Source organism: Pinus tabuliformis, chromosome 7 (assembly GCF_031772625.1).
Source record: "Pinus tabuliformis cultivar Carrire ecotype Pingquan chromosome 7, CPIR1, whole genome shotgun sequence".
Taxonomy (NCBI): Eukaryota; Viridiplantae; Streptophyta; class Pinopsida; order Pinales; family Pinaceae; genus Pinus; species Pinus tabuliformis.
In genome coordinates this window covers 480,412,449-480,700,806 of record NC_142293.1, presented here as the reverse complement: position 1 = coordinate 480,700,806, position 288,358 = coordinate 480,412,449, and the positions used below count along the sequence as shown (strand labels likewise).

Below are 288,358 nucleotides of genomic sequence, written 5' to 3'. Positions count from 1 at the left end.
TGATCCAGTTTTGCCTTGTGCAACTGGGGTTCCCTCCTGTCTGTTGCCCAGTTTTCAATATTGTTTTTGCAGCCTGTTGTCAACCTGTATACCCAGCTGAAACTACCTTTCTTTGCCTTCATTCCGCCTCAGTTGTATGAAGAAACCGTGATTGTTCTTATTGTATTTCTTGCTTTCATTCACAGTTTCCCATAGCGAAAGTGAACTAGTCTTGCTGTGACCTCTTGGATCTAGACCTGTGAGAAAGTGTCGTTGTGATTCTAAGAGCTAGTTTATTGTTGTTCATAGCTGCTTGAGCATTTGCTTTCGTTATATGGTTTGGATTTCAGTATTTCTCGTGTTTGAAACGAGTGAATCTTAAGGTGTTCTTTTGATTATTGGACAAAAACTTGTTTGCTTTCGCTTGAAATTGAATTCGAAATTATACAACAACTTTCTTTTTGTAATACATCAACATTAAGGAAGAAGAAAAGAAATACTTGCATTGTGCATGTGCATTTTGACAGTTTGCATGTCGATTTAGGAAAGTGCATCAGTGTGTGCTCTATGATCTGTTTGAAAAGATGATGTCTTTCTTTTCCTTCAGTAGTTAAGATTTTCATAAGTTGAAAGAATTGAAAAAGCTTGCTTATCATTCTTAGACTGCATTTAGGAGTTGTATCATACATCACGTGGTGATCCATAAAGGCAAACTGCTAAGCAAGATCAACCTAAAAAGAACTGAATTTATCTAACAACGCTTTGAAACATAACGAAACACAGTAGAGGTCTAGGTAGAGACGTGAACCGACGTCGTTAAACATAGTGACTGTCGATCTCTACGAAGGTGGGTGATTCCTCCTGAGGGACGATAGCACTAATACGGATTTGTGCCCCCGCGTACCGTCGCGTATATTGGGGGACCCCTATAGGAACAAAGCCTTTATCCATAGGAAGCCGTGTCGGCCGCCCTACTGATCGCGATGCAGTGAACACAGCATTCACGAAGATCGACCACTCGTACCGTAAAACATATTCTGTGGTTTCGCGAAAGGTTTGGCACACCCTCTGCCTAGAACTCCAGAGTAGTTTCTTTTGGCCTTTTTCAAACTCTATAACTGAAAAAGTCCATCCGAGCATTTGTCACTTCGGGCTCGTTAATACATCGAAGGAGACTAGAGTCATCTTTAGCTTTTTCTCGACTCTTAAAAATTGAAAAAGCAAGTTGTGTCTAAAGCGTCGTCATATAAAATTCATTCTAAACGGAACATAATCACCCCTTATTCCTACGTTGATCTTTAGGTTGAGAACATGGAACACACCAACCAAGGGATTCCACATGATGGAAACCCTAGCCCTTTCTCCTCTTGGGGAGAAGTTGGTGCGCCCCACATGGCCACGTTGTCGCTTCCAGGACTGACAATTGGCCTGCCAGTTTGGCTATTCTCAACCACTGTAGTTCAGACCACCACGGTTCCTGAACAGTCGAGTCAACAGTTAGACCAGTCTAGAGCTACCCTCCAGCCTTCCACTTCTTATAAGCCTTCCTCCGATCCTTCTTCTTCGAAAGGTCAAGCCGCCGAAAGCGGAGCTCCCATAGAAAAGAAGAAGGAAAAGAAGAAGAAAGAAAAGAAGCAGAAGGAGCCAAAGGCGCCTGGGGGCAAGCAAAAGGCATCTAACAAAAATCCACACACAGCACGGACCGGGCCCAAATCGCCATGTGTCATATGTAGAGGGGACCACCTCCACCGTGATTGTCCCAGTATTCCCCGGATACTAAGGGACTGGTCCCCTCGTTTGCACAGTTCGGAAGCGTCAACCTCTGACAACCAGGTTGAATGCTTACCGTCGACCAACGAAAGTGAAGGTTCTAGACGACGAAGGGGAATGAGATTCCCCTGCGAACTGTGTGAAGGCAATCACACCCTCCGCCGTTGTCCCTTTTTAGACGAAGCAAAGAGAGTTTTGGAAGATCAACCGGTTGCACCGTTGCTACTTCCTCCTGGATATCAAAAACTCGCGCCAAGTCCTTCGTTGGTTGAAAATACAGCTGCCCCGCTCATAGGGCCAGCTGAAGTGTCAGTCACTGAAAGTGAACCTACTGAATCCGGACCGGACGAAAGTCCAAAGGTCGAAACGGCAGTTGACCCGGTTCTCCCTTCAGAAGTTTCATCTTCAAATACCACAGTCACTGAGGATTCATCTTCAGCTGACACCCCTACCGAAGAGAGTAAGGATGACACCGTCCAGATTCTTTTCATCAACACCGATTCTGATGAACATCAGGGCAATGTGCCCACTCCTTTATCGCAGGAAGGAGCATCGTCAGGATCATACCCGGCCGTATATTCGGTCCCACCACCAAGCAACCTGGTTGTGTCCTTTGATTGGAACCAACTAGGCAAACCCCGGTTGCCAGCCAGTATACCATTTAGAATTATAGTCCAAATATACAAAATGGTGATGGCTGGAACTATCATTGATGAAGGGGCATCTGTGAGTATCCTGTCCTCTATTGCTTGGAAAGCACTGGGTTGCCCAGCGCTTTTGCCTGAGATAAGGAATCTCTCGGGTTTTGACAAAGGAACCAGTCGACCATTAGGGATTCTACCTAATGTGCCTATTACATTGAAAGGGAAGGCTGTCAAGATGAATTTGATGGTCGTCCAAGGACCCTTGGATTATAACCTACTCCTTGGACGAGACTACATATATTGCATGGAAGCAATAGTCTCCTCACTCTTTCGAATAATGTGTTTTCCATACGAAGGAAGAATGGTCAAGCTCGTAGACCAACTTTCATTTCCGGGATCACGCATCGCAAATAGTCACATACCTATCCTGAATGGTCTATTTGATCAAGAAAGGTCTCTACCTCCGGTTCTTCTTCCTGATGAGTGCGAGTGATTCGGGAAAGTAGGGCCGGAACCCAGGGGGCATGCATCCTGGTCTGCTGGGGTCAGAGAAAACCTTGGGTGTAAAGTAGAATTTCCGCGGGAGAATATGACTAGTCCGTACCCCGTCCCCTCCTTCATCTTCGTAAAACAGAAGAGCCGGCAAGAGCTCTCATGCAGAAGAAGGGGCAGTTAGGAATGGGGTTGTTCTGGAAAAGGATTCTTTTGTCAAGGTTACTTGTTTGACAAAGGTCATTCACCTTTGTCTAAATAAGTAGGCTCTGCCAAAGAAGGGGATCCGTTTGTGGCAGCAAGTAGTAACCATCTTTGGGTAAAAGGCAAGCCTCACCCATTAAAACAAATGTTTTAAAGGATAAGTAGGGGCAGCCTCCAAAGAAAGAGATTCTATTGCTGCAACAAATTGTAACCATCTTTGAGTAACCTAATGATAGACATCGCCGAAGAAAGTTTCTGTTTGAAAGGATTAGCAGAACGATCTTTGGGTAACCAGAAAGAGGCAAGCCTCACCCGTTGAAAACAAAAGTTTTTAAACGGAAAAGTAGGGGCGACCTTGAAATTAGACTTTACACCTGGGGGCATGCAAACCTCTTGGAATGCAAGCACGGGCGGCTATTTTGTTTTTTAGTTTTTTTAGGTCCTCCCTTTAAACCTGTAGGTCTAACCCGTTAAACTCGTAGGATTAGCCGATACCCAGCTTGCATAAAGAGAGGATATGGAGCAAAGTGTAGGGAGATGAAGCTCCTTAAAAAAATAGCAATCTTCCAGGAGACCTTCCTACTTTATGACTGGTAAAAACGAGCAGTTTTGGCAGAGTTCATGCTCGTTAAAAAATAAACGCAAAACCGAGCAGTTTTAACGCGGACTTCATGCTCGTTAAAAAATAAACATAAGCATGTGAGCAAGCTTCCCCCCAGAGTTCAAGCTCATCCAGAAAAAATGAACTGGTAAATAACCATTTGAGACCGTAAATTCATCAGCCATAAAAGCCTTGGTCGTGTTTGTGCACCGTCTCCTCCACTTTTCATTTGGCCGATCATTCACATCCACTTGATTGTTTACCTATTTTGAGGAACAGCTGCGAAGAGTGATTTCACTTAGTCATCCTTGTAATACTGCCGTGATTGGAAAATTCCAACCTGTACCTGGAATCTGCTGCTATCCCTGTTTATCACTCGTTCCTCAAAAGACAAGTCTTCTTTGAGCTCTTTTCACTGACTCGTAAAATATGAAAAGTTTGCCGAGTTTTGGCCTTCCAGCTCGTTAAAAGGACCGGAAGAGCTATCCCTCCTCTAGATTTTAATCTTTTTGGACCTGAGGGATTATTGCACAAAAAGATCGAGCGCTTGTCTAGTTCGGCTCGATAAAGATATCGAACATTCATCCCTTCTGTATTGTTTTATACTTTTTCGGACTTAAGGGATTAGATGACGAAAAAGGACCCCTGGAGTCCACTTTATGTACGCTTTTCAGACTCTCTAAAAATGAAAAGGACCGAGTTGTCTTTGTCGCTAGGCTCGTTAAAAATATTGAATAGCGACAAACTTGTCTTTAGACGAGAACGAGTTTCCCTATCGCTAGGCTCGTTAAAACATAGCGATGGGCTTGCCCGAAGGGCAGGTTATAGAACAAGCATATGTTATCCTCCTCAAGCTTGACAAAAATAAAGAGGTACTGGTCAGAAATGACTGGGGAAAAATTGGGAGAACCTCAAAGCTTAATGGTAGCAAGTCGCTCTTGAACATGACACTTTTGCCTCCGTAAATATCGGGTTGGGTTATTATCATTCACTGGTCCCTTCACCATGGTCTCGCCATACCATCCATACATGGGGTAATGCTACCGATCCATCACATCAGTGTCGTTATATGTTCAAGAGATGTCATTCAGAAAGTGTCAACCGGGTCCCATCCACTACCATACATCATCTTTCATCCTTCCATGACCGCCACCCTGAATCATATTTCACAGATCGTTTTCACCATCATCACTAGCTCCGTTCCGTGTCACTGATGTGGGATTCATTAAGGCCCTCCTTTGACGAATCACTTCTTGTCGACATCAGCTCATTATCCAAGAAGTTGATCTAGGAACACCCCCTCAGTACTTTGAAGCTTGCATGCCTCAATGGCAAGTTTCTCACTTCCGGCGATAGGTATACGTTAATGACCTTCGACCAGGAGACTTTGCGTGGTGTTCGACGTCAGATCCTATATTCACGCCACGTGAATTGTGCTGCAATACCTTGAGGGTCATCATCATTATCGGTGATTCCTCTCGCGCTTGTTAAAAGTTTACATTATTGACTGGTAATCAAGCGATGTCTTTCCATGTTCGACTTCAAGAAATTCTCACATGGATCGACTTGTACTAGAGTGAAGATCGGACAAGTTTGAAGACCCCGGATCTAGTTTCATCCATCCGGGCTGCGATATATATTCAGGAGATAAAAAACATAGACATGTGCAGCAGATGATCATCCTACTAAAAGGATGATAATTAAAAGCAGAGAATTATCAGTCTATTATCAGACGATCGTCTGTCTATGTACAGCAAATGTATTTATAAAGCTGAGCATGGGAAATGCCCGCATCAGCTAGATCATGAAAAGAAAGTATGAAAAGATAATGTATTGTATTGTATTTTGTTACAGGTCACCTCCCGACGATTGAATGAACTTCGGATCCTCCTAATAAAGCATTTCACCCGATAAACGACCTCATACTTTAGGGGGCAACTGTTATAGACATTTTTGTGCCTTACAGCATAGAGCATGAAATGTCAATAATCTAAGGGATCCAAAGTCCCTAAACATGTTGTTCCTACCCCTAGAGGAACAAGGTCAGCAAACCACAGCACTTCAGATCAGTTCTCCACTGAAAAACACTCAAAAACAGGTCAATTTTGGATCAAAGCAGCTGCTCCACTAAGCATCTGCGCTGAATGTCAAAAGCTCTATGGTGTACCTGCGCTGCATAGCAAGTGCAACAAAGGCTACCTGCGCTGGGCGTACTTTGACATGTGGAGGAATCTTTTCTCAATGTGCCAGTGCCCAGGAAGCTTCCAAAATGACACTTGGATCAGAAGATTCGCCTAATGATGAGTTAAGAGCTTCTAAAACTCCAAGTGGAAGGTAGAAACTCCGAGTGGACTCAAGGACTGAAGAACAACTGGAGTTGAAGAGGACAACAAGTCACACATCAAGCTGGCTTATCTTCACTCCAAAACTCTATATAAGGATCTCATCCCATGGGATCTGGAGGCGGGAATTTAGTGCAAAGAATTGCTGTTGGTTTACAGTTGTGAGTATTGGGTGATTGCTTGAGGGAGGTGAAGAGGAGATTTCTTTCCGTCGGGAAGGTGATGCTGGATTGGACCTCTCACGGTTGTATCACCGCCTGAACCTTACTTCCTTATATTAATAAAGCATTTGAGGTTCTTCTATCCGCATGTGTTTCAATGGTGTATTGTTTTACTTGCGTATTTGATTTATGCTAATCCTTGAATCAATTATGAATGCATGCTTCTTGTAGTTTCCTTTTCTTGTCTTGTTCGCAGGATCTCGTGTAGCTGGGCCCGTGAGAAGACTTGGAGCTGGGAGCAAGCGGCAAATAGAGGAGATTGGATCGACCATTTGCGCAAGACATCGGTAAGTGGATCTCTTCCTTTCATCTCTTGCATGTCATAAAGAAGTAACTTTAGATAGCTTTGCTTCAGCTGTTGCTAAGGAACTATCACCCTTAGAGTGGGATAGGGTCATTCCGTGTTGGATACTTTTCCCCACAACAAAAGGCTAAGGAAAGGGGGTCATAATCCTTCAATTCTAAATTGAACAACTTGATCATTAATTGTATTACTTCAAGCTCGAAGTGTGAAGCATATACATGTTTTAGCTTATTTAAGGATTCAAAGGCATTTCTAAATGGCGTAATATGGTGACTCACCTCTTCATTCACTAATGTTGCAATTAAGTCATAGGCCTTGTTGTTCTTGTTCTCCCATATGGTGTGCTCTTTGTCCGAAGTGGGCTTCTCAGGAGGGTTGCCTCATTCAAATTCACAAACTCTTTTCCACAACTCATTAAAAATCAAGGTATGCTTTACCTCTGTGAACCATTCATGGTAGTTTTCTTTGCCATAGAGAACTACTCCATATATGGAGATGAGTGAATGCATTTATGCTAGACTTACAAGTTGGCCTTGAATAAGATAAATCCTTATACCAATAATCTTTGATAATAAAAAAATCTCTTCAAAAAATTAACCAAACAGTTTTGAATATATAACAAGGAATTCAAAACTCAGTACTTCATATATATGATTTAAATCCAACGCTGCATATATGAACCAATTCAACCAACAACTCAAAAATTTCAATGCACAACCATGATATATATGCCATCAACGCATATACATTACATATGTGATGCCATTACCAATCAACTTAATCAACTCACAGACTAACGCATGACATAGGAATCAATTCACATTTAATACATGAACCATCGTACGAGAGTGACCATAAAAACAAAATTCAACGCACAAAGCATTCACCTTGAAATAAAACAACCATGGCAGAAGTAACCAACACAGATATATGCCATCACTTCATTTTTGTCGTTTCGAAGACTTTTCAACGCACTAAATAAAATATATAAGCCATCACTCCTGTTTTTTCAAAGACTATTCAATGCAGGGGGGTGCCATTATCATACACGGTCTTAATTGTCACATACCATTCAATACTATTTTCAATGCTGAGAGATATGATACTCGGTCTTAACATACCATACAACCAATGTACAACATTCACCATTCAACGCAACGTACTTCAAATGCACAGTTCAAACGCATGCATGCACCAGGAGTTCAATGCATAATCGCATAATTCAAATAAATGTGGCTAATATACCACCATATGTAGGCCTCGTCCATATCTATCCAACATTTAAACAACCATCCATGCACAAAGAATCATCGTACAAGGTGATAGAGGCGACATTTGAATAAGAGATAGAGAATATGACAGAGAATAGTAGGAGTTACATGCAGAAAGCACTAAATGGGACCTGTAGCTTTGATACCATGTTAGGCTATGTTAGCAACCAAAATGCCGACAATTGCTTTGTTCATGTATGCCTAATGCATAATAACATGATATGTAGTCATAACATGATATTAATAGAATGAAAACGTTGCAAATAACACACATGATCATAACAATATGTATTCATGATAGTAGACATAATAAAATCTCTACAATGCAATAAGAACACTTATCTTTTAGAAATTACACTAATTGGTTGCATACCTCAATTGTTACGTGTAACGTCCCCAATTAAATTAATTTTGTTAAGAAGAATTCCCATTTTTGCAATTTGGGCATTGGGAATGTTTTGGCATGAAAAATTAGGAAAAGTGGGTTGAGGGAATCCCCACATAATTTTTGGTAGAAATGGAGGCCACCAACATTAGAGAAAAAGAAAATTAAATTGGTAGTGGAATATGGGGCACACATGAAGTATGCACTTGGGGAAGAAGGAATTCGAATTCCTTGAGGCAATTCGAATTGGTGGAGAGACCCACAAGGGATGCATGGCCAGCAATTATAAAAGGAAGGAATTGGGGAGCAATAAGGGTCTTTTGTCTATTTGAAAATCGAATTTGCCTTAGTTGATTAGCTGAGCCAATATAGTGTTGTTTAGCACACGAGTTTCTCTGAGTGGATATCTCAACCCTTGCTTCGGTGGACTTCGAGTGCCATCCCTAGGAGGGAGTTCTACTTCATTCCAAGTCATACCAGCAACAGTGAGTTGAGTTACAACAACAGTAAGTCGAGTTACAACAGCAGGGGAAGTAACAACAAGGAGGTCGAGTTACAACTGCAGGGAAAGTAGCAGAAGGAGGGTTGAGTTATAGCAGCAGGAAAATAACAGCAAGGAGGCTGAGTTTGAGCAACAGGGACAGTAGTAGCAGTGCAGAATAAGGAGAGTAACAACAATGTAGGGACACTGCAACAAGTGGAGTGAGATTTGTTGGGGCAACATTATCCCGAGGATTTTTGAGTTGGGGAGCTAGGAGATCATTTGGAGGGCCATTTGAGGAGGATTGTTGGAGTCAGGAGTGCAGAAATTGACAGGATTAGTCACAGCAACAGCATTTGTATTTGGAGGAGGGCCAAGTTGTAAAGGGTCAATTTTTTAAGGTTGGAACCAAGGGAAACCCTTTCTGGGTTTTTCTGTGTTTTGGTCAAGGATATCAATCCCAAATTCCTAGAATTTTATGGGCACTCTAGAGTGGGCTAATCAGGGGGCGAAGTAAGGTAGCATTATAGCTTTAGAGCAGCAACGTAGTTTTCTAGAGGAGCTGGTTATTGCAGCCATTGGACTTTCTTGTACTCATGATCCAGGTGGATATTGGTGGCCACCCACCAATTCCACTTGGACCCCCACCATTGCTTCTTTCAGTTTTTCAGTTTCCTCAATTGTAGCACAATTTACTATTTTTAGCAATTTTTCAGGTCCTAAACTTCCAGAGCCGTTTTGAGGCCCTAAACAATGTTTTTTTTGGAAATCTATCGCCAGCAATTTTTTTGTCTTAAATCATCTTTTCCGTCGTAGTCCTCGGAGATATCTGTCCAACGGGCTATCATGCACATCAAATGGAGATAATATGACCAAGTCATGACCCCAGGAAGTTGGTTGTCCAACTCACCCCAACAGGGCCCATAAACTCTTGGTGTTACATCTCCTCAGGTTAGGGTTTTGGTTGTTTAGGGTTTGCTCGTATTGTTCAATAATAAAAAGGCCCTTGAGCCTCATTGTAGTTTAGTTTAGAGGCGTGTAGCCACCACATCTCTTCTCAGAGATAAGCTACCATCGCCCTAGCTGGTGTATTTCCATTTCTGTTTGTAAGCATATTTCAGTATTTTACATTAATGAAATGAAGTATTATTTCCGCTGCATCTCTGTGTTTATGGTTATCTCTGTAATTTGTTGTGTTCCTGTTTAAATCCAGATCAGTGGTATCAGAGCGGTCTGCTTTTTTTCTCTGTTTTCTTTGCATGTCCCCAATGAGGTCGGGATATAAGGAGTTAGGGCTTGAACTGGTCGAACCTTTTCAAGACCAGCCTCGCAAATACCGACGGACTCCCATGGCAGATGAAAATAAAGACAAGGGGGTAGGAGATCCAATCAAAATATTGCTCGAAGAAGCCCTCGAGCGACAAAGGAACGCGAGGATGGACAGATTTGCCCAGATCCTTCAGCGGCTACCCGGGGGCGACGCATCGGCTTCCAACAGCTACTCTGGAAATGCCACACCATTTAAGGTACAAGTTAATTTTGAAATCCCCATATTCGAGGGTCAGATAGATGTAGATGTCGTTGATAAATGGTTAAATCTGCTATAGGGTTATTTTTCTGTTCATGATTTTTCCAGTCGGGAAAAGATTATTTTCTCTCTTCTCAAAGCAGCCCCCCACATCAAGGACTGGTGGAAAACCTACTACGAGCAGAAGGATGAAAGTACAGGCTCACTATTTTTAGCCACACCCACTTGGAATTCATTCCGGGATGCCATCAAGGAGCAATACTACCCTGTCGGAAGCTATGAGGATCAATACATAAAGTGGACCACGCTGTGGCAGGGAAGGGACCAAGACATGCCAGAGTTTACCCATATTTTTCATACCCTTCGCACAAAGTTGGGTATCAAGGATTCGGAGTAGTGTTTGGCACTCAAATACCACGGCTTCCTGCACAAGTACATCCAGGAAGAAATAGAATTCCTAAACATCTCCTCGCTCAGCACGGCATACCGATATGCCGTCAAGGTCGTGCAAAAGTTTAAACAGAAGAAGCGAGACTTTGGATCTGCGGATCCAAAGCAAGGGAAAGGTGCCCCCAAACCATAGAACAAAGGAAAAAGCCAAGGCGGGGTGGCCCAAGACAACTCACCAAAGCTGCAAGCAAAGAACAGCGTTGCGAAGCCGAAAAAGGACACGGGAAAGTGGTGTGAGTTCCATAAGAGCTCCACTCACAACACAAGTGAGTGTCGGGCCAGGCAGTCACTAGTGGCCAAGCTAAAGGTTTTAGAATCAGAAGCATGTTCCAACTCTGAGTCAGAACCCGACAAGGGGAATGACAAAGGGAAGCAGCTTATCGATGTGGAGCCCAATGCCACCGTTGCCACCACGAAGATCCAGAAGGAGGAACCCGACGATCCAGAGGAGGAGGAGTGTCTCTTCCACTCCCAGATGTGGGTAAAGGGATCCCTGCTACAGTTCATTGTCGACAGTGGGAGCCAAAAGAACCTCATTTTGGCAGAGGTCATGAAGCGATTGGGCTTACCGACCACAGCACATCCACAACCGTACACCATCGGGTGGCTTCTCTAAGGACGAGATCTTCACGTGAGCCAACAGTGTCGCCTTCCATACAACATCAAGCCCTTCATGGATGAGGTATTGTGTGACATTGCTCCCCATGAAGTTTGTGATGTATTATTAGGACAACCCTACTTGTGGAAGCGACATGTTGTGTATGAATCAAGGCCCCGTGCTGTTATTGTTACTTTGGGAAATAAGTTGTACAGGATATTGGAGGTAGCACTACCTACCGCCATCTCTTTGGTTACTACAAAACAATGTAGTAAGCTCATTTCCAAAACCAGGAAATTTTTTTTCCTGATGATATGCCCTCAAGGAAAGAAGAAGACAGTGGCCACGACCTCCAGACAAGGCCCCTCCGCATGACAACTACAGATGGACAAGGTCATGGAGGAGTACGAGGACATATTCACCTTCCCGCAGGGGTTCCTCCGCACTGTCAGGTCAAGCACTCCATTGATCTGACCCCGGGTGCACCGCTGCCCAATGGACCAATCTATCGGTGCTCCGTTCTGGAGAACGATGAAATCAAGAGGCAGATTCAGGAGCTGCTACAGAAAGGTCACATCCATTCGAGTTCATCGCCCTGTGGGAGCCCGATCATGTTGGTACAGAAGAAGGATGGGACTTGGAGACTCAGTATTGACTATCGGGTGCTGAACAAGATCATTGTCCGTAATAGGTACCCAAGCCCACGGATTGATGACCTCCTGGACCAATTGAAGGGGGAAAAATATTTCAGCAAGATCGATTTGAAGTCGGGATATCACTAGGTACCAATTGAACCCTCCGATGTGTGGAAGACTACCTTCAAAGCCAAGGAGGGCCTTTTCGAATGGTTGGTTATGCCTTTCGGATTGACGAATGCTCCTGCAACCTTCATGAGGCTAATGGATGACATCTTGCGGCCATTCACCAACTCATTTGTAGTGGTATACTTGGATGACATCCTGATCTTCAGCCAGAGTTGGGAAGAGCACCTCCACCACATCTGACAGGTTCTCCAAACACTGCGGCAACACAAGTTATGTGCCAATTTGGAGAAATGCACTTTTGGCATGACCCAGGTTCAATATCTGGGATACATTATTGATGAAAAGGGGGTGCATTTGGATCCAGCCAAGATCCAAGTCATTCAGGATTGGCTATATCCAACCACTCTGACAGAGCTCCACAACTTTCTAGGTCTTGCCAACTTCTATCACAGGTTCGTGTTGGGAGTTTCTCATAACACTTGGCCCTTGAGTCAAGAACCCAAGGGAGGAGCGAAAGCAAAATTCTTTTGGTATGAATCTCAACGGAAGGCATTCATAGAGTTGAAAGATCGCCTTTGCTCGGCACCAGTGCGAGCATTACCAGACTTGCAACAACCATTTGAGGTCAAGACAGATGCCTCTGACTATGTTATTGGGGCAGTCCTTACTCAACACGAGCATCCAGTGGCATATCACAGTGAGACACTTTCAGACACAGTCCAGAAGTATCCCACTTATGAAAAAGAGATGTATTCCATTGTGCAGGCCTGCCGACAATGGAAGCATTACATTTTGGGGAAGGAAACGGTCATCCACACAAACCACCGACCCCTGTAATTCATACAAACCCAAGGAAAATTGCAGACTGATCGCCATCAAAAGTGGTCCACATACCTGCAACAGTTCCATTTGAATATCAAGTATAAGAAGGGCAACACCAATAATGTTCCAGATTGCCTCATTCGACCACCGATCATGGTGTTAACCACCATGCTCAACTCTTGTGGGCACGAGACTTCTAATTAGCCACTTCTCTACAAAAGCAACCCATAATTCAGCCACACACACCAGACACTCTTGGAGGGTCAGCATGTTCCAAATTTTCACCTCCAGGATTCCCTGTTATGCCACTTGGGTCACCTTTGTGTTCCTTCAAGTGAGCGTGCCAAGATTATTTAGGAAGCACACTACAATCGGGCTGTTAGGCATTTCGGGGTCGAGAAAATGGTGGCAGTACTGCAGAAGTATTTCTATTGGGCGAATCTTCGACAGGATGTCGGGAAGTACATCAGATCATGCACTGCCTACGCCATTGCCAAACCAACCATCAAGAAGCAAGGCCTCTATACCCAGATGCCTACCCCTATTCGACCTTGCGAATCCATCTCCATGGATTACATGTCAGGCCTTCCTTCCACTAAGCATGGAAACGACTGTGTTTTTGTGGTTGTCGACAGGTTCTTGAAGATGGCCATTATGGTGGCCTACAATAAGAATATCACGGCTGAAGCCACTACTAAACTCTTATTTGAACGAGTGTGGGTACAATTTGGGATCCCACAGTCTATCATCTTGACAGATCGAGATAGCAGGTTCCTCAGTACATTTTGGTCCAGTCTCTAGTTGATGCTGGACACCAAACTCACTGAGTCCATAGCCTTCCATCCTCAAACTGATGGCCAAACAGAGGTTGTCAATAGGATGATCGTACACATTTTCCACATGTACAACTCAAAACATCCACGCACATGGGACGAGAGCCTCCCCTATGTTCAACACAGCTACAATCGGGCTCTCCACAGCTCGACTGGCCATAGCCCTTTTCAGGTGGGCTTGGGATTCCAGCCACTATGTCCCATTGATGTGGCCATGCCATTTGCAGCTACTCACGCAAATTCGGCTCATGTCCAATCCAAAATAGATAAGGCAAACAGCTTCATTGAGCACATCCAACATATTCACCAGTAGGTCCATGACATTCTGGAGAAATCAAATGCCAAGTACAAGCAGCGACATGATCAACATCAGGTGCCACACAAGTTTTAGGTGGGCAACAAAGTCTAATTGCATTTGCAAAAGGAACGCCTTATCGGAGCCTATCAGAAACTCAGACCACTTCGATATGGTCCTTACACCATTACCAAGGTTGTGGGAGACAATGCATTTGAGCTCAGCATTCCCCCATTCCTTGGCCTGCACCTAGTATTCAATGTGGACCGCCTTCGACCATACTTTCCACCATTACTAGACACATCTGACATTGCAGAACAGCTCACACCCACAGAGTTAAATCTAGATTGCATGGAACAAGCTGCAACTGATCGGATCATGGACACACAGATCAAGCACACTCGCCAGTAGAATATCCAACTGTATCGAGTTGTCAAAGCAAGCCAATTCCTTCACCAGGTCAAGTGGCTCACCAGGGACCAAGTTCAGCAGAAGTTTCCTCATCTCATGGAGGAACTCAACACAATGGGGACCATTGCTTCCTAAGAGGGGAGGAATGATCCAGGTGGATATTGGTGGCCACCCACCAATTCCACTTGGACCCCCATCATTGCTTCTTTTAGTTTTCAGTTTCCTTAATTGTAGCACAATTTACTATTTTTAGCATTTTTTTTGGGTCCTAAACTTCCAGAGCCGTTTTGAGGCCCTAAACGACGTTTTTTTTGGAAATCTACCGCCAACGATATTTTTGTCTACAATCATATTTTTTTCGTAATCGTCGAAGAGATCTTTCCAATGGGCTATCATGCACATCAAACGGAGATAATATGACCAAGTCAGGACCCCGGGAAGTTGGTTGTCCAACTCACCCCAACGGGGCCCATAAACTCTTGGTGTTACATCTCCTCGAGTTAGGGTTTTGGTTGTTTAGGGTTTGATCTTATTGTTCAATAATGAAAAGGCCCTTGAGCCTCATTGTAGTTCAGTTCAGAGGCATGTAGCCACCACATCTCTTCTCAGAGATAAGCTACCATCACCCTAGCTGGTGTATTTCCATTTATGTTTGTAAGCATATTTCAGCATTTTACATTAATGAAATGAAGTATTATTTCCGCTGCATCTCTTTGTTTATGGTTATCTCTGTAATTTGTTGCGTTCTTGTTTAAATCTGGATCAACTCACCACCTGGTGCTTGTAGCTTGCCTTGTGCAAGCCCAGGTGCACTTACTCCAAGTATTTGTACCACAAGATGATATTATTAATAAGATCTTGGTCAATTCTGGGATTCGCAGAAATTTCTGGTTCATGTGTATTTGTTTCTAAAAATTTATGTGTTATTGTATTTGCATGTCTTTGTTATCATTGTAAAATTTCCATTAGGAACATTACAGTGGTATCAGAGCATGATCTTGGCCAGTTATGGAGTAGCCAACAAGATCAGGGAAGATTTGGGAATGTATGCATTGTGATCGATGAACTATAGACAAACTCATGGCTCAAGGGAGAGTGAATATCATTGAGGGAAAAATGACCCTCACCCACTTTGATGGTTCAGCTAGGAGTTCTGTCAGAAAATGGGTACAATAATTAGACACATATTTCTGGCTAAACCCCATGAGGGAGGCAAACGCTATTAGACATGCCACTTTGCACTTGGATGGAGATGCTATGGAGTGGTGGTACCGAGGGTTGATCCCTTTGGGTCATGTATGTATCACATCCTACACAGAGTTCACACAGAGGCTCGTGGAGAGATTTGAGTGAAAGGACACTAGACCCCCTCAAAGGGAGTGGATAGGACTAGGACAGTTAAAGGATGAGACCAGGAGGCATTTCTACTAGTGGAGACCGGGCTTTAGATGTCGGAAGCTAAAGGAAGAGGTTGAGCAAGAGGACACGTAGGGTGTTGAGTGGCACATCGATATACCCGATGTGTCACAAGAGTCACCATTGTTGGAGGCCTCTTTGGTAGCTCCAGTTGACACTTTGGTTGAGGGAGTAGAGCATAGACTCGGAGGGTCATCTATTGACGAGATGCCAACAGTTGATGAGGTACCCAGTGCTATGACCTAATTTCTAGACGATGGATACCCACACAAGTTGATGAGGTGCATGGAGGCATACTTATCATTGAGGAGGTACCAGAAGAGATAGAAGGGTCTAGAGCGGTGACCGATTTTACAGGGGATAACTGCCCTCCACAGTTTCATCAGTACCAGGCTAGCCTTCTAGTGTTGAGAAAGAAGGCCACGATAGTACAAGAGGCCATTCTATAGCAGAATGAGGAGTTAGAGGGCATGAGAGCAATTTGTGTCGAGTCCACGACCAAATTGACTCACATTGGGGAGCAGTTGGATTCCTTACTAGTGCAACTAGAGTGCACGTTGGAGAGTGAGAGCAACTCTCTTCAGGCATACATAGACGGGGCTGGAAACACTGTTAGGTTACCTTTGCCCATTGGACAAAGAGAGACAGAGATACCTAGTCCGATTTCATGTGTTGACCAGGATAGAGAGATGGCATGACCTGAGTCACACAGGGTGCAACATCTGCATGCTAGGGTTGTTATATGTGCTGGAGTTCATGCATTTAGTCCCTATCTTAGGGTTGGATGGTGAGAGATTTTGAGTTGGTACACAGTGGAGGGCGTTGGACTCATGGAGATGGACATAGTCCGAAGTGAAGCTCAGTGGAAGCTCCTAGACATTGAGGGTACTGGAGGCCAAGATTAGCATTGGGATCTAGGTGAGGCTTTCTATCCGACATCAGACATAGGGGATGGCTCTGGCATTGTAGTCAACTCAATGCCTGTGTGCATGTGTTCCTTAGGGGAGTTTCAATCAACACTAGTGGCTAGATCAGACTCCATGGGTTGATTTGGCATGTTAGTTGCGCATGGGGTCGAAGGATGATTAACGCTCTCTAGAAGGGGATGGTTGGAGGAGGTGGCATGGGTAGGCCACCGAACCAGGCATTTTATGGGGATGATGTTCTCCCTTTGAGGTTTAGGACTCAGGGGTCACCGAGGATTGGCACAACAGAGTTATCCCCTCTAGCAGGAGTGGATTTAGGGCACTCATATCTACCAGGATGGACGAGGAGGTGCAACCTGATGCATACAAATGCAATTCTAGACCATAACACCCAGTGGTGTGTAGGGCTATGTATCAAGGAGCAGTGGCCTGTAGAGAAGCATGGAGATGCATGGGGGTATACCACAACTTATTTGTTTGCACTGTGGGGTGGGAGGAGTGCCTCACATCGCATCGAGTACATGCAGGGAGTGACAGGTGCAGTGACACAGGGAAGGAACAGGATGGCATAACCGTAGCCAAGGGTATCCAACGGTGTACAGGGGTAGGCCACGGTGTATAGTGGCATGTTGAGGAGTATAGGGATGATCGATGGCATGCAGGGGCGTATGACGCTGCACAACAAGGCCTTGGAGTGCTGCCACCAGGGAGACCCATGAACGGAGACAATGGACATACCTTTGGGTGTAGTTCACCCAGGATCGATGAGGACAAAAATGAGCGATACTTGATAGTATCCACGGGGACTCACACGCCTAACCCTCTTCTACATCCCTCACGGGTGCAGTCGATTTTGTTGTTGACTTTTTGCACTCTGGGCATGAGCAGTGGGGGATGAGGAGCTCACTCGAGATATTTGGATGACACTCAGTACACTAGGGAAGAGACTTCTCAGTAGTGGCATTGGGTTGGTGCATTAGTTGACAGCCACAAGTTGGGGGATGAGGTGATCATATGCAGGGGTGGCATATCGTTCATCACCGAGCTTACGTCTGGGGAGCTAATCACGAGGGAGACATGTGTCACTCTTTTCTCAGGGCATGTCGAGACCATGCATGAGCAGGGGATACCGTGTATAGCTGAGGCAGTTTTCCAATGAGTATCTGGGCTTCAGACACTGCATTGGCACTTTACTGAGGGAGAGGATGGCATACTTGGTGGTGATGATTGGATGGAGTAAAATAGATCCGCATACACCGACAGGGTCACGAGAATCAGGCATCTCTCTATTACTTGCATTCAGGGGGTAGCTATTTGGCACATGTGGTTTCCAACAGTCATCAATACTAGGCAATGGCAAGCACAAGGTCGTTTAGCACGCATCAAATTAGTTCATGATATTTGGAGCCTATATATTAATTGTATGCAGGGACTAGAGATGAGGCACAGATGGATTCCAGTAGTTGTTAGAGCTATTCTGCAGCAAGTCTAGCTATGGGATCCAGGGGTTCAATTGGTTGATAGATCACTCTGTCTCGTGATGAGTGGAGTCATGGCAGAGAGTGATCTAGTTCGCTCTTGGGTTGACACATGGGGGTTCTAGGAGACCTTCATCATATGGCGAGGCAGGCTTTTCATATTGCTACACCGGTTCAGGTTTAGCTTTGGATGGGTAGGCTTTGGCATCATGGAGATATCTAGGCAGGATGTATTTGGCCTTTATCCATATTTCACCATCATGTTCCAGGAGAGGAGGATATGACATGGGCATGATGGGAAATCATTCGTAATTAGAGTAGCACAACATCGGCATGGTGGCATATTTTTGAGATTAGCATGGGACCCCGACATTGTGTGCAGTGACTGTTTGGGTCAGCTGATCAAGAGGGTGCTTGTTCAGGCATTGCTTGAGGACAAGCAATTTTTGGTGGGGAGGATTGTAATGTCCCCATTTAAATTAATTTTCTTAAGAAGAATTCCCATTTTTTCAATTTGGGCGTTGGGAATGTTTTGGCATGAAAAATTAGGAAAAGTGGGTTGACGGATTCCCCACTTAATTTTTGGGAGAAATGGAGGCCACCAACATTAGAGAAAAAGAAAATTAAATTGGTAGGGGAATATGGGGCCCACATGAAGTACGCACTTGGGGAAGAAGGAATTCAAATTCCTTGAGGCAAATCGAATTCGTGGAGGGACCCACAAGTGATGCATGGCCAACAATTATAAAAGGAAGGAATGGGGGAGCAATAAGGGTCTTTTGTCTATTTGAAAATCAAATTTGCCTTAGTTGATCAACTGAGCCAATATTGTGTTGTTTAGCACACGAGTGTCTCCGAGCGGAGATCTCAACCCTTGCTTCAGTGGACTTCGAGTGCCATCCCTAGGAGGGAGTTCTACTTCGTTCCAAGTCATACCAACAACAGTGAGTTGAGTTACACAACAGTAAGTCGAGTTACAACAACAGGGGAAGTAACAACAAGGAGGTCGAGTTAAACCCTTGGGGAAGTAGCAGTAGGAGGGTCAAGTTATAGCAGTAGGAAAATAACAGCAAGGAAGCTAAGTTCAAGCAGTAGGAAGAGTAGTAGCAACCCAAAGCAGGGAGAGTAACAATAGCATAGAACAGGGAGAGTAACAACAGTGCAGGGACTGCGCAACCAGTGGAGTGAGATTTGTTGGGGCAACATTATCTCCGGGATTTTGGAGCTGGGGAGCTGGAAGATCATTTGGAGGGCCATTTGAGGAGTTTTGCTAGAGTTGGGAGTGTATAAATTGACAGGATTAGTCACAGCAACAGAATTCGTATTTGGAGAAGGGCCATGTTGTAAAGGGTCAATTTTTGAAGGTTGGAACGAAGGGAAACCCTTTCTGGGTTTTTTTGCGTTTGGGGAAAGGATAACAATCCCAAATTCCTAGAATTTTCTGGGCACTCTAGAGTGGGAAAATCGGGGTCGAAGTAAGGAAATAATGTAGCTTTAGAGCAGCAACGCAATTTTCTGGAGGAGCTGGTTATTGAGTTGGGATTTCTTGTACTCATCACCTAGTGCTTGTAGCTTGCCTTGTGCAAGCCCAGGTGCACTTACTCCAAGTCTTTGTACCACAAGATGATATTATTAATAAGATCTTGGCCAATCTTGGGATTCTTAGAAATTTTTGGTTCATGTGTATTTGTTCCTAAAAATTTATGTGTTATTGTATTCTCATGTATTTGTTATCATTGTAAAATTTCCATTAGGAACATTACATTAAACCACCATAGACCTCACTACTCATGGATTTTCAGTATTGGAACACCACCTAGTTGGGGTTATGGCTCCACTAGGGTAAAGGATCACTTAGAACCCACTATGGTCATGCAGTCATTGCAAAACAGGTAGGAGGCCAAGGTACTAAACTCCACCACCCTCCAACGTACAACCTCTCATCCTCCAAAAACATGCACAACCCAAGGTAGTGTACCCGTTTCCTTGCATCCACAATCTATTAACCTATGCCACTACCCTCCCATGAATTTAGCACAGGGAAACCAAGGAGTATTATATCCCTAAGAATTCAAGAGTTCAAACTTCCTTTAAGAGTCTTTAGGTACCCACTAGGACTCACATCAGGGAACCCATCCCCACACTTCTCTCTCCATGTCTCCAGCATTCCCCAAGGCAACCTAAGGATAAGTGCACACTCATATCAACCTAGGATCTTCTAGACAATAGTATCACAAGGTTGCACTCCCCTTAGAGTCAATGCAATAGTATCCTTAGTGAAAATGGACAAGCATAATGGAGAATGATAGTAAATTCCCACTTTTTATGTGCATGTACCAAAAATGACAAGCGACACTCAAAAAAGTCACTTCCTCACCTTTTTCTAACTTAGGATAAACAAGTATATGGATAATGACATTAGGATGTAAATAAATATTTGACTTAGCCCCTTGGTTTAAGCCCATCACTTAGCCCTTAGCCCCCTCTCCCACTCATGGAGTCCTATCCCCACATCTCTCTTGTCTGACTTGGTTTGTAGTAGTGATGTATTTTTATTAATATTAGTGTGATTACATATTTACATAATTGGGTTCAATATCCTTTTAGCACATGGGCTCATTGGCCCATAATCACACATGTAATCTAGACTCAAAACATATAAACAAAGACACATAGGCCCCAAAACACTTATATACTATAAGATTCCTTCCCCAAAATGTCATGAAAAACCCACAAAGTATCTAAATTTATATGGTTTGGTTCATTGAGGTAATCTCACAAACAGTTTGCTGACAATATATTGTAGGTGATTCTTTGACATTTTAAAACAAAAATGACACCATCAAAGCCAAGCATACATAATAGGAATGTTTAAGAACTGTTGATATCAATTTTACAATGAAACTAGAGGCTTACATATCACTAGAAATACATACTTTGATATTGACAAGAGATTGAGATAGGAAATAACAGTGAGCAGTAAAATAGGTGATGGTTATAGATGAATATTTTATTATCAGAGAACCTCCAACAATACAAATAACTCTCCAATTGACAATACAAATATATATGTATTCAGCTCCAAGATGCAGAAATATACAGAGGAATATCACCAATAACCATCAGTCACATGTTCAACAACAATGAGTAATTTGTGGCCCTCCTACCAAAGATACATTTCACTTTCATATGCCCAGATTGCTCCCAACAGAGAACACACAAGTCCAACACTTTGTTTCCATCAATAGATAACCCATAAATAATGAATATGTTCCTCTTTGAGATTGATATAGTCTTTGCGTAGTTGTCCTTTCACTGGATTTGACAAGAATGAATCATACAACTTGTAAGAAGGGAGATACAACCCCTATTATACTCTCTCTCATCAATGAAACTCATCTCTAGACTTCAATGATATGTAAGGGTTTCCTTGAGCTGCCACTACACTCATACCTCATGTATTTGAGTCACCAATAAAAGAAGATGGATGCATCCAACAATTTGTATGAAGGGAACTCAACCCACTAAGTAAGAACTCGACCTCTACTCAACAAGAAATTCAACCCACAATTTATGGCAGTGTATGGCTCTCCTTTTAATGGAAAAATCAACCCCAAATTGGCTTGGAAACTTGATGCCCTCGTGGGTATTTCTCAGCCTGTCAAAATGAGATAGAAAACACTATATGAGAAGGTAAAATCAACTGATATGACCTATTCATTTCCGTACCTTATGAAAATCATCTTCTGCCTTGAATCCCAATGGTGAAATCTGAGTGATTTCACTCTTTGAACCAACTAGGGTGTCTAGCTTCAACAGCGAAGTTAGCTATGGCGGCCATGGTTTTTGAAACCCTAAGGTTCTCTCCAAAAAATTTCCAAGAGCTCTTTTGTAAAAAATGCAAGTGTTAGAATGAGGATAAAGTCCTCACTTATCTCTTTTTATAATTGAGTGGCCACTTTTTTTGACATTTTACCCTTTTAATATTTTATTAAGTCACTTTAGGAGACTTTCACTTTATAAAATTAAAGTGACTTTTCCTTAGCCTAAGCTATGCCCCCTTTTCTCCCCTTAGGCAATTATAAAGTTTTTCCTAGGCGAATCATATTCCCTTATTAAAAAAATTCCCCGCCTTAGCCTATGATAACTTATTAGGCTAGCAGAACCCATCTTATTTCTCCTAAGTGGTCGAGGACATTACAGTCCTCCCCGCCCGAGTTTGCTTTCCCTCTAGCAATTTCAGCTCTGGATGTTTGAACACTTGTTCACCTTCCCATTTGGCGTCCTCAATCAATAGATGCCTCCAATTTACCAGGTATTGTTTCACAGCTTTTTTCCTCAACTTTTGCTCCCTTGTTTCTATAATCTCTTTTAGAACCAGGATTAACTCTCCTTCCTCATCCAATGGAGGGAGCTCATTGGAGGTGACTACTTACTTCCCCAAGGCCTTCTTGAGGCATTACATGAAATACATCATGAATTTTCCATCCCTTAGGAAGCACAAGTTCATAGGCCACTTTTCCAACTTGCCTCATGATTTTGTATGGCCCATAGAACTTAGGTTTTAGTTTCTCTAACCCTTTAGTTTTGAGTGATAACTATCAGTGGGGTTAAAGATGAAGGTATACTATGTCCCCCACTTCAAAAATGTGCTCCACCCTGTGCCTTTTTGCATACACATTTTTCTGGCTCTGAGCCATTTATAGGTTGTCATTGAGGACTCATAAGATATCTTGGCTCTCTTGAATCTAGTCTTTAGCCAAAGAGGCATGACTATCCCCATAAATTCAATCTGAAAATGTTGGGGCATCATATCCATATAGTGCTTTGAATGGCATCAAACCAATGGAAATGTGGAAAGTGGCATTGTAGCAGTGTTCCCTAAGATGCAATCACTTAGCCCATGCCTTCTGTTGGCCAGATACATAGTTTTGGAGATAGCCCTCTAGCCACTTATTGACTATATTGGTCTAACCATCTATTTGTGGGTGATAACTTGTGCTCGGTGTCAGTTCAGTCCCCACAAGTTTGAATAACTCCTAACAGAATTTTCCCATAAATCTATTATCATTGTTGCTCACTATGGTCTTCGATAACCCATGTAATTAGAAGACCTCCTTGAAGAATAGCGTGGCCAGTCATGATGCCAAATATTTAGATGGTATGGCAACGAAGTGTGCGAACTTAGTGAGCCAATCCACCACTACATATATGCATTCCTTTCCCTGTACCAAAGGTAGCTATTGTAGCAACTACAACCACCCTCTAAAATTTTGCCTTAGCTTCGTTTTGGAGCCTCCCTACCAACCTTTCACAACACCTTGCCTTGCTTCGTCAAGTACACAAGCTTCAGTGTTTTGCTTGCACAAAGGCAGCCTGTCGATCACATTTTGATGCATTCCCCTCACAGGCTGATCACCCGAACTTGGTCCAGCTACACGCTAAGCAGCTCCCCCAAGAAATTATGTAATTCTAAAGGTGTTGGGCCTCCAAAATGTCTTTAAAATGATATCCACTTTCACTTTTATCACCACCATTTTAGTCACATGTCGCAACTCCATAACCATATAATCTTTCATTAGCCACCATTATCATAAATATATGGGTTAGGATCCTTATTTACCAAAGTTATTTATTTTATGTGTTTAAAGTGAATTTATGATTAAAAACTAGGAAATTAACATGGTTTCATGTATCTATATATGTGGCTTGAGTTTCATGACATGTGTAGGTCATTTGGAAGCTTCCAAGGCACCCTTATGTGGCCTCCAATGTTCAAATTCGAATTCCCTTCAAAGGAGATTTGGATAAAGGTCAAAGAATGATACATGTCCTATTTGGATTGTAACTCTATGAGGTGTCTCATCATTTCTTATTTGGATTAGAACTCTATGAGACACTTAGGGGATATGTGTCTCATTATGAGCTATTTGGTTGTAACTATATGAGATTTTAGTGGATCCTCATTGATCTGAAAATGGGGCACTTAGGCTTCTTATCCAACTTGCAAGAACCTATCCCACTCTCAAAGCTTAAATATTCCCAAGTCTTATTGATTAACCAATGCGGAATTAAGAAATGCTTGAAACTATAGGTGTATGCTGGTATTGATTTTTAACTATTCATGTGTTGTAAATTTATGTGTTGAAACTGATGTATAAATACATGTAACAGAAAATAAAGTAGCAATAAACAATCACACAGAACAACAATTTAATTAGGAGTTCACCCACAACTCTTGGGCTACATCTCTGTGAGCTATAGTCAATTCAACTAGGCTCTCTTGGATTATGGTATAAGTCCTTTTTACAAGCTCTTGGCTCATGCCTGTTGTTTAACACCGAAACAGTGGGTTCAGACACCATGTTATCCCTTGGCTCTTGAAGCTCTGGCTCTTGGCTCTAGCTCTTGGCTCTTGGTTCTGGCTCTTTGGCTCTGACTCTGGCTCTTCAGCTCTGGCTCTGTCTCTGGCTCTTCGGCTCTAACTTTTTTCTGCCCTCTATCAGTTTACATCCCTCTTGGCTTTTCACTTAACTTCCAAGTGACTCCCATGGCTGCCTTTTTGCTTCTGCGCTACCTCCTTCGCCTCAGCTTCCTACTTTGGCTTCACTTTCAGCAACAAAACCCAACAACAACCTCAGCAACCAACAGTCCACTGTCTCTGTCGTTCTGTGGCTTTTTAAGCCAGATCGGCGTTGTTGGTTCATTTTCCCTCTCCGACTCTCTGTCTTCCAGCCACAATCCGCTCAAATCCCTTCTCTAAGCGTTAGCAATCATTGTTTAACGCCCTTAGGGATGGATGCCACCTATTCTATAACGGAAGGGGCAATCGGCGCTTGAAATCCTCAAATTTTGGCATTCTCGGCTTACACAGGTAAATGCACTAACTCGGGAAAAATCCGCAGAGAACATTGTTCCCCGGACTTCAAATCTTCAGAGATGCACTTTATAACACTATTGGGTCCGCCTGAAATTGCTATCGCAAGTCGTTTCGGCCCTGTTCCAAGGTTTCCCTTCGTATTTTAAAAATACATTAAAACATGGAAAAATCCCAAAAAAATGGCTTTATCGGATTTGAAATATTATGTATTTGTATTTCAGAACCCTTTCGGGTCCGGTTTCATCGGGTCGGGCACTTTTCCTTCGTATTTCGTTTATTCAACGAAAAACGCAAATACAAAGAAAATCGTCGTTTGACAGATTTCAAATTATATTAAATCTCCTTTATCGCCCCGTCGGGTCTGTGTATGTATATATATGTATATATGTATATATATACATATATATATGTATATGTATATATGCATATATATATGTATATGTATATATATATATATATATATATGTATATGTATATATATATATATCTATATCTATATATATATATATATATATATATATATATATATATATATGTATGTATATGTATATGTATATAGATATATATATATATATATATATACATATACATATATATATATGCATATATGTATATGTGTATATATATATATATATATATATATATATATATCTATATATGTATATATAGCATCACATATGGTATCGGCCCTACTCTTTTGAATAACTCCGATGCGATATTGCGATGCGACTTGTCACAATCGCAAATCACACATACCCCGGGCCGTTTAGTGTGCACTCCACTGTGATCGTCGATTGTGATTTCACGATCACAATTGCCATGTATTATGCTTCGATATCCTCTGATAGCCACCGTCGATTGTGATTGTCGATCGGATCTGGACCGTTGATCGGCCAGATCCGACGGCTCTGATTCAAGGTTGCTTTGACCGCCGATAAGCCTGTTTTTGCTCATTTCTTCGTATTTTTAAGGTTTCGATAGTGTAATCCGATATTTCTAAGACTTCCCCTTTTTCAATGGTTTTGACCTTTTAGGAGATTTTGAAGACTTGAAGATTTAGAGGGTTATCCAGGATCCATTTTTGGATCATGTCTTCCCACTAAGAGAACTTTTGGTCTCCAAAAGACTGATATATTGATCTAAACAGTAAATGAGAGTGACGCACCCTCTTCTTTCAGCCTCCCTACACTTGCCTTTGCATAGTGCCTCTGAAGCAAAGTTTCTGACCACTTCCCTTCTCGGATGGGCTGGTGTTCTTGGGAAGAACTGTCTTCCTCCTTGCCTTCTTGTAGAACTCCTGCTGAAATGGTTATAGAAGGTAGTTTGAGCTTCTTTGCCTTGATCATTGATCCAAGGTGGCTCAACAAATGTGAAGTACATCTACTCCACAAGACTTTCATTTGTACCTATTTGGCAAGCTGTCAACAACAACTGTTAACAACAACAGAAATACAGACAACAATTGGATGGCCTAAACTCCTGCTTCAACAAAAGAAACAGATTTCACAGCTTGTGAACACCTCCATATCTTCATCTACATACAAATGATGGACTAGATAACAAGCCCATAAAACATGCCTTTAAACAAATGACCCTTCAAGTCAAGCATGTAGAAAAAGACCATTAGGACTCTTTTTCAAAAGATGAAAACACTTCATCACCATCTCCATTTGGAGACCAAGTTAACTTCTCCCAAGTCAACATGGCATCACATGCATGTCAAAGCAATCAACCCTACAAGTTAATTACACATACATGTTCAAAAACAAGGAAATCATCAACATCCCTGTGTTCATGCATCTCATGCTCATGCATGCATTTCATCCTTCAACTTTCACTTAAGCACACTGTACTTTCGAAGCTGAAATGAAATATAATGTAGATGCATCAATAGACATGAAATCTCAATCGGATAAGAACTCTAACCGTTCCTTACCAATCCCTTTCAAAGGTACTACCTTTGTCTGCACATCAGCATCATCATGTGAATCATTCTGAGACACACCATTCATGGAATCTTCACTTCCATTTCTTCCATCTTCTTTCCACTTTCTTCAGCTTTGGTGGAAGCATTGTTGGATTCAGAGTCCAACATTTTGCAGCAAGATGTCCTTGCTTATGGCAGTAAGTGCACTGCATGTGCATCCTCTTGACAGCATGATTTGCCTTGTCCACTGAACCTTTGGCTTCTTACTTCTTTTCCTTCTTCTACTTCCTGTATGTGGCCATTCTCTTCCAACATCTAGAAACATTATGGTTATCCAACCCACAAAAGGAACATGTAATTATTTTCCCATACATATGTGAAATTTATTATCCTTTGCACAATCAAAAGGAAAATGTTGGGAACCAGATTTATACCTTTCTCTTTCACCTTTATTGCCTTCATGAAGAGGTGAATCAAATGAAGGAGTGGCTCCCTTTGGAACACCATCAATCTCTTTAAGGCTGTTGGAGTCTCCCCAACTCTCTGGTTCAAGTGTGTGCTTTTAAACACCTGCATTCTGCAAAAGATGTTTCAAGCTATTACATTCTTCCTAAATACAATCTTCACACTCTGTAATGCAACCCCTTCTTGGAGTTGTTTCAATGGCCTTCATGGTAGCCTTGGAACTTTCTCCATAAGCTTGTCCATAGCCAAGACCCAAATACTGAAGCCTTTCCTCAATCATTATTGGCTCAACAATACCTTGTGCATGTCTACCCAAGCCTTTTCCTTCATAGCCCATCTTGGACATTAGCTTGGAACCTATGCCTCTAGTATGTTTTTCAAAAGAACCAATATAAGCATCCTTAGAGGAATTTGAAGACAAACTGGAATGGTTTACCTCTTCTTCAAGCTGATACTTAACTAAGGCTTCTTGGGCAACAAAGAGCTGTGTCTCCAACTCATGCATCCTTTTCAGGTTCATATTTGCGATATGAAGTTGCCTCTCCATTTCCTGCAATTTGTCAACAAGCAACTGCTTCTCTTCGTTCACAGAATTCAACTGCTCTCTAAGTATGTTACTCTTCCTTCCATCCTCATACATTTCTCTCACCATATCCATCATGGTGGAAAATTCTTGCTTCATGTCTTCATCAAAGAATCTTGTGAAGAACGCAGAATTTGAGGACCCACTTGTAGAAGTTGTCATTATGCCAATGAACAAAAAAAACTTCAACAAGATAAATAAAGAGATTATTTAAGCAACCTCTTGCAACAACCCTCTTGTGCTTTGGATTGCCTTGAGGTCCTTTGGGATAGAAGAGTGCCTTTAGCCCTTCTTCCTATTTTTCCTTCCCAGACTGAGCTATCAGTAGCTTTCCCCTTTACCTCTGCAAACTCAGAAAATAGTCAGTGTGCGACACAAGCATACAATCAACCCCTGACTGTTTAAACACCTTTTAGACAAGCAATCTTTGCATTGTCAATCAAGCATTCTTATATAACCTTCATTGAAGGTGGGGTTAATCAATCTTAAGCTTCGATACCACCTGATCTGAAAATGGGGCACTTAGGCTTCTTGTCCAACTTACAAGAACTTCTCCCACTCTCAAAGCTTAAATATTCCCAAGTCTTATTGATTAACCAATATGGAATTAAGAAATGCTTGAAACTATAGGTGTATGATGGTATTGATTTTTAATTGTTCATGTGTTGTAAATTAATGTGCTGAAACTGATGTATAAATACATGTAACAGGAAATAAAGCAGCAATAAACAATCACACAGAATAGCAATTTAATTAGGAGTTCACCCACAAATCTTGGGCTACATCTCCGTGAGCTCTAGTCAATTCAACTAGGCTCTCTTGGATTATGGTATAAGTCCTTTTTACAAGCTCTTGGCTCACGCCAGCTGTTTTACACCGAAACAGTGGGTTAAGACACCATGTTATCCCCTGGCTCTTAAATCTCTGGCTCTTGGCTCTGGCTCTTGGCTCTTGGTTCTGGCTCTTTGGCTTTGACTCTGGCTCTTCAGCTCTAGCTTTTTTCTTCCTCTATCAGTTTACAACCCTCTTGGGTTTTCACTTAACTTCCAAGTGACTCCCTTGGCTGCCTTTTTGCTTCTGTGCTGCCTCCTTCACCTCAGCTTCCTGCTTTGGCTTCACTTTCAGCAACAAAACCCAAAAACAACCTCAGTAACCAACAGTCCATTGTCTCTGTTGTTCTGTGGCTTTTTAAGCTAGATCGGCGTTGTTGGTTCATTTTCCCTCTCCGACTCTCTGCCTTCCAACCACAGTCCGCTCAAATCCCTTCTCTGAGCGTTAGCAATCATTGCTAAATGCCCTCAGGGATGGATGCCACCTATTCTATAACGGAAGGGGCAATCGGCGCTTGAAATCCCCAAATTTTGGCATTCTCGACTTACACAGGTAAATGCACTAACACAGGAAAAATCCGCAGAGAACACTGTTCCTCGGACTTCAAATCTTCATAAATGCGCTTTATAACACTATCGGGTCCACCTGAAATCACTATCGCAAGTCGCTTCGGCCTTGTTCCAAGGTTTCCCTTCGTATTTTAAAAATACGTTAAAACATGGAAAAATCCCCAAAAAAATGGCTTTATCGGATTTGAATTATTATATATTTGTATTTCGGAACCCTTTCAGATCCGGTTTCATTAGGTCGGGCACTTTTCCTTCGTATTTTTTTTATTCAACGAAAAACGCAAATACAAAGAAAATTGTCGTTTAGTGTGTGCTCCACTGTGATAGCCGATTGCGATTTCGCGATCACAATTGCCATGTATTATGCTCCGATATCCTCCGAAGCCACCGCCGATTGCGATTATCGATCGGATCTGGACCGTTGATTGGCCAGATCCGATGGTTCCGATTCAAGGTTGCTTTGACCGCCAATAAGCCCTTTTTGCTCATTTCTTCATATTTTTTTAAGGTTCCGATAGTGTAGTCTGATATTTCTAAGACTTCCCCTTTTTCAATGGTTTTGACCTTTTAAGAGATTTTGAAGACTTGAAGATTTAGAGGTTTATCCAGGATCCATTTTTGGATCACTCATTAAATAGGGTAGCTTCTTATGTTTTTGTATAAATAGGAGAGCCTTCTCCTTTGAAAGGCATGGGTAAAGTTGGAGAAATGCTCATGTTTTTAATAGAGAATTTGGAGCTTATACTTGGAGATTTGAAGATTTAGTTTTTCTTGCATATGGAGCTTCTTCACTTGCCATCTTCATACACCATTGGAATGGCCATCTAATGATTGTGAGATTTAATTGCTTTTATAGATTAAAGTTTATTTGCTTTCTTAGTATTAGTTTTAGAATGACTGTGTAATCTTTGCTTTTCTAAAAACATTTTAATAGGGAAGATTTATGTATTTTCTACTTGGATTAAGTTTGAGGCAAGGGCTCATAGTTATTTAGTTTCCTTTCATGTTCTGTTATTTAATTTCTTAGATCAAACTATCAATTCATTGTATAATTGAATAAAGGATCAGGCCAAGAAGGTGACTTCAAATTGGGTGATTGAATGTTCAACCTATGCAATCATTGAGCTTTACTTTTTCATGCTTTTATATTTGCTTTTAAGATCCTCATTTAATTGCATTAACTAATATTCCTAAAGATCATTTTAAGAAATTGATTTAATCATATTTCAAGATTGAATGATTGAATATTTAATACATGCAATTACTGAGTTATTTTCTGCACACTTTGCTTGTTTTTTTTAGGACATTACAAGTTAAAGTATAAATAGTTGCTTACACATCATCTCAAGAAGGTAACACTTCATGATTGAATGAATTAGTCGTTTTTTTATTTCACAGTTAATTGAATTTCATTTTCATTATTTGATTTCATAGATTAGATGAATTGGTTTTCGTTATTTTGTAGTTAGATTGATCTAAACTGAAAGACAATTTCTAGCACATACAGTGCATGCATGCTTCACAAGTTTACGAAACCCACGGGTTGACAAATTAAATGATAGGCAATCACTTTGCCCCAACAGGAGGGCAACCAACCTCCCCTCCATAAATTGCGCAATCCTGACTGGCAGCCTGTTGGGCTCCAGAATTGCGCAATGGCAGTTAACACTCACATTGAAAATTGCACAATTTTCCCCAGTAGGGATGCTCAGCCTAGAATTTGCACAAATCTGGGTAGCAGTCAGCTGCTCTACCCAAAAATTGTGCAAATCTCCTAGGCAGCCAGCCCAACTCCCAGCCAGAAATGTGCATTTTCTCCCAGCAGTCGAACAACTTCTTGCATGTGCAGCTGAGTTGATCGGTTCCCTCCGAGACCGAGAAAAACAGACTTGCATGCATGGATTGCTTCTCCTAAGGCAGTATGCAAAGGCATCCCTTGTTTCAAGGATCTATTTTTGGGCAGTTGGAGGTTACATGCAAGGATCATTTCAGAAACCTCCCACCAAGTGTCACTTTCCCTATATTTGTGGCATGCGCATCACAACCTCGATTTTATCAAAACTCATCAACCGAACACTACAGAGCTCATTCCTCACATAAACCTTGTAGCTCTGGTATCCCACATTGCATCTAGGAGCTGTCGGCACATTCAACTCAGCGGTTTTGGCGTAAGCCCGCTTTCCATGCCTTTTGTTGCATTTTTGGAGATTTTTGTGTATCGCTTTGTATGAATGTTGTCTGCTTGATTTCAGTGAATGCTTGCTGTTGTTTTGATACATACTAGCTTTTTCTAGCATCGTTTCAGTTTTCGTTGTTATCTCACTGTTGTCGCATGCATGAAATTGTTTTTCACGAATAGGCGTTGATTCAGCGACTCACTTCACCCACATGCATGTTGATCTGTTTACTGAATCTTTCATTCAATGTTTGCATGCATGATAAATCACTTCTGCTTTTACTTAGTGTCGCCATGCATTCACTTCCACATTTTCTTTTAGTTGCCCATCGGCGAGTCTAGCCAACCTTGGCCCGGACTCTGCCTTCACTAAGACAACATTGCGCAATTCGGGGAAAGAAGGCTCTGTCTTCCTCTCTAGAAATGTGCATTTCTACCCAGTCACTATCCTCCAAGATTGTTTTGTGCATTTCTGAGGGACAGTGACTGCTGGCCCAAAAAATTACGTAATGCAGTCACTGAGCCTGCAGCCATTACCAGCTGAGATTGCACAATTCCAGCAGTCAACAGCCAAACAAGATTGTGCATTGTTCAATTCCAATAGTCAGTCAGTCTCCCAGCAGCCCAGGTTGTGCCTTATGCAGTCTTGGCAATCAGTCTCCCGACCTCCCAGCCGAAATTACGCGACCTTCATGATCAGTCACAATAGGTATGTTGCAAGTCAATTCTCAAGTTCATTTTGGTTTTCGACTGATAGATTTATTGCCATGAGTGTTGCCATGTCTCTAGGTATCACAGGTGTTCATCTACCTCTCAGCAACACAGGTACAATGGTTTCCAAGAGAGCAGAGTCGAAGAAACTATTCAGAACACACTTGGGGATGCAGTCGATCAAGTGTCTATGAGCTTGCCTACTCACGAAGACATCAAGTTGTTCGTAGACAAGGACATCAAGATATGATAACAACAGCATCACAGTGAGCAACATCATGAACAATAGTTGAAGGCAGCATACCGAATGCAACAAATGCGAGAGGAAGGTTGTTGACAACACAGAGGCGGAACAAAGTTGCAAGCTCAAGCAGATCCACTGATGATGAAAGCAACTTTGGAGACTCAGACTATGAGGTGATGACACGACATGAAGATCGCATGAAGACAGAGAATGGAACAAAGAAGGAGTTGCATGTGCTGAAGCAGCAACTCAAGGAAGAACATGAAACTGCACAGACAGACGAATGAGTTGCAGCAGGAACAGGAACAACAGTGGGCACAACATGCACTCATGGATGGAACTACGACCGTACAAGTTAAAGATCCATCCCAACAGTTGGCACGGAGCAGACATGGTGAGCAGTGTTGTTTACCAAATGCAAGGGATTCAGCAGCATGCATGTCATTGTGCGCACGCATGCAATCCAACCCATTCAACACACTCACCAAGGCGAAGACAAGAAGCAAGTCCAACTGGAGCTGAACATGTACTTCAACAAGTTGATGTGCATGACCACCAGCACACACTTGAAGATCAGTTTAGACACTATGCATCAGTGTGTTTTCGGTTCAGTCGCACCCAAGAAGACCATGCGCATGTTAGCAGACGAGTTAGCTGAAGGAGCTGAACCAATGCACCGATTGCAATGGAGGCAAGAGTTTGCTTCAGCAAGATGTCACCATGGGGTGCATGCACACCATCACGGATGACCAAGCTTGGCATCGGCTCACCACTTTTGCCATCACAAGCATGTCAAAGAGTTGTTCTCATCACAACGGACCGAGTGTCAGTGATGTGTTTCATAGCTTACTCAAGCCATGTTGTCCCACATGAGTACATGTGCATTGTAATGTAACGTCATTTCAAGTGTAAGTCAAGTGTTGATAATTGGATGTAACAGTCATAGAGTAGATGAAGAGTCATGAGGGTAAATGAATTGTCACAAAGGGGAATGTCAAGGGTCACCCCACCCTTTGCTATAAATAGAACCTCATAACTCATTGTATAGGATTTTGGTTAGCCAAGCTTCGATAAGACTATCTTAGAGAAAGCTTAGACAGTATTGTAACAAGCCTTGGCTTCTCCACTGTGCAGAACTAGTACATCTCTTTGGAGGAGCAGGCAGATGTCGTTGTAACGTTCCACTATTGGAACTAGCGGGTGTACATGGATGTATTGTATGACTAGAACTTACACTTCTTAATAAAACAAAGCCAACACGTTTTCATGCATATGTTGTTATTGTAGTTGAACTATTCCAGTTGTTGTAGCAATGTATGCTGTTAAACTTACGTAGTTTTGTATGAACTATTTTGTATACAATCGTATGAATCTTGTTGCAGATGTGCTATTAGTTTAACCATCACTTTGGATTTCCAGCTAACTTGCTTTCCAGCTTGTGATGCATCTTCGCTCGTGTGTTGCCTTCCCATCTGAGTACTATTACAGGTTGCCAAGGGGCGCACTCATCTCAAAACCCCATGTGTTAAAACCTTTCATGCACCTTCCTTGACTCACTGCAGCTGTCACACCCTTGCTACCAACATAGTTATCTTACTTGCCTCTGTGCGAAATCGCAGTCAAGGCATTACCGTACGACCCACTGCTGGGACTCCTACACCAAACGGTGTGAGGTCTAATTGGGACTTCTTACCGGGGAGATCCCCTTGACATGTTGGCGGTCCAACACCGTCAATAGTAGCATAGTGATAAAGTCGATGGATATACTCTCCCACTTCTGCTCAGGAATAGGAAGTGGTTGTAGCAACCCTGTCAGATGAGTATGTTCAACTTTGTTTTGTCAACAGATGCTACATTCTTTCACAAATCTCAACACATCCATCTTAAGGCCCTTCCAAGTGAACCTCTCCCCGATTTTCCTATAGGTTTTCAGGTATCCTAGGTGTCCTACCAAGGGTGAGATATTAGTTTCCTGCATTTTTTTTCCTTCAATTGTGATTCTAGTACAAGATAGATTTGGTCCTTATAGTAGATGATGTCATCCATGACTCAGTATATGTTATCCTATATCAACCCCTCCATAATCTCACAAATGAAATTCTTTTTGGAGTATTTTACAAGCAACAATGACTTCCAACCATCTATTATCTCCATGAGTGAGAGAGTGGATGGCATCATCAAGAGGGCATCCGCCACTGCATTGTGTTTTCCCTTGACATACTTGATCTCGAAGTCATAAGCTTGCAATTTACTAATCCACTTTTGTTTTCTCTCACTCGGCTCTTTCTACTCCATGAGGAATCTCAGGCTATTATGATATATTTTTACTTTGAACCTGTTCCCCACAAGGTATTGTCAGAATTTTTCCAATGCATGCATGATGGCCAACATTTCCTTGTCATAAATTGAGTAGTGTCACTCATATTCTTTGATTTTAAAACTCTCAAACTCTAAGGGGTGGTGATCCTACATCAAAATTGCACCTATCCTAGTCCTCGAAGCATCGCACTCCAACGCGAAGGGCTGGGTGAAATCTGGTAATAAGCATAGGGCACAAACTCATCACTTGCTTCATCTTCTCAAAAGTTTCCTATGCTATTTTGGTCCAACTAAAAGCCCCATTTTTGGTGAGGTATGTGAGAGGCATTGTCAACTATGAGAACCCCTTAACAATCTTCCTATAGTATGTGCAGAGGCCAAGGGAAGCTTTTCAATTCAGTTATATTTTTTAGGGCAGGCCATCCGATTATTGCCCGGATCTTCTCCTGATGGACCTGAACCCCATCATTCCCGATTACATGCCCTAAGTAGAGCATCTTCATCATACCAAACTCACACTTGGACTCCTTCGTATATAGTTCCTGCTCCTCAAGTATACCCAATACCCCATCCAAGTGCATCAAATGGTTCTCCTAAGTCTTGTTGTAGACAAGAATATCATAAAAGAAAACCAACAAATACTTCCACAATTGTTTATTGAACACATGGTTCATGCATGACTAGAAAGTTGTAAGGGCATTGGTTAGCCCAAATGGCATAACCAAGAACTCGTAGTGCCCATAGTGGCACCTGAAAGTTGTCTTCGGGATGTCCTACTCCCAAACTCGAATCTGATGTTAGCCTGAATGAAGATCAATATTTGAAAAATATTTAGCTCCCTTTAGTTCATCCATCAACTCATTTATCCTAGGGATAGGATACTGATTTTTTATTGTTCTCTTGTTAAGAGCGCAGTAGTCTATACACATCTGCAAGGTACTGTCCTTCTTCCTTACCATGACTATCAAAGAAGCGAAGGACAGGAACTAGGTCGAATGTGACACAACCTCAACACTTCCTTAATGGCCTTCTCAATCTCATCTTTATAAACCTTGGGATGTTGGTAGGGGATAGTAATGACCGCCTGTACACCCTCTAATTCTATAACATGTTCAAAACCTCTGTCTGGTGGTCTACTCGGAGGAATTTCAGAAGAAAAAAAAATCTTACAGTGTTTATGGAGTAATACCTGAATGTTGTCATGACTGATCAAGTTGTATGTTGTCTAAAATAAAGCACTCAAGTGACCATTCTATTTCACCTCACCTCAAAACTGCCTCCATATTATTAGATGATATTATCTTCGATGGATACTTATGCATGGCCCTTAAGACTACCTTCCTGCCATCCACTAGATCATTGAATTCCATCTCCATGTTCTGTTGATTTGTAGTATACTTCCCAATATAGTAGAGCCACTAAACTCCTAACACCACATTGGTGTCCGACACATCCACCACAAAGAAATCATCAATCATTGTGTAATTACCCATGGTTAACTATAGCTTGGGGATGTATCTAGTGCAGTCCATCTGATGACCTCCAGGTATGGCTATCACAAATCCATCGAACTCCTCCATGGGAATCCCTCTCCGATCAACCATGGTTACATCTATGAAGTTGTGGGAAGACCCGCCATCGATCAATATGTCACCTTGTGCCCTGCCAGAACCCCTCTAGCTATGAAAGTATGATACCTAGGGAATCCTGACATAGATGAAATAATACGGTCTTTGCCCTCAACATGTGAAGTCTCACCCCTAAATATTTGATGTATTTGTCCCTATTCTTGTTCTTGCACCATATCCTCTCCATCATCATTGTCACTCGTTGAGCACACCTCAATATAGTGGGCCTTGCCCACCTTGTCCTTTCCTGCACATTTTTTCCCTGGTGCCCAAGCGTCCTGACAGCTGAAAAAAAGCTTCTTCTTTCTCAACTCCTTATGAGTCTCCTCATCCATCCTTGGTTTCTCATTCAACTCATTCTGAAAAGGTTTGACCTCTTTACACTTATGAGGGAAATAAGGCGTAGGAGTGAATTTGTTAATTTTTGCACAAAGAGTAGTGGGTTCAAAGCCTTTGACCCAACCACATAGAGGTTCTGACAACCCCTCTATAAATAACATCACCAACCTGGCCTCTGAGATATTCATGACCATAATTGCTAGTCCCTGAAACTCTGAAATTTAGGCCTTCAAACTGCCTCTCTGTCTGAGTTGGGCCTACTCCCTAAAATAAAGATTCGGGTACTTCCTATCAAATCGTTCAATGAGCCTCAGAGTGAACTCAATATATGAGGTGATGATGTAATGACCCATTGTCACCAACCCATGGTACCACCACTCATGGGCTTCACCATCCAAGTTTAATGTGGCAAACTTAATGGTCTCCTCCTCTGTCATATGATGCAACTAGAAATATTTATCCAGTTTACATACCCATAACCGAGCTGAGCATTTGGATGATCCATCAAAGCAAGGGATGGTCACCTTCTCTAGTGTCTTTTGCAGCTTGTTGTTCTCCCTTAAAGCCTTCTAAATTGTTTTAGTCTTGATTTTTAACTTAAGGTGGTAGAAATTAGTGAAACTCATGATAGCCTGGAACTCGCGTCCCAATGTTCTATACTCCTCCAAATAATTTGCATAAGGGATCCCTTGACTTGTATGCTCTACTTGGTCCTCGACTGTCTCGTGTAGGAACTGAGGCATGTTGGGTTTGGGTGTTCTACTACATGAACGTGGATGGCTTTGTGTGGTAGTACGAGCACGACCACCCTCTACACTGTTAGACCCTTCCCCATTTACATGATCCTTTTTTATGGAAGTCCCCTTGTTTGTTATTACTCTCATCAAGCCCACCATATCCTTTTGGCCCTTGGCCAAATCATTCAATGAATTGAGAAAACTGTTAAATGCTTGAGTCTCCTTATCCCCCATGTCTGGCTTTTCTCTCTCAGGTGACTCTTCCACCCCTTTTCCCTTACTATGAGTTTATTCTTCTATTTCTGGAATCTCTTCTTCCTCTCGGATGGGAGTGGGCTCTCTTGTTTCGTAATGTATTTTGTAAGTGATGTAAGGATGATCTTCACCACTCATTAAACCACTGATAATCCGCCCTTAAACCTCACAACTATCTAGGAACATGCTCTGATACCACTGTAAGATTCCTTCCCCAAAATATCTTGAAAAACCCACAAATTATCTGAATTCATATGGTTTGGTTCACTGAGGTAATTTCACAAACAGTTTGATGACAATGTATTGTAGGTGATTCTTTGACAATTTAAAACCAAAAATGACACCAACAAATCCAAACATACATAATAGGAATATTTAATAAATGTTTATATCATTTTTACATTAAAACTAGAGGCTCACATATCACTAGAAATACTTACTTTGATAATGACAAGAGAGTTGGTATAGAAAATACCAGTGAGTAGTAAAATAGGTGATGGTTGTAGATGAATATTTTATGATCAAAGAACCTTCGACAATATAAATAACTCTCCACAATATATATATATATATATATATATATATATATATATATATATATATATATATAGATATTCAACTCCGGGATGTATAAATATACAAAGGAATATCACCAATAACCAACAATCACATGTTAAACAACAATGAGAAATTTGTGGCCCTCTTAACAAAGATACATTTCAATTTCAGATGCCTAGATTTCTCCCAACAAAGATCACACAGATCCAACACCTCATTTCCATAAATAAATAACCCCAAAATAACGAATACATTTCCCTTTGAGATTGATATACTCTCTGCGTAGTTATCCCTTCATTGGAGTTGACAATAATGAATCATACAACATGTACGAAGGGATATACGACCCCTTTTCTACTCTCTTTGGTCAATGAAACTCATCTCTAGACTTCAATGATATGTAAGGGTTTCCTTGAGCTGCAATTAAACTCATCTCTCATGCATTTGTGTCACCAATAAAAGAAGAGGGATGCGTCCAACAATTTCTATGAAGGGAACTCAATGCACTAAGTAAGAACTCCACCTCTACTCAACTAGAAATTTGACACACAATTAATGGTAGTGTATGGCTCTCTTTTTAATGGAAAAATAGACCCCAAATTGGCTTGGAAACTTGATGCCCTCATGGGTATTTCTCAACTTGTCAAAATGAGATAAAAAAACACTATATGAGAAGCTAAAATCAACTGAGAAGACCTCTTTACTTTAATACCTTACATAAATCATCTTCTGCCTTGAATCCCAATGGTGAAATCTGAGTGATTTCACTCTTTGAACCAAATAGGGTGTCTAGTTTCAACACCTAAGCTAGCTATGGCAACTAGGGTTTTTCAAACCCTAAGCTTATCTCCCAAAACTCTTCAAGTGTTATTTTATCAAAATGCAAGTGTTAGAATGAGGAGAAACTGCTCATTTTTATTTTTTTTTAATTTAGTGGCCACTTTTGCTGCCATTTTACCCTTTTAATATTTTATTATGTCACTTTAGAAGACTTTCATTTTATAAAATTAAAGTGACTTTTCTTTAGCCTATGATATGTCCTATTTTCTCCCTTTAGGCAATTATAAAGTTTTTCCTAGGTGAATCATGTTCTCTTATGAGCCCACGGGGCTTTGGATCGATGATGAATGGGTGCATTGTTAAGGCATTCCTTGCGATAGGTCACTGGTTCAAATCCCCCGTGGGTGCTTACCTACCAAAAAAAAATAAAAATCATGTTCTCTTATTAAAAGTTTTCCCCGCCTTAGACTACAAGAACTTATTAGGCTAGTGAAACCCATCTTATTTCTCCTAAGAGGCCAAAGACATTACATACACACATGGGCACACATGGGCAACTCATCTTGGCTCATCAACTTAATAAAACTTGTACATATTTACACAAAAGTCATCCTAGGGGTGTTACATAAACACGATTAAATGAATGTAAAATTTTAACATTGAGCAAGATGCCAAATTAATCTATAAGATCCTTTACTTGCGAGATAGGCAAAGAATCCCTTGTTAATAATAATGTCTATTTAATCCCTAAAGATGTACATACCTCACACTAAAATTTAATATATACTTTTGAAAAAGAAATACACTTTTTTATAAAACCACATGATATTTAAATCTTATCATAATCATAATTTGTCACTTATACACTGAATCCACCTTTAATTCCACCACTATATAATTCACATAAATAACCATAACAATGTACACTAAAATTTAATATATACTTTTGAAAAAGTAATACACATTTTTAGAAAAATCACATGATATTTAAATCTTATCATAATCATAATTTGTCACTTATATACTGAATCCACCTTTAATTCCACCACTATATAATTCACATAAATAGCCATAACAATGTGAAGAAAAATATGATGAAACTAAACGACAACCAATTAAAACCTACTAACATAGAACTGGCCATATACATAGCAACATTTATAATAATTGGTTGAATTAATCCAATGGGCTACTTTTTAAAATTAATCTATCTCTCTCACACACACAAATGTATGTGTGTGTGCATGTATACACTCACAAGTAGTCTAAACACAAAATGAACAGGCCCTTTTTAAGTTGCTCAAAATAACGAGATGGAAAATTGATGCTTTTGCCCCGAAATCTAGCATGAATAATTTTGCATTTCATGGATGATCTAAATTGGATCATTATATTGTTTTCAATCCATCTCGATGCATTTGGAATGGAAAAAGTGGAGGAATCAACGGACAAGACCGCTTTTACCAGCGAGACCTGGTTTGGCGAAATGAGGTCTGAAACCTTTTGAGAACGTTTTGAGGCATCAAACGACGTTTTTTGGGGGTAAAAATTTTTCACTCTAGCACCACACCATTTCATGATATTCTACACATAAAGACCTTTCCAACGACGCAAGAAGTGCATCAATCAGAGTCCATATGCAAAAGTTATGCCACTCAGAATTTAACCTTCCTATTTTCACACATATAGTTCGGAAGGATGCCACGTTAGCCCCCATTATTCATGTAAAAGGGGCTAGCCATGTGTTTGTGATGTAAAAGACTCTAGAAGAGCCTATTTTGTAACTTTAGTTAAGAGTTGATGTAGTCAAACTTAACCACTACTAGGCTATCGGGTTGTGTTATAACAGGGCCACTAGGAGGAAGAAGCATTCCATTCTTTTGAGAGAATTTTGTTCCTTAACTGAGAAAAGATAGCCAGGAGAGATAGGAGGTAGATCACACAGAGAGGATTTGTGCACTGTAGTAGCCCACAGGCCACAGGGATTACTTCTTTGTACATGCAGCCATATTTCCAGACATAGAAAGAGAGTGAAGCAGCCTCACGTTCCAGTTGGGTTTTCTCCCGAAAGGGTTTCCCAGAGAGCATATCTTGTGTCTTGTGTGTGTGTGTGTGCTTATTTTGTTGTTCTCTACTTTTCTGCATAATTTGCATTCACATGCATGCAATAATTATAGTTAAATCCACTGATCTTAAAGTTCAATAAACTGTAATACTGTAGAATTTTCAAAGTTTTAATATAATATTGTTAGATTTGTTGTGACGAACTATCCATTGGAATATCCACGACAATTTACGGATCATTTGGTATGAGAGCAAGTTTCTTTGAGTATTTGTGGACATTTGTAGGGGATCAAAGTCGATAGGATCGAAAATCGTAAAACCCTAATCATGGCCAACGAATTTGTAAACAAACTCGTGATCCTGCAAATGTGAGGTTTTTGCAGCTTGAACAACAAGTCGCAGATATAAACCGCAATGTAAACCTCATCATGGCAGTCCTAAGTAATAAGCTGGGGATATTTGGAGAAGATGGGGGTTTGAGTGTAGAGGAAAAAATAAAAGGGGGATCGAGAGACCAAGAAGACACGAGAACCAACTAAAGAAAGGACCCAGAAAAGATCAACCCAGTTCGAGTGTCGTGAATCAATCCATGTTCAAAATGGAAGCAAAAGTTGATATGAAGTCGTACCACGGTAAGGTCGACTCTCTGAAGCTAAACCACTGGTTGCAACAACTGGAAGTTTATTTCAGCATCCATTAGATTGAGGAAGGGAAAAAGATCTGATTCACGCAACTGAAATTAGAGGGCTATGCACTGACCTAGTGGGAGAGCCACACAAAAACCCTGAGTTTGGAAGGAGAACCTCTAGTGACTAAGTGAGAGGATTTCAAAACCCTCATTAAGTCACATTTTTATTCCATTAGGTACATGGAGGACCAGTGGATTCCATGTCATTACTTCAGGAAAAAGTCAAGCCAAAGCGTGTAGGAGTACACCACATAATTTAGAAAGATGGCTATAATGTTGGGTATCTCTCCAAATAACCCATATGTACTCCTAAAGTATTTGGGGTGTTTGCACTGCCATTTGCGTGAGCAAGTGATGATGTTCAAGCCCAAATCAGTGGACGAGTCGTATGTATAGGCATAATACCTGGAGACCATAGGCCTGAAAAGAGTGCAATCAAGTGGATCGAAGCAGAAGGAGCAACATGAAGCTTCTAAGGAGGGGAAGAAGAAGCAAAAAGGGGGAAAGATAAAAAGACGACAGCCAAAACACACCAATGCAAAGATCCTAACAACCACTACAACATTGATGGCCATACAGAGAAGAAGATTTGGAAGTTGCATCCAGAGCTAAACCCGAAGAATAAGAAGAAAGATAATAAGAAGAATAATCTCATAGTCACTGATTCGATCAACCAAGTTGAAAGCAACTCAGACGTGGATGAGAAGATCATTTGTACATCAGTGCAGAAGGAGGTGAATCTGAGTAGTCTTCAGCAACAGGAAGAGAAAGAAATGACCAAACTCTTCCATATAAAGATACATGTCAAGAAGACAAAGATTGATGCTCTATTTGACTCAGGATCGCAGGCGAATCTCATTGCAGCAGAGCTGGTCAAGAAGTTGGGGCTGGAAGTTTGTGATCATCCAAACCCATATCCACTAGGATGGGTAAATAAGGATGCATAGCTGAAGGCAACACAACAATGCAAAACAAGATTTGCTATCAGTGTTGATTTTTTTGATGAAGTAGATCTGGATGTGGTTCCTCTTCATGTATGTGGAGTCGTGTTTTGGAGTCTATACATGTACATGCTTGATGCAATATTCATGAGGAGAGCTAACCATTACCAGCTCATCAAGGATGGAAAATCGTTCATCATCAACGCGCACAAAGGCAAGTAAAAAATTTCACTAGTAAGTGTCAACCAAGCCAAGAAATTGATCAGTTCTAGCAAGAAGTATGTTTTATTGTTTTTAAGAGAAACTTAGTCTGAAGAGGAGTCAATAAGAGGCAAGGAATCCATAGAGGGGTGTACTAAGAAACATAAATAAAAATTGGAGGAGTTTTTACAGGCATACAAGGATGTGTTCCGAGAGCCTAAAGGGTTACCACCTAAGAGAGAAGTGGAGCATGAGATCCAGCTATTGTCAGACTCCCCATTGCCAAATATTGGGCTGTACAGACAGTCTATTATAGAAGCAAGCGAGATGAAGAAACAGTTGCAACAACTGCTGGAACAGGGTGTCATTCGACCAAGTACATCACCATGTAGGTCACCCATCATCATTGTGCCAAAGAAGTATGGGACTTGGCGGATGTGTATAGATTACAAGGGCGTTGAATAAAATCACACTCAAGAACATATACCCCCCGCCTAGGATATATGATCTACTCGATCATTTCCAACAAGCAAAGTATTTCAGCAAGCTGGACTTGAAGTCTAGATATCACCAGGTTCGAGTCAAAGAAGAAGATACATGGAAGACCGCCTTCAAAACCAGGCAAGGTTTGTATGAGTGGTTAGTTATGCCATTTGGCCTATGTAATGCACCAGCTACGTTTATGATATTAATGAATGATATATTGTGTGCTTTTATAGATTCATTTGTTATTGTCTATCTGGATGATATACTAGTATATGGTGATACGAAGGAGGAGCATATTTCACATTTGATGCAGGTGTTGGAAACATTGAAGAAGCACTAGCTGCTAGCAAATCTCAAGTAGTGTGAGTTTGTGCAACAATCTTTAGTGTATCTAGGGTATGTGATCAGTGGAGAAGAGTTGAAATAGATCCTTCCAAGATGGAGGCCATCATGAAATGGTTGATGCCTACTAATTTTTCTAAGGTCAGGAGTTTCATTGGCATAGCATAGTACCTGAGGAAATTCATAGCCTCGTTTTTAGTGGTAGCAACACTGCTCCACGTCATAGAAACAAGTGGCAAGAGTTTTCAGTGGGGAAAAGGTCAGCATAAGGCTTTTGAGGAGCTAATAAGAAGATCAGTCAAGCACCAGTTCTGGCATTACCAAACTTGCAATGACCCTTTGAAGTGGAGACAAATGTGAGTGGGTATGCTATGGGAGTTGCCTTGATGCAAGGATGAAGGCTCGTTTGCTACCATTCTAAAGTATTTCATGGGGCAGTTCTTAACTACCCTACCTACGATAAAGAGCTCTATGCCACAGTGAAAGCTATGAAGAAGTGAAAGCACTATCTAATGGGAAAGGAGACAGTAATCCACACAGATCACCAACCATTATAGTTCTTGCAGGCCCAGAGTAAGTTACAACATACCAGGGATTACAAGTGGATGGGGTTTTTACAACAATTTCATTTGGTGATCAAGTATAAGAAGGGCAACACAAACAAGTTGGTTGACATGCTATTAAGGCCACCCACATCCAAGATTACAACTTTGAGGACTTTTATGCACATGGAGCCATTCACCCATGATGCATACGGAGAGGCATATTCGGAAGATGAGGACTTCAAGGAGGCGTATCAACAGTTGCAGAGTCAGAGTCATGTGCATGATGGCAACAACACTGTTGACTATCATCTCCGGGATGGGTTACTCTACAAGCTAGATAAGTTATGTGTTCCTAAAGGTGAGCGTTTGCAGTTGATTAGAGAGGCTCACACCTCCAAGGTTACAAGGCACTTTGGTGTAGGGAAGACTATGGCTAACATGCAGAGGTATGTGCATTGGCCCAAGATGCAAGAGCAGGTAGCTAGGTTCATAAGAGGATGCATGCTTTATTGTACCAGCAAGCCTAGAAACATGAAACAAGGTCTGTGTCATCGCTTACCTATACCTACTCGTCCTTAGGAAAGCATTTCCATGGAATTTGTGGGAGGTTTTCCGACAACCAAGAAGGGACATGACTACCTGTTCGTGGTAGTTGATAGGTTCAACAAGATGTGCGTTCTAATGCCTTGTAAAAAGATCATCAGTGGATAAAAAGCAACAAAATTGTTCTTTGGACAGGTCTAGGTGCACTTTGGGATACCAAGGAGCATAATTTCAAACACGGACACAAGATTTCTCTATGTATTCTGGACTACATTGTGGGAGAAGATGAACACTAAGTTGAAGAGATTTACAACATTCCATCCACATATAAATGGGTAGACAAAAGTAGTCAACATGACTTTGGTGCAACTTCTGAGGGGATACAACCAGAAGCATCCGAAGACTTGGGATGAAAATCTGGTATATATACAACATTCTTATAACAGAGCAGTCCACACTTCTACAAGAAAGTCCCCATTTGAGACTTGTTTTGGATATTTGCCACCTTCACCTTTGGATATTGCATATGAGCACCAAGGAGGAGTGAGGAAAGATATTACAGGAGATGCTTTGAGGGCTGATAATTTTATAGAGAATATCAGGAAAATCCATCTACATGTACAAGAAACACTACAGAAGTTGCAAGAGAAGTATAAGGCCAAGCATGATCATCACAAAACAGAGAAATCATTCAAGGTGGGAGACATAGTATGACTACACTTGAACAAGGAGAGGCTATAGGGGCCTGATAAGAAAATCAAGGCTATAAGGAATGGTCCCTTTGAGATACTGGAAAAGGTGGGTGATAATGCCTATCGACTCAGTTTACCACCATATATGCACATTTACTCAGTTGTGAATGTAGATAATTTGAAACTCTATGAGCCTTCCATGCTAGATCAAGAAGAGGAATAGGTCCTACCTTCTGTGGAGGATTTGGCACCAGACGCTCAAGCAGAGTTGACAGAAGATACAATTTTATAGAAGAGTTCCAAAACTACAAGACAGGGGCAGCATGACCTTTGGCAGATTAGGTTGAAGGGACAACTTCCAGGCAAAGCTAAATGGTACACAGAGAGAAGGTGGAGAAAAAAATTCCTCACCTCATTCAGTAAAATATTTTGGGGACCAAAAACCTCCCAAAATAAGGAGGTGTGATCTAAATTAGATCATTATATTTTTTTTCATACATCTCGATGCATTTGGAGTGGAAAAAGTGGATGAATCAGCTCACGGGATCGTTTTTACCAGCGGGACCTAGTTTGGCGAAACGAGGTATGATACCTTCCTGGAGTGTTTTGAGGCATCAAATGACATTTTTTGGGGGTAAAACTTTGCCGCTTTGATGCAACAACTTTTCATTCTATTCTACACACATATACCTTTCCAACGACGTAAGAAGCATGTCAATCAGAGTCCGTATGCAAAAGTTATGCCACTCAGAAGTTGAGCTTCTTATTTTCACACCTATAGTTTGGGAGGATGCCACATCAACCCCCATTATTCATGGAAAAGGGGCTAGCCCAATGTTTGTGATGTAAAAGACTCTAGAAGAGTCTATTTTGTAAATCTAGTTAAGAGTTGATGTAGTCAAACTTAACCACTAGTAGGCTATTGCGTTATGTTATAACCAGGCCACTAGGAGGAAGAGACATTCCATTCTTTTAAGAGCATTTTCCTCCATAGCCAAGCAAATATAACCAAGAGAGATAGGAGGTATATCACATAGAGAGGATTTGTGCAATGTATCAGCCCACGGGCCACAAACATTACTTCTTTATACCTACAGCCATATTTCTAGACAGTGAAAGAGAGTGAAGCGACCTCACCTTCTAGTTGGGTTTTCCCCCAAAAGGGTTTCCCATAGAGCATATCTCGTGTCTTGTGTGTGTGTGTGCGCTTAATTTTTCGTTCTCTACTTTTTTGCATTATTTCCATTCACATGGATGCACTAATTACAGTTGAATCCACAAACCTTAAAGTTTAAGAAATTGTAATAGTGTATAATTTACAGAGTTTTAATATAATATTATTAGCTTTGTTATGACGAATTGTCCAATGGAATATCCACAACAATTTAAGGATAAATGGAATTGTGAATATCAAACGTTGACATTACACAATCCAATTGTAGTAGGGACATTCAATTATGTTAAATCCATTTATGCATTAAAATAATAGTTACATCAATTCAAAATTGTAATTTTAGCAAAGAGTATATAGTTAGATTGTGGTGATGACAAACTTGAAAATGTCATGTGTGTGTGAAAACCATAAAAAATACCCCAACAAGGATAGGTAGATTATTGCATATCCTATAAAATGTACATATTAGATAATTTTAGTGCATGTTAGCATTTACACTTTTTTCTTTAAAACCAACCAAAAAAACGTTCAAAATGAGTAAAACATTCAAATTAAATGTGAACTTACTCAATATAAACTTAGCATGTCACTCACAAGAATTGAACTTAAGTGGGGAGGATAACAAACATTCCTCCAACCACCTGTTAGTGTCAGTCTTTGCAGCCTTCCTCCAGTGATCAAACATGCTCTTACAAAGTAATTTTAAGGTGTCAAGGTCAAATTTTGTCATTTCAGTGAGTCTTCAACCAAAATTTGGTCACTAGGTATTAGGTCTAGGGTTTGCTTTTACTCCTTTCAAAGTTGTCCAAATGTCAGTCCATGTCACCATTCAGCTGAGTGTACCATCATTCAGAGGGTTGTCATCATCATGTCAAGTTCCACTGGGTCATTTTATACCTTGTTCATGCTTCAATTGTGCCTAGGTAAGGTTCATTTCCCTCTCCTAGGGTTTTGAAGGTAATTTCTCTTGGATGGTCAAATAATCAGCAAAAATTGTATCCTGATGTTCATACACCTTCCCCTATCCTTAAATTACCTTATTAAACACTTCCCATCACTGAGATCCCTCAAATTCCTCATTTTTGCACAAACCTTAGTTTCTTGCTACAACTTGACAATTTTCTAGCCTAGGCCTGTGTTTTTCCCTTTTGGACCTCTTCCCCTCACTTAATATTTTAAATTCCACTTTCCCCTGCTTCCTAGCATCCCTCCCTTCTTCCCAAAATTTTCTCAAGAATTTAGAAGCCCATTATCCCCTTCATTTCACTTCATTTTGACAAATCCCCTGTTCCACACATCGGGATAGGTTTTACTCCAATGATGTTTCTGAGCAAGAAAATATGAATTTGGGAAAAATGAGAGTTTTTTGTCCACAATAGGCCAAGGAATAAAAACCTCCTTCACTTTTTACATAGGTGTCATTGTATAAGAGAAATGTCAAAAATACAGTTGCCTCAGGAGAATTGATGCACCTCTAAAGTGACCTTGGGAAAATCAAGATTTCTTCTAGCTTGGTTGGCCTAATGACTTTCTTGATGAGTCAAATGATAACTAGACACAAATATATTTCCAATGAGCTATCATGAGCTCAATTTGGAGTTGAGGAAGACCTTCAAAAGTTGACTGCAACAGCACTCTGCCTTTAGGCAGCCTCATTTTGCACATTTTGACCAGTCTTGGGAGATTTGATTTTTGACAGGGAAAATGAACTCCAAATTGAAAAATTCTAGTTGGGTTGGAAATTAGACTCAATAAACTTTCCAACGAGCTATCCTACGCCCAATTTGGACACCGGGAAGGCCTCCAAAAGTCTCCTGCAAAAAGTGCGACGCATAGGGTTTGGAGGCGCGACGCATTGGGTTTGGGGCGCGGCGCATTGGGTTTGTGGCGCGGCGCATAGAGCTGTAAGCCCGATTTTACCCATAAACTCTCTCAAATTTCCAAATTTGCTCAATCCTATGGTGTGCAAGTAATTCAAGCTTTCTTCCTTTGCTAGTGAATGAGTTTTTTTTTTAATTTATGGTGGTTTAGCGAGACAAAACTCAAACCCTACCTCCTTGCAATTTTTGCTCAAAATCAATTGCCTAGGGTTTGCACTTGTGTTTTTTGCTGCTAACTTCACAAAATTTCTCACTCCCTCACTCTTTCATTCTCTCATTACATTTTATCAAACCATTCCCCCAATCCCCATATCCTTAAGTCTACTAATTCTAAAACCCTAATTGCTTTCCCACACCCTAGTCAAATATCCCCAAACCCTAATTATTGTCCCAAGAACCTAAGTACTATTCCCTAAACCCCCTATTTCCCAAACAACTTATCAACAACATTCCCAAAACCCCTCATACACTTTCCCCTTCACAGTCCCTCATATATTTTTAACCTTGGTGGCAGAAAATTGAAAACACCATAAATCTCCTACTACTCATCAAGAAAACTCACCCACTAGCAAACATGGAGTCTGATCCTTCATATGACCGTGATGAAGAGACATACACTGGAGCAAAGAAACAAGCAGCTTGAGGATCAGCAAGCGATTATGGAGTTGCAAAACATACGAGAGAATCGCCAAGCTGCCAAAAGGAGGAAGGTGGAGCTCACATCACTGGAGCAAGAAATCAATGTCGATCGTGAGTCTTGGTTTGAGAGGGAAAATATCCACTTAGAAAAGTTGTTTGAGAAGGCCAACAAGGATAAGGCATTGTTGAGGCATATGGCTTATCATTACATGGCGAGAAACAAAGTCTGCAAGGCAAGAATTAGGAGCTTAAAGGCAAAATTGAAGAGGGCATCAAGGAGGCGAAAGGAGCATGATAGACTTTAGATATTGGCTGAGGCTTCCTTGGCCCAACACAATGCTTGATGGAGAAGACTCAACCCAAATTTCAAAAAATTTGGGACACTTTTTGCATTTTTGGAATTTTTTGCATAAAAACAGAGTTTTTTGCCCTACGCGCCGCGCCACCTGGCGCTCGCTTTTTATGGGAGCCTCCAAATGACAAAAACTCAGCATATTTGGATTTTTCTTGGAAAAATATGCTTGCCTACCAATGGCGAAGAAATTTTGACAGGTTTTGAGCCCTCAAAAAGGTCAAAAACACTCAAAAAAATGACCTTACTGCCCATATTTTGACACACAAGAAGAAGTGTTGGAAGAACTGAATTTTGGAGGGGTAAATGGAGGCCAAATTCAAAAATTCCACTTGGGTTGGAAACTAGACAGATAGACCTTTCCAACAAGCACACTTAGAGAAAGTTTGGACAACGAGAAGGCCTCCAAAAGTGGATCCAAACAGGCGCAATGCATAGAGAAATCAGACGCGGCGCATAGAGGAAATTTGGCCCAGTTTGACCAAGAATGCTCTGTTTTTCGCCTAGCTTTTGCCAGTTTGACTTTTTCTCCTTCTTAATGTCAAATTTGTGATGTAATTTAATGTAAATTGATGGATCATGATGCAAATATGTCAAATTTTCACTTATGGAGGTAGATTCATCAGTTTAAAAGTTGTTTGAAACTGAATGAATCAGTTCCCTTGTTTCTAGAGGCATGCCGTTCTGTTGCCTGATTTCTAGTTCTCAGTTTAGAATTAGTTGAAACAGCTCCTAAACATGTGAGCTAGACCCCTAGAGGCTAGGATGAGCTATGGTTTGTCTATATTATGTAGTTTTTCAGTCATTAGCATGGTTGGACTCTTGAGAAAGCCTTGAGCTTCATTGTACACTCATATCAGCATTTTGGCTAAGGAATTGAGACCAGGGTTTGCAGCACTCTTTGGGATCCATGTGGCAATTTGTCTTGGTACAGTGCTTTCTTCTGTATTTTTTTATGTGTTATGTATGACATTATCTATCTTGTTTCTTCCTAACTAAATCAAACAAGAGTGTAAGTAGAATCCATTGAAATTGCAGTGCTCTACTTGAGGTTTGCTTTAGTTTCTTGATGTTTTCAGCTATTTGGAGAGGATCCATGGCTTCTCTTGCCCTCTTCAACTCCTCACCTGTCTAATCCCTCCACCTCATTTGATTTGAAGTGCCAAAATCAGTTGCCTACCTTGCCCCATTGAGATCTCTATAAGACTGAGCCTCATTCCCCGCACCCAAAATCTGTCTTTCCATTTGAGCCAAAAAAAAAATCATTTTATTCAATCAAACTCTTTTGCACACATACCTAACCTAAGATCAGTAGTTATATCAATCATCTCAAGCCCTTAGTGATCATATTTTGCTGAGATTGACCCGGAGAGAGCCCTCTCCCGACCTAGTAGGGCTAGCTACCAGGTTAAGCGTGGTTTGATGTTGGCCCTGGATCCTACCTTTCTCAGCCTGAGGTAGATTTAGGCCCTAACACCACCCAAGATAAACCTAATTGACAACAAAATATTTAGTTCTTATTATGATGATGAGTTTTAACTATCTAGTAAATTCGCCTTTAATCCAACCATTATATTACTCGCATAAATAACCACTAAAAAAACAAATAAGATTATATATATATAACATTGACACAAACTCAATAACAAGGCTTGAAGCCATTACAATAATGGCTCATCATGTCACTTATGGGAATTGAATTAGGGCGAAGAAGATAATAATCATTTCTTTAAACCACCTAAATACACTTTAATTCCCACAATAATAATAATAATAATAACAACAACAATTTAAAGGGCCCCTACAAGGATGTGTAGGTTGTTGTGTAACTCATAAAATAATGTTAAGGTGGTTTGCTTGAGTGGCTGAGACATTGGTTTCACATTCTCCCCACCCACAATCAAGTCCTTATGAGACTTTGGTCTATTGGGATATGGCTAAAAAGGTAAAACCCCCATGAGTGAGACCTCGTCATGGTTGTGTCTTTAGATATCTTGACTAGGCATTGGTTTGTGGACTATTAATATTATTCTAGAGATTATATTGACAAGAATCAAATTTAAACTTAAACCTTGTCCAAATAATTTTAATTAATTACCAATTTTAAAAAATAAAATATTTTTTTTATAAATCAAACATATTTTTTTTCAAACACAAATGAGTAAGTATTATATTAAATCTGTGCCCGGTCATAGAAAATACTCGAGAAATCATTACAATTCATTAGTTTCAGAGGAACCATCAAAGAGGAGCTCTCTATCAAGACCAAAAAACTACTAATTAAAAAGATTGTAATATCAGCCTGACATATATATATATATATATATATATATATATATATATATATATATATATATATATATATATATATATATATATATATATATATGTATACACGGTAACATTGAAACAACAAGAGTACAAATTTGCAAGAAGCTCCCATTATAAAGGAAAGAAGGCATCTTCATCAACTGGTTTGTTTAGGTCAAGATGTAGATTGCCATAGCTTGGACCTAGAACAAAGCTTGCAAAATCTGCATTCCCTGCAGTGTTGCCATTAATTTTAAGATGGTTAAGTTGTCTTAAGATGGCATCAAGGTCATCATCCTGGTGAGAGGTTTTAAGTTTGAGGGACTTGAGTTCTTTTGTGATGAAGATTATAAGGTTATCTTACTAGTGATTTTTCCATTTTAGGTCCATATTCTTCACTTGAAGAATCTCCCATTGCCTGTAGCATGCGTTATAGGTAGAATTTCCACAAGTTCCCAAAGTGTTAAGGCTGGGAGGTTTGAGAGGCGGCCGAGTGGGGTCCAAGAGGTAGCAATTATTGTGCACCAGAGGTAACTACAAGCGAAAATGAGAAGGATCTGAGGAACAAAGATGAGCTTGAGGGAGTCAAGCGATAGGGGTGCAGCTTTGAGGGGGGCAGATGAATTCAGGTGTGTCCCAAATTGAGAGTCAATGTGAATGTAGGGGGCACTAGAGGTGTCAGGGAGAGGGGGATGAAGTCCACCATCAACCATTGAAAGACAGGGAGTGGAGAGGGTGGACCAAAATAGAACAGACAAACGAAATGAATTCCAGACGAAGCAAAATTGTAAAGAAAATTCAAGGTGTAACAATTTAGCACAGAGGGATGAGCGGACTAGAATAAAACACAACGCAGGGACCGAGAATGGATCTTATGACGCCCAATTCTGTCGAACCTCAAGCTGACTGCTGAAGCTGCTCCATGCATAGGCTTTACTATTGAACACTACAAAAGGGGTCCTTGAGAGATAATTTTGCCAGATGGTCAAGCTATAGAGCTGAGGGAGACAAGGTCTCTTGCCACCATAGATAATGACTCTGTAAGTCAAATGGGGCTCATTACAGAGCCACCTGGAGCTAAAACAAGCGCACACCACAACTTTGTCAAAGGGAAAGAGTGTAGGAAATGAGTGGGGGAAAGTAAAGGGGGGGTGGGGGGCTGCGCGTTTTAATGGCGGACTTGGCTAGACAGAGAAATGAGAGGGGTCAAGCCAAACTAGAAATTTATTGAAGTGGAGTCTACCCTCCCACGCAATGCCCATCGCATCATAATTAAAACACAATATGCTCAAAAACTTCGAATACATCATTTCGTAGGGTGGTGGAGCAAAACAAGACCCCATGTTCAATACATTACAAAGAAGAACATCATTAAACAATTTTAATATATATTAATAGTTATGAGCTTCCCCTCAAAACCCATTATATAATACAACATAATCAATTAAATGTAAAATTTTAACATTAAACTAGACACCAGATTAGTTTATAATACCCCTTATTTTTTTTTGCAAGTTGGATAATTCCTTCTTCATTCATTAAAGTAAAAGCATGTTACAAACATGTAAAAGAAATTCAGTGGCCTCAACCTACCCTAAGGGAAACCAGGTCTGTTGGCTACCGATACGCATTATATGCCATCCAAAATCTGAAAGTCTTATGTCTGTCCATCAAGGCTCTATATCCCTGTAAGTTTGACCAACAATTTCTTCTAATATATCTACATAATTCTATAGTGCTGACATATATAACTATTAAAAACTAGAAAAATTCCACCACAACTAAACATAAAAACATCAACTGATCAAAAGACTCCACTGAAGTTGGGTCTTGTGCACTCAAACTTGACAGCTTTGTCTGAGGGAGGCATTGAGTGTGCTCCTCAATGCGGCCTAAGCACTTTTTCTGATGCTAAATATGAACCTGATCAATTGTAGCTCTCTTTGAATTTCCTGTAGTCCGATGTCTAACTCCCTAACATGCCGGTGAGGGGTCATTATGTGATCAGATATTGATCCAGGACCTAAATCATAGCTTATTTTTCAAAGTGTTCGAAAAAGTGTCAAACCTGAGCGACCGGAATGATTTTGTATTTCTGATTCCAATGCCGCGAACGGTTCGAAGAACTGACACTATATGAAGAAGTTATCGCAATTTGAAAGAATCCAGTAAACTGCAAATTATGGACATTTGACCAAGATTAATTTGGTTTCAAGCGCTAAACCTTTCCTTAAGCGCCTTTCTTAAAAGTGTGAACTAAGCACGTGAGTAGTATTCAGAAAGTAGGAAACGGTTTCTCGTGTAAACAAAAAGCTGTAAATGGCATTCCTCAATTTCACGCGATTAACCTTAGCGGGCGACACATAGCACAAGAAAAACACTTTTCTCGTGCTCTCTCGATCTGATATCAGTCATGCAAGAATTCACGTGAGGTTGCACGATAGTCGTTGAATCACGCAGGATGGATCGACGGTGGAGATCGTCCGGGTTAGTTGGTGAGCGGATGACGCGATATCTGTTGGATCGAGTGGGATAGATCGACGGTGGAGATTCCGCTATTTGGAATGCTTCCAATGTATACGTGGGCCCATAACCCACGGGTCCACGCGCGAATTGTGTAAAGATGCAGCTTTTTTGCATCAAAGTGGTATCACGATTGCAACGCCTTCCCAGCGGTTGAAGGTTAATACGACTGCAGCATTATCCCTAACCGCCGAGGTTATACCGCCCTCATGTGCATGCCCAACAGTTACAGTAATGACTCACCTCCGATGGTCAGCCTGGCAGAGTGACTAAACTTAGGCGGATATGCTAAGTTTAACTAAAATTAGGTGCAGTTCACCAAATTTGGTGGAGTATCCATAGGGGATATTGTTTAAATGCACTTCAGGAGCATTTTTTGACCAGAGACAGAAAAAGAGAGAGCGTGAAACAAGAGGCTAGCTAGGCTAATTGGAGCCTGCTGAAGCTAATGGAATAGTCCAAAGAAGCTGAAGAAGTCATCTCCATGGAGATTTTCATCCAGGGAGATTTTGCAGCTCCGACCACCAGGAGTTGGAGGCAGTTGTAGGAGCTACCAGTACTTGTTCTCAGCGAACCAACAGTCATTCCTGACTGTAATGAGCCTTCTAAATCCATTGCAAGGATTTACAGAAGCATTTGGAGACTTATAAAGGCCGAGATGCTACAAGGAAGTTTCAGGTAGACTAGTGCCAACAGTGGAGGAAGGCCTAGTTTGGGGATGCAGTGTTCATTTTGAACAAATGATCAGTGTATTTTCAGTGTCTGATATGTGTTGGAGATAGTGAATGAGGTTTCAGTGATAGTTAAAGAATTCTGAAGGAGTTAGTGCCATCAAGAAGCTCAGGGTAGCTCAGAGCATTGATTGAAGGAATCAAGTCTAAGGGAGCTTAGATCTGTTTGCAGAGTGATGACAGCCATGACAGGGATATAGATGGTATTCTAAGCCCATTGGTTCAGTTCAGTAACCTTTGGAGTTGAGTGTGGAACTTGTAAAAGAAACTTTGCCATAATCCCAAAGAGCCAAGTCAAGATGACAAAAGCTCAAGGAGACGTAGCCCACGATATTCGGGTGAACTCCTAGATTAAATTTGTTGTTATGTGTGGTTGTTTATTTGTTGCATTATATGGCTATTATATGTGTTTAATATTAGCAAAAACAAATGGACTTAAAGCACTTAAAAATTTAAAAGAAACCATACACCTGTTTCAAGTATTTAATTTCGCAAATGTCATATATAAGCTAGACCATTTATTTGTTTAACTGAGTGGGAAGTTCTTGTAAGCATAACAAGTTATCAAACCCCCATTTCAGATCAGGTGGTATCGGAGCAGGTTTCTTGATTGACAGAGCAGGTTGCTTGATTGACATATCAATAGGCTACTTATTTGACTTGAAAGGTGTTTAAACAGTACAAAGGATTTGACTGTTTGACTGTTTGTAAACTGACTGTTGTTTGAGTTTGCAAAGGTGAAGGGAAAGCTACTGATAGCCAAGTCCAAGAAAGGACAAGAAGGAAGAAGGTTTGAAGGCATTCTCCTTACCAAAAGGACCTAATGGCAACCCTTGAAGCACAAGAAGGTTTGTTTGTAAAAGGTTGCTTGAATAAGAGTTTGACTCCACAGCTATTAGTTCTTTGAAAGCTTTGTGAATTTTGTTGAAGTTCTTTTGTTCATTTCTATAATGACAACTTCTACAAGTGAGTTTTCAAAATCCTCCTCCTTCACAAGATTCTTTGATGAAGACATGAAGCGAGACTTGTTCATCATGATGGATATGGTGAAACAAATGTATGAAGATGAAAGGAAGAGCACCAAACTTCAAGAGCAGTTGAATTCCATGAAGGAAGAGAAGCAGTTGCTTTTTGACAAATTGCAGGAAATGGAGAGCCAACTTCATATTGCAAATATGAACCTAGAAAGGATGCATGAGTTGGAGACACGGCTCCTTGTTGCCAAAGAAGCCTCGGTCAAGCATTAGTTTGAAGAAAAGGTAAACAATCCTAGTTTGTCCTCAATTTCTTCTAAGAATGTTTATGTTGGTTCTTTTAAAAAACATACAAGAGGTATAGGATCCAAGTTAATGTCAAAAATGGGCTATGAAGGAAAAGGATTGGGCAAACATGCACAAGGCATTTTTGAGCCAATAATGGTTGAGGAAAGGCCTAAGTATTTGGGTCTTGGCTATGGACAATCTTATGGAGAAAGTTCCAGAGCATCCATGAAGGCAATTGAAACGGTTCCTAGAAGGAGTTTCACTTTAGGTTCTCTACCTCAAGTTTGCAAAGATTGTATTCATGGAGAATGCAATTGTTTGAAACATACTTTGCAAGAAGAAGGTGTTCATAAGCATGCACTCGAACAAGGGAGTTGTGAAAGCTCTAAAATCATTGAAGAGATTGATGGTGTTCCGAAGGGAGCCACTTCTTCATTCGATTCACCTTCTCATGAAGGCAACAAAGGTGAAAGAGGAAGGTATAAATCTGATTTCAATCACATTTCTTTTGATTATGTTAAGCATGGTAAATTTCCACATAAGCATTGGAAAAAAACTGCATGTTCCTTTTCTGGTTTGGTTAACCATAGTGTTTCTAGATGTCGGAAGAAAATGGCCACATAGAGGAAACTTTTGAAGAAAAGGAGGAAAGAATCCAAAGGTCCATTGGACAAGGCAAAATATGCTGTAAAGAGGATGAACACGTGTTGCACTTATTGCCATAAGCAAGGACATATTGCTAAAAAGTGTTGGAATTTGAATCCAACAATGCTTCGACGAAATTTGAAGAAGGTGGAAAAAGAGAATGGCAAGAATGGAAAGGAAGTTTCCATAATTGATGTGTTTCAGGATGACTCACATGTTGATGTTAATGTGCAGTTAGAGGAAGCACCTTTAATGTGGACTGGTAAGAAATGGTTAGAGTTCTTATCCAATTAAGGTTGCATGTCTTTTGATTTGATACATTTCTTTGCCAATGGAACGCAAGTTGCAGGGTTTTACCACAAAGGTGAATGAACAAAGGAATGTTGGTGATTTCATTGTATTTGAACATGTATGTGTAATTGACTTGATGGTCGATTGCTTTGTTTAAACATGCATGTAATGTAATATAGACTTGGAAAAGTTGATTTTGTCTCCAAGATTGAAAAGGGAGATAATGATGAAGTGTTCTCACAAGAGGTGGAATTCTTTCTACTTTGAAAAAGAATCGTCAAAGTTATTTTTGTATATGCTTGACTTGGAGAGTCAGTTGTTTGAAAAAGGTATGTTTTTGTCGACTTGTGATTTAGTCGAACACTTGCACACAAGATGTAAGAGACATGATGATGATTCACATGGTGTGAATTTATGTCGTCAAGTTGTTTTTTTTGCATTATGTTGTTTTTGACAAGATGTTAGAAGAAGATTTGCAGCAGCAAAAGTCGCTATAGGAGTGGCTTGGTAAGAAGTGGTTGGACTTCTTGTCACAGTGAAACATACTTTCATTGGTACATATGCAAATTCCAGTTAAGTATGCACATATTTATGATGTAATCTCACGTTTGTTTGAACCACCTTGGGTCGATGATCAAGGAAGCGATGTTCAACTATCTTCTGTAAACTTCTCAACAAAAATTCTGAATGAGTTCAAGGAAGACAGTTCTTAACAGGGGGACAAGCGCATCTAGGAAGGGAAGTGTTGACTACCTTTGAGTTTTGGTTCAAAGGCACTAGCCATGCAAGGCAAGTGTATGGACGCTGAAAGGAGAGGGTGATGTACTCTCATCTACTATACAGATTAGTGTATCAGTCTTTTAGGGTCCAAAAGATTCCTAATGGGGAGGAGTGATCAGATATTGATCCAGGACCTAAATGATAGCTCAGATTTCAAAGTGTTCGAAAGAGTGTCGAATCTGAGCAACTGGATTGATCTTGTCTTTCTGATTTCGGCACCGTGAACGGTTCGAAAAACTGACACCGTATGAAGAAGTTATCGCAATTTGAAAGAGTCCACTAAATTGCAAATTATGGACATTTGACCAAGATTAATTTGGTTTTAAGCGCTAAACCTTTCCTTAAGCACCTTTCTTAAAAGTGTGAATTAAGCACGTGGGTAGTATTCAGAAAGTGGGAAACGGTTTCTCGCGCAGACAAAATGCTGTAAACGGTATTCCTCAATTTCACGCGATTAACCTTAGCAGGCGACATGTAGCACGAGAAAACCACTTTTCTCATGTGCTCTCGATTTGATATCGGCCGTGCAAGAATTCACGTGAGATTGCGCGATAGTCGTTGGATCACACAGGATGGATTGACTGTGGAGATCGTCCGAGTTAGTTGGTGAGCGAACGACGCGATATCTATTGGATCAAGCGAGATAGATCGATGGTGGAGATTCTGCTATTTAGAATGCTTCCGATGTATACGTGGGCCCATAACCGACAGGGCCACGCGCGAATTGTGTAAAGATGCAACATTGTTGCATCAAAGTGGTATCGCGATTGTAACGCCTTCCCAATGGTTGAAGGTTAATACGACTGCAGCATTATCCCTAACCACAGAGGATATACCACCCTCATGTGTGCGCCCAACAGTTACGGTAATGGCTCACCTCCGACGGTCAGCCTGGCGAAGCGACTAAACTTAGGCGAATATGCTAAGCTTAACTGGAATTAGGTGCAGTTCACCAAATTTGGTGGAGTATCCCTAGGGGATATTGCTTAAATGCACTTCAGGAGCAGTTTTCGACCAGAGACAGAAAAAGAGAGAGAGTGAAACAAGAGGCTAGCTAGGCTAATTGGAGCATGTTGAAGCCAATGGAATAGTCCAAAGAAGTTGAAGAAGTCATCTGCATGGAGATTTTCATCTAGGGAGATTTTGGAGCTCAGGGCCACCAAGAGTTGGAGGCATTTGTAGGAGCTACCAGTACTCATTCTCAGCGAACCAACAGTCATTCTTGACTGTAATGAGCCTTTTGAATGCATTGCAAGGATTTGTAGAAGCATTTGGAGACTTCCAAAGGCCAAGATGCTACAGGGAAGTTTCAGGCAGCCCAGTGCCAACCATGGAGGAAGGCCTAGTTTGGGGATGCAGTGTTCATTTTGAGCAAATGATCAGTCTATTTTCGGTGTCTGATATGTGATGGAGACAATGAATGAGGTTTCAGTGACAGTTAAAGAATTCTGAAGGATTTAGTGCCATCAAGAAGCTCAGGGTAGCTCAGAGCACTGATTGAAGGAATCAAGTCTAAGGGAGCTTAGATCTGTTTGCAGAGTGATGATAGCTATGACAAGGATATAGATGGTATTCTAAGCCCATTGGTTCAGTTCAGTAACCTTTAGAGTTGAGTGTGGAACTTGTAAAAGAAATTTTTCCATAATCCCAAAGAGCCAAGTCAAGATGACAAAAGCTCAAGGAGACGTAGCCCACGATATTCGGGTGAACTCCTAGATTAAATTTGCTGTTATGTGTGGTTGTTTATTTGCTGCATTATATGGCTATTATATGTGTTTAATATCAGCAGAAACAAATGGACTTAAAGCACTTAAATAGTTAAAAGAAAACATACACCTATTTCAAGTATTTAATTCTGCAAATGTCATATATAAGCTAGATCATTTATTTGTTTAACTAAGTGGGAGGTTCTTGTAAGCATACCAAGTTATCAAACCCCCATTTCAGATTAGGTGGTATCGGAGCTGGTTGTTTGATTGAAAAAGCATTTTGCTTGATTGACAGAGCAAGTTGCTTGATTGATAGAGCAATAGGTTGCTTGTTTGACTTGAAATGTGTTTAAAAAGTACAAAGTATTTAACTGTTTGACTGTTTGTAAACTGACTGTTGTTTGGGTTTGCAAAGGTGAAGGGAAAGCTACTGATAGCTAAGTCCAGGAAAGGACAAGAAGGAAGAAGGGTTGAAGGCATTCTCCTTAGCCAAATGACCTCAAGGCAACCCTTGAAGCACAAGAGGGTTTGTTTGCAAAAGGCTGCTTGAATAAGAGTTTGACTCCATAGCCATTAGTTCTTTGAAAGCTTTGTTTTTGTTGAAGTTCTTTTGTTCATTTCTATAATGACAAATTTTACAAGTGATTTTTCAAAATCCTCCTCCTTCACAAGATTCTTTGATGAAGACATGAAGCGAGACTTGTTCATCATGATGGATATGGTGAAACAAATGTGTGAAGATGAAAGGAAGAGCACCAAACTTCGATAGCGATTGAATTCCATGAAGGAAGAGAAGCAGTTGCTTTTTGACAAATCACAAGAAACGAAGAGCCAACTTCATATTGCAAATATGAACCTAGAAAGGATCCATGAGTTGTAAACACAACTCCTTGTTGCCAAAGAAGCCTTGGTCAAGCATCAGTTTGGAGAAAAGGTAAACAATCCTAGTTTGTCTTTAATTTCCTCTAAGAATGTTTATGTTGGTTCTTTTTAAAGACATACAAGAGGTATAGGGTCCAAGTTAATGTCAAAAATGGGCTATGAAGGAAATGGATTGGGCAAACATGCGCAAGGCATTGTTAAGCTAATAATGGTTGAGGAAAGGCCTAAGTATTTGGGTTTTGGCTATGATGGAGAAAGTTCCAAAGCAGCCATGAAGGCAATTGAAACAGTTCCTAGAAGGAGTTTCATTTTAGGTTCTCTACCTCAAGTTTGCAAAGATTGTATTCGTGGAGAATGAAATTGTTTGAAACATACTTTGCAAGAAGAAGGTGTTCATAAGCATGCACTCTAACAAGGGAGTTTTGAAAGCTCTAAAATCATTGAAGAGATTGATGGTGTTTCGAAGGGAGCCACTTCTTCATTCGATTCACCTTCTCATCAAGGCAACAAAGGTGAAAGAGGAAGGTACAAATTTGATTTCAATCACATTTCTTTTGATTATCTTAAGCATGGTAAATTTCCACATAAGCATTGGAAAAAAATTGCATGTTCCTTTTGTGGTTTGGTTAACCACAATGTTTCTAGATGTTGGAAGAAAATGGCCACATACAAGAAACTTTTGAAGAAAAGGAGGCAAGACGCCAAAGGTCCATTAGACAAGGCAAAACATGTTGTAAAGAGGATGAACATGTGTTGCACTTATTGCCATAAGCAAGGACATATTGTTGAAAAGTGTTGGAATTTGAATCCAACAATGCTTCCATGAAATTTGAAGAAGGTGGAAAAAGAGAATGGCAAGAATGGAAAGGAAGTTTCCACAATTGATGTGTTTCAGCATGACTCACATGCTGATGTCAATGTGTAGTTAAAGGAAGCGCCTTTAATGTGGATTGGTAAGAAATGGTTAGAGTTCTTATCCAATTAAGGTTGCATGTCTTTTGATTTGATACATTTCTTTGCCAATGGAATGCAAGTTGCAGGGTTTTACCAAAAAGGTGAATGAACAAAGGAATGTTGGTGATTTCATTATATTTGAACATGTATGTGTAATTGACTTGATGGTCGATTGCTTTGTTTAAACATGCATGCAATGTCATATAGACTTGGAAAAGTTGATTTTGTCTCCAAGATTGAAAAAGGGAGATAATGATGAAGTGTTCTCACAAGAGGTGGAATTCTTTCTACTCTAAAAAAAGAATCGTCAAAGTTCTTTTTGTATATGCTTGACTTGGAGAGTCAGTTGTTAGAAAAAGGTATGTTTTTGTCGGCTTGTGATTTAGTCGAACATTTTCACACAAGATGTAAGAGACATGATGATGATTCACATGGTGTGAATTTATGTCATCAAGTTATTTTTTTTGCATTATGTTGTTTTTGACAAGATGTTAGAAGAAGATTTGCAGTAGCAAAAGTCGCCATAGGAGTGGATTGGTAAGAAGTGGTTGGACTTCTTGACACAATGAAACATACTTTCATTGGTACATATGCAAATTCCAGTTAAGTATGCACATATTTATGATGTAATCTCACGTTTGTTTGAACCACCTTGGGTCAATGATCAAGGAAGCGATGTTCAGCTATCTTCTGTAAACTTCTCAACAAAAATTCTGAATGAGTTCAAGGAAGACAGTTCTTAACAGGGGGACAAGCGCATCTAGGTAGGGAAGTTTTGACAACCTTCGATTTTTGGTTCAAAGGCACTAGCCATGCAAGGCAAGTGTATGGAGGCTGAAAGAAGAGGGTGATGTACTCTCATCTACTGTACAGATTAGTGTATCAGTCTTTTGGGGTCCAAAAGATTCCTAATGGAGAGGAGTGATCAGATATTGATCCAGGACCTAAATGATAGCTCAGATTTCAAAGTGTTCGAAAGAGTGTCAAACCTGAGCAACCGAATTGATCTTGTCTTTCTGATTTCGGCACCGCGAACGGTTCGAAAAACTGACACCGTATGAAGAAGTTATCGCAATTTGAAAGAGTCCACTAAATTGCAAATTATGGACATTTGACCAAGATTAATTTGGTTTTAAGCGCTAAACCTTTCCTTAAGCACCTTTCTCAAAAGTGTGAATTAAGCACGTGGGTAGTATTCAGAAAGTGGGAAACGGTTTCTCGCGCAGACAAAACGCTGTAAACGGTATTCCTCAATTTCACGCGATTAACCTTAGCGGGCGACACGTAGCACGAGAAAACCACTTTTCTCACGCGCTCTCGATTTGATATCGGCCGTGCAAGAATTCATGTGAGATTGCGTGATAGTCGTTGGATCACATGGGATGGATTGACTGTGGAGATCGTCCAAGTTAGTTGGTGAGCGGGCGACGCGATATCCGTTGGATCAAGCGAGATAGATCGATGGTGGAGATTCTGCTATTTGGAATGCTTCCGATGTATACGTGGGCCCATAACCGATAGGGCCACGCGCGAATTGTGTAAAGATGCAGTATTGTTGCATCAAAGTGGTATCGCGATTGTAACGCCTTCCCAACGATTGAAGGTTAATACGACTGCAGCATTATCCCTAACCACAGAGGATATACCACCCTCATGTGCGTGCCCAACAGTTACGGTAACGGCTCACCTCCGACGGTCTGCCTGGCAGAGCCGCTAAACTTAAGCGGATATGCTAAGTTTAACTGGAATTAGGTGCAATTCACCAAATTTGGTGGAGTATCCCTAGGGGATATTGTTTAAATGCACTTCAGGAGCAGTTTTCGACCAGAGACAGAAAAAGAGAGAGAGTGAAACAAGAGGCTAGCTAGGCTAATTGGAGCCTGTTGAAGCCAATGGAATAGTTCAAATCAGCTGAAGAAGTCATCTTCATGGAGATTTTCATCGAGGGAGATTTTGGAGCTCAGGGCCACCAGGAGTTGGAGGCAGTTGTAGGAGCTACCAATACTTGTTCTCAATGAACCAACAGTCATTCCTGACTGTAATGATCCTTCTGAATCCATTGCAGGGATTTGCAGAAGCATTTGGAGACTTCTAAAGGCCGAGATGCTACAGGGAAGTTTCAGGGAGCCTAGTGCCAACCGTGGAGGAAGGCCTAGTTTGGGGATGCAATGTTCATTTTGAGAAAATGATCAGTCTATTTTCGGTGTCTGATATGTGTTGGAGACAGTGAATGAGGTTTCAGTGACAATTAAAGAATTCTGAAGGAGTTCGTGCCATCATGAAGCTCAGGATAGCTCAGACCACTGATTGAAGGAATCAAGTCGAAGGGAGCTTAGATCTGTTTGCAGAGTGATGACAGTCATGACAGGGATATAGATGGTATTCTAAGCCCGTTGGTTCAGTTTAGTAACCTTTGGAGTTGAGTGTGGAACTTATAAAAGAAAGTTTGCCATAATTCCAAAGAGCCAAGTCAAGATGACAAAAGCTCAAGGAGACGTAGCCCACAATATTCGGGTGAACTCCTAGATTAAATTTGTTGTTATGTGTGGTTATTTATTTGCTGCATTATATGGTTGTTATATGTGTTTAATATCAGAAGAAACAAATGGACTTAAAGCACTTAAACAGTTAAAAGAAAACATACACCTGTTTCAAGTATTTAATTCCACAAATGTCATATATAAGCTAGATCATTTATTTGTTTAACTGAGTGGGAGGTTCTTGTAAGCATAACAAGTTATTAAACCCCCATTTCATATCATTATGGCTTTGGCCACCAGGCTCTTCATAATATAGTAAAGGTGCACCGTGTACTTGTAGTGTGTGAGATGGCCACAGATGTTGCCCGGGTCCAGGACAAGATCCTTCCATTCCTCTACCCAAATTTCCAGGGCTGCCCGACAATTAAGATCAGTTTCCCAGGTTTTAATCAAATGTTTGACATCTACAGGCGTGCTCGAATCATAGACTTGCATCGCCTCCTGAAGTCTCTTAGCATTAGTGCACCGACCGCTCCTTCCGACGTTCTGACTAAGGCCAATGTGTTCTCCCTCGTCTTCCTGTACCTGGTGCCATTTCCATGGCCTCCAGCCTTCGTCGTTTTTGTACCCTGAACCATCCTATACCAAACATTGTCACGTTGAGCTCAGCTGGGCCGGTCCTAAAGCTCCACCACCAACCCGAGCCAAGAAATATTCATGCAATCATGAAATACACTAATACTACAGAGACCTGCAATATAATCATTAGAGAGCATCACAAGACAGTTAGGTTCAGAGTTATGCCACCAAAACAGAGTCCAATTCATCACATGTGGCTCGCTCGATTGTATTTCAACTCTATGAAACACCCAGTAAGCCAAAAGGCCATAGAAACATCCTCTACACATGCAACAATAACCTTGAACATTATCACCACCGAGGAGTTCCTCGTCATATTGAGGCCTCAACCAAACCATGCCAGAAGACACAGACAACCATAACAGACCCTTGCCCAACCAAATTTATAGTGAAACTCACCGCTTGAAAAACCTACTACCTTTTTCAGGCCGCATGGAACCTGACCTACCCCAACACCCCAAACAAAGAGAAACATGCCCATGCGGGAGAGAATAATGCCGAACATAACTGAGATAGGGATATAAACAACATACTTGATATATATAACTTCACGCCATGACACCCCATATAGACGACTACCATACCAAACCAGACTAGGCCATCCCATAACCCTGACATTTTCACGACTACGACACACATTCTTCAGGCCTAGAGGGGAGGTAAGAGAAAAAACATACCCAGTATCGCTTTCCATTCTTTCTGGTTGCAATGACAGTTCCGATGAGTAACACCTTCACCACAAACTCACTAGCACAAAACACCAACGCCACAAAACAATCCAACTGAATATGCATGAGGGAGAAATGTCGAGCGATTGAGGTGTTGTCCACTAGAACAACTTAATAGGATATCGCTTTCCTCATGGGACCTTTCTGATCACACACCGCATGTCCTTTGTCTTAACTCCATATCATTCTCGCATGCATGTACCGATGGTTGGCCGCCTCCCGACCTTATCTCCTGACATTACTCCCATCGCCGGGATCCCAAAACAGATTGCCGTGTCTTCTCACTCCAATCAAAGAGTTTATAAAAGCCTTTATTAATAAAAAAGCCTCAATTTATAAAACTTATTAAAACTAGCATTTGCACCTAATGTTGCAAAGGAAACGCCGTAAGGCATAGTGTGTGGAAGAATATTGAAATGTGAATAGGCTTTTGTGGGCTTTTTTGAAAGCAAGGGCCGATGATTGCGAGTTTTAATTTGAGGAAGCCATGCCGAAAACCATTGAAATGGAATGCAAGTAGCCATAAATATGCATTGAACTTGTTTAGAGACATTTGTTTGTAGTTGGTAAAAAATGTGGAGTTAAAGGTGAAGATAAATGAATGAATCCATGTGAACAACAACCAGGTATCCATATTGATTTGGATAGGGTTACTTAAAAAATCATTATTCAAATGGGAAATTAAATTAATATGAATATGTATTGAAAACATGTAGTATATTCATTAAAATCAATTGATTTTGTCAACAAAATATGTTAAAACCCATTGACAATGAATTGGTTGTGAGGACATAAACTATCAAAATGGCATTGATCTTGAAACATCCCTTTTTAAGTTTGAAATGGAAAACACAAATAGTTGTGAGGACATAAACCATCAAGATGGTATTTGATCTTGAAACATCCTTTTTTAAGTGTGAAATGGAAAATACAAATAGTGTATTGTAGCATCTTTTTTTAAGTTTGAAATGGAAAACACAAATAGTTGTGAGGACACAAACCATCAAAACGGTATTTGATCTTGAAACATCCTTTTTTAAGTTTGAAATGGAAAATACAAACAGTGAATTGTAACAGAAGAGGTTGGAGAAGGAATATAATATTCAAAAGAACATTGTGCTTGTCATTCCATATTTGAAGTTGTATGAAAACATGTTCGAGGCATCGAAGACCTGAAGAAGTAGTAATGGACCTGCAAAATGTATATTTTGTTAGAATTAGTAATATGTAAATCAGCTGCGGAAATTTATTAGCAATACTTTGCAGGTGAGTTGTGTTAAAATGAATCTGGAATGAATGGAAATGAAGTTACCTTTGCTATGGGGATTTATATATTGTTAGTGGAAGATGCATGGTGAATAACGACATATTGAACACCATTGGAGGTTAATGCTTAGTTGGAGATGCATATTTTTTGCTTGCCATTCTACTTGTAGTTGCTTAGGTATGCTATTTTTGAGTCCATGTGTCCTGTTGCAAAAGAAAGAAAATGTTAGAATGAGATGTATAGATAATATAAAGACATTCTAATATTTGCTTGATTATTAATATTGATTAAAGTTGGTTGTTGTTGAAAGATATGAAAAGTATGTTATGAAATAGAATGAGGTAAATAAATGGAGGAAACCTTTTGGTGATGTTAAAGTATGGGTTGGAGCAGATTATCTGGAGGCGGCATTGAATGGAGAATTTCTTCTGCGTGTTTTCTACGAGCAATGTTTTTGTTGTCCTTCATTTTACTGTAACGATCGAAACTGAATGCGGGGCTAATCCGGAGATCTTGTAGAGAAGGTACTCTTGAAATAGCTGTGAATGTGAGACCTTGACGTTCTGTTTTTCCAATGTCAATTGTTGCTTTTGGAAGTGTCATACCTTGAGATTTATGTATGGTTAAAGGCCAAGCCATCTTCAGTGGAATTTGTGCACGTCCATTTCTTTTTACTGTTGGAATAGGCAAGTGAGTGGGGTTTCTCTCATCCCAAGGAGGCCCAGTGTATTTGGGAAAATCTACGACAACAAATGTTGGAATTTGTGGTGGTGCAGTTGATTCTTTGTAAAAGATGGTCAAAATTTCTCCGAGGGAACCATTAACAAGTCCGGCTGAAACCCAAAGGTTGGAAGTCAACATAACTTTTTTGCCATTGCATAGTAATACAATTCACTCAAGTTGCTCGTCTTCTGAGGAAATGCTGGAATATGTGTTGTCATATTCAGCAATGGATCTTGCGATAGGAGTGTTTAGAGATTTCATCATTTGCTTATTATGGACCATTGTTTGAGAATTTGTTGGAAATAGATGCATGGAATCATGGAATGAACATATTTCTTCTTCTGATAAAAAGGAATCTGTGCGTGACATGAGTACATTGTAGTCGTCGATTGTTGGATTTGCATCTCTAATGTTCTGGAGAATGTTCCTAAAAGTAACCTATGCGATGTTGTCGCCTTGTTGACGAAATATTGTGTCTAATGTGATGACTGTGTTGAAGGTGTTCCACAGTGCGCTTCTGTGGCTCGTCCCTGCATATAGAGGTATGTCTTTGACGGGTGGTAGCTGACCGAGATCACCAACCAATATAATGGAACAGCCACCGAAAGGAGTGTTTCTTTGGCCAAGAAATGCCTCTCGAAGACGTTCATCAATATGGATGAGAAGCTTTGGCCCAATGAAGCGCATTTCATCGATTAGTATGTATCTTATATGCCTGAGTTCTTCTTGGAATTTTGCAAGAGCATTACCTTGTAAGGGCATAAGATCCTTTATAGGAAGGTGTAGAGCAAAATGGATTGTCGATGCTTGTATGTTGAAGGCAGCAACCCCTGTAGGGGCGAGGAGCATGATCGATGAAGGTTCTAGGCTTGCAAGGCTTATGAGCATATCTTTGATGCAATTAATAAGGAGGGATTTTCCTTTACCGACAGTGCCTTGTATTATCATTCTAAGAGCGGGTAAATAATCCTTCCTAGAAAAATGATTAGAAATCATATTTAGAGCTTTTCTTTGCATTGGAGATAATGTAGTAAGGGTTGCCAGGATATGTTGATGTGTTTGAAGAATGCGGTGGATGGAGCGGTTATTTTCAATGAATTGTATGGCATTATTTTGTAGATCCAATGGGATAGTGGTATGATTCCAGTTATGGGTGTCATCAAAGCCACGAAGACCAAGCATGTCAAGGTCATTTATGAAAAGCTCATTTGTAGGGTGTAATTGGGAAAGTAATTCCCATTCATTTATTTCCATGGTGTCTGGAGGATTGGTTTCATGAATAGTTGAGGTATCATTTGTGACAGATTCAATATCAGATAGTGTGCGGTGTTGATGCCAAGGTTTGTAGAATGGACGAAATGTTTGCCAATTTGTGATGAATTCTGCAGCATAATCTCCTATATCTTGTACGATATGGCGAAAAGGTTTGCATAGCATAAGTTCAACCCTGCAAAAGTCAGCGTAGCAAGGTTCTGTTGTGGATGGTATGGAGGAGTAACGTGGTATGACCCAAACAATTGCTTTTGTGGGTCTTTGTTTCCATTTGTTTGTTTTGCGACGAGGATCATATGACCAAGATCTTGCCAATTCTATTAGTGATGTGGATTCTAGGGTAGAAGGGCGTTGGATATATGTATCTATGATGTGTGGGGATGTAGTGGAGGTGGTGTTTGTTTATGGAAGGCGCATAAGAATTTTTTGGTTTACATTTAAAGAAATGAATGGTTGACTACATAATGTTAATGGTAATTTTTGCAGCATATGGCAGGTTTCTTGTGCTCCAATGTCACGATCAACAAGGGTTTCTGCAAGAAATTTTCGAAATGCGGATGTTGATGGGTCAGCAATGGGTGAATCCAGGACAATACTATGTAGCATGTGGTGGAAGCTTTCAGATTTTTTTTTCTGCTTTGGATGCATATTTGGCAATATATTTTTGTACAACGTGTATGGAGAGCACTGGTTGGCAGTCAACATTTGCATGCCAAATAGATAGGATGGTAGGGTTATGGCTATTGAGTCGATCGTCGTTGCGAGCAGGGGTGTATGTTTTTTGGCCATTGGAATCAATGAATAAGGCCGATTTTGGATGTAATTCCCATGGTGCTTTATAACGACATTGGAGTGAGGATCCATTTTTTCTTAGGCATGTGCTTTCTGAGCATTTTGTGTGACGTTCAACACAATTGACGAGCTGTTCATAGTCACTGAAAGGATTGGTTTTGAAGATTTGCGGTGTGGACAATAGACAAGGGTATTCGGGATTTGTGCAAGCAATTGGTTGGTTTGAAGTCGAAGGAGTACGAGGGTTCCAAGCGGAAATATATTTGTCGAAGAATTGCCTTGTAATATCAACTGCTTCTGTGTCTTCCCAGTTGAGGTTTTCCATATCAGGTGCATTTTCTATCCAAAGGAAACCATGGATGTGCGCAGATCCCCTATGTTGCCATTCATACCTACCAAGAATGCGTTTTTGTAAGATAATTTTGCAATAGGTGAGGAATGTAGTTTCGAGTTTTTGGAAAAAAATGTAGTAGAATGTGTACCTGTACCAGTAATCTTTTGTATTCAAGTGTTTCTCTAAGATAATCTCACGAAATGCTGTGAATCTATGGTGCATATATAGTGATGTTAAATGTGGGTTAGAGATGATGTTACCATTTCTCCACTTTTATTGTTTTGCAATATCAGAAGGAAGACATCCGGGCATGATTTCATGAAGATCAGGCCATTTTGTATCAGCTGCACTTAATGTGAAGAAGAACGTCGGGCAACCGAGTTGAGATATCATGTCCGTTAGTTCATTTTTAGCTTTGTGCCAAAATGATCTTGTTCCACGTAAAGAGCTACCGAATCGCATGACTTGCTCTGCCAATTACTCATCTGGAAATTGTTCTAATCGGATGTTCAGATCTTGAATAGATATGAGGAAGTTATCTGTGATGTTCTTTTTCACAAAAATCGATGATGTTGCTTGACTGCGATGTCGCATCATGAGATTATATATGTAATAACGAAAGCTTGGGTGCTTTCCATATCTGTTATCGTAGTAACATATGAGATGAAGTGCATATTCATGTAACTGCACTGCTTTCATTCTTGGCTGATTTGGCATTGCAGCTCCTGTCGGGAAAAGGGTGGGGAAAGCCATAGAGAGTAGACCTTCTATGTTGTATTCATTGACTGGCAATAAACCAATTGGTGGCCACTCAATTGTAGTATCAGATTGGTGGTTGTAAGCATGTAAATAATGGCGGATTTCTTGGATTTTTGTATTTGTATTAGGTATGATGGGTGCGAATGACGATGTTTGGTTTACGGATGGGTCTGCGGAATCTTCGGTGAGCCCATGTGGTGGTTCAAGTGAAAGGTGGACAGTGGTTTCGGTAGTATTGGAATGGTGAAGGGAGGAGGAGACATCGGTGGGGATTGCTGGTAAGGATGCCAATGCGTTGGTATCAATACGAACATTCTTATAGTACGGGTCATTTGCCAATTTGTATTCTAATGCAGCGAGAACGCGATGTCTACTGACAATGAAATCATAAGCCTTATGGTCATTACTATGACGCGTGACAATCAGCATGTCCAAGTGTTCAACATGTCGTGGTAACATGTTTGCGATTTTTGTAATGTCTTGAGGAAAACAAATTGTGTGGCCACTGTATTTATATTGGCCACCACGTGCATGTGTTACTTGCAGTATAGGGTTAACCCTAGCAATGAGCATTTCTTCTATTTGTGAAAGAGATGTAAGGATAGCTGGTTGAGGACCAGGGTCCATGTTGTTTGATAATGAGAAGCGATGACCCTTTGTTTCAGAGACGCATCTGGAGCAGCAATACATGTGGTTGGAATTGCGGATATGTATTCCAGGATATGATTCAAGACAAATGGAGCATGGGAATTTAGGTGGAAGTTTATCAAGCTTTGCACGGAAATCTCGATGTGCTTGATTAGTATAAACGTTGTTGAAAGCATGTGCGAAGGAGGGGTTAGGGAAATGAGGCATGGATGTATTTGTTTGAGAGGTTTGCTGAGAAGATAAAGAGTTTGATAATTGCAAGGGAGGATTGTTTTCCGAGTGGGCCATTTCAGATGAGGAATGTTGGTTTTCCTTTTGTTTTTTGTGTTTTTGACATTCTCTGATGTCTTTTTTTGCGTGATAAAGCTCACGGCGACGTGCATTTATTCGTTCTTTATTTGTTGCATAGTATCTTTGAGCACGTTCATTATTAGAAGAAGAAGCCATTCGCAAAATTTATGGTACCTATAAGCAAGAGAGGAGAAAAGAAGAATGTTATTTGGAGACAACAACCATGTTATTGTATGAAAGCGAAAGAAGGGTAAAAAATTCAAGCGAAAGCGAAAGAAGGGAAAAAAATTTAAGTTTAGAATAGTTTTATGTGAATTTTTTTATTTGAATAATCTGTTTGAAAGAACATATTAGTATTTTTTGTTTATACATGTAGATAGTTTCATGTGTAAGAAAGAATATGAGAGATGGAGATACGGGAGCGCGCCGGTTTAGGATGAGCTAGCTAGGGTTTTTTCAGAGAGCCGCAGGCCGACACTGTTATCGTTTTGCCGTTCCCTGTTACGGTTTCGACGGTGAAAATTGTGCGCCGTATCCACCCGTCACTGTCTGCATTATCGGCTGGCCGTTATGGAGGGTCACATGGTGTCGGATCTTGTGGATTATTCCGAGGATCCTTGGGAGGATCATATTATATTTGAAAACCCTAGTTTTGATGCGCCGGTTTCTGAACCACTGACGGATACGGATCCTTATTCACAGGACATTACGCCGGTGGTCTCGCTGCCCGGTCTTAACAATGGTCACCTCGCCTCTGAGCCTCCTCCCGCGACGCCGCTAGGCTTAGAAGCACCTCCCCTTTCTCCTGGTACGGCACACCTTCTCTCTACTTTTTCTCCCCACATACTATCATTTGATCAGCATCAGCCCCTCTCATCTGATCATCCGGCTCCTTCGGTGGACATCCCGGCGATTGGATCTCAAACCCTACCGGAACCTGGGATTCGACCCTCTGGATGCTTTGGTACCCCGGCGGTAAATGTAAAACCCTCGAAGCACATCCAACCTAAGGGGGTAACAAACCCTTTTGTCGATTATCCCTCGGCACCACGCACAAAAAAGAGAAAGTCAAGGTGTATCAGGGTGACTGCAAAGGATATCACAATCTCCTTCGGCGAATCATCAAATATTGGGGAAGCGGCGGTCATGGCACGAACGATTTTGGTTGGACATGTGCGAGGACGTGTATACTCTGCAAATCGACTGACACAATGGGTTAAGGAAATTTGGGGAGCCCTGCTCAAGGAATTGCCGGAGGTACATGTTCTCCCTCGGGGGTGGTTCTCTCTCCACTTCGCAAAGGAAGATTACACAGATCTAGTACTGGCAAAGTACTGGCACATCGAAATGGCACCAGTTCTGCTCAAGAGATGGAGTCCTCTCTTTGACCCAGAGCGCGAACAGATCGGAGCAGGGCCCCTGTGGGTGAGATTGCCGGGATTGCCCCTACAATACTGGAGTGAGGAAGCTCTCATCAGGATTGGAAATGCATTGGGCACATATCTGGATCATGATCGCACGTATGTGGAATCAAAGAAGCGAACCCTAGCTCGTGTGCTGGTTCACTTGGATACTCGTGAAGGATTGGAGGAGAAGATCACGTTACAATGGGGAAAATACAGCAGGACACAGATTCTCGATTATGAAGGCGTCCCATTCCGCTGCAATCGATGCCACCAGGTGGGCCACCTGTTCAAAGACTGCCCGCTCAATAAAAACTCAGAGGATTCTCCAAAGGTTACTCCCATTCCATCTAGAGGAGCTTCCCCTGTCATTCCTCGCCCATCACAGGGGAACGCAACAGCACATGCTACTCCAATGAAAGCAGGGACGAAGGGGCTCGGTTCATCTTCTCCTCCATTGACTAGGGCTCGGGCCGCAGCAGCAGCCGCTCAGGTCTCGGGTACCGCTCTTAACCCTTCCTCCTCTTCATTTGGTATCTCCTCTTCTTTGGTTATACCAAATGCACCTTGCACTATGGCTCACTGCACTATATCGACCCCCCCATGATAGCCTCCACTGCCCCACCAACTCTGCCAGCCTCATCCTCATCCTCCTCGCTGTCCTCCCCCAAAATGTCAACCTCCCACCCTTATTCTCTGCGTCCCCGCACTCACAATGCGATCGCCGCGGGACCTCAGGTCGGCTTGGGTATTGTTTCCCTGGGAATGGGATCTCTGTCCTCCAGAGGTAGGAAATCTGATCTTTCAAAAGCTATCAGGCGAGCTGGGGCGGAGGTCGCATCTGGTCGACAATCCACACTTGAAGGGGTCCTTAGAGCATCCTTAACCCCTCGAAGGGTTCCCCCATGAAAAGCTTATCTTTCAACTGTCGGGGTCTGGCTAGTGCCCCCAAAAAACTAGCCCTTCAGAGACTCTTTGAGGTTGAACAGCCTGATATTATTCTCCTCCAAGAGACTCTTGGTTCGGCTGAGGCTATCTCTCAAACCTTACATTCTCTGGCACCAAGATGGAAGTTTTTGGCAATTGATGCTATCGGGCGATCTGGGGGACTGGCGCTCGAATATAACCCTAGGAACATCAGGGTTGATGCCTCCTGGGGTGGAAATGGATTCTTGGGAATGGATATTTTCTCTATGGAACTCGGTCAAGCCCTCTGAATTGTGAATATTTATGGCCCTTGCCACCAGAGAGAGTCGTTTTGGAGGCACCTCCTAAATCTTACTTTAATGGCATCTGACCACACCATCCTGGGGGGAGATCTAAATTTTTCCTTGGGCTTCAGCGAATCCTGGGGTTCTCTGGCACAGGTGGATGCCATCACCGAGTTCATGAAAAATACCTTGGAACAGACAGACTTTATTGATGTCCCTATGCAGAAACCCATGCCTACTTGGAGGAACAGAAGGGTGGGCGCAGCAGCTTTGGCTCGCAGACTGGACAAATTTCTACTGAAAGGCCCCCTGCTTCAACATTTACATCACTATAAACAATGGGTTGGATCGGGGGGTATATCTGACCACTCCCCAATTCTGCTGGAGATTCTTGGCCCTCATCGAAAGCCTAAGGCCCCATTCAAATTCAACCATACGTGGCTACAGGACCAAGACTTCATGAAATTGGTCACAGATTTCTGGAAGGCACACTCTATCGACAGAGAAGCATCACTGGCAAAGGGATTTTGTAAAAACCTTACTGAGCTGAAGCATCTTGTCATTAACTGGGCCAAGGAGAAAAACATCAAAGATACTGCCCAGCTCTCTCATATTGAAGCAGAGTTAAGCTCTCTCTTAGATGACCGGAATTTGGGATTTAACTCAGGAGCAGATAAGTCCCGATTGATTGAGCTGGAAAACCAGAAGACAAATATTCTCAGACTAAGGGAGGAATCTCTTAGATTGAGAAGCAGAGCAATCTGGCTGAAAGCAGGGGATGAAAACTCAAGGTTCTTTCATAATTATGCAAAGGGAAGGAAAGTGGCAAATACTATTTGGAATCTCCCTCTACCAGAAGGGGGCCTCGCAGACTCCTTCAACAAACTCTCCTAGCTTGGAACATCTCATTTCAGAAGCATTTACAGAAGCACACCAGGCACAAATTTGGCAGAGATCATTAATGTGGCTAATCATTTCCCTAGATTTGTAAATGAGGAGGACTCGGCTGATCTTACGGCTCCTATCACTATGGAGGAACTGGAGAGCACTTTAAAATGGTTCAAAAAAGACAAGAGCCCTAGGCCAGATGGTTGGTCTATTGAATTCTATTTAGCCTTTTTTGACTTGCTGGGACAGGACCTCCTCAGGGTGGTAGAGGAAAGCAGAACATCTGGGTGTCTATATCATGCTATAAACTCTACGTTCATTGCCCTTATCCCTAAAACTAATTCCCCATCCTCGTTTGATGACTTTCGCCCCATATCCTTGTGTAATGTCCTTTACAAAATTATATCCAAAATCATTGCTAACCGGCTCAAACCCATCCTGTCAAAACACATTGCACCCCAGCAATTTGCCTTCCTTGAGAATAGACAGATCCATGAAGCCATTGGATCTGCCCAGGAAGCCCTTCATTCCATCTGGTCCAAGCACCTCAAATGTATCCTCCTAAAGATTGATCTCTCTAAAGCTTTCGATCGGGTCAGTTGGCTATATATTAAAATGCTTCTCATTCATCTGGGTTTCCCTCTCCCTCTCATCAACTGGATCATGGCATGTATCTCCACTCCCTCGTACAGTATTCTTATAAATGGATCTGCCTCCCATTTCTTTCATTCCGAAAGGGGTCTCCGACAAGGCTGCCCCCTATCTCCTCTATTATTCCTTTTGGTTATGGAAGGCCTGAGTCGCTTAATCATTTCTGCAAAAAGGGAAGGATCTCTCAGCGGGCTCAAGATCACGGATGAGTGTTACCTCACACACCTGTTGTTCGTGGATGACGTACTCATCCTGTTGGATGGTAGCATCAGAGACTCATTGACATTTTCCAGCATCATACAACTCTTCTCGAGGGCCACGGGCATGATTGTTAACCAAGCAAAATCTACCATTACATTGGCTCGTACATCGGTAAATGAATCACAAACTGCACAACAGGCCTTCCCTTATAATATCCATCCTATGGACAGAGGTCTTAAGTATCTGGGTTTTTGGCTAAAGCCCTCGTGCCAAAGGATAGCCGACTGGGTCTGGCTAGTAACAAAACTGGAAAAAAGACTCACCTGTTGGAGTCACAGATACCTCTCCAGGGCAGGACGATTAGTACTCATCAAAACAGTTCTGGAAGCAACCCCGGTATTCTGGATGGCCCTTGCCTGGATACCAAGACACATACTTGCCCGCCTTCAGCAGTTATGCAACAGATATCTTTGGGCCGGAAGTCAAGATAAGCGTATTTTTGCCTGGATAGGATGGCAGAAGATAGCTCTACCAAAAAAGTGGGGCGGGTGGGGATTAAAAGATCTCCCTTTTTTCGCACAAGCATTGGCAGCGAAAATGAGCTGGGCGCTGTTAACTAGCCAAAATTTATGGTCCCGTCTTTCATATCACAAATATATTTGGCCCCTTGATATATTGGATTGGGTAAGACTCCCAATATGGAACATAGCTAGTATATCATCAGTATGGAAAGCATTACTTTTTTCATTACCCATGATCAGAGATAATTTGGTTTGAAGAATCAGAGAAGGAACTCTGGCTCGGATAGGAATTGACTTGTGGATTGGCAGCGGAGGAAGGCATATTCTCCCTCAAGATCTGGTTGGATATCTACTCTCTCGTGACATCAAAGTGATTGCCCATATTGCTGACCATGACAATTCAGATATTTTTCACCAGGCCTGGAGGACGGCACAACAACTAAATCTGCCACATAGATGGCATCTGGAATGGCAGAGCTTCAGAGAGGCCCTGATCGAATCTCACATCAGAATAAAAGAAGGCCCGGACGAACTCATTTGGAGCCAGGCCGAGAGCAGTATTTACACTCCTAAGGATGGCTACATCTACCTCATCAGACATAAAAAACCAGAGGTCATCTCGATCTGGTGGCATAGCATATGGAAACACTCAGCATCACCTCGGGCAAAACTTTTCTTCTGGTGTATTTTGAGGAATAGAGTACCCACAAGAGAGCATCTGATGCACAGAGCACAATATGGACCAACTTGGTGTGTTCTGTGCAAAGGAGCTACTGAATCCACAAAGCACCTTTTTATGCAATGCAGAACAATAAAAGAACTGTGGCTAGCGCTCAAAAACTCCATTTCTTTTGTGGGAACTTGGGAGGGTGCTGACCCGAATGAGGCTTGGGAAGCTTGGGAGCTGCGACACAAAGGAACAAAGAGTATCAACCTTCCAATTCTAGTAACCTGGCACACTTGGAAAGCTCGAATCCGCATTATATTCGATGACAAGCCGGTACACTGGCCCATGGTAGAGGCAGGGATTATTGCAGCATTTAGAGAGTTACCAGACCCCCCCCCCTAAAATCCGCCATCCTCATCCACCTCCCCGCATTGATCCTTATACTCCATGGGCTTTTTTTGATGGGGCAGCAAACCAACAGGACTATGGGGGCGGTTTTATCGTACACAAAAATGAGCACCATATCTATAACGTAAAAGCGGGCCCAGGAGTTGGAACAAACAATTATGTTGAACTCATTACTTTACAACATCTTCTGCATTTTTCTTTGAGTCATCAATGCACTTGCATCAATATCTTCGAGGACTCAAAAATCATCATCAATTGGTTCAATGGCATATCAGATTGTCACACTCACACACTCAACATCTTATTAAATGAAGTTTTAGAATTCAAAGCAGCATTTAACAACATCACTTGTTCTCATATTTACAGGGAAATAATGAAAGTGTTGATAAATCATCCAAGGAGGCCATGTTGATGGACAGAGGTGTATGGGAGATTACAGAGGTACATGGACAACATGAGTACAAGTACTTCCATCGACCATACATTGATATGAACTATCAGAGTGCACCGGGACAATAACTTATCTGGATGATATTTTGTATACGACATCATTGTTTTTTTTGTATCCACTATAGCATATTTCTTTTTTGAAACAGCATAGTAATACCTGTGAGGCAATGTATCAGCTCCTCAATAGAAAAAACAGATTGCCCTGCGAGGTATATCTGTTTCAGTTGCTCATGTACAGACTCTCTTATGTTACTAAAAGGATCACTGTGTATAGTGAAACACAGCATATGCGTTAAGCATCTACAAATATGTAATTTTTCCATATAATGAAAAATTACGGATTTTCCCAGTGGAAAAAAAGATAGTTTCATGTGTAACGTAGCAAGTTACGTCATTTTTTAAAAGAAGATGATAAAAGAAAAAAAGAATGTGAATTTGTCTACTCACATAATGCTAGATACAATGGAGGACGAATACTTATTTCAATGGTATATAAGAAAATTTCATAAGAAGGCATGCAACAGTATATCTTGTAAAGTTGTATTTATAAAATTGGACAATAGGAATTGTCAAAAAGCAAGGAATACATTTTGCAATATTTATCTACAATGTCGAGATGTTCTGAATTTCTCGAAGGATGTTGTTGCATTCTGTCGTGAAATGCAACTTTTCTTCTTTTATGATAACGCACTTCAATCGTGGCACTTCTTTAAAAGTTTTTGTCTTCATTGATAGCGTGAAGATATGATCTGTCCATAGAGCTTTAGAGACAATTTCCTTGATCAGTTCTGGATCTGAAGACAATAAGTATAAGTCTTTGGCATTATTTCCAAGAATTGTAGATCCCGCGTCTTCGAAAGCAACAGTTGAAGCTAATTCACCAGTGTGATCCTGTATGTCGATTTTCAATAAGTATCTGTAATCACAGTCACTTACTTCAGTGTTGCATTTTGGAGAGAACCACATCCCTGTATTTTGTGGAATAAGTTTTTTCATGCATTTTTTCCCACCAACGATCGACGAGCAAGAAATGTAGTAAAAACTATCCATCCCAATTTTTGTTATTGTGCCCTTTAATTGAAAAAATGATGGTTTCTCTAAGGAATCCATACTATAAATGTCAGCAATTGTTAATTTTTTTTGTTGATCGCCAAAAGGAGATCTTGTTGTCAAAAATGTAGAAGCTGCAGTCGAACCTTCTTTTTTAAACCACGACTTTAGCGTATGGGCCTCTTCAATGTCAGGATCTACAAGAACAATGGATCTCATTGTAGTGCCGATATTTTTTCCATTAAATTCTCCAACACGTGCAGATTTGATTACAATGATGGGGTTATTTCCTGTAGCACATAGGGAGGAGATTTCCTGTGACACGGCATTAAAATTATCTCCCCAAAAGATTGCATCTATGTTATACCCTGACATGTCTTGAAGTTGTACTGTTTGTTTATTAACTTCAGAGCCGTCTTTTCTACGTATAGTGCATACACTGGAAATGGCTGTGACAACACCAAGAATATCAACAATGGAGTTGACGTTTGTTGTTCTGATATCATTAATTGATTTTATATTGAATCGCACTGTTGGATTATGTTTTTTTTCGTTGGAAACATGTTCTATGGTAGATGTTGCATTCAACAAAATTTCCCAGTCATTGTTCAAGTGGTTGTATTGCTTATTAGCCATTTTTACATTCCCTTTAGAGACAATGTAGACATTTTCATTCTGGATTTTGTCGAAAAAATAATCTGCGACATTATTGAAACATGTAATATGTATTTCTCCACCCTCTGTATCGAACAGGTCAAAACCAAACACTTTACCGGGTCCGTATTGATTCTGAAACTGTCAAAGAGCTGTTTTCCTTTGGACGTATCCTTTTATGCACCAATTTGAGTGGTAAGGGTTTAACGATTTGATGGGAATTTGAACTGGCAGAACGGATGGAGTTGGAGTAGTTGGAAGAGGGCAGTGTCTTTTTGATAAAGGATTTGGGTCCGATGAGGATGGAGTGTTTTCATCAGATGTGATCGGGATACTCATAGTTTTTGGATTGCCAATTAAGGGTGCAAATGAAGTAGATATTTCAAAGTCTATTAGCTTTATAGACCTACACGACAAATGAGAGTCATAGGAATAACTGTTAGAAGCGGTTGTGTTATAAATAAAAAATGTTAAATTTGAAATAAGAAATTTATAACAAACTTACGTTGATGGACCGATAGCTGAGGTAGTCCAACTTTTAACATTTATAACATAACCCTTTTGTAGCAAGCCTGTTGCTACAAGATCATTGAAATCTTTTGGAAGCATGATGTGTTTCTTATGTGTTCCGTCTGAAATTGCAGTACGATAACATGGAGTTGAATTTTGCATTGATTGTATCGGTTCAAGTTCAACAATTTGTAGGTATGGTTGAATATGAGTTGATCTAGATAACATTGAGGAAATTGCATTCTGAGTAAGGTTTGTTGTCATTTTCTGATACAAAACAAAACACAAAAATGTTGTTTTCTTCGCATAAGATGTTTAATATTCATTACATTCCTACAGCATTACTTGAAAATATATGAATTAAAGGGCAAAGGGCAAGAAGCATGTTCAATTTGTTTCTAAATGAGTGGGTATCTAAGCTTGGAAACATAATGAAGAAAGATATTTATTACAACAACTTTTATACGATCATTTTTTTTGAAACATAGTTTCACCAAACGAAGAGGAAGAAGGAGAGGGAGAAACAGACGAAGTAGAAGGTTGGAGGGTAACTCTAGTATCATCTGGTTGTTGATTTGATTGCTCAAGAATCATGGTGTTTTGAACGACAGAGGTCGAGAAAAGCCATACCGGCGGGCCAATTGCAAGCATTGGAAGGGACAATGTAGCCATATGAGGTGCACCAACATCTCCCCTAGAGGAAAAGGGAGTAGGATTCACCCAAGGGGAAATCCTTGACTGGTGGACTCCATTTTTTCAACCTGAGACCAATGAGGGAATAGTGATGTTATTCCGATTTAAATAAATTTTATGACGCTTTGACACTTGCTTTTTCAATTTTTAAGAGTCGAGAAAAAGCTAAAGATGACTCTAGTCGCCTTCGATTTTTAATGAGCCTGAAGTGACAAGTGCTCAGATGGACCTTTTCTAGTCGCCTTCGATTTGGGTAACTCTAGTATCATCTGGTTGCTGATTTGATTGCTCAAGAATCACAGTGTTTTGAACGACATAGGTCGAGAAAAGCCATACTGGCGGGCCAATTGCAAGCCTGGAAGGGATAATGTAGCCATATGAGGTGCACCAACATCTCCCCTAGAGGAAAAGGAAGTAGGATTCCCCCAAGGGGAAATCCTTGATTGGTGGACTCCATTTTCTCACCCTAAGACCAACGAGGGAACAACGATGTTATTCCGCTTTAAATAAATTTTATGACGCTTTGACACAATTTGCTTTTTCAATTTTTAAGAGTCGAGAAAAAGCTAAAGATGACTCTAGTTGCCTTCGATTTTTAATGAGCCTGAAGTGACAAGTGCTCAGATGGACCTTTTCTTTTAAGGAGTCTGAAAAGGAACGAAAGTGACTACTCTGGATATCTAGACAGGGGGATTACCAAACCAATTGCAAAACTGCAGAATACTTTTTATGGTACGGCAGTCAATCTTCCCGAATGCTGTGTTCAGTGCATTGCGATCGATAGGGCGGCAGACACGGCTTCCTAAGGATAAAGGGTATAGCCTACTATGGTCTCCCAATATATACACGACGGTACGTGGGAGCACAAGTCCGTACTGGCACTTGTCATTTCAAAGAGGAGGAATCACCCAACCTACGATGAAAGCGATAGTTACCAAGCTTTACGACGCCAGAATACGTCTCTAGCCTAGACTTCTAAATGTTGTGCGTTAGGTTCCAAAGCGTTTTTATGTTTATTGAAATTTATTTTACAGTTGATCTTTCTTAAGAAGTTTTCCTTTAAGGTTGATCGCGTGATGTACATATACAATTCCTAAATATGCAATCTAAGATGATAAACAGTCGTTTACTTTCTTTTTGCAGTGAAAATCCTAGCTACTAAGGAAAGAGAAGTGAAATTGTTTCAACATAGAGCAGAGAGCACACACTAAGTCATAAATCAATTTCCGCATGCATTCTAAATGCAAATGCACATGCATGTATTTGTTTTCCGCTTTCTTAATGTGTGGATGACAAAAAAAATGCCAAGTGGAATATAATATCAATACAGGGATATGACTATTCCAGAATTCTGATAGACATGAGCAAAGCTATTAAAGTTGGTATCTAAGATTTCTAGAGTCTGTTCACCAGAAACAAGATAGTCACGATGGCACCACTTTGCATTAGTTTAAAACAAAGGAATAAAGTTTAAATTATCAAGAAAGCATATATATAACTGAATCAATTCAATTGGGAAATAATTTTGAATCAAATTTATAAGACTCTATATCTGCTATGTGGCTAATGTACAATTGATGGCAGAGGATTTTCTATCATGGTCCATGGATGAAATAGAAATTAAACAAAAACTCAGAAAGGAGATTAAGGCTGTTATCGGAGATGAAGTAATACAGAAATGTCCAGAAATGTCCTTGAAAGCTGAAAGTTGAATCGCCGAGAGACAAAACAGAGTAGGCCAAGGCAAAGTATCTGTATATAACATTGTTGTGTGAGTAACCAACATAATCTGTACACTGCTATGGAAATTAATAGTCTCTGCGGGAAAAAAAACCCAATATAATCCACACAATCTAATCCTCAAGAGGAAGGTTTTGCAGGAATTTAAAGGTTTTCTTATGTTATAAAATCCTAAGCTAATGTGGGTGTCCTAGCAAATAAAAATGTATACCATAATACCCACTTACTATTAAGCATACAATCTAAACAGTAATCAAAGAATAGATAAGAATCAATATACTATACAATAAAAAGAAAAAAAGGGAGTATGGGATAATGGCAATAGAGCCTCTGTAGGGAAACAAACCCAAGTTTGAGTCCAAAATCCCTAAGAAGACCCTAAATTCAACATATCCATGTGGATATGAGGTGTGATGACTATGTACAAGATTCCAAGAAATAGCAATGTCAATACAACTAAAAGAGCATCAAAAACACATTAGCAGACCTCTGCATACTTCAGCAAAGGTGAAAAAAATCCAGAGCTTATCAGTCTCTAACTTCAGCTTCTTATCATGATACTAAATGAAGGATTATGCTTTTAAAAAATCTGAAGTAGCTATGAAAAATATTAATGAGAACACAGTTCTACTTTATTCTTCTACAAATCCTTATCAGGCTAAGAAAAAATACTTCTAATTTATGCATTTCAATCAACCATCAACCGACATTACCCTCGGACATATCCCAGCTCGATGTGGTGTCCACTGAATGTGCTTTGGCAATGCCAATTCTCCAGCCAATCAAGGATGACATCATGACATTCCAATGTAACATTTGGGATAGAAGCAAGCCACTGAATCATGATAAATCAATGTACAAATCTAAGTTGCTGTAGAAATACTTGAGCAAAGGTGAAAAAAATCCAGAGCTTATCAGTCTCTAACTTCAGCTTCTTATCATGATACTAAACGAAGGATTATGCTTTTAAAAAATCTGAAGTAGCTATGAAAAAGATTAATGAGAACACAGTTCTACTTTATTCTTCTAAAAATCCTTATCAGGCTAAGCGAATATACTTCTAATTTATGCATTTCAATCAACCATCAACTGACATTACAAACATAGTACAAATTCATGCAGCTTTCTGGCCCACAGGCATACAATCTAGGGCCAATCAAGAGTTTTAATAGCTTGGATAAATGAAAAGCAAGATTCCTGAGCTATATAATAATAAATGCAGAATAGGGGGACCCCGATGCCTGGAATTGGAGAGACAGACCTCTTGTCCAGAGGCTGGGAAAACACGTGAGTTCTAAACTACAAATAAACCCTAACCCTGCCGTGAGCTGATAGAACGGAATATTAGAAGCAAGCCAGAACACTGAGTTCATACCGCAGACTGTTTTTTATTTCTGTTGTAGATGCTAAAATTCTCTGTTGAACTCCAGACTTGGGACTTTAATTAGTAATTCTGTGCCAGACTGGATTAAATTATTTGACAGCAATTGCAATTAGTCTATAATTGCTTGGTAGGACAGTGGTATACTATTTAACTGTTATATATATATATATATATATTGAGTTATCTGGTTGTAACTGTTTGGTTTGGACAGTATTGTTCATTAAATTTTATAATGTGTGGACTGTGGATGTTTGATATTAAAGCTGTTACCTCGTGAAGTGTTACGAGAAAATTGCTGTATAAAACGTGACTATGTGGGAAAACCTAGGACAAATTACCGTAGCTCACTACAAAACCTCACTTCATTTAGAGAGGCAAACAAATGTTAATTCTTACTTAAAAGATGTGTGGCTCTCTTTAAGATTAACTCCTTATTGTTAATATCTAATTAGATGACACCCCATCCATTATCCCAATTGTTTGTAAAACATGAAAGAAAAACTTTACTTATTAAATTTTGTTGCATGCCCATTTGCATTAATCATCATTCCGACTTGTGAAAATTACAAATCCTTACTTTTCTTTTTATTAAACTTATTTCCCATGGAGGAGGCTTTCTTAATGATGTTCTCCATATTTGTGTAATCTTACAGTCTTCCAACTTCTCCTATTCAAGCATGATTCAGCCTATCGAATTGTTCTTTCATAAACTTACATGTATTAACACCCATCCTTTCAATGGTGAGATTTTGTTTGATTTTAGAAGACACACAAAATACTAAAATAGAGAGGCAGAGACAGAGATGTGACATGTCTTTTAGGCCTTTAGGTCGTGGTGGTTGTTTAATGTAGCCCATTGCTTTTGTATAGCTTTCCTTGTACATATTTGTATGCTAATAACCAAAGGAAGTATTTTATTTAAAAAAGAAAAGGAGTTTCCATGTCTGAATACATCTAATATAGCACAGATCACTGCATAAATTTCTAACTTTGGTGGATAGAAATAAGGTGATAGTATTGAAAGCACAATTCCCACATAAAGAACCAAATATCTTCTCAAGGCCTTCAGAGGCAGTTGGACCTTGGATGTTGTCTGTAACTTTTTGCAAACATAGACTAATAGCGGTGAACCTGAAAAAGACGAGGGTTATGATCCTCGATCTCAAACATAGACTTATCACATTGAACCTTAACAAGACTAAGGTTACAATCTTCAATACCAAAAATAGATTATGGCAGTGAACCCTAACAAGACTAAGGTTATGATCTTCAATACCAAACATAGACTTATCATTGTAAACATTAACAAGACTAAGGTTATGATCTTCAGTACTTCTAAGAACAACCATACTTCCATTTCATATCTACAGGGGATGAAGTAGAGAATCAAGATTGCTACAGCATATACCTATGTGGGGTTCCAATTCACTGGCAAGGAAGAGGCCTCAAAAAGATACAAGCCTTGAGCTAAGTGATAGAAACTCAAGGGACAGAAAAGTTAAAAGTAAAGGGGACAAGTCTTGCTCAAGACAAGCATTCCATGAAAATGGTATATGGATTCCTTGAACCCCTACTAAATGCCAATGAAGATGAACATGGTGATCATAAATTCACAATAGAACAAATATATGCAAAAACAATACATTCTTTCATAAAGGCTTACAGGTACCTACATTAACAATGGGCAAGAGAAATTTTGATGCAGTAGTAGACACAAGCAGAGATGAGCATCATCTCTAATCTCTGTTGTGAAGAGGTATTCAGAAAACCACCTCTAAAACCAAGAAATATGATAAGATCCCTATAAGGGTGGCCAATCACATTATTTGCAAGACCATAGGTAAATTGATGGCAGTAAGAACACAGTGTTATGAGATCACTCCTCATAAAACATTTGAAGTCCTTAGATTACCTAGAAAAGCTTATTGGGCATTGCTTGGAAGATCTTGAATATATGCAACGAGAAGAACCAGATGTTTCGATAAGGAAGAATTCATTTTCAAAAACAGCCAAAGAAATGTAAAATCCCACCAGATAAAAGTAATGTGGTAGTGGAAAGTGAAACGGATACCACAAATATAGATAGGCCATCAGGATCAAAACCCGAATGGAACACACTTGTATATGATGTGGAACCCAGGGCATTAGGAATTTTTGTTTTCTGAACAGGGTTTTCATAATTTTCATCTTTGGCTGGATTTTTTTACACTTTGCTGGAGGGTGGGCTGACCACGGTGAAGAAATTTCTAATTGGAAAATGTAAACTGCTGTTAAATTACGTTGTTCTGAAGGTGAACATCTGTTTGATAATATATCAGTTTGTGGAGTGACTGATAATTTGTAACGCTGATAAGCCACTCATTTTGTACTTGCATCTTTATAGTAACAGAATCCAAACTATTGAGTTAGTATTTTCTAATCTCCATGGCATTTGTTTTGCATAGCTTTTTTTTACATATGTAGTGGAAAGTGAAACGGATACCACAAATATAGACAAGCCATCAGGACCAAAACCCAAATGGAACACACTTGTATATGATGTGGAACCCAGGCCATCAGGATTTTTTGTTTTCTGAACAGGGTTTTCATAATATCATATTTAGCTTGCAACTGCTTGATATATAGTAAAAAATGGCTATTGTCAGATAAAGGTAGTGAGAAACAACTGCAAATTCAATAACAGAACAGAGATTAAACTGCATGCAAGATGATCCGAGAACGAGTAGTAAAGAAAAAAATACCTAACACTTTCTCCAAGGTGCATAGATATCGAATTCAGCTGTGCCCTGTTCTCATAAAGGCGCTGAACAGCTTGCCTCCATCTTACAATATCTTTTGCCAAATTCTGCCCAAGAAAATTTTGACTCATCAAAGATAAAAGCAAAGCCTGTTTCTGAGTACTAGCAACCTTGCTGATGTTCTTTAGTCACAAACATGATATCATTAAATTTAGAAATTGTACTAGAGAGAAATATAACAAGAATTGTTACTGGAGGTTTACCTATTAAATTTTGTTGCATGCCCATTTGCATTTAATCATCATTCCGACTTGTGAAAATTACAAATCCTTACTTTTCTTTTTACTAAACTTATTTCCCATGGAGGAGGCTTTCTTAATGATGTTCTCCATATTTGCGTAATCTTACAATCTTCCAACTTCTCCTATTCAAGCATGATTCAGCCTATCGAATTGTTCTTTCATAAACTTACATGTATTAACACCCATCCTTTCAATGGTGAGATTTTGTTTGATTTTAGAAGACACACAAATTACTAAAATAGAGAGGGAGAGACAGAGATGTGACATGTCTTTTAGGCCTTTAGGTCGTGGTGGTTGTTTAATGCAGCCCATTGCTTTTGTATAGCTTTCCTTGTACATATTTGTATGCTAATAATCAAAGGAAGTATTTTATTTAAAAAAGAAAAGGAGTTTCCATGTCTGAATACATCTAATATAGCACAGATCACTGCATAAATTTCTAACTTTGGTGGATAGAAATAAGGTGATAGTATTGAAGGCACAATTCCCACATAAAGAACCAAATATCTTCTCAAGGCCTTCAGAAGCAGTTGGACCTTGGATGTTGTCTGTAACTTTTTGCAAACATAGACTAATGGCAGTGAACCTGAAAAAGACGAGGGTTATGATCCTCGATCTCAAACATAGACTTACCACATTGAACCTTAACAAGACTAAGGTTACAATCTTCAATACCAAAAATAGATTATGACAGTGAACCCTAACAAGACTAAGGTTATGATCTTCAATACCAAACATAGACTTATCATTCTAAACATTAACAAGACTAAGGTTATGATCTTCAGTACTTCTAAGAACAATCATACTTCCATTTCATATCTACAGGTGATCTTCAGTACTTCTAAGAACAATCATACTTCCATTTCATATCTACAGGGGATGAAGTAGAGAATCGAGATCGCTACAGCATATACCTATGTGGGGTACCAATTAACTAGCAAGGAAGAGGCCTCAAAAAGATACAAGCCTTGAGCTAAGTGATAGAAACTCAAGGGACAGAAAAGTTAAAAGTAAAGGGGCCAAGTCTTGCTCAAGACAAGCATTCCGTGAAAATGGTATATGGATTCCTTGAACCCCTACTAAATGCCAATGAAGATGAACATGGTGATCATAAATTCACAATAGAACAAATATATGCAAAAACAATACATTCTTTCATAAAGGCTTACAGGTACCTACATTAACAATGGGCAAGAGAAATTTTGATGCAGTAGTAGACACAAGCAGAGATGAGCATCATCTCTAATCTCTGTTGGGAAGTGGTATTCAGAAAACCACCTCTAAAACCAAGAAAGATGATAAGATCCCTATAAGGGTGGCCAATCACATTATTTGCAAGACCATAGGTAAATTGATGGCAGTAAGAACACAGTGTTATGAGATCACTCCTCATAAAACATTTGAAGTCCTTAGATTACCTAGAAAAGCTTATTGGGCATTGCTTGGAAGATCTTGAATATATGCAGCGAGAAGAACCAGATGTTTCGATAAGGAAGAATTCATTTTCAAAAACAGCCAAAGAAATGTAAAATCCCACCAGAAAAAAGTAATGTGGTAGTGGAAAGTGAAACGGATACCACAAATATAGACAGGCCATCAGGACCAAAACCCAAATGGAACACACTTGTATATGATGTGGAACCCATGGCATCAGGAATTTTTGTTTTCTGAACAGGGTTTTCATAATTTTCATCTTTAACTGGATTTTTTTACACTTTGCTGGAGGGCGGGCTGACCACGGTGAAGAAATTTCTAATTGGAAAATGTAAACTGCTGTTAAATTACGCTGTTCTGAAGGTGAACATCTGTTTGATAATATATCAGTTTGTGGAGTGACTGATAATTTGTAATGCTGATAAGCCACTCATTTTGTACTGGCATCTTTATAGTAACAGAATCCAAACTATTGAGTTAGTATTTTCTAATCTCCTGGCATTTGTTTTGCATAGCTTTTTTTTACATATGTAGTGGAAAGTGAAACGGATACCACAAATATAGACAAGCCATCAGGACCAAAACCCAAATGGAACACACTTGTATATGATGTGGAACCCAGGCCATCAGGAATTTTTGTTTTCTGAACAGGGTTTTCATAATATCATATTTAGCTTGCAACTGCTTGCTATATAGTAAAAAATGGCTATTGTCAGATAAAGGTAGTGAGAAACAACTGCAAATTCAATAATAGAACAGAGATTAAACTGCATGCAAGATGATCTGAGAACGAGTAGTAAAGAAAAAATTACCTAACACTTTCTCCAAGGTGCATAGATATCGAATTCAGCTGTGCCCTGTTCTCATAAAGGCGCTGAACAGCTTGCCTCCATCTTACAATTTCTTTTGCCAAATTTTGCCCAAGAAAATTTTGACTCATCAAAGATAAAAGCAAAGCCTGTTTCTGAGTACTAGCAACCTTGCTGATGTTCTTTAGTCACAAACATGATATCATTAAATTTAGAAATTGTACTAGAGAGAAATATAACAAGAATTGTTACTGGAGGTTTACCTATTAAATTTTGTTGCATGCCCATTTGCATTTAATCATCATTCCGACTTGTGAAAATTACAAATCCTTACTTTTCTTTTTACTAAACTTATTTCCCATGGAGGAGGCTTTCTTAATGATGTTCTCCATATTTGCGTAATCTTACAGTCTTCCAACTTCTCCTATTCAAGCATGATTCAGCCTATCGAATTGTTCTTTCATAAACTTACATGTATTAACACCTATCCTTTCAATGGTGAGATTTTGTTTGATTTTAGAAGACACACAAATTACTAAAATAGAGAGGGAGAGACAGAGATGTGACATGTCTTTTAGACCTTTAGGTCGTGGTGGTTGTTTAATGCAGCCCATTGCTTTTGTATAGCTTTCCTTGTACACATTTGTATGCTAATAATCAAAGGAAGTGTTTTATTTAAAAAAGAAAAGGAGTTTCCATGTCTGAATACATCTAATATAGCACAGATCACTGCATAAATTTCTAACTTTTGTGGATAGAAATAAGGTGATAGTATTGAAAGCACAATTCCCACATAAAGAACCAAATATCTTCTCAAGGCCTTCAGAGGCAGTTGGACCTTGGATGTTGTCTGTAACTTTTTGCAAACATAGACTAATGGCAGTGAACCTGAAAAAGACGAGGGTTATGATCCTCGATCTCAAACATAGACTTATCACATTGAACCTTAACAAGACTAAGGTTACAATCTTCAATACCAAAAATAGATTATGACAGTGAACCCTAACAAGACTAAGGTTATGATCTTCAATACCAAACATAGACTTATCATTCTAAACATTAACAAGACTAAGGTTATGATCTTTAGTACTTCTAAGAACAATCATACTTCCATTTCATATCTACAGGTGATAAACAGAGAAAAAGGTCACTTCTTTGCACAAAATGCACACGTTTTGAAGCTACCAGGCAACCACTATTTAAGAGTATTAAACTGGAGAAGATAAACAGAAATTAGATGGCAACACTTCATGGCATAAGGCAAATATGAACATGGCACATATCAGATGGTATACCTGTTGAGTCTTTGAGCTGCACTCTATGTATGCAGCAGCAACGACCTGTTTCCTCAACTCCTCACCCTAAAGATAAACAGAGACCTTCATATCTTTTCGTGGAGCATGTAGGGTGTAAATGGAGTTTTATTAAGCATGTCCATCATCTAAATTCAAAAGTTGTGCAAGCTAAAATCCCAAACATGGGAACATCTAAGCAACTTCACCTAAACTGGAATTGCCCTTATTATTAACAACCTAACAATCTAATATCGAGAGTAAGCAAAATGAAACAAACATACATGTGCAGTTGTTATTGGTGTAGTACCCAGATTGTCGGCCAAATAACGCTTATCTTCACGAAGATCTGCATTGTGAATAAAATTCACCACTGAATCAGCCTGACAAGTTAGATATATGTCTCATAAAATGCAGAGCAGGCAGCAGAGGTTGGAATGTTTTCAAAAATGCAGAGCAAGCAGCAGAGGTTAGAATGTTTTCAATCTGCTTTTGTAAAATGCTTGAACTGTGAGATGTCATCAGAGAATTCACCAATTTTACAAACATCACATGCTGATGAAATTCTTTCAGTGAGAAGTAATAAGTTAACTGTTCAAGATTATCGTACTATCTGATTGAGAGGGCAATAGCAAGCAAAAGGTAAACATGATATAGATAATTGCTTTATGTTAGTTATTCTGGATGGATTTGGAAGTCCTATGAATTTACTTTGGTAATTTCTGTACATTAATATAATTTTTCCATGTTAAAAAGGGGATTTCTGTTGTTTTGTATTATTATTATAGTGGTGATGATACACTTACATTATCCATCCAAAAGAAGCCAGTTTTGGGAACACTTTAAGCATCTTTTACTGAGGAAAAGGTCACTTCTTTGCACAAAATGCACACGTTTTGAAGCTACCAAGCAACCACTATTTAAGAGTATTAAACTGGAGAAGATAAACAGAAATTAGATGACAACACTTCATGGCATAAGGCAAATATGAACATGGCACATATCAGATGGTATACCTGTTGAGTCTTTGAGCTGCACTCTATGTATGCAGCAACACCGACCTGTTTCCTCAACTCCTCACCCTGAAGATAAACAGAGACCTTCATATCTTTTCTTGAAGCTCAGTCCAGAATTTCCTACGAGTTAACTATATTCTCTGACAAGTATCTTCCCATCCTAAAGCCAGTTTGCTATTTACTTATAATAGCATCTTGCATTTTAGACTTGGCCCATAATTCATAGGTATTAGGGACACTGAGTTGCATCATAGGCCTCTAGTTAGAAACAACTCCCATGTCTTCTGCTTTAAGAATGAACTTGGGATCCCTTTAAAATAAACTTTCTTGATTTAATTTGTTATTTAAAATAATCTGTGAACTTCTATTATCATACTGTTCTCTTGTTTTACAGAAAACACTATGATGTGGGGGCTGCACAGATGATGTTTGGGAACAAACCCCTTGACAAAGATGGAGATGGAAAAAGACTAGGAAGAATAATATTTGATAGTGGTAGCTCCTACACATACTTCACAAATCAAGCTCATAGTGCTTTCCTTTCAGTTGTAAGTATCACAAATTACCCTTCCCTTGTACTATAAGGAATTTGTTTGTTTCTAATAATGCAATGCTGACAGGTTAAAGAAAACCTAGCTAGGAATCAGTTGGAGCAAGATTCATCACACTCATTCCTACCACTCTGTTGGCGAGGGAAAAATAGGTTGAAGAAGCTATTTATTCATTAAGCTTAATGATTGCTATGATAAAAAAAGATTACTGCTGAATGAGTTTCAATGCACAGGAAAAAGGTAACGTCTGCTCGGGAATCTTGAATGGTACTGCAATCGGTAATGTGGACACGAATATTCTTGGAGGTAATGAAACAACATATTGTTTTGCTGCTTTTTGTTTGTGTGTTTGTCAGTCTGATTTTTCTACAAGCATGTCATGAATGACCTTGGGTGGGCTTGTATCTAGAGCAATTAAGGCATGTTCTTAATCTACATGTTGGTGATTGCATTAAGATAAAGTAACAAAAGTGTGTTGCATTTTGCAGATATCTCTTTGCAAGAGCACCTTGTTGTTTATGACAATGAGAAAAACCAGATTGGATGGGCTCGCTCAGACTGCCAAAATCCTCCCAAGTTTTGAACCTTCTTCTTTTACCTTTGATTCTTATTCTATAGGATTTAGTGCAGTTTTTATTATTTTTCTTATGAATTTGTACATGTAAGATATATGGCAAGATGAGAGCTAGTAACTGACTCTTCCCAAGTACACCATTGATTGCATTTTTATTTGTCAAATAAGGGAGTAGTTGCATCTACATTTTTTATGAACTTGCATTTAGGGAATCTTTCATAATTTATCCTTAGTACTACATCACCACTTCCTCTTTTTGGTGCCCTGCTATTCCCTCTGATCAAAACACTGCTAGTAATGCCCATGTTTTGGAGTTGAATACAGAGAAAATTATTCCCTCTCTTGTCTTTACTTCCTAAATAAACTAAAATGGAAGAGATTGGTGAGGTTGCTTAGATGATATCATTGTACTCATATTTGATGATGTTTAATATAATCTTTGGTTCACACGAACAATCATGACACCACAAATCATTTAGATATTAGAGATATCGATTATATTTCCTAACTTGAATCTTTTCTTTCCTTGTCAGATTGACAGATTGTAAACCTCAACAACCACAAAACAAGTAATCAGAAATGTAAAACCTAAAACTTTTGAGTTGCAATCAAAATATATTTTGTAATGTATGTGAAAAGAAGGTAAAGAAACTATCTTTGTACAATTAATTACTTGTTAAAGCGCTGAAAAGTACACTTAAGAAAGGCAAATTGCATTACAGCCCATTAATAGTAAATAGTCTTCTCCAGTAAAAGAATATAGAAACAAAAAATAGAATTGAATCACACAAAAAGAAGACTCGAATCACATTTAACAGCCTATGAAGAGCAAATAATCTCCTCCACAAGAAATATATAGCATTAAAAACCTGGAAGGCTACCCAAGCAACCTAAAAGCTGAAAAGAACAAACAACTCTTAAAATTTGCTTCAAGGGCAGCACTCTTCACTACAAAGGAAAATTACCATAACCACTACCCCTACTTGTAATTCAAAATGTTTCATCCTTAATCATACCATACCCAATACCCAATACTCACACCCAGTCTTGTGCAACATTGATTTAAACTTATTGCACCAAATCTTAAAAATAGGGTTCATAAAATGGGATTAACGATGGAAAACTGCAGCTATTTCAGGAAACCCGAAAGATGAAAATTTTATTGCCTTCTATCTGTAATATGAGCATCAGGAGATTGCTACAGAACTACAAAGTAGGTATGGGCAGGGAAACGACTGTTTAATTTGATGATGGGTTCGCATTTACTCCTTGAAAGGATAGCAATTGCATCTTTTTCAAAAATATAAAATCCAATGCAGATCGGGTAAAAAACATTATGCACACACATTCGCATATATTAAATCCAGTTACCTAACATAAATCAGAAACCATAACATAAAGAAGGGCTAACATAAATTAGAAACCATAACAGAAAGAAGGGCAAGAAACACTGACCGCTAAGAGTTTTCCAACCAGAAGACCTCTGTGCAGAAATCCCATGTGTGAAGCAGACGAGTACAAATATTGATATAACAGCACAAGGCTACGCGGGCTACGCGGCCCTCATGCAGGGAAGAAAGACACGAAACCAGGGAAGAAAGATACGTCTCGTCGGTTCAGTCACTGCGAAGAGTCTCATTGCCAGGAGGCCTGGCCTTTCATGGCCCATAGCTAGATCCTCCCTCTCTGTCTTCCAGCCGGTGGGAAAAAAACATTTTTCCATGAAAAAAAATAGATTAAACCAACGGCAGAAAACACCCCAATCGCCTCTGAGCAAAAATCCCATGTGTGAAGCAGAAGAGTACAAATATTGATATAATAGCACAAGGCTACGCGGGCTACGCGGCCTTCATGAAGGGAAGAAAGACACGAAACCAGGGAAGAAAGACACGTTTCGTCGGTTCAGTCACTGCGAAGAGTCTCATCGCCAGGAGGCCTGGCCTTTCATGGCCCATAGCCAGATCCTCCCTCTCTGTCTTCTAGCCGGTGGGAAAAAAAACATTTTTCCATGAAAAAAAACAGATTAAACCAACGGTAGAAAACACCCCAATCGTCTAACACACAGAATCAATAGCTCAGGATCGCACACGTCACATTTTAGGGATGTCTTTTTCAGAAAGAACGCCTTACGCAATAAAAATAGATATAATACTTATCAATAAAATAAAAATAATAATCTATAGAAGTGTACGTATCTTATTCCAAAAAATTTAATAAATATATATATGAAACTAAAGACGATCCATTAAATGTCGCTGCGCTCACACTATTATTTATGAACTATTGTTACGTTTAAAACCCTGGTAACTTCAATGCGATCAAACCCGGATCTCAATAGCCCTCACAAGATCGGTCGAGAGTTTTGTCTTTTGGCTGCTCGGGAGTAATGGCATTTAGCGGTTTGTGGGCAGAGTGGTAAACCTCTGCATTTTTCTCCAATTCAACACCTTTAAAACCCACATATATTGGGTCAGAAATCGAAATATTGAACGCCGAGACAGATGGGTTCAGTGAGAAAGGTCGTTTATACTGTTGGGTTTTGGATTCGAGAGACGGGTCAAGCTCTTGATCGTTTGGGTTGCCGTCTTCAGGGCAATTATGGATTTCAAGAGCAATGTATGTACACCCGTCTTCTTTTATGGGTCATTTATTTTTGTTTTTTGAATCTGTATATTTTGTTGTGTGACAGATATCAATTGGCATTTAAAGTCTGCATCTATGGTACCTAAGCTCTTTTCTCTCCGAAAAATCGTTTAGGTTTTCTGTTTATTTGTGATAATATCTAACTTCGTATAGGATCTAATTAGTATGTTCCAGGAACTGGACACCTTGACTGCATTGTCCATATATTATTGTTTTCTTTGGATCATTGTAAACTTCTCTTTTTGTCTTTTTAGTTAATGTGGGGAACTCACAATTTGGCTGTAGGTATCCAATCAATTTTCCCCTTATTAAAAAAATAATTTTAATTTTGCAGATTTTGACGGCATTTTGCTATATCATCATTAATATTAATGCGAAAACCCTTTGAATTCAGAGAGGGTACTTAACTGTTTTCAAACGGCTTCATTAACACCTTACTGCTTTAACATGGTTGTATTAGAAGACTGGCCGCACTAACATGGTTGCATGTTTCCAGTTGGGTTAAGCCTGTCTTATCCCCAGGTCAAGTCAGCAATTTAACTGATGGAGCATGTCTCGCGTGAACTATCGTTACTATCAGCTCGTTAAGCCCCTGATTTTTTTTTTCCAATAGATGGTACTGAACTCCTTCCAAGAACTGCCCTGCAATCATGTTAACCTTCATTACGAGGTCACCACCGAGGAGTATCTATTCTGGCAACTGGTTCTTTCGGCATAAAAACAAGCATTGGAACCATCTTTATTAGCATCTCCATGTTATTTTAGCAGTAATAACTAGTTTATATTGAGCCAAAAAAGTAGCACGGTTTATCCGTATTGTTGTAATGCGAGATTCAAGAGGGCTTCGAACTTCTAGCTTCAGGATGATTTGTAATACACCCTCATCAGGATTCTCACAAAACAGCCTGATTTGTTTAGTAGCGGGCTTTCTTTCTCTGCTAGGACTACAAGAATATTGTCTTAAGAATTGATTACATAGCAAGATACACAATACATACATTTCAACTTTCAAGAGTAGTTTTGAAGTTATTTCATATCAATTTCATTGTCAAAGAAGGACAGACTCAGCATGGACTGGGAATTCTTCTTTCAGCTTCTTCCTCCCTAATATCCTTTTTTTTGATTTTCTCTTCCTCGTGTGAAGAACATGTTCAGTCTGCCTTCTAGATTCTGCTTCTGGGTTGGAAGGGATTCATTCCAGATAATATATGAATTGCGATGGGGTCATTTTCTCTGTCAGAATTGCTGGTTTTGCTTTCACTTCCTTTATTTATGTGATATTCACCTGGCAGTTGGATGTTGCTCGTACAGCACCATTCAGTTCTACCAAGCAAGAATGACACTGTTCGTATTTGTTGAGCTTCTTCTTCTCCTGATTGACTTTTCTTGGATTTTCCTCAGGCTCTGGGCATTTCTTTTTCCACTAACTTTGCTGGCCGTTCCTTATCTGCCCGCTTATCCTCTGATTGTGGGAAGGTGGGGCCCTATTTCCTTGTAAGGGTCTCATCCCTTAGAGGGTGTCCAAGGCAGCAAAGCTATCTTGAATAGGACTAGTTGTTTCTGCATGTCTGGGTTAGCACCTCCACATTATTTTGTAACCAGCATTGTGGCATGAGTAGGACCTACACCTTAAAGGTCTTAGGCTGGTTGCCTTATCATGGGTAGTAAACCTGCTAGGATTTGATTCTCGGTCATCATTGCTGCAAGTCCTCCACCTTGTAGTGAAATCATAGACCACATCCTATCTTGCCATGTTTTGGGAACTTGCTTTCTCTTAGTAGGATGAGCCTAGTGTCCCTATCTATAGCATTATCGGGGAACCACTAGCACCATTCAATTCAGTCAACTTTGGTTTAGAAGCCATCTATCCCACCAAAGAAGCCCAGGACTTTCACATGGCCCCAAGTTCTAACTGCTCTCTTGTGTGCTGGTTTGCATCAACAAGCACGAGGATGTCATTGGTGGGACGTGAATTTTGGTGGGGGTATATTTGCTACCTGCTTTTACAAGCCACCTTTGATGACTTTAATTTACAATATTATCGTTCATTTGTATCTTTTTTTCTTAACTGATCATTTGTTTGTATTTTTTTTTTTTAAACTATTTGTCATTCCCATCTTCCCCCTGTTTATTGGCAACACTTGGGCGTAGACTACAAACATAGCTGCTTAATTTTTCTTTGTGCTCATGGGTTGTCATGCTTGCCAAGACTTTCACTCTATCTTGATGTGGTTTCTACTAGAGCCCGCCCACCAGGATTTGAGTCTACATGTTATGAACATATATATATATATATATATATATATATATATATATAACAAGATCGGGTATATTATATTCATTCCAAAATAAGAGGGAGAAGAACTCCCAAGTACATGAAGGTTGAAACAATCAAGGAAGAAGGAGAGGCAAAAAATTCTGATCCTTCTTTTCCAGCTTTTACATTTGCTTCAAATATTCCTAATTTACCTACTGCATTTAACTTAAAGATTCTTACAAACTGCTGTAGAAGCAAATTACATTTACAGAGCATATCTAAAATTGAAAGAGAGTATATTGCTGAGACAAGGATTGCTTTCTGTCGTTGTGCAGAGGGTGTCCTGGTGATTCATGGAGCTGACTTTCCTCTTTTTCTTTATTAACTGACTTCTCCTTGGTCTGCTGATTCTTGCTGTCGCAGTCCATTCTGTCGGAGTTTTCTCCTGGTTTTTTAGATACCATTTCTTGCAGAGCATTGAGTGCATTTTCAAGATGTGTGCATCTATTGTTGAGCTGCTCAATAGTTTTCCTGTGTTCATTACACTGGTAATACAGGTACCCCATTTTGGTTTTGCATCTGTCCCTCCACTGATTGTGCATGGATCAAATCTGTTCCAATACAACTTTGTGGGATTTGCAATGCGGGCATTACTGGGAATTGGGAAACAACTCAGTGGGATCCATGCTAAGGGAAGCAGGGGAGCAGAAGGAACATGGGAACAAGGAGAAGGGAATGATGAACTGACGTAGAAGAGGGGTAGGCAAAGAGGAAAGTGAAAGCAAGATTGGGATAGTGAGAGAAAGAGGTTAGCGTGAAGAAATGGAGAGGTAGGGGAGATAAAGGAGAGAGGAGTCAAGTGGGAAGCCCGAGAGTATTTCTTTGGAGTCATTATTCCGATGGCTTTGAGAAGCACAACTTGTTGATTTGGGATAGCATCGGATGTGCTTTAGCCACAAAATTTGGTGGAGAGGTTGGGGCACATGAGATCTCCAATACCCAGAAAAGGTTTGGGCAAATTCTAAACAGATCAAGAGATATTAAAATAATTAATATTTTTAATGGAGTCCCTAAGTTTAAACTTAGGGAAAATAAAATATTAATGAGTATTAATATGAATCTGTGTTAGAGTGGTCCAAAAGACATGGATCAAGCCGGATCTAATCTTAGCCTTTGATTAGGGACTTAATCAGGGACTTAATCTCGACCGTTGAATCGTCAACAGGAAAAGTATAAAAGGAGGCTTGAGGGTCACTTGGAGAGTACACCAGATGATCAATCATTCTATTCTCTAGAGCGGGGTTTGCTAAGAGAAGTAGAATTAGTGATCGAGAGAGCAGGTGAGGGGCATTGAGTACAGAGAAACAGAGAAGGCAGAGATTGCGCCGGGAGAGCAGCGCAGCAGCCAAGAAGGGCGATGCAGAGCCACGCAGAGGCAGCCAAGTGTTGCGCAGAGCACCAGAGGGGCCAGCGCCGCTGATGCAGAGGCTCACAGAGCTGACGCAGGGCCTCCTGGGGCTGACGCAGACCTAGAAAGGCTGACACAGGGCCAGCATGAGACAGAGAGGGGCTGACGCAGTCCAGTTTGGGGTTGCAGGAGCAGTTTTGTGCTGAGGAGCTGCCGAAAGGGTTTTTTGGGGTTTTAGCCAGGAGATTTCTCTCAAACTGTGAGGTATAGCTGCTAAGGAAATTCTGTGTTGGGTAGGTCAGTTATGGCACCCAGATTGTACTCTGATATTGCTTAATAAGAAAACCCTCAAATAGCTGCACTGGTTTTCCTGCATTGGGTTTTTTCGAGGGCATTGGTCCAAAAATAATGGTGTCATGTGGTGTGTTTGTTCTTGTTTCTTTTAGTTGCTGATCTGTAATATGTTGAGCATGCACTGGTGTTTATTTTCAGTGTTTACTTTGTAAATAACTTGTTAAAAAAAATAAAATTAACAAGTAGGTAGGAATAAATCAGAAAAAGTGCATGAAGGGTTTCTAAATTAAGTAAACTTAGAAACTTCAACATGGTATCAGAGCATGATTGCAGATCGTAGGAGGACTAAAAGACATCAGTCGAGCGGAGTAATAACAACAGAAAACAACTGTCTCGAGGTGACAGAAGCTGTTTCTAGTAGCGTAGAAGCCAAGGAAGCGTGACGCAGAGCCAGCTAGAGCCACGCAGAAGAAGTCGGGAATTGCGTAGAGCCTCAGAGAGGCCAGTGTTGCTGACGCAAAGGGCTAGAGGGCTGACATAGTGCATCCTAGGGTTGACGCAGACCCATCCAGGGTGACCCAGAGGCAGTGTGAGGCAGAGAGGGGCTGACGCAGTTCACAGAGAGGCAGTTGCTGGGGTCTAGAAGGCTGCAGGAATATTGTAGAGTGGAGCTGGTGAGGTACTATAGTCAGAACAATACCTGACAGAGCAGGGCTAGAGGAGTTGTTATCGAGGGTTTCTAACTGAGGAACCCGGATCAACAGTGCAGTTGCACAAGATGATCAGAGTAGGGGGCATCTCGACAAGAGGCAGGAGGATTTCCAGGAAGGAAATAAGGACTCGGAGGGAGTCTAGAAGAGAACTTCCAGACGGGAAGAAGAGACTCAGAGGAGTTGAACAAAGAACTTCCAGGAGGGAAGTAGAGGAGCGTCATGGCACTACACGGGGTAAGAGACCAGGATAGACTGGACAAACCATCGAACTTCGCAGTCTGGAAGGCTAGAATCTTATCAGTGCTTGACAGGAATCGTGTCAAGAACTTCGCTTTGAAGGTTATAGCTATCCCAGTCGACCCCAATGATAACGACAAGTACGAGGAGGCGATGGTGAGGGCCAAGTGCATTATCCTTTATGGGGTCAAGGATCATGTGGTACCACATATAGCCGAGAAGGAAAAGACAATTGAAATGTGGGAGGCCCTCAAGAACCTATACCAACATACTTTTGTGCAGAGAAAAATGTTGTTAGGCCCCTATACTACTAGTGTAACCCCTTATTGTTATTAGTACAACCCCCTTATTATATTGTTGTACCCATGTAGTCCCCATATTGTTACTATTGTGCCCCATAGAAGCCCATTATTGTTATTATTGTGCCCTTACATTATTATTGTTATGTCGGCTCTGATTATATTATGAATCCTTAGACTCCTATATATAGAAAGGAGGTCTTGTCATTTGTATCATCTAAGAATTGTTCATTTATGTAATGTAAAGGAGGTTGCCCCCTTGAAGAGGCTGAATTCTAAAGCGTTGATATATCTTTTCTATCTTTTTGTGAGATGGTTTCATAACATTTGATATCAGAGCTTTGGATTCTAGGGTTTCGCTGCTCCAAATAGGTCATCGTGGCATTTTCGCTATAACTTTTTTTTTGCGATGTTTCAAAAGCTAAACAAAAAACCCATTTGAGACGAAATCGCACTGAACCTCGGGTCCGAATTTCAGAGCTTTTCGCGCTATATTTGCGGAGATATGATCTGAGGAAGTTGGTCATTTTGCAGAATCCTGAATTACATTCCAAACAGGTGACCTAGGGAAAATCGTCATAACTTTCTCTCTGAGCATCAGATTGAAATTTCGTAAGAAGCTACAGAAAGAGGATGGACTGTAGTTTATTGTATATATTTTTCAAAGCCAAAGGTCGAAACAGTGACTCGTGGTACGTCATACAAGTTCGCTCTACTGAACTAGTCTATAATCAGGTCACTGTGGGAGATTTGGCATAACTCTTCCTTGGAGAATCAAATTTGGATCAAACTAGTGGCATTGGAAAGAGGACACAGAGGGCTACTGCAGGTCACAATTTCAGAACTGGAAGAATCGAAATTACAGAGTTATAGTTGTTTCAAGATCGAGCTCCTAAAATCAAGAAAAGGCGATATGAGGAAGTTTGATGGCAAGGATCCGGTAAATTGGATACTTCAGATGGAGCAATATTTTGATCTACATGGTGTACCACTGTTACAAAAGGTATGTATTGCATTTTCATATTTAAAACCGGATCAATTTTTATGGTATAAAGGGCTTTGTTCTCGTAAACAACTTGTTACGTGGTCAATTTTCACGGAGGAAATGATAGCACATTATGAGGATACAAAGAGCAACACCTTCTTTAGAGCAATACCACAATAATTGGAAAGAGCAAAAGAGCTTTGTTACATAGTGGAAAGTAAAATTATGGCAACAAGGAAGTCCACCCCTCACAACTATAATAATGGAAGTGTTGTTTCTCCTAGCCTTCCACAACCTACAAGGGTTACATCACAACAATTGGAAGAGAAAAGAGAAAAAGGGCTTTGTTACAATTGTGATAGCAAATGCACTAAAGGTCATAAGTGTGCTGAAAATAAATTATTTTACATAGATTATGAAGAGGAAGAAAAGGATCAAGAAACATCAAAAGCAGAGTATATACACCAGGAACCAACCCCAGAGATAGAAGAAATGAATCCAACCATATCTTGTAATGCATTGACCGGAATTACCACTCCTAAAATTATCAAGATAGAAGGACATATCAAGAAGAAAAATGTTCAAGAAGTGAAAGATCACATCGAGCATCAAGAAATGAATCCGACCATATCTTGTAAAGCATTGGAAGAAATTACCACTCTTCAAACTCTCAAGATAAAAGGACATATCAAGAAGAAAAAGGTTCAAGCAGTGAAAGATCACATCGAGCATCAACAACAAGTTCTCCAACTTTTAAAGGATAACGCCACTTTGGTGCAAAATCGAATGAAACAACAAGTAGATCAACATTGTAGTGAAAAATGTTTTGATGTAGGTGATTGGGTATTTTTACTGCTACATCTCAAGCAAGCTATTTATGAGAAGGAAATATTGGAAATACTACATGCACTTAAGAAATGGTGACCTTACCGAATGGGAAGACGCTTCAAGGTAAAAATGGATCATGATAGTCTTAAATATTTTTTAGAACAAATATTATCTATAGAAGAATAGAAAAAATGGGTCACAAATATATTGGGTTATGAGTTTGACATCATCTATAGAAAAGGGAAGCAAAATTTTGTTGCAGATGCACTCTCAAGAAAGCATGAGGATGTGGAAGCATTGTTTTGTGCTATTTCTATTATCGAACAAGATTGGATAAATGAAGCAAGGGATGAATGGAAGAAGGACAAAGAAGTGTGGCCACTCATTCAAAAGTGCAGAAGATCCCAATTCAAACAATATTGCCAGAACTTGAAGAGGAAGGAAAAATCATATTGGAACATGGAGCAGTCACAGAAACAAGAACCCGACAGCTACGAAATCGATCAATTTCAGAGTATCTCATCAAGTGGAAGAACTTACCCACTGAAGATTCTACATGGGAGGACAAAAATATTCTACAGAAGCATCAAGAACTACTCAAGCATTGAGGACAACACTTATTGAAGGAGAGAGGCATGTTAGGCCCCTATACTACTAGTGTAACCCCTTATTGTTATTAGTACAGCCCCCTTATTATATTGTTGTACCCATGTAGTCCCCATATTGTTACTATTGTGCCCCATAGAAAGCCACTATTGTTATTATTGTGCCTTTACGTTATTATTGTTATTATTGTGCCTTTACGTTATTATTGTTATGTCGGCTCTGATTATATTATGAATCCTTAGACTCTATATATAGAAAGGAGGTCTTGTCAATTTTATCATCTAAGAATTGTTCATTTATGTAATGTAAAGGAGGTTGTCCCCTCGAAGAGGCTGAATTCTAAGGCGTTGATCTATCTTTTCTATCTTTTTGTGAGCTGATTTCATAACAAATGTTGCTCGAGAACCAGATGAGGTCATATCAGATGAAGAAGGGTCAATCGATTGACTTCTTCCTTGGAGGACTGAATGAGATCCGAGATTAGTTGACTGCTATAGGAGCGACACCGGATCAGGAGCTTATGGTGAGGACAACCTTGAATGCTGTCTCAAAAGAGTGGGAAGTGTTTGTCCAGAGCATTCTGGGCAGAGGGACTCTCCTACCTTGGGACGAGATGTGGGCAGCTCTTCGCCAGGAAGAGATCAGACGACAGTCAAAGACAGGGAGCAACAACAAAGGGATTAAGGTCAAGCAGGAGGAGGAGGATGTGGCCTTAGCATCTGAGGGAAAGCAGGAGAAGCGGAAGAAGAAAGATCTCTCCAAGATCAAGTGCTTCCATTGTGGGGAGATGGGTCAGTATGCGACCCAGTGCCCAAGGAAGAAGAGTAAGGGAGAGTCTTCCGAGACTAAGGTAGCGCCATCACAGGCATAAAATGAAGTTTTGACAGACCATGACTGTGCCATGAGTGCACACACACCACTTGAGTGGAAGTGGGGAGACATCGAGCTGTAGTTAGGTGAACTACAGGCAGTGATGGGCAGGATCCTCGAGGTACCCAGCCTCTTGGATTAGACCTTGCTACAGGAGCCCCCTCGAGGAGTAGCAGGACTAGCTGAGTCGGGTAGAGACCGATGCAGATGGAGCGACAGAGAGAGCTACAGTGCAGGAGTCCCGAGACAACACAGAGCTAGCAGGCTGCAGCAGTACGAGAGGCACAAGAGTGTTGCACCAGTGCAGGAAGGCACAAAGAGGTGTGCAACGGTGCGAGATGCAGGGAGTTGTTGCAGCAGTGCAGAGGTCAGAGAGGGAGCACTTGTCAACGACAGAGGGAGCTTCAGCATCAGTGGGTGTCTCTAGCCCAACAGGGAGGTCAGTTACTTACTTCTCAGTAACTGAGTTGCAGTGCAGCAGTGGGCAGCACGATGCAACATGATGAGAGGAGGTGCAGTGCAGATGTACTGCTGGGAGAAAGGACCAGCGACAACACGGATGCAGAGGGAGTTGTCGTACAGATGCAACAGTGGCAGTGGCAGAACCATGGGCAACAGTACAGGATGCAACAGTGTGGAGGATGGTGGGCAAGAAGGCCTAGCATCAGCAGAGGTACCGATGCTGGATGATCAGAGTAATACTCAGTGAGGAGTATTGCTAGAGCACAATTCTCGCTAAGAGGGAGCGTTGATTTGGGGTAGCATCGGATGTGCTCTAGCCATGAAATTTGGTGGAGAGGTTGGGGCACATGAGATCTCTAATACCCGGAAAGGGTTTGGGCAAATTCTAAATAGATCAGGAGATATTAAAATAATTAATATTTTTAATGGAGTCCCTAAGTTTAAACTTAGGGAAAATATTAATGAGTATTAATATGAGTCTGTGTTAGAGTGGTCCAAAAGACATGGATCAAGCCAGATCTAATATTAGCTGTTGATTAGAGACTTAATCTCGGCCGTTGAATCGTCAACAGGAAAAGTATAAGAGGAGGCTTGAGAGTCACTTGGAGAGTACACCAGATGATCAGTCATTCTATTCTCTAGAGCAGGTTTTGCTAAGAGAGGTAGAATCAGTGATCAGGAGAGCAGCTGAGGGGCATTGAGTACAGAGAAACAGAGAAGGCAGAGATTGTGCCGAGAGAGCAGCGCAACAACTAAGGAGGGTGACGCAGAGCCAGCAAGGGCTCACGCAGAGCCACGTAGAGGCAACCAAGTACTGCATAGAGCACCACAGGGGCCAACGCAGCTGATACAGAGGCTCACAAAGTTGATGCAGGGCCTCCTGGGGCTGATGTAGGGCCAGCGTGAGACAAAGAGGGGCTGACGCAGTCCAGTTTGGGCAGACGCTGGGGTTGTAGGAGCAGTTTTGTGCTGAGGAGCTGCCGGAAGGGTTTTCTAGGGTTTCAGCCAGGAGAGTTCTCTCAAATTGTGAGGTATAGTTGCTAAGGAAATTCTCTGTTGGGTAGCCCAGTTACGGCACCCAGATTGTACTCTGATATTGCTTAATAAGAAAACCCTCAGATAGCTGTACCGGTTTTCCTGCATTGGGTTTTTCCGGGGACATTGGTCCAAAAATAATGGTGTCATGTGGTGTGTTTGTTCTTGTTTCTTTTAGTTGCTGATCTGTAATATGTTGAGCATGCACTGGTGTTTATTTTCAGTTATTTACTTTGTAAATAACTTAGAAACTTCAACACAACTGGCAGAGAAATGAGATCGAGGAAGGATACAAATCAACATCGAGAGAGGTGCTTCGACTGATGAGGGATTCAGAGGAATTTTGACACTGACTTTTGAAAGAAAGGATGAGAACTGAGAGAGAGGGATAAGAAAGCGTAGGAGGGGAGGAGAGGTCGGGATTAGGGAATGGCTTTGGAATAAATATCATTGTTAATTCTTACTTCTCCTTGGGATTTGGCACATGCATTATTTGCATGCTTGTTAACAATCTCATTGTTTTCTCGAAGAACATGATAGTAAGATACATTTCCTAAATTTTTGAGGTGGTGTTGGATTCTGGATATGATTTGACCGAGATCAACAGTTTTCAGCCTCGAATTCATAAACATTTGGTGAATTAGGATTGAAGAGTCCTCGATGATGTCTGGGTTCATATAATTTTTGCTGCTCATGATTTGGGAGCCCAATAGAAACCCATACGCTTCTGCTTTGTTGTTTGTATTTATACCGAGGCCCCACTTGAAGGAGATCGAGTTTACATTTGCCTGATCAATGATGTAACTTGCAACACCTGTTATACCTGGATTAGACTAGCTCCATCAAAAGAATGCATGGTCTCTTAAGGGATTTTAACCATATCAACAAATCCCTTTCATTCAAACGAATTTTCCAGTGATTGGACTTGAAGGGGGTAATTCTGGGAGGGCTAACCATGTTTTGAGGTCTAACCATGTTTTGAGGTCTGTCTAAAACAAATTTAAGCCAAATTTTCTCTTCATGTTGGAGGAGACTATCATCCAAATTCTTTCCTCCTTTTGCAAAAAAGAATTCAGATGCCAAACTCCATGTTTTGGCCAAAATTTTCTTGATTTCTGGTTTTATATTTTGAAATATTTGTTTCTCTCTAGCAAGCCATATCTGCCAACATAAGAATGATGGAAGACTTCTCTAGAATCTCTTTATCAAATTCTTGTTTTTTAAAGAGTGGGGATAACTTGTTTTCCATTTAGCCTAAAATTATGAGAGGGGTGAGATTAAAATTGATGATGACCTCGATCGGGTTGACCAACAAGAGTAAACATTCTTCAATGAATTTGCAACTTAGGAATAGGTGTTGGATTGTTTCTTCCTCTCTTTGACACAAGGGGCACCTTGAGGGACCATGATTCATGAATGCCTTTTTTCTTAAGATTTTCTGCAGTTAGTGTCTTACCTTTTAGCATAGTCCAAATAATTTATTTATTTATTTTAGGAAGGCTCTCAATCTTCCAAACTGATTTCCAGAGAGGCCATTTTGGATGGCCATAATCTTCTTGAAGCTTTACATAACTTGATTGATGGGTTCCATTTGAATTTAACTTGCTGACCAAGGCTAATTGGCGCTGCTCCCTTAAGGCGAGTAAGGAGCAAATTCCATTGATTGCTGAGATCAAGTGGAAAGGTTGGGGGGGACCAACCTTCCCAAGAGTTGTCTTGTTGATTCCAATTTGAGATTTGAGCAAGAGAATAGATTCCTTTATTTATCATCCAAGTCTTGAGAGGAAGAATGCCTTGAAGGTCAGAGAGAGGGGATTTACCAAGGATGCTATCTCTCCAAAAATTTATGACCTGTCCATGACCTGGAATTCTGGATGTGTTTTCTTTATCTAGAGGCATAGATTTTTTTGAATAATTTCCAGATTTGAGTGCAAGGTCTGATGGGCATTTTTTCTGTGAGAAGATATTGTCGAGAGGAATTCAAATACTTCGCCTCCTGAACTTGCTTCTACCAAGTGGGCTCACCTGTTATGAATCTCCATATGATCTTTGCTCCAAAGGCGATGTTCATGAAATCAGGAAGTTGAATAGAAATGCCTCCATTCTCATACGGGGCAGTGACTTGTTTATTACCAGGTCGAATTTCTTGGTCCTGTTTTGCCCCCTTGCCATAAGAATTCTCTTGTAGTTAGCTCTATTTGCTTTTGTATTCCTGCAGGAGCTTGTATGACAACAAATTGATAAAGAGGAAGAGCTGATAAGACAGATTTAATCAATGTAATTTTCCCTGCTAGATTGAGCCAAAGCATACCCCAATTTTGAATTTTCTTTTTCATTTTGTCTATGGAAGAATGCCAAATCTCTGACTTCAAAACATCTTTTGAGATAGGCAGGCCCAAGTGTTTGAAATGACACCAATTTGTTTTGAAAGGAACTCTGAAAATTTGAGAAATGCGCTGTAGAGTTCTTGCAGGGGTATTCCATCCATAAATGTTGCTTTTTGCATTATTCAGGAGGTAGCCAGAGGCCTCCAAGAATCTATCCAAAATGTTTTTGAATCTTTTTGCAACAATACATGAGGCTCCCCCCAAGAATAAGGTGTCATCGACAAATTGGGAATGGTTTAAGCTCTTGACTCCTCTGCCGAAATAGATACCGGTGATGGTCCCACTCTGTCTGCTGTGTTCTAAATTCCTACCAAGAGATTCAACCATGATAATGTAGAGGAAAGGAGATAGTGGACAACCTTGTCTTAAGCCTCTTGAGCTTTGAAAGAAACTTCCTGGTCTTCCATTAATGAGGGGGGCAATCCAGGGGCCTAGAATGCAAGCTTTTATGAGATCAATGAACGCTGAGGTGAAGCCAAAATTTTGTAGGACAACAGTTAGAAAGGAGAGGTTGACAAAATTAAAAGCATTAGCCATATTGAGTTTCAAAATGAAGCCTTGTTCATTTCTAGACAAGCTGCAATGAATAGCTTCTTGGACAAGCATAACGTTATAATTTTTTTTCCTATTTGGGATAAAGCCTCGTTGATTTTCAGAAATCAATTTGGGAAGGAGAGGCTTAAGCCTATTTGCTAAAGCCTTGGTGATAATTTTGTAGGAAGAGTTGCATAGAGATATAGGTCCAAAGGAATGAAAGGAGGAGGGTTTAGATTCTTTAGGGATAAGGGCCAGATAGGTGGAATTGGTATTGCCACCTATTTTTTTTTTTTGTCGTTTTTTTGTGAAGACCCATCGAATCATCTTTAGAAGGTTCTTTTTAATGAGCAACCAGAACGAGCAATAGAATGCAATGGAGAAGCCATCAGGCCTCGGTGCTTTATCTGGTTGTAGATTTCAAATGGCAGACTGAAGTTCCTCTTCTTCCACTTGTTTGATGAGAACTAAGTTTGTCTCCCTTGAAATTAATTTAGGAATATGTCTTATGAAATCTTCATAATTTGAAGTCCTAAGATTAGCTGAAAGCAAACTTTTAAAGTGCTGATGTGCTTCCTTTTTTATTTTTTCCCGCCTCTTTGTTTCAACACCCACTTCTCCTTTGATTGACTCTATGTGGTTTTTGACCATTCTCATTTTGGTGGTATTGTGGAAGAAGGCTGTGTTCTTATCACTGACCCATATACATAAGTTTTTGGACTTTAACCTCCAAGTGTCTTCCTCATTTATGTTAGTCTTATATATTTCCCAATGTATTTATTTTTCTTTCAATTGTTTTTCTTTTGTAACTTCTCCTTCTTCTTTATGAAATCTTCATAATTTGAAGTCCCAAGATCAATTGAAAGCAAACTTTTAAAGTGCTGATGCACTTTTTTTTTTAAATTTCTTTCCACCCCTTTATTTTAACATCCCCTTCTCCTTTGATTGACTCTATGTGGTTTTTGACCATTCTCATTTTGGTGGTATTATGGAAGAAGGTTGTGTGCTTATCACTGACATGTATCCATAAGTTTTTGGACTTTAATCTCCAAGTCTTTTCCTCATTTCTGTTATTCTTATATATTTCCCAATGTATTTCTTTTTCTTTCAATTGTTTCTCTTTTGTAACTTCTCCTTCCTCCATGCTCTTCTGAACATGTTCTAACTCCATTTGCAGCTCGACTTTCTTTTGGTGTGGTTCTTTATAGTGCAATCGAATCCAATCCTTTAGATTTTTTTATGACATTCTTTAACTTTGATTCCCAAACGAAGCTTGGGGAGCCATTAATGCTTTGATTCCATGTTGAGGAGACCAACGTTCTAACTTCTTCGAAGTTGGCCCAAACGGGATTGTATCGAAAGGGGAGAGGGCCCAAATTTTCGCCTTCCTTGAATTTAATGGCAATGGGCTTATGGTCCGATGTTGCTGATGTGATGATTTATGAGATCACTGAGTTATAATTTAAAATAACGCTGTCTTGAATTAAAAACTTGTCCAGTCTCTCTTTGATGTTGCCTGAACCTAGTCTTTTGTTGCTCCAAGTGAATTTACCATTTTTAGGCACTATGTCCATTAGACTGTGAGCTTCTATGATGTTTTCGAGCTTATCTCTGAAAGGGTCTACCTGAAAGCTGCCTCCTTGTTTTTCATCTGCGTTCAAAATCAAGTTTAGATCAACTTCAACTATAAGTTTTTTATTGTTTTATGAGTTTAAGCAATCAACCAAGGATTGCCAACATTGGTCCTTGTCTTTGAAATGCGTGGGAGCGTAGATGTTGAAGATACTAATTTGATATCCAGAGATCTTATTTCTGAATTCAGTCTTTATCCAATGCTGCTCTTTGAACTAACATATAAGTTCCCAAGAGGACTGCTTCCACAATGTGCAAATACTGCCAGAAGCACTTATTGCATTTATTGCTGGTCCTTCATAATATTTTGTTTTTTGGATTATCTGATTCATTTCTTGTTCGGATGACTTGGTCTCCTAAATTAGGAAGAAGTCTGGACATTCAGATTTGACTTGGTCTCCTGAATTAGGAAGAAGTCTAGACATTCACATTTAACAAGATCTTTTGCTATATTGATTTTCGAGGGATGTCTGAGGCCTCTACAGTTCCAGGAGACCAGATACATTATTTTCTTTGGGATGGAACAAAGGGACCTTTCCCTTGAACTGTCTGATATGGTTTTTCCTTGTTTCCAATACTTTTTTCTATGTATGTTTCCATTGGTTGTTGGGTCCCCATGGCCATTTCTTTTATTGCTGCTTCGTCTCTTATTTCCTTATTGGTTTTCCTTCCAGGCTTCTTATGATTGTCTGAAGGAAAGAGAGATTCCTTGGATTGATTTCTTGTTAGAATCCTTTGAAAGGGAGGAGGAAGCGGGGACCAGGGGAAATAGGGCGAAAGAGAAGGGGGGGAAGAGGGGATGGGGCAAGAGGGGAGGCAGGAGGGGAGACCAAGGATTCAAGGGGGAGAGGGGGAGCATCCTCTCTAGTGGGGGAAGGTTCAAGAGGGGGAGCATCCTCTCTAGTGGGGGAGGGTTCAAGAGGGGGAGCTAGAGAGGCAAAGGGATTGGAGTCTGGAGGAAGGGAGAGTGAGGAGGAGGGTGGAGGGACATCCCGAGGAGGGGGAGTTGATGAGGAAGGGATTGATGACTTTGAAGGCTTGGTTCCAGATTTATTTTCGTTTAACAGGTTCCCAATGAGGGTATTGAGTTCAGATGTTTGTTCTACTTTTTTCTTTGAACATCTATTTGCAAAATGATCGTATTCATGACATACCTTACATTTGAAAGGAAGCTGCTCATAGTCCAGCTGTTGTATGTGAGCCCAGTTATCTACCTTGATCTTCACTGCCACTGGTAATCCCTTTTCCAAGTCAACTTCCACACAGATTTGAGCGCAAAGATGCATATTTTCTTTTGGTTCACTTCGATCTATATATTTTCCAAATGCGTTGCCTATTGCTTTGGCAGATTCATCTCCCCAACAATGAAGAGGGAGGTGAGGGAGGCAGACCCAAATTGAACAACATTAGGAACGTCAAGCTTGGGGTCAAAGTCCAGAGTGCATTTATTCAAGCTTATGCCTATATTATCCATGAAGTATGGCCCATTTTTGAAGATGAGATCTCTATCTTCTCTGGATTCAAAATAGAAGGTAAAATAGCCTCTACCACAGAAACGAATGGATATTTTTCCTTGAGTTGAAGGAGACCAGTTTCTTTCTACCCATTTTTGCACTGTTTTTGGAGAGGGCCATAGGCCCGTGAACTGCCCAACCAGACCCTTCTCAGACAATGAGAGAGCAACTCTTCGTGGCAACGCAGGAGGTAAAACAATTTCAGGGATGTCCTCAAGTTTTTTGACAAACTTGGAGATTGCAGGTCGATCTCGAGGGGGACCAAGGGAGGAAACAAGACTGGCAAAGGCCAAAGCAGCAGCACTAGGAGGGGGCGCACCGGCTGAGCGAGCCCCCTCCGAATCAGACTCCAAAGGGGCCATGGGGGAAGCGAGCAGGCTGAAGGAAAGATTGCGTCCTCAGAGGGAGAGCGTAGCATGGGAGAATGCTTGGATTGAAAGGGAACATGAACATAAATGTATATTATAAGTAATAATAACTTATTATTAATGAAGGGGCACATATGAAAGGACATTACCCCACCAGTAGACACGACTCTTATGAAAAGGCACTTCCCGCCTAGTATCTAAATGCGACCCTCATTGTATTCAAACTATATTAGTCATTCACACAATTAACAAGATATTATTTACTCCTATATGGACTTATTTACTGTATTCCAAGAATCATAAAGCTTCCGTAGGTTTGAATCATTTATTAAAGTTTTTCCATTCAACATTGAAAATGCTTTAAATATTCTGAAATATAATGTTACTAGTATGAAAACCAATGAATCCACTTTGCTTTTTTGCTTATGCTTTGAACTGTTTGAACTTTGAGAAAGTATTGGATAAAAAGTACTTAGGTCAGATAGGGGAGGAGAATACAATTCCAAAGATTTCACAACATTTTGTTGACAACAAGGCATCATTATGCAGAACACAATCGGATAAACTCCTAAGCAGAATGGAGTAGCTAAAAGAAAAAACCTAATAAATCATGAATATGGCAATATGCATGCTTTGCACAAAGGAGTTGTCCAATGAGTATTGCGCTGAAGCTGTCGCTATTGCAATATATACTCTCAATAGGTTTCCAACAATTAATGTTAAAGATACAACACCTCAAGAGGCTTGGGATGGTAAAAAGGTGAATGTCTCTCACTTTCGAATATTTGGTTGTGTAGCATTTGCACATGTTTTAGAGAAGCTACTAACATCCTGCACAAGTTTAAAATGATCAGTTGCAAATCAGCTAACACTCCAATTGCTATAGGTACCAAGTTGAGCAAACAAAATTAAGGACCATCGGTTGATCCTATTTTATATAAAAGTCTAGTTGAGAATCTCTTGTATCTCATTGCAACTAGACTAGACATAATGCTTGTAGCTAGTTTTGTTTCCAAATTTATGGAATCACCTAAGGATTTCCATTAGAAAGTGGTAAAAAGAATTTTAAGATATGTTTTAGGGACACTAAATTGTGGCTTACTGTATAAAAATTTCGAAGATTTCTCTCTCAGGCTACACAGATAGAGACTATGTAGGCAACTTAGATGATCGGGAAAACACATCAGGATATGCTTTTCACTTGGGAACAAATCCGATCTCATGGGCGTTAAAGAAATAGCCCATTGTTTCAATATCTTCTGCAGATGCGGAGTACGTAGCTGTAACTTCCGCAACTTCTCAAGCAATATGGTTGAGAAGGCTATTGAATGATCTTTCACATGTTAAAAAGGAGCCAACTCCTATTTTTTGTGATAATAGCTCCGCCATTGCATTGTCCAAAAATTACATGTTTCACAAAAAGAGCAAACATTATGACACATGCTTTCATTTCATTCGAGAGCTTGTCAGTAATGGAGATATATTTTTTGATTTCCATGGATCATGAGATCAACTTGTAGTCATTTTTACAAAACCATTGGGAAAAATTGTATTTGAATTTCAGAGAGTGCACTTGGGCATTGTAAGTGTCAATAATTGTAACAATTGAGATTATTAGAAGGTGTTGAAAGCATTAATCTCCGTGTCTCATCCTTGTCTACTAGCTATCATAATTTATTTTAGTTCAGTTCAACTAGTTTTAGTTTAGTTGAGTTCTAGTTGAGTGTGTTTCTAGTGTGACTTCAATTATTTATTGCTGACGTTCCTTTGTTCACAGTGATAGCTAAATAAATTACATTAGAGACAAAGGAACATCAACAATAAATAACTGAAGCCACACTAGAGTAAAACTCAAATAGAACTTAACTAAACTGAAACTGACTGAATTGAACTAAAACTAACTATGACAACTAGCAAACAAGGAGATTAATGCTCTCAACACCCCTTTTGAATCTCAATTGTTACAATTATTGGCGCTTACAATCCCCAAGTGTGCTGTCTTTGAAATTCAAATACAATTTTTCTCAATATTTTTGTAAAAATGTTTGCAAGATGATGTTGTGATCCACAAAAATCAAGAAATATATCTCCCTTATTGACAAGCTCTCGAATGAAATGAAAGCATTTGTCAATATTTTTGCTCTTTTTGTGAAAGCCCTGATTTTTGGACAATGTAATGGCGGAGCTATTATTAAAGAAAATAAGAGTAGACTCCTTTTGAACATGTGAAAGACCATTAAATAGCCTTCTTAGCCACACTGCTTGACAAGCTATGGAAGTTGCATCTACATACCTTGCCTCTGTAGAAGATATTGAAACAATGGGCTATTTCTTCGATGCCCATGAGATCAAATTTGTTGCCAAGTGAAAAGCATATCTTGAAGTGCTTTTCCGATCATCTAAGTTGCCTGCATAGTTGCTATTTGTGTAGTCTAAGAGTGAACAATCTTCAGAATTCTTGTACAATAAGCCATAGTTTAGTGTCCCTGCAACATATCTTAAAATTCTTTTTGCAACTTTCCAATGGGAATCCTTGGGTGATTCCATAAATCTGGAAACAAAACTAGCTGCAAACATTATGTTCGGTCTAGTTGCAGTGAGATACAAGAGACTGCCAATTAGACTATAAAGTAGAATCAACTGACGGTCCTTCATTTTGTTTGCTTAGCTTGATGCCTAGAGCAATTGGACTGTCAACTGGTTTGCAACTGATCATTTTAAACTTGTGCAGGATGTTAGTGGCATACTTTTGTTGATAGACAAAAATACCATTTGCGGATTGCTTAATTTTAATTCCTAAGAAATACTTCATGAGGCCAAGATCAGTCATGTCAAATTTTGTTTTCATGACAATTTTGAATTGTTCTAACATCAGATTACTTGTAAGAGCAAATAATCAACATAATGCAAACAACTAGAATTTTACCTTTATTTTCTATCTTTGTATAAAGAGTTGGCTCACGGTTGCTTTGTGGAATCCACTATTGAGGAGGTAAGAGTCAATTTGACTATACCGAGCTTGGGGAGCTTGTTTGGAAGCCTTATAAGGCTTTCTTCAACTTATACACTTTATGTTCTTGTCCTGGAACTTCAAAACTAGGCCGCTGATCCACATAAACCCTCTTCTTCCAATATGCTATTTAAAAAGGCATATTTGACATCCAATTGAAAAACTTGCCATTTATTTTGAGTTGTAGTGGCCAAAATAGTTTTGACTGTATCTAACCTTGCTACTGGAGCAAAGGTTTCGCTGTAGTCTATGCCAAGCTGTTGAGAGAACCCCTTGGAGCAAAGGTTTCGCTGTTGTAGTCAATTTTGCCTTTTTCATTCAATTTGGTCTTGTAGACCCACTTGACACCAATGTTGGTTTTGTCTTTTGGGAGATCAACCAATTCCCAAGTTTCGTTCTTCTCTATCGCTGTGATTTCTTGATTCATTGCATCAACCCAATGTTCCTCTTTTACTACCTCTTCAAAGTGCGTTAATTGTCAGGAAAGAAAGGCAAAATGATTTTGCTGCTCAAAATCATGTACTTGCTCATATATATCCTTGATGCTTATGGTTTTTTGACTATTTGCTGAAGATGATGATTCACTGTTGGAAGAAGTACCATTTCCAGAGTGTTGTGGCTCTTGTACCTGTAATCTTGGCAAACTTAGTGGATGAACATGTTGATTTGAAGGTTCATCAATTTGCTTTCAAAGAACTTAACATCCCTACTTAACAAAAATTTCATGGTAAGTGGATTATAGAGTTTGTAGGCTTTTGATTGTGCACTGTAGACTACAAAGATGCCTTTTTCATTTCTATTGTCAAGTTTTTGTCGTAGCTTCTCTGGAACATGTGCAAATGCTATACAACCAAATATTCGAAAGTGAGAGACATTCACCTTCTTACCATCCCAAGCCTCTTGAGATATTGTATCTTTAACATTGATTGTCGAAGGTCTATTGCCCAATACTCATTGGACAACTCCTTTGCTTGAAGCATGTATCTTGCCATATTCATGATTGATTGGTTTTCTCTTTCAGCTACTCCATTCTGCCGAGGAGTGTATCTAGTTGTGTTTTGCATAATGATGCCTTGTTGTCGACAAAATGTTGTGAAATATTTGGAACTGTATTCTTCTCCTTTGTTTGACCTGATTACTTTCAAAAACTTGCCACTTTGCTTTTTTGTTTCTGCTTTGAACTTCGAGAAAGTATTAGACTTTCTTTTAATAAAATAAATCCATATTTACTTACTATAGTCATCGAAAAAGGTCATAAAATAAAGACTGCCACCAATGGGTTGTCTGCATTGGTCCACAAATATCTGTGTGTACTAGTCCTAAGGGTTCTTTTGCTCTATTGAAAAATGTGGGTAAGCTATCTCTTTTATGCTTTCCAAGAATACAAATTTCACATTGACAATCTTGTTCATTCACAACAGGAATTCCTGTGACCATATAATGTTTTTGAAGAAGACTAAGACTCTTAAAGGGAATATGACCATACTTACAGTGCTATAACTTTGACTCATCTATATTTGAAACTTTGTGTGCAAATGATTGGGACAAATTTGTATTTCTAAGCGTAAAGGGAAATATTCTATTCTTGGTCTTTTCTTCCTTGGCTATAAGTCTTTTGTTGGGAGGTTTGTTATAAATATAACAAGTTGTCGCTTTACATATTACATTATAACTGTGTTCCATCAATTGACCTATACTAATCTCCTTGTTTCATCCTTGTTTGCTAGCTGTCATATTTAGTTTTAGTTCAGTTCAATGAGTTTCAATTAAAATGAGCTCTAGTTGAGTTTTACTCTAGTGTGACTTGAGTTATATATTACTGATGTTCCTTTGTCTCCTATGTAATCTATTCAACTGATATTGAATAATGTGAAGTTCTATTCGCTCTCAATCCTTATCATGGTATCAGAGCAATTGTTCATGGTTGCTAATGCTTCTTTGGTTGGCTCTACATAGTCGTTCTCCACTGTATCCCAACATTCTTGGGCTTGCAAACAATTCTTCATCTGTAAAGACCAAAATTTGTAATTTTTTTCAAGCAAAATTGGTGTTTGTGGCAAATCACTGGAGGAAGCCATCGTTTACAAGGTGGACATGTCCTTTTTACCCATGTATGAAGATTGTGTTTAAAAAAAAATCCAAGAATCCTCCTTGTTTGTAAAGTTTCTATTTCGTTGAAGCAAGTCGTTGCATCCTGCCGAAATCAAGTTCTTTTTTGTGAGGTAAGCCGCTTTTGTGACAGTCCTGACACTGTACACTACCATCAAGAGTCGGGTACAACCTCAGTAATTTGCTGATCAGTTTAAGATGCTAGATTTTGCTATTGGACTAATGTTCGACTAAATGGAAAGCAAGCCTTGGCCGCCACCGTGAGATAGGGAAGCTAGAGGGCCAAAGGTGTAGGTATCTGTTGTTGGATTTTATAGCCCCTAAAACTTGCAATACAGAGCCTTTTAGCCTAGACACCTTTTTTGTTTGCTAGTAGCAACGAGGAATTGAGTCACGGTGAGTAGGAGAAATTTTATGCCCAACTTGAAACAAAGGAAGAACATGCATATCATATCGATATAATAATGCCCATAAACTTGATCTAATTGGCAGTCTTCTTTTTATCTTTTCAAACATGTAAAGTGAATCCCAAATAATTTTGTCTCCATGTATAATAATCAATACAAATTATCAAATGAAATTTCAAAACTTACTTCGAAATGGTTATATTGTTGTGCCCTCTTTATGTTGTGAGGTTGTCGCACTTAAGGTTGCATAAGACTCTTTGTGAGCAACATTTGAAATTCGTGTGCTTATAGAGAAAGCACAGAGAACAAGGGCTCGAGGAGGAGAACGGAGTGGCAACCTCGGAGAAGGATATGTCACGAGTTCAAAAAACACTGTGAGGGGTGACACTTATTAACAGTCGCACCCCAGAAGCCAAAGAAGGTGCGATAATGTCGCTAGACACTTCTACGCAATAGAATTTTCTGGACCGTCACGGGTCTATGCAACATTAATTGCGTTCTCTGATCTCGACCATTAGCCAGTTTGATTTGACCTTTGGCCATCAACCCTTTGTTGAGTTTGTTGCGATTGAATTTTTTCGCGACATAGTTTTTTGGAGGTTTTTTATTTTGTTGTTAGGCCTTTGGCCATAAAAAAAGTCAAAATTTTTATTATTAAATATATATATATATATATATATATATATATATATATATATATATGCACGATCCCGTTGCAGTCGCCGTTGTCGTCTGATGTCACCCTGTTGTTATCTCCACAAAAACTGGCCCTTTTCGACCTCTAATAGTCGTCGTCTCCAGTTGCCGACCACTGCTTCCATTTGCAGCCACCCCCTTGTCCAACAACCCAAACAATCGTTGTTATTTCGTACGCCGTCCACATATTCCATTACAGAAATCCATTTGCAAATTGCCGTGCAGGTCAAAGAGAGATTCATTGTTTATTGTTGTTATATCTGTTAAATTGGGTTATTGCTGTATCTACTTAATCTAGAGAAAAGGGTGTTTTTGATGTTGGATTCAATACTGAATCGCTACTTGAGACATATTCCACTCATCGGTGCCAACTCCAAAGCATATCTTAAGTTTTGCGAAGAATCGTTGCCTTACGAATGATATCCACCTTAGCCCACAGTACTGATAGAATTGGTAAAACACATCAAGTTGGAAGGGAACCATTGTTATTGCAACTAGTAGCATCGTGCACAAGAATACAGAACCCTCCCAAATCGATGAAACTTGATATGATGTGACTCTCTGGATTGGACGCCGAATATCTTGTAATTTTTAAATTGGGTGCAAGCTGTATACTATCAAAAGTCAACCAAATTAAAACTCATTGGTTATATAAGGATTTTAGTTTATAAGTGATATGAACTACCATTAATATATTCACAAGAACTTCTAGGGTATAAATGATAAGTTAGAAACCTTTTAGGGTATAAACGAGAAGTTAAAAGAGAAAGTATTGTATTTAAAAGGGAGATATATTTTTTACTTATAAGCGAAGGAAAATTTATATATGAAAAAAGTTGTATTTTATAAGTGGGGGTGACTAAGCTAATATAAAATTACTTTTTAAAAAAGGTGAAAAAGGATATATTCCTTAGTGTTGAGATAAAAGGGGTTAGTTTTTAATCTTGGAAAAAGTAAAATGGAGACTAGTAATGGAAGATTTCCTAAAACTTTTAGCAAAGTTGTCTTTGCACTGTTTAAAATCAAAGGAGCAATTGCAGAAGAAGATATTATTTCTATTGCTCCTACTCAAGATAATAATTACAATATTACCAAATGTGCTAACCAATCAATGATTCTTGAATCAAGTATAATTGGAACGATAGACAGGGATGAAAAATAATATGACATAAGCTATCTACAACCAAGTATTGGAAATTATATCTTTGTCTCACAATTCACCATTAAATCATTATTTTGTGATGATAGTGACGTAGTTCTAGGATCATATTGGATGGAAACATTAGGGTGGTTCATAAAACAGCAATGAAAGATGGAACAACACAATAAAAACTAAATTACAGAGCATAAAACATTCAACAATAATGCACAGCTCTCACACACCAACTCAATCTTATTTCATTAACATAGGCATATATTTATACATGAGGAGAGGTATTGGGATTTTGTCAACTCCACAAATTTCTCAATCAATAACTCCACAAATCACTCCATAATTCTCTCAACAATCATCCATAAATATCTCACTAAAAACAACTTTAATTATTGAATATTTGACAAATGATCCATTATTCCATTAGTTCTAGGATCATCTTGGATGGAAACATTAGGGTGGTTCATCCTAAACAAGAAGAGTAGATTTCTCAACCAATCAACCAATCCAAATCACTTCGGACGAAAACAACTGGCCTATGTTTTGAAGAATATGGATGTCGGCACAATTAAGTTTTTTGATCATAATTTATCCTGGTATCAAATAATTGCAAAGTTTCACAAAATATTGATTTGGGATGGTTAGATAATTTCACAGTGCGACAATTTTGTACCACACTTAGAAGTTCATATTGTCTTGTATTGTTGAAGATGATGGTTCCAAGAATTGAGAAAGATGAGAAGACATTACAAGACAAAAAAATATATCAAGCCTTTTCATCCATAAGCTTTGAGAACAAAGCTTTTCTAAAGGGGAAAACAATGTTATGAACATAAATATATATTATAAATAATAATTACTTATTATTAATGAAGTGGTACATATGAAATGACATGACCCCACCAACAGACATGACTCTTATGAACGGGCACTTCTTGCTTAGTATATAAACGGGGCCCTCATTGTATTCAAACTGTATCATTCATTCACACAATATACAATATATTATTTATTTTTATATGGACTTCTTTACTATACTCCAAGTATTTTGGATTAATTAACTTGTGAAAGAACTCTGTTCGTTACACTAGATCATTTACAAGTGCTTTGACTAGCCACTAGATAACAGGCTGATAGAATCCATGACATTCATCCTTTAAGTTGTTGAAATAGTTAAATTGGTCAACTAATTTCTTAATATCAATTCCCTTAAGTTGTTGAAATAGTTAAATAAGACAATTAATTTCTTAATATCAATCAACAATGATATTTTTTTAATCTTTTTTACTTCCTTGAAATACATATGTTGGGTAAACCCGCTGTGCATTTCCTTGCGTTCCTCAGATGGTACCCAAGGAGGACTGGATTTTTTAGGGCTGAAGGCTGATACAACAATATACACAATAAGAGTTGAACACGTCATTTGCGGGAATTGATCTTGAGTAGGAGAATAACACTCCTCTCCTCAACTGCCATGTCTAGACCCAATTGATTGCCGTATGTTGTATTAGTTTGTTTTTAATTTTTACTTTGTCATTTTTTTTCTCAATATCACATTGCATTTAGCAATTTTTTTTTTGTTTTGTTTCACAATCAAACTTTTGAAAGAGACCTTGAGTAGAATAGTTGGTTGTACTGAGAATTGACAGGAGTACTTAACATAATTTGTTGTGAATGAGAAGTGCGGAATATAATCATTGTCCTAGTATGCTCCTGGGATCCTCACTTAGCATCTTTAGTAGTATTTGTGCTTGGTATGTCAAAACAATTGTTGTATTTTGTGAATATTTGTTTTAAGAAGCCAATGTGTCAATATTCCATTGCGCTGTACTACAAGCAGTGGACTGAAATATCACATTGTGCATGTTAATTGTAGAGGAAAAGAATCTATTGATGTAGATCCCATCTAATTGTCATATTGAATGAATATCAATTGATACCCCCACAAAATATCATCTAGATTTATTTAACTATGTGGTGTGTTCAAGCTTCCCCTCGTCCCCGTCAAGATACATTATTCACACAATCCACAAATCGGGGCATAGTTTTGATCCAAACAACTACTGAACTATCATGGTTGGCATACATTCTCCAAGCTTTATGCTAGTCTTACACGAGTGGCTCTCTCTGGAACTGGAGAGTTGTCATCTTAGGGCTTGAGGACAAAGCAAGTTTTTGGCCAAACTACTAGACGATTGATCACATCTTCACTTTCCGAGTCATTATTGAGGAGGCTCATCATTGCTCTTGAAGGTCTATAGTTGCTTTGTAGACTTCCAGAAAGCATTTAGCATAGTTTCGAGGGAGGCCTTGTTTCAAAGGCTCCGTGACATTGACATATCCGAGACCTTCCTACAACCATTATGAGACTGTATGAGTCAGTTGTGAGATGGCTCAAGATGGCAAATGGCCTTTTTGATTTCATCCAAAATCATCAGAGTCAAATAGGGTTGCCCCCTCGTCGATCCCTTTTGGGATTTATATTGATGAGCTAGAGTATTTCCTACATGAGCATACCCAGAAGGGTATGATTGTCTTCTACACCAGGTGTTGATTTTGTTCCTCCTTTTTGCTGATGACTTGGTCTTATTGGTTTCTTCTCCTAAGGGATTATAGAGACAAATCAATGGACTGTCTAGCTTTTGTGATCTTTGATAGTTGACGGTCAAACTGGGTAAAACCAAGGTTCTGGTCTTTAATGCATTGAAGAAATCTCTTAGAGACTTACATTTCTACTACCAGGGTGTTGAGATTGAGATCACCACTAGTTACACCTACTTGGGGGTAATGTCACCCGGTTTACGTTCGAGTTAGGGTTCGACAATGATTAGGTTTGGTTTGAGTTTGAATTTTTGGATGAGGTTCGAATGAAGTTCGCCATTAGGTTCATATATATATATATAATGAATTATATGATAAAGTAGTAAGAAATCAACATCAATAAACATCAAAAAAGTTATCACGGACATGGAAACTGCAAGGATAAATTACAAGCTCGAGTTGTGACATGAGCTTATGAGTTTTGATCTATGAACTTGGTCAATGGCTATGAGGTTCGATTAGGTTCGACGAACCTCAAATTTTTTTTAAGGTTCGCCAAAATTCGAACCTCAAGGTTAAAATTCGACGAACCTTGTGACATAGCTTGGGGGTATAGTTCACAGGCCTTGTTTTGGCATGTAAGATTCCAATTTACAATGTTATTTTGAAAGTGAGTTTTAGTGTTATGTTCAGTTTAGTTATTCTTTGATGTAGGTGAATTTTATAAGTCTGCTCTATTGACATTGCTTTAATACTTCCATGGGCAACAACAATCTCCAAAATAAACTTATAAGTTTAATCATAAGCTTCAGAAAATGCAATGCAACTGAAAATAAACAATGGTAGCTATAGGAAGAGCATTTCTCATTCAAAAGCTTGAATATACAGTGAGCAGACTTCAAAGATAGAACTTGGTAATGGAGACAGTTAGTAAGAATGAATACATGCACGAATATCAGTGCTTTAGAATATTGCTCCAACACTTGTTCAATATATATGCTACCCAGGAAACATATACAAGATTTCACCATTGCAACAACCCTTGTATTATCGATTGTCCCTCGCTTTACTTGCCAATGACATAATATGTTGCCCTTAAGATGAACCTCCAACAATGCTAAGACACCAGTGGTAAACTCATCCTCTCCTTAACTCATGGCCAACACAAAATGGAGCTCGAACTTTGAATAACAAATGCACATAGTCTGAGAGCAAGGGGAATCAATTCCACGACCCTCCAACAAAGAGTATATTTGGTTGTGACAGAGAATAGGCCTAGCAACCAATGCATTCAGACCAACAACTAGCTTGTAGCCCAGGAATGTAATGACTCTCGTCTAGTAGAAGAATATTTGTAGTCCAGGAAGGTAATGACTCTCGTCTAGTAGAAGAATATTTGTTAGCTGTTGGCTGGGTACTCGAGCTGTTCTTTCAGGGAAAATTCAGACCAATAACACTTGCAGATAGCCACTAATTGAGAGCGTACCCTTGAAGTGTGCATTCAACGTTTTCTATAGGTAGCTCGAATAACATAATGGAAGGGGTATGTTCTTCTAACAACTGCAACTTGTATTCAGATCTAAGCTTGAGACTTGGATCCACGATTTTTGTCCCCAACCTGAAAGAAGTTAAATGATGAGCAATAAATTAGAGACTCAATTGATAACACCTTTTTTGTCCCAAATATCTAGAAAATCTTTTTCTCCTTTGAAATCCGACAGTGAAATCTAAGTTATTTCACTCCTTGGACTGACTAGACTGTCTAGTTTCAACACTAAAACTAGATATGGCGTCTAGGGTTTCCAAACCTGAAGCTTCTCCTCAAGAAAACTCTCCAAGAGCTCTTTTCTCCAGAAACTCAAATGCACGAATGAGGAGAGTCTTCTCATTTTCCTTCTTTTATAAACAAATTGTCACCTTTTTGCCCCCATTTTACCAAATTAACTTTTATAAAGTCACTTTATGATATTTCACTTTATAAAGTTAAAGTGACTTTTTACTTGCCTAGGAAATGCCACCTTTGTTGCTTTGTAGACTTTATAATGTTTTCCTTAGGAAAATTAAGTCCCCTTTATTAAATATTTTCCCGCTTTAATCTATGGGAACCATATTAGGCTAGCGGGCTCTGTCATAAGCTTCCTAAGGGGTTGGGGACATTACATGGTATGTGACAAACACTATAGACTCGACTTAATAAAGGATATGGTTCCCTAGCCCTCATTGAGAGATAGTGTTTTCAAAATCAGTTTCAGGACATCTCGTCGAAACTTCACCTCATGGAGGCCCTTATTTGGCCTACAGTTCTTTATGGCTCTACAGTCTGGGGATCGAGCTTGTTGTAGACAAATTGGGCTAGCTTGGAGAGAGTCTAGACCCCGCATCTTAGAAGCATCATTCGCTGTAAGTGGACAATTTTACAACCCGTTATTCAGGTAGAGTTCGGTGTCCACCCTTTTCACTTCAAGATCATTTTTTGTTTGGTTTCTTTCCTTCATAGAGGCTAGTCTTTCAGAGACTCGAACCTTGGCAGAGAGAGGTATCCATATGTTGCTCTTTGCCCATCGAAGGCTCTTGCCTCAAATCTCCTCTTGTTCGGACGAGCGTGAGGTTGGTTCTTAGAGGCTTCTTGAATCCTCCAGTTGTTGACTTTCTCCCTAGAGCCTTCCGCCATTCAGTTTCTCCCTCTACACGTCGAGCCATCTCTTGCCGACTTGACAAATACTCAACTAGGCCATTAGAGAGGATATCTATAGATTGAACATTCAGATTACTTGGACCTCACCTCCAACGGACTTGGGCTCAGAGATGTCCTCCTACCTAGAGCACTTTTTGGAGTTGCAAGATGGCATCATAGCCTGCCTCCCCTTACACACGTTGATGTTGGGTGCATTCCCTTAGGATCCCAATGGGACAATTTGGTGTTGGTGTTTACAAACTCTAGATAGAGATAGACCACCATATACCACAACATGATAGGATTTGCCAACTGTGTCACTTTCAGGAGCCAAAGACAAAGACACACCTCATTTTTAGGTGTTCCATATAGTATGAGATTAGAGGACGCTATCACTACCTATATATGGATTCAAGAGGCTCCCTCTCTACCTTCTTTAGGTACCAAGACCAACAATGCTTAGCATTCTTCATCAAGTTGAATTTTAGCCACATATCTCAGCGCCTACACACCATGCCCCACCTTAGGATGACTAGGACAATCCCCTGATACTTTAATGTGGATTTGTCAGACTAGGGTCATAGGAGACAAGTAGAGGTTCAGAATGCTCAAGACAATAGAAGGGTGAGATCCCAAGTCTCTTCTCAGCCTTCCCCTCAAGGAGATTTACAAATACCATTGAGACTAGTTTGACGATGCTGAACAATATATTAGTGTTGAAATATGTAACTAGATTGAGTCTTCATAAATATGAAATGTACTCTTGATTCTTGTATATTGTAAAAAGAAAGAAAAAATATTATTGTTATTTTTGTAGCATGGGTTTCATGCTCAAGGTCATTTTTATTTACAGGTCAAGCACTCATTGAGTGCTTCTAGGGTTTGTCATAGAGTTAAGAAGTCAATAGAGTCATTGTCATATGAAGAAGATCCCATTGGGCATATTGTAACATGTCAAAATAATTATTTTGTATTTAAAGTGTCAAAATACCCTTCCAAGACCAAGTATCCCTGACAGCTAAGAAGTCATCCTCATTAGGGAATGTCGTCCTCCTTGGAAGCCTATATATAGGATAGAACTTGAAATCCTATGGACTTGTTGTCGCTCAGATTGCACATGCATTGTGACAACGACTCAAGGCGGGAGTGGTTGTCACTCTGATCCCTACTCACTCCGTTCTACCTGTCTCCCAACAATAGGCTATGGGGGGTAGTCCCTATGGAAATGTGAAGACAAAAGACAAGTTGGCAACCAACAAGTTCGGGAGACATGATTGAATGGCCTACCTACTTGGTTAATTTTAGCAAGATTTAAAGATTAGATTAGATTTGAATGTGAGACTAGTGCCTTATGGAGTCAACTTCGTGCTTATTACCAATTAAATGCCAAGAAACTGGATGAACAATTGTTGCTTGGATGCTTCACTAACTTAGATGAAATGCAAATCCTACCAGCTAAGTGAAATGCAAAGTCTTGGTTAATTTAAAATTAAATGCCTATTATAAGTGTAACCTTCCTCTTAACTATTTTGGAAATAGTCTCTAGAGTAGGTTGTGGGATGGAAGCAAACGGGAAGCAAGCAAAAGATTGATTAACGATACCTTCCCCTGTGTTCCAACCACCCGATGTCTCTGACGCTGTAGAGACTGTGGCTTTGACGACTGCAAAGACACTCTGTTAACCACTAAAGAGGGGCTAATTTCCTCAAGCTAAATTGAGAAAGGGTGGCCCTAAATGTATATCAAGCAAGCTTATGCTTGGAGGTAAATTATTAGGTGCAAGAATAACTTAAGATGAAATGCAAGATGAGACATTGATTCTTGAGTTAAGATTGATTAATGTTTTAAGTGCTTTAGTTATGGTTAGTCTTATGACAATAGTACTTATAAAATGAATGGAAAGACAATCTCAGCAACAAGAGTGTGTGAAAAATTCTCAAAGTGCCAACAAGATACAATCCAAATGGAACTTGCTTAATCACAATATACTCTTAGAAAAAAGATGCCAAAGATCTATGCTTCAATTATTCAAGTATCCACAAGATATATGCTCTTAAAAGGAAAGGTCACCAATATGTCAATAATCCACACTAGATATTTATCCAATGATGATCAGAGCATTTAGAACAATTTAGCCAATGGTTATCAACATAACATGCAACAATTAAGATATTTCAATGAGATAAATATTGCTCAATTATTCCCGATATGCTCAATTAGATTAGAACACAGAATTTCAATGCCAATGTAGATTTATCAATGATAATATGAGAGCACTTATTTGCCAAGTTTCCAATGCCAACGCAATTAGATATCAAAAGTGAAGCAATGTGACTTAGATCAATTGGCAAGATACCAATATTTAATGAACTCTTACATTATTTCACTTAGGGAAACAAGGTCATTAGATCATGTGCTTTAGAGAGTGAGTTAGATGTGATCTTATGAAGCTTCAGCCACTTACAACAATAAATATGTTAGCACCCAATGGCAAGCATATCACACCAAAGTAACAATTATAGTGTAAAGCAATGGGAGCACTTATATTACTTATATTCCAATGTCAAAATAGATATATGACAACAGTAAGTAAAATCACTCTAGATCTACTTCTAAGTGCAAAATGATAAGCATGCATTAGCCAAATATGAGCATTGAGACACCAAATGTTATGCCAATGAAATTATGAGCTGATCAACCTTCTTGTGATGTAGTTATTACTGTTATATCAGATCTGTTCACAGTTATTACAGTCAAGGACAAGACATAAAACAAGCCTAATGATAGATGCCCCAATTCGAGCAATTAATTCTTTAGTAAGACAGACAGTTTGTGAATTGATTTTAGGCTAGCTAAAATGAGATTTTACCATTATTAGAAGTCAGACTTCAGATGTATTTGCAAACAGAGATGACAGTCATTAAGATCATGCAATTTAACTTAAAACAAAATGCCCAATGTGTTCAATTAATTCCTTAGTGTGTTAGGCAAATAATGATTGATTTTTAGAGCATTTTCATGAACATTATATCACTGTAATGATGCAGATATGACTGCTGTAGGTAAACAGTGAAATGAACAAGGGTTTAGAGGTCAAACCAAAGGGCCTAGGCCTTGAAGATCACTTGACCAATTTGGCAAAATTTTCCCAAGAGCTATGATACTTGAAAACACCAAAGATTGTGCCAAATGCTTTTGCAAAACACACCAAGAATCAATTCTGAAATCAAATACTCAACCAAAGATGGACAGAGGACAAATGAGGGTCAAAGAAGGGCAACGCTAGGCCCCAGAGGGCTAGTGTGGAGGAGGAGGAAGGCTGCAAGGCCTAGTTAGGCATGCGGCTAGGGTCTTGAGGCCACAAAGGCCTCATGACAAGCCTTGAAAGGCTGCCGCTAGGCTAAGAAGAGAGGCCGAGGCCTTTAGGCCTCACGGGCAGGCTGAAAAATTCTTCAAATGACCATGACAAGGGGGATGAGGGTAGGCCGAGGTCCTTTGAAGGCTAGAAGATTGTTCTTAAGGGAGCCGCAAGCCTTAAGGAGGCTATAACCAACCTTGAGAAGGCCCAAAAGGCTGACGCTGAGGCTAGAAGGGGCCACACTAGGCCAAGGAGGGGCTGGACGACTAGGGAAATGGAGGACGTTGGGCCTATAGGCCCTAAAAAATTTCAAATCCTCAAAATTTTGAATTTGCTTTGGATCTTCAATTTCACTGCAAAATTCTTCAGTGGTTGGCCTTTCAATTTTTTTTTAGAGGCTAGATCTTACCCTCTAGGGCCTAGATCTAGCTCTAATTCAACAAATTTCCTTGGATCTTGCCTGCACAAATAAATTTACAAGTACCCAAAATACCAAAACTCCAAAAACTAGCTGCAAATCAAGGGTTAGAAAATAAAAATATTGTTATTCAGAATATATTTACAAAATATGTAAGTGTACAATGCTTAGGAGGATTTTGAAAAAGATAGGATTTTTTATAAGCCTTGATAATGGCTTAATGTATTTCGAAAAATAAATGTCAAACCACAACGTTAGCGAAGTTAGAAAATCACATAAAATATTCAGAATCCTAACATGGTCAGCCTGTGCCCACGGTTTGTGAACTTGGAGCGCAAGGGCTGGGGAACTTGCAAACTATATATATTTCCCTAAGAAGAACCTTGTTTGAACATACAATGAATTAGATCACCTAAGATAAGCCCAAAACTTACGAATAGAATGTTCCTATCATCGACAATGAAATAACGATTTAATTAATATTTGAAGCACAATATAGAAATGCACATACCCAACACAAACCACAAATCAGTGAGACAAAGACACCATGAATTGCACCCAAAAGTCTTTTATTATGATGATCAAAACGTTCCCAGCAGGACAATGGTTTCACACCAGCATTTACAAAGTTACATCAAACCAGAGCTTAAGAAATCAAGATTAAGATGCTCCATAGAGGCAAAATCCCCTCTATTTATAGAGAAATTCCTCAAAGTGGAAAATAACGACTAGTTGGTGTTAGGAATAATATAGAGGGGGGTGGGTGAATCAATATTTTTAAACCACGTAACCTTTTTATTTTCTCATTTAGATTTCTGTACGCTACCGTTATGAAGTAAACCTGCGTATGTACGCAACTGTGATGAAGACAAGTAGCGTATATCCAGTTAACTAATTTTTCATTTAATTCATCATCCGTTTAACTTGAACCAGTGTATCAGTATTTCATTAGACATTAATTAAACAATAACCATGTGCAGTAAGAACAGAATAAACCATCACACATAAGCAACACATCAACGCTCATGAACACCAGGATTTTTAGGTGGAAACCCAGTGTGGGAGAAAACCACTGTTGTTGTTATCTCTGTCTTTTTTTTTTATTATTAAGAGAAATTTCTTACAATCTTGTATTGGCACACACTCATACCAATATGTAGGAACCCACTTGCAGAAAGCTACAACCTTCTCTCGTTCTCCAGCTTCTACTAGAAGGGAGCTACAACCCCCTTATCCTCAGTTCTTTGTGGATCACTTTTTAGAATATTTCAAATTGGATCCATTCCAAATATCAAATAGCAATACTGAAATCAACACTGTATCAAGTCATTGAACCAACTGTATCACCAAATCAAATATTGAAATAACTTATTCAAACAACCAGACCAACTTATATCACTGTATACCCATTCATCAAAATACTAGACTACATACTGTTCATCACAAAAACCAAATCCTGTCACTGCAAACCCTGATTAAACACATGTTAGAATATATACGCTACTGTTCAGAAGCATACCTGCGTATATACGTGCTTTCCCTTAGGATGACCTGCATACAAATCTCAAAACACAGAAATCTGAATCTAAATTACTGCACTACTGAAACAATCACTGAAACACATACTGACCCCATCACAGATCTTTGAACCACATACAAATCATCACATAGCAGCGCCATTATTATTCATCAGTTCAACCCAACCAATGTTGCTAAACACAAATTATCATGAAGGACTTCATCTACAGACAGCAACATACATAATAAAACAAATCAATCAATATCATTAGTTCATACTGCAAAACCCTAGGAAATGTACGCAACTCTTCTAAAGCATTTCCGCTTATGTACGCGCCTTTCATACCTGACACCCGTGTACAAATCTGTCCATTCTACAGAATATATAAGTGACCACCTAGAAGCAGATTCACATATGTACGCGACCTTTCTGAAGCAAACCTGCGTACAGATTTGTAATTACTGAGTCAAACCTTCGTTGCACAACAGAACACCTGTCAAACCCAAATCTCGGCATACACCATAACAGAGACACATCATAACATCATCATCACAAATCTTTCAAAGCATAAGCAGATTATTCAATATGTAGACATTTCAGATCTAATAGATCTGATCCATCATCATACTCGTTGATGCACACCTATTTCAGAGCAAACCAATCATGAATAACCCAGTACTTGCACACCTAACACTTTGATCTCCATCTCCTTATATAGCTTTAGGCCTTAGCCAATACCTTGGGTCAAACCCTTAGTTATGCCAATGGTATTCTTTGACGGGATCAAATATCCATTGTCACGCTCATTACTATGGGCCAATACCATAGTAAAGACCCTTGGTATTGAGAATACTATGGTGCGGAAACTGTACGCGACTTTGCACGCTCATTACTATGGGCCAATACCATAGTAAAGACCCTTGGTATTGAGAATACTATGGTGCGGAAACTGTACGCGACTTTGCTTCACCATACCCGCGTATGTACACGGTCTTTGTTCACAGGACTTGTGTATATTTTCCTATACTTTAACTTTATTATTCCTTGGTGTTTGAAATGATATTCCTTTGTCCAATCTCTTTGTCACATCTGTACTAGGCTGTATACTCATCCTGCTACCATCATGTTGACATCTTTATCATGTAGGTTGCCATCAAGGAGAACACGTTAGTCATAGTGCCAACTGTTGGCTTGATCCCCATCAAAATAATCTCGGCCGTCGATAAATTTTTGTTAATCTTTTAATCTTTGCCGTCGAAAATAATTATTTTTGAGGAATTTTCGAATTTCTCATCAAAACCATTTTTTATTAGCTCAAAAATATTATTTGGAGCTAATTTCCCCCAAAATTTAGCTTTGGCTCAATCCCCAAAATCCAACGGTCCAAATTTTCTTGAAATTTCCAATATTCCCTTAGTGGGGGACTTCCAAAATTTGATTTCTTTAGACTCACGAATTTTTCCACTTGGGAGAAATTAATTTTAATTTTGACTATAAATTAATTATTTTATTGGCTTAGGATTTAATTTTATTTTCGCCAAAAGAATTAATTAATTGACTCATAAGGGGATTACTTATTTTTCCACCCACAAATATTTTAGCCATGGTGTCTATAAGTACGAGGGACCATGCACTAAAATATTTTTTACATAAGTTTTTACAATAACTGAACTCTCAAAGGGGGAATACCCATTCGTTATAGACCCTAATAAAACTTACCCAATTCTATGACATAATATGATCTAGTAGACCAAGTGACTTGTAATAAAATAATTTAGCTAAATAGCTTAAATTATTTGCAAATCACTTTTACAGAAGTCTCGATTAAAACACTAGGACTCACCTAAGACTTTGACAATAAATTCCACCCTAGCTTTGGGGTTGATGTTGGAGGGAGAAACTTTGCTGATCAGCCGTGTTTAGAAACACAAATAATCAGTGAGATGAAAAACCTCCTAGTATGAAATTCATTGCTAAAATAATGGGTTTACCTAGGTTGTTATATACATACATGGTCTTACTAGCATCATTTACATTACAAATTTGCAGAATGGGTTTATGATGACTGAAAAAACTGCTGGTCGATGATCCAGATCTTTTGAAAAAAATTGGCACTACTGCTTCCTTGGAACTTTGACAAAATGTGTGCGACATTTGGCTCCATATGGGGACACGTTGCTTCCATGAAGTAACGTGAGAATCCCAAAATCCTGCATCCAAGAAAACGGAAGTCCATCAAATAGATATCCATTCAAAATCGAAATCATCATGCATACATAGAATATTTGCTAGAATAGAAAAAATCTACTCTAACAAATTGAAATAAAAAACTACGAAACATAAGTGCATAAAGTAAAACTAGGACATGAATGAAAAGGAGTAGGGTTAGAGATACTATACAAAGGGTGCCCCATGGCATCATATGTCATTGGTGTGGCACAAGCTGGAATATCTATTGTATGACATGGAGATCAACAAGCTGCATATGAGATGTCCCTTGTTGGAACTTGACTCTCTTCGGTTGGTGCAAATGTTCCTCACTGTGCTGCATACTTCTGCTGAAATCAGGTCTTCTTCTTTTTTTGTTGGGAAGATGGGATGGAAGATAAGATGAAGAAAAGTGATAAACCGACTGAACGAACTTTGTCTCAAACTACGGTGGATGACCCTGCTGTTCAAACTCTTCACCATTTTCCAGCCTCTTTGGAACTTCAACATGATACCTTCTTTCCACTTATCTGTATAATCTGAACATACCATCGATTGCTGCGGGAATAGTAGCATAAGATAAATCCGTTGGAATACATCCCCCTAGACCGGCTGCAAACTTTCGCGAAAGGAATATAACCCATACATCTGGTACATCAATGATAGTTATATCCATGGTGATGATCTTATGGATAATTAGCCAAGGAAACTTGTAGATCTTTGACCACACCAAAGACTAAAATCTTTTTAGAATCCATCGAGCAAATGTTATGATAGGGCCTGGAAATCCTTAAGTTCAACTGATCCATAACTTTCTTGGTCATAACATTTGTTAAAGCACTAAAATCCAGCGAACAGTTGCGAAGCAAACAATCATTAATATCCAAGGTGAGAAAGAAAGGTTGGTGATCTTCATTAGTCATGTAGCAATTCAAATCCTTTGATTTAATTTCTTCGTCCTTTGGATGTGTATCAACCTTTTCTTGCTGAACCATGCCTAAAACCTTGAAGAATGATGCCCTTTGAGAGGGAATTTTCAGAATCTAGTGTACTGGAACAAACATTTTAATGCTATTAATCCATGCGGCCCAATCCACCTTTAATCCTGACTTGTATTTTTCGGATGCAACTTGTTTATTTTGACCTTGATCTTTACCTTTTCCTTGATAAGTCTATCCCTTACTTTTGGCAATTTCTAGAACTTGCTCTTGAGATGGTTTTTCAGTGTGAAGGGATCCTTTTCATCACTGAACTTATTGATGGCGAAAGATGAAGAAATCATATCTGCACAACGACTTTCCTTAGAAGAATTTTGACTTACATTATTTATTTGTTTACTTGTTCCTTCTTCTAAGAGCTTTCTAGCAATAGCACATGCACTTTCTTCATGGAAACTTTCACATGGTCTGCAAAATGGGATACGCTGATCAACAACATTTGCACACTCAAGTGGAGTAGGAGGTCTTCGATCATTAGGAGGATTCCTTCTTGGCCATGGATTATTATTCCTTCTATTATTATTATTATTTCTAGGTTTCACATTTTGAGCTTGATTTCTTTCCATCTGAATCAACCTACACTGCATGACACTTATTTGTTGAGCATGTTCAAATCTCATTTCGTTAACTATTTGAGTAAATTCTTTAATAGGATCATGCTATACTTCCTTAATTTCTTTTCCCTTAGTTTTAATAGGACCTCTTTCAAAACCAGGAATTTTAGATTTACCTGAAGCTTTCTTATCCTTTTCTAATTCTTCAGCAACATTTTGAGCAACAATTAAATTGACAGGCTTGGCACGTCTTATCTCATATTGAGTGTCAACACCAAAGGCTTCAAGATACTGCTCTAACACTATTTTCTCAGGAGGCTTGTAGTATTGAGTCATATCTTTAAGAAGACTATTAAATCTTTGGTTGAATTATTCAACTGTTTCATTTTCCCTTTTCTTTATAGTATTAATCTCTTTGACCAAGTATTTCTATTCTCTTTTATCCCCAAATTTGTCTTTGAATGCATCAATGAGGGCTCTTAAGGAGTCAAAAGCATTATCTGGCTTGTCATGAAACCAATTCAATGCAACATCTTCTAATGAAAGGATGAATAACTTCATTTTGACATCTTCGTGATTATATGCAGCTGCATGGGCATATCTTTGCAAGAAAGTATTGAACTTCTTTATGTGAGCTTCAACATTGATAGCATTATTCCCTTGGAAAGTCGGAAGCTTGTTTATGGCTGAATCATTGGGAAGATCATGCAAATACCCCGGGACGTGGGCAAAGCTGCAAGGACTATAGTAAGCCATGGATTCTTGATTCAAAGGATTGGGAAAGAGCAAATGGATATCAGGGAGGGCTTCATGTCTGAGAAAGATTAGATGCTTTCTAGAATGTAATTTGTTTAACTGAGCTCTTAAAGACTTTTCAGGATTGGGAGCGAGGTTAACCGAGCTACCAGGATTTCTTCTAGAGTAAGCTCTTGTTAATGGATGAATAAGTGGAGTTGCCACCCAAACAAGAAACCAACCTAAATGTCCAAGTCTTGAAGGTGCAAATAGAAAAGATGAAAGGATTACTGAGAGGAAAAGGTTTAAGGTGATGAAAAAATGGAGAGATCGAAACAATGCCAGAAAATATGGCATTGACGGCTCAAATGAAAATATGGAAAGATGATATGAAATGAAAGGATGTTGTGAAAACCAAGGATCAAAAGATTGCTCCCCGACAACGGTGCCATAAAATGTTGTGGCATTGGCGAGATAAGGAAGATGAAACTGATTAGCAGATTAAGAAGAGTGATGATAATTGTTGTAACGCCAAAGCCCAATAAAGTAGTCCCCGACAACAGTGCCAGAAAATGTTGTGGTGTTGCCGGCTAAATGAAAAGATCAAAGATAAATGATGAAGATGAAAGATTGAAAAAATTGTCGTGAGGACCAAGGACAAAAAATCTATCCTCGGCAACAACGCCATAAAATGTTGTCGCTCAGATTGTAGAAGCACTGCGACAATGACTCAGGGCGGGGGCGATCACTTTGTTCCCAGTCCACTCCGTTCTAGTTGTCTCCCAACATTAGGCTATGGGAGGTAGTCGCTATGGAAATGTGAAGATAGAAGACAATTTGGCAACCAACAAGTTCAAGAGACACAATTGAATTACCTAGCTACTTGGTTAATTTTAGCAAGATTTGAAGATTAGATTAGATTTGAATGTGAGTCCATTGCCTTATGGAGTCAACTTCTTGCTTATTACCAATTAAATGCCAAGTAACCGGATGAACAATCCCTGCTTGGATGCTTCATTAACTTAGATGAAATGCAAATCCTACCAGCTAGGTGAAATGCACAGTCTTGGATAATTAAATGCCTATTCTAAGTGTAACCTTCCTCTTAACTATTTTGGAAATAGTCTATAGAGTAGGTTGTGGGATGGAAGCCAACGAGAAGCAAGCAAAGACTTGATAAACAATACTTCCCCCATGTTCCAACCACCTGATGCCTTTGGCGCTGTAGAGACTGTGGCTTTGACGACTGCAAGGTCACAGTGTTAACCACTAAAGAGACGCTGAATTCCTCAAGCTAAATTGAGAAAGGGTGGCCCTAAATGTCTATCAACCAAGCTAAAGCTTGGAGGTAAATTATTAGGTGCAAGACTAACTTAGGATGAAATGCAAAATGAGAGAGTGATTCTTGAGTTAAGATTGACTAATGTTTTAATTACTTCAGTTATGGTTAGCCTTATGACAAGAGTACTTAATAAATGAATGGAAAGACAATCTCAACGGCAAGAGTGTGCCAAATTCTTGAAGTGCCAACAAGATACAATCCTAATGGAACTTGCTTAATCACCAATATGTCAATAATCCACACTAGATATTTATCCAATGATGATCAAAGCATTTAGAACAATTTAGACAATGGTTATCAACACAAGATGCAACAATTAAGATATTTCAATGAGATAAATATTGCTCAATCATTCACGATATGCTCAATTAGATTAGAGCACTTAGAATTTCAATGCCAATGTTGATTTATCAATGACAATATGAGAGCACTTATTTACCAAGTTTCCAATGCCAACACAATTAGATATCAAAAGAGAAGCGACTTAGATCAATTGATAAGATACCAAGATTTAATGAACTCTTAGATTATTTTACTTAGGGAAACAAGTTCATTAGATCATGTGCTTTAGAGAGCGAGTTAGATGTGATCTTATGAAGCTTCAATCACTTAGAACAATAAATATGTTAGCACCCAATGGTAATCATATCAAACCATGAACCAAGTAACAATTATAGTGTAAAGCAATGGGAGCACTTATATTACTTGTATTCCAATGTCAAAATAGATTTATGACAGCTGTAAGTAAAATCACTCTAGATCTACTTCTAAGTGCAAAATGATAAGCATGTATTAGCCAAATATGGGCAATGAGACGCCAAATGTTAAGCCAATGAAATTATGAGCTGATCAGCCTTCTTGTGATGTAGTTATTACTGTTATATCGGATCTGATCACACTTATTACAGTCAGCGATAAGACATAAAACAAGCCTAATGATAGATGCCCCAAGCAATTAATTCCTTAGTATGTAAGACAATTTGTGAATTGATTTTAGGCTAGCTAAAATGAGATTTTACCACTATTAGAAATCAGACTTCAGATTTATTTGCAAACAGAGATGACAGTCATTAAGATCATGCAATTTAATTTAGAACAAAATGCCCAATGTGTTCAATTAATTCTTTATTGTGTTAGGCAAATTATGAGTAATTTTTAGAGCATTTTCATGAGCATTATGTCACTTTTATGATGTAGATATGACTGCTGTAGGTAATCAGTGAAATGAACAAGGGTTTAGAGGTCAAACCAAAGGCCTTAGGCCTTGAAGGTCACTTGCCCAATTTGCCAAATTTTCCCCAAAAGTTATGATACCTGAAAACACAAAAGATTGTGTCAAATGCTTCTGCAAAACACACCAAGAATCAGTCTTGAAAACAAATACTCAACTAAAGATGGACAAAGGACAAATGAGGGTCAAAAAAGGGCAACGCTAGGTCTCTAGAGCGCTAGCGTTGAGAAAGAGTAAGGCTGCAAGGCCTAGTTAGGCATGCAGCTAGGGTCTTGAGGGTACAAAGGCTTCACGACAAGCCTTGAAGGGCTGTCGCTAGGCTAAGAAGGGAGGCCAAGGCCTTTAGGCCTGAAAAGCCCTCAAATGACCACGACAAGGGGGATGAGGGCAGGCCGAGGCCTTCTAAAGGCTAGACGACTGCCTTTAAGGGAGCCACAGGCTTTAAGGAGGCTACGACCAACCTTGAGAAGGCCTTAAAGGTTGATGCTGAGGCTAGAAGTGGCCATGCTAGGCCAAGGAGGGGCTAGACGACTAGGGAAATGGAGGATGTTGGGCCTATAGGCCTTAAAAAATTTCAAACCCTCACCAAAATTTTGAATTTGCTTCAGATCTTCAATTTCACTGCAAAATTGTTCAGTTATTGGCCTTGCAAAATTTTTTTAGAGGCTAGATCTTACCCTCTAGAGCTTAGATCTAGCTCTAATCTAGAAAATTTCCTCGGATCTCCCCTACACAAATAAATTTACAAGTACCCAAAATTCCAATATATACAAAAAATTCAAAATCCCAAAACCCTAAACCCCAAGTGCAAATCAAGGGTTTGAAAATAAAGTTATTTACAAAAAATTTATTATACAAAATATATTTACAAAATATACAAGTGTATAATGCTTGCAAGGATTTTGAAAAAGAGAGAATTTTTTATAAACCTTGACAATGGCTAGATTTATTTCGAAAAATAAATGTTAAACCACAGCCTTAACGAAGTTAGAAAATCACATAAAACATTCAAAATCCAAATATGGTCAGCATGTGCCCACAGTTTGTGAACTTGGAACCCAAGGGCTGGAAAACCTGCAAACTCTATATATTTTCTCAAGAAGAAACCGTTAGAAAATACAATGAATCAGATCACCTAAGATAAGCCCAAGACTTACTAATAGAATGTCCCTATCATCTACAATGAAATAATGATTTAATTAATATTTGAAGCACAATATAGGAATGCACATACCCAACACATACCACAAATCAGTGAGACAAAGACACCATGAACTGCACCCCAAAGTCTTTTATTATGATGATCAAAATGTTCCCAACAGGACAGTGGCTTTACACTAGCATATACAAAGTTACATCAGGCCAGAGCTCAAGATCAAGATTAAGATGCTCCATAGAGGCAAAATGCCCTCTATTTATAAAGAAATTCCTCCAAGTGGAAAATAACGGCTTGTTGGCTTGATCCTCGTCAAAATAATCTCGACCATCGATAAATCTTTGCTAATCTTTTAATTTGTGTCGTCGAAAATAATTATTTTTGAGGAATTTTGGAATTTCTCATCAAAACCATCTTTTATTAGCTCAAAAATATCATTTTGAGTTGATTTCCCCAAAAATTTTAACTTTGACTCAATCACCAAGGTACAAGGGTCCAATTTTTTCTTGAGATTTCCAATATTTCCATGGTGGGGGACCTCCAAAATTTGACTTCTTTTAGACCCACGAATTTTTCCCCTTGGAGAAATTAATTTTAATTTTCACTCTAAAATATTTAATTTTTTGGCTTAGGATTTAATTTTATTTTTGGCAGAAAAATTAATTGACTCATGAGGGGATTAATTATTTTTCACCCTCAAATATTTTAGCCATGGTATCTAAAGTATGAGAGACCATGCACTAACATATTTTTTACATAAGGTTTTACAATAATAAAACTTAATAGACTCTCATAAAACTTACCCAATTCTGCGACACAGTATGATCTAATAGATCATGTGACTTGTAATAAATAATTTAGCTAAATAGTTTAAATTATTTTCAAATCACTTTTACAAAAGACTTGATTAAAACTCTAGGACTCACCTAAGAGTTTGACAATAAATTCCACCCTAGCTTTGGTGTTGAGGTTGGAGTGAAAAACTCTGCTGATCATCTGTGTTTTAGAAACACCGATAACGAATGAGACGAAAAACCTCCTAGGATGAAATTCATTTCCAAAATAATAGGCTTACCTAGGTTGTTACATACACACACAATCTTACTAACATTATTTACACAAATTTGCATAATGGATTTATAATGACTCAAAAAATTGTTGGTTGTTGATCCGGATCTTTTGAAAAAAATTTGGCGCAACTGCTTCCTTGGAACTTTGACAAAATGTGTGCAACAAGACTCACACTCATTCCTCATCATCCAAGCGAAGAAGAGGTAGAAGAAAGGCAAGCGAAGAAGGATAGAAGAAAGAAGGACGAAGTTTGTGGGTTAATTCTCTCTCTCTCTCTCTCACACACACACACATACACACACACCTGCGAAGATAAGGCTAGGGGTTTGTAGCTACAAGGTCGAAGTTGTCAAGTTGCAGAAGGAAGGTCAAAGAAAGGTCTTTTAGGTCACCTAGAAGGAGAAGCAACCCAAGTGAAGGAGTAAGGAAGCCTTGGAAGCCCTAATTTCGCTTACATGTGTGGAAGCAACAACTGTTGCAGGGGCCAAAAATTTCAGATTTGCAGTGGAGGATGAAATTCTGTAGTTGGGGGTCGAAATTGTGTAGTTGGAAGAGATTTGACTGGGTTTGACTTAGATAGAAGAAGCACATCATCAAAAAGGATTGACTTGGTCTTGAAAGGGTATTGGTCTTGGTCTAGAGGTCTTGGAATTCGTCATTTGAAGAATCTATAAGAAGAGAAGAGATTTGTGGGTTTTCCTCTCAAGTGGAGAGGTTTTGGCCTTGGCTTGCAACCTACATCTTGTGTTCTTGTGTACTATTGATCTTCATGTTTTTGGTAGTTCTTTGATGATAAGAACAACATAATAATAAGTGAAGAAGCTAATAATCAAGAAAAAGTAAAAATACATCACAAACAGTTATCAAGTATAAGAGAAATCATCCTAATTGTAGCCCTATAGATTTCTCAACATGGTATCAGAGCTAAGGTTGACAAAGGGCATGATGAAGATCACTACATCTTTGAAGAAGTCATTGAAGCAATTTTCTATGATGGCAAGTCATCTCAAGCAAGGCATCAAAGCATTTGGGATCTCCTATTATCTATCAAGAATCATATAACCAAGACTTCTACTACAAAGGACAAAGGGTTATTCTCAGCACTTACAAGTACATTTGAAGATGAAAATATATGGGTAATTCACAATGGAGCATCCAAACATATGACAGGTGCACATAAGCAACTAACGACCCTATCAAGAGGAAAATCTTCCTACTTTGTTGAACTTGGAGACAAGAAGAGCTATCATGTAAAAGGAATTGGATCAACTTTGCTGGAGTTGGAAAAAGGAGGAAACATACATCTCAACTACATTCTATTTCTACTAGGTTTGCAAAAGAAATTACTTTCTGTTTCACGTCTAGAAGATAAGGGAGATAGAGTTACTTTTATAAATGGAAAGGTTATGGTATGGGATAAAGGCTCTAGCATCAACAATGCGAAAATCATTGGAATTTGTGAAGGAAGACTCTCAGACTACATACACCTCTCTCAAGCCTTGCTTCACATTGAAATCAGCCCATGTGAACATTGGCATAGAAGGTTTGGAAACCTTCACTACAAAACCTTACCAACTTTAAACACAATGGTAAATGGCGTCCCTGAACTTAAGGAGGATCATGAAGGAGTTTGCAAGGGATGTGCATTAGGTAAAAATGTTAAGAAACCATTTGGAAGCAGTGCTTCAAGATCAAAATAAATCCTGGATCTCATTCACTCTGATGTCTGTGGTCTTATCTCTACAAAGTCTCTTGGAGGTCATCTATACTATGTAACTTTCATTGATGACCACTCTAGGAAAACTTGGATCTATTTGCTAAAGTCCAAGGATGAAGTATTCAAAATATTTCAAGAATTCAAAGCGGAAGTAGAAAATCTTACAAAAAGAAGGATAAAAATACTGAGATTTGACAATCAATGGTAATCATAGCTTTTTGTAAGGAGGCTAGAATTAAGAGGGCGTTGATAGTTCCATATAATCTAGAGAAAAATGGAGTGGCAGAACGAAATAATCATTCAATTAAAGAAAGTCTACATTTGAATGCTTCCGTGGGGTGAAGCATCCAAAACAACTGTCTACATTTAAAATCGAAGTCCTCACAGATCACTTGACAATGTGACTCCTAAAGAAGCATTCACAGGGAAGAAACCATGTGTAGACCATCTCCGGATATTTGGCTGTCTTGTCTACATTCACATTCCAAAAGATAAAAGAAAGAAGTTGGATCCTACAAGCATGAAAGGCATATTTGTTGGCTATAGTAACTCTTCAAAGGCATACACCAAATTGAAGTAAGCCGAGATGTGATCTTTGATGAAGGTGTTGCATAGTAGAAATCTAAAGATCTCCCTATTGATTCTGATGATGAAGAACTACCGATATTTGAAGAATGTTCTAGGGAGGAAGAGGATTCCAATGATGAAGAAGAAGGTCCCAGTGAACCTATGCAACATGTCATCATTCTTGAACATAGAAAGAGACCTAATTGGTCAAAGTCTATTCTTCAAGATGCAGAAGGACATGCAACAACGAAGGGTACGTTCAAGGAAAGTAAGAAGCCTAAAAGATATTTAGGGTATGTGGCCTATATGACAAAGTTGATTGAAGCAAAACCATCCACCTTTGAAGAAGTTGTTAATCATCAAGAATGGAAAGATGCCATGAATGAAGAATATCAATCAATAATGAAGAATGGAGTTTGGGAAATCGTTCCTAGGTTGAAAGACAAATTTGTGGTGACTTCCAAATGGATCTACAAGATTAAACATACAACAGATGGAAGTATTGATAAATATAAAGGAAGGTTTGTGGCTAGGGGTTTCTCCCAATAAGAGGGCATCGATAATGAAAAGACATTTGCACCTACAACTAGATACACAACTATACGATCGTTGGTCTCTTTGGCAGCATTGATGGGATGGAACATCCATCAAATGGATGTCAAGACAACATTCTTGAATGGTACTATTGATGAAGTTGCCTATATAGAACAACCCTTGGGATTTGAAGTAAATGGTAGAGAGACTCATGTCTGCAGGTTGAAGAAGGCACTTAATGGCCTTAAGCAAGCTCCAAGGGCTAGGTATGCAAGGATGGACACATATCTACAAAGATTGGGGTTCTCAAAGAGTTCTGCTGATTCAAATCTCTATATCAAAGTAGTGAAAGATGAAACTGCAATCTCTCTTCCATATGTGGATGCTCTTCTCATAACAGGTGTGGAAGGTTGTATTCAAGAGTGCAAGAAGCAATTGGCAACATAATTCAATATAAAGGATCTAGGGCTGAAGCAATTGGCAACAAAATTCGATATTGGGGTTGGAAGTTTGGCAAGGACTTGGTGAGATATACCTAGATCAAGGAAAATATGTGATTAAGATGTTGCAGAGGTTTGGCATGATGGATTGCAAACCTATGACAACCCCCATGATCACAAATTTGAAGAGGCTAAGAAGTTTTGATTTAAGCCTCGTGGATCCTACAAGGTATAGACCATTAGTTGGTTCTTTGATGTATCTGGTGAACACTCGAACAAACGTTTGTTTTGCAGTAAACATTCTCAGTGAGTTTCAAATAGAGCCCAAGTATACCATTGGATAACAACCAAGCATATACTGAGATATATGCGAGGAACAATCCATTACTGCCTGAAGTATGATAGAAAGAATGATGTCCAATTGATTGGATATACAAATTTTGATTGGGGAGGCAGTGAGACAGATGGAAGAAGCACTACTGGAGATGTTTTAGCTTGGGATCCTCCATTACATCATGGATGAGTAGAAAACAAGATTCAATTGCTTCGAGTAGTGCTAAAGTTGAATACATTGCAACATGTGAAGTTAGTAGAGAAGTTGTTTGGTTGAGGAAGCTGCTGCCTGACCTGTTTGAAGGACCGATGGACCCTACAGTTATACATTGTGATAACACCAATTGCATAAGGTTGTCTGAAGACCCAATATTCCATGGAAAGACAAAGAACATAAATAAAAAGTATCATTACATTCGAAAGTTGGTGCAAGATGGAGTGTTGCAGCTATAGTATATCTCCATTGATGAGCAGATAGCTAACATTTTGACAAAATCTCTTCCTAATAAGAAGCTTGTGTATTTGATAAACAAGCTTGGATTGGTTGATATCTCCTTCCTAGTTGAGAGGGAGAGATAGACACATCGTTCTTGTCTTCACTTTGTGAAGAAAGAATGGAGGATTGGGTTGTTGAAGAAAGTGTAACTAGGTTCGGTCTTCGTAAATGTAATTTTGATCTTTGTACTTGTAAAAGAAAAGAATTATTGATGCAGGAGCATCCAGCTCAGCAATTTCATTATATTCTAGTTAACTTGGGGGGTCTTGTGTTTTCAAGGAAGTTGGATTCCTATGTATCAAATTAATGTAATTATTAATGTTTTGAGTGATTTGGAATAGGAATTAATTAAATATTGTGAGGATTTTGTAAATGTTCTCGAATGTAGGAGAACATGAGTGATGATGAGTGATTAGTGAGGATTGAGAGATTTTGAAATATTGTAAATCCTAGATTAGGAATTGGTTTCATGATTTTTGGGATTAAAGAGAATCCTTAGGATTTAGTTAAGTTGTTGAGATCCTCAAGGGATCATTGAGAGATTTTAGGACTTGATGAGCAGATTAAGGATCTGAACCAGGAAATGGGTTACATAACCTTTTGTATAAATGTAAGCCTAAAAGGCATAGAAGAGGGTTAGCTAGCTAGGAGTTAGTTAGAGTTAGTTCAAGAGTCAGTGAGTTCGAGAGTTAGTTAGCTAGAGAGTTAGATAGGGTTTGACTGTAAGCCTACGAGCAGAAAAGGAAAAGGCCACCGATTAGAAAATTAGGCTAGAGAGAGAGAGACTCATTATGTAATCATTTGTTGATATATGTACAGAGAATTTAATTATGAATTGTGCAAGTGTGGATTGAGTAATCGAATGATAAATTGTGTGTGAATTAGAAGTAATTCTGCATAACATAGGTTTGCAGGTGTGTAGAACTAGAGAAGAAGTGCAGCAGAAAAGGAAAAGGCCACCGATTAGAAAATTAGGCCAGAGAGAGAGAGAGAGACTCATTATGTAATCATTTGTTTATATATGTACAGAGAATTTAATTATGAATTGTGCAAGTGTGGATTGAGTAATCGACTGATAAATTGTGTGTGAATTAGAAGTAATTCTGCATAACATAGGTTTGCAGGTGTGTAGAACTAGAGAAGAAGTGCAGAGAAGAGTGTTACGGGATTGCACACAGACAGTATTGGAGAAAACCTTTAATGTTACAGCGAAGGTATAACTGCAAGGTTTCCTAAAAACCTAAGGATTTACGAAGGAAGCCTAAAGGTGCGGAGGAGTGAAGTAACAAAGCTGAAGATTGGGATCAGAACAATTGAAGACTGTAAGGCGAGAACAAATACATAGGCTGAAAGCTGAATGGGCTATTACACAATAAGAAACAAGAGGACGTAGCAGCAAAGTACAGTCGTTGGATCAATCAAATCAACGAACGAGAGTGGGGGAGATAGACGGCTAGGATTAAGTCATGCAAAATAAAATCAAGAAAGGAAGAGATCAGATGAAGCCACGTGTTAATGGACGCGGGGTAGTATTCGCAAGGGGTAAGCGGTATCTCATGCGCCCTAAAAGTTGTAAATGGTATTCTACAATTTCACGCGATTAACCTAAGGGGTTGACACGTAGCACACGATGGAAAGAGAAAACTACTTTTCTCGTGCGCTCTCGACCTGATATCAGTCGAGCAAGATTTCACGCTAGATTACGCGATCACCGTTGGATCGAGCGGGATTGATCAACGGTGGAGATCGGCCAAGCTAGTTGGCGAGTGGGTGATGTGATAACCGTTGGATCGAGGAATGAGATCGACGATAGAGATTTAATGCGCTAAAGAGAGCATCGATATATGTGCAAAGGTTTGTAGAATGGAGGAAAGGTAAGGTTTAAGTGTGGTATATGAAATATTTCTATTATGTGGGAATTATAATAGAAATAAGCGGGATTAATGTATTATGGTTTAAGTTGAGTTTAACCAAAGTCTAAAATCCATGGTATGGTTGATATGCGCGGGTAATCAGAATTAACCAAAGATTATGAAGGATTTATAAAGTTCTGCTCAAAGGTTTATAAAGGGTCCAGACTTTGGATAGTTAAATCAAACGTTTCCGCGTAGAGTTATTGAAGGAGCATTAAACCTTGGTTTAATAAGGTTTTACTAGGTAGGGATATTAAAATTCTTGGGACATAGTGTGACATGCAATTTTATTTGCATAATGTGGGTAGATGCGGCTTAGGCTACGTCAATTGCTATTTTGTAAATAGCAAAAATGAGTTTCTTACTTATTGCATAGGTCAAGCACATGTTTGAGTGCTTCTAGTCAAAGAGTCATGTAATTATTGAAGACCCATGTGGGCATGTTACACTATGTAACCTATGTAATTATGTCAAAGATAGATGTCAAAAGTTATCCTCCAAAGCAAAGACAAGTCTCCTCTTTAAGTTGGCTCAAAGAATGAATTTTGGTGCACTTAGAGTCAAGTCGGCCTAATAGGAGGGATAGTCTCCTATATATAGGGCAGTTTGACCTCACAAAAGGAAGACATCTCATCTTTGAAATCAGCGAAGAAGGAAGGACGAAAAAGAGGTGCGAAAAAGGAGCATTGAGGTGATTCTAGGGCAGCGAAGAAGGAAGAGAAACTGAGTTTGGGAGGGCTGTTTTGGGGCTAATCCCCGCCACACGTGCGAAGGAAAAGAGGACATTCTGCTGCTGCAAAAAGTCAGAACTTGCAACGCTTCAAGAAGTTTTGATTGGGCTAAAAAGAGGTATCAAACAGGCCTCCATATCAAGCGAAGTGGGTCCCACCTCAAGCGAATGAAGGGAGCAAGTTAGAAGGGAAATCTTGTGCCATTATCAGCCACACGTGCGAGGAAAAGTCAGATCTACAATAGGGTTAGAGGAGCAGTCTCTAACTCAGTAATATACCTCGAGAAGAACCTCATTCTCTAGCCTAAGTATCAAGGAAAAGGAAGATTGCCAAGTGAAGTAGAGAAGGCAAGAAAGACACCAACTAAGAGGTCTCTAAGGAGACCTAGGGTTTCTGCAGTTGTCGGAAAAGGAATTTAGGAAAGTGCCATTAGTTGCTGGAAGATGTGCGAGGGAAGAGATCAATGTACAGTGCAGAAGAAGGCTTTCACTGAAGAACATAAGGGAAGGTACAAAAGAGCGACTGTATCTTGTGCTTGGAGGATCTACTGGTCAAGGGTCTAGGGTTTGGCGTTTGTCAATTGAAGCTTCAATAAGAAAAATTTACAAAAGGGTTTTCCTCTCTAGGTGAGAGAGGTTTTGCCCTGGATGAGAGCCAACATCTTGTGTTCTTGTCTCTTTTGTTTTGGTAACTGTTTGATGAAGTAAGAGAACACACTCTAATAATAATAAGAGAAGATTGTGCTAATAAGAAAGGTAAAAAGTACCTCACAAATAGTTATCATCGTAAGAAGAATCATTATAACCCAGATGCCCTAGATTCTTCAACATGGGGAAGCATCTGGTTTCCAATACTCTTTGAGGATGAGGTAGGGCATCCAGTAGGTAAGAGTAGTCGAAGAGGAAATTGCTCGAGGATGTGTTATTCCAAGATAGGAATTGTCCTAAAAGGACATACCTTGTGAACACCCGAGTGGGGTATGTGCCTTGAGAGACAATGATGACAGTGTCTATCAGTTATTTGTCTCACCAACATTGTGCTATGATCTTGTGGAGAGATAGCGCTGTTAGTCAAGGCCTTGCTATGTGACAATGTTGGTTAGTATGAGGAGATGCAATGTGATAAGTTGAAATAATAACTTATAAGATGGCTTACCAATCCGACTCTTCTTATGAGATCTCTTCAGTATGAGAATGTCCATGTACCATTATGAATACCTCCCTAGTTAAGAGGGAGTGTTGAAATATGTAACTAGGTTCGGTCTTCATAAATATGAAATATACTCTTGATTCTTCTATATTGTAAAAAGAGAGAAAAATTATTATTGTTATTTTTGTAGCATGGGTTTCATTCCCAAGGTTATTTTTATTTAGAGGTCAAGCACCCATTGAGTGCTTCTAGGGTTTGTTATAGAGTCAAGAAGTCAATAGAGTCATTGTCATATGAAGAAGACCCCATTGGGCATAGTGTAACATGTCAAAAGAAATATTTTTGTATTTCAAGTGTCAAAATACCTTACAAGACCAAGTCGGCCTGACAGCTAAGAAGTTGGTCTCATTAGGGCATGCCATCCTCCTTGGAAGCCTATATATAGGAGATAACTTGACCTCCTTTGGATTCTCACTCATTTCTCATCATCCAAGCTAAGAAGAGGCAAGAGAAAGGCAAGTGAAGAAGGATATAAGGAAGAAGGACGAAATTTGTGGGTTAATTCTCTCTATCTCTCTCTCACGTGCAAAGATAAGGCTAGGGTCTTGCAACTAGAAGGTCGAAGTTGTCAAGTTGCAAAAGGAAGGTCAAAGAAAGGAATTTTAGGTCACCTACTAGCCCTAGAAGGAGAAGCACAACCCAAGCGAAGGAGTCCAAGCGAAGGAGTAAGGAAGCCTTGGAAGCCCTAATTTCGCTCACATGTGTGGAAGCAACAACTATTGTAGGGGCCGAAAATTTCAGACCTATAGTGGAGGTTGAAATTCTATAGTCGGGGGTTGAAATTGTGTAGCTGGAAGAGATTTGACTGGGTTTGACTTGGATAGAAGAAGCACATCATCAAGAAGGTCTGACTTGGTCTTGGAAGGGTATTGGTCTTGGTCTAGAGGCCTTGGAATTCATCATTTGAATAATCTATAAGAAGAGGAGAGATTTGTGGGTTTTCCTCTCAAGTGGAGAGGTTTTGGTCCTGGCTTGCAATCTACCTCCTGTGATCTTGTGTGCTATTGATCTTCACGTTTTTGGTAGCTGTTTGATGATAAGAGCAACATAATAATAAGTGAAGAAGCTAATAATCAAGAAAAAGTAAAAATACATCACAAGCAATTATCAAGTATAAGAGAAATCATCCTAATTGTAGCCCATATATTTCTCAACAATTAGTTTGTAGGTTCTCAGAGCATCAAAGGGTCCACTTCCTTACAGTTCCAGAGCAGGGCGCCCCTGACACGTCCGACTACCTCCCAGTCCGATAGGAGCGGCTAGAGACCTAGTCAAAGTTTCTTTTTTCTGACCTCAGATTCTAGGAGTATCCCTCGCTCACACATTCGCCCCCCCCCAAGATATACGGTTTGATCCACTATTGGCCCTAGGGGACCTCGATAGTGAACCTGTATCTAGTTCATCCCCCCTTGCCATTGGTCATTAACTCATGAGCCCCTGACATATCTAGCTCCATTACCAGACCTCACCATCTCACTCACTCATTCCTTTTTAGCAGGCCATTATTATTTTCATTTTGTATTGTGCCACAAACTATTGAGTATTTTGTATTATACCATGGTCTCTTATATACATGTTGTGGCAGCACTACCACTAGTTTTGTCCTCTATATATGTTATTTTTAGCAATTTTTTAAGAGATGCTCTTGCACTCCCACATTGTAGTCATACTGACTGTACTCTTCTTCAGTCCCATTGACCTACTTTTGTGGTCATCAGTTTGACATTAATAAATTTACTAACTTACTTACATCGATATGTAATTGAAAAAAATAGAGGACATTATAAAAACAACATCTTGTTGATAAATTAAGCTAATCCTTGCAGCTACAAAAGCTGAACCTTAACTTGAACCTATGGTAATCAGTATCTTATTGATGAGTGTCATAAATGGTAGTGCCAACAATTTTTTTTGTATGTGAATGTTTCAGATAGAGAGAAAGAGTGATGATGCCTAGAGGACTTAAAACTACAGGGATTCAATTAAATTACAAGATGGCGAGAATGGTGTCAAACAAGGTTTGCCTTTCGATTTTGGCAGAAGTCTCAAGGGGAAGTAATGCCCTTTATTCACCCAGTCAATAATGAATTAATAAGAGAAGACAAAAATAACTTATTAACTGATACATTAATTAATTATAGTAGTTGAATGAAAAGTGAAAAATATAATCATTGTCCTAGCATGCTCCTGGGATCCTCAGTTAGCATCTTTAGTAGTTTGTGCTTGGTATGTGAAAACAATTTTCATATTTTGTGAATATTTGTTTTAAGAAGCTTGGTATGTGAAAACAATTTTCATATTTTGTGAATATTTGTTTTAAGAAGCTAGTGTGTCCATGTTCCATTGGGATCCTCACTTACTAACTGATATATTAATTAATTATAGTAGTTGAATGAGAAGTGCAAACTATAATCATTGTCCTAGTATGCTCCTGGGATCCTCACTTGGCATCTTTAGTAGTTTGTGCTTGGTATGTGAAAACAATTTTCATATTTTGTGAATGTTTGTTTTAAGAAGCTAGAGTGTCCATGTTCCATTGTGCTGTACTGCAAGTAGCTGACTGAAATATCATATTGTGCTTATTAACTTACTGAAGAGAACAGGAATCTATTGATGTACATCCCATCTAACTGTCATTTTGAATGAATATCATGAATATTATTTGGTACCCCCGCAAAATATTGCACATGGGTATTTAATTGAATAACTCAGAGGACATGGGCATAAATGGTATTGCCAACAATTTTTTTGTATGTGAATGTTTCAGATAGAGAAAGAAAAAGTGATGATGCCTAGAGGGCTTAAAACTACAGGGATTCAATTAAATAACAAGATGGCCAGAATGGTGTCAAAAAAGGTTTGGTTTGTGATTTTGGCAGAAGTCTCAAGGGGAAGTAATGCACTTTATTCACCCTGTCAATAGTGAATTAATAAGAGAGGACAGAAAAACTTATCAACAGATACATTAATTAATTGTAGTAGTTGAACGGAGAACAATAATCACGACAGTAAGTATGCCTTTAATGTTTATAGTGTCTGGGCTTTCACGAAAGCAAGAGTATGAAAGGAAATGAGAGAATAGTGAAGGATACTCTAGGACATCAAGTTTGGCAGAATCTATTCTTATGTTTTAATTCTGGCATCATATATGTCTACTTTGGCATCTCATAAACACGAGGAAATTCCTGTCAATAATTAATTAATAAAAGAAGAGAAAAATAACTTATTAACAGCTTAAATCAATTAATTATAGTAGATGAACTGAGAACAATAATCACCACAGTCAATATGCCTTTAAGGTTTAGTGTCTGGGCTTTCATGAAAGCATGAGTATAAAAGGAGATGAGAGAATAGTGAAGGATACTCTGGGACATTAAGTTTGGCAGAATCTATTCTGAGTTTTTAATTCTGGCATCGTATATGTCTACTTGGGTATCTCATAAGCAGGAGGAAATTCCTCTAATATAACCTTTAATAAAGAGGAAACATAGCTAGACCTCTTGTCAAAAGGACAAACACAAGTATTACTGATATTATCTGTTGATTTAAAATTCATCATCATCAAAACTATCAATGTTCCTGGCATAATTATTTATTTGTCAAAATATTTCTTGATTTTTTGTAACCCTCCTGTAGCAACTTATTTGAAATTTCTGGGCTTTACAAGTTCGCAACTGGATGGTGCAACGTATGGGATTCTTAGTTCAAGAACTGGAAGGAATGCCACTACCAAGACATGAAACACCATGGATCGTTTGATAAGGGTATTTGGACTCTGGATTTGAGCAACTGAATATTTCAAGTATTACACCAACAGTCAAGCCAACATTGTACTAGTAACAGGATTGCAGCCTTCAGATCATGTGACAAGGCATCAACAAGAACAACCAGCTTTCATATATATTCGGGAACAGTCAACATGAAGGCAATTGCCAATCACAGCTTAATGTACTCTTTGAAGGGATGTCATTGGCAGTCTCTCTGATAATATAGGTGTCACGTTCTTTGAAAGGAAAAGAATTATGACCTTTATTGCAATTGATGCAACTAGAGACATCATTTGGGATCTCCCTTTTTTATTGTTTTTGACATTAGACTTGGGCTAATTTGCAACTGTGCTTCTGAGGTTCATAACGCATGCAGTGGGGTATTTTCCTTTGAATTAGTTATCCTCCATAAAAAATCTTTTTCTCAATTTGTGCTGTTGAACAGATTTGCATTTATTTTCTTTTGACAAAGCACTTATTTGCGGTTTGATTGATGTAAAATTTGGCTGTTGTGACATTTAACAATGACAATGTTGTTGATTTGTTTTTTGGAATCAATGCGTGAGAGTTTTTAAGCCTGGCATTTTGAGTGAGCCCTTCAACCCATCAGCAAGGAGCCTAGTATTGCAGATAATGAGAGAAGTGCTGTTATAAATGATTGGAGGAGGAGGCAAGGTTAAATTCTGTTTAGAAAAAGGATGGAGGAGATGTAGAAATATTTTGTAAACTAGGATTAGAGTTAGTGTGTATCTTGTCTCTGAAGATTGAAAGTCTAATTATAAAAGGTTGGGTAAGCTAAACATGCAAGTAATATAATAATTAATGAACAGGTTTGCAATGGCTTGTAAACAGATTCGAAATAATATTATTGCTTTAAATTCTTCTTTAGTTTTTAAGACATTGTGAACCATGATCGATATTGTTGAACTTATAATCAGATTTGTTTCAGTACACGTTCTCCATTTTGAGATGAATGCTAATATGAAGCTTGCCAAATAATATCTTCCGCAACATAGCAAGTTATGTGGTTTAGATGTCATTATTGATCTTGGCCACTTCTGACATCTTTTTTATTTGCAGTATCAAGGCATCGCACACTGATGAACCTTGTCGATAAAGCTCCAAATGTCCATAAAGATGTCTTTGTTGCTCCTAATGCAGCTTTGGTTGGAGATGTCAAAGTGGGTCATGGATCATCGATTTGGTATGGGTGCATTCTTAGAGGTAGGTTTTTTATTATCATAGAATGTAACAGACTAGTTCTCCATTTATACCGTCAGGAATAAAGCGTTCCTTCAGGATGCTAATGTAGAATTCGATGTAAGGGTTGGATTTGGATTTGAGTTTTGCTTTTGAGGTATCTGTCTGTTGATTCCATCTGGGCATCACCAGTATAAAGACTTTATTGTGAATTCTGCATAGTGTGTAAATGATAAAATATTGATCCAGCAAATTGGTAAAATGATAGTAAATGAATATTTCCTTTTGCAGTAGTGGTTTACTTTAGATGATCAGCATTTTACTATTTTGCACAAGTTTCCAGAATGTGGGTATAAGTATTGTTACGGTTAGAAGTTTTGCCCAAATTTGCTGGAAACAGCAGGTTGGGAATGATTATAAAATATATTAAAGAATCTTAAAAATTGAATAAAAGAAGTAAAGGAAGTTTTCAAAAATTGAAACAGAACATGATTGATTGTGTGTTCAATGCTTGTCGATTTGCTCACACCCCTATATCCTTTTTCAGAGTTACAAAGATTAGGTTTGTGTGACATTAAATCAACCCTTTCCTAACTATGCATGAGTATATATAATATATATCCTAAGTTACCAGGATTCGGATCCGGATCCGGATACGGATACGGATTCGGATACGGATCCGCTAATTTTTTGAAAAGCCAGGATCCGGAAACGGCAAGGAAACGTCAAGTACAAGCAAATAAAAAAAAAAAAAAAAAAAAAAAAAAAAAAAAAAAAAAATTAAAATTTATATTAATATAAAAATAAAATCATAAGTTAGTTTTTAAATATATAAATTTTACATACAATAAATAATTATTGTATAGATAATTTCATATTTAATGTATCATTTATTAATATTAATTAAATTTATATAAAAATAAAAAACATATGTTAATTTTTAAATATATATGGTTACGCTATAGTAAATTTTAAAATATTCTAAAAATATGTCTTTTATTTTTAAAATTAAAATTTATATTAATATAAAAATAAAATCATAAGTTAGTTTTTAAATATATAAATTTTACATACAATAAATAATTACTGTATAGATAATTTCATATTTAATGTATCATTTATTAATATTAATTAAATTTATATAAAAATAAAAAACATATGTTAATTTTTAAATATATATGGTTACGCTATAGTAAATTTTAAAATATTCTAAAAATATAAAAGACATAGGGCAAGGCAATTATTTTTGTCAAATTTTAAGAATATTAAAAAATCTATGGTTCCCAAATATTTTTTTTTAAAACACATAAAAATCAAAACTCTAGAAATTATTATTGCACTTCTAATTTATTGCCTACGCGCGTGCAGATGCTTGTGTATTATATGAATTTATATCGTTTCCCATTTCTCTCCTGAACGGAAATAGAGCTATCCAGATTAAGAAGTCAAAATTAATCGAATTGCCTGAAGTGCCAGACTCAGGAATCATATTTAATTTATAAAATCAGAGAGAGAAAACGTGACATCTTCCTATCAAAAATTTGCCCGCATAATGTGAAACGATCTTTGCGGCTGCTGGGAGTTTAGAAACGTTAATGGGTAGAAAGTTAGAATATCATAAATTTACAGCGACAATCTAAACTTACAGCGACAATCGAAACCTAAAAAAATTCCGCGACCATTTCACTGTTTCCGGCAGCCACCAGCGGGATCCGTATCCTGGGAAAGTTTACCGTTTCCAAAAACTGTATATTTATAAAATACGTATTTTAGACGTATTTTTGGTGTATCGTATCCGGATCCGGTTCAGATCCGTGGATCCGGCAACGTTCCTCTTGCCTCTGCCGGATCCGGTTCAGATCCGTGGATCCGGCAACGTTCCTCTTGCCTCTGCCGGATCCGGTAACATAGCTTATTGGTTGCCTTTTTATTTATTACTGTGATTTACTTCTAAGTTCTATCCATTCCTTGCATAGGTTAAAATAGCATACTGTTGTTAGTACCAACAGCACTGTTTTCTTCATTGTCAGATTCACCATTCTTCTTTGGCAAATCCATGTCACTTTTTGGCAATCCCATGGATTGTCTACTTACCACAATATGAACATTTATTTTCCTCTTTTCCACATCAGAATCAGATCCATAACTTGAACCATCGTTGGCTTTCATCATTTGCCTACCTTCAATAAACCCTTCTTGATCAAATGCAGTCACATCCATAGTTTTAAAACTCCGACTCCGACTCCGACTTGGCCGAGGATCGACTCCGACTCCGACTCCGACTCGGCCGAGGATCGACTCCGACTCCGACTCGGCCGAGGATCGACTCCGACTCTGACTCCGAAACAGTAATGACTCGGCCGGCTCGATTTCAATGACTCGGTCGTTGTAAAAAATACATTAAATATTTATTTTTTTTATAAAAAAACCTATGTTACCGGATCCGGCAAAGGCAAGGAGAAATTTATGTCACATCAATGACAATTGATGGGAGTCAATGAGGGTTGGTCATGTCTTAGAATGAAGGGTTCTCAGATCAGGTTGTTGAACTTGATTTTCTCTATTCAAGTAAAAGTATTCACAGACGTTGGGAGAAAGCATATTAGATAGAAGGGGAAGACATGCCATTGCTTGAGGACAAGCAATGATAGGAAAGGGGGACTGCAATGTTCCCAATTGATTGATTGCTCACAAGTGGACGAAGCAGCCTACCAACCCCATAGGCTATAGTTTTGATAAAGGGGGAAAGCCCAATTATCAAGGTACAAAGTGGAAGGAGAAATTTATGTCACATCAATGACAATTGTTGGGAGTCAATGAGGGTTGGTCATGTCTTAGAATGAAGGGTTCTCAGATCAGGTTGTTGAACTTGATTTTCTCTTTTCAAGTAAAAGTATTCACAGACGTTGGGAGAAAGCATATTAGATAGAAGGGGAAGACATGCCATTGCTTGAGGACAAGCAATGATAGGAAAGGGGGACTGCAATGTTCCCAATTGATTGATTGCTCACAAGTGGACGAAGCAGCCTACCAACCCCATAGGCTATAGTTTTGATAAAGGGGGAAAGCCCAATTATCAAATGTTTGGGCAACATTGGGTCAAATTTTGGGTTGGTTGGGGGGCAAAAAGCCCAAATTGGGGGTGGCACTTGCAACACCTCACATCTGAGAAAACCCCATGATTAAACCTATAAATAAAGGAGAGTTGGAATCACTTTTCATCGTGGATTTGGATTTGATATCTTTGTTTCTTGAGCGGAGGCTCTAAGGATTTAATACCCTTCTTCTTGATTACTTCGGTGGAGGTGATCCCAACCTATTTAATGCTTTTGTCTAAATTCGATGGAGTTCATCCCACCCTACCTAGACACCTTTTTCCTTGTTCTGGCACATTTTCTTAGAATAGATCGAGATTGTTTTGGCCCATTGAGAAGTTCTCTATTCAATTGGAAGACGCACAACATTTTCTTAGAACGGATCAAGATTGTCTTGACCCATTGAGAAGTTCTCTATTCAATTAGAAGACTTGATTAGTGGGTGTTTAAGGACGATAATATCTACAACTCACTTGAAGGGAAAATCTGAGGTCATCAAGGACAACGCAGGCATTTTTGGAGGCAGTCACAAGGCCTAGAGCCACAGGGATGAGGCCCCCAAATTTGACAGCGTAATTAGTTGAGGCGGATTCTTAATTTGTTTTGGCGAGAAATGGAACAAAATCATTGTGGTCGTTGAACTATGGCTCTTGTGGCACAGAGTGAAGCATATTGGTCAGTATTAGTCGAATCAAAAGACAAGTTGTAGTCAAATAGTTAGTTGTTCATTTTTTTTTTTTTTCTATGTAAAGACTAAGCTATTGTATTAATAAAGAAAGAAAATATTTACAAAGAGGTACTAGCCTCTGAGGATGGATAAGGCCACCCTCTGTCTGAAGAGCATAGCAGGTACTCAAGGCTACCTGAATTACAAAGATAGAAGCAGTAGAAGTAAGCATGAGCAAAACAGAAGCAGGTAGTCCTCTGACTTACAAGAGAGATTCCTCCAAAAAGAACAACAGCAACAGAATTGTAGAACCAAAGAACCTTTGCTGCTGATATCATCGCGACAGTTGAGGGTAGGAAGACAAGTGATTCCAGAGATCTGGAAACATTGCGAATTCTGGGCATTCCTCTACCCCAAAAACAAAACCTGGGTATCTCGGAAAGAGAAGAGACCCCTCCAAAACTCCAAAACTTGACCATTGAGCAGCAGCAGAAACAGTAATTTAGCCTTCGAAGGCTCACCTTATGCTTTGTTGTCGAAATCTGGCATAGTTGCATCTTCGTTCACTGGCTGTCGGGAATCCGGTGGGTGTGCTGGCTGCTGAAGCGAACCCAGATCAAGAGCATGCTCCTCAGGATTGACAACGCCTGGAGGAGGAATAACGACATTGCCAATTTCCGCCCTCGCTTGGGCATTACCAGTCTGAGCCCGCTCCCCATCGTCTTCCCCCTGGCTGTCGGATTCTTCATCTTCTTCCTCCGTCGCGATTACTGTTATCAGCAGAGACACCCGTGATTGATTTCTCCGGCATCTGAATGTGAAACGGGATGTATGCACTTGACTATCTAATTGGTCCGACTCCTCTGAAGGAGAAGACGGAGGCGCTACCATAGCCAGCGGCTGAATTGCCCTTGCTTGAACCTCCTGTCTTCGACTAATTCCCCAAACACCCCCTCTTCTCGGGACCCCACGCTGTCTCGGCGCCATGAGCAGGGAAACTTGAGAGCTATTTACAGTGGGAGGCCCAGTATCCAAACGCAGAGCCTGAACTCTGCCCCCCAGAACCGGCCTAGTAGAAACCTGAACCAAAGTATGAGTCCTCACTATAATTTTAGCCTGCCAAGGTCGAGAGAGCATACTCTGAGCGGAGGTGAGGCCTCTGCCACTGCGCACACTGCCAGAGATCGTCTCCTCTCCACTCTGCTCGAAGCACAACATAACAATACACCAAACATGCCCAAACTGGAGCAGATACGCCGTTAAGTAATCCTCTTTTCTGAATTCTCTGGATGCCTCCATAACGAACCCCAACGAATTAGCGTACAATGCAGTTAAGTCCCCTCGCGCGAACCCATCTCCCCTCTGCACAACCTTCTCCTCGGCCTTTAAAGGCATTAATGCCTGGCAGAGCTGCCTAGTGTGGCCGTCCTGGCAGGCCACCTTAACATGCCAGCTGCCCATCGCTGTTTATCAAATTGCCACCCGCATGCGGGTAATAGTTAGTTGTTCATTAATCTAGTAGCACATAACTGAAACAGTGTGGTCAACAGCCAAGTTGTTGAGTATTGACAAAATAATTTGGAGGATTTGGATTACATATAGTTATTGTTTTGGGATAGTCAACCCCACTCCTACTGTGGTTTTGATTAAATAATCATCTTCTTGTGGAACTCTATCATTATTACACTGCTAATGTTGTGTTGTTGAAAGAATCATATCATTGTTGGAGATATTTATTACTGTGGAGATGTTGTGTTATTTCAATGGTGCCTATTGTTGAATAAATGAATTTTGATGTAGTATAATCTTGTGGATTTAGTGTAACCCTAGCAAACAAAGAAACCCTTGGCCAAAAATTACCCTAGGACATTAAATGATTTAAGCATGTCAGCTTCAAGTAGGGAATTTAGAATTAAACGGCGACTCGGGGTGGTGGCCTCTGCAAGTCCAAGTTACTTTTAAGGAAGGAAGTGTGATTTCCTTTATTTAAGAAGTATTACACGGAACAACTTATTGATGGGAGGCAGCTCCATTTTAAAATTTGGGAAGGGGGCCCAACAAATGTCGTGGCTCCCCAATTAACTTTGCTGCATGCAAAAGGCAAGTGATCACAAGTCTTCATAAGCAATATGCAGTACATATACACCGTCATACCTCCACATTTGGCAATGAATGCAATGGGAGAAGAGGCACGTATGAAGAATTATGCCACAATGATATTGGACTCACGTGGGGTCTAGGAGACAAAGTGTGAATTCAAGTGGACGCAGAAATATAGAATGTTGTGGCTTACCATTTCAAGATGCACTCTGGCGACATAAAACTAGGGGAAATGCAAAATAATTGGGCAAGTCTCCTGTTGAGACATCTGGCTTCCAAGTTGGTTCTTGTCCTTATCTGTTGTTTGGAATATCTTGCATGCATGATTGGGATTTTTTTTAGCTACCAGTTTTTGGACAAGGTTGTGGGAGAAAATCCCTGGGATTGTGGTCTTCCAGCGCTCAAGCTGCAAAGCTCCACATTCCTAGCAGGGAATAGGCTCGTGCATGGTCACCTTGCTTTGGATTATGTTATAGGAACGATTGTCCATTATCTATACAAAACTTCACATTGACCCCAACAACTGGGGAATTTAGGGAAGCAGAGTGTGACTCATGGATTGACATATTTGACTTTCGGTCACAGGTTGGTTTATGGGCCTTCTTTGTGCCCCAAATTGGTAGTCAAGGAGTTAGCTCATGAGGCTCAGAACCCGATCTGAGTTGAGGCACTGAATTGTTGAGAGGTTGCAGAATTGCTTCTGCTAGGGACAATTGGAAACTATGGGAAGAGAAGAAGTTCAATGACTCTGGGTTGGACAACTGTGAGCAATGAAATTCACCTTTGGAGGCATGTAACTACATTGAACAAGACCTGGGAATGACTGTGTGGTACACTAAGGATGATTGTTGCTTATTCTGGATCAGACAAATTAAGATGTGACAAGGTATAAAGAAAGCTTTGGATGACAATTGTCACGAAAGACAAACCTATTGTAGATGTAAGGAACGGGTCACTCAATTGGCAAAGAAAATGGATGCCCTACAACTCGATATGATGGTGATGAATATAAGACAGCGCGAGCAGATGGAAACTAGTGTGAATGTGCAGGAGGAGAGATCCAAATTTTGAAATACAAGTCAGCCAAGCAAAATCTAAGTTACCAAGATTCGGATCCGGATGCGTCCGGATCCGTCAGATTTTTTAAAAGCCAGGATCCGGATACGGCGGGAAAACGGCAGGTATATATAGTATATAAATATTTTCCATGGTAGGGAAAAGGCTACAATATTTATGGTCACTAGTCTAACCTCTATTGATACAATCTGAAGACCTCTACATGTCGCTACATCATTATGTGTAGATAAAATTGACCACCTAAAAATAACTTGTAAGTTGTGTGGTTTATAATAAGGGTGACTTCCAAACTTGCAAGATGCCTCTAGACCTTGAGCCATTAATATGTTTACTTACTTTCAGAGAAAATAAACTGTAGCTAGTCAAAAAAATTATAAATTGTAAAAATACAAAATTTTAAATGTATAACTTATATAATATTCAATATATATTTTAAATATATGATACAATAAATTAATATATTTAATTTTATAAATATATAAATTTTAATAGTAATAGAACTTAATTTTAAATTATAATTTTTAAAAGACAAGTTTATAATAATTATAAATTATAAATTTTGAACGGTAGAAATATAAATATAAAAAGTAACTTTAAAATATCATAAAGTTTAATTAATTTATAAATATAAAAAGTAACTTTAAAATATAATAAAGTTTAATTAACATATATAATGCGGGGTCATGCGAGATTCCTAAAACAAATGGGAGAGTTCACGAGCCATGAAACAACACAGTGGACTTAATGTGGAGTCATTCTCCACTCGCCATCTTAACCATTAATAAAAATGTGATTTGCTGTTGCGTGCACTAATGGCTGTGTCTTAGCTGGGTTGAATATTAGGTGGGTCATTTAACTCTGGGTCATTTAACTCTTGGTCAAACTCAGGAAAGAGGCAGATTCCATTTTGCTTTATATAATCCTATAGACTATAGTATTATAAATTTAAATTTTTATAGGATATCTATACTATCATTTTAATATGTTTATAAATTATATAGTTATTAATACTACCCTTCTTTGCTATTCTTAGAAGTTGGGTTGCCACATTTGTCCGCGTGAATAATCTCCAAAACATTATTTTTTTTTCCATCAAATGTCCCCACATTTCAACCAAATGGTATTTTTTATACCAATAGTATTTCTAACTTATGTTGTGCGATGGAAAGAAAACATCAATGTTGGGTTATAGCGCTGAATGTGTTTAATACAGTGAACATGAAATCAACAAAGATGGGTTATAGCGCTGAAGCCTGAACCAGAGTTTTAACACTCTTTTTGTCCAATACTGATATGTTCTATTGGTGCCGGTAGGACCCAACGAGGGTGCCCCGCAGTGGTGGGTACAAGCAACACACTGGATCCATTTACAAGCCAGGTTTTAAGGTAGGTATTAATTGGGGAAGAATTTCTCCTCTGAACAAATGGACCGGAATTCAGCGAATACAAACAGAGAAAGACTTTTATTTGTATTGTAAAATACCAAAAATCACACGAACTATAGTTTAAATATCGGGATGCGTGTTATGGTGGAGGAAACATTTTTATAACGGTTCGGATCCAAGCGAATCCGGATCCGGATCCAGATCCAAGCGGATCTGCAAATCCAGCCCCCAAGTCTGGCGGATCCGATAACATAGAGCAAAATGGATGAGATAGAGGCACTTCGCAATCAGATTGCACACTTATAGGAACAAGTTAAACTTTTGTATACTAGCCTAACTGAATCCAACACTAGAAGTTGGAAGGAAGTAAACAAGTGTCCAGACCTGAACAGGTCAACGGAGGAGGAGGATGACTACAAATGATATATGTATTGCTACAAATTTTGTCCTTTATTAGGAAGTCACTGTCGGATGTATCCATATAGGAATGTAATGAATATTGTAAAAATTTGTCATCCCTCAAAAGTTTTAACAATCTATTACAAGTATAGGAATAAGAGGAATGATGAGAAGGACCGAGAGATCCGCGATCGATTCCGGAGATGGCCCAAATTGTTTGCATCTGCTACTCCTCCACGGGCTCTCTAGACGGTTTAGCGCATGGAGGATCCAGATCCATGGCCGAGCGCCGATCTCCACAATATCTGGCCCAAGCGAATCCAGATCAAAACAAACCCCCGATCTGCCAAGATTTGTCAGAAATGAAGAAGATCGATGCAAATCTCTGGGACGAAACAAGGGTTTCGAATGGCCATACAGGATATCACCAGGACTTAGCAGACAAGCTCGGCGGAGAAGCGGATTTCTGCAACAAGGGAATTCGCAGGACGGCAAACCGTAGTTTTTGTTCAAGGTATGGAAGAAATATCCCTCTCATCGAATATCAGAATGATGCCCTGTATAGTATTGGCGTAGATCTGGATTTTCTCCTACCTTGGAGCTCCGAATGGTTTTCTTTCCCACCGATCTGCGGCATCCTGCACTACATAACGGATCTGGGTGCGTTTTATCACTGTTCTCGGCTTCTTGCACCAAATAGATGCGCAGAGTATGGCCCCTCCATTCGGGCTTGGTCCGGATCTACCACCAGAGAGCAGCCTCAAGATCTGGAACAATACAGACAGGGATTAGAATTTTTTATCCGAATTTTGGTACAGGATGCATCACCCAGGACGGATCTGGGTTCCATCTATCAATACTCTCGGCGATCTGTATCAATGGAGAGGGCCGTGTGTGTGGGAGCCAAACAGAGTAAGGGTGACCAGATCTGGGGCGTTCCCATGGCAACTCGCCTCCGATCAGATCGGCAAACCCATCTTACTTCGGTCATGCTTCAAGATAAAGACCACAGGAGCGATCCACTGCGCAGGGGTATAGATCTGGCTCAACAAAAGCTCCACAGCATCGATCTAACCCATACAGATACAGATCTGATTCAGATCTTCATCAAATTGTTGGAAGGAAAGCACTACTGCATGCGGCTCAGGAAAGCAACAAGCATACAGGAGTTAAAAAAGGAAATACAGGGCCGCCATGGAATCCCAGAACGATTACAAAACCTCATTTATTCAGGATTCAATCTGCAAGATAACAAAACCCTGCAGCATTATGGCATAGCTAACGATTCAACCATTAATCTAACCCTCCGACTGCGTGGCGGAAGCTCTGGAACCAGCTCTAAAAATACAGGTTCCTTTCGGGATGCAGTAAAAGGAAAGGAAGAAAAAAGGGGAAGCAAAGCAGCACCAACTTCAGAATTGCCAGGACCCTATATCGTCGAGCAAAAGCCAGAATCACCAACTCTTCAGGTATCAATACCAGAGGTAATTAACCTATATACTGATTTATCAAATACAGCAGTCATATGTAGATTCAATGGATTCTGGCCAAAATCAGATGCCCTGCATCAATGGATCTACACAACCTGGACATCAAACTGCGAAATTTACCTCTGCCCTAAAGGGTTTTTCATAGTTAGTTTTGATACAGAACAGGAAAGAGACAGTATTATTAAACAGGGGCCATGGTTCTGGGGCAGTGCTGGCCTCTTCACAACCCCCTGGTTCTCGGGATTTGATGCTAATACAATGAAAGTCTCAACCATGCCTGTATGGGTGAGGCTTCACGGGCTCCCACTGCATTTCTGGCATCATAAAGTGCTAACCGCCATTGGGAATTCTCTAGGGAAATTCCTAAAAATGGATGAAGACAGAGCAGTCAGGGGTATCTTTACATTCGCCAGAATATGCGTAGAAGTGGATCTGAGTCAGGGGCTACCAGACCACATCACGCTAAACTTCAACAATACCCAATGGATACAACAGCTCGACTACGAAAACACAGCATTCCGGTGCAGGAACTGTTTGCAGACAGGGCATCTCCAAAATGAGTGTCCATCAGCTCGAAAGGACTCTAGGAAAACTAAGAAACAACAAAAAAAACCCAAAGGCTGGCAACACACAGAGCCATTGGAAGAAGAGGATATCAAGGAGGACCCTCCAGAGAACCACATGGAACCAGAACCTCAAATGGGACAGCAACAAACTCAGGTAGCAAAAAACCATTCAACTCATACGGGGCTGATCATTACAGATCTACATCAAGAGCTGCAAATGGAAGTTAGTGGCATAAAGAGAACCCACAGCTCGGAGGGCTCAGAATCAGACAAAGAACAACAAATGATCACCATGGGAAACCAGCTAGCTACAACTACACCCACAGCTGATTCGGGAGGATGGCGCCGGGTTGAGAAGAAGAAGGGAAGAAAAGAATAAGCTTGCTGGAACATTTATTATTTTTACTTTTTCTGTTATTCTGTTGGATCCTGTCCTTACAGGATTTATTCATCTGCTATTCAGTGTTATTTTCTTTGTAATGCTGCCTGTTATTACAGGATCAGCCATCTGCATATGCCTATGGCATCTACAAAATGTAATTTTATCAATTTATGAATAAAATTACGACTTTTTGCTAGGGGAAAAAAAAAGAGGAATGATGAGAAACAGGTGATGTATTTCCTGAGTACATGCTGTGACCAGGCACAGATATAATGCAATACAAATACTCATTCCTGTTAAAAAAACATTGCCTAATTGTCACATAAGTGGATTTAAATATAAACACAAAAATATAAATTTGACTAAAGTACAAACAATAATATATACAGGATTGAAGAAACAATGAGCATAAATATCTACTGTCCTGAACTAAAATGACATGTTAGCATGTGTACTGCTCCCCAGAATAGGGAAGCCCATACCCATTGAGGCTCCTTGAGCTATCAGAAATGTTTCCATTTTGTTAGGAGCAAGGGAGCTTCTCAGGAGCTTGATTTAGGCACTCCCACATGGTTGGGAACTTTTCAAAGCTCCTGCCTATCTAGGAACATCTAAACAAGCTCCCAAACATGTAGGGACTGATATCCTAAAGAAAAATGTCAAAAATCAATTGAACCATTGTTGCTTTTCATGGCAAAACAGAGCCAAAAAAATTTAAACAATCAATAGAATATATCAATTGTACCGTTTTAAAAAAAATCAATGTTATATGAATAAAGATGACTCATCCCCTCTCAGCTATTTAGATATGTTCACACCCAAAATATAAACTGCCAGTGTGCTTATGTGAATAAACATGAATTGTTCTACACCACTTCTAAGATATGAATGATTCTAATTCAAGTTTTAAATGTTTATAGTTTGTTAACATTATTGATTATTCCTATTGATTGATATAGCAATTTAGTATCATAAAGTATCATAAACAACATCAAACTCAAAATATCAAAGACTTTGAAAGTTTGATGTTCGGTGAAACAACCCAGATCATGAGTGTGAGAAATAAGCAGTGTTTACCACCTAAAAAATGCAGAGGAACCCAAGTACTAACCATTATTGGGAGAAATAATAGAGTTGTTGTTGAAACGAGGAATTTATAGAATGCAAACTGCTTTAACAAACTCATTCCGTGGGATGAAACTGTAGGTCAAATTTACATACCATACCATGGCACTAGATATATTAATAAGAAAACCTTTTATTATGCCTCCATGCACAAGTCTGATATGCAAGTGCCAAGATAAGATAAGATAATTATATTAATGTTCAAGAAATAACCATGAAAGTAGGTTAATCAGACTAAAGATACATCCAGTGTGAATATAATTCTGGAGTGCAAAAGCAACCCCAGTTTCAATTCCAAAGCAACAAAAGACGAAAAAGAAAAATCATGATTGTTGAACTAGGTTATAAATCGTAAGACTCTATTGGAAAGATACAGGAGATAACTGTAGTAATACAATAGGGAGGTGACAGACAGGAGATCTTGTTACTGACTGAGAGAGAAAGCTTCAAAAGTACAACTGTAGTAATACAATAGGGAGGTGACAGACAGGAGATCTTGTTACTGATTGAGAGAGAGCTTCAAAAGTACAACTGTAGTAATATAATAGGGAGGCAACAGACAGGAGATCTCGTTCTTGAGAGAGAGAGAGAGAGAGAGAGAGAGAGGATGTCAGGGTTTGCTAGCCTTGATGGCTGAGTGTTGTGGGGGTACTGAGAAACATAAGTGGCACCCTAAGATGATTCTCCCTTGTATGAGTAAGGGGGGTCAGGCAATGGATTTTAAGTTCAGCAAGGAAGGAAACAAAGAATGTACCTTTCAAGATGGTCTATAATGGGAGTTCTGTTGTACACACTACAAATAATTGTTGAGATGGAAGCATGGTGTTCTAAGACATCACAGAGACTATCATTTACTGGAATATTGGCTGTAGGGGGAGTATCTGAGGTATAGCTGTACATAGTACATAGATCCCATAGTCGATAATTACATTTAGATGTTAACTCTAAGCAGATTTGTAGGTTACTAGATTTATTTTATATTCGTTAGAAGCATATTTATAATATTGGGAATGCACAGCAGTTTACTAAGTAAACTGTACTGAATGTCTTATATGTCAACTATGCAGATTTAGCGTTTTTCAGTTGCTTCTTTATTCCAGTCTCTCATATATAGATTCATAAGATTATTATAATGTATTTTTTTCTCTTTTCTGTCTTTTTTGAAGTGATCTAATTTTAAAGTACATTGTGTAAAAATGTTTGAAAGACCTTTCCGTTCAGAGTGCATTTTAGAGACTTTTTTTCCCAATATATTTGTGTTTCTGATGCAGTTTGCTTGAGTTTTGTTAGAAGCACAACAAAGATGGAAAATTTTAAAATAAATTGGAACTAGCTTTTCTCTTACGGAAGTGGCAATAAAGCGCAGCACTATTTACAGGAGAATAGTAGGCCAACATCAAGCATATGGCATGCATTCCTGACCAATAATAATAGCTCTGGATCACCACAACTCCAGATGCTTTAGTATACTGTTTTTTTTTCTCCCTAAAATCTTTATAAAGGCATAGAAATTTCTATAATTTTTCAAATAAACATGAAAGATGTATGTGTATCTCTCTGATTGAGGCACATGTTCATATGCTATCATTTCTGGCATCTTCAGGATGGAATTTGCTGTAACTCTCTTTGTTCCACGAAATAATATAATAAGCATTTCTATTTTTTTTTTTTCAAATTTTATTTCCCTAAAATCTTGAGGAAGGCGTAGAAAATTTTAATTTCTTCCTATAAACGTGAACAGTGTATGTTTTATCCACTCCGAATTGATGAACATGCTCATGTGCTAGCATTTCTGGCATTTTTGGGTGGCAATTTCCTTGTAATCATGATATATTCCTGTAACTGTCTTTGTTCTATAAAGTAATATATGATGCATTTCTCAATCTGCTATCTAAGATCTTTAGAAAGGAGTATAAATTTCTGAAATTCTTCCAATAAACAAGAAAAGTGTGCAAAAACCAAACCTTCCCAGTCTTGTTCTGGAAATTGGTAAATTGTTAATTAAATTTAATGGTAGTATCATTATAATTGATACAAGTTATATATTGTCTATTTTTTGTGCGTAAATATATTTATTTAAATTTGTACTTTGACTATTCCTTGATTCGTAAAATTTGGAAACATGCTGATCCTTTACATGTTCCCTTGCCGGCACTTGCACGTGCATCCATATGCTTCTTTGAACTTAGTTTCCAAGCGGAAAAATATGAATTTTTTTACAATCCTTAGTTTTCTGTAATAGTGCCTCAGAAATTTAGAGTTGTTTTAAACTGAATGGGACTTGCTAGACTAAATTGCCTAAGACAGCAAAATCAAACCATTTATTATTATTATTTGAATGCTTATTGTTTTGCAGGAGACGTTAATAGCATCACAGTTGGGTCTGGAACAAATATACAGGATCACACCCTTGTCCACGTGGCAAAAACAAAAGTTAGTAGAAGTGCCCTTCCAACTATAATTGGCAGCAATGTTACCATTGGTAAGGAAATCCTCTCTTCTAATTCCTTCTATTCCAAAAATTTTCTTTCTTTCTTTTTTGTTTTTAATCATGTAGTATGGAGCTGGATCTCTTAAGCTATACTCTTACGTGGTTTTCTTTTTCCTACTCTGCATAACTTTGCTAGGTGATTGATTAACTGGCTGTCAAGAGTTGGCTTCAGTGCCCTGCCTCCAACATGGATGTTTTTACATTATTTTCACCTGTTTATTGTAGATTTTATGTACATTGATAGAAAAACCACCAAAATTAACAAGGGTGTAAAACCTAATGTGTTGAATTGTTCTGAAATTCAAACAAGCTAGAGTAAAGGAAGTAATTCCCTTTAGTAGTACGAGTATCGCAAATTACTTAGTTCTGATGGAGTGTTGTATCACAGACCTGAACCAATGTTTTACTTTTTTTTGCCATCTTATGAAGAAGTCACACTATTTATTTAGCTGATGGTCTTTTTATCAAGCATTCTGAGTTTCATAGAAAGAACAAAGGGAAGTTTAGAAGTGTATTGTTGATGACAAATAAAAAGCTTAGCTGGTACATGCCATTCATTTTGACCATGTATGAGATGCTATATCCCTTTTCACTTGTCAGAAGGATTACACATAGTTTCCAACACACAGTGCCTGTTTTTATGTATCATATGATATTTCACCTCTCAATTGTGTTCAATCTTGAGAGATTAAATAATCTAGAATATACAAATGTAGTATTGATGGCAAGTGAAAATTCTGGCTGGTATGTTTTAGGTGTTGGAGCTGTTTATCGTGATCTATGAGATGATCTATCCTTTTTCACTTGTCAGAAGGATTACACATAGTTTCCAACATGCAGTGCCTGTTTTTATGTATCATATGATAGTGCACCTTTCAAGTGTGTTCAATCTTGAGAGATAATAATCTAAAATATACAAATGTATTATTGATGGCAAGTGAAAATTCTGTCTGGTATGTTTTAGGTGTTGGAGCTGTTTATCATGATGATCCCTCCATTTCCCATTTGCCAGAATTGTTATGGGTAGTTTCCATCAGCATTTGAATTTCCTTTTCAAAAGTGTGGCTAAAGTAATGTATGACTGATGCTATTTTTTCAATATGACTGAATTATTTAGACAGGTCACAGCGCTCTTCTACATGGCTGTACTATTAATGATGAGGCCTTTGTTGGAATGGGTGCAACTCTACTTGATGGAGTAGTTGTGGAAAAAAATGCAATGGTTGCTGCTGGAGCACTTGTTACCTCTGATACCCGAATACCATCTGGAGAGGTCATGACCTAACCTATTTTATCTATAAAGGACCATTGATAGAATTTTATATTCTTTTATGAATTCTGAGGCTTGAATAGTTTGGTTCGCAATGCATGGGTGGGCTTTGCATCTTGACAGTAGATTTATACCAAGTAATTCAAGTATTTCTGTTTACTTGTTTCCGAACAATTCATTATGAATGACACTTTTTTTCAATAAAATATATTCCAAGTCTGTCAGGGGAATAGTTGTACTTAATGCATGATGTTATTCATTTTTGTGTTTAATTGCTATAAATAAATTCTGTTTGCTGTGTCATTTCTTATGGTAGATGATTGCGAACCTCAGTTTCCAATATATTTGTTGCTTGCATTTAATGTACACACAATTTCAAATTCATGAACAGTTGGCTATATTAATTAACAAGATGTGGCTTAGGTCTTGAAACAACAAGAGGTGACGAATCTATTTTGTTCTAGATTTTAGAGTCCAAGGCAGCCCAGATGTTTAAAATTAATAAGTTTAGCAGAACAATGAATTCAAATATATACAATGCAAACATTTAAAAAATGCCTCCTATTTTGCGAAACATATTCACATATTTGCGAAGCATTTTTCTGTGCATTTTGTGGAGTTTAGCAAAATGTGGGGCATGGTGTAACATTTTGCCAGGCGCCCTCCTGTTCAAGGGGCATCCCCCAGCATTGTTGGATGGGTCCTTCTGGAATACTCTTATCTGGTGGATGTTGGGCACCATTCTTGGATTAGTTCAGCGTTTCGCTATGTAGTTGGAGGTTCTCCATTTTGCCAGATTCACCATCGGGCCTTTGGCCATTAAAATTAAAAGAAGGCAAAAAAAGGATTATTATAAAAAAATTATAGAGAAAAAGTCATAAAAGAAAGAGAGATTATGTAAATATATAGAGAGAAAGGAGATATATATATAGAATTAAAAGATACAAATCAAAATATCAAGAAAAAATTCTATATATTAGAAAGAAAAGAAGAAGTAAAAGGCATTAGAGAAAAAAAGGAAAGATTAAAAGACATTATATAAAAAAAGAAAAAAAGTATATATAGATGTTTTTTTTAAACAAGTAAAAAACATAAAAATAAAAATAAAGCATTGGGTAAAAAACAAAAGAGGCATTTGACATAAGACGTTGCTCTTCTTCCGTACGTGGCCACCTAACACCATTAGCATAGTATCGAACCATTGCAATACAGAAATCACCGCTTGAGTAGTCTCTGCCACTGTCTATACAAATATGCGGGAAGTGCAAGCTCGTCGTTGACCTTGTGCTGTAGACCTTTACCCCATCCGTCGCCCTTCCTTCACGCTGAATTGATCGCTTTCCTCCGCGCTCTATCCGCCGCCAAACTCCCCATAGGCTAATCGCTGTACCCCCGATACTGATCTTGCACCGTTTTCACCACACTGCCTACAAACCCCCATTACACACCATAGTCGTCCACGCCGTCATCATTTGTACAACCGTCGGTGCTCGTACAACTACCTTCGTCCACCGCCGTCGACCGAAACCATACGCATCCATATTGTGATTTGTTGTCCATACATTTAGTTCATACACTGCTATTAATCCACTAACCATACAATTTGTTGTATTCACCCATGATATCCTATCTCACCTACCAAGTTTCAATCCGCCATTTTATTTTACCATCCCAATCTTGTGAGAGCATAAAATTTGAAATTAAAACACTTCCCAATCTGACTTGGCATTACCATGTGACAGCTCAGACAATCACCACTTATCATCTGGATCTTTTCATTTTTAAAGGGAATAATGTTTAGGTTAAAAGGATAAGAAGAGTCTGGATTGGGAAAAATAATTAGCATATTAGATTGTTGGAAGAGCCGAGACTTTCCTTCCTAATCGGTTTACCCAAAAAAATAAAATTAAACACAAAACGAAAATCAAAGTTATTTAACATATTGTATTATTAAAAAACAAAAATGTAAAGGGTTCTCAAGGTATATATCAATATATACCTTTATATATATAAAGGTGTTTAATGAAAAGAAAGAGGAGTGTACTTCATACATGAGCACTTTTAATATTCAAGTTAATTAAAAGTTGAGGATTAAAAAATTCAGTACTTTTAAAAGTATTGAAGTATTTTTTTTTGTAAGATTAGTATCACCCCGATCGGTGCGGGGGATTGAATTGGGGGCTTCACATCAAGGAGTGCCTTAACAGAGCACCCGATCATCGTCTATCCAAGACCTCGTGGACAAAGTATTGAAGTATTTTAATTATAATTATAAAAAGAAAATTTATTTAAAGGAAATTATATAAATTAAAAAAAGGGAAGATATTATATTAATGATAGAAAAACTATAAAAAAGGGGAAGCAATATTATAATATTAGAAGCCAAAAGTATACAAAATTCTTTTAAAGGAGAAAAGAATATTAAAGATTTCTTATTAAGTTTGAAGGGGTAATAAAGTTGAAGTCTTCTAAAGGGATTACTTTGAACCCTATGCTCATCTTGACTAAGCAAAGTGAAGGCAATCGCTGACGAGAAAGGAAATATGGAGTTAATTGTTGTAGAAAAAAGAACAAATTATAATTAGCTAATGAAAAAAGGAAAAATCAGTCCTATAACCTAGTCAACATTTTGGACTAAATGTCCATTTTGTTTAAACGAAATTGGATATACATATATTAAAAAAATTGCAAATTAAGTTGTGCAGTGTGTGGAAGATTATTTAGTATTGATGAACATCAAGATAATGAGTAGATGCAAATGAAAAGATTAAAAGAAAAACTCGCAAGACTACAACAAAAGAACGAAGCATCAGGAAAAAAAGATAAAGACCTCGAAGATATAGTTTTATAAAGAATCAACAGAAAGTATGTTAATTTTAGACATCAATGGTATGTTCTATGTATGCTTTAGAGCAATTTACTTCAATTTTCCTTATTAGCCCAATATCAATTTCCAGATTAGCAATCACATAAATATTGAAAGTAAATGTAGATAGAACATAAACAATAAGCAGAAGACAAGCCAAGACAAGAGGACACAATATTTGGTGGATGCCAGGGAAAAACCCCAATATGGGGAAAACCCTTTGATCAAATCTTCTTATTATTCTTCAAAAGTTTAGCAGAGAGAGAGAGAAAGTACATCATACAAAATTTACTTGCCCAATCACTATAAAACATTCCAATCAAACAACAGTCAACAGGATGCCCTAACTAGAAATTCAACGCTGGTCAAACTAGCCGAAAGTCTCCTCCATATTAGCTCGGTCAAACCTAGTCAACCTGGCCTCCAAAGACGGTTTGAATCAGTGCAAAACAGTCTTGAAAAATTTGGTCAAACTTGGTCAACGCATAGTTAACTATGTGGTCAAATTGCCCCAAATTTCTTGGTTTTCGTGCCAAGAGATATGGTCAAAGGAGGTGTTTTGACCCTCTGTCAACGCCCTTGTAATTTACCCAAAACAGATTTGAAATTTTCGGCTTGCAATTTCAGCCAACCTAAGTCAGTGCCTAGAGAAGAAGATGTTCCTATTTGCGATACGAATCAATGATAAAAAGAGAGAGAAAGATGTGTGTCCAAATGAAGAAAATGCGTCTTCTATTTATACATAACGTTGAAGGTGAAGAGACACGTCTGTTGGGCTTCATGAGCTTACATTAGACTTCTGGCTGACCTTGACAATTTGTCCATAGAAGAAATAAATTCATAATTCCATTTTTGCTGCTTGTCAGAATAAGACGATCTTTAGATCAATCTTGCACGTCTTGGAAAGAGGAATCCAATAAAAATACCATCTCCATCATATGAGCTGTCCAAGGTGGAGTTTGGCCCTAGTTACCAATTTTAACACTTCCTCTCAACTAGGGAGAAATCCACCTGCCAAACCATTAGACAATTTGTCCCATCTCTGTCATCTCTGCTCTGCTCTACTGAACCATGAAGAAATAATGAAGAAGAAATGATCGAGAGTGTATCATACCACTCTCCACTGACCCGAAGTTAGTCTCCATTGATCCCAGATCAATATCAAACATCCTAGCATAGGTACACGATGCGTCCATCGATAGTACTATGGTCCCTATCCTTGTTTCCTAACTCATTGGCCAGATGAGAGGTACTTCCCATGAGTCCCAGACTGCATGGGTAGGATGTATTGACAGGAGAAGGTGAACGACTCATCCTGTTGATATGCCATAGGAGAAGGTGAACCACTCATCCTATTCATATCTCAACCATCATGGGGTATCACAGGGGAGGGTGAACCACTCACCCTGTACATAGCGCACCACTAGGGGAAGGTGAACCACTCACCCTATGGCCGCTCATAGCTCCAAGAAGTACCCCAAGTCCCCTGGAGCTCCCAGAGCTCAATATCCAACTCAAACCGGACCGTCATAAGAGGGTCTCTCCATGACTCCAAGTCGTTCACGGAAGGTTAAGAATTTGATCTTCCCTAGGGGCTTCGTAAGAATATCTGCGACCCATTCATTAGACCCAATGTGATGGAGCCTTATTGCTCCTCGTTGTACCATATCCCAAATAAAGTGGTACCTGATATCAATATGCTTGGAGCGGTCATGAAACATGGGATTCTCAGAAAGACGAATCCCACTTTAGCTGTCGCAGTAGATCACGATGGTATCTAGCACATGCCCAAACAACTCACTAAAGAGCTTCCTCAACCAAACAACTTCACAGGAGGTCATACTAGCAGTAATATATTTGGCCTCGGCGGTGCTCAAAGCAACTGATTTTTGCTTCCTGCTCATCTAGGATATCAAAGCAGGACCTAGTGAGAAACAACATCCCGATGTGCTCTTACGATCCACCACACTGCCAACCCAGTCAACATCAGAATAACCATGGAGCCTCACATTCTCGGTAGTGTATCTCAGTCCATAGGTGATTGTGCCCCAGAGATAAGAGATTCTTAGCAGCAATCCAATGCATGTGATGAGGCTCGACCATAAATTGACTCAGTGTATTCACTGCAAAGCATATGTCTGGATGAGAGTTCACCAAGAACATCAGGGCCCCCATGAGTTGATGATACTCAGAAGGATTTCCCAAATCAGGCCCAACAACACTTCCACATAACTTCTTGAAGTTAAGTTCCATCGGAGTAGTCATAGACTTACAATCCACCATCCCAAATCTTTCAAGTAGCTTCACAATGTATTTTCCTTGGGAAAGGAAAATCTCACCTGGCTTTTGCCAGACCTCCAAGCCTAGGAAGTAGTGCATCAATCCTAGGTCCTTCATCTCGAATTCGGAAGCCAACTCCCTCTTGCATTGATAAATAAGAGGGTCTGCACCTGTCAGAAAGAGATCGTCCACATAAAGTACCAAGATGAGAGGTCTATCATTTTCAACCTTGAAATAAAGGTTCGGATCAACTTCACTTCTTGTAAAACCCAGCTTCATCAGATAGTTGTCGATCCTCTCATACCAAGCCTGAGGAGCTTGCTTCAACCCATAGAGGGCTTTCTTCAACCTACATACATGTGTCTTTCGATCTAGAACTTCGAACCCCTCGAGTTGTTCTACATAGACTTCCTCCTTAAGTGAACCATGCAAGAAGGCGGTCTTGACATCCATTTGATGTAAATTCCATCCTTGAGAGGCAGCAAGGGCAATGATCGAACGGATGGTGGTATATCGGGCAACTAGTGCAAATATCTCATCATAGTCCACACCTTCCTTTTGAGAGAAGCCTCGAGCAACAAACCTGGCCTTGAACTTTTCAACACTTCCATCAACTCCATGCTTGATCTTGTAGAGCCATTTTGAGGTGACAACAGATTTGTCCTTGGGTCTAGGGACCACATCCCAGACATCATTCTTCATAATCGACTCATACTCTTCATTCATAGCATCCTTCCAAACTTGGTGCTTCACAGCTTCTTCGAATGTGCAAGGCTCAATTTGAACAATGGTGCTCATGGAAGCTAAGTACCCTTGGTACCTATTCGGCTTCTTACTTTCACGAAATGTCCCCCTTGGTGCAATATGTCTCTCGGCATCTTCGAGAGTGTCCCTATGCCATGAGGGTCTCTCTTTTGAAGAGGGCTCATGGGAAGGTGGATCAATGGGATCCTTTGGTCCTTCAACATCGGGCATCGGCTCATCCTGCGGTTCTCCTTGCTTTCCTGTATCTTCTTCTTTGTCCTTCCTTGGAATAGAAAGGTTCCTAATCTTCCCAAGGGCAACATATTCATTGAAGGTGACATCATGACTTATTTCCACTTCTCTTTGACCAGGCACATAGATTCTATATGCCTTTGAAGTTTCATTGTAGCCCACAAATGTTCATTTCTTCCCAGATGCATCCAATTTGCTTCTCTTTTTTTTCGGCACATGAAAATACACGACATTACCAAAAGTTCTAAAGTGAGAAACATCAGGTTTCTTACCGGTCAAAACTTCTTCGGGGGTTTTGGAGTCCAATGCTTGATGAGGGCATCTATTTTGAACATACACAACAATGTTGGTAGCTTATCCCCATAGGAACTTCTGAAGGCTTTGATCATGAAGCATGGCATGGGTGGCTTCTATAATGGAACGATTCTTTCTTTCAGAAACTCCATTTTTTTTAGGAGTATATGCGGTAGTAGTTTCCCTCTTAATGCCAACTTCTCTACAATATTCATTGAACTCATTTGATTCATATTCGGTTCCATTATCGGTCCTCAATATTTTGATCTTCTTCCCTGTTTGATTTTCGACCAAGGCTTTGAAAGAGCGGAACCATGTGAGCACTTCGTCCTTCTTCTTCAAGAAATAAATCCAAGGTTTGTGAGAGAAGTCATCCACAAAGATAACATAGTATAAATATCCTCCCAAAGATGTCACGGGCAACATACCAGATAGATCAGAATGAACCAATTGCAAAATATCGGTAGTCTTGCTATCACTTGAGAGGAATGGTCCCCTTGTATGTTTTCCTTCGGCACATCCCTGACAAACACCTTCATGTTCTACTTTAAATTCGGGCATACTTGTCACCATCTTCCTTGGATCGGGTAGGGATTTACAATGAAGATGAGTGAACCTCTGGTGCCATAATTTGGATTGAAGAGATGTGTCGTAAGGCATAGCTTCCAATGGAATTCCTCCAACTTGATAGAGGCTGTCAACCCTGAATCCAAGAGTAAATTCTTCTTTGAAATTTCTTTTCGAAACACGTACCTTTCCATCAATGAATGCCACCTTGAATCCTTTATCCTCCATCGCCGAGATAGATACCAGGTTCTTTTTTAGATCAGGTACATATAATACTTCTTGTAGATGAATGGTGTTACCTTGATTCAATTGAAGAGTAACATTCCCAACTCCTTTCATGGGATAGGTGGCATTGTCTCCAAGAATGATTTCCAAATTTGTATCCTTTTCTATCAGATTTGAAAGAGCTTCCTTATACCCAGTGAAGTGTCTTGAGGCACCACTATCAATTAACTAATTTCCCAAGGTATCTGGAGGAGAGGCAGTAGAGAGGGCAGATATAAGATAAAATTCCTTTTTCTTGTTATCTACAACATTAGATTCATCATACCTGGAGTTTCTTAATCTTTTGGGAGTTCGACCATTTCCATGTTGAGTAGTGGGAGCATTCCTTTTTCCTTTGTTGTTGAACTTGCCATTCCTTTGATTTTTGTTGCCCCTGAAATTGTTGCGGTTGTTGTTGTCATCATCCCGAGGTGTATCCCTTTTATTAGGACACTCCCTAGCATAGTGGCCAAACCTGTTACAAATGAAGCATCTACTCATTCTTCCATCTTTGAATCCTGATCTTCCTTGACATTACTTTTTTGAACTTGCATTCTTCTTCTTAGCATGAGCGAAGAATGCAGTAGGATCATTCCTATTTGAAGGCATGTTTGTCTCTATCATCCTTGTTTATTCTTGAGTACATCTAGTCAACAATTGATCAAAACTTGGAATCCGGTCTTTGTTGAGGATAGTAGTGTTGAACACATCCTATTCACGAGGGAGACCTCCAAGGGCAATGAGAGTGAGGTCCCTGTGCCATTGCCAAGCCAACTATTAAGAAGCAAGGCCTGTATACTTCTCTGCCTACTCCTAGCTGACCTGAGAATCCATCTCCATTGACTATATGTCTAACCTTCCTTCTACTAAGCATGGCAATGACTGTGTATTTGTGGTTGTCGACAGATTTTCTAAGATGGCCATATTGGTCGCATGTAAGAAGAGTATCACAACCGAGGCCACTGCCAGACTCTTCTTTGAACCATAGTTTTAAAAACCGGAAATGGTGATCGGATCGATCCACCTATCAAACTAGGTTTCAAACTGGAACTTGTCAAACCGGGATTGGTCAGATCTCAATGAACTGGTTTTAAAAAACACACATTAAATAATTAGTTTTTAATGAAAAAAAACTATTTTTAAGGTTTAAAACCATGATTCCAAACAAATAGAGATAAAATATGCAAAGTTTGCTCATCTATATACCAGGGAAAGGTGAATGTATCAAATTGGCACCGAGTGCAATACGTATCAACAACAAAATACATAATGTACCAACAGACTGTTCCTCCAAACATCAGAAATTTATTTGGCAATAGTTAAGTTTTAACTTCAGAAATTTAATGCAATGGATAATAGACAGCATCCTTTACAAATAGACAGTTTCATTCAAACTTGAATAGACAGAGCAGATTGGAAGATGGAAGTTTGGAACCTGATATTTAGTTGATTTTTTTTTTATGTTTCATTATGCAAAAAAAAATAAAACTAATGAAAATGTAAATTCAAAAAAAATTGCAGACATTTCAGACTTCAAGCCTTCACCAGTTTTCAACAATCAGAGGTTCAGAACCTTCAAATTTCAATGGCACCCCCAAAATCAATTGCTGTAGCTTAGAATTTCGTCAAAAAAGATGGTTATAATCTTTCATGTCAGCTGTGTGGACATGATTTCACTGGCACTTTAACTAGAGCAGTGGATCACCTTCTCGGTATTAGCAATGGAAGTGGAGGTGGTGTTGAAGCCTGCACTAAGATCACTGATGAACAAAAAGCCACAGTGCAGAAAGACCATTCCAATTCAAAGATGCAAAAGGAGAAAAGGGTAAATAAGAGGCAACGAATTGAGAGGAAGATTGCCATGTTTTCCTCCAACACCATTAATTCAATCTCAAACATTGGTGGATCAAGTTCTACTCAAGCAAAAACAGGGGGAACCAAAACATTAAATCAATTCTGGAACCCTGTTGAGAAACAAGAAGTTGATGATGCTGTTGCAGAATTCTTTTATGCATGTGCAATTCTCTTTAATGTGGCGAGGAGTCCATATTTTAAAAATGTAATTAAAAAGGCCATTGATTTTGGGAAGGGCTATGTTCCTCCTGGATCTGAAGCTTTAAGGACAACTTTGTTAAAGAAAGCAAAAGACAGAGTGACAGGAAAGTTGGCTGAGATTAAAGAGTCTTGGAAGCTTACAGGATGCACAATTTTGAGTGATGGTTGGTCAGATTTGTGTCATCGACCATTGATCAATGTGCTTGTTTATAGTCCTCAAGGGGTACTTTTCTTGAAGGCAGTGAATGCAATGGATTGAGTGAAGACATCAGAATTTATTTTTGGAATTTTGGATGAAGCGATTCAAGAGGTTGGGGAGGAAAATGTTGTCTATGTTATTACAGATAATACATCAAATTGTGTTGGTGCAGGGACGCTGATTATGGAAAAGTATAATCAGATTTATTGGACCCCTTGTGCAGCTCACTGCTTGGATTTAATGTTGCATGACTTAGCCAAATTTCCTTGGGTCAATGAGACAATCCGAAGAGCCAAAACAATTGCAAACTTCATCATCAACAATCATCTCTCTTTGAGCATATACAGGAAGAATGCATCAAAAGAGTTGTTGAGGCCTTGTGATAGAAGGTTTGCCACTTTTTATATTACTTTGAAAAGAGTTGTTGAGGAAAAAGCGAGCCTAAGAGCTGTTTTTTGCAACACTGACTGGGAGAGATCTACCATTTCAAAAGAAACTAAGGGGAAAAATGTTGAACAAATAGTGCTCAATAATGGCTTTTGGGAAAATGCAAACAAGGTTTTAAAAATTTGTGGCCCAATTGTTAATGTGCTCCGCATGGTTGATGGTGACAAACCTTGTATGGGTTTTGTTTATGAATGCATTGATCGTTGCAAAGAGACCATTGCAACTGCTTTTAATAATGTGGATGTTGATTACCAGGAGATACGGGATTTAATTGATTAAAGATGGAAGATGATGCATAGTCCATTACATGCAGCAGCGTGCTATTTGGACCCTAGATTGTTTGGGTTACCAAGACATAGGGATGAAGAAATCATGAATGGACTTATCCAGGCTATTGAGAAGCTAAATCCAGATCCATAAATTGTAGGTTTGATTAGAAGTTAGTTGAGGGCATACAGGTTAGAAGAAGGGTTATTTGGAACACAATCAGCAAAGTATGATAGGAGTAGAAGTGATCCAGCAATATGGTGGGAATTTTATGGTTCAGGGGCACTAGAATTGCAAAATTTTGCAATTCGTATCTTAAGCCAGGGATCAAGTGCATCAGCATGTGAAAGGAATTGGAGTTCCTTTGACCACATTCATTCCAAGAAAAGAAATAGATTGTTATCTGGAAGATTAGAAGATCTTGTTTATGTTCATAGTAACTTGCAGTTGGCATTGAAGAATGTGGCTAAAGAGTCATCCAATTCCTCTACTCCGTGGATCGATCCTGTTCCAAATGCATCAATGGATGAAGCTGATTTGTACATTGATAGTGACATTGACAGGGAATTGACTGATGAATCTAATGCTGAAGCATCTAGCGGATTCACAACTCCTACTGCTCTTGATGATATAGAACTTTTTGATATAACAAGTGGGCCACAGGAACATCAAGAATAAAACTTGTGTTCCTGTTTTAGATTTCTAGTTTACTTTTTGCATGAACAATTTTCTAAAACTGCCAAGCTACTTTAAACTTTCGAGTTTATATATTTTGAATACTTTTTTATCAGATTGTTTTTCAATATATGAAATCTGATATGGCCCATGGTTTTGTTGAATTTGATGTGTGCCAAATTGCCAATGTCTATGATGAATTTCTCACCTTGTTTACTATGTATGGAAGTTGGAACTTGGTTCTTTATTGGAATTGGGCACTCGCTTTCATGGTTTTTAAAAATTCTAAATTATGTCGAAATGATTTAAATGTTTGAGCAATAATCTTATGTCTTTGCAATGTGCATTATGGACTTTGAATTTGACTTTAAATTGATTTTTTTTATATATGTACATTTTTTTTTTGAATTTCTATATATCGAATTTTATGTCGAACTTTATCGACAGAATTTTAGTTGCCGAACTTTATTCGAATTTCAAAGCCACCGAACTCAAACTCGAACACGAACCTGGTGACTTAGAGTGTAAGTAAAAAGAGCTACTATACTCATGAAGATAGCGATGGTTTATCAAATAGTGATGAAGATGAAAATAGTAATGACTATAGACTTCTGATGGCTTATGAAGATGATGACTTTTTGGATGCTTTAGATGAAGATGATCTTTATGAAGAAATCTCAAAACTCAAAATCTGTTTAGAAGAAAAGAATATGATTATAGATACCTTGACATACCAACTTGCTGAAAGAGAAAAACACAATGAAAAGCTAGAATGTGAAATTGTGGGTTTAAGAAAGGATCTTGAGAAAACAAAAGCTCTCAATCTTAGATTTGCTAAAGGATCAAAAACCTTAAATGAAATTATCAAAGTGCAATGCTCTCCTCTGATAAAGACAGGTCTTGGATATACTGAAGAAACATCTCAATCACAAACGCCGTCAACCTCCACTAAAAGCTATCTTGATGCAACAAAGAGCAGTGAACAGTCTGACAACTATCAGCAAAGGCATAAAGCAGATCACCAGGTGAATCAGGTTCAATTTACTTCAAGGATGAGCAGAAGCCAAAATCAACCTCAGGTAAATCGTACTCAATTTGCTTCAAAGATAAATATCAATAGAAACTACAATCAATAGGTCAGTAGATTCGATAATCGTAGGAACTTTTTTAATGGTCAATGTTTCTCATGTCATAACTTTGGACACAAAGCTGCTCAATGTGTTGCTTACAATACTATCATGACTAGAGAAGCACGAAATCAAAGGAATGTGACAGGGATCAAGAAAAGTTCCTATAATAACTTTTCTCTTTTTGAAAATGAAATAGAATGCTCAATCTATAACAACTTTGGCCATGAAGAATCTGAATGCAGTAGTAAATTTCGGCAAATAGCTCAAACTCCATTACATCCCAAAACATGGAGAAAGAAAGAACCACAAACAAAAAGATGTGGTATAGCCTTGTATGCAGAAGGACAAGAAAACCAGTGGTACATCGACAGTGGATGCTCAAAACACATGACAGGTGACAAAGAAAAACTACACTCATATAATGCCTTAGAAAAGGAAAAGAGTGTCTCATTTGGAAACGACACTCCTGCTGTCATAAAAGGTAAAGGCTCTGTCTTCTTGAAAGAAAAAGTTAAAGCTAGGAATGTTATGTATGTTGATGGTTTAAAGCATAACCTATTGAGTGTGAGTCAAATGTGTGATCAAGGAAATGAAGTAGTGTTTCGATCAAATGGATGTGTTGTTCGTGAGCTTGATACAGGAGAAACCGTGATCAAAGGGACAGGAACTCCAAACAACCTACACATACTCAAGGGAGTATAACAACACTGCTATCTAAGTAAAAATGATGAAAACTGGCTATGGCACAGAAGATTGGGACATCTAAGTTTTTCTCAAATAAGAAAAGCATATAGATTCCAGGCTGTTCGTGATCTTCCAGATATCAACATTCTTGAAAATACTATATGCAATGTCAATTCGGTAAACAAACCAGATCTCACTTCATTGAAAAGGAAGGGTCAGCTAGTAAGCCTCTTGAACTTGTTCATACTGATTTATGTGGACCATCAAGGAAAAAGTCACCTCGTGGAGAAGAATACTTTATATTATTCATTGATGATTTTTCCAGAATGTGTTGGATAGGTATTCTAAAGCATAAAGATGAAGCATTTGAAAAGTTCAAAGCCTTCAAAGCTTTGGTTGAAAATGAATTAGATCGCAAAATCAAATGCCTCAGATCTGATCGAGGAGGGGAATTTACCTCAGATGAATTCTTTGACTTTTGTGAACAACATGGAATAAAAAGGCAATTCTCCACCGCAAGGACTCCTCAACAAAATGGAGTGGTAGAAAGGATGAACAAAATTGTTCAACAAATGGCTCGTGCTATGCTAGATGAATCTGGAACTCCTGCAACCTTCTGGGGTGAAGCTGCATTCGCTGCTGTCACTATTCTCAACCAAGCAAATGTTCGGGTAAACAGCACTCAAACTCCACATGAACTTTGGTATGGTAAGACTCCTACTGTAAAATACTTCAAAGTTTTTGGAAGCAAATGTTACATCAAAAGGACTGATGAAAAACTTGGTAAGTTTGAACCCAGAGCAGATGAAGGTATTCTTCTTGGCTACTCTTCCCGAAGTAAAGGATATAAATGTTATAATAAAAGACTTGGGAAAATTATTGAAAGTATTGATGTTGTGGTTGATGAAGCATGCAAAAATCCAAAACAGATAAAAACTGAAGATTATGACAATGAAGAAGATGAGGATTATTTTCCCACATCAAATCACACTGGTTCTGAAGAAGAAACCAATGAAGCACCAGAAGAAGAGATAACGATAGAAGAAAAGACTCTGTCCAGGTATGTTCAGAAAAATCATCTAGAAACTCAGATTTTGGGGGAAAATGGGGCAGGTGTGCAGACAAGAAGAACCATTGCCGAAGCCTCAAGCTATTTAGCATTACTATCTTCCACTGAACTGCAAAATGTAAATGAAGCATGCAGAGATGAATGTTGGGTCAAGGCCATGAATGAAGAACTTGAGCAAATTGAAAGGAACAATACTTGGGAATTAGTTCCTAGACCTCATGACAAGAATATCATAGGAACTAAATGGATATTCAAAAACAAGCTGAATGAAAATGGAGAAGTTATTAGAAACAAGGCCAGACTTGTTTGTAAAGGATGTGCTCAATAAGAAGGTATAGATTTTGAAGAAACTTTTGCACCTGTTGCTAGACTTGAAGCTATAAGAATGTTTCTTGCTCTTTCTAGTTTTCAGAAATTTAAAGTATACCAAATGGATGTAAAATCTGCCTTTCTTAATGGAGACTTAGAAGAAGAAGTCTATATTGAACAACCAGAAGGATTCATTCTTGGAAATGATGCAAAACTTGTATGCAAACTCAGAAAAGCTCTCTATGGTCTAAAACAGGCTCCAAGGGCATGGTATTACTGTCTTGACAGATATCTCCACCAACAGGGTTTTTCAAAGGGGTCAGCGAATAGCAATCTATATACAAAGATGGACACTGGTAAATTGCTAATAATTATTGTGTATGTTGATGATATCATTTTTGGTAGCAACGAAGAATCCATGAGTCAGAATTTTGCTTCAGTAATGCAGCAAGAATTTGAAATGTCCTTGCTTGGTGACCTTACCTATTTTCTTGGTCTACAAGTTCAACAAAATAAAGATGGTATTTTTCTCTCACAAACCAAATATCTCAAACAGATCCTAAAAAAGTATGGCATGGAAGATTCTAAACCAGTATGTACTCCAATGGTAACAGGATGCAGTCTTAGCTCAAATGATGAATCAACAGCAGTACATCAACCAACTTACAGATCCATGATTGGCAGTTTGCTGTATCTAATAGGTACCTGACCGGACATTGTGCATGCAGTGGGAATAATTGGAAGATTCCAAGCAAATCCAAAGGAATCACACCTTCAGGCAGTCAAAAGAATTTTCAAATATCTTCAAGGAACACAAAACTTTGGCTTATGGTATCCTAGAGATACAAAGCTTACACTTCATGCATATACAGATGCAGATTGGGCAGGAAGTGTTGATGACAAAAAAAGCACTATTGGTGGTGCATTCTATATGGGTTTCAGGTTAGTGTCTTGGTTCAGCAAGAAACAAAGCTTAATTGCATTATCTACAGCTGAAGCGGAATATGTGGCTGTTGCATCTTGCTGCACACAACTACTTTGGATGATGCAAACCTTGCAAGACATTCAGATCACATGTATTCCACCCATCTCCATTCTATGTGATAATACAAGTGCCATCAGTATTTCAAAGAATCCAGTCATGCACTCCAAGACCAAGCACATACCCATCAAATATCATTTTCTACATGAACAAGTGCTTGAACAAAAGGTCAAATTGGAGTATGTTACCTCCAAAGAACATGTTGCTGATATATTCACTAAACCACTGCCCAGAGAGACATTTGAATATCTTAGGCAAAAGCTGGGAGTAGTATATGCGTCATCCTGCTGTTAAATCCTATTTTTCAGAGAAAGGTGGTTATACGTGAGTTTCATGAAGCATAGTCGCGTACATAGGCGAGTTTCAGTGGGCACAGTCACGTATATGTTGGTTTAAAGAAAAGCAGTAGGCCGGACTCAGGGAAAAGGGGTCTGCTATGGTTCAGTCGCTTATCTGCTATGTTTGATGATGGTATGGCGCGAGTTAATGGGGAGAATATGCTTCTAATAATGCATTGTTGGCATTATCTTAGAAGATCTTGGTACAAATCCACATAATTGTCTTGATTCAGGTGACTCTTTTGATGATGGAAATATACAGGTTGCTGATGTTGCTGACAGATGCTTATGGTGCAAATAATATATGGTGTATGATAGTTGATGACTATCATGGTCTTGTTTAGGTCTTTGGTCTAAATGTCATGTATATCTTTTAAAGACCCATGATTCATATGATGTAATTTGTACCCCCACTATGCATGGGAAGGATGATGTAATAATTTCTATTTCAGTCATGTATAAACTTTTGGTATATCCCCACTTGGTTGGGTGGATGAGTCAAATTTGGTATATCCCCACTTGGTTGGGAGATGGATGTATGTATGAGTCATTGGTGATAGGAAGGTCATTTGTGATGTATGTAGTCATGTTCTTCTTTTAGAACATCTTTTTACAGACTTTGCTTATGCTCAAGGGGAGCATGGACTCAATCATGGGAGCTCAATCAACACACTTCAGCATATCAGAGAATTCAACATGCACTCAGGGGGAGCATGTCACTTTGCCCTTGATGTCAAAGGGGGAGAGTGACTTGGTGTGGTTGTTGCCATCAAGTCCAAAGGGGGAGATTGTTGGCATTATAATGTATGTGTTGTACTTGATGGCAACCCACTTGTAGCGAAACAACTCACCTATATATGGTAACTAGATGAATCTACAGAAGAGATATCAGATGTGACAGAATGCATGATAATAGTGTTTACAGATGTGATGAAATGTAGGCAGCTTCAAGGAATCAGTTCAGAAGGCAACTCACTCAGATGAAAGTATAGCAGGTAAATAACAAAGAATTACAGATCAATCTTCATAGAATGAAGAAAAAGAGGTATACGTAGGTTCACCATTGACCAAGCTGTGTATACATGCAGGTTCACTATATACAAGCCGCGTATACGTACACACGCACTTTCACAGAAGGAAAAGCGCGTATACCTTGGAAAACTAAATTTTTGGTCCATGGTATTTTGATCCATGGTATTGGTCCAAGGTATCGAGTCCGTGGTATTGACCCCAGGTATTTGGTCCAAGATATTGGTCCTAAGTGGTTTTGGTCCATGGTATTGAGAAAGGCCTAAGACTACAAAAGGAGGAGAAGATCGTTAGGCCAAGGTGTGCAAGTATCGAATATCTGATGAAGTGTGAGATCTAATATGCAGGTTATTGGCTTATGTTGTTGTGCTTGATCTGAACTAAGGATGAACCTTAGCGTCTGATGAAGGATAAGATCTAATGATGTATCAGGATCTCAAGGCTTGAAGTGAATTATCTTTATGTGGTTTGATCATTTATCTGAATAACTGACGCATGTTGTAGTTTGTAAATATGATGATCTGGGTATGACTGAAGTCTGGAATAGCTGTAATGTTTAAATCATCATTTACAGATCTGTACGCAGGTTCACTTTAGAAAAAGAGCGTATACACGCTGGTTCTGCATATCAAAGCAGCGTATACATCATAAATTTGATTTGCAGATCTGTATGCTGGTTCACCTTGAGGAAAGTGCGTATGCACGCAGGTTCGACACATGCAAGTAGCGTATACCTTATAAAATATGTTTTAGTTGCTTCTGTTTGCTATTGCAGTGTTCTGGGTTCTGGCTTGGGTTTTGGTTACTGTATTCTAGTAACAGCATTCTGAATGATCAGATTGATGGAGTGATTGATAGATTCGGTTGTGGTTGATTCAAAAGGAGATTGGTTGATGCAGATATATTTTATGATTGATTGATGTTATTGATGGATCCAGTCTGAAAATTTATGAAACATGGTCCCTGGAAGAAAAGAGAAGGTTGTAGCCTTCTGTAGGCTGACACCTACGTACTAATAAACATATCAGCGAGTACAAGAGCTAGGGGGTTGTAGCTCCCTTCCAGTAGAAGCTAGAGAACGAGAGAAGGTTGTAGACTTCTGCAGGTAGAAGCCTGCGTACTGGTATAAGACTGCACCAATACAAAAATTGTAAACATAATTATCTTATTATTAAAATAAGACAGAGACGATTGCAGCAGGTGGTTTTCACCCACATTGGGTTTCCACCTTATATCTTGGTGTTCATGTGTGTTTCTTATGTGTGATGGTCTGTTCTGTTTTTACTGCACCTGGTTACTGTTTATATGGTTAATGAAGTTCTGATGCACTGATTAAATATCAACATATGATGAATTAATTGAATCATAAGTTTACTGGATATATGCTAGTTGCCTTAAACATAGTTGCGTGTACACGCGAGTTCCATTAACTGAAGTAGCATATAAATCTGATTATGGAAATGAAAAGTTATTGACTTGCTAATACTGATTCACCCCCCCCCCCCCCCCTCTCAGTATTATTTCCAACAAAAGTTTCGTACATCTGCAGAAAGAGTGCCTCGCTTGAGCCCATCATAAGCTTCGACCACTCCGATACGAGTCTTACACCATCACCAAGGTTGTGGGAAACAACACTTTCAAGCTCAGTATCCCCCCATTTCTTGGCTTGCACCCCGTATTCAATGTACACTGTCTTCAGCCATACTTTCCACCATTGCTAGACACATCAGACATTGCTGAGTAGTTGACACCAACAGAGCTCAACCTGGACTGCATTGAACAAGCCACAACTGATCGGATCACGAGCACACAAGTCAAGAACACTCGCAAACAGTGGATCCAATTGTATAGAGTTGTCAAAGCTGGCCAAATCATGCACCAAGGCAAGTGGCTCACCAGGGACAAAGTTCAAAAAAAATTTCCCCATCTCATGGAGGCACTCAACACAATGGGGACCATTGCTTCCTAAGGGGGGAGGATTGATCCAGGGGGATATTGGTGGCCACCCACCTATTCCAGTTGGACCCCCAACACTGTTTCTTTCAGTTTCTTTAATTGTAGCACAATTTACTAATTTGGGAAGTTTTTTGGGTCCTGAACTTTCGGAGTCGTTTTGAGGCCCTAAACGACATTTTTTTGGAAAACGGACAAACTTGTATTATGCCAGAGGGTTTTGCAGTCGAAAGTTGTGGTCCTCGTATATATCTTTCTAACGAGGTATCATACGCATCAAACGAAGATTGTATGTTAAAGTTACAACCCCGGGAAGTTGGTGTACCAACTAACCCCAACAGGGCCCACAAACTTTTGGCGCTTCATCTCCTAGGGTTGGGTTTTTGGATGTTCAGGGTTTTCCCTTGTTTCTAAATAATAAAAAGTCCTATGAGCTTCATTATAACACAATTCAAAAGACATGTAGCTGCCACATCTCTTCTCAGAGATAAGCTACCATCGCCTGAGCTAGTTTATTTCCATTCTGCACATAAACAATTTTTAGTACCTTGTTATTAATGAATTGAAGTTTTGTTTTCGCTGTATCTCTGTGTTTTTGTTTATATCTGTATTTCATTTCATTCCTGGATAAATATGGATCACAATTTTGGCAGGGAATAATATTTCCTGTTATAGCTGGAAGATTATATACCGGAATGCATAGATATGCATCATCAAAATGTAATGGATTCATTATGTCAATGAAGAAATTACTTTTTTTTTTTTTTAATTATCAGAGGGAAAAAAACATGCCCAATGCGAAGACATATTTTGCATTTTACTTGAGGTATATCCCATGTTTTCTTGATTGAGTATTGTTTTTAGGAGGATCTTGAGATCTTTTAAAATATTGTTGATTTCGATTGTTTCTTCATCTGTTAAAGTAAAAGTTAGCTTAATAACGATCAATTATGTACTAGATTTAGGCACTAATAAAGTCAATTGGACTTTAGTTATTTTATGTTTTTTATGTCTTATTTCAAGTTAGTGTGTATTTTTGTCTATGCCACATTCATAAAGTGGATTTATTCGACTCCATTGTTATCTATATGAGAAAGTATCCTCTTCCTTGGATTGTACCTCAATCGTGACCATGCTTTTGGTTTCTTGAAATATTGAATCTTGAGCTTTCTCCTTTCCTTGAGTTGGTAAAGAGAAGATCTTTGCCCCAGTTCCTTTTTTTTTTTACCAAAGGTTTTGTCATGTTTGATTAATAAGTCTCTAGGAGAATTACAAGTTTGAATCTCCAATTTGCTAGTAATTTGTTAGGTTTCCAATTAATGTTGATAAGAAGGCAACAAACCATTGATTAGAATTGAAGTCATAATACTTTATTTCACATTTTTAAACCCATAATTTATTATTTCTTGTTTGATACTTTTTAAATGAGAGATGTTCTCCAAGCTATCTCCCCATTCCACCGATTTTTGTTTAAGGATATTTATATAGATATCCACCCATTTTGATTCAGGTTGACTATCGAATATTTTCCTAAATATTTACCATGCATTCTAGGAAGTTGTTGCATTTTCAATGTGTACAAACATTTTATCAGTTACATAAGATCTCAAAAGTGCAAGTGCCTTTTTGTCTTTCAATTTCTGTTTGGTCAATTCTTTAGCCTTAGTAGGCTTAATTGGAGCTTTATCATCACTACTAACATCTCAAACTTCTTTATGGATTTAATGTGCTTTGCATGTGATGACTTCAAGCTTTGTAGTTCTTGGGTCCATCTAATTTGTTTGAATTAGTGGGTATGTTGTATGTTTACCAATTTAGATATGTTATGTTGCTTATCAAGTGAACACAATAAAAATTGGAGAGCTTTAAGCACAAGAGGTGCTACACACATTGCAAAAGAGATCTATTCGGGCTTGGCGTTGAACCTTCTATAGTCTTGATGACATAAGTTGTTTAGAGATTATTTCACTTGACTCTTATCAACACCTCAATTACAAGTTTCAAATATTCCCATATTCATTAAACTTTCAAAACTTGACACAATGATATGCTTCATCATAAAATGAATATGCCCCCCTCTAAAGTGTACGTGTTGTTCTATACTTTAATTACAGAAATTATTTTTTTGGAAAAAGTATTTCCTAGCTTTTTTGATAGTTATAATTGTGAAGAGCATGGAGGTTTTATAAACAATATATGTTACCAAATTTGATTTAGGAAAGAACATTCCTTACAACATTAAAATCCCTAAGAACATAAATAAACTAATTTCTCAGCCACCAATACATGAGGTGATCACCAACATAGTAATAACAATACACGTGCTCTATTAAAAGTAGAAATTGAAACCTAAAAACAACACATTAGTTCATGATTAATTGATTTGCTTCTTCAGCAATTAAGTCTTTTAAAGCCCATGGATTGAATCCTTCATTATGTCAAAGGTGTGGGGATTTGGATGTCTAGATTTGACATGAATGTTCTATAGGTAACAATATCCTTTCTAATATGATTACACAATTTTATATATTATAAAATTGAACGACTTAGAGAGATCCAAAGAGTTAGATTTTCTTGTTAAAGCTTTATGTTTTGTACCAATTGGCTTTAAGCACTCGTAGAGTAGATCAGACATGTAGAGCATCTATTGGAGTCCTACCACCTTGAATCATTGGGTCAACAGATCGCTAAAGATGTGTGAAGAGGGATGGCTGGGCAGATCACTACGGAGGGCATGGGGTAGATTTGGTGAGGTGTTGAGCATTTTTTGCTTATTATGAACTTGTTATAGATATGAGATTTGAAGTGTAAATCGATACCAAGAAACTATTCGATGCCCAAATAATCGAGGAGGGTACAAATACTTGGGATCCAAGAATATGAAAACCTTTAGCTAGATATGAATTGACACTTGTCAATAAAATTTACTTTGATTGCAATGAAAACAGTAGTTTGGTACCCTTCAAATTTGTTGTGGATGATGGTAAGAACCTTCCTTCTCATTGCTCAATGGTTGCAAAACTAGTTAGAAAAAAACCCAAAATTGCCCATCATGGTGAGTATTTTACAAATTTTGCTATTTTTTTAAATGATTGTGATTTTTTATTTTTTTCCAAATCATTCGATTATTTTCAGGTGATATCTTGTTTTGGTGTTGGTAGTGTGAAAAATTGTGATGTTGATGTTTTTTGTCGATTTTTTTTTTATCTATGAACTATGCTTTAACTTTGTAGTGCTCAATCGTGTTTTTTTTCTTTGGGTGAACATACCATTGAGTCATTTTTTCCTTGAGCCAATTGATCTCCCTACATTGTGAGTCTAAGTTGCACTAGCATTAACATAGAAACAAAGAGAAGGGTAGGGAAACACATATGACAATTTTTCAATTTTAGTTTGATATGATACGACCAAGGAAACCACAAATAGGATGTTGAGATTCACATGTGGATGAAGGGAAATTAAATGGAACCAATCACAACTGCATTAGAGAGAGCTAATCCTAGTGCACGAGAGAGAGAGAGAGAGAGAGAGAGAGAGAGAATTCCCAAACACAAGTGCGCTACATGGGATGCACATAAAATAAAGAAATGACAATCATAAGGGAATGCCAAAGATATAGGTGCTTTTAAGCAAACAATTTATAAGAGAGATTAAGAAGTTCACAAGACGTTGAAATACAAATGAGACTTGTGGTGCATTTATACACAACTCATTTGGGGTGCTTTCCCTAAGAGGGGTTATCGAGCCTTTGTGTACATCTTTGACTAGGTATAATAAATGGTATTATATGATGAAAATATGGTGTTAGCCATGATTACAAATACATTAATGATACATAGGAATATGCCATGGCCACATCTGAAGTTTACACCTATAATTCTAAAGTTGAATAGGGGTTATTGAGAGAGCATTATATTACAAGATTTACACATCCCACCTACCCAACTTAATGGTAGGTCCATCACTACTACAATGCTGATCTGTGAAGGGTACAAATATGGGCTCAACTCATTTATCAAAGCAGAAATGTAGAGTATAATGCATCCATATATCAATGTGTTTGAGTCTTTTGATGATCCACAAGATTACTAATAAGATAACTTGGAAAAGACCCAAGTGATCAAGAATCATTGTCATCTAGACAAGATTCCTTTGACAAAGATCTTGTTGTCATACTAGACTATTATGGAGGAGAGACCCATATATTGTTGCTTCTTAGAACATGAGGAAACTGGTCCACAAACAAGAGCAAATAAATAGCGAACAATGGTACGATGCTTGTTTTTTCTCTGTTTAGCCAACTGTGGAAGATTTTAGAATCCACTATGGCCGACACACACAAGACAAAGACCCACTATCATCTTGGCCAAATCCCCACTCTTTAGGCCTCAACACCTACCATAAGGCCAAGGAAGTCTTCCTAAAATATAAATTCTGTTATGAATAAAATGTAGATATAAATAATGTAAATATAATTAATAATAACACATCATAAATAATGATTAATTAGTAATTAGTTAATGAAGAGGTATGCCCCTAAAGGACATGACCGTTCATAAAGGGACACCTGCCTAGGGTATATAAGCAGACCCTCACTCTCATTTGTATCATCATTCTCATTCATACATTATAATATACATTCTTTTATCCTCAATGGAGATCTACGTATTCCAAGTCTTCTAGAGTAATTGACTTAAGTACGAACTTTGTTTGTAACATTGGTATCAGAGCATACCGCTAAAGTATACGAACTTTGTTCGTTACATTGGTATCAGAGCTATTCGATCCTCTAGCCGCTCAGTTGCTACACAGAGCCAGTCTGATCCAGCCGTTGGCCATCAATTTTTGGTCAACCTTGTTGCTGTCGTAATCAAAGCATTTCCCTACAAAGTGTTTGAGGTTCTCCCTCTGCCATCAGGCCTTTGGTCATTAAAGAAATTATATATACATATTAAAAAAAACTATAAGAAAAAAATTATTATAAAAAATATCAAAATATATATTGAAAAAAGAGAGAAAACAATAATATAAGGAAAAAAATACAAACAAAAAATATAATTAAAAAAAGTTTATATACGAAATATTATAAAATAAAAGACCACAAAAAAAGGGATTTAGAAGAAAAATATATAAAATAAAGTTATATAAACCAAAAAAAATCAAAAGCACAAAACTGGCGAACCGGTCCCGTAGGCAACCACAATCCATAGCACACGATAGCAGCTGAAGTTGTTGTACTACATTGGAGTCGTTTTTGAATGCTGCATTAGAACCTGTACCGTGTTGCTGCCACCGCCACCGAAAAACCTGTGCCGCTGCAACCGTCGAGCCCTTTGGAAACCATTCCACCTCATTGTGCCAATTTTCCACAGTCCGTTGTTTGTTGTTGTGCTAACTAGACTTTCACCAGCCGCTGCCTCTTCCATCGCATGGAGGTCGCTCGGAGACCACCGCCACTTCTGATTCATCGTCTCCTCGTTGCTAACTCGTCCCATTACCTCTCGCCCTGTCGTTCTCTTCATTACAACCGTCGCATGCAGAACCGAACCAAGCTGTTGCCACCATCACTGAACGCAACCGCACTTGCTGAGTTCGTTGTATGTCGTTCTCACGACACTTGTTGAATTCGCCGTACGAATTGCGGTCTATTTGTTGTCATCCTTATGACAACATATCGAACACCTCCCTCTGCTGTGCGTTTTTGTGCTTGTTGGAAAAAGAAAAACAATATTAAATTATTGTGGAAGTTGTTTGCTCATCGATTTGTATTTTTTTATAAGGTGCTATAAAAAGCATAAAAGGAGACAATTTATATCAAAATAAAGGGTTATAAAGTGTTAAGTGTTACCAAATGTTGACACCTAATCTTTGGGATTAGGTGAATCCATGTAAATATTATAAATAAGAAAATAAGGAGAATTAGAAGTTGAAGAGAAATTGGGAGATGAAACCCAAGAGTCTCTCCCTCCATGTATATATCTATGATCAATCTCAATGCAAAATTACAATTCGCTTTGAGGAGTTACCTCCTACCCTGACATGGTATCAGAGCACAGGTCCCAACCCCATTTTTGGCTTCCTTTCTACCCTTGTAACTCCCTCCTGCCATATTTCTGCATAATTTGTTGCAAAACTGTCACCTTTGACCTGCAATAGCTCCCACGCTTTCCCATATTCTGCCACTGCTGCTTGAAATAACCATTCTCATACACCAATTGCGAGACTTGTTCCTTGCGCTGCTTCTTCCTACACCTGTGTGTTTGAAACTCCACACCACTGACAAACTCTCTGTGTATAAAAATGCTGAGGGAACAACCCAGCATTGACAAGCTTCGCCTTTCTCACAGTCTATGCTGTGGTTGGATGCTGGAGTAGTGTGGCTGGTCTGTTGAGCAGGAGGTGGTGTGGCTATTGGGATGAAGACCGAATGATGAATGCAGTTGAAATAATGATGGCGTTTGGTGTTTGGTAAGTCCTTTTTTCACCACCAAAATCTAATAAGAGTTTGATGATCGATGAATGCATGAATGTGTATTGACTGGAGCTATAGTTGAATGAATGTAGTAACTATGTCTGCGCTAAATTTGTTATAAAACCCGTTTATCTTTGTGTATCGCCGACGATTAGTAGGTAGAGTGCCCCCGCACCCTGGTTCTCAGTCCACCATTCCAATCTCGTCGATTCCCATAAGATCCATTTCCCAATTTCTTCAGCCACGAACACGAAGGTTTCTGTGTTGAATGGGATAGACAACATAATACATTATGGTAAATCTCAGGACAGAGTTGTATGCACTTGCTTGTTTCTTAATTCCTGCGTAGACATATGAGTTCCTCGCTTGGCCATGCGTGAGAGAGAAGATAGTTCGGTCGAGAAGAAGCAGTTTCGATTTCTCCTCGTGTATCGCCGACGGTTAGTAGGTAGAGTGCCCCTGCACCCCGGTTCTCAGGCCACCATTCCAATCTCGTCGATTCCCATAAGATCCATTTCCCACATTTCTTCAGCGACGAACACGAGGGTTTCGGTGTTGAATGGGATAGACGGAAAAATACATTATGGTAAATCTCAGGGCCGAGTTGTATGCACCTGCTTGTTTTTTAATTCTTGCATAGACATATGAGTTCCTCGCTGGGCCAGGTGTGAGAGAGAAGATAGTCCGGTCGAGAAGAAGCGGTTTCGATTCCTCCTACATCTGCTTACCGCCAGTCAATACTCCGCCTCCTGCTATACGTATATCCTCCTCCTAGTTGCATTACTCCTTCAATAATTATAATATATAACAATTTTGTTATAATATATAACTCCACCATATATCACCTCCCTTGACTCCGCCATATATCACCTCCCCCATACATTGACTCCCCTCCCCCACATAACCTCTCCTCCATATACCACCTCCCCCATATAACCCTCCCCCAAGTAATAACTCTGTCTTATATATATATTAGAGTGCATTTATTTACAGAAATTACCACTAGAAGTGTATTTTTTCACAGTATATTGCAAGCAGAATACATTTTTTAAACAGTACACAGATTTTAAAATGCATTCATTGATATCAATTGTTGGAGTAGTTCTCTCTGGAAAAGAGAACTATCCTGAATGGTCAAGGAAGATAAAACACACTCATTTTTAATGAGTTGTGGAGAGGAGTTTGTGAAGGAGAAGGAGATAATGCACCTGCAAAGGCCACTTCAAATAAGGAGCTTTCCATTTGGGAAAATAAGAACAACAAGGCCTATGCCTTGATTGCAACGTTAGTAAATGAAGAGGTGAGTCGCCATATTTCGCCATTTTCAAATGCCTTTGAAGCTTTAATGAAATTGAAGGAATTGTATGACTCACACTTTGAACTTGAAGTTGTTCAATTGATGATTAAGTTGTTCAGTCTTGAATTGAAAAATGATGACCCTCTTGCCTTAGCATCAGAAGTAAGATCCATTATGCATGATATAAAAGCCACTAGTGTTGAGATAGATATTCCTCTCATAGCTTATGTCAAGGCACTATATCCCACCTATTCACATTATCTTGAGTCATTGCAAGCAAGTGGAAACCTTAAGAGATTACCTTTACTCCCTTGAAAAGAAGTTTGCTAAGAGAGAGAAGGCTTTTGGGAAGAAGATAGCTCCTCAGTCTTCTGAAGAAGTTGTGTGTCTTGCACATAGAGAGAAGAATCACACACAAGATTCTACTAGAGGAAGAGGTGGTCGAAGAGGAAGAGGAAGAAGGAATTTTAGAGGTTGGGGGGCAGACAGTTCCAAGGAGAAAAGTCTGATCTTTATTGCATATGTTGCAATAGAGATGGACATGGTGCATCCATATGTAAGTTGCCTTGGGCCAGAATTGAGCAGGAAAGGAATGAAGACAAAGGTAAAACCAATGACAAAGGGAAAGGTAAAGCACCCGAATCCGCTCACTATGTTGTGGCACACTGTAATAACGGAGTAACTGAAGACTTGTTTAATGCTTCACTTGCTTCTTGGAAAGATGATTGGTTGCTTGATTCAAGAACGACTTGCCACATGACTTTTAAGAGAGATTTTTTTGAAGAATTCACTGACAATGTTGATGGAGCAGTGTATTTTGCAGACAAGTCAAAACTCAAGCCATTAGGGCTTGGCACCATCAGGCTCAAACTGGCTGGTCTTCCAAACTTTCTTCTACATGATGTTCTATATCTCTCGGAGTTGAGGAGAAACGTGCTGTCTTTGGTCCACCACTCCATTCATATATTTGATGGCAAGGTCGAGGTTAGAAAAGCATCAGATCACTCACTTGTCATGACGGGGATAGAAGAAGAAAGAGCTTTGACGTTGCAAGGAACCTCTGCTCGCGCATAAAACTTCTCATACAATTCTCACTATGATGAAGGTACATTTCCATCAAGTCTTTTATGACATGCTAGATTTGGACACTTGAACTATGACAACCTTCATTTGTTGAAGAAAAATGGTGTTTGCCTACAATTCTTAGGAAACTTAAGCAATATGATGCTTGTATTCTATGAAAGCACAACAAACAATGTTTTCATGATTCTCATTCCAGAGCACATAGAAAACTTGAACTCATTCATTCAGATTTATGTGGCCCAATACTTATTCCTTCCGCAAATGGTAATAAATATATGATGACATTTATTGATGACTACACCGGAATATGTTGGGTTTATTTATTGAAGAACAAGTTTGATGCTTTTGAAACATTCAAGAATTTTCATGCATTGATTGAAAATGATGCACAATCTCATATTGGCTCTATTCACATTGATAATGGAAAAGAATACACTTCAAATGAATTTGAAAACTATCATCGCCAACATGGGATCAAACATCAAACAACTATGCCTTATAATCCCCAACTGAATGGAGTAGCTGAAAGAATGAACAGGACAATCTTAAATATGGTACGTTCCATGATGTTTTTCAAGAATGTTACGCTGATGTAGTTCTATGTGATGTGTATATAATGAATAGGTGTCCATCTAATGCTATAAAAAATGAGACTCCCTATGAAATGTGTTATGGCCACATTCCTTCGGTGAGGCATCTCAGGGTTTTTGATATCACCTGTTATGCCTTGATACCTAAGGAACAAAGAAACAAACTAGCTGCAAGGAGTCACAAGTGTATCTTCTTGGGGTATTCAAATACATCCAAAGCATACCGTCTCTATGATGAAGTTAATAAGAAGTTTATAATATCTAGAGATGTGATATTTCTTGAATCTTCCAAGACTAACAATGTTGTTGAGTGGCAGCTTGATCGCTTGGATAGATTCAGACATGCAAATCTTTTCAAGAGTTTGATAATCAAATTCCACATCTTGAAGGGGGGATTCCTATACTGGATCAATCTGTGGAATTTTTTTTTGGAGCACTCTCTCCCCCCGCATGAAGCTCCAACCATTGATCCCGATGACACTTTGAGTGATGTGATTGACATAATTGAGAGACTAAATCTTGATTTAGCCCCAACTTAGTCAACTGAGTAGCCTGGGCCATCTCAGAAAGGTCTTCCAAAATGGCTGACAAAGACACTTGAAAGTGTTCAACCTGATGAGGTTGGAAAGATAGGAACTAGAAGCTCAACTAGACAGAATGGAGGTGATGTAGACGATTTTGATTCCCCTGTTGATATGGATGTTTCTTATGATTGTGAATTGAATTTGTCTACAAATTTTGAACCAACTTCCTTCAAAGAAGTCGCTTCTCATGATGAATGGAAAGAAGTGATGGAAAAAGAATATGATGCCTTGATAAAGAATGACACTTGGAAGCTGGTTGATCCTCAATTGGGAACCAAACCAATAGGCTACAAGTGGGTCTACAAAAACAAGTATAAAGCATATGGCTCACTTGACAAACACAAAGCTAGGTTTGTAGCAAAAGGTTTTGCACAGAAGGAAGGGGTCGACTATGAGGAGACTTTTGTCCCCACAACAAAATGGGCTACCATCCGGACACTCTTTGCCTTGGCAGTGCAAAACGGTTGGAAAGTCCATCAAATGGATGTAAAAATTGCTTTCTTAAATGGAGATTTAAAAGAGAATGTTTTTATGTCCCAACCAAAAGGATTTGTTGTGAAGGGTCAGGAACATAAAATATGCAAGCTTGTAAAATCCTTGTATGGCCTCAAGCAAGCTCCACGAGCCTGGTATGAGAAGTTAACTGAGCATCTTCTGAAACTCAACTTCAAACATTATGATCTTGATGATGCAACTTTGTTTGTCAAGAAAGTTGGCAAAACAATTGTATATCTTGTGGTGTATGTAGATGATCTTTTGATGACAGGGAACAATGAGAGCTACATTGCATCCATAAAGAAGGAATTGAGGAAAGGTTTTGAAATGACAGACTTGGGCTATGTTCACTACTATCTTGGTATTGAAGTAACTCAATGTCCGAACTTTATATTCCTCTCTCAGAAGAAGTACATTGTAGATTTGTTGAACAAATTTGGCATGACTGAGTGCAATCCTTTGACTACTCCAATGGAACAAAACTTAAAGCTCACATCCACTAAAGGATTTGTTGAACAAGTTTGGGATCACGAAGTGGAATCCTTTGACTACTCCAATGGAACAGAACTTAAAGCTCACATCCACTGAAGGAAAAGAATTTGAGGATGCAACAAAGTATAAACAACTTGTAGGAAGTCTCAACTACCTGACTACTACACAACCAAACATTTCATTCGCTGTTGGAATTGTCTCTAGGTTTATGCAAAAGCCATGTGAGGAACATTGGTCTACTGCGAAAAGAGTTCTAAAGTACTTGAAGGGAACTCAAGACTTTGGACTTAAGTATACACAGGTGGGCGACTTCAACTTGATTGGATACTCTGATTCAGACTTCGATGGAGATAAAGAAACTGGGGTATCTACCTCAGGTTATGTTATGAGTCTTGGATCAGGCGCTATCTCCTGGAGGTCACACAAACAATCAGTCCTAGCGGATTCCACAACTAAGGCAGAATATGTGGTAGAAGCTGAAGCAACAAATGAAATTGCGTGACTTAGGAAAATTCTAGAAGATTTGCAAGAGAAACAAGTGCATTCAACTCCTCTCATGATTGACAACACCTTTGCAATAAAGTTGGCCAAGAACCCAAAGTTCCATGATCAAACGAAGCACATCGATACAAAATACATTTGATTCAACATCATGTTGAGGCCAAGACAATACATCTATGCCATTGTTCCACAAATGAGCAGATTGTAGACATCTTCACCAAAGCGCTTGGAAGAGAAAAGTTTGAAAGATTCAGAATGATGCTTGGACTCACCAACATCCCTTCAGATTAAAGGGGGAAATGTTGATACCTAATCTTTGGGATTTGGTGAATCAATGTAAATATTGTAAATAAGAAAATAAGGAGAATTAGAAGTTGAAGAGACACTGGGAGATGAAATCCAAGAGTCTCTCCCTCCATGTATATATCTATGATCAATCTCAATGCAAAATTACAATTCGCTTTAAGGAGCTACCTCCTAGCCTGACACCAAAAGTATAGATGCCAAAGGATTTTATTTGTGCAAACACTACCATATTCTAAAGTCGCAGCGTAAGAGTTCTTGGCCCCTGCCAAACAAGGTTTATCGAGAAGAAAAGTCAAAATTGTTATCAGCCAATTGCTCAAGAATTAAGCCATCCTAGTATTTGCGGAAAACAAAGCTGATTCCACAATCCTCTCAACATACTTTGAAGATTTTTGGTTTTTGTCCAATAATTTTGCACACCAATTCTTCCCTTATTGCACAACCACCAGTTCACATCAGTGATTTGGAAGAACATATATGCTAATATGTTCCACATAGAAGAATTTAAGGGAATTCACCAAAGTGGGCTCTTCTCTTCTTACTTTATGGTGTAGTAAGATTAATCTCGTAAGGCAAAAACTGTAGAAATCAGATATTATAAAAGTCATGACCCTTGTATATGACGGTTCGTGTGACTTGCATTATAGTAAATTTTGAAGTCTTTATTTAAAGATTAAAAAAAATCGATATATATATATATATATATATGAAAGAAGAAAATTAATGAGGTTTGAGAAAGGTACATTTTGAAATCCAGTCATTGATTAAGGGAGTCAAAAGGTTAAATAAAGTAGATTTAATTTAAACCAAGGGAGTATTTTTCAAGGAAACCAAAGGAAAGGGTTACTAAGTGAATAAAGTGAAGTATTTTATTTTCAAATAGAAAAATATTTGAGGAAAGGAAATCCAAGAGGTTGTAAAATATAGCCTGAAATATACTTCAAAAAAGGGCCACTTTAAATTCTTAAAAAAATGGAATCAATCATTGGCGAGAAAGGAATGGAGTCTAAGTTAGAGATGAAAGAGAGAAAATTTTCTAAAACTTTTAGTATATGTGTTGGTGCGCTATTTAAAATCAAAGGACCACTTGCGGGAAAGGATGTTATCATCTCTATCGATCCTACTGAAAATAATAATTATGTTAGCACACTGAATATGCTAACCATTTAGTGATTCCTAAATCAAATATAATTGAAACGAATTTTGTTGACACAAAGGACAAACAATACGACATAAGCAAGCTACAACTAAGTATTGGAGACTATACTTTTGTCTCGCAATTCACCGTTAAAACCTTATTTTGCGACAATAGTGATATAATTCTGGGTTCGCCCTTGGATCGAATCACTAGGATTTGTTATCCTAAATATGAAGAAGTTTTTGACATTTTCATACAAAAAGAAAAAGATAACATTACAGGATGTTACAATGAAGCCAGATTCCGTAACACCAGAAGATATGCAAGATATCGCAAAAGTCATTTCTCAAGAAAGTAAAAAAGTAATACAAAATATGCAAAGGGAAATTGACAAAATCACCACTGACAAAAATGAAGAAGTTACTCGCCTCAAGGACCACAATGAGAAATTATTGACGCAAATTAAGAAACTTAAAAATGACAAAAAAATATTGAAAAACAAACTAGAAGAACTCAACACGGAAAACATATCGAAGTCTTCAGACGTAGCTGACCAAGTTGAAGAAAGAGGAATGAATATTGATTCAGTCAATATCAGAACTCAAGAAGATGACAACCTAGTTGAAGGGAAAACATATTCAGATGTTGCAGTTCAGACGATGAAAATTCCAAGTGAAGAATCTGTAATTAAATCAACAACATCAGTTTCTGAAGTAAATCAAGAAAATTCCAGACGCATGATAAGGGAAAATCAAACCAAAAGAACCCCTTATCTACATCTGAATCACGTGGATAGACACCACAATCATCTATGAATCCGTATCAATCAAAACATAAACAACAAACTTATGGTCCAAAGAAAACTGATGTCAATACAATACAATCTGGTGATAACATATTATCCCAGCTATCAAGTAATTGCCAAGTTTCACAGAAGATTAATTTAGGATTGTCTAATCCCTTCTCAGTTCGACAATTTTTTTTTTATTAACTAGAATGAGTAGATTTTTTATTTAAATATGGCGCCCCTGTTCGCAAACAAAATTGGGATTTTACATAATGATTTCTAGACTTCTAAGGACAGGTGATACATCATTTGGTTTGCACACCCACTATTCAAGTGTTCTTTGTAGTGCATACAAAAATTCCCATTCACGGATCTCTTATCACTATAAATTCTACAAAATTGAAGCAACAAAAATTTAGATTTACATTTTGTCATTTGAAAACTAAAAGAGAACAGAAAAGACTAAAAGTCTAAAACAAGGAAAATTTTAAGAACCCCCCCTAAATTTATAAATATAATAAATGGGCAAATCTCCATGGTATATAGGAAAAATGGAAGGCGATTTTATCAATAATATAATATGTATATATAATTTTTTGGCGAATCTCTCACCAAGCATGGTGAATATTTTACTCAATTATAAAATCTTGTAAGATCTTGGCGGCTCTTTCACTAAATAATAAAACTTTGTAAAGTCCTAGTGAATCTTAGCATAGGCTACATGCCGGTTTAATTCCCCCATTTAAATAGGCTACATTCCAGGTGAATACCATGGGTCAATACCATGTGCCATTTTGGTGAATACCATGGGTCAATACCATGTGCCATTTTTATTTTTATTAATTCTAATATTAGGGTTAATAATGGTTTTTTGCTTGGTATTAATAACAATCTAGTCCATGGTATTTGTCCTGTAGTATTTTGGCCATAGGTTTCACCTAAATATAACCCATTTTTGAGTGTTCGTAAATATAAGGTGACTTATGGAGTAAATATAAAAAAATGTTTTATTTGTTTACCATACCTCTCGTTTATTTATATTTTTATTAATTTACCATACCTCTTTTACAAATATGGTATTTGGCCCATAGGATTCACTTAGATAAAACCTCTTTCTTGAGCCTTCATAAATAGAACAAGGGTTATGGACTAAATATAAAAAGAGGTTTTATTTATTTACGATACGTCTAGTTTATTTATATTTTTATTTATTTACCATACCTTTTGAGTAAGTATAAAAAGACCTTTTATTTATTTACCATACCTCCACTTTACTTATATTTTTATTTGTTTACACCCTTACATGTATATAAGGTGACTTATGGAGTAAATATAAAAAATGTTTTATTTATTTACCATACCTCTCATTTATTTATTTTTTTATTAATTTACCATACCTCTTTTATAAATATAGTATTTGGCCCATAGGATTCACTTAAATAAAACCTATTCTTGAAAATGGGCGAATGGATTCACTTAAATAAAACCTATTCTTGAAAATGGGCGAATGGAAGGTTGTAAGTCCTAATTTCAAGGGCTAAATTTACCTTTTTTACCCTCCCTTAAAATAAGGTGGGCTATTTGAGGTGATTTGTAAAAATGTACTATGATACAAAATATTCGCCCACTAAAAATTTAAAACCCCTTAATTTCGCCAAAGGGCGAACATTCGCCCCTAAAATTATCCTTGGTCTAAAAGTCTAGAGGCGCTGGACTGTTCAGGTCCAGCCTGGTGGAGTCTACTTTGGCGTTCTTGTATAGGTTCTGTTCATTGGAGTCCTTGTTGTTCTTGTTGATCTCCGCCACCGTGAGTTTCAACTACTCAATTTGTTGACGCAGTGCTTTCACTTTATCCTCCAACTGAAGGATTCTGTCCCTCTTCTCCAGCCATCTCTCTTGCATTGTGAGATTCTCTTGCTGCTGAAAGTACATGCTGCGCTGCAAAGCTGCCAGGCCTTCTCTAAATTCCAAGTGCTCCTGCTCGCAAGTGGTGCAAGTTGGCCGAATTCTCCTTTCAGCTCGAAGACATCCAGCACACTGCCCTCCGATCCCGGTCTCCGACTACCCCAAGAGCCCGACCAAGGATTGTCTCTTGCACTCTGCCCCCTCAGACCCATCTTCTAACATCCCAAAATGTCACAATTCCTTCTGTTCCCCTCGCTCAAGTTCGGGATGTCTTTGACCCACCAGTCCACCTCACGGGCCAGCCACGCCGCCCTAAGGATATTTCCCAAGAGCCCCTCACAGACTAGAAGAGTAGAAGCCTTCTTGCCAACTGCAGACTTAGAGCCGACCGAGATCAACCGGACTTCCCAATTTAGTGGAATAACATTACCAGCCCCAACAAATGCACCCTGCTCGTCAATTACACTCAGGCCCATTGCACCACGAAGCTTCTCCTTCAGAACCACTGCTCTAGGGTCCTGACCCTGGACCCCCTCCCAGTCATGAAGCTTGAGAAGTTTCACAACAATTGTAGTATCAAAGACTGCCGAATTCTGACAGTCCTCCCTCTGCGGGTCGGCTTCCAAACTTTTCCTGAGGGTCTGATCCAAAGTCCCCTCCCAGTTCAACAGAATAACAATTCCCAACACTGCGCTACCCCTCAGACCAACCACAACACTTAGACCCGCGAACCCCTGCAGCTTCCCACCCAAAAGTTCCGAACCACCGGGCTCCTTGGGATTCTTTCCAGTAATCCAATCCCCACTAGAAACACTCAACGACCTCATTTATAGCCTCAAGGCCACCTGAGCAGGAAGGAGCATTAACCCATGCAAACTTCTCCGACCATTATTCCTTATATAGCAGTAACTGTGCCGTGATATGTTGCAGTACTTGTTGAGGAAACTGATGGGGCTATGATCCCGATGATCTTCCATTAATTCCCAGCCTTCTGCCTTAATTTCCTAGCATTGATCATTGTCCTTCATTCTCCTTCTGAGTTTCCTCCCACGAGTGTTCAGGATCGATCTGTGTTCAGGAAATAAATGTTGCTCCTCTCTTCCCCTTATCCTGCACAAATAACCAGGGTGAAGGAACTGAAAATGTACCGAGAGATCCATGTTATTAATAAAGATAGTACCTCGGTGACGATAACATACACGTTGCAGGTGAAAGAATAGGACACGCTTGCCACAAGGCTCCTGAACAAGCCAGGGAACGCAAGGAGATAATCTGTGGGGGTGTGAGGTGGGCAAGGAAGGGGAGCATGGCGGAAGAGAGGGGAGACGGGGCGGAATAGAAGAGGGGCGCGATAGGGGAAAAGTAAGGGGAATGCTGTAGGGAAGGGATGGGAAGGATATATAGGGGAGAGGGGGAGCAAAGGGAGGGGGAGGGATAAGGGGCAGGAGGGCAGACCATGGAGTCAACCCAATAAATCTAAAATCAAATTCCCTAATTCTAAGGTTTGTTATCGCCCAAGCAAGGCTTAGAGCAACCTCCACTATCCAGGAATTGTAAATCATTAACTAATTTATGGGATACTAGTCGTGCCCACGACATCATTCACCATGCTCCTTCTATCAACTAGCAAGCAAGGTTAGTTTGTTTGTCGGCTTCTTGATTATTTCCTCTTAGAATATGGAAAAAGGCCACTGAATCGAAGGATGGGATCATCCCTTGGGATCTCTTAATAATTTGGTTTAAAATTGTATTTTTTGCAAATGAGGCATAGTTCATATGCCGTATTATAATCATGGAGTCTCCCATCACATGCAGATTTTAGACCTTTATTTTGAGCCCAGGTGAGGCCCAGAAACAATCCATATGCTTCAGCTTGATTGCTTGTCTTCCATCCAAGCCCCCAAGCATATCTATATTCAATGATTGCTTCGAGATTAATGAGAATCCCTCCCCCTCCTACCACCTGAAGGTTACCTTTTGATGCCCCATCAAATTGAAGGGTCCATTTATTTGTGGATCTGGGCTAATCCACCAGAGCTTTCGAGGACAACCTCAAAATCCACTTCGCCTAAGAGGGAGAACTGCTCCCTGGAACTTGAGAGGCTAGGGGAGACACCCACGGAGCAAGCCAGATAGATTCAATCTTATCCAAGAATGGGTCAGAATCTGGTTTGTGCAGTTCCATACAAGCTAGAAGGGCAGTCATGGCTATTACCCCAGCCGGAGGCCGAGACTTTTTAAATATTGCCTTATTTCTTGATAACCATATTTGCCAACAGACATATTTTGGAAGTGCCAACCAGATTTCTTTGAAATTGCCTTTGGCCTGAAGGGAGCCAAAATAGGATTTGGGCCAAGATCTAAAGAAGATCAGGGGGTCCAAAGGCCAAATTGTTCTGCAAAAAAGAGGCCCAAGGACCACAACCCAAACTTCATTAGTCAGGTGGATTGTTTCCTCCTCGGATTCACATAGCGTGCATCTTGAGGGGTTGATCAGTCCCCTCTTCTGAAGATTTTCCGCTGTAAGAATTTTCTTATGCAAGAGAAGCCAATAGAAAAAATTGACTTTTGGGATGGCATTCCTTTTCCATATTTCCCCCAAATAGAGCTTTTTGGAGGTAGTTGGGAGTTTAAGAGCATGTGCGAATACCCGCTTTCGATGAGAAGTGCCTTCGGGATATTTTTGAGCTTCCAGCCCTTCCAACCTCCTTGCTAGTTCCACTCCACAATTTGGCCTAGATTCTCCCCCCCCCCCCACTGCGCAAGAAGTTTTTGAGATTCATTAGGGATAGGTCAGAATTGAAGGGTTGGAGCCCCATAATTGAATCAAAGAAAATTTTGGTGGAGGCTCCATTTCTCGAAATTTTGCTTATATTTTTGGTGATAATATCCCTAGAGGAGAAGATCAGTCGCCAGATGGGGGAGCCCATACCAGAGACCTCACGCCCCCAACTAACAGTTTGTTGAGATGGATATTTAGCATTGATCACTTGTGAGCAACATTGACTCGACTTCGTGATCAAACTCCAATACAGTTTTGCTCCCATTGCCAAGTTAGATATCTTCGGATCCTTGATTCCCAGACCTCCATGTTGTTTCAGAGCTCTGATCGTTTTCCAATTTACTAAATGATATTTCTTTGTTTCCTCTTTCCCTCCTTCCCACATGATTTTTCTTATATATATGCCGATTTGTTGAAGCACGCTCTTGGGGGCTTGAAGGGCAGTGAATTGATACAAAGGGATCGTTGACAAGAGTGACTCAATGAGGATTTCTCTTCCAAAATAATTAAGCCAAATAGCACCCCAGTTTACAATTTTTGTTTTTATTTTATCTTGCACTTTTTGCCAGGCATGTGGTGTAGCTCATCTTCAGAATATTAGGATCCTTAAATAATTGAAATTTGTCCACTCCTGGATTGCTTTAAACCCCAGGATTTCTTCTATCTTTTTTTAGGTGTGGCTTTTGTTATCATTAGTGGCACCCCCAGAAGCACTAAGGAATCTATCTAAGACTCTCTTAAAACGACGAGCGATTGTGGTCGAGGCTCCTCCCATCATAATAGTATCATCCGCGAACTGCCCATGATTTATACTTTTGATGCCTTCCTTGTAGCGGATGCCAGGGAGGTTGAGGGAGACTCTTTCAAGCTCCAGTTTCCGACTCAGGGCATCCGCCATGATAATGTATAAAAAAGGAGAGAGGGGTCGCCCTTGCGAGGCTTTGAAGAATCCAACTGGTCTTCCATTTACCAACGGAGCAATCCAAGGGGAGGCAATACAAAGATTTATCCATTTGATGAAGGTCTCATCCAACCCCATTTTCCTGAGAACTTTTAATAGGAACCCATGCCTAACCTGGTCAAAGGCATTTTCCATGTCCAACTTTATAATCATACCTTGATCCCCCCTGCGCCAGCTTGAATCCAGAGCTTCCTGGATCAGGATTATATTATCAAATATTTGCCTACTTGGAACAAATCCCCCTTGGTTTTCAGAGATCAGAGAGGGCAATAAAGGCTTAAGGCGACAGGCTAGTAGCTTCGAGAAGATTTTGTAGGAGACATTGCAAAGGGAAATAGGGCGGAATCTGGAGAACGAGAAGGGGTTCAATTCTTTAGGAATTAAGGCCAGGAAAGAAGAGTTTATGCCTCCCCCCATCGCAAATCTTTTGAAGGAGTATCCCACCAGTCTGCAAAGGTCTCCCTTGATAACATCCCAGAAGGAGTGATAGAAGCTTGCTGTGAATCTATCCGGGCCGACGCTTTATCTGGGGGAAAGGAGTAAATTTGTTAAAATTGGCAACTAGGGCCAAACTCCATGTGGGTCATCTTATTTATGGCAGCTGATATTTTTCTTGGATCCCTCTCATCGAGAGGTGTAGGATTGATCTAAAGATCATCCGATTCTGATAAGTATTCATGGAGTTATGAATTTATTTGTGTTATAAGACAATTCGTCAAGGTCGGCCAGCAACCAAATAACCCACACATGTGCTCCACAATTTAGTATAAAAAGAGGTGACTTGATAGTCATTTCTACACACACTTCTATCTTGATTTCTCTCCACTTGTCTTGGGTTTTAGTGGAAGAGAAATCTAGGAGTGGAAGCCCTAGACGTTGGAGGATTGAGGCTGCCCTAGCCGCAGTCAAGAAGAAGAATGCTGCCCTAATCTAGAGGACGCAGTCAAGTGAGAAGCCCTAACGCTACAAGGAGGACAACCCTAGTATCTACGCAGTCTAGAAGAAGAAATACGCTGCCTAAGCACTAACGCTATCAAGATCAAGCCCTAGCCTATACACTGGCCTCTATGCAGTCAAGAAGGAGGCTGCCCTAGACAGCGTAAAGAGCTGTGTGGACAGTGGAGCCTTAGCCGCAATATGAAGGGTCAAAGGGGTAGCGTGGAGGCTGCCCTAGACAGCATGAAGGGCTGTGGTGACAGCATGGTGAGAAAGGGCAGTTTTGAGGGTAAGGTTTAGGGCTATTTCTAGGTACGGTTTAGAGCTGGAAAGGCAAGCAACTAGGCCAAGGAGAATGGGAACCATATGCTACTGTTTTGGGCATCATTCCATGGAGGCAGCAGCTACAAGGGAAGAAGCTTGCCAAGGTGGGTCGTAGTCCTTAAGGGGCTGTTTGGCTGGGTGTGTAAGGGCTGCCACATGCCCTAACCAGTCACCACATAAGCAGCTGTGAAGGCAGCATTGGAACAACAGTGTTGTGGACAGCTAGGCAATGGAGCTTGGTGGAACCAAGATGCATGGACAACAAGACATAGTGCTGCAAAGATGCATGGACAACAAGACATAGTGCTGCTAAGATGCATGGACAACAAGGCTACATAGTGCTACAAAGTCACATGGGACAACAACAAGGTATAGCAAGCTGTGAGGGGACAACAACAAGGTATAGCATGACTGGTAGGGCCAGCAGCAAGCATGGACAACACAATGATGGGACAACAATGATATAGTGCAACAACGTGCAATGGGACAGCTGTAAGATGTTGGGACAGCAGTATGATGAGACAAAACAATGATGGGACAGCAATGATACAGTGCAGCGATGTGCAATGGGACAGCTGTAAGATGTTGGGACAACAGTATGATGAGACAGAACAATGATGGGACAACAATGACATTGTGCAGCAGTTGCACAATGGGACAACAAGCATGGACAACAACAAGCATAGTCAGTAGTGGCAAGCATGGTGCTGCAAGCACATGACACATGCTGTATGACAACATGATTCAACAATGGCACATGGGACAGCAGTGCAGCATAAGGTGTAGCAGTCATGAGGTCCAACATTGTGATGATGGGTGCAGCATGGTGCAACACGGTGAGGTAGCATGATGACGAGATGCAACACAATGATAGGTGAAGAAGTCACCTTGGAGAATCAGTTGAAGCAGCATGTCTTCAACTGATCTCATGTATCATCTTCTTATAGATGATCTATGCTCTTATCTAGATAAGTCAAAGTGTTGACTTCTGTTGTAAATGTACTATCTCTCTCTCTCTCTTAGTGCTGAACTATTGAAGAACATATAAGAAGAATTGATCAAGGGTTTCCCCACATTGAGGTTTGTCCCTGGCTAGTGCCACATCTTGTGTCCTATTGTCTTGGCTTGTCTTTTGCGATTTATGTTTATGTTCTATCTGCAGTTTACTTTAATGTTGATGTGATTGCTAATCTGGAAAAGATATTGAGCTAACTGTGAAAATTGAAATAAATTGCTCTAAGCATAGAACATACCTAAACTTAACAAAATTACTTCTCAAATTTCCTCCAACGTCGGGGGGGGTTGCTAGTCAAAGAGCGATTCCACTCCTCCGTCACCATTTGAGGGATGCTCTCAAGAAAGTAGTCTTCGCTGGCAAGATCCCAAGTATTATCCTTTGTATACATATTTTCAAAATGTTCCACTGTTGCTCTTTTGATTTCCTCAAACTTATTGATGGTCTCCCCCCATGAGTTATCTGAGTTATATTATTTTTTGATTCCCTGAACTTGGCTTGTTTGTGGAAGAATTTAGTGTTCCTATCCCCTGCCTTAAGCCAGTTATTTCTGGATTTTAGTCTCTAGTATTCCTCTTCCTTTCTTAGGTTTGTGTGGAGAGCCTTAAAAGTTTCTGCTTCCTTACGGAGGTTTGATTCCTGTATCGACATTGTTTCCATTCTCCCTTGGATTGCAACAAGTTTCCCTTCCATGTCTTTGATGTTGTTCTGTCTTTTAGATTGATGATCCTTTAGCCATTTTTTGATGTCGCCTTTCAGTCTGCGAATCTTGGACTCCCAGATGGTGATTGGGCTTCCATCAATCCAACCAACCTAGGAGAGGGAGACCATTTCCAAGAAATTGAGGGCTTCCAACGAAAGAGGAGAGAATCGAAAGGGAATAGGGCCCAAATCCAAGCGTTGAGAGATTGCCAGACTGATCGGGCGGTGGTTCGACCCTGCCCACGGCAGGATGGAAGATTTGAGGTTGTAATTTAGGGTTATGAGGTTGTTAGCAACAAGGAAATGGTCCAATCGAGCCGCTATATGATTTATCTTTTGTTAGTCCAAGTGTACATAAATTTTTGAGGTTTGACATCGAAAAGGTTCAGGTTTAGGATGAGGTCCTCCATGTATTCTTGCTGGGCATCCCGGATGATGGAGCCCCCTCTTTTTTCGTGGCTGCCCATTGTTGTGTTGAAATCTCCACCAAAAATGTAGTTATGCTCGAACTCTGTGTCTTTTAGCTCCATTAGGGAACTCCAACATTCTTGTTTTTCCCAAAAATGTGTGGGCATGTATACATTGACCACTGTGAAGGGATGTTGTTTCTCTTTAATATTAAAAATAGTTGTTATCCAATGAGTTGTTTTTAAGGTACTTACCAGTTGTAGCTTCGACGGATTCCATAGTGTACAAAGGCCTCCTGATGCTCCTCTTGAATTTACTGATTCCAGCTTGCCAGTATTCCAAAATTTGTTTTTAATAGAGTTGATAGGCTCCTCATCCAGTTTGGTTTCATGTAGGAGGATGACTTCTAGTCTTTCTTTACTGGTTAGGGATTTCACTTCTGTAATTCTTTTTACATAACCTAGATCCCTACAATTCCAAGATAAGATATTCATTAATCACTTTTTTAAGTTCCTTGCTCCCTTTCTAGGGCCCATATTGTTTCCTTTTTTTCCTCCTCCTTTGTTCCCTGCGCTTGCTAACTGACGAGGAATAGTGTGATGGACTCCCAACTCTTTGTCTTTTTCAGTTTTCTCCCTTCTGACTTCCTTGTTTGTTTTTCTTCCTGATTTCTTCCCTTTTCTGACAGGCTGCTTCAGGCCTGCCCCCCCAGGTCTGTCATCAGCAGAGCTCAGCTGTGCTGAAGGTCCCAGGCCTTTCGTAGATGTCAAGAACCCTTCCACATCTTCATCCTCCTCTGATGATTCATCAGAACTGCTGTCAGTGTCCGGGCTAGATCTTGCCTCCTTACGACTGTTTGGGGGGGGGCAGGGTAGCTATACGAGGGGCCGGGTCCTCCTAAGATGAGGAGGGGGGGAAGGGTAGCTGTACGAGGGGCCGGGTCCTCCTAAGATGAGGAGGGGGGGGGGAGGGTAGTACTGAACCTTCTACAACAACTTCCGAATCTAGGATCCCAAAACGATTCTCCGACACCGACCCAAGTCCGCCCCTGACTGTCTTGCCTAAGGGGGGGGGGGGCAAACTCCACTTCCTTTGAGATTGGAACAGCGCTAGGGCCGCCGGCCTACGCAGAATATTTCGAAGACTTATGCCGCTTGACCTGTTGCCACTGCTCTTTAGGGTCCCTAGGTTGATTCTCCACAGAGACCCCACCTTTCGGACAACCTTTTGCAAAGTGCCCATATTCATGGTACAACTTAAACTTGAAGGGCAACTGGTCATAATCTACCCCTTGAACATGCATCCAATTATCCATGCAAAGATGGACAACTGCTGGGAGGCCCTTCTCTAGATCTACCTCCACACAAATCCTTGCACAAGAGAAGGGATCATCAGTTCAGAGCAGTCAATATACCACCCTAGGGAGTTCCCTATGAGCCTGAAGGTCGCATTGTTCCAGTAGTGAAGGGGAAGGTAAGGCAACTACACCCATATCGGGACTGATGAACAGAGAAGATGCTGGCCTCGAAAGAAGGGTGAAAGACCTTAGTATTACCCAAGGAAAATCTGGGAAGAGAGTGTTGGCCTTAGAGTACGATGTCTTCTTTTTTAAAACCCTAGAAAAACCCAATTTTTTTTAGATCAATAGAGTAAGGGTTGCAGGTTATTTTGATACCATGTTGAGATTCACAAATGAAAGTAGGTGATTTGAATGGAACCAAAGACAATCCAATTTCTGTGGCAAATTAGTCACAAGTGCACTAGAAAACTCTAGTGCTTTAGAGAGGGAAAAATGCCCAAGCACAAGTATGCTGCACAACAAATGTGCTAGTGCACATAAAAGAAAGAAATGCTACTCACAAGAGAACGCCAAAGGTGGAGGTGCCCTTAGGCGTTAAACACCTTATAAAAGGGATCAATAAGATCTCAATATGATGGAATACAAATGAGAATTATGTTATATCTAACACAACTCAAGTAGGGCACTCTGCCCAGGAGGGGTTAATGAGCCTATTCATACAAGTTTAACTAGGTTGGTCTTAACCACTCCTTGGTATCACAATAAATGATGACAAATTGTCAAAGGATAGCATTAACCATGATTACAAATACATTAATGATACATATAAGCGGGCCCAGGCCACGTGAAGTTTACCACCGACAATTCTAGCATACCACATATATACTATATTATTATATACAACAAAATCAGGAGACAAAAGCTTAGAATTACCAAGGGGTGCTCATCAGTGATCAATTCTTTCTAATAATGTTTTTTTTTTACTATAACCACTAGAATGCTTGGGATTATTTAATGTTTATTAATGATACATAAGTGTGCCCTGGCCATGTGAAGTTTAATAACCACAACTCTAGCACACATATATATATATATATATATATATGCGGACACAAAAAATCTGGAGACAGAAAGTTTAGAATTAGCATTAGTTGCTCATTAGTGATCGGTTTTTTTAAATATTGTTTTTTTTTACTATAACTACTAGCATGCTTCCCATTAGATAATATTTGGGATTCTTTAATGTTTTTTGGGGGGCAGAAACGTGGTGTTTTTTTTTTTTTTTTTTTTTTTTCTCGCTGTTTCTTTTATTGAAATGTGGTTGAAAAAAAAATTCAGGAGACAGAAAGTTTAGAATTAGCATTAGTTGCTCATTAGTGATCGTTTTTTTTAAATAATGTTTTTTTTACTATAACTACTAGCATGCTTCCCATTAGACAATATTTGGGATTCTTTAATGTATTTTGGGGGGCAGAAACCTGGTGTTTTTTGATTTTTGTTTTCACTGTTTTGTTTATTGAAATGTGGTTGAAATGGCCCTGCGGCTCTGAAATGCTGTTTCCAGTATCTGATACAGCCCTGAAGTGCTGAAACACCTTTTCCAGAATCTGATACGGCACTGCAGCTGTGAAACGTTGTTTCAAGAACCTGATATGGCCCTTAAACACCCAGAAATGCTTCAGGGCTGTATCTGCCGCATATCCCCTCCATTTAAGTATCTTAAATTCTAAGCAAGCTCGTCTGCCAGATGTTTATGGTAAATTAGTTGTGAGTCAATGTCTTATATATTGGCCAGTTAAACTTCATTTGTCCGGCCACTTATTATAATGCTGTTCAATTTTTTTACCGGCTAGTTGACATTAGATAATTTGCCAGCTGTTCTTGGTTGCTGTAAAACGGTCAAAACTACTTCTAATAATTGAGTTATCATTCAATCATTATATTTCCCGTTAACCTTTTTCATACATATCTATGGTTTCAAGTCTTCATATGGATTATTCAACATCAGAATTTGAGAATTTCATTGTTCATCTAAGTCAACAGTGTGCTGGCTGGTTTGATCTTGTGATGGTTTAAATTAAATTTTTACATTTTTCAGCACGGTCAAGCAATTATGTTTCAGTTACTGAATTGGTATATAAGATTCTTTCAGCCTCTTGCAAATGCTCAAACCTAATATTTCCACCGTATTTATTGCTGAAGTCTGCAATTACTTTGAGCGGCGTTCAGTTTTTTAAACATAAATTTTTGGACAGGCAGAACTTTTCAGAAAAACGCATCGGGTGTTTCAGCATCTAATACTTGTTTGTTCAGTGAATTGCATATGTGTCTGAAGTTACCAAGGCTTTTGATCATTTATGTTTCTGTTTTATGAACACTTACGCATATGATTGCTCAGGACTGCAAGGAAGGAACTGTCAAAATTCTCCCATCGGGAAATGCAATTCTTAGAATTTGCCTTTATAAAATATTTAACAGCTCTTTTTTCATATTTATGTTGATCGTTTCAACTCTATGTTGACATTATGGTCTTTCTTATTTTCCTTTCCTCATTTTCTTAGACTTATATTTGGTGAAGCAGAGGGTATTTTTGGAAGGTTGTACATATTGTTCCAAATATTGAGTTTTGTTTCATTTTCACACAGGTGTGGGGAGGGAACCCTGCAAGGTTTCTGAGGAAGCTTACAGATGAAGAGATTGCATTTTTTGCCCAATCAGCTTCGAACTATGCAAATCTAGCACAGACACATTTCACTGAAAATACCAAGGGTCTTGATGAAAGTGAAGCAGAGAAGTTGTTTCGCAAGAAGTTTTCAGGGCAAAGCAATGACTACAATGGACATGTAGGTGTTAGTGAGATACTCCCTGAACAAGTTGTTCCCGAGGCTGCAACGAGAGGTCCTCAGTAAGACTTCCAAAGAGATTTAAAGCATTTAGAAAGTTGGGAAGCATAATTCCGTTTTAAAGTGGCCTGCCTCCACATGCACTGGACAAATGCATTGTTTTGAATAAGTTTTGGTGTTATTTTTTGCCTGGGGTAAGAGAAACTGATTTAGTTTCAAATAACTTGAATTATCTCATGTTGTCCTTTCTAGTACTCACAAAAACATTGTGCTTGCGTACTTGATATTTTCTTTATTGAGTATATCCCTTAACTGTAAAAGTTAGAGGATAAATGCTTTGGAAAAAGAAACGAGCCATGCTAGAAGCATGGCCCAAATTTATTATCTTGTGGAGTAATAATTTATCTTATGTCCCATTTTCTATGTTGTGTCCAATGTTTAAATTCACTATCATAAAAACATTGCAGGAGTGCATGACACTGTTTGTGATTTTTTCACATTAAGCTTCATTATACAGTCCAAGTAAGTTCATTCAGACAATAATAAATATGCATGACCATTGTGTTCAGTTTCTATGGTTCCCATTAGGTTACTAAGATAAGTGCTCTCCAATCACAGTGAGTTGAGCTTCGCTGAGTATTGGCTTTGGGCTGTTTAACATTCTGAAGTGAACGCGTAAAGCGTTGTAAGCTATTCAGTGGAAGGTAATGCTCATTAAATACACAGTGCAGGGACAAAAGCAGCAGATATATGAATGCTGAAAATTATGGCAGCAGTCTATACCAAATATATTCCTACTATTTGACCATAAGCAGAATTACGGTTGATTCAACATAGACTACGTCAATGCAAAGTTGCAAACTAGTAACATACAGACCCAAAAGATGAAACATCCCCCACCCAACCCCACTGCCAAAGGTTCCCGTGGCTGCAACGAGAGGTCCTCAGTAAGACTTCCAAAGAGATTTAAAGCATTTAGAAAGTTGGGAAGCATATTTTCGTTTTAAAGTGGCCTGCCTCCACATGCACTGGACAAATGCATTGTTTTGAATAAGTTTTGGTGTTATTTTTTTGCATGGGGTAAGAGAAACCAGTGATGATAATATCGGCGATATATCGCCGAATATCGAAAAGATCGCGGCAAAATATCGCGAAACGACGTAAAATATTGCCGGGAGTGTTTTATCGTGACTAGAAAAAGGGAAAATCGTTTTTTTTTTTCTTCATTTTTGTTTCCGAGTGTTGGAGAAGGAAGGGGAAGAGTTTCGTGGTGGTTGTCAAGGAGGTTTTGAGAATCAAACAACGATCATGACCACCAACTGAGATTTTTTTGTGGATCAAAGATTGAAGAATAGTGAGACAAACTTCATTTCTTCTATTAACAGATATGTTCTTAAAAACCCCTATGTTAATGATTTTTTCATAGATTTAGGGTTATGCTTGCTTGCCTCTTTGCCTACCAACATTTTGTTTCTTTGTTTTTTTCCATTTGCTATGATTTTCATGCCCATGAGCCAATGCAAGGGTTTTCTCCATATTTGGACAGCAAGCTTCATTTTTTTTTTCAACTTTCTTATGCACCCTCTTATTGCCATTTTTCATTCACATTGCAAAATGCAAATAATGTAATAATTTTTTTTAAATGAGGTGGTTATTACTTATTATTTTTTGGGTTGGGGGGTTTAATGCCAATTTTTTTTTTTTTTTGCCCTAGGTTTGAATTAGTTCACTACAAATGTGAAATATGCCAAAATCCTTGGACCCATTTTGGGAGTATGGGGAGGTTGTTGGTGGGACAAATTGGGCATATATATCATGCAAATTGTGTGAGACCAAAATGTCAGGGGGGTTACACGATTGAAATACCATCCTGCCCAGACTCCCTGCACATGATGCAGATGTAATGCCTTGTATGGTTTCTAGTGTAGAGGTTATACAAAAAGCTCTTGAAGCAATTGCTGAACAAGACAGAAAGAACACTGCTAGGGAGAGGCCAATGGTCTCAGATAGATAGCTGCTAGTTTTATTTGTTTTGCAACTTTTGCTACATATAAGTTTATAACTCATGATGTTGAAATACTTTTAAAGTTTTATATATGTGATGCTATTTTGTTTGAGTCCTTTTATTGGACAATTATCAAGGATCAGCAGGATATGTGATATTATTTTCTTTGAGTCCTTCATTGGACAATTATCAGGGATCAGCAGGATTTGGTATCGCCTTTGAAGTTTGATGTATCATTTCTATTTGACATCATATATATTAGTGCTTTCTTCACTTTTATGTCTCAATGTGTTTAGTTCATGTTTTTATTGCTTTATATGTTTAGAAATCTGAAAAAAATGAATATATTATGCCATTTTTTATGCTTGCAGATATTTTCTGATATTTTCGCCGATATTGCCGCTAAGATGTTTTCTGAACCCTCACCGATATTTTGTCGATACCGATATTTTCAGCAATGAGAGAAACTGATTTAGTTTCAAATAACTTGAATTATCTCATGTTGTCCTTTCTAGTACTCACAAAAACATTGTGCTTGCGTACTTGATATTTTCTTTATCGAGTATATCCCTTAACTGTAAAAGTTCGAGGATAAATGCTTTGGAAAAAGAAACGAGCCATGCTAGAAGCATGGCCCAAATTTGTTATCTTGTGGAGTAATAATTTATGTTATGCCCCATTTTCTATATTGTGTCCAATGTTTAAATTCACTATCATAAAAACATTGCAGGAGTGCATGACACTGTTTATGATTTTTTCACATTAAGCTTCATTATACAGTCCAAGTAAGTTCATTCAGACAATAATAAATATGCATGACCGTTGTGTTCAGTTTCTGTGGTTCCCATTTGAGGTTACTAAGATAAGTGCTCTCCAATCACAGTGAGTTGAGCTTCGCTGAGTATTGGCTTTGGGCTGTTTAACATTCTGAAGTGAACACGTAAAGCGTAGTAAGCTATTCAGTGGAAGGTAATGCTCATTAAATACACAGTGCAAAGGACAAAAGCAGCAGATATGTGAATGCTGAAAATTATGGCAGCAGTCTATACCAAATATATGCCTACTATTTGACCATAAGCAGAATTAAAGTTGATTCAACATAGACTACGTCAATGCAAAGTTGCAAACTAGTAACATACAGACCCAAAAGATGAAACATCCCCCACCCAACCCGACCGCCAAAGTGCTGAAAATTATTGCAGTAGTGAAATTATAGTTAGGACTCAGACTTGATCAATATGAATAACATACAGACCCAAAAGGCCCCCTCTTATTAGTGCAGCAAGAGAAAACCGATGTAATAAACCAAAAAGTAAAGAAATTCATATAAGATATAAAATCTATATTTGTAATTTGAATAAAATAAGTGATGTTTTATATCATCTCGTGACATTCATTAATCACAAAGGCTGAAGGGTTGTGCCACATGCATTATTCAATTATTTATATTATTTAATATGTAGTGTTATTTATATATTTATGATTGTTAAATTACTTTCCCCTTCAAGGATGTTCTATCCTCAAAGCATACTCTGAGGAGGTCTATGCTTTTGTTTTTCCTTTGTAATGCTTTTATTCTATGCTTTGCCCTGGGCACTGTCATTGTCGAAAAGACAATGCTACAATGTTTGTAGTGCTGAAGAAAACTGTTGCATTGCGAAAGGCTCAGCCAACATGGTGTGCTATTTGCTGTTTATTAGGACTTTTTGTACAACGATTCTCAGTGTACCTATGGAAATGAGTTTATTTGGCATTCCCGTATTTAGAAATGTGCACTGATTATTGATATGGCATCAATGTTAGGTTTATTTTTTATTTTTTGGTTGGTAAGAAAAACACTCTGGTACTGTGGTTTCTATTAGAATAAGCAAAAGTAAAAACCAATGTGGAAAAAGTCGAAGTTGGGATTAAATCGGCAAGGGTCTAAATGTTGAAAAACACGTTAAAGTCTGGATTAAATCGGCAATGGTCCAAAAGTTGAAAAACATGTTAAAGTTGAGAGTTTTTTGAAAAAGTCAGCAAAATTAAAAAAACACAAAAATAATCATTTTTTTTTAGCATCTAGAGTATCCACAACATCAAATAAATGCATTTCCACATAAACATGTAAAGAAAGCTAATATATAATATGTATATGAAGTCTAGTGCTACATCACATATCAAAGTAGTGAATCAACTCTTGAATCTCGAGTCTTGTCTGAGTCTCAACTCTCACGAGTCAAAATATCAACAAAAAATATAATAAATGTATATTATGAGTAATCTACATGTCATAAAGGACTCAGCCACTGAGATTCTCTGCCCCTTTTATGGGAATAGGGAATGGCTTTGCCTTTTCCTCTAGAGGAAGAGGCTCAGCCCCTGGAAATTCAAATGGATTCGGTCGTCCTCAAGAAGCCGATGAAAGAGGTGGTCTCTTTCCTATGCTGCTGCTGCCCATCCTAGATGCTGTCACCTCCTCCTCATCATCCTTATCCATCTTTGCATCTTGACCTTGATGCAGCTGCTCTTCCTCTACCTCTGGCTCTCCCTCCCCTACAACTGCTACCTCCTTTGGATACACATCTACCCAATCTGAGATCGAGTCCATGGTCGGCCTCTCAGTCTCGACCCTCCATGCAGCGGTGGTATCAATATTGTCTAATGCGATGGCTTCCACATTAGGAGGTTTCTGAAGTTGTCTCACCCACAATCGAAGATTGTAGTAGACGTAGACCATGTCATTGAGGCGTTGGGACTCCAATCTGTATTAGGGTCATAGATTGTAAATTAGTAATTAGAAAATTTAAATATTAAAAATAATCAAATGAAAAAAAATTAATTTTAATTTTTTTACCTATTGCACTTTTTGCTGTGTATTTTGTTAAATACACTCCAGTTGCGCTCACACCCAGAGGAATTGCATGTTTGGCTAAGCACTCAAATGGCAAGCTTTTGGAGATGGGGTACTTTGCCGCCATAGCTTGTCCACCAAGCGTCTACAAGTTACAAGAAAAATGAAAAACATAAAAAAAAAAAAAAAAAACAGTGAAATTTTAAAGTTGAAAGTTTGAAACAAATTGAAGCTTACTTGGCATTTTGGTCATCCTATTCTTAATAGCCATGGTAAAACCAATTGTGCCACCTCCCATCCTATATATCTCCATTTCTTTAGAAATATCTTCACGTTCTTGCTCAAATGCCACCATATTCTCAACACAAGTGCAGAATCTATCCATCACCTCGGCATCAAATCTGAAACCACAAGTGTAAGCAAATACGGGGTTGAGGTAGATACCTGCAGCATGAATGGGGCGATGGAGGGTATTGTTCCATCGTTCATCAATCACTCTCCATGTGACCTGTGGTTTCTCTAACCCCTCGTCTCCCTTATCTTCATAATAAGCACGAATGGCTTCTTTGGCTCTATCCATAGCCTCATACAAGTAGTCCATTGCGGGCTTGTCTCCATCAAACAACCAAAGAACCCTTACCAAAGGTTCTGAAGTGGCACACACCTCTACTCTTGCCTAAAAGCTCTCGTCAAATGAAGCTACTTTGCATATGCCTCTCTCTCTGGTTTGCAGCTAATAGATAAAGCATGCCAATCTGGTGAAAGAAACATGCTTTTCACATTCCACATAGAATTCAATAGAGACTGAAGAGATATGAAAGTAGTGGCAAATCGTGTAATGGCAAGATGTACCAACTCTTTGTTGTTGGTGAATATTCTCATCAAGCTAAGCACAAATGCATGATTATATATAAATTTTGTTATGCTCCTGAATGATTCAACATATCCCTCACAATAGAAATCTTATATATATCCTTCAACATCAAGTCAATGTAATGAGCGACACAAGGTGTCCAAAACAAGTTAGGATACCTCTCCATAAGCAACTTGCTAGCTGCAACATAATTCGCAGCGTTGTTCGTTATGACTTGGACAACATTACTTGAGCCTACTTCCTGAATTAATATGTCCAACAACTCACATAATAAACGTGCATCTTTAATGTGTGCAGAGGCATCAACATATTTCATAAACATTGTCCCCTTGGGACAATTAACCAAGAAGTTAAGAAGGGTCCTACCCTTCTGGTCAGTCCAACCATCTGACATGACTGTGCATCTAGTGTGTTCCCATGATGCCTTAAACTCCTCCAATCTAGAAGTGCAATCAATCTTTTCATTTTGAAGAAGAGGCCCTCTCAATTTTGCAAAGGTGGGAACTTTGTACCCCGGGCCAATGACAACAACAACATCAAACATAGGTTGGTAGAATGGGTTCGTCTTGACAATGTTGAAAGGAACATCAATCCATAGAAGACACTTATTGACCAACCTGTTAGCTTCTACCTGTTCTTTTTTTTTTAAGTGCCGATTTGATGATAGGTTGTGCACCAGATGTGGTTCTAGAAACAAAAAAAGATGAGAAAGCTGAGGGGTTGGGACATATGGGTGTGGAAGGTGATGCTGAAGAAGCACTCTCACTTCCCCCCACCCGAGGCCCCTACAAGTTGGATTTTTAGTGCTGCCCTGGTGTCTTTGCCCTCCTCTTTATCCATCAACGATTGAATGGTCTGTCAGATGATTTTTGGAGATGGATTTGGGCAAAGATACACATTTTGCCCCAAAATTTGCCCAAAATGGAATTTTAATATGTTGATGCCTCCTGACATATGCTTGCCACACAACTTGAAAGTCAAATACATTATATCGACCCCCCCAGATTCGGGTATAGTATCAAGTTCACCATATTCCCACATAGCATCCAAAAGCCTTGGCATTTTGTTTTAAACTTTGACTTGAATTTGAACCCGGGCACAATTTTTTTTTTGGAAAAATAAAATAAAATTTTCCCATCACATAGGAAGCAAACACAAATGCAATTGTTGATTTTAGATTTTAGATGCCTCTTCTCACTCACTTGAACACACTTAGATTCAGTAAACAAGGGTTTGAATTTTTGTCATTTGATTCTTGAAAGTTTTGTTTTGTTTCAATCTAGATTCTAAACAATGTTTTGATTCAAAATTCTAGCCAAAAATAAGATAAAAACAAACTAATAGAATTATAGAAAGATTTAAGAAGACATTTGTGTAACAAAGACTAACAGAGAAATTAAAACACATACCTAGCAGCGACAATTCAACACTTTGAATCTCTTACGTTGAACAGTGGACAAATCTCCAAATCCCCACCACAAAACTAGCAAATCTCGTCCTTTTGGGCAATGGCAAACATCTACTCTCTCCACAGGGACTAATGGGAGCAAAAGCAACAAGCAAATGTGTTTTCCCCCCCTTTTCGGCCTCTTATCTGCGACTTGGGAAAGATGGACGACTTTTTCGATCGACTCCCGATAAAATCGGGATTAATTCGATTTAATCCCGATTTTTTTGTTAGTGAAAAAGTCGGCAAAAAGTCGGCTGATTTAATCGTTTTGATGAAAAAATCGGATTTTTGGGATTTAATTCTGACTTTTTCCACACCGGTAAAACCAATACAATATGTGAGTCTATCATTCAACTTGCATATAAGAGAGAGTGAACAACAACTATTACACACCAACTGTGGTCATTAGCCTAGGAAAAATTAGTGCAAACTGTGAGGTCCCCTCTAAGCACATCCAAATAGCAAAATAAAATGTCTGTCAATAACATTGTTACTCAATGACGAATCGAGTATGAGGAAGGAAAATAGAGAACAACCATAGAAGTGGAAGCAAAATAGATAAGAGAAAAACCTGTGACAGAGAAAACTAGAAAAGAAAACCAAATAGTATTAAATAGGTGCTTGCATGTATCCAACATCCATTTGCAAGCAGCGAATCCGAAATCCATGTGCAACAATGTTTGTGATTTTGGTGATGATAGGTTTTTATCATTGAACTTACTTGTGACATATTGAGATTGATAGAGGTTACAGATGGATTTGCAATTGTGATTGAGTTTGTTAATTGTCTCTTTATCGATTGATTCTATGTTAAATATAGATAATCTTCATATATTTTTTCATTTTTTGTTGCATTTGTAGAGTTTCCTCTTCTACAATTTCGACTTTAACCTCAAGAAACTTCCTAATTCTATTGATGTGGTTACTTTTTCTTTCTTGATCCATATTTGTTGACAAGTTATTCAACTTATTTGTGTTTTTTTCTTGTTCCTTACCCTTGTGATTTGTTTGTGTTTTTTTTTATTGTTCTTTAACCTCGTGATTTGTTTATGATTCCTTGGGGAAGAAATCTCATCATTTTTTTGAGGAGTCTTTGTTGAAATCCTTCATTCTTTTTTTGTACTTAGCACTATTGTCTGGTTATGTGCCCAATTTCATAAGAAAGAGTTTTCATGTTCCTCTACTTCTAGAGTATTAAAAACTTCCTAAACAAATAATGGCATATTTATATTTATTGGCAATCCTTATTCTGTTCATTAAACTCTGGAAGCTAATATTTTTATGTGATTTTATAATTTGCTTCACTGTCATCTCATGGTGGGTGTATTTTATTTTTTTCCTCGTAAAATTTTGTTAATCCAATTTATGTTTTGTCTATTATATTTACCATCGAACTTTGTTATATCAAAGGCCAAGATTACCGTTCATTCTCACATGAAATTTAATGACTGCACAAAGTGCTGGTGGCCCACTAAAATAACAACCTTTTTCAGAGTCAATTTCGATTAAATGACATCCCATCTAAATTTGAGTCACTTTCAGAGGTTGTAAATAAATATGTGAAATCATTTTTTTCTTATACTTCATATGTTTCATAATTTTTACTTAATAAAATATACTATTAGGATGATGAACTTTAGTTGCAAGTTCGAAACGTCGATTTTCAAGTCTATGGATGGGATTTATTTAGAAAAAACACTACAACAAGCTACCAATCCCAGAAATCTAAAATCTGAAATGTTTCTTTAAATATATTTTTCTTATATGATTCATGCCTTTTATTATTCTACTTAATAAAATACTAAAATATTTTTTCAAATATATATTTTTAATGTACTTAATATACTTGAGAGAGAGATAATTTTGTGATAAAGTTTAATATAGACCTTAAATATCATAAAATGATAATGCAATATACAAGTAAACTAGAACTTCATATTGCACGACACCAAAGATCAATATCAATATTAAATACATAATGGTAAAGGTTTTAGAGTGTATAGAAAGCACCTCTCTTTTTCTATATTCTAGTGCCATTATTTGAAGAGTGAGCTTATTTGAAGAGTGACTGTACTCTACTTAAGTACATAATAAAGCTCCATTAGAAAAGAGAAGTTGCTTCCATCCTAAATACTATTTGACAAGATCCATATTATTAAGATGTTAACAACTAAATACAATAATAGGGTTGTGTCTCTAGCTGGCAAGAATATGCATTGCATATTTGTTTTATGAATTATCAAAACTAAATTGAAATATAGACTTAAAGTAGCTAGTTTAATGTTGTGATTAAATTTACATTCTTGTATTGCATATTTGTTTTATGAATTATTAAAACTAAAATGAAACATAGACTTAAAGTAGTTAGTTTATTGTTATGATTAAATTCACAAATGTGACCATTAGACAACATCACACATCTTAATGAGAATTCTTTGAGGCGTCTTTATTGTATAATCCAAACTTTATCAAACATATTAAAAAATATGTGAATGTTTGTGATCAAATCTAGTTATTTTGTTGGATAGAGACATGATGTTTAATGTAAGTAAGGTCTTGAATTTACCCTTGCCCTATTCCCTTAGTGCTAGAATGCAGTGATTCCTCTCTTTTATCCTAGCAACATGAGTGAACTTTTTGTTCCGGGTCTTATTTTTTATGCCATTCTCATTTCTTGATCTTTGTGATTTTCACTAAAGCCACCTCCTTTGCCATAGCCTTTTTAAACGACTTTAATTCATTTTTTTTATAAATTGATAATAATTGTCATAGTTTGCTTGAGGACATGAAGGTGATTGGTTGCAATGATTTTTCTTGTTGAATGCTTGATTTCTTCTTGGTCAGTGGTGATATTTTGGGGATATATACTTTTAATATTGATTCTCAATATTTTAACATAGTGTGATAATTTCTTTCAATGCCATTGTGATTACTGTAGCATGTGCCTTGAACTTTGTTTTGTTAGCATACCACATATTTGGATGAAATATTCTCACATTTGATTGTTGTCTTGTCTCCAACAATTAGATGTTGTTTTGAGGGTGTAATCACTGATCCACTATTTGTTTCTTCATAAGTGTAAAATGTACCAGAGATGGAAAATTTGAGTTTGGGAAAGGGGTCATTGGTTGTTGCAGTTCAGATTTATAACTTTTGATCATCCCCAAATTGAAAACATTAGTTGCGATATATATATATATATATATATATATATATACTCCATTCTTTTTTTCTTGATTTGTTCTTCAGTGTTATAACATGATGTCTTTTTGGTTCCTCCATGGTGCTTCTTGAGATGGAGATAGCCAAAAGCTAGTGGTTCTATTGCAAAGGGAATGGAATTTTATCAAAAGGTTACATAGCAGTATCAAATTATGATACCGATGTAATGAACCAAACTAGTTCGTCCATTGATTATCCAAAATAATTAAGATGACATAAATAAACCATATAGGGTAAATATTTATTTGTAATTGAATTATGAATGATGCTTTATGAGACCATTCACGATGGTAAAAATATCATTCACTAATCACGAAGGTGAAGGGTTATGTTCCTTGGGTTATCATTCATATTAATTTTTATGTAATGTTATTTTTATATTTTTCCTTAGTCAATGGTGAGATGATTTTTTGGATGTGGTTCATGGACTTCGAAGATTAGTGACCGCTACGTCCACGGAAACGGTCCTGGGTAGATCCACCCGAAGGGATCAGTCCCTTCGACTGCTTTCAAAGCCTAACTGTAACAACCCTAGGCTAAAATTTCATGTAATAAAGTTAATAAAGGCAAATTAAGACCAAGATCATGTGACACGTATTCTAAGCTGAATGTTGGGAAAAATATCCTAATGGGTGTTCATTTGGTTTATTATGGCTAAGAGGAAATTAGCAAAGGCATTTGAAAAGACAAAGAGACATTAATTGGCAATTATTTATGAAAATAAAGGAAAACAAGGGGAAAGGGAGAGATGAAAGTTCACAATTTTGCATGAGAGAAAAATTGAAGGAAAAATAGAGGAAATTAAAAAAAATAGAGGCCTCAATAATAAAAAGGCTTTTAGTTTAGTTTTGGAGCTCTCTCTCTATTCTTTCTATTTTCTCATACTCTTGCACACTTAGAGCATTCTTGGAGCACTCTAGCATTGGAGAAAGAAAAATAAAGGAAGAATAATAAGACAAAGGAAAACAAGAGACACGCAAGGAAAAGTTGGAAGTAGCTTCAATGTGAATACTTACAAGTAATAGGTTGCATGTGTGATTTCCTAGTTGGTGTGTAAATACATGGTACATTTATGTGTGTATTTGGTTTTCTTGTTGTCATTGGCATGGGTTTTGCCAGGTGTGATAGTGGTTTCAGCCTTGCCTTGCCTTTCCATTTCCGGATATAGCCATGATGTGATGGGGTTCTTTATTTGGTTGAGATTTGTATTGTTGGATGGTTTTGGAACTGGGTGAGGTGGTCTCAGGGAAATTCTCATAGGGCTTAGGAATCACTTGATCGGTTTTGGCAAGATTGCGGTAAATCCCGAGGGTGGAGACAAGCAAATTCCTCAAGGTATTGGTGAAGAAATTCCGAGGCATCCAAGCTTGTTTTGGGCCTAGTAATCCCTTGACTGGTTTTGGTGGGATTGCGGTAAAGACGGAGGGTGGAGGTGGTTTAATCTTTAGAAAGCCCTGGTTGTTTATGTATTGGTTCACTTATGTGATATCTTGACCAGTTTTGGAGGGATCACAGGAGCATGAGGATAGAGGTGGTTTAATCTCCAGGAAGCCCTAGTTGTTTTTGTCTTGAGTCCCACATTCATGCTTGGAATATGGCACGGGGCTAATTGGCTGAAATAAGATTTGGTTCAACTTAATCTTTGGTCGAGTGGTATGTGGAAGTCCTTGATTTGGTTGGCTTTTGCATATGTTAATAAGAGCTCTTTTCCTCTGGTATTTCATGAGTAATTGTAATCGTTATTATGTGGATTTTATGGCTATTCTATCATGATTATTATTTTAGTTATATGCTGGTTATAAGCATGGTTTCATAACAGGTTCTAGTTATGCCTCCTGATATGTTTGATTTGTTGATGAATGTTTAATGAATGCATAAGCTAACAAATGTTATTATATCTATTATGAGAGAGAATTAGACCTTATTAATGATTTTTAGATAAGTACCAAACCCCTATATTCATATATGCATTCATGAACTATAGATTACATGTTCTCAATATATTTGACGAAATGGCTGTCATGGTTAGGCTTGGTTAGGTCAAGTCTCTAACTCAAGTTTGAGTGTTTAGCATTCTTCTGGGCAGTGGTTTGGAAGCTGACCTAGAATTTAGGCTCAGGATTCGGGACCGCATGCTATGAACTTGACATCTTAGGTTGCAACCGCATGGATGTAGGCTTGTGCATGTGGTTGGAGGCTTCCAATTGCATAGAGGATTTGCTATGGGAGCAATTGGGAACCCGAGTCAGAGAAAATGGTGTCTAGATTAGGTTATGGCCACCTAGGGTGGTTACTTAGCCTCTGAGTGACTTATAGCTCTGTAGGTTGTTGTGAGATGTCAGTTGTTCATCAATATTTGACCCCACTTCCTTGATGGAACCTAGGAGGTTGGGTCATGTTATAATAGCTCTTCTTTTCATGTTTACCCTAACAAGCTAGTGAAACTGAGTAAATGTGGGAGGGGGCGTTACAAATTGTTATCAGAGCATGGTTCAAATACTTAGATTGAATGGGAAGAATGTGTTTGTTGTGCATGCATGTCAGTGGTCTATATGGTTGTTATGCATGCATTATAGTGGCTATGATTAGCGTGTATCTAGTCGGTGTTACATATTGTGACATCATGCATGGTATGATGATTGAGATGGTGTCGATATATTGATATGAATATGTATATACATGTATTGTGCTAATTTGGAGTGATTTTTCAGACGAGATAACCCCCCCTGAACTTCATTGAGGTATGTTGATTATGTTTGTATTTGGTTTATATGACATGGTATGTTTAAGGAAGAAGAGGATTAGAGATGACTAGCATAATGGTGGATTACAGTTCACAAGACTCCCCTTACAGATCAGATGAGAAAAACAAATTTCATAGATTCATCAGTGGATTTCCATTAGCATTCAAGGATCAGATTGAGTATGATGAGATTGAAGCAAACAAGACCACAGAATGTAGGTTAGGCAAGGCATGGAAGGAAATGGCACTCGTATCAAAAATCATCTTTGGCCTCTTTCTACTTAAAAGAACATATCCTTCCTATTCTTCATCCAAATCATTGATGCCTTTTCTTCAAAAGAAATTCACTCCATTATATAGAAATGTAATGGCATATGGTCTAGTGGTAAGTCATTAGAGTTTTTTGGAGGATATCATGGTTCAAATCGCATGAAATCCTCCTACTTCTTGTTATCATTGAAAAATTGTGCACTCAAATGTACCATCCATGACATTCAAGACTAAAGAATGACTTGTGTAAATTCACTAATGAGTGTTGGATAGCATAAAAAATAAAGAAAAAACTAGAGGTTCCTAGTCACTTAGGAAATTTTGCATGGATCACTACAGTTGTTTCTTCGATAGATGCACAGATTCATATAAGTGACATCTCAACAATCCGAAGGACAAGTCAAATTAAATGGGAAATCACTACGTGAAAGGATCTCAAGCCACTACACCATTGAAGTGGAGTTAATGATCCTCCAAAGGACACCCCTTGTCTCCCACTAGTTCACTCAAAGATAAAATATCATTAGTGAGCCAAGGGGAGGAAAAGTATATGCTTAGGCCTATAAATATCACAACATTTGGGACCATTAGAAGAAGGAAGTTCAAAGCAGTGTTATGTTTCTAAATTTCTTCACAGTTGCCATAGCTTTGTGTTCATTGAGTTCACCATTAGAGCTCTCAAATAACTCCTTGAGGATAGGTCATTCTTGCAAAGAGAGGGAGAAAATGTTATGAATTAAAATTCATAACTCCAATATATATAAATTAAATAATAAATTTAATTAAGATAAAAGTCATTTAGTTTTGAATAGACATCAGTCCCCAAGGGACGTGTCTTTTGGGCTCATGGGCATTCAACTCCTATAAAGAAGAACCTCCATACCCTTGTAATAAATCATCTTTGGCATCTGAATAAATATATATGATTTAAATTCATCAATGTTTATGAATATTAAGTATTCAAGAATAAATTGGTGCTACAGTGGTATCAGAGCTCTGGGGCCGCTAGTAGATCTCATTACTTCCCCGCATACAAACACTTCCCTCCCCGCATACAGTCCGCTGAGCAGTTAGACATGCCATTGTTCCGCCAGTGAAGCCGCAAAACGTGGGTACTGTCCCCACTGCCGAGAGAGAATCTGCAAACTTGTTAAAGAAAAGTGTTGTTCGCAACCAAACAACGTGCCCCGGTCAACGTTAAAGAGGTGGAGTCTGGCAACGATTCGTACGTGGCCCTGTGTGTAACAAGTCAATTCGGTACACTGGTTTGTGGTCGGGCAATACACATATAATAGAATTTATACATTAGGCAGTAAATCACGTATCACGTATCACATAGAAACCAACATATGATATAGTTATATTATTAATTTAATTAATTAAAAACTATTTAATTAATTAAATAATAATAATTTATTTTTTTTGGGTCTACAAGGAAAAAAAAAAAAAAAAAAATGGAAAACAATAATAATGACTAAGTAAAGATGAGGAGTACAAGACTAAGTTCTTGGAGTTGTTGAGGCATGTGACGTATTTTAAGGATGAGAAAACCAAAGTTCAGAGATTCATCAATGGATTACCATTAGCATTTAAAGATCATATTGAGTATGATGAGATTGAAGCAAACACGACCTCAATATGCAGGTGAGGAAGAGAATGTTGTTCCTTAGAAGAAGTTTAATGTAGTAGAGAAGGGACATGGAACTCAACCTGGAAAGTAGTAGAATAGAGGTGATGGTAGGAGATAATTGCAGTGTTGGATATGTGCAAGGAGCATCTCAATAAGGATTGTCTGTCGTATCAGGGTGGTAGGACTCAAATCTATAGTGCTCAGGAGGCACAAACAATTCGGGATGTTGGATAGAGCCTTCCTCGGATTTATGCAACATTGGATAACATGCATGTAGATCACCAAACATCTATTATTGATATGCAAGGTAAGCTTTGTGATTGAGTTGTTTCTATTTTGATTGACCCTAGATCTAATTATGGTTATGTTAATCCTGACCTGGTGGATAAGTGTGGTTTGAGAAAAGAAGTGCATGCGAAGTCTTAGTTGGTGCAGTGGGATACAGGTAATAAAAAAAGAGTTCATCATTGGGTAAGAGCTTATGCATTTGAGTTGAATGGTGTGCCTGCATCAACACATTTGAATGTGATTCCATTGGGATTATACAATATGCTTCTATGTATGGATTGGTTGTACCTTCAAAAGACTAAGGTGGATTGTTATGAGAGGGATATTGAGTGCTTCGATGATGATAGAGAACAAATAATCTTGCAGGGTAAGAAGAAGGTGACATGACATGGAATGGTTACAACTATGCAGACAAAGCGGAGTTGCAGGAAAATGTGTGTATTGTTTGCAATGCATGTTTCTAGTGATAAAAGTAAGGATGTTGAGGATGCAGAAGTCTTGAAGAGGTATCCATTTTTGTAGCAGTTTCAGGATGTATTTCCAGCAAATATTTTAGAGTTACCGCCTCACAGGGAAGTGGAATTTTCTATTGAGTTGGTACCAAGGGCAACACCAGCATCAAAGGCACCTTAGAGGATGAGCACTTCTGAGTTAGTAGAACTAAAGTTGCAGTTGAAGGAAATGCTTGATAAGGGATACATTAGGCCAAGTGTATTTCCTTGGGGTGCACCAGTGTTATTTGTGAAGAAGAATGATGGTACTCTTAGGTTGTGTATTGATTACAGGCAACTGAACAAGGTAACCATCAAGAACATATATATATATATATTTTTTTTTTCTCTGATGATCAATGACTTTTTTGATCAGTTGAAGGGAGCATCAATGTTCTTGAATATTGATTTGAGATCAGGATATCATCAGGGGCACACCAAAGAAGAGGACATTTACAAGATTGATTTCCAGACCAGGTATTGACATTGTGAGTTTGTTGTAGTTCCTTTTGGTTTGACTAATGCTCCAGCTACTTTCATGTGTTTGATGAATAGTGTGTTGCGTCATCATCTTAACAAGTTTTTGATTGTATTCATTGATGATATATTGATATATTCTAAGAATGAGGAAGAGTATGTCGAACACTTAGAAAAAATATTGAGATTGTTAAGAGAGCATCAATTGTATGCCAAACTTAGTAAGTGCAACTTCTTTCAGACATAGGTACATTTCTTGGGACATGTTTCCAGGGAAGACATAATAGTGGATTCAGAAAAGATCAAACTATCATTGAATGGGCAGCTCCTGGAAATGTGGATGAGGTCAGATCATTCATGGGGTTAGCAGCTTACTACAGGAGGTTCATCAGGAACTTCTCGCAGATTGTCTATCCTATTACATCATTGTAGAGGAAAGAAGAAAATTTGAATGGACAGAGGAATGTGTAGCAAGTCTGTAGCAGTTGAAGCAATTGCTTACAAATGCTCCAATTCTAAAAATTGCAGATCCAAATAAAAAGCTCATGGTGTGTACAAATGATTGCAAGAGGGGACTTGGTGGAGTCCTGATGTAGAAGGGACAGGTGGTATACTACGAGTCAAGGAAAATGAATGAACATGAGCAGAACTGTGCGACACATGATCTTGATTTGGCAACGATCATTCATGCATTGAAGATGTGGATGCACTATCTTCTTTGTAGGAGGTTTGTATTCATGAGTGATCATAGTGGGCTGAGATATTTGTTTGAACAACCTAATCAGAATGCCTGGCAAGCTAGATAGTTGGCTATGCTCAATGAGTTTGACTTTGAGATTAGGTACACTAAGGGAAAGGAAAACAAGGTTGTAAATTATCTTAGTAGAAGAGTATAGGTAAATCATATAACATCTATGAGTTCTTATGGGACAAATTTATAGGATTAGATCTTGCAGGAAGGACAACATGGTGATAGGTACAGGGATTTTAAGCACAGGTTACAACAGCAGGGTGCAGGTGACCAAGATGTGGACTATCATCTCATGACAGATGGTTTGGTCAAATTTAAGGACGGGATCTATGTGTCAGACAACAATGAGCTCAAGAAGCTTATCGTGTTGGAATTTCATGTTAAGTCGTATTCATGTCATCCCGGATATCAAAAGACTTTAACAAATGTGAAGAAGTTCTATTATTGGCTGAATCTGAAGAAGAAAGTGGTTGAGTTCGTCTTCAGGTGTGTCAACAAGTAAAAGCAGAGTGTGAGAATCCAAGTGGTTTATTGCATCCGATTCCGATTCCAGAGTGGAAATGGGAAGTCATTTCTATGTATTTCATCACAGGTTTTTCGAGAACATCTAGACAAGATGATTCCATCATGGTTGTGGTTGACAGGTTGACTAAGGTAGCTCACTTTATAATGATTTAGACTACTTATTCACCTAGTGAGGTAGAACAAGTCTTCGTTAAGGAGATAGTGAGATTACATGGTATTCCTAAGAAGATTTTGTCAGACAGAGAAGCTAAGCTCACTTCTAGGTTTTGGAAGTAGTTTCTTGTGGGACTTATCATCTGCAAACAGATGGAAAGACAGAGAGGGTCAACAAGATTTTGGAGGACATGTTGAAGATGTATGTTATGCACCAACAAAGGAGATGAGAGGAGTATCTTCCACTGGTTGAGTTTGCTTACAAAAATGGGTACCAGGAGTCACTAAGGATGAGTTCGTTTGAGGCATTTTATGGTCGGAGTTGTAACACTCCAATCAACTGGAGTGATATAGTAAACAAGGTGTTGATTGCAATGGACATGTTGGCATAGATGGAATAGAAAATGTAGGTTATCAGGAAGAATCTAAAGACAACACAGGATATACAAAAGAGTTATGTAGATCAACATAAGGCATTTAAGGAGTTTCAGGTTGGGGAGCATGTGTACTTGCGCATCAATCCCAAGAGTAGCTCCTTGAGGACTGGGTCATGTTCAAAGTTGGCACTTTAGTATTGTGGGCCTTTCGATATCCTTGAGAGGATTGGAACGATGGCCTACAAACTTGCATTGCCTCCGATAGTGAAAGTACATGATGTTTTCCATGTTTCATTGCTTAAGAAGTTTGTGAAAGATGCTAATCATGTGATTGACTAGTCTATATTGCAGGTGGATCCAAAAGGAGAATTCCAGCTGGAACCTCAGTGCATATTGCAACGAAAACAACTCATGCTCCAAAACAGATCAATCGAGCAAGTTAAAGTGTAGTGGAAGCACTTTGGGCCCAATGAAGCTACATGGGATATGGCTGATCAGATGTGGGCTATGTATCCTTCATTATTTTCCAGTTGAGGCAAAGGAGTTTTGGTATATGTACATATTTATGTATGGTTGTTATTATAAATACCACAATGAACTGCATTATAAAGCTCCAATAAGCGGCGTGGTTGTCATGTTTGTCATGTTGGTTTTTCTTTTCAGCGGGTTCATTGTAAATACTGCATCGAGCTAAGTTATAAAGCTCCATGGGTAGTATGTTCTGGTTTTCAGCGGTTTTCTATTTATAGGTGTCATAGAACATTGAGGATGGTGTTCCCCTAAGGGGGAGGGGTATGTAACAACCCCAAGCTAAAAGTTCATGTAATAAAGTTAATAAAGGAAAATTAAGACCAAGGTCATGGGACACATATTCCAAGACGAATGTTGGGAAAACCATCTTAGTGGGTGCTCATTTTTTTTATTATGGCTAAGGGGAAATCAGCAAAGGCATTGGCAAAGGAAAATAGACATTAATTGTAAATTATTTATGAAAATAAAGGAAAATAGGAGAAATGGGAGATGAATGGTCACAAGTTTGCATGAGATGAAAATTGAAGGAAAAAAAAAGGAATTGAAGAAAAAAAAGGCCTCAATAATAAAAAGGCTTCTGAGGATCAGTTCACAACTTTGTTTTCTTTTCAGTTTTGGAGCTCTCTCTCTATTCTCTCATACTCTTGCACACTTAGGGCATTCTTGGAGAATTCTAGCATTAGAGAAAGAAAAACAAAGGAAGGATAAGAAGGAAAATGAAAGCAAGGGACAAGAAAGGAAAAGTTGGATCAAGTAGCTTTAGCAAGAATACTTGCAGGTAACAGGTTGCATGCGTGATTTCCTAGCTGGTTGTGAATGCATGGTACATGCATGTGTGTATTTGGTTCTCTTGTTGTCATTGATATGAGTTTTTCTAGGTGTGACAATGGTTTCAACCTTTCCTTGTCATTTATGGATAGCTATGGTGTTACGGGGTTCTTTATTTGGTTGATATTTGGATTTCCAGATGGTTTTGGAACCGGGTGAGGTGGTCTCCGGAAAATTCCCATAGGGCCTAGGAATCCCTTGACTGGTTTGGCGGGATTGCGGTAAAGCCTTAGGGTGGAGACAGGAAAGTTCCTCAAGGTATTGGTGAAGAAATTATGAGGCATCCATGATTGTTTTGGGCCTAGTAATCTCTTGACAGATTTTGCGGGATTGGGGTAAAGCTTAAGGGTGGAGGTGGTTTAATATCCATAAAGCCTTGGTTTATGTATTGGTTTGCTTATGTAATCTATTGAATTGTTTTGGCAGTATTGCGGGAGCATGAGGGTGGATGTGGTTTAATATCCGGGAAGCCCTAATTGTTTTTTATCTTGAGTCCCACATTCATGCTTTGAATATGGCATGGGGGGGATTGGCCAAAAGAAAGATTTGTTTCACCTCAATCTATGATTGGGTGGTACATGGAAGTCCCTGACTTGGTTGGATTTTGCATATGTTAATAAGATCTCTTTGCTCTGGTATTTCATGAGTACTTATACTTGTTATTATGTGGATTTGATGGTTGTTATATCATTGTTATTATTCTAGTTATATGCTAGTTATAAGCATGGTTCCATAATAGGTTCCGGCAAAGAAACCAATTGTTGGTCAGTGGTTGTCATTGATGTCAACCCAAGCAACACCAGGGGCTACCCCGATCTTGCAAGGGAATTTTGACTTGACAACTCATATTATTTTGTGGCAAAGATCTTCTCGATGGATTCTAATCGTCGAGATGTTTCCGTTGATATATGCTACGCCTCCCAGTTCTTCATGTTTTGTGAGTTATTTGCATTTGAAGTTAGTAACCCCAGTTAGTGGGCTAAAACCCTATGGGGTTGTGGCATGGCACTCATAATTGGTTGCGGTCATTGAATAGTCAATAATTAATAATATTTTTTTGCTCCTAAAATCCCTCAAACATTCACTTATTGAGGACCCTCTCAACTCAAGACGTTCATATAAATAATGACCCTCATATCCTCCTCTAGTAGGGATTTTGTGGCTTCAAATGAGTCATTGTGGGCTTTTCTCTATAACTTGTTTTCTTCGAAGCTTCGGAAGCAGATATTAAAACCCATTTGAGCCGAAATCGTGATGAACCTAGTGACTGAATTTCATATCTTGGTTCGCTATATTTTTGGAGATATGATCTGAGGAAGTTAGGGTTTTTGCAGACTCTCGAATTCCATTTCAAACAGGTAACGTTGGGAAAATCATCATAACTTTCTCTCTGAGCATTGGATTCAAATTTCGTAAATAGTCATCGAAAGAGAACGAACTATAGTGTGTTAAGTAGCATTTTCAAGGCCGAAGGTCACAAAAGTGACACGTGAAACTTCGTACAAGTTCGTTGTATTGGACCAGTCTATAATCAGATCATCGTGGGAGAATGGACATTACTCTTTTTTGAAGAATCCAATCTTGATCAGACCTATGGGGTTGGAAATAGGACTCAGAGAGCTACAAGAGGACAAAATTTAAGACCCTCGAGATCTGAAATTACACAGATACAACAGATTCAATATCGAGCTCCTAGAAGGAAAGAAAAAACATGCATTCAAGGATCATTGCAGTAAGGACCACACATAAAAAATCAAGGATAAGTCTCCTACAACAAGGTATGTATGATTAGTGTTTACATTTGAAATATGAGTATCATCTCTGACATATGTTTTTGCAGGAAAACGTAAGTACATAGAGGGTCTCGGTTATATCTCTATGTCTCTATATGTCACAATTAGTTTTGATACCACATTTCGGATGTCCTATTCTTGATACTACACATTTGATGCTACACCAAGTCTGCTAAATCTATATGATGTTATAAATTCATGTTACTTGTCTTGTCATAGTTGATAGAATGGTCCCTGTTGTTGTACTTAGAACTTGGTCCATCACAAGTCTAGGGATTGTCATCAGTTTTTATTGTATATATCTTTATGTCAGTTTTGGATATAGTCTTGCATAGAATCCAGACCTATATCAAGAGTGAGATTCTTGCCTACTGCTGCAACAAGTCAATAACAAAAGTGACAAGAACACTTCAGGTACGCAATGTAATTTTAATTTGTATTTATTCATTATTATGCACTTACATGTGTTTTGCAGGTAGAGGTAAGTTGAAGGGTATTTTGTTTTGTTTTGGGATCAGTTTCGTTGGGCAAATTTTTCATGCAGGTAGAAGAAGATTCAAGTACAACTTAAAGAAATAATTCAAGAGAAGAAGTATCAAATCAAAGGAAGCATTGCAGCGGGACATCCTTTGAAGACATGGTAGCCATCCGTATATTGTGAAGAAGTGTCAAGGCCAAGAGTCATCATTGTAAAGTTGTAAAAGAGTCATTTGTAAAAGTGTCATCATTGGAAGAGTCATTATTGTAAAGGAGTCAATCTGCCTAGAGTCGGAAAGGCATTATTGGGAGGTGCAGGAGTCTCCATTGGGATGATGTCATGGTTGGGTTGCAGGTCATAGTGTGATTGGGTGTTCGGTCAAAATCATTATAAATCATATTGTATTGTGGATCATTGTCCCTGGTACAAGAATCCACACTCTTGTCTTATTTCAATCATTATAGGGTGGTAGGGAGGTTCTAGGCAAGTGTATGAAGTCGCATACAGCTTGGGGCCTGTGAACACTTCAGGGTGGTAGGGTGTTGCTAGGGAGAGTTGTGGCTCACTAGGGTATTGGGGCATCCATTCAGTTGATTACTGAAGAAACCAGGGTGTTGGGGCGTCCTTCCAATGGGAGCTGGAGAAGAATGATTTTCTAGAATTCTAGGAAGTTGTTGCTTTCATTTCAGTTGGGGCTGAAGATTAAGGAATTTATTAGAAAAGCATTCGTTGGTTTTTGAGCCGGAGGGGTTTTTCCACCTAAAATTATTGTGTCTATTGTGTTCTTTTATTTACTGTTATTACTGCATAAACATTAATGCTAATTGAAGATTAACTAATGCTCTAAAAAGATTTAAAAGTGCTAATTGCTAAGGAATATTGATTCACACACCCCCCCCCCCCCCCACCCCCCTCAGTATTTCCAACAATTGGTTTCAGAGGTTGGTTCCTTCAGTAACAACGTAACTAATGGAAGTAAGTTTTTAGAGCATAGAGATGGGAAAGTCAAAGAAGTAGGTTACAAGGATTTCAAAGGAAGGTACAGGTACAACAAAATCTGAAGAAAGTGATTATTGTGTACCAACCCCTGATTTTGATGCAGATAATTACTAGATATGGGAATCCAGGATGGAAGTACATTTGCAGGCACATGGAGTATGAGAATCAATTGTTTCTGGAGACACATCTACTGACGAAGCTAAAAGGTACAATTCAAAGGCCATGAATATAATTTTGTACGTTTTTCCAAATTCTGTGAAAACAAAAGTTGGTCAATGTTCAATAGCTAAAACTCTTTGGGAAAATCTTCATAATCTCTATTCAACAAAGCAATGAGGTTAAGATGTTATTGAAAATTGCATGGATCAATTTACTTCACCAAGTTGGATCTTCATTCAGGATATCATCAAATCAGTATGAAGACTGAAGACATTCCGAAAATAGCATTTAGAACTCATGAGGGTCATTATGAATTTTTGGTCATGCCTTTTGGCCTTACCAATGCACCTTCTACATTTCAAGGTTTGATGAATTCCATTTTCAAACCCTTCCTTAGAAAATTTGTGTTAGTATTTTTTGATGATATACTAATCTACAGCAAGTCTTGGAAGGATCATGTTGAACATGTTGACAGGGTGCTACAACTATTGGAGGAGAAACAATTATATGCAAAAAGATCCAAATGTTTCTTTGGAGTACAAGAGGTGGAATATCTGGGTCATATTGTATCTCATGAAGGAGTTAAGGTAGACCCTAGCAAAATTAAAGCCATTAAGGAATGGAAAATCCCCACATCCATAAAGCATCTGTGAGGATTTCTCAGGTTGACAAGGTATTATCACAAGTTTGTTAAGAATTATGGGAGAATAGCAGCACCTCTAACAACATTATTGAAGAAAGATGCATTTTCATGGACTCCAGAAGCAACAAAGGCCTTCGAACATCTTAAAGAGGCAATGTGCCAAGCACCGATCTTAGCTACACCGGACTTCACAAAAACCTTTATTGTGGAATGTGATGCTTCAGGAAATGGAATTGGTGTTGTTTTAATGCAAGATGAAAGACCCATTGCTTTTGAAAGTCGTCCAATCAAGGGAAAGTTTTTACACAAAGCTATTTATGAGAAGGAAATGTTGGCAATACTACATGCACTTAAGAAATGGCGACCCTACCTAATGGGAAGACACTTCAAGGTAAAAATGGATCATGATAGCCTTAAATACTTTTTAGAACAAAGATTATCCTCTGAAGAGAAACAAAAGTGGGTCACAAAGATGTTGGGTTATGACTTTGAAATCATCTACAAAAAAGGGAAGCAAAATGTGGTGGCAGATGCACTCTCAAGAAAGTATGAGGATGTGGAAGCATTGTTGTGCGCCATTTCTATTATCCAACCCGATTGGATAAACGAAGCAAGGGAGGAATGGAAGAATGATGAAGAAGTGTGGGCACTTATTCGAAAGTTACAACAAGATTCCAGTACATCTAATACATTTAGCCGGCAAAATGACTCGTTATGGTACAAAGATCGCTTATACCTCTGTAAGAATTCCCAACTCAAACAAAAGATTCTTATGGAATTGCACACTTCTCCCTTAGGAGGGCACTCAGGATTTTTAAAAACTTACCACAGGGTTAAGGAGGAATTTTTTTGGGATGGCCTTAAATTGGATATTCAAAATTTTGTGGCGGAATGTTTCGTTTTCCAACAAAATAAAGTTGAAACAATTAAGACCCCGGGTCTATTACAACCTTTCTCCATTCCAAGCCAACGTTGGGAGGAGGTTTCAATGGATTTTATCACAGGTTACCCAAGTCTAAGGGAAAGAATGTCATCATGGTGGTAGTTGACAGACTTACCAAGTATGCACACTTTTGTGCATTATCACATCCATTTAAAGCCAGTACAGTTTCTACTGCATTTATGGAAACAATTCAAAAGCTACATGGAAATCCAAAGATTATTGTAAGTGACAGATATCCCAACTTTACTGGAAATTTTTGGACATAATTATTTTCTTGTCTTGGTACTCAGTTAGCTCATAGCTCATCTTATCATCCTCAATCTGATGGGCAAACTGAGATAGTAAACAAATGTCTGGAAGGATATCTTCGTTGCTTTGTCTCTGATAAACAGACACAATGGGTCAAAAGGTTGCCTCTAGTTGAATGGTGGTATAACACATCCTTCCATACAGCAACAAAAATGACCCCATTTATGGCACTTTATGGATATCAGCCACCATCCATCACACCATATTTAAGAGAAAATTCTAAGGTTCAAGCAGTGGAACATCACATCAAACATCAACAACAAGTCCTCCAACTCTTAAAGGATAACCTCGTGTTGGCACAGAATAAAATGAAACAACAGGCAGATCAACATCGCAGCGAAAGAAGTTTTGATGTAGGTGATTGGGTATTCCTACGGCTACGACCAATAAACAAATGTCCCTGAAGCAAGCTAAGAAGGTTAATAAATTATCACCAAAGTATTATGGTCCGTACAAGGTGTTGCAAAAGATTGGTACTATGGAATACAAATTGGAGCTTCCTGCAGCTTCTTGAGTGCACCCAGTTTTCCATGTTTCATGTTTAAAGAAGGTTATAGGCGACAAGCTCCCAGTTCAAACAATATTGCCAGAACTTGACGAGGAAGGAAAAATTATATTGGAAACGGAAGCAGTCACAGAGACAAGAACTAGACAGCTACGAAATCGATCAATTTCATAGTATATCATCAAGTGGAAGAACTTATCTGCTGAAGATTCCACATGCGAGGATGATAATTTTATACAGAAGCATCCAGAACTACTCAAGCGTTGAGGACAACACTTTTTTGAAGGAGAGGGGCATGTTAGATCCCTATAATACTAGTGATTACCCCATTACTATTGTAGTTGTATCCCTTATTAATATTGTTGTGCCCCTATTGCCCCCATATTGTTATTATTGTGCCCCATAGAAACCCTCTATTGTTATTTTTGTGGCTTTATAGTATTATTGTTAGGTCGGCTGGGTTGTATTGTGACTCCTTAGACTCCTATATATAGAAAGGAGGTTTTTTCATTTGTATCATCCAAGAATTGTTCATATATGTAATGTAAAGGAGGTTGCCCCCTCGAAGAGGCTAAATTCTAAGACGTTGATCTATCTTTTCTATCTTTTCTTGAGCTGGTTTCATAACAGAGATATATACTTCTTGACTGGTCTATTGAGGTGAGTTGCCCCTATTTCTTTATCCGGTTCAAGGAGTGGTGGAGAGATATTCAAGGATTACATTAGTGCACACTATAGACCGAGATCCCAACCGAATAAAGAAGGGAAAATAGAAATCAAGGATGTGGTCCGTTTTCCTCTAAGAACGTGTTAAAGTCAATTAGTTTATTAGTAGTCGAATGTCTTTGAATCCATAATTTTTTTTTCATGGAACAGGTCAAACTCACAAACATTTTCACTATCATGAGTTCAACCAACCATTGCCTAGGAAGTCATCATAAACTTGGTCATCAAATTTTTTATCAATAATGGGATGAGGTGTTCAAGTTTTTGAGAGTCGTCGTCATAATTTCTTGAGTTAGGGTTTGCGTCAAATTCAATTTTTGTTAGAGAGTTCACCTAAACATGTGTTTACAATCAAAGGGATGTTGTCTAAAGTAGCATGGTCAAAAATATCACAATTTTTCTCCCTCTTCTAATATCATTTATCTTCCTCAAAATTTTCCCCATTCCTTATTCCCCATTTGTCTCCTTAGCCCTAGCTATCTTATTCACCCTATCCCCTTATTCTTTCAAACTATTTCCCATTCCAAAATATTCATGCTATCCCCTATTCTATTTTAGGCCTAAATCCCCTTTATCCTAAACCTAAATTCCCTTCTATTCTAAGCCTAAATTCCCTTGATATAACATTATTGCCTATGATGAGTGAACCTCACCCACATACACCATACATGAACTTTGGTCTTCATACCCACATCTTTTTCCCAGATCCTATCATGCTCCCAAATTCAAATATGATTGTTTTTCAGGTGAACCACCGATTAAACAGCATGTAGATATTATGAAACATTTTCAAATCACTCCAGGAGGCCGCCATTTTCATTGTTTCTAATTGTAGGCAAATGTATTGGCTCATCGTGCAGGAGAGTTAAAGAAAATTAATGCATTGAAAGGAAGATTGCAGAGAATTTCAAAAATTGTGATGTGTCGTTGCTACGTAGAGTGCTACGCAACCATTGCACAATGTGTCCCTGAAGCTACCAACGCTAACACAGATCTATTTTCAATTTGTGGGAGGTAGGAGTCATTTTCCCAGCCTGTAAATTCTATGTTTAACACTCCGATTAAAGACAATAATTCTCTTATTGCATTCTCTTTTAAAATATTGTTGTTCATACCTTGTCAGCCACACGTACAATCAGAGTTTAAAGCTTGGGGTTGTGTCTAATAAATGAGAATTGTGCCCATTATGCAATGTTGAGTGGCTAGGGTAAATTATAGGGCGAAATTTAATGTTTTCCCTCTTACCTTGAATATTATAAACCAGCTTTGTCACTGTGAAGTACTGCTATCTAGTGGAGTTTGTGTTGTCACAGTTGTCAAGTCTCTCACTCTTTGTCCTATACACGTAGCTTGCCATAAATTTTAGGTTGAATTTGCTAGGTGTTAGGTTTAATGGCTCCTACTGCTAGCTGAACGGGAGGGGATGTCGTACGCATTGAACCCAACACTCTAAACCTAATAAACTCCTCCCCAACCATTACAGTCACCTTCGAGAATGTTGGTTGCATTCCATTCTCTCAGAAAGTTCAAAAAGTGGGTCATAACACAAGATTGGCTAGCGTGTTCGCCCTGAACTTCCATGATAACAGAGTTAAGTTGGGAAATGTGGAAATTCTTGTCACAAAAAAACTCATTGCAGATGCCACAAGCCTCCCCATAGTAGGTGAAAATTGGTTCAAGGTGATGAGCTCGATATTTTAACTTTCAAACAATTTTCCAAGCTTGAGTTCAGTGATAAGATTGCTACAAATTTCACCACCATGTACCTTCAGTACCATTACATTGAGCGTTTGAAAGTTATCCAAAGGTATTTCACATGTGAGGGTAGATTTAGTAGGGTGTACCAGTATCATTTGGGGCTTCTAAGGCACTTCACAGGCAAAAAACCCATGAACCTACCTTTCTTCTTATTCAAAAGTCTGGAAAGGATGGAAACAAAAGTTCAGCTTCAGAAGGATAACCATATGTCCAGTCTTTTCCATTTCTCCCTCATTAAAATTTTGGTCAAGTTTGCAGTTGATAAGAAGAAGATTTATTGGTCAGACTTTCTATCTAGCATTGGTTTACTACCAAAAACAGAATCCTCATCAGTCAAAATTTGTTAGGATGAACAAGAAGGGCCTGAAACACATGAGAAGAAGGTCACCCAAGCAGTGAAAGTGTTGAAATGTGGCAACAAGAATATTCCAATTTAATTTTTCCTTGAACTAAATTGTGAATTAAAATCAAATTTAGTCTTAACAACTACTTGGAAATAATTAATTAATTTGTTTCAAATTAATTAGTTGGAGAAATTCAAGTTAGAAGTCTTTCTGAAGTCATGCAAGAGTTATCCCTAAAATTTAGGAGATAAGATTGAGTTATATTTGAGTTGTAATTAGTTAACTTAGTTTACTGAGTTAAGACCAGTTAAATTAGTTCCAAACTGTTTGAGGAACTAATAGAGAGTTAACAATCAGTTGATGCATGCATGCACTCAACTAGTGTACTCCAGTTAACTAAAGATTCCCTCTTCAGAAACTTATGCATGTCTATTCTGAGAAAGACCCAGTTGAGATTAAAGTCAAGGACAGTGTACTATCAGTTCCATGTGTTTTCCTATAAATAAAACTCATGCATGAAGAAGGAATCATTCCTTGAGGATTGTGCAGTTCTGACAATGTGTGGGATAGTGTTCCACTTGGTTGAAGGAGAATCATCCCAAAGGAACAGCGCAAGGAAATAGGAGCATGGAGGGCAAAGAGGAAGGCTTGAGAGAAGCCAGGATTGCCTGTGAGCATCTGTGAGGATTGTACTGAGAGCTGGCTAGTTGTGAGAGCTAAGGCTTTGTATAATTCCTATGTATCTCCACCTTGTATGGTAATACAGATAGTGGGGTTTTTTAGCTAAGGCTTTCCCTAAAGTATTTTCATGTGTATGGTTCATTGATTCTTCTTCTTCTAGTTATATGTGTTCAGCTCGATCTTTAAGCTTCCACAAATTGATAGTAGAAGTAGGTTATAGTATTCTACTTTGATTTATATTGCATTATCGGGTTAACCTACAATCAGATTTTCTACATGGTCTCAAAGCAAGATTTGTAGAGAATTTCTACATGGTATCAGAGCTATGAACAGTATAATGAGAAGAGAATTCGAAGTTTGAAGTTCGGGGTTGCAGGGTCAAATCGAATTCTTATCATGCTTCAAGGTTAGCCAATGGCGTTTTATGGCTTGAGACTCGAGTATGCCTTGGAAGGTAGCTTGAATTACATAGCATGGAAAGATAGAATGGAGTTTGTATTAGAAGATAATGGCTTGAAGGATTTCATTGATCAAGAAATCCCAAAGCCAACTTCAACTAATGCACAAGAGTTGGTTGAGTGGAAGAAGTGTGTGGCGAAGGCGAGACGGATCATCCTTGAGGGAGTTCGAGACCATATTGTCTCGAGTCTCCATGGGATGGATACTCCATTTTCAATGTGGAAGACATTGAAGGACCTCTAACAGAACAGTAGCGACCAGAGGAAATTGGTGCTCAGGGATAAACTTCGAAGAATCAAGATGGAGAAGGGCGATACTATTTCCACATTTTTTAACAAGATCACCACATACAGAGATGAGCTTAGCAGTGTGGGAATTACTACTGCCAATGATGATATGGTGAGCCTCACTCTCCTTGGCCTTCTAAAGAGCTAGAATAGCTACCAGGACTCTATGAATGGAAGGGAGAAACTGTCGGATTGGGAACGACTGTGATCGGATCTTATGCAGGAGGAGATCAGGAGGAGCACATGAGATGGTTCTTCATCCAAGGATGATGATGAAGAAAATATGGCCTTAGCAAGTAAGGCAAGGAAAGGGAAGGGGAAGGCTTCCCATTCCAAACCAAATTCTTCTCATGGAGGGAAGAAGGGTGACAAGTCTAAAGTAAGATGCATTAATTTTCACGAGATGGGACATTATGCAACTAATTTCCCATTGAAGAAGTCCAAGAAGGGATCCTCGGAAGGATCGGAAGGTGAGGCATTAGCCTCTCAGTTCGAAATGGACTTCACCCTCATCGTATGCATGGTGTCATCGATGATGGGTTGTGTCTGGTATCTTGATAGTGGAGCCTCATTCCACATGACCGGCGATAAAAGTTTATTCAGTACCTTGGAGGAGAAAGACCTCAAGATGTGCATAGAGATGGGTGACGACGGAAGGTATAGTGTTTCAGGAGTGGGCACGGTTGCTTTTCAGAGGAAGCATGGAGCTCCTATCACCTTGACAGATGTGAAGTATGTGCCTGGACTAAAGAAAAACTTGGTATCGGTCGCGATGTTGGAGGAAAAAGGCTACAATGTTGTCTTCAGTAAAGGAAAGGAGTTCCTAAGACACATAGCCATGGGTCGGACCAAGAGGATAGGGATTCGGGTGAAGAATCTCTATAAACTAGAGGTAGATGATTGTGCAACATTGAGTACGAAAGCAAAATTGGTGCAAAGCCAAGACATTGGCGAGTTGTGGCACAGATGGTTGGGCCATTTGCATCATGGGGATTTGAAGGTAATGCAGTAGATATCTACAGGACTTCCCAAAGGTAAACTTGAGCAAGTTGACACGTTCAAAGGTTGTACCTTGGGAAATTACACCAAGTCTTCCTTTCATGAACGAGACAGTCGAGCAGAGGCTATCTTAGAGCAAGTTCATACTGATGTGTGTGGACCATTCTCGACGGCATCCACAGTGAATAAAAGGTATTATTTGATATTCATTAATGATTATTCTTGTAAATGTTGGATTTATTTCATGCAGAAGAATAACCAAAACTTCACAAAGTTTTGTGAGTTCAAAGCTTTGGTCGAGAAAGAGTCAAGGAAGAAGATCAAGGCCTTGAGAAGCGACAACAGTGGAGAATATGTCTCTCAATAGTTTAAGGACTTCTGTGCAGCGAATGGAATTAAACGGGAGTTGACGACACCTCATAACCCACAGCAGAATGGGGTGGCTAAGAGGAAGAACAGAACTATTGTAGGGGCAGCATGGGCAATGTTGCATGACTAAGGCCTACCACTTCACTTGTGGGTTGAGGCATGCAACACAGCGGTCTATTTGCAGAATAGAAGCCCGCATCACATACTTGGGATGAAGACACCAGAGGAAGCTTTCTCCCATAAGAGACCAAATGTGGGTCACTTCAGGATCTTTGACTCGTCGGTATTTTTCCATGTGACAAAGGATGCACGGAAGAAGCTTGAGCTAACAATAGAGTTGGGGATATTTGCGGGCTACACTGTTACACCTCACAACTATCGGGTGTACTTGCCTACCAGTCGGAGGACAGTGGTTCGCAGAGATCTCAAGTTTGATGAGCAGAAGGCCATGCGAGTTTCCCTTAAGAGGGAGCTCCAACTACAGGCTGTGGAGAAACTATTGGTTCCTAAGAAGGAGGAGCCTCAGACTGATGCGGAGCAACCGTATGCATAGGTTCCAAGAGTGGAGACATCCACTCAAGCAAAGTCTTCCAAAGATGGACGGAAGCGCACAAGAGAAGCTGACAGATTGTTGGAGTATGCGAGAGAGAGAATGTGGGAGCACCATCTTCTCAGCGCAGACAGAGGAGGTCACCAGAGAGGTACACTGGATACATGGCCCTTGCTGGGGAATGTGTTGAGACTGAACCATCTTCCTTTGAGGAAGCTGTGCAGCAGCCGATTTGGATTGATGCTATGGTGGAGGAGTATGACTCCATAGTTTGTAACAGTGTTTGGGATGTGGTTCCAAGACCGGAGAAAAATTCAGTTGTGAGTTCCCATTGGCTTTACAAGGTAAAGCAAGTTGTTGATGGAAGTGTAGAGAAGCATAAGGAAAGATTTGTTGCCCGTGTCTTCTCACAGATCGAAGAGGATCATGTTGTTGCAGTGTATATTTCGACAGAGGAGCAAGATGCTAACATTTTAACAAAGGCATTGTCAAAGCGTAAATTCGAGTTCCATAGAGACAAGATCGGGGTGGCAGATAATCCATTTCTTGTTGAGAGGGAGTGTTGAAATGTGGCAACAAGAATATTCCAATTTAATTTGTCCTTGAATTATATTGTGAATTAAAATCGAATTTAGTCTTAACAGCTACTTGGAAATAGTTAATTAATTTGTTTCAAATTAATTAGTTGGAGAAATTCAAGTTAGAAGTCTTTCTGAAGTCATGCAAGAGTTATCCCTAAAATTTAGGAGAAAGATTGAGTTATATTTGAGTTGTAATTAGTTAACTCAGTTTACTGAGTTAAGACCAGTTAAATTAGTTCCAAATTGTTTGTGGAACTAATAGAGAGTTAACAGTCAGTTGATGCATGCGTGCACTCAACTAGTTTACTCCAGTTAACTGAAGATTCCCTCATCAGAAACTCATGCATGTCCATTCTAAGAAAGACCCAGTTGAGATTAAAGTCAAGGACAATGTACTATCAGTTGCATGTGTTTTCCTATAAAGAAAACTCATGCATGCAGAAGGAATCATACCTTGAGGATTGCGCAGTTCTAACAGTGTGTGAGATAGTGTTCCACTTGGTTGAAGGAGAATCATCCCAGAGGAACAGCGCAAAGAAATAGGAGCTTGGAGGGTATAGAGGAAGGCATGAGAGAAGCTAGGATTGCCTGTGAGCATTTGTGAGGATTGTACTAAAAGCTGGCTAGCTATGAGAGCTAAGGCTTTGTATAATTCCTATGTATTTCCACCTTGTATGATAATACAGATAGTGGGGTTTTTTAGCTAATGCTTTCCCCAAAGTATATTCATGTGTATGGTTCATTGATTCTTCTTCTTCTGGTTATATGTGTTCAGTCCGATCTTTAAGCTTCCGCAAATTGATAGTAGAAGTAGGTTATAGTATTCTGCTTTGATTTATATTGCATTATCGGGTTAACCTACAATCAGATTTTCTACATGGCCTCAAAGCGAGAATTGTAGAGAATTTCAACAGAAAGAGACAAATTTGGTTGAAGAAAAGGAAAAAAAACCTAGCAAGAAGTCCATAGGAAAACTTAGTAAGAAGGGGAAGAATTAGATTTCAAAAGGCAAAGAGAAAGATCAGGAAACAAAGGTTCAAGTGGCATCATCTCAAACCACCAAGTTTCAAGTTAAAGTAGAAGAGACAATCAATATTGGAGAGTTTGTGATGAGGACTAGGACTATGTCAAGGGCTAAGAAGAGTGTGTAGGGAGTAGTCCCTCAGGCAGTTGTTGAAATTTCTGAGGATAAGCAAGAAGAAAAACAAGAGGACAATAAAGAAGAAGAAGTGAAGTAGGATGAATCAATCCATTTTGAACAAGATGTATATCCAATGCAATATGAGAAAGATACCATACAGTATGAGAAAGAAAACCCTAATATTATCAAGATGAAAGAAGTTATTTCCAAATATCAAATGAAGATAGGATCTTTGAAGAAGAAAAACATAGACTTGAAACAAATAGCTCAACCAGCAGCTAAGAGTGCAGAGACACCTCCCAAACCTATTGCTAAGGACAAAGGTAAATATGTTTCATTTTCTAAACAAGCCAAAGAACTTATATGGGAGTCCATTGGACCTACAACTAGATCAGCCAAGTCAAAACTAAGTGTTGATGGTGTTGGACCCGCCAACATGTCAAGGGGATCTCCCTAGTAAGAAGTCCCAATTAGACCTCAAACCATTTGGTGTAGGAGTCCCAGCAGTGGGTCATAAGGTAATGCCTTGACCGCGATGTCGCACAGAGGCAAGTAAGATAACTTTGTCAGTAGCAAGGGTGTGATTGATGCAGTGAGTCAAGGAATGAGTATGAGAGGTTCCAACACTTTGAAGGGAGAGGAAGGTGAAGGTGAGTTCCAGGTTGAAAGGGATCAGTCCCAACTTAGCTAGGAACACACAACTCAAAGGACATGCACAGCTTCCGGTAGAGCAGTCAACACGGATCCGGCAGTCACAACATACAAGGTAAGATAACACGAACATCACTCACGGATTAGTCTAAGACGAATGTGATGGTTGATATAACAAGGTTCAGAGAAAGTTCTGTCTGATGTCCGGCAGAGAAATCGACACGGACAATGATAGCATTAACAACATATGCAACAAATTAACAACAAGATTCATATAATTGCATACAAATCAGTTCATATACAAGTATGTAATTTAAACAACATATATCATTAAGTCAACCGGAACAGTCCAACTACAATAACAACATATGCATGAAAATGTGTTGGCTTTTATTATATAAAGAAGTGTAAGTCACAATCATACAATACACCATGTAAACCTACTAGCCCCATCAATGGAACATTACAGCCACATCTGCCTGCTCCTCCAAAGAGATGTACTAGCTCCGTGCAGTGGAGAAGCCAAGGCGCATTACAATACTATCCAAGCCTTCTTCAAGATAATCTTAGTAGAAGCTTGGCTGACCAAAAGCCCTTACAATGAGTTATGAGGGACTATTTATAGCAAAGGGTGCGGTGACCCTTGACATTCCCCTTTGTGATAGTTCAACTACCCTCATGACTCTTCACCCATTCTATGACTATTGCATCCAACTGTTGACACTCAACTTACACTTGACATGACTCAACATTACAATGCACATGTACTCATGTGAGACAATATGGATTGATCAAGCCTTGCAAGACGTCACTGAAACTCGGTCCGCTATGATGAGACCAATTCTTTGACATGCTTGTGATGGTGAAGGTGGTGAGTTGATGCCAAGCTTGGTCATCCGTGAAGATGTGCATGCACCTCATGGTGACATCTTGCTAAAGCGAACTCTTGTCTATGTTGCAACCGTTACATTGGTTTGGCCCCTTCATCCAACTCGTATGCTAACATGCGCATGGTATTCTTGGGTATGGTTGAATCGGCAACACACTGATGCATAGTGTCTGTGTTGATCTTCAAATGCGTGTTGGTGTTCATGCTCTTAAACTTGCCGAAGTACATGTTTAGCCCCAGTTGGACTTGTTTCTTGTCTTCACCTTGGTGAGTGTGTTGAATGGGTTGGATTACATGCGTGTGCTAAACGACATGCATGCTACTGGATCCCTTGCATGTGATCATAAACATTTCTCACCATGTTTTCTCAATTTTAGCTGCTGGGATAGATCCTTAACTTGTACTGATGCAGTTTCATCCGCGAGTGCATGTTGCTCCTACTATTGTTCCTATTCCTGCTCCTGTTCTTGTTGCGGTTCATTGGACTGTCTGTGTAGCTTCATGTTCTTCCTGAGTTGCTGCTTCAACACATGCAACTCCTTCTTGGTTCCATCTTCTGCCTTCGTGTGATCTTCATGTCGCGTCGTCACTTCATAGCCTGAGTCTCGAAAGTTGCCTTCATTATCAGTGGATCTGCTTGATCTTGCAACTTTTCTTCGCCTATATGTTGGCAATAACCTTCCTCTTGCATTCGCTACACTCAGTATGCCGCCTTTAGTTGTCATTCATGATGTTGCTCACTATGATGCTACTGCTTGATGTCCTTGTCCATGAACAACTTGATGTATTTGTGAGTAGGTAATCCCATGGACACTTGACCGACTACATCCCCAAGCGTGCTTTGAACAGTGTCTTCGTCTTTGCTCTCTTGGAAACCATTATACTTGTACTGTTGAGAGGCAGATGAACACCTGTGATACCTGGAGACATGGCAACACTCATAGCAAGCCATCTATCAATCAAAAACCAAAATGAACATGAGAACTAACTTGCAACATACTTGGGTGAATGATCATGAAGGTTGTGCAATTTCGATCGAGAGGTCAGGAGACCGACTGCCAATACTGCACAAGGCACAGTCTGGGCTATTAGGAGACTTACTGACTGCTGGAACTGCGAAATTCGCAATCCAGTTGGGCAGTTGGCTGTTGGGATTGCGCAATGTGCAATTCCAACTGGGAAAGATTGTTGGCCCAAGGACAAATTTGCACAAAGTTTTGGGCCAAGCAGCCACTATCCTCTAGAAATGCGCAATTCAGTCTAGGAGGCTAGTGCTAGGCCAGAATGCACAAATCTGGGGAGGAAGGTGAGCCTTCCTTCTCCAGATTGCGCAATGCAGCCTTGGTGAAGGCAGAGACCGGGCCAAGGTTGGCCCGACTCGCCGACGGGCAACTAAAAGCAAGTAAGTCAATGAAATGCATGGCGACACTAAGTGATAGCAGAAGTGATAAACAGTGCATGTAAAACATGAATGGAAGATTCAACAAACATATCAACATGCATGTGGGTGAGGCTGCTCACCAGTTGGACGAACTTCGGTGCAAAATAGTTTCATGCACGTGACAATAGTGAGATTGAAATGAAAATTGAAATAGAGCTAGGACAAGCTAGAATATATGTAAGCGACACCAAGCGTTCAAAGAAATCAAGCAAACAACACTCACACAAGTGAATACACAAAAAGTGACAGAAATGCAGCACAAGACATGGGAAGCGAGCTTACCCCAAAACAGCTAAGCTGAATGTTGCAACTACTCCTAGATGTGATGTGGGATGTCAAAGCTACAAGGTTGATGTGAAGAATGAGCTCTGCAGCATCCGGTTGATGAGTTTTGATAACATCGAGGTTGTGATGCACATGCCACAAATCTAAGGGAAGCGACACTTGGAGGGAGGTTTCTGAATTGTTCCTTGCATGTAACCTCCAACTGCTAAACATAGATCCCTGAGACAAGTTATGCCCTTGCATGCTACCTTGGGAGAAGCAGTATGCATGCAAGTTTGTTTTGCTCGTTCCCAGAGGGAACCGGTCAACTCAACTGCACATGCAAGCGACTGCTCAACTGCTGGAGAAAAATGCGCATCCCTGATTGTAAGATGGGCTGACTGCCCAAGAGTATTGTGCAATTTCTAGGCCAAGCAGTTGACTGCTACCCAGATTTGCGCAAATATTGGGTTGAACATCTTGTTGATGGGAAAAATTGTGAAAATCCTGCTAGGAGGGTTGGCTAGCAGGATTGCACAATCCTGGAGACCAGCAGGCTGTCAAAGAGGATTGCGCAATTCCTGGAGGGAAAGGCTGGTTGCCCTCCATGAATGCGCAATTTTCAAGGGGAAGCTACTCAGCCTATAGCTGGACAAAGTCTAGGTGAGAAACCTGTGAAGAGCAAAGATCAAACTGTGATCGACAGGCTGCCTTTGAACAAGAAAGACACTAAAGCTTGAGGACTTGATGAAGGAAGGAAATTTGCTGTGAAGGTTGGTAGGGAGGTTCCAAAATAGGCTAAGGCAAAATTTTGGAGGGTGGTTGTAGCCGCTACAACACTTGGCGACACACTATTAGAACTCCAACTCTCTAAATGGACCTTGTTCATGAAAAGTGAGTCTAACACCTCCGGAAGTATTTTTTAGTTCTTAGCTCATCTTGGTTTCACACTAACTTGCTTGTAAGATGTAGCATCTGCCAAGACCTTGGTCGATTGACACACATTCCAAGCCAAGGCAACACAGTTGTTTCGATTGGGGTTGAGGGGTATATAGGTGCACAAGCAGTATAGTCGTCAAAGTATTAGTTTCATCTCAGGTGTTGCTCCACTGCCAGCAGGCCTAGACAGTACCCCGGTGGAGTCACATAGGAACACAAGCATGGCTTTGCTACCAGCGAGCTTGGTCAGTACCTCGACGGAGTTACTTGCATCACCTCCCTGCGCAGGAAACCTTTCTCTTCTTTCGCCTTATTCATTTTTCATTTTTAATTTCTTTTGACTTCTCATTTTTTTCATTTTTCATTTTCACTGTGCATGGCACTTATTCATTTCAAAGGCGGAAGAGGGATCCCGACTTATTGAGAACAGAAGAGGTTCTTCCAGTAGAGAAGTAGTTTAATGTATCTCTGACGTGCCTGTTAAGGTTTTTCCCCTCACCTTACTCTACTTGACTGAGATGACAAGGGTTAACCCAAAAAAAATTGACTAGAGAAGGTGACACTAGTTAGCGTGCAAGCGTTGTGTTTACACCAAGGTTCACTTCAAAGAGTACATATTTTCCTTCAACGTATCATGGACTAAGAGTAACAAGTTCATCATATAGAGGCAAGATGACAAATAACCAAGTAGTGATAGTTGTACAAACCCTCTTGTACTTTACCCAGCTCGTTTCATGAGTCACACATGGTTTCATGTGAACTAACCTAAGAACGAAACAAGCGAACGAACCAACAATCACCAAAGCAAAGCAAGAGAAATAGTAAAAAATGAAAGTGAAGAAAGTAAACAAACAAGCAATCAAAGCATGAAAGCAAACAAGCATGAAAGCAAACACTACTCCTACTCCTATACTAACAGTTCATGGGCCTGATCACATGAAGTGATACTTCCAATGCAACCATCGGCACATTGGTAGACCCATGTTGGTGAAGGCTTGTTCCGCGAGCAACCTAGTTGTGCAAACTAGCAAGCAAAAAAGATATAACAATGAAGACAACCACACTTCGTGTTTCAAAGTGCCCACGGGACATAAGTGAGTACATGTGCATGACTGGCAGTCCGTGGACTTATCATGGTGTTGGGTGACACTACATGCAACTTTGAAGCATAAGCACACTCTTGACTGTGACAGGTAAGCAAACGAGAGAAACAAAGATTACTTGGGTCGTGAACGAGTGCCTGCAATGTAAGACTCCTCCAATGCATGAGAAATGGGATCGTGCAGTTCAAGTGGAGGAATTGTGATCTGTGTGTGAGATGGATCTTCAATGCATACAAACGAGTGATGAGGAACATTGGGTGATTGAACAGTTTCATGAACAAAAGTGAGACTGACCCCAAGAGATCGAGGGCCTAACATAACCATCATCTAAGGCTGAAGTGCCTCAATATTCTTAGGTGTCTCAACTTCATCATCAGGTAGATCATCATAAACCAATGGCTTCGAAAGATCAACTGTGATAGATTCATGATCGTGATAAAAAATGGAAGCAAAAGAATCATGACCTCCACGATCAGAAAAATCAATGAACTCTTCGGCATCCTCATGATCAGATGAATCAAACTGAGGGGTAGATGAAAAGCGAACGAACTCATCCTCTGTGTTTCTGGAAAAGACAAATGAAGGATCAAGTGGATCTTCAATGAATAACTTATCCTCTCCATTGTCGAATGATGGACTAGAATCTGGTGAGTCCTGCGAGTGATCAACAATGGGTGCATCCATGGATGAAGAGACACATGCAAAATCATGGATGGAAGGTTCACTAGAGAAGATAGGAAAGAACAGAGGGGGCTCAGACGGAAGGGAGTCATCCTTCGCCGAGTGTTGGTGTTCAAGCTCCCACTCATACTCTTCATGAATGACAACGCATGTTGGTTGTACAAAACCAACTTCCTCAGTGGGTTGTTCCTCATTCACAGCAAGTGAAGAGTCCAGAATGGATGAACACAAGACATCATCATCCGAAAGAACACCTAAGTGTGAAGATGGAGGTCGAAGAAAAGAATGCATATGGGAACTCAAAGAACTAATAACCAAATCTGTGTGAAAATTTAGTGGAGTGATGTTGGGAGGGTGTGAAGAATGAACAAATGTGCGAACATGATCCTCGGCATCACTGGGTGATGGTGGAACTGTTGAATGAAAGGGAGGTGGACATTCCATTGAGATAGTGCCTACTCCCACATGGGATTGTGCAGTTCCATCAACGAAGAAGGTTGAGTGAGGGTTGACATCAAGCTTTCTCTTGGGATGGGCAGATTTCTTAAGACAATACTCGAACTGGTCCTAGAGATAAGTGAACTTCATATGGCTCCTCAGAGCTCAAAACTGTAAGTCATGGAAGCACTGCCAAAAATCAATAACGGATTCATGTGGAGCCCTTCGTTGTTGTGACAGTTTCCAGTCAAGATGGTCTGGATCAAAATGATGGAACGTGTCTTCAGTAAGATCACATGAGTACACAGTGTCAGTCGGTAGGTTGAGCACCCAACGAAATGGGGATTCACGAAGTGTGAATGCAAGCAACAGACCAGCCTGTTCATCAGTATACTCATCTTCCTCATAAATCATGGAAATAAAGTTATGTAAGTGCTTAGGCCAGGCCACTTCACCTTAACCATCATACGTGTGATTGGACAATAGATTGAAAAGCTTCCCCAAGATGGAGACGTCTTCACGATTCAGAAAACACCTCGGGGGAAGAAGAATGCAAGAATCCATGAAAGATATGCAAAGGTTCAAAACTGGATGAAAGGACACTGCTTGTCATCAGGCCCGCCTTCTAGCGCTAGAAATTTTGATGGTGCTGGACCCGCCAACATGTCAAGGGGATCTCCCCAATAAGAAGTCCCAATTAGACCTAAAACCGTTTGGTGTAGGAGTCCCAACAGTGGGTTGTAAGGTAATGCCTTGACCGCGATGTCGCACAGAGGCAAGTAAGATAACTCTGTCAGTAGCAAGGGTGTGACTGATGCAGTGAGTCAAGGAATGAGTATGAGAGGTTCCAACACTTCGAAGGGAGAGGAAGGTGAAGGTGAGTTCTAGGTTGAAGGGGATCAGTCCCAACTTGACTAGGAAGATACAACACAAAGGATATGCACAACTTTCGGCAGAGCAGTCGACACGGATGTGGCAATCACAACATACAAGGTAAGATAACACGAACAACACTCACAAATCAGTTTGAGACGAGTGTGACAGTTGATATAACAAGGTTCAGAGAAAGGTATGTCTGATGTCCGGCAGAGCAGTCAACACGGATGGTGACAACATTAACAACATATGCAACACATTAACAACAAGATTCATATAATTGCATACAAATCAGTTTATATACATTTACGTAAGTTAAACAACATATATCATTAAGGCAATCGAAACAGTCCAACTACAATAACAACATATGCATGAAAATGTGCTAGTTGTTACTATATAAAGAAGTGTAAGTCACAATCATACAATACACCATGTAAAGTTGCTAGCCCCATCAGTGGAACGTTACAGCCACATCCGCCTGGTCCTCCAAAGAGATGTACTAACTCCGTGCAGTGGAGAAGCCAAGGCACGTTACAATATTGTCCAAGTCTTCTTCAAGATAATCTTAGTAGAAGCTTGGCTAACCAAAAGCCCTTACAATGAGTTATGAGGGACTATTTATAGCAAAGGGTTGGGTGACCCTTGACATTCCCCTTTGTGACAGTTCAACTACCCTCATGACTCTTCACCTGCTCTATGACTGTTACATCCAACTGTTGACACTCGACTTACACTTGACATGACTCAACATTACAATGCACATGTACTCATGTGAGACAATATGGCTTAAGAAAGCCTTGCAAGACATCACTAACACTCAGTCCGTTGTGATGAGACCAACTCTTTAACATGCTTGTGATGGTGAAGGTGGTGAGCTAATGCTAAGCTTGGTCATCCGTGATGATGTGCATGCACCTCATGGTGACATCTTGCTGAAGTGAACTCTTGCCTCTGTTGCAACTGGTGCATTGGTTCGACCCCTTCATCCAACTCGTCTACTAACATGCACATGGTCTTCTTGGGTATGGTTGAACCGGCAACACACTGACACATAGTGTCTGTGCTGATCTTCAAGTGTGTGTTGGTGGTCATGCGCATCAACTTGTCGAAGTACATGTTCAGCCCCAGTTGGACTTGTTTCTTGTCTTCGCCTTGGTGAGTGTGTTGAATGTGTTGGATTGCATGTGTGCGCTTAATGACATGCAAGCTATTGGATCCCTTGTATGCGATCAACAACATTTCTCACCATGTTTGCTCTATGTCAGCTGCTGGGATAGATCCTTCACTTGTATTGGCGTAGTTTCATCTGCGAGTGCATGTTGCTCCTACTGTTGTTCCTGTTCCTGTTGCAATTCATTGGACTGTACGTGCATCTTCGTGTTATTCCTGATTTGCCACTTCAACACATGAAACTCCTTCTTGGTTCCATATTCTACCTTCGTGCAATATTCATGTCGCGTCATCACTTCATAGCCTGAGTCTCCAAAGTTGCCTTCATTATCAGTGGATATGCTTGATCTTGCAACTTTTCTCTGCCTCTATGTTGTCAACAACCTTCCTCTTGCATTCACTGCATTCGCTACATTCGATATGTTGTCATTCATGATGTTTCTTGCTGCGATGTTGTTGCTTAATGTCCTTGTCCATCAACAACTTGATGTCCTCGAGAGTAGGTAAGCCCATGGACACTTGATTGACTGCATCCCCAAGCGTGCTCTGAACGGTGTCTTCATCTCTGCTCTCTTGGAAACCATTGTACATGTACTGCTGAGAGGCAAATGAACACTTGTGATACCTGCAGACATGGAAACATTCATAGCAATCAATCTGTCAGTCGAAAACCAAAATGAACATGAGAACTAACTTGCAACATACCTAAGTGAATGATCATGAAGGTTTCGCAATTTTGGCAGGAGGTCAGGAGACCGACTGCCAAGACTTCACAAGACACAGTATAGGCTACTGGGAGATTGGATGACTGCTAGAACTGCGAAATGCACAATCCAGTTAGGCAGTTGGTTGTTAGGATTGCGTAATGCGCGATTCCAGCTAGGAAAGACTGCTGGAGTAGGGACGGATTTGCGCAAATTTTTGGGCCAGACAGCTATTGTCCTCCAAAAATGCACAATTCAGTCTAGTAGGCTAGTGCTGGGCCAAAATGAGAAAATATGGGGAGGAAGGTGAGACTTCCTTCTCCAAATTGCGCAATGCAGCCTTGGTGAAGGCAGAGACAGGGCCAAGGTTGGCGCGACTCGCCGACGGGCAACTTAAAGCATGTAAGTCAATGAAATGCATGGTGACACTAGGTGATAGCAGAAGTGATAAACAGTGCATGCAAAACATGAATGTAAGATTCAACAAATAGATAAACATGCATGTGGGTGAGGCTACTCGCCGGTTCGGCGAACGTCTGTGCCAAACAGTTTCATGCATGCGACAACAGTGAGATAGCAATGAAAAATGAAACAGAGCTAAGACAAGCTATAATATATGTAAACAGCAATAGGCATTCAAAGAAATCAAGAAAACAACACTCACACAAGAGAATACACAAAATGTGATAGAAATGAAGCACAAGGCATGGGAAGCAAGCTTACCCCAAAACAGTTGAGCTGAATGTGTCAACTGCTCCTAGATGTGATGTGGGATGTCAGAGCTACAAGGTTGATGTGAAGAATGAGCTTTGCAACGTCCAATTGATGAGTTTTGATAACATCGAGGTTATGACGCGCATGCCACAAATCTACGGGAAGCGGCACTTGGAGGGAGGTTTCTGAATTGTTCCTTGCACGTAACCTCCAACTGCTAAACATAGATCCCTAAGACAAGGGATTCCCTCGCGTGTTACCTTGGGAGAAGCAACCTATGCATGCAAGTCTATTTTGCTCGGTCCTAGAGGGCCCCGGTCAACTCTCCTGCACATGCAAGTGACTGCTCAGCTGCTGGAGAAAAATGCGCATTCCTGAATGTAAGTTGGGCTGACTGCCCAAGGGGATTCCGCAATTTCTGGGCCCAGCAGCTAACTGCTGCCTAGATTTGCACAAATCTTAGGCTGAACAGCCTGTTGATGGGAAAAATTGCGCAAATCTTACTGGGAGGGTTGGCTGGCAGGATTGCACAATCCTGGAGACCAGCAGGCTGTCAGAGAGGATTGTGCAATTCCTAGAGGGAAAGGCTAGTTTCCCTCCAGGAATGCGCAATTTTCAAGGGGAAGCTGCATAGCCTGCAGCTAAACCAAGTCTGAGTGAGCAGCCTATGAAGGGAAAAGATCAAACTGTGATCAACGGGCTGCCTTTGAGCAAGAAAGACACTGGAGCTTGAGGACTTGATGAAGCAAGGCAAGCTGTTGTGAAGGTTGGTAGGGATGCTCCAAAACAGGCTAAGGCAAAATTTTGGAGGCTGGATGTAGCCGCTAGAAAACTAAGTTATGTGCAGCAAATGAAAAAGGTGGCTCAAGCACCTGGTAAGTCACATTTTGACCAATGGAAAGAGTATCAGAGATGTCTATAAGAGCTCGAGGAGAGTTGGGAGTAGGTTAAGAGGTTCAGGAAAGAGAATCAGAATTACAAGAAATCTATGCAACATCGACTAGAGAATTGTGATAAGGAAGTACTTGAGGCATCCAAATCCCTTGAAAAAGGTAAACATTTTGTTAAATTGTCAATTCCTGTAAGAAGACAATGCAAAAACCTTTATGTTAGGAACCTGGTATTGAATGTAAAGCTGAGGAGTATGAATAAGAGTTTAGACAAGGCATGGGGACAGGTTAAGAAGTACAAGGAGGCATCCAAAGCACCTTCACTTGGAAGAGTGCCAAGGCTGAGATCTAAGGCTCTGTCTGAAACAAAGCTCTCTATGTCAGTACCCGCTGATCACAAAGATCCCACACCTCAATCTTCAAAGACCCAATCCTCCACTAGCAAGACCTCCAGCAAAAGGAAGAGGAGGTAACAAGTCATTGCTTGAAGTTTTGAAATTTAGCTTTTGTCTCAAAATATTTACATTGCACAGCAGGGGTACTTATTTTCTTTGGGTTCAAGCTGCATATGTTGTTTTGATCAGTGTGTTGGAATGATCGTGATGATTGGAGCAGCCTATAGTAGTATGGTTGTGTTTGGTTAACATTGGAGGGCATATAAGAGGTAGTTTTGGAAAATGTGCTACGCAACTGTTACGCAGGCCTTGCCTACAGACTTGCATGAGCATTGGGAAGAAGCCAGTTGTCAAAGTTTAAAGGTGTGAACATGGAGCAGAGGTGGCAGCCAACTCAGACCATTAGTTTTCATCCATGTGCCATCTTTGGAAGCAAAAATTGCCATCATAGTAATTGCGCAGCTGCTACGCAGCCATCATAGTCAGCAGTCAACTTTTCTTATTTTTGATGTTTCATTTCATGAAGATATTCTTCGAAGATAGGATTGATTTCACAAAGTTTTAGTTTTTTGCATTAATATAAAGCCAAGTATACTTTTATGTTTTTTGTTTTTTGAGGAAAAGGACTCAAACAGTTGAAGCTTTCCTCTTTTTGGTTTTAGATCGATTCATTGTTTGGATCAGTGATGCAGTGTATCTAGACACTTATTATGTTTTGTCTATGGTCTATTTAAACTGAACAATATAGATAGAACAGGTTGTTGTTGGTTTGAACATTGTTCTGAGCTATGGTAGACACATGTTGTGATCTTTATTAATGAATATGTTTGATGCTAAAGTTATTCCAGTTAGCATTACAAAGATTATTGTGGTATGATGCTTCGAAATTTTCGTTCTCTAGTTTATCTGTCATCATGTTCATGTTTTCTTCCTAATTTTCTTTAAAGGTGTAATGGAACAACTTCATTATAATTCATTTTGTATGCTCTTATTTAGTTGTACCAAATATTTCAGTTGCAAATGAAATGTTTATGCCTTTGAATGTTTGTTTCTTCCTTTTGATATTCATTCATTGAAATTGCAGTAACAAATATTTCATTTGTTATGCTATTGTATATGAGTGTTTTGATTTCATGTTCCACTCTATTACAAATTGTTTTCCTATTTCATAGTGTGTACTAGTCAAGCCTTTGTACATGAAACTGGTTGGGAAATTCATAGGCATGATGAACTGGGGAGGTCACGATCACATGCATTAGTTTTTCCAGAATCCTTCACCAATCCCCAATCAAAAAACCAAACACTTTTCAGATCTGGTCTCTGATAGAATTAGTTCTTCAAAGTTTCTTATCTTTGAGTTTTCCGAGTGAGGGAGTCCCCTCCAGTTGGAGAAGACCAGTCTATCAACCAAAATAGGTTTGTGGTTACCTCTGTGAGCCTTTTCCTTCAGCCTAAAACGAATCATGGAGTGCTAACAGAGCAATCATGTTTATCATTGCTAGATCGGTCGGTAGTGCAACTTTATATGTGGCTAATAAGTCTCATATGCAGTATGCTCTAGAATGTATGGAGTTAACAATATTCAACTGGAGCGAGGGAGTACTGGTAAACATGAAGGAGCAGCTGACCAAAGAAAAATATGGATGGTTAAAGAACTTTGACTATGGTTAGATTTTGATTTCTTTTGCCTTAGAACAGATTCCATTGCTCAGGCAACAACATAACTCACTCGAGCCCACAGATCCGAGAGTCCCACGGATGAGGAAGTGGGTGGATCTCATGTCTAGACACGCAAGTCCATCATCGATGAGCTTCACACCAGTATTCTTTAGATGGTTGCACATGAAACTCATTATGATAGAGGACTATCCATATGCAGGGATGGATTTTTGTAGAGACCCAGAGCTCGTGCTTCCTGATGGCAAGCGATGGGGTGCCATAGGTAAAACAAGAAACATTTTGATTGTTTTAGGATTTTAAAGTTTTATATTTTTTGTGATTTTTTATGTATCTGAGACTAAACTTTTGATTTGTATACATGCAAATATTAGGCCCATTCGACCTGTGGGTTCTTCTTATCTTCACTGTGCAGGAGACCCACAACAAGCACCAACAATAGTACATGTTATTGCAGTAGGATGAGAGGTACTGCAGGATCTCAATGTGGTCGAGACCCTTTCAAAGGTTGAACACCACATGGAGGGGTTGACCGATGGCATAGCTGAGACTAGGGTCGATGAGCTTCCTATGAGACTGCAATGACATACTATTGGCGTGCCTGGAAGTATCAACTGGCTACTATGTAGGATGGCTTGCGTAGTGGCGTGCTATCTGTAGAACACATAAAGTGGAAACCAAATCAAATGTATATTAATTGATCTCAAAGAATTGTGTACATGATGTACATATAAATACATATAGGAAACAATTGAATTAGTTCTCGGGTCTTCTTGGACTCCAATAATTACCCAAACTAACCCTATCATTAACCCTGAGGATTATTTGTCTAACATTCCCCCCTTAATTCGAAGGGATGTACCAAATTCCAAGAATGAGAGCTCAAAATGCATAAATGCATCTCAGCCAAGAGCTGAATGTCTCTCAAGAAATGGTTTTTAAGGATGGCCACAAACCAATAAGGGAGAACTCAAGATCTCAACCAACACTAACTTTGGAACCTTCATAACAATTCTCAGAACAACCACAAATGTGGTTTTAAGGTGACCACAAACTATGTAACTATCACAACAGTTCCTTGAACAATTCCAAATATGGAAGTGCTCAATCAACTCAACTTTGACTCAGGCTCGCTTTACATCTCAAACTCGAACCTGTAGTAGACCATCAACAATTCCCCCCTTGTCAGATACAGGGTGAGAAGTATTCTTCATCACTACAAGGCTGGTCATCACTCTCGAACACATCCTTCGATATGACCTGTAAATCTTCTTGTATGTTTTCATCCAATCCCAAGAAGCAATCCATCCAAAATTTACCTTCTCTCTTGTAGTAGTCTTCTTTTTGAAACATATATTTGTATGATGATTTTGCTTTCCATAATGCTCACATGGGTGAAAATCAAAACATTGATCTTTCACATGTCCAACTCTTTTACACTGTTGGCATCTATTAACTTGTTCTAGAACAACACCATCCAGAAATTCAGCGCTTCAGAATTGTAAAGGTTTAGCAAAATCTAGAATGTGAAAAGATACATCCAGAATATCCTTGTTGTAACCTAAAGAAATTATGTGTTTATTGTGTGTAATCTCTTCCCATGGCCTTATAACAATTTTGGTAACGACAGGATTCACATATTTATGCAAATTACTCTCGCATACATTTTCCTGAACATGACTTTTCACTGCACCTAAATTTTCTCCAGAAATATCTTTACAAATCTGATTGAATTTTGACTATTAGTGAGAGTCAAGATCAAAAAAAAAATTCTTAACAGAAACAAGTTCAGAATCATAATGCTTTTGTTGAAGTTCATCTCTCTAGAATTGAGATTCGAATTGCAAAAAATCGATCTTCTCTTGTGCATTTTGCAAACAAGATTGGATGTCAAAAAGCATATCCTTGCTGACTTGGACACTGTTATGAATAGTAGACGACATTAAATTGTTTAATAATTGTAGAAAATCATCGAGTTTGGCCATTTTCTCCAGCAATCAACTTTGGAAAAAAGGGATGTCGACTACCAATGAAAATGCACCCAATACAAACAATTTTACGATGATTTAACTAGATGTCAGGTTCAACCGATCATGCACCTATCTACAACATAACTTTAACTTCTAATCTTCAATTCAGACTTTGAATTTTCAACTTTAATAAATTTTGAGGTAAAAAGCACAAAAATTTCTTCTAAAATTATCTTGGTCAAGGATTTGAACATGTGACCTTCAATCTACCAAATAACTATATAAACTTCGCCTACCATAATACATCCTCTACAATTCAATTTGATCACATATCCCAAATATCCATATATCCCAAAGTACCAAACATTGCAAAACAAATAAACACATGGTGACATTGTCTGCATCCCAAACACAACATATCCAACTGTTTATCTTAGTATTTAGTGTTTATCATGTACCTATATACACCCAGACAAACAACGAGTCTCACAAAGTCGAGGAAACCAAGCAACTAACAAACCTCCATTTAGTAGTAGGGGTACACTCTCTGCACAGACCCCCATTTGCAGGATGATGGCATCTTCGAGCATGTATGTTACCGCAAGCTAAACCTCAAAACCAATGCGTAAAATCACTATAAAACCTCAATTTCTGAAGGTTCAAATCCCTTTCGAATACACCTCGCTCTTGCACCATACCACTGTTCTCCACAGCTAAGAAAGCCTTCGCATTCACTTCCACGTTCACAATAGGAGGAGGATAAAATACAGAGGGAGAGTGGTAGCACCTGGACTTGCTATAGAGGAGTTAGAAAAAATAAATAATAACTTCATCGCATCATTGAGCATAAACGACTATGATCTTAGGGTTCTTCACTTTAGCTTTTTTTGCACAATTAGCATATGGATCTTGCATGCAATTGGGGCAAGGGTAAACACATTGCAATGGTTGATCAATCATGTAGAATAAAAAAACTTACAAAATTTTTTAGGTGTGTGTTTCAATTCGGAACAGGCCCACTCAATTTTGTAGTGTTGAATCACCAGAACAAAACATCCACAATTCATCACATCTCAATTGCAGCTTCAAATGTTTGTACGCACTGTTAGATCATGCTTGGAGAGGGCATAGCTAGAGAATATCTTCAATGACTATTAGTGGTGATTCCAAAAACTTGTTGCTATCCACACGGACTTGCGACCCTTCGACAACAATGATACAAAGACATAATTTACGTAGGCTGGGGAATCCATAATTCAACAATTCTTTGGCATACAATTTGATTAGATCACAACTTCTGCACGCTTGACTTTGAATCCTTGTGTGTTGCACACCCTGGCTTGGATATAGCGCAGGTGGTCTCAATTGGTGAAAAACTTCTTTGTGCAGAGCCTAAAGAGATACCTTCTATCACAGCTTCTTAAAACAACAATTTATAAAAAACAGACTACCATAAATTGACCGTCGAATCCAAAGAAAACAAATCTTAGACATCGCAGGACCGTTTCTCCAGCAAGGCACAAAAATCGGAGAACGACGTGGGTTCGATCAATCACATGGGCAACTAAAACATTTATTAAATGTGCAGAATATGGCTTCCCTTTGTTTTGAATGTTATATATCAAACATCAACAGCAACTCTGAAATTTTGTTCCATGCATCAATCAAGCAACTTGAGTTGCCAAATTAGCAACAAATGCCATTGTCGCACTCCTTATCATAAAATGAAAAACTGCCTTTTCACAGCACAATGTTGGTCAACAAGATCAAAAGGAACAAAGTACTATGAAATTCTGAAACTAGAGGTCAGAGGTTCTTTGCAGTCAACGCTCGTGGAAAAAAACATATTTAAACCGACCACAATCCCATCAGGGTCATGAACCTTATCACCACAAAACTCGATCTAAATTCTAAATTCAGTCTAAATTAGCATTCATATTCATTAAAAATGCCTTCACAACAGACAATTTCTCTGATTGCCTCTTCACAAAAAATAAAATCAACTACCACATGGTATGAAGAAAAAAAACATTACCTTTATTGGAGCCGATTGACATGATCATCTAGTTGTTGCTATCTCTCGGTAGATTGCGGTCGAGAACCTCAACCCTTACAGGCACTTTTCAATTACGTAATATGAGTAGTCTTTGATGAGCGTGACATTTTTCTTTCATATGCAACAGGTCTAGTATCAATGTCATGGTTTCTGATTTTTCTTGCACATTTCACAATCCTTTATCTGCACACGCTAACTTCACATACCACACAACCATAGGCCCTCAACAGTGACAGCTCCTCCTTCAACATTCAAACTAACACCATTTGTGCATCCTCAGGAGAGAACATACACACATGGCCACAAAATTAGTGGCTCAATTCAATCAGCATGCGAATAAAAAACCCGCTCTGGTACCACTGTAAAACACATAAACTGGAAACCAAATCAAATGTATATTTAATTCATCTCAAAGAATTATGTACATGTTGTACATATAAATACATATAGGAAATAGTTGAATTAGTTCTCTGGTCTTCTTGGACTCCAATAACTACCCAAACTAACCCTATCATTAACCCTGAGGATTAGTTGTATAACGATATCATGAGCACTATGATTAGTCTACTAGGAGGCTTATAGCCATATTTTGACTACATGTATATTTTATGTTGTATGGCTATATGTGTTTGGGGCACACATTTTGTAAAACCAAACTTTGATATATATATATATATATATATATATATATATATATCTTTAGTGTTTCTTATGGTTATATTATCTCTTTCAATGTATGTGATGTGTATTGAATTTAATTTACATGTGTCGCAAATGTCTATCTAAAACATGATTAGCCAATGCATCTGTCAATGTGTTTATATTTCTATAAATATGTTGATATTGGATGAAATCAAAATATCTTTCCAGAAGGTGAACCCTCAAGAACATATGAAGCATAGTTGGACTCCTAACTAAATAGACATTAGTCAACTGTAGTACTACAAGTTGTGAGTCAAGTTTGATAACTATACAACGGATACCATGGGAAATAGCATTAGACAACAGCTCGATCATTGTGTTATACTTATTGATGTTATTGGTAGAGCGATCGATACAAATCCCTTGTAAACTCACTAACTCGCCATTCGGATCATTTATAGCACGTGCTACAGAAGAAAGGTTCCAAGTACTACAACTAGCACCATCAGCATAACCAACATATGGTTTGAGGGATGCCGACATATGCAAACCAAATGTAAAAAATAATTAACAAAAACTGTAGGAAACTCCGAAGGGAACACACTCAACACACCTATATACAGCATGTACATATTGCACTACGCAAAAACTCAAGCATAATGTTTCTAAAGGTACAACCCATTTCTAGGTTGTGCCATGGGAAGTCCATCAAAATCAACAAGATCATAGGCCCCTTTAGCGAGAACACGTTTGACAATATATGGACCTGGCCACATTGGCTCAAACTTCCTCGATCCTAACTTATCATACTCTTGATCGTATAACAATACGAGGTCTCCGTCTGAGAAGACATGAGGCTTCACACTCTTGTCATATTGCACCTTGATACATTTCTTATGGGCTTCATTAGCCATCCCAACATCACTTCAGATTTCATCTAAGCGCATAATATGTAAGAAACGTTCCTCTTCTACAAAAGTGGTAGGGAGGAGTTCAATAGCAAGTTTGAGAGACATAATTTCACATTCAATTGGAAGGATTACTTCTAGACCATAAACTAATTGGGATGGTGTGAACTCAGTAGTAGTCCTAATGGAGGTTCGATACGCCCACAAGGTTGCATAAAGGATAAGATTCCAGTCTAATTTATGGACCCCTATCATGCATTGAAGCATCATTTTGAGAACTTTATTGATTTCCTAAACTTTCCCATTCGCCTAAGGGTAGTAGGAAGTGGAACTCTCGTTGGAGAGTCCCAGCTTGGCAGTCAATTCGGACATCATGTGATTGCGAAAATGTTTTCCATGGTCTGTACCTACAGTCTGTGGAACACCAAACCGTGCAATGATATGGTTGAAGAGAAAGAGAGCAGTTGTTTTGCTACTATTATTGTATGTAGGCATCACCTTGGCCCACTTAGTAAAATAATTAACCGCTACAATGATATAGCCATTCCCCCTGTCCAATTGAGGGTCAGATGTCATGAAATCAGTGCCCCATTTTGAAAATGGTCCAAAGATGATAATAGGATGCAAAGGAGCAGGTGGAGCACGGGCCTTATGATCGTATATCTGGCATGCATGACACTTTTGGATAGCGAGGATACAGTCATGAAACATGGTAGGCCAAAAGTAACTAACACGCAGGATCTTCTATGTGATGGCATAACCACATATGACCACCACATGCCCTAGAATGGCATTCATTTAAGACTTTCTTGGCCTCCTCATGAGTGAGGCACCTTCAAAATATTGTATCGATACCACGATGATAAAGGGTGTTACCGATTATAATGTAATTTTTGGCTTGATATCAGATACATCATTTGTCGGAGCAAGAGGTAATGGAACGAAATGTATGGGTTTGGAGATATGTGATAATTTCTCCATACCACGAGTCAGATGATGAGATTAGAAAGAAAAAAAACTCGTTCGGAATAAAATCACCATACGTTGTCTCAATTTCAGCAGTGAGAAGGTTGTAAATTAGCTCAACAAAACCTAAAGATTTTTTCGACTTGGATTTGATGAATTCCAAATAGAACTCCTGTAGGATGACAATCCATTTGGAGTACTTTTCCCCTAACAGTTGTCGCCATAAGATGTACATCATGGGGTAATCTGAAACAACCATAGTTTTGCAGAGCAATATGTAATGGTAAAATCTTTGGACAACCTCCAAAGCTAACTTTTCGACATAAGTATACTTGAATTCAATATCATTGAGATTCTGACTCAAGTACTAAATAGGATGTTTGGTTCCTACATCGTCCTCCTAGACCAATTCCATAGCAATGGTATTAACTATAGAGGCGAGGTACAAGAAATAATTGTGTTGGTAATCTGGGGAATATAACAAGGATGCTTGAATCAATACGTGTTTCAAGGCATCAGATTCCTTTTGAGCAGCATCATCCCAATGGAAGGGAACCCCTTTCTTTAACAAGTGAGTAAATCCTTTGGTCAGTTTAGCGTAGTTGGGAACGAACCTTCGAAGAAAGTTATCCTTCCCTTGGAGTCATTAAAGATGAAGAAGGGTAGAAGGAGGAGGCAGGTCGATGATCATCTGGACTTTTAATGGGTTAATATGAATTCCATGTTTCGATACCACGAAACCGAGAAGCCAACCAGAACTTACACAAAACACACACTTGTGCGGATTGAGTCGAAAGTTATAGTGTCTACATCGTAAAAATATGGCCCTAAGATGCAACGGGTGATTAACCCGATGTTTTGAATGAGTAGGAAAACCGTCCAAATATGGCTACACAATATGTTGATGTCATGGAAGGCATAATCCATTGCACTCTAAAACATAGCCTCAACATTCTTGAATCCATAAAGGGAGTTTCTGATACACAAATGTGCCCCAGGGACAAATGAACATGGTCTTATGTTGGTTCGTTGGGAGAATGTTGATTTGATTATAGTCGGAGAAGTCATCCATAAATGAAAATATCTCACAGTCGGCACAATCATCAACAATCTGATCGATGAATGGGGTGGGTTAATTGTCATTCAGACAAGCACGATTGATGTCCCTATAATTGACACACACATGAATTGTTCCATGTTTATTCATGACAGGAACAATGTTAGACACCCAATCAGTTAAAGGGACTGGATAGATGAAACCAACCAACACGTAGAATTTTTTCAACTTTGGCTATAATAGCGACAACCTTCTTGGGATGGACCAAACGGAGGCGCTGCCAAATTGGTTTAGCATTAGAGTATGTCTTAATTTCATGCACAACAATTTTCATATCGATACCTGACATTTCTTCATAAGACCAGGTGAAAACATCTCTAAACTCCTAGAATAGGGCTTTATAAGTCTTGATCTCATTGGGAGAGAAAGACACATTGATATGTAGATTTTCGACAATGTCAGGTTTGATAGAAATGTTGAGAGGGATAGTCTCTTCAATGTTCAACAAGTTCTTCTTATAATCAACACCATGGATGGATACAGAATTTGCAAACAACTCAACAATATTGGGTCGATAAAGTTCACTAACATTATCCTCGTAGGAATCTGGCAAGGAGGAATGATGATGATGATCGTCCCACGGCGCATCATCTAGAATCATGATCTCCATAATGCTCTCATCGATAGGAAATATATGAGAGAAACAATTGGTGGACGTGTCATAATCTAAAGAACAGTCAACCCAATCGATCGACGAGGAGAGGGTAGAGTTCACCACACAGGCCGAATAGATGGCTTCATAGTCGAGATCAATGGGACTGAGCAACATACGGTCACAAAATGATTAAGGATCATATATATCTAGTACTATCCAAGGATCATCTGGAGTAGCGAAAGAAGATATAATGTTGATATAGGCAACCGAAGTAAATTTGTCAGGAAATGGAGGAAGAGGAAGTGAAAAGGTTCCCATGAGAGAGGAATCCTTAAGCAGTCCAACCCCAACATTCTAATTTGGGTAAGGGGTTTCCCCCAGGAGAGGGACATTTCAAGTAACTAAAGAATCGGTGGTGAATAAAGTGAGTTGATCAATGGCTACTATACTACATTTATGAGGAAAAGTGGTCATTCTAAAATATGTCGAAACAACAGTAGTCATACCATAGACCCACGTATGACCTAGTAGAAGATTAGAATCTAGCGGCCCGTCGATAACTTTGACTTCTATTGATATAGTCTTTCTACCTAATTCCACTTGTAGAGAATTCAAAATGCCATGAGGTTTATAGCTTCTTCCATGAAAAGCCTTCAGAGTGGTCGGTGACTGACTTAATTAGGGAGAACCAATTCTCTTCCAGCAAGACATGGACATAATACAAGTTGAGGCTCCCTCGTCCACAATGGAGCGATGAATATTCTTACCGCGAATAACAACCTAGATCATAAAAGCTAATTGATCCGAAAATTGAGGTGTATAGTTCTCGTGGTTGAAAACTACTAGGTTGGAATATGAAGAATCAATACTTCCAATTACCGATAACAAAGCCTTATTTTGGGCAGGGAAATTTTGCAACACCTCAAGATTCGACATAGCAGAAGGAGGTTGAGCCATATCCTCAACTATGTTATAATTTTGAGCAGCTCTTGCGTGAGGGTTGAATGTAGATTTATGGATAACACCTTTGGGAGGCTTAATCATTAACTTAGTAGGTACGACATTTGGAGTAGGATTCAATTGAGATGCAGTCAAACTAGCCGCTTGATTAGTAGCCTAACCGTTCGAGGGATTTTCGTTACCATAGTCTTTACTCCAGGTGGCCACCATAACATCATTTTTGGGCTTAGCAGAGGAAAGCATCAAAAATGAGTTAGAGGAAGAAGGATCCCGGGTAACCATATTAGTCTCCTAATTCAGAAACAGATCTATCAACACAACGGGTGTAGTGGATTATTTAACGAATTTATTCACTTATCCCTGGTTGGGACAATCATGAGGGAAATTCTCCTCATTAGAAATCAAACATAGGTAATGATATTTCTGCTTTTCTTCAGAAGACTGATTATTTTGTTTATCCTGCAGAAGGTTATCTTTCTTCTTTTTACCTTTTCCTTTCTTCTTACTTCCTAGTTGTTAATATTTTCCTTTAGAAGATTGAACAACATTGATCTCGGAAGTAGAAGCGGCAAGAGTGGAAAGAGGGATTTAAGCAGCCACAACAAGAGTTGAACCAGATGGTTTACTCATCGAATGCTAGCTGGTAGAACCAATCACACCATCGGCGACATGTGATTCTTTACTAGGAGGTTGAGGAACAATATTGGAAGGTCACGGAGCATTTGGTATTTTATCATAAAGCGTGATGGATTAGGTGTAGATGAGATCCAAATACCAGGCATGAGAAATTACCTGCTCTTCAGTCACGACTTTGCCCTTAGCGACGTCTTCTGTGATAGATGGTAACAGAGACTTAATGAACCATTCAGCTAACAATTGATCAGGAACAAATGTTTTAACTAAATGACGATGACGTCGCCACTCATGAATGTGATATGAGATGTGAGTGGCATTAGTTTGTTTGAAATTGGTTAAAAGTTTAGTTCTAGTCTCATATTGGATGGGTAACTAGAAATGTGTTACGAATGTGGTAGCTAAGGTGTTGAAATTATCGAACGAAGCTTGTGGTAATTCAATATACCATTTTGTTGTCGTACCAATGAGTGTACAATGTAAAAGAAAAAAACAAGCAGAGTCATCATTGAGAGAGTTCGAAAAACACCGCAAATGTTAAGTCATCACATGTGTGGATGGGTCCTCTCCAGGATTTCCATTGAAATTTGGGATATCACTAGGCAACTTCATGGGAATAACCAGCCACCAAAGAGAATGACCAATGGGATCATTGGTGAGCCTGGTTAAATCCGGCAATTCGAGAGTCGCCACAAATGGAAACTGCCTATTGAGGTACGGTGGAGGATATCCTGGATAAGATGGGATAGCCTGGGAAACAGGTATCTGTGTCCTAAGATAGGGAGGATTATGGTAACTAGTATACACATATCCTTTTTTCCCAGCTCCAGGATAACCTTGTAAGGATTGAAATGGTTGAGTTTGGATTTGTTGACCGTAGGGCATCAGAGGGATACCTTGATATGTTTGATATTGTTTCCCTGTTTGATTTTTCATCATCTCGACATAAGGTGAGTTAAGTTTTCCCTGTTCCTACCATACACATTTTGACCTAGTTGAATTTGAGGAATGGCCGTTCCAAGATATTGTGATTGTAAGTTACCTTGAAAAGGTTGGGTATACAGGGCTTGAGAAGTGCCAGATATCGGTGGGATTGGTTGAGTTAAAGATACATCTTGTAAAGGTTGGATCACATTCACTTGAGGTTGAACAGGTTGAGATACAGATTATTGAATAGGGATCTGAGATGTAGGTGGAATAGGTTGAGAAACTAAATGCGAAGCCACAACCAAACTAGGTTGTACGGGCACAGTAGGTTGCCAAATATTAGCAACCATTCTTGAATATGGAGGACTCATTTGAGGGTGAGCCCTAACTTGAGGAGATGGAAATACCCCTGCAACAAGTTGGCCCCCCACCAAAAGAGAAGGGTCATATGGAGGCAACTCCCCCCCAAGGCGAGGGTTCCTAATAGGGGGTGGAATGGGTTGTTTAGGTGTCCATACCCACTATTATAAGGACTAATCTTATGCTGAATCATAGGAGTAGATGGAGAAAGAGGAGCAGACTGTGTAGTGTTCATCAAAGAAGTACCAGATGGAATTCTAGATGTGGATGACATGGGATAGGTCCATGGACTGGATGTTGCAGCAAAAATGGTACCAAACAAAGAGTGGTAATGAGGTGGGACGGAGAGGCCACCATACAAATGTTTCTCTGGAGATGTTACAAGCATGGATGATGTTTCAACATGGGTTGTCTCAGTCATGGTAGTAGATACAAGCTGAGAAACCATAGTAGATTCAGTCATGGTTAACTATCCCAAAGAATATTGTCGAGGGAAACTCAAAGGTGATTTGAAATGAAAAGAACCAAACAAAGGAGTTTGAGATGGAGTATGAGGATAAGGAAAAAGATGGGCCTGATAAAAATGAGACCCTACTCGCATAGGAGAGGAGGGCTGAGGCTTTTCCTATATAATATCTTCGATACTCACAAGACCAGGTGGAAGTGGTTCACCGTCGGGTCCAGGATATCTAGTTTATGGTTGGGTCTGAGGTAAAGGAAGAGAAGAGGAAGGTATTGAACTAATAGGTGCAGACAACTAAGGCACCTCAGGTTGTATAACCTCGGGTTGTGTTGTATTTGATTTAGTATAGTAAGGTTCAATAAACTCAGGTAACAAGATTTCAGGTGCTTTGGTTTCCATTGTGTCAGATTCACCAGTCAATGGAGAGGTAATCTCGGGCTCAGTACTCACAGGAAAAGATTATTCTGGTGGATCTATTGCAGATGGAGGATCATAAATAATGGCTCCTAAAGTACTAGATTCGGTATTTTGCATCTTCTTATGATTTTGACGACGGTCAGGAATTGCCTTTAGTGGAAGAGGAGGCTTATTTTGCATTCTATGCGAAAGACGGAGAGTAGGGTGTTGTTGTTCCACGTCGGAATAATAAATTTTAACAATTAACACAAAAAATAAATCAAAGAGGGTAAATTAGGCATAAAGGTTTACTAAGTAACTGTGAACTGCAATATACCACCTTGGATAACCAAGGATTTACGTACAAGTAGGAAATCTCCTTGAATGTTGAGTTCAGTGTATCACAATATACAAGGCGGTCGACTTGGTTACCTGTGTGAGGATAACAACCTGTGGTGGACTTCCAAAATATACTCGACAATACGTGGAAGTGCAGTCCGTGTTAGTGTTGTTTAATGCGTAACCGTACGATGAGAGCATTCCCATATACTTTTAATGCATGGATCGCCATCCAATATACCTGGAGGTACGTGTAGAAGGGTCTGATACACTTACGTACGTGGAATGGGATATCACCCCCAGAATGCAACGTTGGCCAAAAACGAAAACTCCTATGTTTATAAATGTTGGAACATGTCTCTAGCCAAGCCCTCTAGATGTTTGCGTTAATGTTTCAAATGCTCCTTAAGATTGATTCAATAAATTTTAAAGTTTATCTTGAATTAAGTTTCAGTTTTCAAGGCTCGCCACGAATTTAAGCTAAATATCCTAAAAATGTAATCTAGCATGATGAAATGAAACATTTATTTTCAATGAAAATCTATGAATGGGAGGGAAGAGAACAAAGAATGTGAAATATACAAGATGGTTAATCAATACCCCTAATGCAACTGTTCCTAATGATGCATAAGATTTTGTAGATTTTCTTGTAGATTCATAAGCTCATGAAATTTACTAAAGCACGGGAAAAGAATCTACTTCTACTTTTAACTAGCGGAAGCCAATAGATATTGAAAACAATATGAACAAGAATAAGACAAATCAATGGCACATAACACAATAAGTTTTCCTGGGGAAAGCCACAGCTCAAAACCCTACCTATTTGTATTGCATTAAATCATAAATATGAGTGAAGATACAAAGCTTGTTCTCACAAGAACAATTTTGCACAAGTATGCTCAACTCTCTACCTCACAAGCCTGCTATTAGCCAACACTTAGCCAATTTCCACTACCTTCCAAGCCCCTATTTCCTTCTCAATTCCTGGGATGAATAGCCCATATTTAAAGGGAATTCATGCTTCCAAAACTACGCAATCCAAACATAGGTCCTTCTCTGATTGCATGCATGATATTTACAACTTAGTAAATCATACAACTGATAGTACATTGTCCCTGCACTCTAGTCTCAACTGGGTCTTTCTCTGAACTGGCATGCATGAGTTTCTCATAAGGGAATCTTCAGTTAACTAGAGTAACACTTGTGGATGCACCAATGCACCAACTGACTGTTAGTCCTCTATTAGTTCCACAAACAGTTAGAACTAATTTAACTGACCATAACTTAGTAAACTGAGTTAATCTAATTACAACTCAACTTTAACTTATGCTGGACTCCTAAAATTTAGGGAGAACATATACATGACCACAGAAAGACTTCTAACTCAAAATTCCTAAGCTAATTAAGTCAATAAAACTTAATTAACTATTTACAAGTTGTTATGATAATAGAATAAGATTTTAATTCTTAGTTTAATTAAAGGACAAATTAAACTGGAATTTCTTGTTGCCATTTCTCAACACTCCCTCTGAACAAGAAAGGGATTATCTGCTACCCCGATCCTGTCTCTGTGAAACTAGAATTTACATCTTGACAATGCCTTTGTCAAAATGTCAGCATCTTTCTCCTCCATGGGAATGTACTCTAACAACATGATCTGCCTCAATACAAAATCTCTGAGATGATGATATTGGATATCAATGTGCTTGGACCTATCATGAAAAATTGGAATTTCAAAGAGTTCAATACAACTCTGATTATCGCAGTAATCATTGTCGGATCCATCTGCTGACCAAATAGACCAACCAGGATCTTCCTCATCCAGATGGCCTCACATGCTACCTAACTTACAACCATGTACTCTACCTCTGTCGAACTGAGTGCAACCGATCTCTGTTTCCTGTTGTACCAAGAAACTACCGCTAACCCAATACTGAAGATCCCTCCTGATGTGCTCTTCATGTCGGATGGACTCCCTGCCCAATCTGCATCAGTGAAGCCTTGAAGCTTCACTCCCTCTATCCATCTGTACCATAATTCGTACTAAGTAGTGCCCCTAAGGTATCTCAATACATGCTTCGTCGCCTTCCAATACAACTTGTTAGGCCTAACCATCACTTGATTAAGTTGGTTAACTACATAGCATAAATTTGGTCGTGTGTTCACCAAGTACATGAGTGAACCCACGAGTTGCCTATAAACAGTAACTTCCACTACCTCCCCCAAAGTAGCATCCTCCTTCCTCCAGTTACCAACGAGAGGAGTCTCCATAAGCTTGCAGCTCTCCATGTGGAACCTCTTGAGTATTTCCTTGGCATACTTTCCTTAAGACACAAACATCTCTCCATCACCCTGCCATACATCCATGCCCATAAAGTAATGAATGAGCCCCAAGTCCTTCATCCCAAACTCTCTTGCAAGGTCATCCTTGTAAGATTTGATCAGTTGATTATCACCTGTCAGTATGAGATCATCAACATAAAGTACAATGATCAACAGTTTACCTTCCACCACAATGTGGTACTGGTTCGCATCTGCTTCACTCTTCGTGAAGCCCAACCCATTGAAGTAGATATCTATCCTGATGTACCAAGCACAAGGTACTTGCTTCTACCCATACAACGCTCTCTTGAGCTGTCACACATGTGACTCACGATCGAAGGTTTCAAAACCTTCAGGCTGCTCTATGTACACCTCTTCCTCAATCGTGCCATTAAGGAAGGTTTTCTTCACATCCATCTGATATATCTTCCAACCCATCTACGTTGATAGTGCCAATATAGATCTGATTGATGAGTACCTTGCAACATGAGCAAAGGTCTTATCATAGTCAATCCCCTCTACCTGTGAAAAGCCACGAGCCACAAATCTAGCCTTATGCTTCTCCACACTACCATCTACAACTTGCTTTACCTTGTAAAGCCAGCAGGATCTCACCATGGACATATCCTCCGGTCTTGGTACCACATCCCAAACATTGTTACGAACTATGGAGTCATACTCCTCCACCATGGCATTAACCCAAATCAGCTACTGCACTTCTTCCTCAAAGGAAGATGGCTCTGTCACAACACATCCTCTCATAAGATCCATGTATCCAATGTACCTGTCAGGTGACCTCCTTTGTCTGTGTTGTGATGTGGGTTCTCCCACATTCTCTCTAGCATCTGACAACAATCTATCCGCCTCTCTAGTGCACTTTCTTCCATCTCTGGAAGACTCTGCCTGAGTAGATGTCTCCACTCCCAATCATCTACATGTGGCTATTCCACATCAATCTGAGGCTTCTCAACCTTAGGAGCTAAAATCTCCTCAATCGCATGTAGTTGAAGCTCCCTCTCAAGGGAAACTCGCATGGCCTTCTCCTCATCGAATATGACATCCCTATGAACCATTGTCATCCTATTGGTCGACAAGTACACCATAGTTGTGAGGTGTATCAGTGTACCCCACAAATATCCCCAACTCTATTGTCGACTCAAGCTTCTTCCACGCTTCTTTGGCCACATGGAAATATATCGATGACCCAAAAATCCTAAAGTGACCAACATCTGGCCTCTTTCTGGAATAAGCCTCCTTTGGTGTCTTCATCCCAAGTATTTGATGTGGGCTACGGTTCTGAACATAAAATGTTGTGTTGCATGCCTCAACCCACAAGTGTAGTGGTAAGCCCACATCATGCAACATCGCCCTTCCTGCCCTTACTATGCTTTTGTTCTTCCTCTTGGCCACCCCATTTTGCTGAGGGTTATTGGGTGTCGTCAACTCCCGTTTAATCCCTTCTGCTTCACAAAATCTCTTAAACTTGTTGGAGACATACTCACCACTGTTATCACTCCATATATCTTTAATCTTCTTGCCCGACTCTTTCTCCACCAATGCTTTAAACTCACAAAACTTTGTGAAGGTTTGATCCTTTCCTGCATAAAAAATGTCAAGCATTTTCGAGAAAAGTCATCAACAAATATAACATAATACCTATGTTTGGCCATGGATGTTGTCAAGAACGGTCCACACACATCTGAATGGAATCACTCTAGAATAGCCTCTGCTTGATTGTCTTTGTCGTGAAAGGAATACTTGGTGTATTTACCGAAAGTACACCCCTTGCATGTATTAACTTGCTCTAGTGTACCTTTTGGAAAACCAGTGGAGATCTGTTGCATGATCTTCAAAACCCCATGATTCAAGTGGCCCAATCGCATGTGCCACAACTCACCAATGTCTTGGATTTACACCATCTCTGCTTTCATGCTCAAAGGAACACAATCCTCTAACTCCATCTTATAGAGATTCTTCACCTAAATCCCCATCTTCTTTACTTGACCTGTGGCTATGTGTCGAAATAACGCCTTTCCTTTTGAGACGATCACATCATAGCCTCTATCCTCAAGCATGGAAATAGATACCAAGTTCTTCTTCAGCTCGGGCACATACATAACATTCTTCAAGGTGAGTGGAGCCCCATGTTCCCTCTTAAAAGTAATTGTGCCCAATCTAGTAGCACTATACCTCCCGTCGTCACCCATCTCGATACACATCTGGAGATCTTTCTCCTCCAGGTCACTTAATAACTCCTTGTCATCAGTCATGTGGAATAAAGCTACATTGTCGAAGTACCACACACTTCCCATAATTGATGACACCATGCATGAAATGAGGGAAAATTCCAATTCAAATTGACAGGCCAAAGCCTCACCTGTCGGTCCTCCTGAGGACTTCTTCTTGGACTTCTTGAGTAGACAATTTGTAGCAAAATGGCCCAGCTCATGATAATGAAAGCACTTAACTTTTTTCATGTCTTTCTTCTTACCTCCATGATAAGAATCTGATTTGGAATGGGAAGCTTTCCCTTTCCCCTTCTTCACCTTAGTTTCTAAGGCACAATTCTCTTAATCATCAGTCTTTGATGAAGAGCCATTTGTGGTGTTCCTCCTGATCTCCTCCTGCATCAAATCTGACCATAGGCATTCCCAATCTAGCAGCTTATCCCAACCATTGGCAAAGTCCTCATAACTATGCCAACTCTTTGGGAGTCCCAGAAGAGAAAGACTCACCATATCATCCTCGACAACCGCGATTACAACACTTCCAAGTTCATCACAACATTGAGTGAACTTAGTCAAGTATTTTGGAATAGTCTTGCCTTTCTCCATTTTGATTTTTCGCAGTTTGTCCTTCAATGCCAATTTTCTTTGGTCACTGTTGTTCTGATACAAGTTTGCCAATGCTTTCCACATAGCATACATAGTTTCCTTGCCATGGAGACTTGAGACAATGTGGTCTCAAACTCCCTAAAGGATTATCCGCCTCACCTTCGCCACACACTTCTTCCATTCGGCCACATTCTGTGCATCCAATGTTGTTGGCTTACGAATGTCTTGATCATCAAATTCCTTCAAGCCATTATCCTCTAGCACAACCTCCATTCTGTCCCTCCAGGATATATAATTTGAGCTGCCTTCCAAGGCATACTTGAGCCGCAAACCATAGAACGCCATCTAAAGTATGTATTGCAAATTCGAATTTCACCTGTAACCCAAAATTCAAAACTTTGAAATCTCATGTAGTATATTGAATTCAGCTTTGATACCATGTATATTTTCTTGTAGATTCACAAGCTCATGTAATTTATTAAAGCATGGGACAAGAATCTACTTCTACTTTCAACTAGCGGAAGCCAATAGATTGATGAAAACAATATGAACAAGAAGAAGACAAATCAACGGCACATAACACAATAAGTTTTCCTAGGGAAAGCCACAGCTCAAAACCCTGCCTATCTGTATTGCATTAAATCATAAATATGAGTGAAGATACAAAGCTTGTTCTCACAAGAACAATTCCGCACGAGTATGCTTCACTCTCAACCTCACAAGCCCGATATTAACCAACATTTAGACAATTTCCACTGCCAGCCAAGTCCCTATTTCTTTGCACAATTCCTAGGATGAATAGCTCGTATTTAAAGGGAATTCGTGCTTCCAAAACTATGCAATCCAAACATAGGTCCTTATCTAATTGCATGCATGATATTTATAGCTTAGTAAATCATAAAACTGATAGTACATTGTCCCTGCACTCTAGTATCAACTGGGTCTTTCTCTGAATTGGAATGCACGAGTTTCTCATGAGGGAATATTCAATTAACTAGAGTAATACTTGTGGATGCACCAATGCACCAACTAACTGTTAGTCCTCTATTAGTTCCACAAACAATTAGAACTAATTTAACTGACCATACTCAGTAAATTGAGTTAATCTAATTACAACTCAATTTAAACTCATACTAGACCCCTAAAATTAAGGGAGAACATATACATGACTACAAAAGACTTCCAACTTGAAATTCCTAAGTTAATTAAGTCAAATAAACTTAATTAACTATTTACAAGTTCCTATGAGAATAGAATTCGATTTTAATTCTCAATTTAATTCAAGGACAAATTAAACTGGAATTTCTTGTTGCCATTTCTCAACAGATTTTTCTTTTCAGTTCCACTTAATTTTCATATGAAAACTAATATATTTTCTTAATCACTGATAAAAGAAACTATTCATAATGATGAATGAAAACACCAATTCCTTCAAGCAATCAATGATAAAGTAATCAGTTTGTTAATGACCTAATTGACAAGAACAAAGAAAAATCTAAACAAATTCTTATCAAAGGAATTCAAAGCCAAAAGCAAACAAGATGAAGGCTTCCGAGAAACCAATACACACTTAGGGACACAAGGAGGACCAATTGGAACAAATTTAATCAGAGAGAAAACCATAAAAAGGCAATTTTCTGCATGAAACAAAGGTCAGCGCAAGTGCAGATAGGCTACCAGTGCTCTGCAATGCAGGTGCAGAGCAGGGCAAATATCGCTGCAACGCTCTGTCAACAAACCAGGGGGAGCGTTGATCAAGGTAAAACCAAGTTCTGACACAAAATATCAAATGAAGCTCAATGAAAGGTTTTCCTAGGGTCAACTCAGACTGAGTGAGGCAATGGAGGTCTGTTTGAGAGGTGAAGCAAGTACTCGGGACAAGAAAACCACTAAGGGGATGAATTGATCCCCAGTGTGTTTGCCAATTTGTTATGCGGAATTTATGACTTTAGAGATAAGTATCTTCCCTAGACCTAGTGGATTGGTCTAGAATAATAAAAAGCGAAGAATATAAAGTTCCCCTTAGAGAAATTGGAGAGTGAAAAGAGGCTTACCTGGGATCTGTTGCAAGCTCTTCTCTACTCTTAGCATGTAAGCTCCAACCGTAGCTCTGATTGCCATAATTAGAACCTGCACATACAATCAACACAATCCAAAGATCTACCACATCTGTGTAGCATCATCCAATTACTCGATTCAATGGATCAACAAAGCATGAAAATATATGAATGTAAACATAACATAACACATATAGGAAAACGATATACTCTTTGTATTAACATGAATAGGAGAGAGTTTACAACCAAGAATAGTAGTTGATCTTGTAGAGATCTCCCCAAGTTGACTTATCCTTCCTTGTCACAAAACACACCTCAATGTCACCCTAATGCATAAAGATGGTGACTCTGTTAGATTCAAGACAATAGCATGAGGGTATGATTAGTCTCCAAAAGCCAACCCTGATGTTTTAGATGGCTATATATTTATAGGATAGTGTGGTATTTTATGAATTCTTATACATTTACCAATCTAGGCTTGAGATCCACTCTTTATGGGAGGACGAGCTCAAGGGATAAGAGGTGAAATCTCCAAGGTAGAATCAGAAAGGATTTGAAGTTCTGATCCAAGGTAAATGGTTGAAACAAATCCTGGAAGCTTCTGGAAGAGGAATCTTCTGGATTATTTTTTATTTTCCCGAATTTCTAGAATCAAACACCCCCAACAAGGAACAACCTGTTGTTAATCAGCGTTGGTGTAAAACTGAGCAACCTACTTTTTATTAGTGGTGGTGCAGAACTAAGCAACCTGCTCCCAAACGCATCTCCCTAAAGGGATAGGGTGTGTTGGGCCTTTAAAGTGCTGATTTGAGGTAGTCAGACCCAGGAACTCATGGATTTGGAAGAGTCGTGATTAGGGCTTTGTGTAGGGATGATGATAAGGTGTTCACGGATGTGGATTGATCTAGTTTTCAGGCCTATTGACTAGATGCGACAAAATGACCTATAATAGCTATAATGGATGAAGCAGGTGTACCTCACATCTTCTGGGGAGAAGCAAAATAATCAGGTGTGTACCTATCAAACAGAACACAACTCGGGCCTAATAGTGATAAGACTCCCTATGAGTTGTGGAAGGGAAGACCTACATCAATAAAACACAACAAGGTATTTGGGAGAAAATGCTTTATCAAAAGGAATGATAAAAAGCTTGGAAAGTTTGATTCACGCGCTAGTGATGGTATATTTCTAGGCTACTCTACTTGAAGATACAAGTGCTACAACAAAAGGACAAAGAGGTTTGAAAACTGCATTGATGTAATAATAGATGAAATAGCACCACAATTTGAGTCCTCTAGAGGAAACATGAACTGAGATGGAGAAGAGAGTTTAGCCATCAGACCATGAAGAAATAGAGTCAAAAAATGAAGACATAGAAATGAGCACAACTCCAAGACCCAAAACATTGTCCAAGTATGTACAGAAAGAGCATCCTGAGAGTCAAATTCTTGGAGATCAAATACTTGGGGTTCAGACCAGGAGGAAATTTGTTGGCATTCCAAGTTGTGCAAATATTTCTTTGCTATCTAAAGTTGAGACTAAGAATCTCAATCAAACTAGTGAGGATAAATCCTAAGTGAGAGTTATGAATGAAGAACTTGACCAAATTGAGAAGAATGACACTTGCCATCTTGTTCCAATACCCAAAGAGAAAAATTTCATAGGCACAAAATGGGTCTTCAAAAATAAGCTAAATAAGAAGGATCAAGTAATCAGAAACAAGGCTCGACTAGTCTGCAAAGGGTATGCCTAGATAGAGGGGATATCTTTTGAGGAAAATTTTGCACCAATACTTAGATTGGAAGCTATCAGAATGTTTCTTGCCTTTGCTAGCCATAAAAACATCAATGTATATCAGATGGATGTGAAGTGAGTGTTTCTCAATAGAGATTTGGAAGAAGAAGTTTATATTTAGCAGCCAGAGGGGTTCATGCTCATTGAAGATGAAGGGTTTGTGTGCAAACTAAAAAATGCCTTATAGGGCCTCAAATAGGCCCCCAGAGCCTAGTATGCAAGACTAGATTGATACAAATGTGGTAGTGTATGTGGACGACATAATCTTTGGCAACGGTTTAGAATGTTTGGGAAATCAATTTTCAAATTGCATGTAGATAGAGTTTAAGATGTCAATGATAGGAGAAGTGTCCTTTTCCTTAGGATTGAAAATTTTTCAAACAAAATTTGGGGTATTTATCTCCCAATCCAAATACCTGCAAGAAACTTTGAAGAAATTTGGACTAGAAGATTGCAAGCCAGTTAGCACTCCCATGATTATAGGTTGTAAGTTATGCAAAGAAGATGAGAAACCATTGGTAAATCAGACTGTCTACGGAACAATTATAGGAAGCCTGTTGAATCTCATAGCGTCAAGACTAGACATCATGCAAGCAGTGGGCCTTGTGGGTAGGTTTCAAGCCTGCCCCCGTGAAAGTCATATCTTTGTTGTCAAAAGGATTTTCAAATACCTCTAAGGGACAACAGTTTATGGACTGTGGTTTGCTAAATAAAATAGTTTAAGTTGAGGGCCTATACTAATGTTGATTGGGAAGGTGTTATTAACGATAGGAAGAGCACCTCTGGTACATCCTTCTTTTTGGGAAACGGCTTGGTGTCCTTGGTCAGCAAGAAACAAGACTCCATTTCTTATCAACTGTTGAAGCAGAGTATATTGCAGCTGTCACTTGTTTCTCACAAATTCTCTAGATGAAGCAGACCTTAAAGGACATTAAGGTAGAGTTTACTGATCCAATTCCAATCATGTGTGATAATACTAGTGCCATCAACATCTCTAAGAATCATGTCATGCACTCAAAGACCAAGCACATTCCTATCAAGTTCCATTTCTTAAGAGAATAAGTTGCATCTAGTGTTGTTCGACTTGAATATGTGGCCACTAAAGACCAACTTGTAGACATATTTACTAAGCCACTTGCAAGATATCCCTTTGAACATCTTAGGCAACAAATAGGGTTTGTGACTCCTCCTTCCCCATGACTCAATTATAATTGGTGTTGACTGCTACTCGGCCTCTAGGATAAATTGAAGGGTAGGTTGTAATGTTTTAGGGGGAGTTTTCAGGAGAATTCTTTACCATTGTTGATAAAGGGGGAGAATATTACTAATTTCAAGGGAAAAAATTAAAGGAAAAATAATTATGCCGAAAACCATGCTTAATTTCAGGGGGATCTTAGTTTGTTGCCATAAATGCCAAAGGGGGAGATTGTTGGACAGTTGGCATTGTATGAATGGTTGTTGGCACTTGCTTTGTTAGCATTGATGTCAACTAGACTAGCATTAAGGATAAAGGCAACAGTTGTTGGCATTGAGGAGCATGCAGTTCAGGGGGAGTCCCATGGCTATTGGAGTATTCTGTAGAGAATCATCATAGTAGTAGGCTTAGCGGAGAAGCCATCAAAAGATGACTATGTTGGTTGGGGAGTGTTAGACTTTGTATAGGATTATGCCTCAATAGTTTGAAGTCATTTTCTAAGAAGAAAATGAGCTCCAATACTATGTCAGACCTACTCAACTGGAAAGTTCTCTGAAATAGCTTTCCAACAGTATAAATATGTCTATAAAAGACCTCTTTGATCAAAAGTTAGAGGCAGTCAAAGTTGGGCCCACAAAAGTCAAAAAGCCTAGAACCCCGAAAAGCCCAAAATCCTGGAAGGTCGGAGCCCGGAGTTTTATTTAAAAGTGCCACAATAATACAGTGAGCCAGGGAAGTAGGAAGACTGAAACCCCAGAAACTTGGAAACCCGAAAGGTCGGAGCCCAGAGGTTTATTTAAAAGGGCAACGAGAATAGAGTGAGTTGGGAATGGTTCGATGAATACCATAGGTTGAATGAATACCATGGAGGTTATACATCGATGAATACCATGGAGGTGAGGCCCCCAAGATCTAAAAAATTGAAATGGATATTGGGGGGGAGGCCCCCAAGATCTGAAAATTTGAAATGTTGGAAGAAAAGACGAGAACACACAGTAAACAAAACCATAAAGAAACTTTTTATTAAAATAGAGAATAATTGTAAAAGCTACACCGTGGTGGACAATTTGTCCTCTTACAAAATGTGACTTGTTACTTATAGTCATTTTTTAGTTATAATACCACAGGTAAATTCCATGGGTGGTTTGATACCACCGGTGATTTAATACCATGGGTGGATCTCACTTACAATACCATGGGTGAATGAATACCATGGGTGGATTCCACTTACAATACCATGGGTATATTCCATGAGTGGATAAATACCATGGGTCGATCAATACCATGGGTGGATGCCAATTTCCATTCGGATCATTCCTCCCTCCTTAAGAAGCAATGGTCCCCATTGCGTGAATTTCCCTCCTAAGAAGTCTTTGTTGAATATGAATAATTATTGAAGAGAAGGGTTTTGTGTGGTTAACCCATCACTGTGATGAACGAAGATATGAGGATAGAGATACCCTATAATATTTGTGACCAATTGTGATACTGACAATGTGCGACCTAGAAAATGGACTCCGATGAAGTGTGAGTTTGTGGATGACCCATAACCATGACAAACGAAGATCCGAGGATAGAGATACCATGTAATGCTTGTGACCAACTGTGATACTAACAGTGTGTAGCGTAGCAAATGTACTTCAACGACAAGGATTTTGTGCGGTTGACCCATAACTGTGATGCAGACTGTTGATGAAGTAGCAGGTGCCTACATAGCCTGGGATGGGAGGGCAAGTCTCCAAAGAACTCAAGATGGATTCTGCTATGCTGAAACCGATAAATGTGAAGCAGGTGCCTACTAAAGCGGGGTGGGATGGCACATCTCCAAGGGGAACCCACTCCGAATGTTGCTCCAGATATAAAAACTAATTTAAAATGGGCATAACTCGGTCAATATAACACAAAATCTTTATTATATCCTATTTTTGGAAATAGAATGACCATTCTGCATCTTCCCGTGTGATTAAAATCTATATCTAGACACTTTAGAAACTCAGATTCGCGCTCCAACTATCATGTCGTCACAAAAAATCTAAAAAACTAGTTGATTTTAATCAGTGATATCTCCCTCGTCCGAACTTTGATTTGACCATTTTCTTAAAATTGGATGATTTTTCAAGAGGAGCTTAGATCTACAATCATTTTTCTGAAACTTTTTATAAAAACTACAAAAAAATAGGAGAGACGTCGTCCATGAATTGTCATTAGAAAACTTTCTACAACACAACTAATTTTAAATCAGCGGTATCTCCCTCATCCGGACTCTTATTCAACTGATTTTTTTTGGGTATTTTTTGGCAAGGAATCCAAATCCGTTATTTTTTTTTTGAAAATTTTGTACCAAACATTTTAGTCCGATCCACAAACTCGCTGCCCAAAAAAATTGTTGCAAAACAAATGCTTCCTGCTTTGCCCAAAAAACTGTTATGTGGAGGTCGTATCATGTGCATGAAGTTTGTTGAATATTGTCGCAAAACTTTTAAACTGAAATATGTGTCAAACCCTCATTCCCATGGAGCCATAACTTCTATGGGTCTAATGAATACCATGGGTGGATGCCAATTTCCGTTCAGATCATTCCTCCCTCCTTAAGAAGTAATGGTCCCCATTCCGTGAAGTTTCCTCCTAAGAAGCCTTTGTTGAATATGAAGAGTCACTAAAGGGAAGGGTTTTGTGTGGTTAACCCATAACTGTGATGAATGAAGATCTGAGGATAGAGATGCCCTATAATGTTTGTGACCAACTGTGTTACTGACAGTGAGTGGCCTAGCAAATGGAATTCGATGAAGTTTGGGTTTGTGGATGACCCATAACCATGACAAACGAAGATCAAGGATAGAGATACCATGTAACGTTTGTGACCAACTGTGATACTAACAGTGTGCGGCCTAGTAAATGGACTTCGGTGACAAGGATTTTGTGTGGTTGACCTATAACCGTGATGTTGACTGTTGATGAAGTAGCAGGTGCCCACATAGCTTGGGGTCGGAGGGCACATCTCCAAAGAACCCAAGCCAAATGCTGCTATGTTGAAATTGATGAATGTGAAGCAAGTGTCTACTCAAGCCGGGTGGGAGGGAACGTCTCCAAAGGGAACTCGCTCTGAATGCTTCTCTAGATATAAAAACTTATTTAAAATGGGCATCAATCGATTAATATAACTCGGTTAATATAACTGATAATCTTTATTATAACATGTTTTTGGAAATAGAATGACCATTATGCATCTTCCCATGTGATTTAAATCCCTATCTGGGCACTTTGGAAACATAGATTCGCGCTACAACTGTCCCGCCGTCACAAAAGTTCTGAAAATATAGTTGATTTTAAGTCAGCGATATCTCCCTCATTCGAACTCTGATTCGACCAATTTTTTTTGTTTTGAAATTGGGTGATTTTTCAAGAGGAGCTTAGGTATGTAATCCTTTTTCTGAAATTCTGCACAAAAACTACAAAAAATTATAAAATATCTGTCGTCCATGAATTGCCGTCAAAAAAAATTCTGCAACATAGTTGATTTTAAATCAAAGATATCTCCCTCATCCAGACTCTGATTCAATTGATTTTTTTTTTTTTGAATTTGCACATTTTTTTCATAAGGAATCCATATATGTTAATTTTTTTTGTAAACTTTTTTCACAAAAAGTTTCAGAACTGATCTGCAAACTCGCTGCACAACAAATTCTTGCATATATATATATATATAGATATATATATATATATATAGATATATACCCACTTTGCCCAAGAAAGTGCTTTGTGGAGGTCATAGCACATGCATGAAGTTTGTTGAATATTGTTGCAAAAACTTGAAACTAAAATGTGTCAAACCCTCATTCCCATGGAGTCGTAACTGGGCAACTCTTATTCTTTGCATGCATGAGCTAATTATTAGTTGGTTGATCAGTTAACTAGATGATCTCTAAGTTAGAATGATGTCCCATTCCTTGACTAACTGCTAACTAGTTCTATCAACAATTAGAACTAGTTTAACTGATTACAACTGAAATTAACTCAACCTAGGTTCTTACAATTTACAAATCACTATATACAAATGAATTCCATGCCCCTAAATAGAATTAACTGAGCTAATTGAGTGACAAGATCCAAGTCACTTCAGTTAACTCCTCCAAGTTGTCTGTTGATGTGGAATTTCGAATTTTCTCAACATAATCATGGAAAAATCAAATTAAGAACTTCTTGTTGCATTTTTCAACATGTCGCTTATCGTGTAAAGCGAAGTTTTGGTTTGTTTCAGGGGGTAATATTTGCATTAATGAGTTGTTCTTATCATGTAAACATGCATCACACTCATTTCCAACGTTTTGAACATTGACAAGTGTCGTCACTGTCATCACAAAGTGTATCTTTAGTCTCGCACTTGGAGTAAGTTGTGGCAATGTTGTCACATTGAGGAAAGTAAGTTGTTCATGTAACTTGAGTGTCATGTGTTGTGTCACAAAGGGATCTAAGTGTATGATCATGTTCAAGTCTTATTCTTGTTTAACTTGATTTCACTAATCCCACACTGCCAAAATTGGGAAAGCTCTTGTTGGCTTGAGGGGGCCTGACCTAGGTTCGGAGTTAATTAGCCAAACAAATCCCTACACTACTGGCCCTTTTAGCAATAGCCCATGGAGTGCGGACTGAGGTCTCACCCGAAGCAGTATGGGGGGATGTTGGAACCAAGTTTCCGCACCCTTGAGATGTTTAAGGGGTCGGTTTAGTCCAACTGTGAATACCTTCGCGTAGGTCACTTCGCGCACTATCCTGACCTGCGAGACCTTCACGAACTGTTATAATCGTCTTCGCGCAGCCCTAACCAGGGGCTGAGGTGCTTTCACACTGCTAAAACAATGATCCGCGCTACTTCCCCAAGTTGCACTGCGTATCTTACTTACCTTCTTATAACAACTAGTTATCTTCGCGTAAACATATACTTTATCTTATATTCATTTTATCAACACATTCATGTAAGTTCGCACATCATATAAACAATAGAAATGCAATTTATATCTGATACATTCAATGCACAAAACAAGAAAAATATACACAGAAATGACGTAAAACTTCTCTTTATTACTTCTCCAAAGATTACAGACTCGACTCGCCCTGCACACTCAGCTGCAGGGGTACGTGCACTCAGTTGCGGACTACTAGGCCTCTGCGCACTCAGCTGCAAAGCCTTCTCCTACTCTACAACCCAAAGACTCGACTCAACACTTAGATAAGACTCAATTCTCCTATTTTCTCCATTGATTCTCTCCTTTACAACTTAGATCCTCGCTCTATTTATACAATCCCATGGTCCGCGGGCCATGGGTAGGTTTCTAAAGCCGACATTACATTAAAAAAATGAGGACGAACAACCCTATGACTCATTTACAATCTTCGCGCTCCGCTCCCACAAAACGCGGAGTCTTTACATCGAATTTGGTCCAAATTTGGGCTTTAAACCTCAAAACTTGCCTTGGGGGATCCCGCACCCAATAGGCCCCCAACACAAACATCGTGACTCACCCTCGAGTCACTCTGTTAGTGTAGAGATCTTTGCCCAGAGACCTCCCAACTCTACCCGAACTGCTGCAAGGTCGGCAACACACTAAGCGGCTGCCTGTTGTATCTCCTGGACGCATTGTTCAGAGACTATTGAACTGCTTCCTTGCATCTGCTCCTACATTCCCTGCATCTGCGGGAGCTTGTCTTCAATCGAGGCTGTAATTATGAATGCCTCATCGATCCAAGGTTGGACGCGCACCTTCAAAACTGCTTCTTTATGTCACGCTGCGTCTACGTGCTCCTTAAGTGCTTTGGCCTATTGCATCCGCGAGAGCCTCTGTGTAAGGGCCACCGTCTGCACGGTCCCTTTTATATCATCATAATGTTGTTATAGCTCATGCGCCTCTGTTTCTAAGCATTGTATGTTTAGGTCCTCCTGCAGAGTGGTGACGACCTCGAACGACTCTTCCAACATTTTGGTGCAGTCCGTCACTGCACTGCTGATCTCCTCCATCCTCGATTTCATGGCACTAGTGTGCTTTTCCCTCACCTCTGGAGGAGTTGAAGGTTGTGCCTTCAACCGCATCTCTACTATCAGAAGGTTCAGCTCCAGTTGAACCTTAGCCATCTCTTCTCGCGCCTCGCGCACCCCTGATGCTAACCTCTGGATGCGCGCCTCGCGCACCCCTGATGCTAACCTCTGGATGCGCGCCTCTGTTGGTGCCTCTGTTGGGATGGCCAACTCAGGGACCATTTGGCAGGCCTCCTCAACCACCTGCATCATCTGTCAGTTCTG

The 288,358-nt window shown here is 39.1% G+C and overlaps 2 protein-coding genes and 1 pseudogene across 3 annotated transcripts; all 3 read left to right on the top strand.

The window, feature by feature from the left end:
• Positions 1 to 74,473: 74,473 nt before the first annotated feature.
• LOC149248088 (uncharacterized) lies at positions 74,474 to 75,292 on the top strand. The gene has a single exon (XM_089447519.1). It carries the CDS (start codon positions 74,474 to 74,476, stop codon positions 75,290 to 75,292), a length of 819 nt encoding a protein of 272 aa, XP_089303645.1.
• Positions 75,293 to 92,376: 17,084 nt separating this feature from the next.
• On the top strand, positions 92,377 to 92,940 carry LOC149248087 (aspartyl protease APCB1 pseudogene; annotated as a pseudogene). The gene is made up of 2 exons (XR_016264232.1): positions 92,377 to 92,663; positions 92,846 to 92,940. The product of XR_016264232.1 is annotated as an aspartyl protease APCB1 pseudogene (transcript).
• Positions 92,941 to 95,197: 2,257 nt separating this feature from the next.
• On the top strand, positions 95,198 to 213,906 carry LOC149248086 (gamma carbonic anhydrase 1, mitochondrial-like). Its single transcript, XM_089458335.1, has 5 exons — positions 95,198 to 95,547; positions 151,971 to 152,114; positions 166,733 to 166,858; positions 167,989 to 168,140; positions 213,325 to 213,906. Exons 1-5 carry the CDS (start codon positions 95,433 to 95,435, stop codon positions 213,586 to 213,588), a joined length of 801 nt encoding a protein of 266 aa, XP_089314461.1. The 5' UTR covers positions 95,198 to 95,432; the 3' UTR covers positions 213,589 to 213,906.
• The last annotated feature ends 74,452 nt before the right edge of the window (positions 213,907 to 288,358 follow it).

Coding starts and splice junctions, on each gene's coding strand:
- LOC149248088 (XM_089447519.1), top strand. CDS start 74,474: ATGGCATCTGACCACACCATCCTGGGGGGAGATCTAAATTTTTCCTTG.
- LOC149248086 (XM_089458335.1), top strand. CDS start 95,433: ATGGGTTCAGTGAGAAAGGTCGTTTATACTGTTGGGTTTTGGATTCGA. Junction 95,548..151,970: donor TTATGGATTTCAAGAGCAAT/GTATGTACACCC, acceptor TTTTATTTGCAG/TATCAAGGCATCGCACACTG. Junction 152,115..166,732: donor GTATGGGTGCATTCTTAGAG/GTAGGTTTTTTA, acceptor ATTGTTTTGCAG/GAGACGTTAATAGCATCACA.